Here is a 288358-nt window from a genome sequence, read left to right on the forward strand (position 1 = left end):
GGAATCTCAAAAGAGGGTCCTCCAGTTCCAGCATCTTCTTCATCGTCTTTCTCGTCATCACCACCCAAATCAGAAGAAAATTCTTCTCCTCTCTCCTTAATCAACTTAGTTTTACCAGAGGTAATCGATTCGATCTTATTGTTCAACTCCTTCAATTTCTCCTTATTCTCCCTCTTAATCGCCAAAACCTTCTTCTTCAACTTCTCCGTCCTTCCCTTCTGATGGTCAAGTCTATCAGATAACCTTTTGTTTTCTTCTACCAACGACTCAATCTTAGCTTCATTGATCTTCTTCTCCTCAATGGCTTAATTCTCTAGATTGGTTATTTTTATAATCAAAGACAACAGTAGATTTTGCTGTGTCTCGAATTCGGCTGATGTGACCTGAGGTGTTGTGGTGGCAAGTTTTGGTGAGGTAGCAGCTGCTCTTGCATCCTTCATGAAACCGGATGGTCGTCTCTGAGCTTGTTGTTTCAAACCTCCCTGTGATGACTTTTGAGATGAATCAAAATGATGTTTCGTTCTCTTCTCCTTCTTCTTGGGCTGTTCTGAAGTTATCGCTTCCTTCCCTTTCCTTTTTCTCTGAATCAAACTAACATTTTCCTTTGTCGCTTCATCATCACCTTCAATAATTTCATCATCAACATTACCTCCTCCTTGAACTTCACTAGTAGCTCTCTGATTATCACCCTCAGCTTCCTCATCAGTAACTTCATAGTTAGAGTTTGAATCCTCATTCCTCCAAGCATTACCAGCTGGATATCGATAGTTTTCCTTGATTAGATGACAAATAAGCTTTCTCTTAAAGTCAGGCTTTAAATCCTCGTTTTAGGTCTCCTCCATTCTTCAGAAAGTTATCGGATTCATTAGCTTAAGGTGAATAATATCCTCTTCAAGCTTAGGTAGATTAGGTGCAACGTCATGAATGATCAATTGAAGAAAACGGGCATAAATGAGATATCTCTGAGTAGAACTGAAAAGATTCGCTTTGAAGTAGTGTAAGACAAATCCTGAGAAATTGTGTAACGACCCGGAAATTTCCGACCAAAATTAAACTCTAATCTTTATATGTTTCCGACATGATAAGCAAAATATGTATTGTTGAGTCTAGAAAAGTTTGAATCTATATTTGGACAACCAGTTACCTCTTGACCAAGCCTGACGATTCACGAACAGATAATTATATATGTATATAAATATAAATAGAAATAGAAATGTATCTATAATATTTTAAATTAATGAAGTATACTTTAATCAGTTAAAAAAATATATATATATATATATATATATATATATATATATATATATATATATATATATATATATATATATATATATATATATATATATATATATATATATATATATATGTATGTAAAATAACAAACAAACAAGTAAGTTATTAGTAAAACGAAGAAATATAAGTAGATATATATGTAATTTATTATAACTTAATTATCAATTATTAGTAAATATTATTACTATATTATCATTAACAATTAGTATTAATACTACTACTAACATAATTATTATTTTCATAATTATTAGTATTTCAATCTTTTAATTATTAATAATTTTATTATTTGTATTATAGTCAATATCATTATTTTACTTACTAATATCATTATCATTTTATTTAAAAATTTTATTATTAGTATTATTATGATGTTTATATTATTTTTATTTTTATTATTAGTTTTGTTATTAAAATAAATGTTTGTATTATTAACAATATTAATTTGAAAAGTACATATAAAAAAAATTAGGTACACAAATAATTAGATAATCAAATACAGATATAAAATAGGGATATATATACAGATTTTATATAAACAGATAAATATAATTATATAAATACATTATATAAGTATAAAAATATAGAAAATGAGTGTTCCATTGTAAATCACCCACTATATTATAGGTAATTCGATTCTTTTCCATATCTCTGTGCAAACAACGACTTGTATCACACTAGCATCCAAAATCTGTAAAGATCATAATCCACTTTATTTATTTTATTCGTTTTTGCTTGTATTTTTCTGTTTATTTGCTTCTGTTATTTCGAACATCTGGTTCTTTATATCAACGAGATACAATTGTTCTAACACACACTCATTCAACTGCATACCCTCATAATCGATCTGTGTTTTCGTCCGTTCAAATTAAATTGATTATAATTAAGAGTGAAATAAATAAAAAAAAAAACTGGTATATTTTGATGCCGTCCCCTGTTTGAGTCCATATCCATCAAACTTTCGAATTCTTAAGAGGTTCAAAAATCTACTAATGCAAGTATGTTATAAATCTTCTAAATAAACTATCTGTAAAACCTCAATTTTTAATTCTTCCTTTTGATTACAAATTTTGGGAAATCAAAGTTAAATTCGAACAAGATAACCGAGTGCATTTTATTAAAATTCAGATTTGTTTGAGTGTTTCAAGATAAATAAATACATCAGAAAGTTTTCTGGGAAGATTTATGACTAAATTTATTTTATAACCTAAAGCTAAAACCTCTTGTAATTCAAAATCATGATTTGAGTCAAGGTTTGGTTTTTCGAATACAGCAGGCTTCTGCTTTTTGTTTTAAATTTTCTTTTGTTTTGTTTTCAGTCTGAAACCGCAAATTATAAGATGTTTTTGTTGTAATTACAATGCTAAATCAAAGTATTTCTGTTACGTATTGATCCTGGTCGATTAGATTGGGTGAAGAAGATGATCAGTTAAACGGTTTAAAAGAAAAAGGTTCTGTTTTAAAACAGAAACCGGGCGATAGCCCAATTGGTCAGAGCGTTAGATGGTGTTCTTGAGGTCGGGGGTTCGAGCCTCGTATGAGGCACATTTATTTTTTTTGAAGCCCTTTTTGTAAGGTAGTTCTATTACTTTGTTTTTTTTATTGATTATTGTTATTAAGATTATTAATATTAATGTAGTATTATCTATAGTTATTATTATACAATTAAAATGGTTAATATTATTAACAATTAGTTATTATTAGGTAATAACATTAGAATAAAATAAGTATTATTGTTATTATTATTATATTTATTATTATTATTATCATTATTATTGTTATTATTATTATTATTATTTTATCAAATAAATATTAGTTATAACTATTTTAAATAATATGTGTTATATTTATATCAATTATCAATAATTAGTTAATTAAAGTAGTTCAATAAGTATTTGAAATATCGGTATTAATAAATTACTTTTAAAAATTAGCCATGAATATTAATTATTTATTTACAATATAGAAAATGAAAATATAAAGTATAACAAATATACAAACTTATTTGATTACAATTATGTATATTAATAAATATACAAATGATATAGGTTCGTGAAATCTGAGGCCAACCCTACACTTGTTCAATGATGTATTTTACTACAAAATACAGTAAGGTGAGTATATAGTCTTTTTTTTAAACTTTAAATATTTTGGGCTGAGAATACATGCGCTGTTTTTATAAATGATTTACGTTATGGACACAAGTGACTAAAATTACGTTCTACATGGGTTTGAATCAAAAATCCCCTAGCTTGGTAACTTTAACTATTGGTTTATGAACTGGTAGGCGCGAATCCTAAAGATAGATCTATCGGGTTTTACACCCCCACCCAGATGTTGTTCTAGTAAACTAGAAGAACGGGTGTTTAGTACTTCGAGGTTAACGGAACGCACTTGATTCGGTGCACATATTATTATAACTCAGGGGTACACACTCTTGTTAAGGCTAGTTACCGGGTGCCCACTACTTAGAATGCTTTTCATACACTTGCGAGTGTATTATGTTTATAAATATGAAATCTTGTGGTCCATAGTTATAACGCTGCTAGCATCAAACCTATATATCTCACCAACTTTATGTTGACTTTTTAAAGCATGTTATTCTCAGGTACGAATTAAGTCTTCCGCTGTGCATTTGCTCATATTAAGGACATTACTTGGAATCGATCATCGCAATGGAACCAGATATTGATGATTTCATCCAGAGGGATAAGGACGGGTTGTCACAGATGGTATCAGAGCGTTGGTCTTAGTGAACCAGGCCTTGCATTAGTGTGTCTGACTAGTAGTTGTTAGGATACAGTAGTGAGTCTGGACTTCGACCGTGTCTGCCTGACAAAAAGTTTTGCTTATCATCCTAGTCGGAAATCATCTGCTTATCATCCCTAGGGAATTTCCTGCTTATCATTCATAAGTCTAGACACGTCTTACTGCATTTAGTGCATCAATAGTGTATAGACAAGATTCATATCTTAGCATATCTGTAGACTTGCCTGATATATGCCGTAAATTCCTCTGTAGTCTACGAAATACATATAGATATTCTATATAGTTATAATATCATCCGATATCTGAAAATCATTTCACGTCGAAGATCTCTTCCATCCACCAAATTGCCCTTTTCAACCTGAAGCGCTTAATGGCGAATCTGTTCGAGAAACCATTTTCTCTCCCCTTTTTCCGAGTATCCCATCACGATTACATACTATCCCATAGTTCGAATCTTATTCATTCACTCGCTTCCACCGTCAATCATTCCGTAATACTAGAAGAAGTTAACGAACTACGCGCTCGTGTGACGACTTTGGAGAACCTGGTGCGAAGGTTACGAACACCAGCAGCAGTACCAGCAACATAATCAGTACCACCATCATCGACGTCGACAGTACCCTTATCATCTCTAAACCATAACCGCGCCGTAACTCTCAATATCACAATCTGTACCTTGAATATCAACATTACACGCCTCAATATCACCATCTGTACTTCGAGTATGAACTTCGTTCTATACATCGATCTACATCGGCTATCTTCGCTTTACGTATCATTCTACCTCATTTTTCCTCGTTCGACATGGTGAATATGTAATTTCTAAAGTTTTAGAGATTATGTAATCTAGTATTAACGGTAAATCAGATGAGTTTTTGACTCATTAAATCCATGATTTCATCCGATGAAAATATATATGCAAGTATATTTTCATAAAGATTGTAATTAAAAATTCTTTTGTACAAACTGTTAATGATGAAAATATTTTAACGGGTGGGTAGTACCCGAGGAATATTTAGAATTCACATTAATAAGTTACACTGTACATTCTTCGAATCTGATTCAACGATCATTTACTATCCTACTTACAACTACCGATATACGTATCCGTTCACCACAGAATAACCATTTCTATTCAAATTTCATATTCGGATTTTGACCTATCAGGATCCAACAAGTGGCATAACGAAGAAAAACATTGGACAAAAATAAAAAGTATTAGAAACAAACGAATTAATTAATTGGAATTGTGATAGGAATTCACGCTAACTGTTCCGGCTAACTGTTCCCAGCTAACTGTTTAACATTTAATTTATCGCAATTTACATTCTCGCAATTTTATTTATCGTCATTTAATTTCTGTTATTTACTTTTACGTACTATAAATAACGGGACACGTATGCAAGGTTTCGACTTATCATATTGACCCATCTATATATATATATTTCGGAACAACCGTAGACACTCTATATGTGAAGGTGGGAGTTGGTTATACAGGGTCGGAGTTGATTCCAAAATATATATACACTTTGAGTTGTGATCGACACCGAGACCGGTACACGGGTCACGATACGTATTATTTAATTCGAATATTATATATTAAATTATATATGAATCATTGAACCATCGGACTATTGGACTGCTAACTTTGGACAATTAAAATGAATTAAATTAAAATATCGATTATAACATATGAAACTAAATAATTCTTCAAGCTTGCCACTTGATTTCATCTTAAACCTCATTTGTATCTCGACAATTACAATACGTGTTCAAATCTTTCATGATTCTTGAAAACCCCTCAATCGAGAGGATAAACCAACCGCGTTTTATCTACGGAAGAAAAGACTTATCCTCCTGTAAGACTCTCGGAGACTGAGTCAACGTTTAACACGCAGCAGTGTTAATTTCTTTAGTGTTATTATTACCCAAAATAAATTTGCAATCCCTTTTCAAATTAGCAAATTTTGTCACAGCTCCAGCAAGTTAACCTCGACTTCTCAGAAAGGTTAGTTTCGATATATATACACGTATTTCTTTCGCTGTCGCTACCGGAGAATCTTTTATATTCCATCATCAGCGTTTAACCATCTAAAAACACAATTCTCCTGAAACCACCTCAGTTTGATAACCGATGACCCAGATCCGTTAACATTGAGAATGCTGACGAAGTAGCATGTTGTAGATGGTCTTAATAGCCAAAAATTGATGATAAAGAACGGAGTATTGGAAACACTCAATAGAAAATTTAGTATTAAAAAAAAAGAGGATTATGCGAAACTATGAAGTAAGCCATGGACAAATAACAAAGAATAAGTTTGACTTCAAAGAATTTAAAAGATTCAGTGCCTGCTGAAATCCTTAGTACATACCCTACTCCTTACTCTAAAACCTTTGCTGACACTATTCTTCATCATCATCCTTCGGCATTAGAAGTTCCAAGATATTATCATATCTTTCATTATAAATATCCTCAATGTTTCTGAAGATATTTTTATAACTATTCTTATCGGAAATCATCTATCTTCTCGCGCTATCTGTATTACATCAAAAAAAAAAAAGAAACTGTGTTAGTTTCTAAATTCTGAAACTTTCGAATTTAAAATATGAATGTTTTGAAGTAGTGTTAGGAACTGATGCATGAATTAGTATAATATAATGAAACTTGATCAACTTCATTATATTACAGTAAGTTATGTTAAGTTTCTAATGGAATGTGATGATTCACAGTACCGTCATCATGTGCCATGTTACACGGCTCTTACATTCTATCCAATCTCCAAACATATCATCATGATAGTTCTATCTTTCTAGATATTCTGGTAATTTGACAAATCAAAATCGTGCCATTATCATTTCTTTCTAAGAACATTAGCTATGTTCATACCTACGAATTTCGGATCATTACTCGCTTGGCTTGAGGACGGGAAGAGGAAATGAAAGAATGAAGCTCCAAAATAGAAACTAGAGTATAAATCGCAGCAAATAGGAGAAAGAGTAGAAGATGTGGGATATGGAAATAAGGGAACGAGAGGGGTAGTTTTATAAGTGAAATATCCGACAAAGAAATCACAACAGATTTGCCGCATTAAATCAAAGGAGATCCTGTTTCTTAAATCGCCGAAGAACCAAATTTTATTACAAAAGATTTTCTTTAAATTTCGTGAATCCCGGAAATCAATCATAACCACGTCATCAGTTAAAACGATACCATATTACTCATTTCATTCTCTTTTGTGATAGCATCGCTCGTACGCTTTACATGATCGAAATGTTTTATCTATATCTATCAATAATGACAAAACTTCATTATCACCTCATAATTGTCATAAAAACATTCCAATTGTTATTTATGACAACCTCAACCAAATTTCGAGGACGAAATTTCTTTAACGGGTGGGTACTGTAACGACCCGGAAATTTCCGACCAAAATTAAACTCTAATCTTTATATGTTTCCGACATGATAAGAAAAATATGTATTGTTGAGTCTAGAAAAGTTTGAATCTATATTTGGACAACCAGTTACCTCTTGACCAAGCCTGACGATTCACGAACAGATAATTATATATGTATATAAATAGAAATAGAAATAGAAATGTATCTATAATATTTTAAATTAATGAAGTATACTTTAATCAGTTAAAATATATATATATATATATATATATATATATATATATATATATATATATATATATATATATATATATATATATATATATATATATATATGTATGTATGTAAAATAACAAACAAACAAGTAAGTTATTAGTAAAACGAAGAAATATAAGTAGATATATATGTAATTTATTATAACTTAATTATCAATTATTAGTAAATATTATTACTATATTATCATTAACAATTAGTATTAATACTACTACTAACATAATTATTATTTTCATAATTATTAGTATTTCAATCTTTTAATTATTAATAATTTTATTATTTGTATTATAGTCAATATCATTATTTTACTTACTAATATCATTATCATTTTATTTAAAAATTTTATTATTAGTATTATTATGATGTTTATATTATTTTTATTTTTATTATTAGTTTTGTTATTAAAATAAATGTTTGTATTATTAACAATATTAATTTGAAAAGTACATATAAAAAAAATTAGGTACACAAATAATTAGATAATCAAATACAGATATAAAATAGGGATATATATACAGATTTTATATAAACAGATAAATATAATTATATAAATACATTATATAAGTATAAAAATATAGAAAATGAGTGTTCCATTGTAAATCACCCACTATATTATAGGTAATTCGATTCTTTTCCATATCTCTGTGCAAACAACAACTTGTATCACACTAGCATCCAAAATCTGTAAAGATCATAATCCACTTTATTTATTTTATTCGTTTTTGCTTGTATTTTTCTGTTTATTTGCTTCTGTTATTTCGAACATCTGGTTCTTTATATCAACGAGATACAATTGTTCTAACACACACTCATTCAACTGCATACCCTCATAATCGATCTGTGTTTTCGTCCGTTCAAATTAAATTGATTATAATTAAGAGTGAAATAAAAAAAAAAAAAACTGGTATATTTTGATGCCGTCCCCTGTTTGAGTCCATATCCATCAAACTTTCGAATTCTTAAGAGGTTCAAAAATCTACTAATGCAAGTATGTTATAAATCTTCTAAATAAACTATCTGTAAAACCTCAATTTTTAATTCTTCCTTTTGATTACAAATTTTGGGAAATCAAAGTTAAATTCGAACAAGATAACCGAGTGCATTTTATTAAAATTCAGATTTGTTTGAGTGTTTCAAGATAAATAAATACATCAGAAAGTTTTCTGGGAAGATTTATGACTAAATTTATTTTATAACCTAAAGCTAAAACCTCTTGTAATTCAAAATCATGATTTGAGTCAAGGTTTGGTTTTTCGAATACAGCAGGCTTCTGCTTTTTGTTTTAAATTTTCTTTTGTTTTGTTTTCAGTCTGAAACCGCAAATTATAAGATGTTTTTGTTGTAATTACAATGCTAAATCAAAGTATTTCTGTTACGTATTGATCCTGGTCGATTAGATTGGGTGAAGAAGATGATCAGTTAAACGGTTTAAAAGAAAAAGGTTCTGTTTTAAAACAGAAACCGGGCGATAGCCCAATTGGTCAGAGCGTTAGATGGTGTTCTTGAGGTCGGGGGTTCGAGCCTCGTATGAGGCACATTTATTTTTTTTGAAGCCCTTTTTGTAAGGTAGTTCTATTACTTTGTTTTTTTTTATTGATTATTGTTATTAAGATTATTAATATTAATGTAGTATTATCTATAGTTATTATTATACAATTAAAATGGTTAATATTATTAACAATTAGTTATTATTAGGTAATAACATTAGAATAAAATAAGTATTATTGTTATTATTATTATATTTATTATTATTATTATCATTATTATTGTTATTATTATTATTATTATTTTATCAAATAAATATTAGTTATAACTATTTTAAATAATATGTGTTATATTTATATCAATTATCAATAATTAGTTAATTAAAGTAGTTCAATAAGTATTTGAAATATCGGTATTAATAAATTACTTTTAAAAATTAGCCATGAATATTAATTATTTATTTACAATATAGAAAATGAAAATATAAAGTATAACAAATATACAAACTTATTCGATTACAATTATGTATATTAATAAATATACAAATGATATAGGTTCGTGAAATCTGAGGCCAACCCTACACTTGTTCAATGATGTATTTTACTACAAAATACAGTAAGGTGAGTATATAGTCTTTTTTTTAAACTTTAAATATTTTGGGCTGAGAATACATGCGCTGTTTTTATAAATGATTTACGTTATGGACACAAGTGACTAAAATTACGTTCTACATGGGTTTGAATCAAAAATCCCCTAGCTTGGTAACTTTAACTATTGGTTTATGAACTGGTAGGCGCGAATCCTAAAGATAGATCTATCGGGTTTTACACCCCCACCCAGATGTTGTTCTAGTAAACTAGAAGAACGGGTGTTTAGTACTTCGAGGTTAACGGAACGCACTTGATTCGGTGCACATATTATTATAACTCAGGGGTACACACTCTTGTTAAGGCTAGTTACCGGGTGCCCACTACTTAGAATGCTTTTCATACACTTGCGAGTGTATTATGTTTATAAATATGAAATCTTGTGGTCCATAGTTATAACGCTGCTAGCATCAAACCTATATATCTCACCAACTTTATGTTGACTTTTTAAAGCATGTTATTCTCAGGTACGAATTAAGTCTTCCGCTGTGCATTTGCTCATATTAAGGACATTACTTGGAATCGATCATCGCAATGGAACCAGATATTGATGATTTCGTCCAGAGGGATAAGGACGGGTTGTCACAAATTGTATGGAGCCTTTAGGACAAGTGCTACAAACATACTTTGCACTATTTCATTCAACTTATCAAATCCAGATTTGAGTCCACTCAAACAGTGCACGATCACGTGAGCAAGATATCTAAACTGTGGAGGCAGAAGCGTCTTCATCAGTTCAGATTTGCCAGCAATATACCCAGAATAAGCACATCTTTTAAAGCAACCATGAATTCTTTCTCGACTAATTGTCATGTGGGAGCAGTTCTCGTCATTAAAGCCCAAAATCCTCCTTATCACTGTCTTAGAAACAATGATCTCATGCCCTTGAACCTTACTAACAAGCTTAGCATCATCTTCTAATACGTCAAGTACAGCATTTCTCCAGAATTCTCTTTGATGGCTGTAGTAGGCCATGCATGGAGTAGAAATAGCAGTATGTATCCTTGATCTCTTAAGAAATTCCACAATCTCCTTAAAATGATCACCTCTCTCTAGAGTAGTGTCATAGAGAGCGACTTGATTGTTCAGTTCACCCTTCTCTAGAGGAATCTCTTGCTGAGGAGGTGGGTTAACTGGATTCACTTGAGGATTAGCTTGTTGTTCCCCCTGTCCTTCTACGTTAACTACTGGAACATTGACTTGTTGTTCAGCCATTGATGATATCTTAACAAACTGAAATATCAACAGAAATGTTAGAGATACAAACCACATATCATAAAATATTAAAGCATTCACATCAAAGTGTCATAAACTTGTTACCATGGTAAACCGTACGAGTGATAATGCCACACGTAAGGCTGAGTGATCAACCGTGCGAGTGATATTGTCACTCATGCCACTGTTGACACGTTTGAGCAGTAATATGGTTTCAGACAAGGTACACGGTTGAGTTACTATTTATAAGCGAGTGAGTCAACCGTATGATGACTCGTGCGGCTAATCACACATGTCAGCTCTGTCAAGCAAGATTACAACTAAATCAAATTTAACGAGTGAGCTCAAAGGTTCACACGGTTGATCATCAACCGTGTACTGACTCGTGTGAGTCATGTCTCACGTGTGCGAGTGATATCACTCGTGCATGTCTGATGAAACACATATTAAATGCACTTTTAAATCATCGATATTACATGTTTGATGGCTTTAGGGGCCGATTTACATCACAATAGCAACATTAGGTTCCGATTAACACAAAACAATAACAGATATCGATCAAAACACACTTCGATTTCACAAAATTCAAGTTAAAAACCCTTAGGGTTTCGATACATTAAAACAACAAATTAACCTATGAAAACTTGATGAAATCATACCAAGTTGGTGGCGCTGTAGTCGGATTAACAAGCTTAACGAACGCTGCGGTGGAAAATTTGATCGGTGAAGGTTGAATTTTTAGAGAGAAAATGAAATAGGTCCACAAGTGTGAGCTCCTGTGCTCGTCACCCCCTATTTATACTCTTGTGATCAACTGTACGGTTGATCACACGGTTCACCATTCAACCGCGCATCTCAAAGTCACTCGTGCGTGTGACCCAGATGTCTTAGGATAATTCTAGAACAGGGTCATCCATACGGTTAACCTCACACGTGTGGTTACTCGTACGGTTCACACATCAGTCGTGCGAGTGATCCACTTAGGCAATTTCAAAAATTCAAATTTTCACAAACTTAGGATTTCGACTCGTTTGGCAATCTTAGAGCTAACTAGCACTTTTAATTTGAGTCAAAAATCACTAATCCATCAAGAAATGATCATTAACACTTAGGTTGATCAAAACTCCTAACCAGAACGAGGTTATTACTCTAAACATTTTGTTTCTCAAGAGTAAGTCCTACAGTGTAATGTCATCAGTTCACTAACAACCTTAAATCATTAAAGTCCTTCAAACAATCACAAGCCCTACAAACTTCTATCTTATGGATTTGGTGGCTAACAATATCTTGATCTCGACAAGGTTCTTTCAGATGTCATTGTACATTTAGAGGATAATCAGAAAACAAAAGACCGAAAGAAATCTTTATGAATTTTCTGAGATATAATGTCATGCAACTAAAAATATGCAACTAAAAGAGATTCTACCATGAAATGCAATAACATGCAAAACCAAAATCTTTTTGTTGTTTTACAGTTTTCAATGCAAACTATTTAATAAACAGATAAGCAAAAATATAAATCTACATTCTTTTTGTGAGCCAGATGATTAACAATTTAATAAAAATGGGTCAGAACTGACATATTGAATCAATTTATGTTGTTCATTCCTAATTATCCAGTCTATGTCTATTATCATGCAATTACTGATATCAATCCTCATTAAACATGAACATATTCATTCTTGACACTTTGACAATCATGTTGGCATTAATTACTTGAACACTATAATGCAGTGATTTTTGAGATCACGCTAAGTTCATTGATCCTTGATTCTTTCATCAGTTATGACTGTGCATTTTTATTAGGTTGTCAATTCATTACGCGTAACTTTCTGTTATCTTTTTCCATGTACTTCATTTAAATTGAACAGGATGGTTCTCATGGCATTTTGAATAACCCTGTCAGCCTTTGGCTTCTATCAGTGTGTTGACAATCTTCAATCTAGTTGGAACGGTAGATCTTAGAGTATATTGGATTATCCGAATAGTTGTATTATTTACCGCTGTGATTGGTCTACAGGTTAAAGCAGACTTGCCTGATGACCAATCGTCACACGAAATAAATCTCAAGGCCCTTAACTTCTTTATGTTCAAATTGACATGGAAAAAGGAATCGAAAGTTAAACTTTCATATATATATATATATATATATATATATATATATATATATATATATATATATATATATATATATATATATATATATATATATATATATATATATATATATATATATATATATATATATATTATTTAGAGTATATCTAGGTAAGTATCTATCCAACTTACAGTCTTAATAGGTATAACTCTATATTGTAGACGACAAGAATCTTGATAGTTCAGTGTGAACGTCGTGATTAAACAATTCATGCTGCGCGGGGGCATCACACTAAGAATGATCTGAGTTCTTTATGAGCACATCATGAATCAGCATTCTTCATACTTTCAGGACTTTGTCATCTTGATACACCAATTATTTTTGACTTTGATTTTCTTTTGATATTTCCTTTTTCAGCATATCACAGTCTTTTGATATATTGATTTTGAACACCATCATGAATGGATTTTCCATTGTTATGCATGAACTCGTGTTTCTTTGTTGTGTGCTCAGATCACTCAAAGGTGTTCTCCCTTAAATGCTTGAACGGTCCGCAATAAAGAATTATACTTTTCAACCTTAAGCGAGAAAGGACACTTACTTTCGACATAAACTAATATTCTCTGATATTTTCGGGGTTTAGTTTCGAATATAAAGTCTTAGGCCTGAGACAACTTGGTATGCACCAGCTAAATAGATAATCCTCAACTTAAAACCCACCCCCAACCTTTTATAGTGATTATCAATTATAATAGGGGATACCCTCAATCGACTGTTGAGTTCCTCAACAATTATCATTAGATACAGTTTCGGAGATAATTAGGTGACTACCTTCAAACGCTACAGATCGTTCATGACTTTTGAATCTTAGATGATCGTTATTCTTATTATGATTGTCTAATGCCAAGAATTCATAAGTCACATCTATCAGTAAATCACACAACCAATAAACATAAACGTTCAAATCAGTCCTTACTAATCAAATATATTAATTCTCAGTACAGTAATTTCTTCATCTCCATCATATTAATCAAAACAAGCTCATTTTCGGAATTTTTCAACTTTTTAGGGTTTTCTGGTGAGGCATTTTACACTTTTTAGGTATTTTCTGTTGAAGCATATACTCCCCCTAAAATACTAAAACATAAAATCTTTTTAACTTTTAGCATTTTAACAAAAGAAACAGAAAAATAACTACCGACTAGCATGCAAACATGAGATAAATCATGCAGAGAAATGCAGATAGGAAGTAAAAATATGCAATACAGATAATAAGAAACTAAACTCTATATGTCATGCATCCTACATGCAAAGTCTAAAAGTTAAATTAACCCTCAAAAACAACATCCGAAATCACTTTGTCTCGATCAACAATGCCATTCATCTCTAAAAGTAGCAAGAACCTAGGTTTATCAAAAGCCTTAGTGAAACGATCAGCCCTCTGGTTGTAACATCCCGCATTTTTTCGTTAAATTTATTTTTAACACCGTCTTTTTTTTGATAATATCTTTCGTTATCTAAATTCGTATCTTTTGTTAACTGACATTCTTAATATTTCCATTATTTGAGTTCCACATCTCTCGTTTACTCTACCGTTTTTAAAAATATTTCGTTTAGGTAATTCACGCACCCGCTATTAAACTCGATGGACTAAAGTCGCCAAAGGGTCAAACTAGTGACTAGGTCAACTAGTCAACCCTTCTCCTCTATACACTCATTTACCTCCTCTTTTCTACATTTGATACTTCCAAATCCTCTCAACTCTCAACAAAGAATCATCATCCAAATCCATTCAAGCAAACAAACATCAAAACAAATTACATATTCGTGATCCTCTCTTCATCCTCTACATTTTGGTACCAATTTTACCTCGTTTGGGTAACATTTCTAAAACTCTAGATTTCTCAAATTCGATTTTTAGACTTGAAATGGTGTTGGTTAGTGTCTATGGCTCGAGTCTAGCATAAATATATGATTTGTATGTTCGATCTTGTTTTTTTAGTGTAACTAGCTTGAACATGAAAAGTGCTTGCTTAATCTCGTGTTTTGGATGATTTAATGTTGTTTAAATGTTAAAGTTCATGTATTAAAAGTGTTACTAGCATCATTAGCTTCAATTTGATGTGTAGGTTGATTTAGAAAATATCACTAACATGATTATTGATTTTGTGATTCTTGGTTAGGGTTTGATAGCTTTTAAGATGAACTTTTGATGCTTTGAATGCCATGAAATGTTGTTAGTAAGTGTTTAGTTGTATTGTATGTTTAATTACCTTCGAAATGGCGTATCGTATGTGCAAATTGGATTCCCGAGTCATGAAATGCATTTTGAGAACTTGAAACTTTAAAGATGAACTTTTAACGATCTTTTGGCGAGGTTTTTGTTGTTGTAAATGATGAACTTGATTGATGATATGTGGTTAGTTGTTTTCCTCGTCAAAATACCTTTCCAATGATATAAGATACATGTTTTGATTGTTTGCGGGTCATAAATTGGGATTTTTTGAGTTTTGGTTCGTGCACTTATGAGTTTCAGCAAACAGGACCAGGATACCAATCTGGATGCCGTCGAAACTATTGGACGCCATCCAGTCCTTCACAACTGGACGCCATCCAACCCTTTTGGACGCCATCCAAATGATCTACCAGGGGCTGTCCAACTTAGTCATATTACGAAAAATTCTAACTATGCTACGCACCTCCGATTACCATGTAACTTGTTCTAACATGCTTATATATGATTAAAAACCTCAGAAAAATATTTCGGGACCCGACCCGAACGTGTTGACTTTTTCGTTGACTTTGACTTGACCAAGTTTGACTTTTAGTCAAACTTAACCAAATGTTTATACAATCGTTCTAACATGCTTTTATACTTGTATCTTGCATGAAACTTAACAATTTGGTTCACATGCTATATAATCGAGTCGTAACGAGCCATAGGACTAATTGAATACATTTCGTCCGACCTTGTGTCGTAACCGGTTAATTGATACAACTTATTTGTTTAGGTCAAGGCAAAGTAACTTTCATTTGCACAACATTTAATTTCAAACACTTTGGCGTGCAACTACGGTGAGATCATAGTCCCACCTTTTCAACAACTTTTATCTCTTTTAAATCGTGGGCTGAGAAACATATACCTTGTCACATCTTGTACTACCTACTTTTATGTTTTGAACATAAGTTTGATGAAACAAACATTCCACAGCGAGTTTGAAGAAAAGTCCTCAATTTGATTATCATTAGTTACACTTGTCGGGTGTAAGCGAGAACTTATGTTGTATGGCCATAAGGGTTTGAAAAACCCTCATTTGGACGGTTCGCTACCGTTAATTTGGATGGAATGTATTTTCGAGAAACGGTGTATTTTCCTAACACTATTGTGATGGGGTTCTATGGATGGAAAGTTAAGCTTTGATAATTGGGTGCTCGCGAACTTATTTTGGAATGCAAACTATTTGGATGATCAATTTTATGGAAATACTAAATCTTGTGGTTCAAAAATAACATTTATTACTACATCTATGATTTCACTAACGTTTTTGGTTGACAGTTTTCTATATGTTTCTCAGGTTCATGAATGGCTATTTGATACATGCTTCCGCGTACACTCATACTTGCTTGGGGTCAAGCATACATGCATATACTTTGATTACTTGCTTGGGGTCAAGCATACATACATACATACGCTATTGATAGCATTCGAGATTTACAACTTATATTATGTCGTAAATTATTTCATTTATACTTTACAACTTTTGTAAACTTAAACATGTTGTCAAACGGTTTGGTAACTAAAATTTGCAAGTCATATACGTTTCAAATGAATGCAACATAATTTTGGTCAAACGCGTCTCATTTAGGGACTATGACCACGCAACAGGACCTAAGTTAACGGCGCCGTAAATGATGATTTTGGCGGGTTGTTACAGATGGTATCAGAGCGTTGGTTGTAAGGAACTACGATATGCATTAGTGTGTCTGACAGAGTCGTTAGGACGCATTAGTGAATCTAGACTACAACCGGATAGTTAGACATTGCATTCTGACATACATTTGCTATAGATAGCACTTACTTGACTAGTTGTGCATTTATACTTGAATCATTCTTAGGCGAACTTCTTAATGGTACCAAATTTTCATCATACGAACTTGTACTCTGCCATCTGATAACACACGTAAACTTAAGATTCATACGCGTAAGGAGGACGATGACTATGTTAGTTACGGTAGTTCGGGAACTCTGTCTCCCAAGTTGTTATTCGCCACCATCCCAGCTTACTATCCATGAGTACTATAAAGTTTCCACCACTATGGAAATCACTAGCCACTACCGATGTTACACCGGTGTTCTTCACTATCTACCACTTCGTGTTACTACCCTCAATACTCTAGATGGGTATCGTCATCACTACTCATCACTACAGTTGCGTACTACTCGTTATCATAATTTGTTACTCTTTTTGTGCCTAAAGACATTATTGTTAGACTTGAACCGTATTGACGTGAACAATCGTTTATACACTCCCCCTGGGAAACGCTTCTTCAGAGTTGCACAAATTCTTTCGATTCGATACGAGTCACGTTAGAGATGCCGTTACTTTCTGTTCATTTTAAATCTTCACGATTACACGAACTTGATTCTATAGAGAGATGTGGGAATGGAGGTATGAGTTAGCATAATATAACGACACTCGATCAACGTAGTTATATTATGATAAGTCATACCAAAGTTCTAATGACACGCGATGGTGATTGAACTCATCAACCTAATCACCACCATGTGCCATGTACATGACTTCATTTTTCGTGTTGGACATCCGAAAACTTCGGGAATATTGACAACAATCATACCAAGGACACACCTTTGATTATTGCCGAACTATCTTTATGCTTCCGAATGAATGACCAATTCTTTCAACTTTAAACATATGTTACACGTGTATACTATCTCGTCTTCACACACTTTTATCGACGAACTACGAAACACTTGATATGCTCACATCGAGGCGGAAACTTATCTCGCATTACACTCATACTTCCGTGTAAGGAAAACCTTTATCTAAATTCTCAATGGAGAGAGACTCTTCACGTTATACTAGTATTTGCCTCGAGGGTGAATAGTCCTAACGAATGTTTTCAGAAACTGATAAGAAACTTGTCCCAACAAACGTTCTTCAGAAACCAACAAGATGGGAGAAACTTGTACAACTATACATTATAAGATTTCTATCTCGACACGGTGTGCCTTTGTCAATTGATTCGGATCGAGATGCTCGTTTCACTTCTAAATTTCGGAGTGCCTTACAAGAAGCCTTGCGAACACATTTAAACATGAGTACCACGTATCATCCACACACCGACAGACCAAGCAAACATACAATTAAAATCTTGGAAAAACATATCACGAACTTGTTTTGTTACATTTAATTGATTCCTCTTACAACGATAGTTATCATTCGAGTATTAACGCCGTACCTTTTCGAAACTTTATATAGCCACAATTATTGTTCTATTATTTATTGGGCCGACGTAGGCAACAATCAAACCGCCAAACCCGAACTCATTCATGAAGTAACCGTTAATATCATTCCAATCCGAGAAAGGCTCAAGACGGCCGTAGTCACCAAAAGAGCTATGCCGATGTTAGATGTAAACCTCTCGAATTCCAAGTGGGTAACCGTGTAACGTTAAAAGTGCACCTTGGGAAGGTGTAATCCGTTTCGGGAAACACAGGAACTAAATCCACGATATTTTGATCCTTTTGAAAACTTGGGGCGTATTCGAACTCCCGACTCAATCGAATTCCATTCATCCTACATCCAATGTATTAAACTTAAAGAAGTGTCTCGCCGAACAAGAACTTGTTATTCCTTTCGATGAGCTTACTATCGATGACAAACTCCACTTCCTAGGAGGACCGGTTGAAATTATGAATCGTGAAAACAAACTCTAAAACAAAGTAGAATCCCGATGGTCAAGTTCGTTGAAATGCCCAAAGACGTATCTTCACTTAACCGTAGAATGGACAATGCAAGATTTCGAGGAAGAAACGACGACTACTACTTCCAACTAAATTTCGAGACGAAATTTCTTTTAAGGTGTGGGTAATGTAACATCCCGCATTTTGTTGTTAAATTTATTTTTAACACCGTCTTTTTTTTTTTGATAATATCTTTCGTTATCTAAATTCGTATATTTCGTTAACTGACATTCTTAATATTTCCGTTATTTGAGTTCCACATCTCTCGTTTACTCTAGTGTTTTTAAAAATATTTCGTTTAGGCAATTCACGCACCCGCTATTAAACTCGAGGGACTAAAGTCGCCAAAGGGTCAAACTAGTGACTAGGTCAACTAGTCAACCCTTCTCCTCCATCCACTCATTCACCTCCTATTTTCTACTTTTGATACTTCCAAATCCTCTCAACTCTCAATAAAGAATCATCATCCAAATCCATTCAAGCAAGCAAACATCAAAACAAATTACATATTCATGATCCTCTCTTCATCCTCTACATTTTGGTACCAATTTTACCTCGTTTGGGTAACATTTCTAAAACTCTAGATTTCTCAAATTCGATTTTTAGACTTGAAATGGTGTTGGTTAGTGTCTATGGCTCGAGTCTAGCATGAATATATGATTTGTATGCTCGATCTTGTTGTTTTAGTGTAACTAGCTTGAACATGAAAAGTGCTTGCTTAATCTCGTGTTTTGGATGATTTAATGTTGTTTAAATGTTAAAGTTCATGTATTAAAAGTGTTACTAGCATCATTAGCTTCAATTTGATGTGTAGGTTGATTTGGAAAACATCACTAACATGATTATTGATTTTGTATTCTTGGTTAGGGTTTGATAGCTTTTAAGATGAACTTTTGATGCTTTGAATGCCATGAAATGTTGTTAGTAAGTATTTAGTTGTATTGTATGTTTAATTACCTTCGAAACGGCGTATCGTATGTGCAAATTGGATTCCCGAGTCATGAAATGCATTTTGAGAACTTGAAACTTTAAAGATGAACTTTTAACGATCTTTTGACGAGGTTTTTGTTGCTGTAAATGACGAACTTGATTGATGATATGTGGTTAGTTGTTTTCCTCGTCAAAATACCTTTTCGATGATATAAGATACATGTTTTGATTGTTTGCGGGTCATAAATTGGGATTGTTTGAGTTTTGGTTTGTGCACTTATGAGTTTCAGCAAACAGGACCTGGATACCAATTTGGACACCGTCCAAACTATTAGATGCCATCTAGTCCTTCACAACTGGATGCCGTCTGTAACATCCCGCGTTTTTCCGTTAAATTTATTTTTAACACTGTCTTTTTTTGAATAAATATCTTTCGTTATTTAAATTCGTAGTTTCTGTTGACTAACGTTTATAATATTTCCGTTATTTAATTATCACATTACTCGTTTACTCGAGCGTTTTTAAAATATTCGTTTGGTTAATTCCCACACCCGCTTTGAAACTTGAGGGACCGAAGTTGCCAAGTGGGCAAACTAGTTGACTAGGTCAACTAGTCAACCCACCTCATCCACCCATTCATTTCCACCCACCTTCTCATCTCTTTCTCCTCTTTCTCTCTTCATACTTCCATTTTTGGAACTTAAACAACCAATTCACAAAATCATCATCTAAAACCGAATCAAGAAGCGAACATCAAAACAAATTACATTTTTGTGATCCTCTCTTCATCCTCTACATTTTGGTACCAATTTCATCTCGTTTGGGTAACTTTCTAAAAACTCTAGATTTCTCTAAATTTGTGTTTTTGACTTGAAATGGTGTTAGTTAGTGTCTATGGCTCGTGTATAACATGAATATATGATTTGTTTGCTCAATTTGTTGTTTTGAGTCACTAGTTTGAACATTTGAAAATGGGTTTGCTAAATCTTTGATTTTGGATGAGTTAATGTTGTTAAATTGTTAAAGTTCATGTTTTAATTGTGTTACTAGTATCACTAGCTTCGTTTTGATACGTAGGTTGATTAAGAAAACTTCAAAAACATGAATATTGATTTTTGTGGATTTTGGTTAGGGTTTGATAGACTTAAAACGAGCTTTTGATATTTCGAATGCCATGAAATGTTATTAGTAAGTGTTTAGTTGTAATGTATGTTTCATTACCTTCAAAACGTCATATCATATGTGTGAAATGGATTCCCGAAACTTAAAATGCATTTGATGAACTTGAAACTTTGAAAATAAACCTTTTGTGATCACTTGACGAGATTTCAGTTATTGTAATTGTTGTTTTTGCTTGATGAAAAGTAGTTAGTTGTGTTCTTTGTCAAATTACCTTTCTAGCGATATAAGATACGAGTTCTAAGTGTTTACGGTTTGTGTTTTGTGTTTGTTTGAATTTTGGGTTTGGGACTTAGACAATTGAGACTGACCAGGTACCAGCACCCGTTATTCGCCGCGGCGCAACCAGCCTTTGTCGCGGTGCGACAATAGGCATGGTTTGATTCTGTCTTGCTTGTCCAATATACGAAAAATGTTTGCTATGCTATGGACCTCCGATTCACATGTAACTTGTTCTAACATGCTTATATATGATTATATAACTTAGAAAAATTATCGGATACCCGACCCGACCTCGTTGACTTTGACCGAGTTTGACTTTTAGTCAAACTTAACCAAACATTTATGCAATCGTTCTAACGTGCTTTTATACTTGATTCTTGCATGAAACTCGACAACGTGATTCACATGCTATACTATTCGAGTCATAACGAGCCATAGGATTAATCGAACACATTTCGCCCGACCTTGTGTCGTAACCAGTTAATTGATACAACTTACTTGTTTAGGTCAAGGCTAAGCAACTTTCATGCACACGTTTACTTTGTGAAGTACATTTATACTCGTGCACTCGAGGTGAGATCATAGTCCCATCTTTCAACAACTTTTATGCTTTAAACTATGGGATGAGAAACATATACGTATCATAATTTTACACTTGAACACAAGTACGAAAACGAACATTCCACGTACGGGTTTGAACAAAAAGCCTCAATTCAATTATCATCAGTTACACTTGCAGGGTGTAAACGTGAACTTATATTATGTGATCACATGGGCTTGACGAGCCTCATTCGGACGGTTCGCTACCGTTAGCGGATGAAATATATTTTCGGGTCTAGTGTATGTTCTAACACTACGCAAATGGTGCAAAACAGTTAAGTTTGATAATTGGGTGCCCGGGATACAAACAACAACTTTGGAATGCAAATGATTTTGATAATCATCTTATACTAAATCTTGTGGTTCAAATACAACGTTACTAAAACACCTATGATTTCACCAACGTTTTTCGTTGACAGTTTTCTATATGTTTCTCAGTTCATACTTGGCTATTTGATACATGCTTCCGTGTACACTCATACTTGCTTGGAGTTAAGCATACATGCATACACTCTGATTTCTTGCTTGGGGTCAAGCATACATACATACATACGCTAGTGATAGCACCTTTGGATTCAAACATATCGTTTACATACTTACGCTATTTATAGAAACCGTGATTTTAAACTAATTATGTCGCAAGTTATCTCATTTATAATTTATACTTTTGCAAACTTGAAATTGTTGTCGAACTTTTTTGTAAACTAAACTTTGCAAGCATGATACGTTTCAAAAGGACGCGACATAATTTTGGTCAAACGAGTCTCATATAGGGACTACGACCACGTAACGGGACCTAAGTTAGCGGCGCCGTCAATGATGATTTTGTCGGGTCGCTACAGATGGTATCAGAGCGTTGGTTGTAGGGATCTAGGATGTGCATTAGTGTGTCTGATAGAGTCGTTAGGACGCATTAGCGAATCTAGACTACAACCGGATAGTTAGCCATTGCATTCTGACATACATTTGCTATAGATAGCACTTACTTGACTACTTGTGCATTATACTTGAATCATTCTTAGGCAAACTTCTTAATGGTACCAAGTTTTCATCATACGAACTCGTATTCTGCAACTTTCTGGTAACACGCGTAAATTCAAGATTCATACACGTATGGATGACGACGACTTCATTAGTCACACTTGTTCGGGAACTCTGTCTCCCAGATTGTTATTCGCCACCGTTTCAACTTACTATCAGTGTCACACCGGTGTACCTTACTATCTACCACTTCTTGTTACTGCCATCACTACTCTAGGTGAGTATCGTGGTCACTACTTATCACTACGGTTGTGTACTACTCGTTATCATGATTCGTTGCTCTTTTCGTGCCTAAAGACATTATTGTTTGACTAGAACCGCATTGACGTGAACAATCATTTATACACTTCCCTCGGGGAACGCTTCTTTAGAGTTGCACAAATTCTTTCGATTCAATACGAGTCACGTTAGAGATGCCGTTACACTTTGTTCATTTTAGATCTTCACGGTTACACGAACTCGAATCTATGGAGTGATGTGGGAATGGAGGTATGAGTTAGCGTAATATAACGACACTCGATCAACGTGACTATATTACGGTAATTCACACCAAAGTTCTAGTGACACGTGATGGTGATTGGACTCGATCAACCTAATCACCACCATGTGCCATGTACATGACTTCATTTTTCTTGTTTGAACATCCGACAACTCCGAGAATACTGATAACAACCATACCCGGGACACATCATCGATTATTATCAAACCATACTTATGCTTCCGAATGAATGACAAATTCCTTCGACTTCAACCATATGCTATACGTGTATACTATCTCGTTTTCGCACAATTTTATCGACGAACTACAAAATGCTTGGTATGCTCACATCGAGCCGGAAACCTCTCTCGCCTTACACTCGTACTTTCGTATAAGGAAATCTTTATTCTAAATTCTCAATGGAGGGAGAGACTCCTCACGTTATACTAGTATTCACCTCGAGGGTGAATAGTCCTAACAAACATTTTTAGAAACCGATAAATCTTCTGCGGCGCAAAATTCTTGAGAAACAGAAACTTGTTCCAACAAACGTTTTCAAGTCCTAACAAACTTTTTCAAATATACCTTAAAGAAATGTACCTCGTTTCGGATCTTTCACTTCTAGATTTCGGAGTGCCTTACAAAAAGCTTCGGGACCACGTTTAAACATGAGTACCGCGTATCATCCACAAACCGACAGACCAAGCAAACACATGATTCAAACCTTGGAAACCATAATACGAGTTTGCGTTATCAACTTCAAATTTACTTGAGAAAAGTTTTTGCCTTTAACCAAATTCTCTTACAACGATGGTTATCATTCAAGTCTTAACGTCACACCTTTTGAAATCTTATATGACCGGAAACGTCATTCTCCTTTTGTAGAACTAAGTAAATGATAATCAAGTCACCGAACCTGGACTCATTCATGGAGTAACCGTTAAAATCGTTCCAATCCGAGAAAGGCTCGAGACGGCCCGTAGTCGCCAAAGGAGCTATGCCAATGTTAGACGTAAACCTTTCGAATTCCATGTGGGAAACTGCGTAACGTTAAAAGTCGCCTTGAAAAGGTGTAATCCATGTCGAAAACGTAGAAAGCTAAATCCACGATATTTTGATCCTTTTAAAATCTTAGGCGTTTTGTACCCGTTGCTTACCGTTTCGAACTTCCGACTCAAACAAATTCTGTTCACCCTACATTCTGTGTATCAAACTTAAAGGCGTGTCTTGCGAAACAAGAACTTGTTATCCTCTTCGACGAACTTACTATCAACGATAAACATCACTTCCTAGGAGGACCGGTTGAAACTCTAAATCGTGAAACCAAACTTTAAACCAATGTAAAAATCCCGACTGTCAAAGTTCGTTGAAATGCCCAAGGAAGTACCCTCACTTATTCGTAGAATTTGAAACGCAAGGTTTCGAAGAAGAAACAACAACTACTACTTCCAACTAAATTTCGGGACGAAATTTCTTTTTAGGTGTAGGTAATGTAACATCCCGCGTTTTTCCGTTAAATTTATTTTTAACACTGTCTTTTTTTTAATAAATATCTTTCGTTATTTAAATTCGTAGTTCCGTTGACTAACGTTCATAATATTCCCGTTATTTAATTATACCATCACTCGTTTACTCGAGCGTTTTTAAAATATTCCTTTGGTTAATTCCCGCACCCGCTTTGAAACTTGAGGGACCGAAGTTGCCAAGTGAGCAAACTAGTTGACTAGGTCAACTAGTCAACCCACCTTATTTACCCATTCATTTCTACCCACCTTCTCATCTCTTTCTCCTCTTTCTCTCTTCATACTTCCATTTTTGGAACTTAAACAACCAATTCATAAAATCATCATCTAAAACTGAATCAAGAAGCAAACATCAAAACAAATTACATTTTCGTGATCCTCTCTTCATCCTGTACATTTTGGTACCAATTTCATCTCGTTTAGGTAACTTTCTAAAAACTCTAGATTTCTCTAAATTCATGTTTTTGACTTGAAATGGTGTTAGTTAGTGTCTATGGCTCGTGTATAACATGAATATATGATTTGTTTACTCGATTTATTTTTTTGAGTCACTAGTTTGAACATTTGAAAATGGGTTTGCTAAATCTTTGATTTTGGATGAGTTAATGTTGTTAAATTGTTAAAGTTCATGTTTTAATTGTGTTACTAGTATCACTAGCTTCGTTTTGATCCGTAGGTTGATTAAGAAAACTTCAAAAACATGAATATTGTTTTTTGTGGATTTTGGTTAGGGTTTGATAGACTTAAAATGAGCTTTTGATGTTTCGAATGCCATGAAATGTTATTAGTAAGTGTTTAGTTGTAATGTATGTTTCATTACCTTCAAAACGTCATATCATATGTGTGAAATGGATTCCCGAAACTTAAAATGCATTTGATGAACTTGAAACTTTGAAAATAAACCTTTTGTGATCACTTGACGAGATTTCGATTATTATAATTGATGTTTTTGCTTGATGAAAAGTAGTTAGTTGTGTTCTTTGTCAAATTACCTTTCTAGCGATATAAGATACGAGTTCTAAGTGTTTACGGTTTGTGTTTTGTGTTTGTTTGAATTTTGGGTTTAGGACTTAGACAATTGAGACTGACCAGGTACCAGCACCCGTTATTCGCCGGGGCGCGGCCAGCCTTTGTCGCGGCACGACAATAGGCATGGTTTGATTCTGTCTTGTTTGTCTAATATACGAAAAAGTTTGCTATGCTATGGACCTCCAATTCACATGTAACTTGTTCTAACATGCTTATATATGATTATATAACTTACAAAAATTGTCGGATACCCGACCCGACCCCGTTGACTTAGACTTTTACCGAGTTTGACTTTTAGTCAAACTTAACCAAACGTTTATGCAATCGTTCTAACTTGCTTTTATACTTGATTCTTTCATGAAACTTGACAACGTGATTCACATGCTATACTATTCGAGTCATAACGAGCCATAGGACTAATCGAACACATTTCGCCCGACCTTGTGTCGTAACTAGTTAATTGATACAACTTACTTGTTTAGGTCAAGGCTAAGCAACTTTCATGCACACGTTTACTTTGTGAAGTACATTTATACTCGTGCACTCGAGGTGAGATCATAGTCCCATCTTTCAACAACTTTTATGCTTTAAACTATGGGATGAGAAACATATATGTATCATACTTTTACACTTGAACATAAGTACGAAAACGAACATTCCACGTACGGGTTTGAACAAAAAGCCTCAATTCAATTATCATTAGTTACACTTGCAGGGTGTAAATGTGAACTTATATTATGTGATCACATGGGCTTGACGAGCCTCATTTGGACGGTTCGCTACCGTTAGCGGATGAAATATATTTTCTAGTCTAGTGTATGTTCTAACACTACGCAAAGGGTGCAAAACAGTTAAGTTTGATAATTGGGTGCCCGGGATACAAACAACAACTTTGGAATGCAAATGATTTTGATAATCATCTTATACTAAATCTTGTGGTTCAAATACAACGTTACTAAAACACCTATGATTTCACCAACGTTTTTCGTTGACTGTTTTCTATATGTTTCTCAGGTTCATACTTGGCTATTTGATACATGCTTCCGCGTACACTCATACTTGCTTGGAGTTAAGCATACATGCATACGCTCTGATTTCTTGCTTGGGGTCAAGCATACATACATACATACGCTAGTGATAGCACCTTTGGATTCAAACATATCGTTTACATACTTACGCTATTTATAGAAACCGTGATTTTAAACTAATTATGTCGCAAGTTATCTCATTTATAATTTATACTTTTGCAAACTTGAAATTGTTATCGAACGGTTTTATAAACTAAACTTTGCAAGCATGATACGTTTCAAAAGTGTGACGACCCGGAAATTTCTGACTAAATTTAAACTTTATCTTTATATTATTCTGACAAGATAAGCAATGTTTGTTAAGTTAAATCTCAAGGATTTTAAACTATGTTTATACATTCATTTAAACCTCGACTAAATTCCAATGATTCACGAACCATTAAATGAACATATATGAATATGTATGTATATGTGTATATGTTATAAATTGAAAATGTCAACAAAGTATTTAAACGTATAATACTTTATATGAACGTATTTGTTTCAATATGATTATCTACAAAATTAAAAAAATATATATTAAATCATCGAATTATCAGAAACATTGAATTATGATTACAAGTCTCTGTTGAGAGGTCCACTATGATTTGAGAAAATCTATTCCTCTTAACGATATTCGAAATAATTTGTAAAGCTATTTATAAATAAAAATAAAAAGTATCATTTACGAAAGTTAGACAAAAGCTAGTGGAGAATTGGTTTCCATAATATTATATTAATCTATTTTCAAACGTACAAAAACGTTTTCAGTTTAAAAAGAACTTTATTATTAAAACGTATATAACTTTTATAAATATCTAGAATCACTTTTGACAACTCATTAATTAACCAGTATAATAAATATCACGATATTTATATTTTATTTCATTAAATATATATAACGATTTAAATTAATATTATATATATTTATACGCGTATTATACATACATAGTTTTTATACTTTTACTATACTTTAACTTTACCTTTACTTTACTTTTATTTTACTTTTACTTTACTTTAACTTTAATAATTCACTTTAATAATTTATACTTTAATAATTCATTTTAATAATTTATACTTTAATAATTCACTTTAATAATTCATACTTTAATAATTCACTTTAATAATTCATAGTTTAATAATTCACTTTAATAATTTAAAAATCTATTATAAATAGAATTCAATAGGTTTCATTATTTTATAGAAACTTGAAAATATATTTCTCTAAACTCTCTCAATCGATTTACATACATATATATATATATATATATATATATATATATATATATATATATATATATATATATATATATATATATATATATATATATATATATATATATATATATATATATATATATATATATATATATATATATATATATATATATATATATATATATATTTGCTCTATATTATTTCAAGATATTATTAGTATACATAAAATATTACGACGGAGTGATGTCCGAGTGATTTCAAAATAGTTTTTTGAATGAGTCGAAGCTAAGGAAATTATGAGTTATAGTTATGGAGGTGATGGGTATGGTTCATGGGTATGCTCGTGAGGTCAATCTAGTGTTTATCATCTCCGTTGCGTCTACGTACTTTCCTGCAATATTGAATCTCAATATTGATACGTGAGCACTTATAACTTAACTTTTATATATCAATGGTGTATCCCTGACTAGTGCTCGAGTATATAGGATTATGCATGCTTGTACATTCGATATTGTCCTTAGATAGGTTTGTTGAATCCTGAATTAGATACATATGCTACTGAGATAGGGTATATGATATGCATGTCATTGGAAAGCTAGCGAAAAATTAAGAACTTTTCATTTAGATATCGAATGGTTTTGATGAACGTGTTAGAAGTTATAGTCAACTGAATTTTAGTATTATTGTTAAAATGATTACTATTACTATCGTCGTTATTATTTTAATAGAAATATCATTATTATTATAAAATATCATTATTACTATTATGTTAGTATTATCATTTTATCATAATACCATTTTTAGTAATAATAAATAAAAGTTGTATTTTTTTATAGAATAATAATAATTATTATCACAAAATAATACAACTTTTATTTATAATTATTATGATCAATATTATTTTATCAAATAAATAGGGGATATAAAGATATTTTTCACCACGCGTAATATAATTACATTAATAATACTTACCACTATAGTTTTACGATATTAAGTGAACTTTATAAATTTTACTACTTAAGATATATAAAAGTATATTTTATCATATATAAACGTTAATACAAATTTTTATTAATAAATGACTTTTATTATTATAAAATCTAATAAATATATTTAAATATATAAAACGACTATAGTTAAGTTATATAATAAACACGTATAAATTTTAGAAGTCATTTTGGGTCAAGTTGACTTTTGTTGACTTTTGCATATTAGTCTCGAGCATTAGGATTGTGGTACACTATGACTTGACCAAAAATTTGTTAGACAAATATTGACCAACATATAAATATATATAATTAATATAGGTTCGTGAATCCGAGGCCAATCTTGCACTTGTTAAATGACGTTATATGTATTTTTACTACGAAATACAGTATGGTGAGTTTCATTTGCTCCCTTTTATATATATTTTTGGGACTGAGAATACATGCACTGTTTTTATAAATGTTTTAGGGAATAGGCACAAGTACTAAAACTAATTCTACGTGGTTTTAAACCAGAAATATACCCTTAGCTTGGTAACATTAAACTACTTGTCTATGTACGGTAGGCGCGAATTCTAAAGATAGATCTATTGGGCCTGACAAACCCCATCCTGACTATGGGATGCTTTAGTACTTCGAGGTTATTTTAAACACACCTGATCTGGTGTACTTCAGAGGGCAAAACATGAATGTTACGGCTTGTTACCGGGTGCCTACAACTTATAGAATACTTTTATACACTTGCGAGGGTACATATATTTATAAACAGAATCAAAGTGTCCTAAATATTTATAATGATACGACATATATTTCACATGTCCATAGCTTTTGATATAGTACGACTATGATAAATAAATGTCCTATGATAGTTTATTTCATATGACTCTTTTATAAAGTGTCCTATTAAATTCACACATAATGCGACACAAAATCGTTAAATGTCTTATAAAGTTCCGTTTGATGATTCACAATTAAAGTGTCCTATGAAATCATATGATATTTAGGACCCCAAAAACTCCTCCATAATTTTAAATAATTAACGTGTCCTAAAAATTTACAATGATACAACAAAAATATCATATGTCCTGTTAGCTTATGTTATAATACGACTATGACAAATAAATGTCCTATTAGAGTTTATTTCATATGACTTTTATATAAGGTGTTCAATTAAATTAACATGTAATACTACACTATGCCGATAAATGTCTTATAAAGTACTATCTTATGGTTCACACTTAAAGTGTCCTATGAAATAATATAACCATTAAGCCAGAAAAATATCAATCAGTCATATTAAGTCCTATTATGTTCTACTATGACAATACTCACAAAAATAAACGTCCTATAAAGGTACATTTCATATGACCGTCATATAATGTGTCTTAATAACATAAATTTATAGGACATAAGTACCAAAAGTCCTAACATGATTTAATTTAATAAGACTCTCGGAAATAATTGGCCTCTAAAGATATATTTAATATGACGTTCATATTAAGTGTCCTATTACATAAACATATAACGAGACTCTATCAAATAAATGTCTTATAAGTTCCTCTATTAGGATCTACTTTTTAAGTGTCCTATGATAATATATAATTATAGGACCCTACTCTAAAAGCGTATCTCATCATAGGACCCTACTCTAAAAGAGTACCTCATAATAGGACCATACTCTAAAAGCGTAGCTCATAAAAGGACCTAAATATTGTTTGGTCCTATGTAAGTAGCATTTAGGACCATATTTTACTAGGTCCTAGAAAAAAAGGTCCTATTGGAGCATTTTTCTTGTAGTGGTGCTTCTACGAATAGAAAGCAATTAACATAAGTACGAGACCCAAGGGTCATTACAAATTCATTGTTCAAAAGTAACATAGTTTATGAATGCAAGGTAAAAGTTTCATGCAGAGACATCTCTAATCATACAGCGGAAGCATCAAACGTCTAAGCACCTGAGAAATAACATGCTTAAAAAGTCAACACGAATGTTGGTGAGCTATAGTTTAATTGTAACAGTAATGTAATGTAGGCCACGAGATTTTGTATTCAAAACAGTATGAAAAGTATATGCTTAACCGTGGGCACTTGGTAACTAACTTAACGTAAATATCACCCCCTAATAGTACACTTGGCGAGTGCGTATGTTCTCGAAGTATTAAACACCCGTTAAATGCTAGCGCGACTAGCCCGAGTGGGGATGTCAAACCCTATGGATCCATATCTAAGATTCGCGTTCACAGGTTTAAAAACCAATGACTAAACGTTACCGAGCTAAGGGAAAAGTTTATGCCGTTATATCACCCACACATATATAATAAGTTTAAGTACTCGTGCCTAGTAAGTAAAACATAAAAAGCGCATGTATTCTCAGTACCAAAAATAGTTAAAGTAAAAAGGGATGCTATAACTCACAGTGAAAATGCGGTAAAAGTCGATACAAGGTAAGTAAGCAAGTAAGTCGGTCCGAAAGGTCCTCAACCTAAGTTAAAGGTTACTAAGTCAGTAAGTTGTCCCAAAAGGGTTTAAAAGTACGTAAGTTAAATCATAAGTTTCATCATCATCAACATCATACGTAAAAAGTAAAGTAAGATTTAAATCAAGAATAGAGATCGAAACAAAGGCTGAATTCGTTCAGCTTATACGACCTCTATACACACTAAAATGACATTAGACCAGTGGCCAACGCTCCGTATATGAGTCCTCTAACCGCTGACTAATTTCCAGAACCTAACACGTCTTCATTTGACTGTGGTGAAGGTTTAAGTGCGAGTAGGTCAGAAATTTCAGCACAACATTACAAGGGCGTAGAGACTTTCGGAAGGCTATAAATCCTAAAACGTATATCGGATTAAGACGAGGCCTAAACAGAAAGTCATCTAATCGAACCGAACTAACTGAAAATCAAATTTTCATGTAGCCCAGGTGAATGATCAGATGCAGAAAACAGTAAACAATGCTCCGGTAGGGTTCTTGGTGCTTGATGCTCATCACGGTTCTCATCCTTGATGCTTATAGCTTCAAGTGTACAACTCGTTGATGTGTTTGCATCACTATGACCAAGGTTCTTTCATGACCCGTCCTAATCCATCTGGACAAATACATTACATTTGGTTACATCGCGAGGTACTTGACCTCTATATGATACATTTTACAAACATTGCATTCGTTTTTTAAAAGACTAACTTTCATTACATCGACAGTTGACGACATGCATACCATTTCATAATATATCCAACTATAATTGACTTAGTAATAATCTTGATGAACTCGACAACTCGAATGCAACGTCTTTTGAAATATGTCATGAATGACTCCAAGTAATATCTCTAATATGAGCAAATACACAGCGGAAGATTTCTTTAATATCTGAGAATAAACATGCTTTAAAGTGTCAACCAAAAGGTTGGTAAGTTCATTAGTTTATCATAATCAATCATTTCCATAATTTAATAGACCACAAGTTTTCCTTTATTCAATAATCATACACACGCAAGTGTTTAAAAATCATTCATATGATGGACACCTGGTAACCGACATTAACATAATGCATATAGAATATCCCCCGCACACTCGCAAGTATGCTATATAAAGGCAATCACAATCAACATAATAAATCAAAGTACTAAAGCATTCCAAATTCCAGAATGGGGTTTGTTAGGCCCATAGATCTATCTTTAGGATTCATGTCAATTAGGGGCCATTTCCCTAATTCTTAGGTTACCAGACTTGAAGGGGCGATAATCGGTATAGTAATCTAACCATACAATGTAGTTTTAAGTACTTGTGTCCATTTTGTAAAACAGTTATAAAAGCAGCGCATGTATTCTCAGTCTCAAAAATATATATTGCAAAAGCATTTAAAAAGGGAGCAAATGAAACTCACACTACTGTATTTTGTATTAAAAATACATATGACATCATTGAACAATTGTAAGGGTGGCCTCGGATTCACGAACGTATATTCAATTATATATATTAACACATATAATCGTAATCAAACAAATTTATATATTATTTTTAGTGATATAATTGTTATATTTAATAATTATAGATTTTAGTAATTATTTAAGTTCATTTATTTTATATATACATTAGATAACTATTTATTATTTATTATAAAAATATTAATATAGCTATGTTATATGTATTAAGTATATTTTTATGTAACTAATATTTATTTGGTAAAATACTATTAATAATAAATAAAAGGTTGTATCTTAATAATAATAATAATAGTAATAATACTTTAATAATGATAGTAATTATAGTTAGGATAATAATAATGTTACAAATAATGATAAAAATAATAATGATAATGATAATTCAATTAATAATAATAATTATAGTGTTAATGAAAGTAAAATGATACTTATAATAATAATAATAATAATAATAATAATAGGTTTACTACCTTCAAAGGAATTTAAAAGCTTTCCCCAAAAAGAATTGCCACAACCCGGGCTCAAACCCAGGGCCTCTCGTTCAAACCAAACTTGCCATACCAATGCTCTGTTTACTAATTTCATTTTTAAATATCGGATTAAACTATATAACCCACTCGGCCCAACACACAAGCTGGATTTTCTCGGCCCAAATGCTTAATTATGTTTGAAGCCCAAAACGCAAATTAAAAAGCGCAATCACACTTAATGGGATGGCGATTGAGTTTACAGGAAATTAATTAGCAATCCAAAATCATGAAGCGTTGAATTAAATCTTTTTTTTAACGTGAAAAGGGGTGGGCAGTCATCATCCATTATTTGATCTTCAACATCACGTGTCCAATTATATAAAGATATAGTGGAAGTCGATTTTCTTATTCTATTTTCTAAAACCACTTTTTGTCACTCATGTTCTAGATGTCGGCTACATAGTAAAAGGAGAACAAATAAAAGTGCCAATTAAAATCCTAATTCTTCAGCCAAAATAAATACGTGGCTCCACAAAAAGAAAACTAACTCGGTTCCTTTTTTTTTATTTTATAAAACGTGATTGCAACATATAGATTAATATGTCGGCCATCAAGAAAGTGACTACCATTTAGCTTTTTTTTTTAAATAATGATAATATATAACATAGATAGCAGCCAGCTCAAGCATAAAACATTTGTGTTGGTATTCGGTTTAGAACAAAAATAGTGGTTGCAGTGAGGAAACAAGATGAAGAGACAAAAAAAAATATTTATAGCGATAGAGTGGTGGTTTTAAATGGGTTTTGTGATGTTTATGGTGATTGCAGCAAGAATTCGATATAGTAAAAAAAAAAAAAAAAAAAGAAAGATGGTATTTTACTATGATGGAGATGGAGGTGAAGGGTGGTTTGATTCCCGGTTGAAGTGGTGATCACTTAAGGTAGTAAAGGTGGTACTGGTTCGATGGTTTTGTGTTGGTGATCACGGTGTCGGTTCATCAAGAAGAAAAAAAATAAAAAGGTATGTATATATCTATTATGTATATGTGTATATATATCTTTATAGAGAAAGAGCTTGAGAGTGAGAGTGAATTAGTAGCGAGGGTGTTGATGAATCGTGTTCTCTTCGTTCATATTTGTATGTATTGAAATTTGATAGGACGCGTAACAAAATGGAGACAGGGTTCTTCAAATAAGAAGAAGAAAACAAGAAAAATAAGTCAGATAGTGATGGCTAACAGTATCGTACGATTTCTACTAACAGCTTGATTTGATTTAGGTTGTTTGTATTGAGAAGTTCATCTGGACGGGTAACAAGTTGGAGACAGGAAGGACAGATAGAATGAAATAAAAAGAATAAAAGCTGAAAATGATTTCTAACAGTTTTCGTTTGCATCTGTGATCAAATTCGATCTCGTAACAAGATTAGAGACAGAAGACAAAAGTAAATAAAATTTGATTGTGATATGCAACCGATTGGAGTAATTTAGTTCCTATAGTTTGTATTTATCTGGATTTTTCCTTTGATGGAATTTGTGATTTGTACGAATTTTGAAAATCAAATACAGTGTGATAGTTACATGAAACAGATTCTCACTCTAAATCAGTATTATGATTTTATATAAATAATATTAATAATTAATAATTATGATTATATTGATAATAATATAAATACTAATAATAATAATAATGCTAATAATAATAAGAGTATTAATAATAATAATAATATGATGATATTAATAATAACAATAATAATGATCTTAAGAAGTTTAATAATAATTAATAATGATAATCATAGTAAAAATGATAAAAAAATAATATTATTAATGATACTGATAATAATTTTAGTAATAATAATATAACATCTTATACGATATCAAATTTCATAATAATATTAATAATAAAAATATTAATATTAATATTAACATCAATAATGAAAGTAATGATAAAAATATTAATATAACAATTATATTCAAACTTGTAATTATATTTTAATATCTTACAATTTATTGATTATATCATATTTGTTAATTATATAATATTTTGAATCTTTAGTATTTATTAATTATGTATATATTTATTTACAAACAATTGTTCGTGAATCGTCGGAAATAGTCAAAGGATAACTGAATTCATGCAAACGGTTCAAAAATTTTAAGGCTCGGTTTAACAGACTTTCTTATCGTGTCGAAATCATATAAAGATCAAGTTTAAATTTGGTCGGAAATTTCCGGGTCATCACAGTACCTACCCGTTAAAGAAATTTCGTTCCAAAATTTGAGTGTGGTTGTCATGCTTAACAATAAGAATGTTTTCATGACAAATATGAGTTGTAAATAGAGTTTTATTACCATACAGTAATATGGATAAAATAATTTGATTACTCGAAGCGTACGAGTGAAGCTATCACAAAAGAGTGAAATGAGTAATTGCAGGGTTGTCTTAACCAATGACGTAATCACGGTTGATTTCCGGAATTCAAAGGATTTTAAAGAAATCTTTGAAATCTAAATAAGATATGATTCTTCGGGATTTAAGAAAATTAGGATCCTCTTTGGTTAAATGCGATAATCTGTCTCGGTTTCCTTGTCTGATATTTTACTATAAATCTACCCCCTTCGTTTTCTTATTTTCACATCTCCCATTTCTATTTCAAAGCTTCATGCTCTATTTTCTCTTCTTGCCATTAAGCACATCAAGTAATGGTCCAGAATTCGTAGGTATGGAAATTTTGAATGAACATGACTAATGTTCTAAAAGAGAGGTTGTAATAGCACGATCTTGATTGGTTAAATTACCAGAACTCAAGGGAAAATATAGAATTATCAGGAAGATATGTTCTCGATATGTTTGGAGATTAGGAAAAATGTAAGAGTCGTGTAACATGGCACATGATGGCGTTATAGTCGGTGAATCATCACGTTCAATTAGAAACTCAGCATGACTTACTGTAATATAATCACGTTGATCAAGTGTCATTATATTATACTAACTCATGCATCAATTTCCAACACTACTTCAAAATCATTCATACTTTAAACTCGAAGTTTTCAGAATTTAGAAACTAAAATAGTTTCTTTTATGATGTAACACCGATAGCGCGAAAAGATAACTAATTTCGGATAAGAATAGTTATGAAATGTCTTCATCAATATGGAGGATATTTATAATGAAAGGTACGATGATATCTTAGAATATCTAAGATTAGAGGATGATGAAGAATATTTTCCACAAGGGTTTAGAGTCAGGAGCAATGTATTCGTTAATGACTTTCGTAGATACTGAATCATTTGGATTCTTTGAAGGCAGGTTTTATAACGACCCTCATTTTTCCATTCTATACTTTTCCTTATTAAATGCCCAACAATATAATTAAACTTAATAATTAAACTGTAATCGATAATTTTTAAGCGTTAATAATTATAAATTATACTAACTAACTTTGTACATTAATCGACAAGTTAATAAAAATAAGAAGTTAATAAACTTTTGTGAATAAATAAATAACTTTAAAACTTGTGTAATTAAAATAATTATACTAGGATAATTAAGGAGTCATTTAAGCAAATTAAAGTATAAGGACTAAAGTGAAAAATCACAAACCCTAACCCTAATAACCCTAGCCAATTTTGGGAGGGTAAAATTACCCTCCTACCCCTCAAAATTTCGGCCAAATCCATCCCCCATAACCCCTTTTCCAAGCCAACTTGTTCCCTAAGTAATTCCTTATTAAACCCTAATTCTAGAATCCTCCTATCCTCACTATAAATAGAGACCTAGGCTAACCCATTCTATGTACCAAATCATAATTACATCTTTCTCAAAATCTCTCCCATCTCCCTCTAATTTTCGGCCAAAGCTGAAAATATCACCATCATCATCATCGAAATCCACCACCACCTTCAAGGGATTTCCAAGTGATCTTTGAGTTGTTCTTCGCGTTCTTCGTGTTCTTCAAGGATCTTCAAGAAGTTCTTCAAGTTTCTCAAGGCTTTAATCTTCAATCTTCATCGTGTTCATATTTTCTTCGTTAGTTATCTTCGAATCCTCAAAGGTATAACATAAACCCTAAACTATTTACATAACCTTTGATCTTTGTTAATTCATATTCATATTATTAACTTGTTATACATAAGAAAATACATAAACACCTAGATCTATACATGTAAAAAAAATATAGATATATATATGTATGTATGCATGTCGACTAGAAGAAAAAAAGGAAAGGAAACTTTGATCTTAAAACCCTAGGTTATTACATGGAAGATTTGTTATGGTTAATTAAGGAAACAAAATAAACCTACATATATACATATACATATCGACTCATATGCATATATACATGTAAAAAAATATATTTTTTATATACATATATATATACACAAAAATATATATATATATATCTACTCAACCCTAATTACTTAAACCCTAAACCTAATTAATTATTAAACCCTAATTCATTAAACCTAACCCTAATTATTTAATACAACTTTAATTATTAAAACCCTAATCATTACCTAATTATTACTACATTAAATAAAATCCTAATTTACTAAACCCTAATTTATTAAACCCTAGGACATTAATTAGTAAACCCTAGTTATTAAATATTACTTTAATTAACTAACCCTAATTAATGAAACACTAATACTACTTATACTATTAATAAACATGTAAACACTATTACTATTACTAGCACCTATAACCTACTACTTATATTGTAACACATAAAAACGTTTTGGGATATGTATTAGAGATGTATAGGTCTTCGAACTTTCTTGATGAATGGTTTCTACGAAACTCTAAGCGGAAGGGTTTGGATTTCTGATTTAAAGGGTCCTATAGCTCAAGCCCATAGACCTGAAATGGCCATTCGAAGAGAAAGGGGTGATTGGAAGCTTATCTAATACGGCAAGTATCCTAAAATGGAAAACACTCTTAAAGTAGAAACTTTCTAGTTATAGAAACTTACTAAGATAAGAAACCTACTAAAAGTGGAAACTTTTTAAAAATAGAAACTTACTAGGAAAGGAAACTTAGTAAAACGAGCTATACTTAAAACACTATCATACTTAAACATTTATTTAAACATGGGCAAAAACACTTACTACTCTTAAATATCATAGGTTGACTTTTCTGCTCACTAGTCCAACTTTTTGATTTCGAGGAATAACTAGCTCTCTCTCTACTAAGGTGAATTCATAGTCCCACTTACTATTGCGCAATTTATTATCTTTTATTCTTGGGGTGAGACAAATGCTGTTTTTACATTTTACAATTTAGACACAAGTACCAACTGTTAAAACTATGCTATACCCGGCTATGTCCGACTTAGTCCCTACAGTGATATTTTTAATTGCTGCTTGCATGCTTAATTATTGGGGGTAGGCCTATCGGGAGTAACGTCCCCGATACATTTGACTAAGTTTTTGTATTACTTAATAATGAAATTAAACCGACAAGTATAAATGATAACTTGTCTTGGGGCAAACTTGAACGTTTAGTCTAAATATCACGCATTGGCATAACTTTTTGATCATGTGGGAGATCAACTTTATAAACTAAATCTTGTGGTCTAAAACAACGGTCAAACTTTTGTTAAACCTATGAACTTCACTCAACCTTTTTAGTTGACACTTTAGCATGTTTTGTCTCAGGTGCTGTTTGATTCAAGCTCTTATACTTACTGCTTATGTGATGCTACTTGGACATAGGATCAAGAGATATCACATTTATTACTATTGCATTTAAACATTTACTTTATTCCTTTTTAACGACATATCATTTTTTGCTGCGTACTCTCATTAAAGTTTGATTTTATAATTTAGTATTGTTCTCGTTATTATAATATGTTGGTATATTTTGATATTAAGTCACATTCCGCCCAGGCCCATAACTGGGGGTGTGATATATTGGTATCAGAGCATAACCAGGCTGTTATAGAGAACCAGGATTGCATTTTTATGTGTGCCTTATTTACTAGCTAGGGTGCCTTAGCAATCTAGGAAACTATAACCTTTCCCGCCTTAGACTTTAAAGCACTTAGAATTGCCCTATAATCTTAACATTTATGCTTTCCTAAACTTGACTAAAAGATTCTAATCAAAGTCTCTTTCATAATGATAGGATGTCAAGCTCAAGCATTAATAAACCAACTCTCATCAAGCCAACCGAAGAAGATACTAAAGGGTCTTCCACTGAAAAACTAGTCCAAAGTCCACCTTATGGCTTTAGTGGTCCTTGCTCACCAAACTATAGTCCGGATACTCTACCTGCTTCTCCTGAATTTCACCCAACTCAAGGATCTGAGAGCGAAGGAGAAAGCCCTGCTGATTCTGCTGACTCTGGCTCTTTTCACTCATTAGTACATAAACTAATGAGTACTCCTGAATGGGATGCTCTTCAAAACCTCCCTAACTACAACAGTGACTTCTCAAATTATGAACCTGGAGAAGAGCCTATTGAAGAATCGTCAAAAACTCAACTCTAAAGAGAAAGCAACCTGAACTCGCTACCAGTCCATTATTCTGTAATAACGAGGAGCACGTAAGGGTGAAGTCTGATATCATCAATCTTCAGAGTAGTTGTGAGAAGAATAGGGAGTTTAGTAGACGGCATGTTGCTCGAATAGAAGTGCGTCTAAATAACCTAGAAAAAGAAAACAAAATCTTGAAGGAAATTATCAAAGAATCTCTCGAATCTCAAACCGAAAGCCTAGAGAAACTTGTGAAGGATAACATGGAAAAAGTGATGAAGCAGTTTGAGGACGAGAAGAAGAAATATGAAGACTATTTCAATCTTAATATTCTTTAGTTATCTTTCCTATTTTTCCATCTATGTAAAGGCTATGCCTTAAAACTATTTCTATTTCCGAATGGTGTATTAAAAAGGCTTATTTAATGCCTCGTTCCTTAATAATATAAAGTGTTTTATATATATCATGTGATATCAATACTTTATCTTATTCATGCTTGTAATTGCTCAACCTTATAATTTGTTAACTTATTCGACTTATGTTCACTTATGTAGCGACATCATGGTTTTCCAGCTGCACCTATTGTTAACAATATCGTTTTGACTACTGAGCGATTCCAACAGTTACTCACTGCCACACAAGGCAATGCCTAAGCTAATAATGTTAATCCCCAACCGAAACCTTGTTCCTACAAGGATTTTTCAAACTGTCATCCTCCCACGTTCAAAGGAAATGAAGAATCCGTCGAACTAGTTCGCTGGTTCGAGAAGATGGAATCTATTTTTCGTATTTGTAACTGTGGTGATGACGATCGAGTAAAGTATGCCACTAGCTCATTAGGTGGTAATGCTTTAACTTGGTGGTCTGCTCATGCCAAGTCCGTGGGAATTGATAATGCTAATGCAATTCCATGGGACGAACTCAAAAGCATGATGGTCAATAAATTTTTCCCGAGGAGTCAAGTTCAGAAACTTGAAGCTGAGTTCTGGGAACACAAGGTCGAGGGTAATGATATTGAGAACTACACCAATCGTTATCTGGAACTTTCTACTCTATGTCCTGAAATGTTTCCTACCGAAGCTAGAAGAATTGAGCGGTATATTGAAGGTCTTCCCGAGGATGTTCAAGGGAATGTTATAGCTGCCGAGAAGGTTACTCTGAATGCTGTGATTCTTATGGCACCAAATCTGATGTTGGCCAAGAGAAGAAGAGCGTCGGCTAATAAGCAGGTTGAAACTAAGGGTAATGATGGTAAGAGGAAGTTTGAGCCATCTCAAGGTTCGACTCAGAATGTTAGTAAGAAGCCTGCGGATGGTACAAAGTCAAATTATAAGGGTTCCTATCCTTTCTGTATTCGTTGTGAGAGGCATCACCTGGGGCAGTGTACTGCTGTTTGTTCGTTGTGTAAGAAAGCGGGACACGTTGCTAAGATGTGTAAGACTCCTCCAAGGGATAAGGCTATTGTTCCAGCCAAAGCTCCTCCAACCTGCTATACTTGTGGAGAGAAGGGACACATTAGTCCAAATTGTCCTAAGAAGAAGGATAATCCCGCTACTGGAGCTAATACTACTGCTGCGAAGGGTCGTGCATTTGTTGTTACTGCTGCTGAAGCTCGAGATGAGGATGAGGTCATCACAGGTACGTATCTTGTCAATAATTGTTATGCAACTATTTTATTCGATACTGGTGTCGACCAAAGTTATGTGTCTAGTGATTTTTGTACCCTATTTACTGAAAAGCCTCAACCCTTAGAAACTAAAAGATTAGTAGAAGTAGCTAATGGAAAAGTCATGCAAGTCGATAAAATCTATAAAAACTGCAACTTAATCTTAGCTGATAAGGAATTTAAGATAGACCTATTGCCGGTCGAGCTCGGAAGTTTTGACGTCGTAGTTGGAATGGATTGATTACGTCCATTACATACTGCTATCATGTGTTATGATAAAACTGTTAATGTTCCATTGGGAAATGGAGAGACTCTCATCATCCAAGGTGAAAAGAGTGGTTCCAATCTCAATATTATTTCATGTATCAAAACCCACAAATACCTTATGAAAGGTTATCCAGCTATTCTAGCTCACGTTAAGATGATTGAATTGAAAGAGAAGCGTATTGAAGATGTACCAGTGGTTAAAGACTTTTCCGATATGTTTCCCGAAGATCTTCCTGGTCTTCCACCTCCTAGACAAGTTGAATTTCAAATTGATTTAACTCCCGGTGCTGCTCCTATTGCTAAAGATATGTATCGTTTAGCACCCTCCGAGATGAAGGAATTATCCAACCAGCTCCAAGTACTATTGGATAAAGGTTTCATTCGACCTAGCTCGTCCCCATGGGATGCTCCTATTCTGTTTGTTAAGAAGAAGGATGGTACGTTAAGGATGTGCATTGATTATCATGAACTTAACAAGCTTACTATCAAGAACCGTTATCCGTTGTCGTGAATTGATGATTTATTCGACCAACTCCAAGGGTCAAGCGTCTATTCAAAGATTGATTTATGATCTGGTTATCACCAACTCCAAGTCAAGGAATCCGATATTCCTAAGACTGCTTTTCGCACTCGTTATGGACATTATGAATTATGTGTCATGCCTTTTGGTTTGACCAATGCTCATGCTGTATTCATGGATCTTATGAATCATGTCTGCAAGCCTTACCTCGATAAATTCGTTATTGTGTTCATTGACGATATCTTGATCAATTCCAAGAGTGAGAAAGAACATGAGCAACATTTGCTTATGATTCTTGAACTCTTAAGAAAGGAACAACTCTATGCTAAATTTTCTAAGTGCGAGTTTTGGCTCAAAACCATACAATTCCTTGGACATGTTGTTAATAAAGACGGGATACATGTCGATCCAGCTAAGATTACTGCTATTCAGAACTGGGAGATATCAAAGACTGCGAAGCATATTCGCCAATTTTTGGGACTTGTCGGTTACTATCGAAGGTTCATAAAAGATTTTTCTTTCATTGCTAAACCTCTTATGAAGCTAATTCAAAAAGGAAAGAAATTTGAGTGGTTTGAAGAACAGGAATCAGCTTTCAAGATTTTGAAGGAGAAATTGCCCACAGCCCCGATTCTATCTTTACCCGAAGGTACTGACGACTTTGTTGTTTACTACGATGCTTCGAAGCAAGGCTTTGATTGTGTTTTGATGCAACGAGGAAAGGTTACTGCCTACGCATCTAGGCTGTTGAAGAAACATGAAGAGAACTATACCACACATGACCTTGAGTTAGGTGCCGTGGTATTTGCATTAAAGATATGGAGACATTATTTGTATGGTACCCATTTTACGGTGTACACTGATCATAAAAGTCTTCGACACATCTTTGATCAAAAACAGCTGAACATGAGGCAAAGCCGATGGCTCGAGTTATTGAACGATTATCACTGTGAGCTGAAATATCATCATGGCAAGGCGAATATAGTTGCCGATGCCCTTAGTCGAAAGGACGATGTTAAACGTGTTCGTTCTCTAAACCTAAAAATCAAATCAAATCTTATCTCACGAATCTGTGAAGCTCAATTGGAAGCTATTAAACCGACACTTATCGAAGGTGAAGGGCCCATTGGTTTTGAGAACCAACTTCAAGTGAAAGCTAATGGTACACGGTACTTTGGCAATAGAATTTGGGTTCCTCGTTCCGGTAATCTCTGTGAACTAGTCTTGGATGAAGCACATAAGACTAGATATTCTATTTATCCCGGATCCAGTAAAATGTATCACGATGTGAAACAATTCTACTAGTGGCCTAACATGAAAGCTGACATTGCTACTTATGTTAGTAAGTGTCTCACTTGTTTGAAGGTCAAGGCCGAACATCAAAAGCCTTCTGGTCTATTGACACAACCCGATATTCCGAAGTGGAAGTGGGAATGTATCACTATGGACTTTGTTACTAAGTTACCCAAGACTTCGAACAGTAACGATACTATTTGGGTCGTAGTTGATCGTCTTACTAAATCTTCACATTTCATACCGATCAAGGAAACCGACAAGACGGAGAGATTAGCACAGCTTTATATTAAAGAAATCATCTCACGTCATGGTGTTCCTATCTCGATTATTTCTGATCGTGACAGTCAATTTGTTTCTAGATTCTGGAAAACTTTACAATCTGCTCTTGGAACTCAACTCGACATGAGTACAGCTTATCATCCTCAAACTGATGTTCAAAGTGAACGAACTATTCAAACCACGGAAGATATGCTACGTGCTTGTGCAATCGATTTCGGCAAAGGATGGGATAGACATCTACCTTTGGTTGAATTTTCTTACAATAACAGTTATCACTCCAGCATTAAAGCTGCACCTTTTGAAGCTTTATATGGACGGAAGTGTAGATCCCCTTTATGTTGGGACGAACTTGAGGACAGACATTTAACTGGTACTAATAATAATATTAACATCTTATACGATATCAAATTTCATAATAATATTAATAATACAAATATTAATATTAATATTAACATCAATAATGAAAGTAATGATAAAAATATTAATATAACAATTATATTCAAACTTGTAATTATATTTTAATATCTTACAATTTATTGATTATATCATATTTGTTAATTATATAATATTTTGAATCTTTAGTATTTATTAATTATGTATATATTTATTTACAAACAATTGTTCGTGAATCGTCGGGAATAGTCAAAGGTTAACTGAATTCATGTAAACGGTTCAGAAATTTTAAGACTCGGTTTAACAGACCTTGCTTATCGTGTCGAAATCATATAAAGATCAAGTTTAAATTTGGTCGGAAATTTTCGGGTCGTCACAGGTTCTACCATCAACACACAATGATCAAGACTAAGAATCAAAACACAACTCATGTGAGAGTTTGAGCAAGGTGATGAACCAAAGTTGCATCACTTTTCTTAGTTTCAACACAATTACAAGTCTTATTAAGCTATAAACTTTGAATTAAACTAAATAAGCAAGACCCTAAGCTAGAGATCGTAGATCTTAACTAGTCATTAAAGATCTTAGACTAAAAAGTCTAGATCCCATGTTCTTGGTGAAATCCTGAGTCAAAACACTTAGACTTTCCACTTTACACAACCATAAGTTATGAAACTTAGATTTTGTAAAGTAAAGTGAGCATAAATAAATAAATTCTTATTTTAACAAGTTAGATGACCATAAGTTATATATCTTTGATCAATCTTACATGTGTGAAAGTTATAAACTAGTAAGCCTAAACTTTCTTGTTCTTGAACTTTCAAAGTTAGACTTTGGTTACAAGATTTATGAGATCAAAGTTAACAAGTAATCTTTGACCAAGTAACTCAAACAAATCAAATTCCATAACAATAATAATAGATTTAAAGTTAAAAGTAAACAAGTTCAAGTAAGGATCCTTTATGTAAAAAGATATCAAGTCATAAACTTGAATCTTCATGAAATGAACTTCAAAGTTCCAATACTTGAATATAAAGAAGATCATAAAGTAACTTGATCTTAAAAGTTGTAATAAGTTCATGTAGAATCAAAAGCTACAAAGCTTTGATCCTTGTTCTTGCTTCTTTATCATAAAAGAGATCAAAGAATGCAAGATCACATGAGGATTGAAGTTATAAAAACCAAAATCCAAAAATAGATAATGATGATGGTGATTTACAGTTTTGGGAAGAAAAAAGGAAGAGAAAAAGATTCAAACCTTCAAGTTTTCTTCAAGAAATGATGAGAGAAAGTAGAGAGAAAATTGAGAGGATAAGTGTGTGTGTTTGAAATGAAGTGAATGAGAATGTAATAAGCCTTAAAAAAAAATAAAGTGAGGGTGTGTGTATGTTGGGTGGCCGGCGGCCAAGGGAGCAAGGGGGGACCATGGTTTGCTATTGGATGGTGGTACATGGTGGTGGTTGTACATGTTGGGTGGTTTGAGACATAATACTAGTATTAGTACACAAGCATGCATGATAATTGTCTCATTACTTCATGGACTTAATTATTAATTTCATGGGCTAATTAACCCATTAAGTGGTCCACTAAGTTGAGTAGGTTGGCCATGGAAGTCCATTAAGGTGCAAAGTCCATTAAGGTACTAGTAAGCCCAAGTAAACACCTAAGCATAATTAAGGAACCATAAAACTAAGTAATTGTCATTAATAAGCAATAATTATGTTTACGTAGCCATAATATCCCAATCATGGCAAAAGTTTATCGTGTACCAATTTCGTTGCTCGTTTTAATCAATAAATGACACTAATGGTCGTAAATGAATTCAAGGATCACGTTAAGTAACCTAGTACTTAAAAACACATTGTAAGGCATCAACGAAAGTAATTAACAAAATTAATGATCCCAGTAGTTAATCTAACTTAGTACGCACAAATACGCAGTTTCGTAAAAGTAACAAGTAATAATATAAGTCGAAGAAGTTGGGTCGTTACATTTAAGCTAATGGGTAGATTGCTCTGATTCTACATGTTGTAACATCCCGCATTTTTCCGTTAAATTATTTTAACGCCCGTCTTTTTCTTTTTAAATAATACCCTTCGTATCTAGATTCGTATCCTTTGTTATGTAACATTTTAAATATTCTCGTTGTTGGAAGATAACGTCTCCCGTACTCTCGTGTAATTTAAAATATTCGATCGGTTAAATCCCGCACCCGCTTCTAAACTCGAGGGACTAAAATTGACACGGGGCAAACTAGTTGACTAGGTCAACTAGTCCACCCCAATCACCACCATTCAACCATCTCCCTCTCTCTCTCTTTCTCTCTAGCAAGAACACACACACAAACCCCAACTTCATAAAATCATCATCTAAATTCGGGATTGGAAGCAAACTTCAAAACAAATTACATTTTCGTGATCCTCTCTTCATCCTCTTCATTTTGGTACCAACTTCATCTCGTTTGGGTAACATTTCTAAAACTCTAGATTTCTCTAAATTCGTGTTTTTGACTTGAAATGGTGTTAGTTAGTGTCTATGGCTCATTGTGATGTTGTGTGTGTAATTTATATGCTCGATCTCGTTGTTTTAGTGTAACTAGCATGAACTTGAATTTTGGTGTGTTGTTCTTGAATTTTGGATGATCATATGTTGTTAGATGTTAAAAGTTCATGTTTTAATTGTGTTCCTAGTATCACTAGCTTCAAATTGATGTGTAGGTTGCTTGAGAAAACTCCATAAACTTGATTAGTGATTTTTGGTGGAATTGAGCTAGGGTTTAATGAACTTGAAATGATTATTTGATGCATTGATTGCCATGATTTGTTGTTAGTAAGTTGTTAGTTGTATTGTATGCTCAATTACCTACAAAATGGCATGTCATATGTATGCATTGAATGCCTAAATCATTAAATGTGCATTGGTGAGTTTGAAGCATTAATGTGTGCATTGAATGATCACTTGGTTTGAAAACTCGGTTGTTACAAATGAGGTTTTTGATTGATGAATTGTGTTTAGTTGCATTCTACGTCAAAAGAGCTTTCCAACGATATAAGGTGCGAGTCCTAAGTGTTAGCGGTTTGTGTTTTATGCACAAAAAGGTTTTGGATTGAGACTTGAACATTTGGGACTGGCCAGGCACCAGCACCCGGCCTTTGCCGCGGCGCGGCCCTTTCATGTCGCGGCGCGACATATAAGGGGGTCAGGTTCTGACCTCCATGTCCAAAATACGAAAAATGTTTGGCATACTACGGACCTCCGATTCACATGAGACTTGTTCTAACATGCTTATATATGAATAAAAATCTCAGAAAAATAGTTCGGAACCCGACCCGAACGTGTTGACTTTCGTTGACTTTGACCGACCAAAGTTTGACTTTTTGTCAAACTTAACCAATTAATTATGCAATCTTCCTAACATGCTTTTATACTTGTATCTTGCATGAAACTTGACAATTTGCTTCACATGCTATATTAATCGAGTCGTATTGAGCCATAGGACTAATTGAACATCTTTGACCTATCGTGTTTACCGTTATTGATACAACCTATTGTTTAGGTCAAGACTAGCATTGTTCTTTGCACACGTTTACTTGTTGAAGTACTTTACTACTCGTGCACTCAAGGTGAGATCATAGTCCCACTTTTACTCTTTTTGAACTTATATTGGGATGAGAAAACATAAACGATTCTTTTGAACTAAGTGAACACAAGAACGGGAAAACAAACATTCTACATACGAGTTTAGAACAAAATCCTCAATTCGATTATCATTAATTACACTTGCCGGGTGTAAGCGAGAACTTATGTTATATGGCCATATGGGTTGACAACCCTCATCCTTGACGGTTCGCTACCGTCTACGGATGAAATATAATTTCGAGAATCAGTGTTTGTTCTAGCACTAAGTGATGGGGTATACAATGGAAGGAATGTTAAGCTTTGATAATTGGGTGCTCGTGAAACAAACTTTTGGAATGTATTACTATTATTTCATTGATGCAAATCTTGTGGTTCACTTGTACTTACTTACTTAAACCTATGATTTCACCAACGTTTTCGTTGACAGATTTCTATGTTTTTCTCAGGTCTTGCACGATATGTGAAACATGCTTCCGCTTACTATTTGATACTTGCATCCGATGTCGAGTATACATGCATTTCATGGAGCGTCTTTTGACTTTACTTTAAACCGTGTCGCCTAGATTTCAATCGTATCTATAACGTTGTAACTTAACTTTTGGTTGAACAATTCTTGTAAACTTTGAAACAATCTTTATTTTGAAATGAAGGCGACATATTTTGGTCAAACGTTATCTTAAAGACTTATAATCAGGTAATGGGACCCACGTAGCCGACGCCGTCACTTGACGATTTGTCGGGGTCGCTACAGGTGGTATCAGAGCCTTGGTTGTAGGGATTTAGAGTTCATTTGTGTTCACCCCGAGTCATAGGGTACATAGGTGAATCTAGACTACAACCGGCATATAGACTGAAGTAGGAATTATTTGACTAATTGTGCATTTATACTCGAACTCTTCTATCATATCTAACTCGTATTCGATCTTGATCTTACGTTGATAAATTTTGTTGGTGCGCCACCTTGACTTTATGAAGTAATGTTAAATACACATGAGAATCAGGGTAATATAATTTCCGGGATTATATTACGGTGATTCACATGGACGTTCCGACATTATGACATAGAGAATTTAAGGCGAGTCAAGGAAAATTTTCTCTCTATCCTTATTCCATGCCACGGTTAGTATTGTTGAAAATACTAACCAACGATATTCTTGTCTCATGAAGGAACAATGGCTCACCAAAGTCAACACAATACTCCTCTCGAAACTCTAGAACAAGCTCTTCAACGAATGATAACCACCGCCGTGGGTACGGCCGTGGCCGATCACTTTTCTAACAACAACAATCATGGAGCCGGTAATTCAATCGAAGGTTGCTCCTACAAGAACTTCATGAAGTACAATCCTCCCACTTTCGATGGAACCGGGGGACCAGTTACTCTCACCCGATGGTTTGAACAAATGGAGACCGTTTTTAACACAAGCGGTTGTCGAGACCAAGATAAGGTCAAGTTTTCCACCCTCACTTTCACCGGTATTGCTCTCTCATGGTGGAACACGTATGTACAATTAGTGGGAAGCGATGAAGCCCACACACTCTCTTGGACCGAATTAAGAGAAAGAATGATCACCGAATACTTCCCGCGCGACGAGACTCGAAGGCTCGAACAGGGTCTAAGGAATTTAAAAACGGCCGGAAAGGACCTCGAGGCTTATAATCAACGGTTTACCGAACTAGTCTCGATGTGTCCAATTCTCATGACTCCCGAATCCCTAAGAGTCGAACTTTACATGGATGGCCTCCCTAAGAGCATTCAACACAAGGTAATGACATCTCAACCCACTAACCTACAAGAGGCTTTAACAATGGCCCGCCAAGCCTTAGAAACGGTGAATGAAATGGAAGCACCGGCACCAATGGTCGAGAACCACCCGAGTAACAACAAAAGAACATGGGAAGCCTCTCAATCAAGCAACCACAACAATAACAACAACCCCGCCAAGAAGCCTTTTACCTCCAACGACAAGAAAGGCTATGCCGGAAAACTGCCTTTTTGTGACGAATGCCACAAGCATCACTTTGAAAGATGTGGCAGGTTTCGCCACCGGCGCCAAGGACCCGTCGCTCGAAAGATGCCCAACGCACACAGAACGGGTGCTTGCTTCGAATGTGGCCAACTGGGTCATTTTAGGAATGTGTGCCCAAATAAGAAAATCAACCCCAACGCACGCCGTTGAACCTTCGACATCGACACCAAGGATGCCCGGAACGACGATGGACTAGTAACGGGTACGTTTCTTCACAACAAACCGTATATTTCATACTTGTTCGATTCGATTACCGCTAGACGTTTTATAACCAAGGATTTGACTCATGCTCTTTATATTCCACCTCTTTCCCCCAGATACTACTTAGACGATTTAAGTGACCGACGGAAAAATATTGTGTGCCTATAAATTTTATTGGAGGAAATACGTTAAGACTTTTGACTTGACACATATAGAACTAGGGAGCTCGGAACATATTCGTAAAAAAAAAAAAAAAAAAAAAAAAAAAAAAAAATGTTTCCCCATCATCTTGTATAGATTATTGTGAACTGAGTAATTTTCGGTTGGAAACCGATACCCTCTCCCTCGCATCCATGACCTCATGATTATTTGCACGAATCCCGTATGTTCCAAATCGACCTCCGTTCCGGTTATCATCAATTGGGGGTTAAGTGAGACGATGTCTCCTAAGCCACTTTCCGAACTCGCAACGTTAGTTGTAAATCTCTCTTAGTACCGCTTGATTTATTTAGGGCTCGCCCGTATCCATAAACCTCTTGAACCGCGTATGCAAATTCATATAGACTAATCTGTTATCGTATTTATAGATGACATCTTAACTTATTTAAGTAAAGAAGGAAAACGAACAACATCACCATCTTACGCTCGAACTTTTGAGAAAAGAGCAACTTTATACCAAATTCTCCGAGTGAGAATTTCTGTTGAACGAAGTCCAATTTTCTAGACCATGAAGTTAATGGTCAAGGCATTACAATCAATCTCGAAATCAAGCCACATGTAATCAGGAAACTCTCCCAACTCAGACTTGTATTCGTAAAAATCTTAGATCTCACCGGTTGTTACCGAAGATTCATTTCTGACTTTTCTCGTATTACACGACTTTAATCTCTCCGCGATCGAACCTTGAGCGTGATTCTTCACACCAACATTTCTAGCTAAATTCGTACAACACCAGATGGGACTCAAATATGGAAATATTTCTACTTGGACGCCGAAAGGCATACTCCCTCGACTCGAAATCAACGGGACGGAAATTCGTTATTTTGCACGAAGAATTCGAATACTAAATTGTGGATCCGATCAATATTCTTGTCATCACGTACCACACTACATACCTCTGTTATTTCACCGTTACCGTCTGATATTACTGGAAATTAAGATAACACACAATCCAACGATACTTCACTCTTCTTTGACTTAACGCCCTTGTGTTTCTGATAATCGGTCAACTATTATTCAACCCCGAACTATACAACTACGTGTACTACCTCGTTTCTCTTTCAGACTTCAACTTTTGACAACTAGAGGCACGTTATAGCAACCTCGAGATGTAAACTCATCCTATTCTAAGTCCTCATTTCACTACTATCTTTACCGTTCGCATTTCCGTTTAAAGAAACTCCTTGTAACATTTCTCCATGGATAGAGAAACTCCTCATATTACATAAGTATTCGCCACGAGGGTGAATAGTCCTAACGAACATTTTTCGAACCCTAACTAACTTGTTCAAAGGTATCTTAAGAGATTCTATTCCAACACGGTGTATCTTTGTCAATTATTCTGTATCGAAATACTCGTTTCACTTCTAGTTTTACAAGAAACCTTGGGAACCCGCTTAGACATGAGTACCGCGTACCACCCACAAACTGACGAACCGAGCAAACGAACGATTTACGTCTTGGAAAGACATCTCACAAACTCGTATTGTCACCTTTAGTAGATCACTCTTACAACAATAGTTACCACTCGTGTGTTCACGCGCACTTTTCGAAACCTTATATGACCGCTAATGTCATACCCCTGTTCATTTATACCAAAGCATCAACCACCGAAATCTGAACTCCATCAAGAAACAACAATTGAGATCGTTCAAGTCCGAGAAGGGCTCGAGACAACCCATTGTCGCCAGAAGAGTTATACCAAAATTAGAGGAGAACCTCACAAATCCCAGTGTGTAACCGCGTAATATTGAGAACCCGCACCTTGGAAGGGTGTAATCCGTTTCGGGAATCAGGGAAAGTTAAACCCGCGACATGTTAACCCTTTTGAAACCTTGGGGCGTATTGGAACCGCTCCCTACCGTTTAGAACTTCCGACTCAATTAAGTTTCCGTTTACCCTACATTTCGTGTAACAAACTTAGAAACGTGTCCTGCAGAACAGGAACGTGCAATCCTGCTGGATACATCAACTATCGATGACAAACTTCTCTTCATAGGAAAACCAGTTGAAACCGGGGATCGTAAAAACCGAACCTTAATGCAACGTAAAACCCTGACTATCCAAATTCATGAGAACCCTCAAGAACGTACTTTCACTTATTCATAGCATTGACAACGTAAAGTCTCGAGTAAGAGATATCGACTACTACTTCCAACTAAATTTCGGGACGAAATTTCTTTTGAGGTGTGGATAATGTAACATCCCGCATTTTTCCGTTAAATTATTTTAACGCCCGTCTTTTTCTTTTTAAATAATACCCTTCGTATCTAGATTCGTATCCTTTGTTATGTAACATTTTAAATATTCTCGTTGTTGGAAGATAACGTCTCCCGTACTCTCGTGTAATTTAAAATATTCGATCGGTTAAATCCCGCACCCGCTTCTAAACTCGAGGGACTAAAATTGACACGGGGCAAACTAGTTGACTAGGTCAACTAGTCCACCCCAATCACCACCATTCAACCATCTCCCTCTCTCTCTCTTTCTCTCTAGCAAGAACACACACACAAACCCCAACTTCATAAAATCATCATCTAAATTCGGGATTGGAAGCAAACTTCAAAACAAATTACATTTTCGTGATCCTCTCTTCATCCTCTTCATTTTGGTACCAACTTCATCTCGTTTGGGTAACATTTCTAAAACTCTAGATTTCTCTAAATTCGTGTTTTTGACTTGAAATGGTGTTAGTTAGTGTCTATGGCTCATTGTGATGTTGTGTGTGTAATTTATATGCTCGATCTCGTTGTTTTAGTGTAACTAGCATGAACTTGAATTTTGGTGTGTTGTTCTTGAATTTTGGATGATCATATGTTGTTAGATGTTAAAAGTTCATGTTTTAATTGTGTTCCTAGTATCACTAGCTTCAAATTGATGTGTAGGTTGCTTGAGAAAACTCCATAAACTTGATTAGTGATTTTTGGTGGAATTGAGCTAGGGTTTAATGAACTTGAAATGATTATTTGATGCATTGATTGCCATGATTTGTTGTTAGTAAGTTGTTAGTTGTATTGTATGCTCAATTACCTACAAAATGGCATGTCATATGTATGCATTGAATGCCTAAATCATTAAATGTGCATTGGTGAGTTTGAAGCATTAATGTGTGCATTGAATGATCACTTGGTTTGAAAACTCGGTTGTTACAAATGAGGTTTTTGATTGATGAATTGTGTTTAGTTGCATTCTACGTCAAAAGAGCTTTCCAACGATATAAGGTGCGAGTCCTAAGTGTTAGCGGTTTGTGTTTTATGCACAAAAAGGTTTTGGATTGAGACTTGAACATTTGGGACTGGCCAGGCACCAGCACCCGGCCTTTGCCGCGGCGCGGCCCTTTCATGTCGCGGCGCGACATATAAGGGGGTCAGGTTCTGACCTCCATGTCCAAAATACGAAAAATGTTTGGCATACTACGGACCTCCGATTCACATGAGACTTGTTCTAACATGCTTATATATGAATAAAAATCTCAGAAAAATAGTTCGGAACCCGACCCGAACGTGTTGACTTTCGTTGACTTTGACCGACCAAAGTTTGACTTTTTGTCAAACTTAACCAATTAATTATGCAATCTTCCTAACATGCTTTTATACTTGTATCTTGCATGAAACTTGACAATTTGCTTCACATGCTATATTAATCGAGTCGTATTGAGCCATAGGACTAATTGAACATCTTTGACCTATCGTGTTTACCGTTATTGATACAACCTATTGTTTAGGTCAAGACTAGCATTGTTCTTTGCACACGTTTACTTGTTGAAGTACTTTACTACTCGTGCACTCAAGGTGAGATCATAGTCCCACTTTTACTCTTTTTGAACTTATATTGGGATGAGAAAACATAAACGATTCTTTTGAACTAAGTGAACACAAGAACGGGAAAACAAACATTCTACATACGAGTTTAGAACAAAATCCTCAATTCGATTATCATTAATTACACTTGCCGGGTGTAAGCGAGAACTTATGTTATATGGCCATATGGGTTGACAACCCTCATCCTTGACGGTTCGCTACCGTCTACGGATGAAATATAATTTCGAGAATCAGTGTTTGTTCTAGCACTAAGTGATGGGGTATACAATGGAAGGAATGTTAAGCTTTGATAATTGGGTGCTCGTGAAACAAACTTTTGGAATGTATTACTATTATTTCATTGATGCAAATCTTGTGGTTCACTTGTACTTACTTACTTAAACCTATGATTTCACCAACGTTTTCGTTGACAGATTTCTATGTTTTTCTCAGGTCTTGCACGATATGTGAAACATGCTTCCGCTTACTATTTGATACTTGCATCCGATGTCGAGTATACATGCATTTCATGGAGCGTCTTTTGACTTTACTTTAAACCGTGTCGCCTAGATTTCAATCGTATCTATAACGTTGTAACTTAACTTTTGGTTGAACAATTCTTGTAAACTTTGAAACAATCTTTATTTTGAAATGAAGGCGACATATTTTGGTCAAACGTTATCTTAAAGACTTATAATCAGGTAATGGGACCCACGTAGCCGACGCCGTCACTTGACGATTTGTCGGGGTCGCTACACATGTTCTAGTGGTTGTATGATTAAATGTCTGCCTAATTTGATGCTACGTGTTCTAGTAATTGTACCCCTGTGCTTTAGCTGTTAGATTAGTCCATTAACTTAGATTCGTGCTAACCCCTCAACCTTCCCCCTTACAGGTTGTATGTCTTTTGCTTTTGTGGACATGGGAGAAGATGGGCGTGTTGGGTTGTGTTCGACAAGTCTAGAACTCTGATGTTGTCTATATGAAATCGGATATTAACATAACACCGGTTGTTTAATAACAATGTATTTATGAATGCATAGTAATTATGTTTATGTTTGTATGTAAGGACAACTTTTGTAAATAAGACTTTGGCTGTTTTTTTTTTTTAAAAAAGTACGGTGTTACAAAAATGGTGGAAGACAAGAAATCAAGTTATGATCCAGTGAATTTCAGCTGACCAGGCTTGCCAAATGGCTTGCCTGGCTTGCAAACGGCCTGCCACACACCCAAGTCAAACGGTCACATTAAACGGGCAAAACAAGCAAAAGGCCCTTGCAAACGGCTTGTCAGACGGCATGCCAAATGGCCTGCCAGCTGTTTGCAGGCAAATTTGAAGTCTATTTAAAGAGTCTTTGTCATTCATTCCAACACACACTTCAATTCACTTCTTTCTCTCTCTTGTACAATATTAGTCATACTTTCAAGGTCTTCTACTCCGTTCGGGAAATCTAGTACCCGGAGAAGAACATCGAAGATTGTATTAAGAGCGGTCTGGAGTTTGAAGTTGTCACTTTTGTATTCGGAACTCGTTTAATCTACTGGTACTTCTATCCTTTATCTTATTATAATGTCTTTTATCATTATGTTATGTAATGTTGTTGCCATGATTAGCGAGTAGTTATCTTTAGTGTATGCTATGATATAACCAGTTATAATGCCGAAATAGTATTATGGTTTGCGTATGTTGTTGAAATGCTTTCCGATTATGCTTTAAACTCAATCGCTTTTCCAACTAATGAACGTAGTTATTGTCTCTGTTATTGGGAAGTCGCGAACCCCGATCCAGAGTACACTATCTGAGTCACCCCTTGGTAAGAGAAGTCTATCGGATACAACGTAAGATCGACTGAGGCACACCGGTTGTAGTAAGTATATCAAGCTTTGGATTTAGACTGAGGACTCTTTCGTAGTGAACATCTAACTAGACCCCTAGTACATTGTTTGTCCCAGACAATGCTAGTGTAGTCACCAAGTATATAAACTTTGTACGTGCATGCTGAAGCACAACGGTTGTTGTAAGCTGTAACTCTACTAAGTAAGGCTAGGGAACCTGGTCAGTGCTGATTAGTACACTGCACCATAACGCGGTCTGAAATATTGCACCCCGCTTGAGAGATTCTTGGTTAATTAAGGAACTGTTTATTTAAACACATATAGGTTTGGACCTTTAGGATAACTGAACGTGTTCATGGAAGTCAACTGGACATGGCCATGGTGTTCTTTGTGGTTGAACTCTTTTTAAAGGGCATAACAATCTTTTAAACCAATCATTAACGAAAGCATTGAAACACATCACGTCTCTCGGATATGGTAAACCCTGTATTCTATTATGCTTAAGAAATTTTAGACCTTTGTGGAATGTTAATACGTCACCCAAACGAGTCGCTCAATTGGATGAGCCGTCTGAACGTGTATGCCTGTAGTCAGACTGCACGGGCGTCGGGGGTAAGGGACGTTGCTGTCTATTCAGAATCTTCAAGCCTATCGCATTACCCAGTGACATGTCTTACGACATGGGCGTTTAGGATCATTGTAATGAATACAAGGCCACTACCTATTCATGAACCAGCATTCCATAGTCTCGGCAGAATAACTGATGAAATCATAGTATGCACTTGTTTTAACCTTACCTGAATTACGAATTTTATTGCATTTACTTTATCTATCTTATAAACTAGAAAAACCCAAAATTAGGTAACCACTACTCCTTTATAACTATCTTAAACTTTAAATATAGGTTCGATTCTACTAATATCTTAAAATACGACCCAAGGTCATACTTCCGTTATTCATAATAAGGAGTGGTACGATTTAGGCCCCGCTAAATATAAATTTAAAACAGTACCCACCTCTTGGTGGTTGATTCTGACGTGTTGCGACCTAACGACACCACACAAATAAAACCGTCCGTTTTGGCCATATCAATAGGGAAGCTAGTTTTTGGCGCCGCTGCCGGGGACTTGGTATCAGATAATACTGCTATCTATCAAACTCATTCATAAGCATTTAGTGGTGTCTAAGAAAGACAATTATACACGGACTTGGTTGTTGGATTTTTCGAACAGTCTCCAATTATATTTGAACCAAAAGGATCCTACTTCTCCCTAGTCGACCTGGCCACTTGGTTTGTTGAATAGTTCGTGCGAAGCTCTGTTATCAAAATACCAGGGAATCAGTAGCAAGAACCAAAAACATATTCAACCTTAGGATAGCTAGATTATCTTAGATTAAATTAGAATACTTTAAATTAGACTACCTTAGTTTAAGTTTACCTTAGATTACCCTAGAAATTTAGTTTATATGCTTAATATTAAAAACAAAAAGGCATACCCAGTGTATGAACCAAACCCGATCTACACTAGGGCCGTTGTTTTTCGTACCTGATCCAGACGCAATAATCTCTAAAGCACGAAAGGAAGAACGAATCAGAAATCAAATGGCATTACGAGTTACTTTAGCAGAAAATACCAAACCCTCGATTGAAGGTCGAGGAGGACCGATCTGATTTCCAGAGATTCAACGACACTCGTTCGAGTTAAAGCATCACATCATATAGCTCATCCAAAACAGCTGTCAATTTCATGGATTAGTGAATGACGATCCTAATTCTCACCTTGATAAATTCCTATCTCTTTCGAACTCCTATAAATAGCCAGGGATAGGACAAGATATAGTCCGGCTATACTTGTTTCCCTATTCTCTCACTCATCATGCTCGAACATGGTTCGAAGGACTGGAAAAAGATTCCATTACGTCATGGACGAAGATGGCTACTAAATTCCTAACCAAATATTTCCCTCATTCTAAACAAACCAAACTTAAGAATGACATCATTAACTTCAAACAAAGTTATGATGAATCTCTTTACACTACATGGGAGCGATTCAAAACCCTGCTGGAGAAATGCCCTAATCACCAGTTAGAACGGTTAGCTCAAATCTGTACCTTCGATGCAGCGGGTCAAGGAAATCTGATGAACCAAACCACAGACGAAGCATGGGAGTTGCTCGAGAACATGACAATGCATCATCATGACTGGAACAGTGGTGAAATAGCTTCATCATCTGCCCCACTCTCTGTACTTAACAATCAAACAGAGGCCATCAAATCCCTCACGGATAAGATGGAATCTCTCACTAAACAACTCGGAGAATTGAAGACGCAACCATAGGAGGTTAACCAGGCTCAGGCCTGTGTTAATTGTACCAACCCGCAACCCACTAAAGAATATAAAGTTGAGTACGAAAACCCTGATGGTTCAGTCTGTTACGTTTAATACCCAGCTCGTCAATCAAATCCCGGATTCAATCAACAACCTAGGGTTAACCAATTTTAATGAAGCAACCAGCCCTTTCGCTATCGCTACCCACCTTATCCAGCTCAACAATCTCAATTGTCCTACGATCAACCACTTCCACTCACTGGTCCGCTAGTCGGGGAAAATTCCCCAACCACCCAAATTACAAAAGTAACCAACTCCACTCTCGGAGCTGATGACCAGTTGACTCAGTTCATTTAAGGACAACAATAACTAAATCAGAGAATACATCTAGACAAGACCAGACGGAGATACTAATGAGAAATCAATTGGCTCTGCTTAAAAGTCTAGAGACGTAGCTCAGACAGTTATCACAACGCCTTGAAACCCGACCACAAGGGAGGTTATCGAGTAATACCATTCAAAATCCCCACATAGAGGAAGCTAAGCAAATGGATTCTATAATCCCAGAGGAAGGACTACAGAGAAGGTCAGCTAGGCTAAAAAATAAGTCAACATATACTCAGAAGCTGCCCACTGCAACTCTAGTTCGTGTACCCTACCCTGGAAGGCTACATGAAGAACCATCCAAGCTTGATTCCTTTAAACTCGATGGAAAATTCCTGGACACCATGTCCAAAGTCCCCAACCATAAGAGATACATCCGAAGGCTTCTCTCTACTAAGGAGAGGATACTAGATTCTAACAAAATTTCACTGAATGAAGAATGCTCGGCATTACTCAGAAACTCTCTACCACCAAAGCTAGGAGATATGCGCCGATTCATTTTCCCGTGTTCAATCTACCAATCTGGAACCACTCATGCGCTAGCAGATTTAGGAACAAGTATCAACCTAATCCCCTACTCTCTCTACAAGAGATTAGAGTTAGGAGACTTGTCACCAACTAAAATGACAATCCAACTTGCCAATCACAAAATTCGATATCCTAAGGGCATAGTTGAGAACGTCTTGGTGAAAGTCGACAAATTCTTGTATCCTACAGATTTCGTAGTGATGGACATTAAGGAAGACCTACACACACTAGTAGTGTTTGGAAGACCTTTCAGGAATACGGCTAGGACTGTCATTGATGTGTATAATCAAACCTTGATCTTGCAATCACATGGGAAGAGCGTTACCTTCTAAATTGACTGACCTAAAGATCTTTCTGGATAGGCAGAGATGTTTGCTATTTCCACCATCAGATCACTTCCGATGACGATTCTTTAGCACCAGCCAATGATATCGAAATGGGTGTCAAATCACAATCTGCAGATGATCCAAAAATGGAAGAAGAGGATCCCAGTGAAGAAATAGAGGAAGAGGAAGAATCTGAAAAGGAAGAGGAAATGGAAGACGTAAAAGAAAATGCGATAATACCCTCTCTAAGCATTAAGCATCATGAAGAATTAATGAGGCTTGAGACGGAAGATCGCAGTTTAATCATTCGTTTCAAGAAGAAGACTGATACGGTTGAGGTTAAGGATATAGAAATTGACCCTGCAAGTGTCGAAGTAAAGAACCAGAATACTGAAGAATCCCGTTCATCAAATGAATCTTCAGATGACTATTATACCGATGATGACGAGGAAGAGCAAAATGAAGATATTTTGGATAACTCACACTCTCCAACCGAACTAGATCAAGGGGAGCCGGACTCTTCTTCAGATCGAATTCCGGTCATATCTACACACGCCGACATGATAACTTTTATCAATGACATCGATGAATTTGAAGATATTCTCGAAGCCATCCGTAAATCAACAATTGATTTCATGCTACGCTTAACGGAACGAATCATGGCTATCCAAAAAGAATACAACCTCTATCTCCAAAGAGAATACAATAATGTTGAAATCTTAGAAGAGCGCATTCAAGACTTTATCAATACCCTTCACGGTCATATCTACCATGAAGAAAGGCAACAAGAGCACAATTCAGTAGTCCGCACTATCTTTGAGACAAGATTCTGTCTAGATTAGAAGATCATTTACTCTAAGGTTTACAACGCCTTAGCAGGATTTGCACTTCCTTTTTCGGTAAACCAACGAGCACTACTGACTCTCATCCGAAAGCATATAGATCTTTCCACCGAATGCCCGACTTATCACTCTGATTTGTAAATGATCGAGGATATTCACTGTGACGACCCGAAAATTTTTGACCAAATTTAAACTTTATCTTTATAAGATTCTGACATGATAAGCAAAGTTTATTAAACCGAGTCTCAAAATGTTTGAACTATTTTTCATGAATGCATTTGACCTTAACTATTCTCGACGACTCACGAACAATTATTTGTAAATAAATATGTATATATATAAATGTAGATATATATATAATCATTTGAAATTATAATATATAAAAGTTAAACATTAGAATTAAATATATAAAACAAAATACAAAATAATTAAATGTAATTTAAAATGAATCTTTATATAAATATATATGATTTCTATGCATAACTATTATTATCTGTAATGTATATTGTAATATATAAAATTTATAAATAATAAATATTCAATAAAGGTTATCATATAATATATGATTATTAAATATTGCACAATTTATAATATATAATATAAGTTAAAATATAGTTGTTATATTAATGTTATTATTTTTATTATCAGTATTATTAATAATATTATATTTGATACATTTGATATATTACATTATTATTAATATTATTATTATCATTATTAATATCATTATTATTATAATTAATAGAAAAATTATAATTTAGTTATTACGATTAAAAACTTTTATATATATAAAAATTTAATACACATTATTATATAATATATAGTTATATTACATAATCTAGAATATGTAGTGCTTATATATTAAATATAGTTGTTGTAATAATATTGTATTTACTTTTAATGTTAATATCGATACTAGTGTAATTAATGAATATGAAATTTGATATATATAAATATTATTACTACTAATATTAATCTAATTAGTATTATTATTATAATTATCATTAATAATATTATTATTATCATGACTTTTATTCTTATTAATTTTTGATAAAATTATTATTAAAACAAATATTATTATTATTAATTCTATTATTATTATTAGTATTCTTATCAATGGATTTTACTAAAAAATTTATATCATAAATTTATGTTATAGAATTTAATATAACATATATATATATATATATATATATATATATATATATATATATATATATATATATATATATATATATATATATATATATATATATATATATATATATATATATATATATATATATATATATATATATATATATAAATACAGATATACCCCGTATATATATGAAAATACATATGTACTCCTTATATATATGTAAATATAGATATACTCCGTATATAAATACATATATTTTTGTATTCAGTTTGATGTCACAATTTTTCTATTCAATTTGTTGAACTAATTGGCATATCAGTCGACCTCAATTCACATGTATCTTCCAAAATCTGTTAGCCATCGATCTCACATTTTTATTTTACTTATTTATTTATTTATTTTTTCTCTACCTGCTATCTCATTAACCATACTTGTCTATATAATAAACGATGGTTACATGATATTAGAGGGAATATATACGCTTATCCATTACCATTATCAATTTTAAACCCTTAGCCTTTCTCTGTTTGATTTTAATAAAAAACAATTGAAAACAGGTCGTTACACCCTGTTCTTGAACCAGAATTACAACAGCTCGATTTCAAACTTAAATTCAAAATCTATTAGTGCAATTTTGTTAGGATTCTTTTACTCAATCTTTCTGCAAAGTTTGAGCTTCCAATTCATCATAACAATCCAAATTTTCGAGTCAAACTTTAATTTTCAAAAAGTCGACTTTCTTGTTCATCGTGAAATTCTAGAGCAATTTGATGTTATAAGATCAATTGAAGGTCCAGATAGTTTCTAGGAATCATTTACAACTTCTTTCATGTTATAACTTTTATCTAAAATGAACCAGAATTCAAGATTTGGATTTGAGTTCATGGTCGATATTTTTTTTGCTGTTACAGTTTTATTTTAATTTTTTTTGTTTGGTTACGACAATCCAAATATCCTCCAGTCCTATTTCTGTTTCGTTTACAACTTCTAAAAACCCAATCAAATTTAATACTGCTAGTATGAATTTAAAGTTGCCTCTGGTCGATTGATAATATGAAGAAGATAAGTGAAACCGAAAATAGAATAAATATATTTAGATGATGAATTAAATCAGAAAAGCGGGGATGGAGGGATGGTTAAGGTTGTTTGTGGGTAACCGAGAGGTCTCGGGTTCGAGCCCGGTCCAGGGTATTTTTTTAGAGAAAGCTTCTAAAGGGGTTCGTGAATCCAAGGCCAACCCTGCATTGTTCAGTTTCGTCGTATGAATATTTTTACTACAAAATATTGTATTGTGAGTTTCATTTGCTCCCTTTTTAAATGCTTATGCAATATATATTTTTGGGACTGAGAATACATGCGCTGTTTTAACAACTATTTTACGAAATAGACACAAGAACTTAAAACTACATTCTATGGCTGGATCATTATACTGGATATCACCCTTTTAGCTTGGTAGCCTAAGAATTAGGGAACGGACCCCCTAATTGACGCGAATCCTGAAGATAGATCTATGGACTTTGACACGTCCCATCCAGGTTATGGATGCTTTAGTACTTTGATTTTATATACAGATGAGTGTACCTGTATATTTGGGGATATTCTAGATGCATTTGTTAATGTCGGTTACCAGGTGTTCACCATATGAATTTTTTTTGCAGATGAGTGTTCCTGCAGTGTTACACTTTTAAGCATGTGTATTCTCATGTATTAAAGAAATCTTCCGCTGTGCATCTGCTCATTTTAGAGATATTACTTGAAGTCATTCATGGCATATTTCAAAAGACGTTACATTTAAGTTGCTAAGTTCAATAAAGATTATTAATAAGTAAATGACAGATTAGTTCATTTATAATTGGATATTATGAAATGTTAGGCATGCCTGTCAACTTTCGATGTATTGAAAGTTTGTCTTTTAAAAACGAATGCAATGATTGTAAAATTTATCATATAGAGGTCAAATGCCTCGCAATGAAATCAATTGATATGAAACATTTATAATCGATATGAATACGTCGTTAAAGTTGGTATCAGAGCGGCGGTCTTAGCGAACCAGGTCTTGCATTAGTGTGTCTAACTGATAGTTGATAAGATGAATTAGTGAGTCTGGACTTCGACCTTAGCTGCATGTCATAAAGTTTTGCTTATCATTTCTTGCCGGAAAATTACATGCTTATCATTCTTAGTCTAGACACATTTTACTGCATTGATTGCATGAATAGTGTATAGACAAAATTCATATCTTAGCGTATTTGCTAATTCATATCTTAGCGTATATGTTACTTTAACTTTGCCTGACATATTCCGTAAATTCCCCTGTAATCTACGAGATTTTCTGTATATATTTAGTTATTCTATGTAATTAGAATATCATCCGATATCTGAAAATCATTTCATATCGAAAAACCTTTACTCAATCGTACAAAATGGAACTCGCCACTAGTTCAAGTTCTTCGGAATCCGACAGCTATTCCGACATGGATGTTCACCTAAGCTCCGAAAGCAGTGTCATCGGAATGAATCAACCAATAAGCCATCATCAAATTCTGGATGAATTGGGGATGGGTTCTTAGTCGACATAATCAATGGAGACGAGAAGAAGGCGATCCTTTCCATCAACCGAATTCACCTCTTGGCGAAGAACCTGAAGCTCTTACCGGCGAACCAGTCCGAAACAACATTTTCACACTCATTTCCAGAGTATCTCGCCACGATTATATTCTATCTAAAATTCTAAACCTTACATCCGCTTGTTCCAACCGCCAATCATCCCGAAGTAATCGAAGAAGTCAACGAGTTTCGCGCATGAGTAATGAATTTGGAAAATATGATGCAAAACTTACCAGATTCAACAACACCACCGGCACCGACAGTACCACCAACATCAGCACCAGTACCACCAACAACCCAAGTTTCAACATCACACGTCTCATCATCACAATCCATACCTCGAACTTAATCATCGTTCTACGAATCGTTCTACATCATTTATCTTCATTCTACATGATGATTATGTAATTTTTAATGTTTTAGAGATTATATATTATAGTTCTAACGGTAAATCAAATAAGATTAATATCATATTGACTCATTAAATCAATGATTACATCTTAAGAAAATATATATGTATATATGTTTTCATAAAGATTGTAATTAAAAATTCTTTTGTACAAACTGTTAATAGTGAAAATATTTTAATGGGTAGGTAATACCCGAGGAATATTTAGATTTCACATTAATAAGTTACACTGTACATTCTTCGAATCTGATTCAACAGTCATTTACTATCCAACTTACATCCACAGATATACGAATTCGTTCACCACAGAATAACCATTTTCATTCAATTTTGGATTTTGACTTATCAGAACCCAACAAGTGGCATAATGAAGAAAACATTGGACAAAAATAAAATTTGTTAGAAACAAATAAATTAACTCTGAGAAATTTTGTTGAGAATCCACGCTAACAAAATCCTAGCTAATTGTTCCTAGCTAATTGTTAATTCCTTATTACATTTATTTATCGCAATTTTAATTCTCGCAATTTTATTTATCGTCATTTAATTTCTATTAATTACTTTACGCAAATTAAATATCGTCGGATAAATCGGGACACATATACAATGTTTTGACATATCATGTTGACGTCATCTATATATATTATTTGGAATAACCGTAAGTCACTCTATATCGCGGTAATGCTCGAGTTAGCATATAAAGGGTCGAAGTTGATTCTACAATAATATATATACTTTGAGTTGTGATCGAGTCTGAGACATGTATACAATGGGTCACGATATGTATTAATTAATTCGAATATTATATATTAATCTATATATGAATTATTGAATTACTAACTGTGGACTACTAACTATGGACTACCAACATTAGATAATTAAAATGAATTAAAATATTGATTATAACATATGAAACTAAACATTTCTTCAAGTTTGCCACTTGATTTCATCTTAAACCTCATTTGTATCTTGACGATTACAATCTGCGTTCAAACTTTTCATGATTCTTGAAAACACCTCAATCGAGCGGATGAACCAACCGCACTTCATCTACGGAAGAAAAGATTGATACATATAGTTATACACCTGAAAACACTCGGAACCTGAGTAAACGTTTAACACGTATCTGTGCTAGCTCCTTTGACGTTGTTATTACCGAAAAATCACTTTGTAATCCCTTTCCAAGGTAGCCAATTTTGTCACAGCTTCAGCAAATCAATTTTGACTTTTCATTCGAATAAACTCTACTATAACTTTGATATATAAGTTTACCTTTCGTCATCGTTACCAGGGAACCTTTTTATATCTCGCTACATTAGCAGTAAACTTACCAACAACTCCATTAATCTTTGATTTTCTGAAAAATCATTTCATTCATTGGAACCCCAGCATATACTCAGCCGCATCTTGTAACGAGAATTGCCATACCAATTACCGAGAATCAGCAATCAGTATTTTGAATCTCGCAACATGTCTACAGAAACAGTTATATGTATACATATAACATTCACTTCCTAGAATGCTGATCTTCAACTGAAAAGCACCTAGTCTACAAATCAATACTTGAAATGTTGAAAAAGTTGAATGAAGCAACAAAAACTGTAAACGACCTTAACAGTCGAAATTGATGATAAAGAATAGTATGTTGGCAAAGCTCAGAAAAGTTGAAACTGGAAAACGGATTGAGCAAACCATGAAAGAGGATGCGGACAAATCACAAAGACTAAACCTGCTTTCAAAGAATCCAAATGATTCAGTATCTGCTGAAGTCATTAACGAATATCTTGCTCCTGACTCTTCACCTTTACGGACAAAACTTCCTCAGCATTCAGTATTTACTAAAGTCATTAATGAATATCTTGCTCCACACTCTTCACCTTTACGGACAAAACTTCCTCAGCATTCTTGAAATTAGAAATTCTAAGATATCATCGTATCTTTCATTATAAATATCCTCTATATTTTTGAAGATATTTTCATAACTATTCTTATCCGAAATCATTCATCTTCTCACGATATCAGTGTTACCTCAGAAAGGAAACTATTTTAACATCTGAATTCTGAAAAATTCAAATTTAAATTATGAAATTTTTTGAAGTAGTGTTGGGAACTGAAGCATGAGTTAGTATAATATAATGACACTTGATCAACGTGATTATATCACAGTAAGTCATGCTGAGTTTCTAATGGAACGTGATGATTCACAGACTATAACGTCATCATGTGCCATGTTACACGACTCTTACACTCTATCTAGTATATAAACATATTAAGAACATAATTTCTTGATAGTCTATCTTTTCTCTTGAATTTTGGTAATTTAACCAATCAAGGTCATGCTATTACAATTTCTCTCTTAGAACATTAGTCATGTTCATTCAAAACTTCATATCTACGAATTCCGGATCATTATTCGTTTGACTTAGAGTCGGTAAGAGAAAACAAAAGCATAGAGCTCCAATATATAAAGAAAAATATAAAGCCTAACAACAACACTGGAACTACAAACCGTGTACATCAATACGGATAACAACATAAAGACATGGGAGAATGAAAAAAACTATAACCCAAGGTAATAGTAGAAGTTAACAGATTCTTCCGGTGGGAGCTGGAAAAGAAGAATGATCATTGCGATAGTCAGAATCAGAACAAGGATCAGAACTGGATTAAGCATTTTCACAAATCATGGAAATATGAATTAAGAAAGAAAGTGTAGAAGTGGTGAAAATAATGGAACGGTAGAGATAAATTTATAATAGAAGTATCCGACAGAGCAATCGAAACAGATTATTGCATTTAACCAAAGAGGATCTTAATTTCCTTAATTACCGAAGAATCAAATCTTATTACGAAGATTTTCTCCAAATCACTTGGACTCTGGAAATCAATCCTATTTACGTCAAAAGATACGACAAATCTTCATTTACTCATTTTCAGTTTTTTTGTGATAGCTTCACTCATACACTTCGAGTAATTGAATTATCTTATCCATGTTACTCTATAGTAATAAAACTCTATTTATCAATTTATATTCGTCATGAAAACATTCTTATCGTTAGCCATGACGACCTCGATCAAATTTCGGGACGAAATTTCTTTAACGGGTAGGTACTGTGACGACCCGAAAATTTTCGATCAAATTTAAATTTAAATTTATAAGATTCTGACAGGATAAGCAAAGTTTATTAAACCGAGTCTCAAAATGTTTGAACTATTTTTCATGAATGCATTTGACCTTAACTATTCCCGACGACTCACGAACAATTGTTTGTAAATAAATATGTATATATATGTATATATATAAATGTAGATATATATGTAATAATTTGAAATTATAATATATAAAAGTTAAACATTAGAATTAAATATATAAAACCAAATACAAAATAATTAAATGTAATTTAAAATGAATCTTTATATAAATATATATATGATTTCTATGTATAACTAATATTATATGTAATGTATATTGTAATATATAAAATTTATAAATAATAAATATTCAATAAAGGTTATCATATAATATAAGATTATTAAATATTGCACAATTAATAATATATAATATAAGTTAAAATATAGTTGTTATATTAAGGTTATTATTTTTATTATCAGTATTATTAATAATTTTATATTTGATACATTTGATATATTACATTATTAATATCATTAATATCATTATTAATATCATTATTATTATAATTAATAGAAAAATTATAATTTAGTTATTACAATTAAAAACATTTATATATATAAAAATTTAATACACATTATTATATAATATATAGTTATATTACATAATCTAGAATACGTAGTGCTTATATATTAAATATAGTTGTTGTAATAATATTGTATTTACTTTTAATGTTAATATCGATACTAGTGTAATTAATAAATATGAAATTTGATATATATAAATATTATTACTACTAATATTAATCTAATTAGTATTATTATTATAATTATTATTAATAATATTATTATTATCATGACTTTTATTCTTATTAATTTTTGATAAAATTATTATTAAAATAAATATTATTATTATTAATTCTATTATTATTATTAATAGTATTCTTATTAATGGATTTTATTTATAATTTTATATCATAAATTTATGTTATAGAATTTAATATATATATATATATATATATATATATATATATATATATATATATATATATATATATATATATATATATATATAAATACAGATATACCCCGTATATATATGAAAATACAGATGTACTCCGTATATATATGTAAATATAGATATACTTCGTATATAAATACATATATTTATGTATTCAGTTTGATGTCACAATCTTTCTATTCAATTTGTCGAACTAATTGGCATATCAGTCTACCTCAATTCATAGGTATCTTCCAAAATCCGTTAGCCATCGATCTCACATTTTTATTTTATTTATTTATTTATTTATTTTTATTTCTCTGCCTGCTATCTAATCAAACACACTTGTCTATATAATAAACGATGGTTACATGAGATTAGAGGGAATATATACGCTTATCTATTACCGTTATCAATTTTAAACCCTTAGCCTTTCTCTGTTTGATTTTAATAAAAAAAAAATTGAAAACAGGTCGTTACACCCTGTTCTTGAACCAAAATTACAACAGCTCGATTTCAAACTTAAATTCAAAATCTATTAGTGCAATTTTGTTAGGATTCTTTTACTCAATCTTTCTGCAAAGTTTGAGCTTCCAGTTCATCCTAGCGAATCCAAATTTTCGAGTCATACTTTAATTTTCAAAAAGTCAACTTTCTTGTTCATCGTGAAATTCTTGAGCAATTTGATGTTTTAAGATCAATTGAAGCTCCAGATAGTTTCTAGGAATCGTTTACAACTTCTTTCATGTTATAACTTTTATCTAAAATGAACCAGAATTCAAGATTTGGATTTGAGTTCATGGTCGATATTTTTTTTTGCTGTTACAGTTTTATTTTAATTTTTTTCTTTGGTTACGACAATCCAAATATCCTCCAGCCCCATTTCTGTTTCATTTACAACTTCTAAAAACCCAATCAAATTTAATACTACTGGTATGAATTTAAAGTTGCCTCTGGTCGATTGATAATATGAAGAAGATAAGTGAAACCGAAAACTGAATAAATATATTTAGATAATGAATTAAATCAGAAAAGCGGGGATGGAGGGATGGTTAAGGTTGTTTGTGGGTAACCGAGAGGTCTCAGGTCCGAGCCCGGTCCAGGGTAGTTTTTTAGAGAAAGCTTCTAAAGGGGTTCGTGAATCCAAGGCCAACCCTGCATTGTTTAGTTTCGTCGTATGAATATTTTTACTACAAAATATTGTATTGTGAGTTTCATTTGCTCCTTTTTTAAATGCTTTTGCAATATATATTTTTGAGACTGAGAATACATGCGCTGTTTTTACAAATGTTTTACGAAATAGATACAAGTACTTAAAACTTCATTCTATGGCTAAATCATTATACCGGATATCACCCTTTTAGCTTGGTAGCCTAAGAATTAGGGAACAGACCCCCTAATTGACGTGAATCCTGAAGATAGATCTATGGACTTTGACATGTCCCATCCAGGTTATGGATGCTTTAGTACTTCGATTTTATATACAGATGAGTGTACCTGTATATTTGGGGATATTCTAGATGCATTTGTTAATGTCAGTTACCAGGTGTTCACCATATGAATGATTTTTGCAGATGAGTGTTCCTGCAGTTAACTATAAAAATGAAATCTTGTGGTCTATTAAAACTATGGAATGATTGATTATGATAAACTAATGAACTCACCAACATTTTGGTTGACACTTTTAAGCATGTGTATTCTCAAGTATTAAAGAAATCTTCCGCTGTGCATCTTCTCATTTTAGAGATATTACTTAGAGTCATTCATGACATATTTTAAAAGACGTTGCATTTAAGTTGCTAAGTTCAATAAAGATTATTAATAAGTAAATGACAGATTAGTTCATTTATAATTGGATATTATGAAATGGTAGGCATGCCTGTCAACTTTCGATGTAATGAAAGTTTGTCTTTTAAAAACGAATGCAATGATTGTAAAATTTATCATATAGAGGTCAAATGCCTCGCAATGAAATCAATTGATATGAAACGTTTATAATCGATATGAACGGGTCGTTAAATTCACAGCTTTTTCGCTCTCTTGGAAAAAGATAATTTCGAAAGCACACCAGACAGACTAGTGATTTATGTAACAATTGATCACCACACTGATCTGATTATCAAAGAGTTGCGAGACACAGTTACAGAAGAAGTACGATGCAACAATCCATTCTCTCATCTTGAACCAGACCGAGTCAACATTACTACATACATTACGAAACAGATAGCACGTATCTTCCATGAATCCACAGATTCAAGTTTCACATTTAAAGCCGGATGTCGGGAGATATACTCAAAGACGGTGACATTAATGCTCGGATCAGAATTTATTTTCATTTCTTTTCAGCTTCACCTTTTGACCAATCTGTGCAAAGCTACAGACTCTTACTGTAGAGATCACCATTCTGAAGATTTCAAAATACTGAAGATACAGTTTCTAACACTATTTGAAGACCTCTGAAATGAGCATCCTATCAGAGAGATAATCACCACAAGCAACACCTCTATGATTAACATTCATGGATCAACCAGCAGAGCTGTGGACCATATTCTCATCGGACTTCAGGACTTATCACGAGCCGAGACTGCACACTACCTATCTTTCAGGAGATCTTCAAGAGACGTATCGGATCTTCTACCACTTTTGGTCCGACACTTTCTTCTTAGGATTTACCCGCCAAGACTCACATTCTATCTCGGGAGGCAAATCGTGTAATAAAGTAGAGTAGAAGAATAAAAAATGACAAATGAGCTGATCAATAAAGGACACAAGGATTGAAAGCCAGCCAGTATCTTCACAAGCAACATCTGTTAGGGGTACTTCTTTCTTCCTGTTACTAGCTCAAACTTTAAAACTATGCCACATCCTAGCTTATCACTAACTGTGTGATCCCAACCCAAATAAACACTAGACAAATACTCCCAAATCTTCAACTAAAACTCCTAAGTGTGGGATACACTAGGAACATTGAGGACAATGTTCGTCTAAGTGTGGGATGTTGGTATAATCTTTTTATGCTGTATTAAAATAACCCATTACGAAGATTCCAAGTTCTTAAGCAGATTTTCAAAAAAATTTAACAAAAGAAAGCCTTTCCGAAAATGTATTTTTGAAAACCTAAAAAGTTTGTAAATAAAAGTAAGGCTTAAGTAGGAATGAAACCTTGTTAGGATAACCCAAATCTCTAATAGAGCATTGCATGACTAGGCATTATCGACCTAAATTGATTATAGTAAGGTAACCAAATAAGACTAGCATTCATCTTTAATGCTCCACTATTTTATGTTGAGAGTGCCGATTGATCATATACATAGCATTGTATATGTATGTTTTATTTACTGAAGGCTAAAAGTAGAAGTTACGTGAAGTATATTCGAAAGGCTTGGAATGTTCGCTTAAAATAAAGATATCGGATCGGTTTTCGCACTAATAAAAGACTGCGGGTCATTCGCTAAGTTTTCACGGATAGTTAAACAGTCCGCAGACCGCGGATATTTAGAATACTATAAATAGGGAGCTCGGCCTCTCATTTATAGGTTGTTGATTCTCTGCCATTTGCTCGGACCTTTGTAATTTTCTCTTGTGATATTGCCCAAGGAACTTTTACATCGTGTTGAGGTGAATCATGCTAATTCACAATCAAGACCGGGTCGGGGTGGTTGATCACTTGATTGTTAAAGTGAAAGACGATCATCAGGGCCCAAAATAATCATCAGACATCCCATCCTCCATCTTAATCTCATTGCACTCAATCCTTAATTAAGTAACGCATTAATTATGGATTGATCAATTGGCGCCATCCGTGGGGCACGTTCAAAATTAAGCTCGGAACTTTTTATTTTTTGCTAAATAACAATCAAATTTGCTTGTTTAATTTTAAATCGTGTATTGTTATGATGATTTACAGGAAGTCACTGAGGCGTATTAGTCGATTTGCTCGTTGGATATGGCAGCTAATGCGAAGCAAGCAGGCAGTTCTGTGAATGCTGATGTGTTGATTAACGATTCGCAAAATGCCTTGCCAAATGGTATGCAGGCTAATGTTAATGCTACCGCGAGTAGTTTAGTTCAAGAACCGCTAACTAAAGCACCTAATGAAAATACCGCTAACACTGATCTGCAACTAAAGGTTGCTGCTGAAAAAATGGTTGCGCGTAGAAATTTGCAGCAACATCGGGAATAAACTGTCGTTGATGGCAAGCGATTAAAAATTTTGGCTGGAAAAACAAGCTTGAAAGCAGACAAAGTCCTTGGCACTGCTATTGAACAAGCTAGAATAGATGATCGCGAATCTCTCATACCGCGAACTTACCTATGGTCGTTGAATGATTCTGGATCACAGGTTGATCGCTTAGTTGTTGAACATCGCGATAGCGATAGCGATGATGCGGAAGAACGTGTTGTTTTAAATTATGTTTACAATTAAAAGACTGCGAAAGCGCCAAAAGAAGAAAGTGAATTTTCTGATGATTCAGACAGTGTGGAGGAATTTGTAAAAATTCCACATGTTAAGCGCAGACGGCCACCAACACCCTATCCTCGCCATGGGGATGAGGGTGAAGTTTCTGATGCTATGCGCATAGAAAATGCTCAAAATTTATTAGTGGATGCTTTTAAAAGCATTGCGCCTAAATCAATGAAATACAAGTTTGAGCAACCAAGTTTTTTACAAGATATGATAGCTAAATTATGCACGGAAAATACTGATATCCGCACAAAAAAGGCGACTGAGATTACCACGGCTGCAGATAAGTTTGTCCAGCATATCTCTGATTATCCGATCTTTACACCACCCATTGTGTCGGCAACATTGGGAGTTTACTCAGGTTTAACTGATCCTTTGAATTTTTTGCAGCGGTTTGTAGGGGTGGTAAGCACCTGTAATTGAGTTGAGCCCATTGCGTGTAGAGTATTTCTGATATCGGCTAAAAAGTCACGTTTTCACCCCGTATTAAGGCCCAAAAACAAGAAAGATTCGAAATTTATCGGAAAAATACCCACTTCATCGGTTAGAATTGAAGAACAAGTAATTACGAAGATGGTGCAAAAAGAATCACGAGAATCGGAGCTAAAACGAAGATTCTAGAGCGAAAATGGTGAAAGATAAGAAATCAAATTACGATCCAGGGAATCAGCAAGCCAAACGGCCTGCCAGTGTGTCAAACGGCTAGATCAAACGGCCTCATTAAATGGCTTGCCTCAGCAAACGAGCCCTGCAAACGGCCTGCCAAACGGCCTGCCAGCCGTTTGCAGGCAAATTTTTTGTTTTTTTAAAGGGTCTTTGTCTTCATTCCAACACACACTTCAATTCCCTTCTTTCTCCCTCTTGTACAATATTAGTCCTACTCTCAAGGCCTTCGACTTCATGCAAGAAACCTAGTACCTGGAGAAGAACGCTGAAGATTGTATTAGGAGCCGTCTAGAGTCTTGAAGTTGTCACTTTTGTATCCGGAACTCGTTTAATCTACTGGTACTTCTATCCCTTATCTTTTTATAATGTCTTCTATCATTATGTTCTGTAATATTGTTGCCATGATTAGCGAGTAGTTATCTTTAGTGTATGCTATGATGTAAGCAGTTATAATGCCGAAATAATGTTATGGTTTGTGTATGCTGTTGAAATGCTTTCTGATTATGCTTTAAACTCAATCGCTTTTCCAAATAATAGAACGTAGTTATTGGCTCTATTATTGGGAAGTCGTGAACCCCGATTCAGAGTACACTATCTGTGTCACCCCTTGGTAAGAGAAGTCTATCGGATTCAACGTAAGATCGATTGAGGCACACCGGTTGTAGTAAGTATATCGAGCTTTGGATTCCAACTGAGGACTCTTTCTTAGTGAAACATCTGACTAGACCCTTAGTACATTGTCAGTCCCAGACCATGCTAGTGTAGTCACCAATCATATAAACTTCGTACGTGCACGCTGAAGCACAACGGTTGTTGTAAGCTGTACCTCTGCTAAGTAAGGCCATGGAACCCGGTCAGTGTTGATTAGTACACTGCACCTTAATGCGGTCTCAAGCATTGCACCCTGCTTGAGGGATTCTTAGTTAATTAAGGAACTGTTTATTTAGAAACATAAAGGATTGGACCGTTAGGATAACCGTACGTGTTCATGGAAGTCAGCTTGACTTGGCCATGGTGTTCTTTATGGTTGAACTCTTTTTAAAGGGCCTAACTATATTTTAAAACCAATCATTAACGAAAGCATTAAAACACATCACGTCTCTCGGATATGGTAAACCATGTATTCTATTATGCTTAAGAAAGTTTAGACCATTGTGGAATGTTAATACGTCACCCAACTGAGTCACTCAATTGGATGAGCCGTCTGAACGTGTATGCCTGTAGTCAGACTGCACGGGCGTCGGGGGTAAAGGACATTGCTGTCTATTCAGAATCTTCAAGCCTAACGCAGTACCCAGTGACATGTCTTATGACAGGGGCGTTTAGGACCGGTGTAATGAATACAAGGCCTCTGCCTATTCATGAGCTAGCATTCCCTAATCTCAGCAGAATAACTGATGAAGTCATAGTATGCACTCGCTTTAACCTTATCTGAATTACGAATTTTATCGCATTTACTTTATCTGTCTTATAAATTAGAAAATCCCAAAATTAAGTAACCACTAATCCTTCCTAACTATCTTAGGCTTAAATATAGGTTCGATTCTACTGATATCTCAAAAATACGCCTCTAGGTCATACTTCCCTTACTCATACTAAGGAGTAGTATGATTCAGGCCCTGCTAAATATAAATTTAAAACAGTACCCACCCCCTTGGTGGTTGATTCTGGCGTGCTGCGGCCTGACGACACAGCACAAACAAAACCGTCCGTTTCGGCCATATCAAGGGAGGGTCTAGTTTTTGGCGCCACTGCCGGGGAACTGGTATCTAGAAATACTGCTCTTTATCAAACTTATTCACAAGCATTTAGTGGTGTCTAAGAAAGATAATTATACACGGACTTGGTTGTTGAATTTTCCGAACAGTCGCTAATTATATTGGGACCAAAAGGAACCTGCCTCTCCGTAGTCGCCAATTATACCAGGCAATCAGTAGCCAGAACCAAAAACATATTCAACCATAGGATAGTTAGTTAATTAAATTAGATTACCTTAGAATTAGACTACCTTAGATTAGATTACCTTAGACTAATTTAGCTTACCTTAGTTTACTTTAGAAATTAGTTTATTTGCTAAAAATTAAATCAAAAAGGCATACCCAGTGTATGACCCAAACCCGATCTAGACCAGGGCTGTTGTTATTCGTACCTGATCCAGACACAATAATCTCTAAAGCACGCAAGGAAGCACGAATCAGAAATCGAATGGCATTACGTGTCAATTTAGCAGAAAATACCAAACCCTCAATTGAAGGTCGAGGAGGACCGATCAGATTTCCAAAGATTTAAGGACACTCGTTCGAGTTAAAACATCACATCATCCAGCTCATCCAGAATAGCTATCAGTTTCTTGGATTATCTAATGACGATCATAATTCTCACCTTGATAAATTCATATCTCTTTCAAACTCCTACAAACAGCCTGGGATAGGACAAGATATAGTCCGGCTATACTTGTTTCCCTATTCTCTCACTCATCATGCTCAAACCTGGTTCGAAGGACTGGAAAAAGATTTCATCACATCATGGACGGAGATGGCTACTAAATTCCTAACTAAATATTTTCATCCTTCTAAAAAAACCAAACTTAAGAATGACATCATTAACTTCAAACAAAGTTATGATGAATCTCTTTACACTGCATGGGAGCGATTCAAAACCCTGCTGAAGAAATGCCCTAAACACCAGCTAGAACGGTCAGTCCAAATCTGTACCTTCTATAATGGTCTTATGGTAAAACATAGGACAACGATCGTTGCAGCAGCTCAAGGGAATCTGATGAACCAAACCGCGGACGAAGCTTGGGAATTGCTCGAGAACATGACAATGCATCATCATGACTAGAACAGTGGTGAAACAACTTCACATCTGCCCCACTCTCTGCACTTAACAATCAAATAGAGGCCATCAAATCCCTCACAGATAAGATGGAATCTCTTGCTAAATAACTCAGAGAATTGAAGACGCAGCCGCAGCAGGTCAACCAAGCTCAGGCTTGTGTTAATTGTACCAACCCGCAACCTACTGAAGAATATCAAGTTGAGTACGAAAACCCTGACGGTTCAGTCTCTTACGTTCAATTCCCAGCTCGTCCACCAAATCCCGGATTCAATCAACAACCTAGGGTTAATCAGTTTCAACGAAACAACCAGCCTTTTTGCTATCGCTATCCACCTTATCCAGCCCAGCAATCTCAATTGACCTACGATCAACCACTTCCACTCACTGGTCCACCAGCTGAGGAAAATTCCCCTACCACCCAGATTACAAAAGCAACTAACCCCACTCTCGGAGCTGATGTGTGACGAACCGGAAATTTTCGACAAAATTTAAACTTAATCTTTATATGATTTCGACACGATAAGCAAAGTCTGTAATGATGAGTCTTAAAATTTTTGAACTTTTCATATATTCATTTGACTTCGACCGTTTCCGACGATTCACGAACTATTAATTGTAAATGGATAAGTAAATATATATGTGTGTGTGTATATATATATATATATATATATATATATATATATATATATATATATATTATAACTTGAGATACATTAATGAATATTATACGATTTAATAGTTGGAACTAAATATATGAAATAATCTGCGATATAATCAATTTATTATTAAAACATATATATAAAAGTATATCGAATATAGTTTTGAAGTGAGATATTGTAATACTCGTTTGTTGTCTCGATTGTTATTAAACAAGTTTAATATATATATATATATATATATATATATATATATATATATATATATATATATATATATATATATATATATATATATATATATATATATATATATATATACTTTTGATAGTTGAACTTGCACGTATCTCAAAATTTAGTTAAACATATAAAAAGATTCACATGTGCCAATTTATGTGTCCTACTTAAAACTAAATAATATATATATAACACCAACAATTATTTTCACGGGATTTAGTATATTGGAGAGTGGATACCTTTTAATCCAAGTGGGAAAGTTTGCTTTTGCAACTCTTTTATATATATGTATATAATATTCATATACATATGCATATGGACAATTACACAAATACACAAATCATTATAACCTATCCTCTATTCTGTTATCACTCGTGCCTAATATTCGAACTACATGTTAACCGATCATAAATTCTGTTGGTGCTAATCTAATGACCCACTAGCTATTTAACAAATCTCTATCTCTATTATATATATACATTACACATCAAATATATAGAATATACAATTACACTTACACTTACATGAACAACCTTAATCATCTCCTTCAACCACCACAACCCCACTTGCAATAACAATAATATCCATAATTTCCTTATTCGATCCCCACATCCACTACATAACAAATCACTAAAATTCTACCCTGTATCTAATTGATTTAATTGATTTTATTATTATTTCAAAAGCTAACTTTCTGTTACATATCACTATCATCAATATCTAATCTATCTCTAATATATATATGAAACATATACGAAGTAAAACATATTAGCTCGATCACTGCATCTATTTCACCTCTTGAATACTTGGTCCACTTAAATGACCAAGTTAACAATTACTCCAACACCTGATGCTGTTTTACCTCAAATCACCCTCTCAAACTGCTATACATTCTTGGCTATTAACCCGATCACCTGCTACAGGTTCCTAATATGATATGTTGGTTTGAAAAACCAATTCGTTTACCACAAAAACCTGACCAACATGCTATTGTAACTCGCTACTGTTTCAGCTGCAACAAACCACCATTCGAACACCTTTAATTACTGCTACTGCTACGATTTTTCACCTCCTGTCTCCACCTCAATCGCCACCATATTGAAATCACCACCACTGCCACGAACCTCTTTAACCACCCAATACCCTTCCACCATATTACCTACGGACTACCATCAATAGAAGCTTGTGAGCTGCTGTGTTTGTTGTCCTCCTGATCGAATTACACTGATTCTGTGTATGCTCTGTTAATGTTGTAACCATCAAAACCACCACTAGAATCGCCACTAAATACCAATATAAATCCAAAGCTATTCGAGTTATAAACCATGGTGAGCTGCTGTTATTTATCTGTTATTATTCAAACCCTACTACTGTAATATATATATATATATATATATATATATATATATATATATATATATATATATATATATATATATATATATATATATTGAATAAAGAAATTTAGAGTTTATTTATTTATATTTTTTCATCTTTCCTGAATCATTAAACAATTTTAAGAAGGTATATATCGTAATAAGCATCTTCAAACAGTAAAAGAGAGAATTAATTTACGAAAGCAGATTAACCTATACAAATTGTAGCAACTAATTTAACAATCAAAGTAACATACCTAATTCTCAATTAAACAATAATAATCCTTGTTCATTCGGTGGAGAAAGAACAAGAAACGAGAGTGAAACAGAGGACCACGATAAAATAAAGAACATCCTCTACCAAATATGTATACAGAAAGTATAAAAGGATTAATGAAATTAAGAAAATATCATTAAATCAAATACCTAATTGATTAAATTAATGGATTGAATACTTGTTTAATTGATGACGATTACCGATGATAACGAAGACTGACGATGATGAATCAATAAATCATTAAACCTTGATGATTGCTGCTCAACCGATTTTTTGATTTAGGAATCGAAGGAACCTTGAACCGATGTATCTTTCTCCCTTTGTGTGGATTTATGTTTTTTCTTCATGATCTGTTTTTTTTCTTCTTCTCAATCTGCTTGACCCACCAACAAAAGCAGATCCACTACTTATTATCAAATATTATTATTATTATTATTATTATTATTATTATTATTATTATTATTATTATTATTATTATTATTATTATTATTATTATTATTATTATTATTATTATTATTATTATTATTATTATTATTAATATTTATATTATTATAATTTTTATTATAATTTTATCATTATTATTATTATTATTATTAAGTATCATTATTATTATAATTTTTATCAATATTAATATTTTTTATTTATTATTATGAGTATGAATATTAAGATTTTAATAAAGTTATGATTAAAAAATAAAAAAATAATAAAAAATTTAAATACATATATTAAAAAGAAAACGAATAAAATTATAATTAAGTTATTGATTTAAATGAATTATTAAGTATTATTATTATCATCGTTGATATTAGTACTAATATTATCATTTAGATTATTATTAAAATTATCATTTTTATGGTTATTATTATTAAAATCACTAGATCATATAATATTTATATAAAGAAATGAATATACTACATATATTATAATTTCCTTAAAAATACATATTATTATGTTTTAATAAATATTACGACAAACATTAATATAAAATAATAACTAAAAATTTTAATGATAAATTATAAAATATAATAGTTAAAATACATTGATAAGTATTAAAATTAAAATCTGCTTTTAAAAATTTAATAAAAGATATTATTAAATATATATCACGTATAAAATATCTATAACTATTTTATAACTATAACTATAACTATATATATATATATATATATATATATATATATATATATATATATATATATATATATATATATATATATATATATATATATATATATATATATATATATATATATATATATATATATGGGCAGGATCAATGGGGAAGTAACCAATCGGGGGGAAGCAAATTTTTTATTTTTTAAATTTTTTTTTCCGACATCAAGATCACACGAAAATATGAACATTTAGAAGAGACACTTCGTGATGAATGTTATTATTTAGGCGGGAAAACGATCGACAAAAATAACAATAAAGATAATATTGTTCGTGAAGAATATGAACGTTTTTTTTTCATGTTTTGTGAAGTAAAATTTAGCCCGATTACCTAAAACACCAAACCCGAAACCCTAAACCCTAAACCCTAAACCCTAAACTCTAAACCGTTCGTGTTAAAAACTCAATCTAAATCCTAAATCTAAACCCTAAATCTAAACCCTAAACCCAAAATTTCTAAACCCTAATATCTAAACCCTATAAACCCTAATATCTAAACCCTAATATCTAAACCCCAATAGCTAAAACCTCAAAATACGCTCGAAAAACACGATAATTGTTATATATTACTTCTTCGGCGTTTTCCCGCCAAAATAAAAACATTTATCACAAAGTGTCTCTACTAAATGTTCATATTTTCATCTCATCTATAATGTTCGTGAACAAAGTTTTTTCAAAAAACGAAAAAAAAAATGTTTTTGCTTCCCCCCGCTTCCCCCCGAATGGTTACTTCCCTCTTGATCCTACCACTATATATATATATATATATATATATATATATATATATATATATATATATATATATATATATATATATATATATATATATATATATATATATATATATATATATATATATATATATATATATATATATATATATATATATATATATAATACTCGTTTTATTTCCAATTATATGTTTATAATAGTATTTGGTATATAAACTGATATAGGGTCGTGAATCCGAGGCCAACCCTGCATTGTTCAGTTGTTCAATGTCATCATATGTATTTTTACTACAAAATTTAGTATAGTGAGTTCATTTGATTCCCTTTTACTCTTTTACAATACATTTTTGGGACTGAGAATACATTCGCAACTTTTATAAATGTTTGACGAAATAGACACAAGTACTTAAAAACATTCTACGATTAAGTTACGAGTACACCGGATATCACCCCTTTATAATCTGGTAATCTAAGAATTAGGAAACCGAGCTCCTAATTGACGCGAATCCTAAAGATAGATCTTTGGGCACTCACAAGCCCCAGTCAGAGAATTTGAACTGCTTTAGTACTTCGAAATAGGTATACACCCGCCAGCTTTAAAAGATATGATCTGTTTGTGAGGTGTACACAACTATCATATTTAAAAGAGTGACCTGTTTGTATGCTTTTGCATGACCGTGCGGAATGCCGGTATGCGGGGGATATTCTATATGCATCTTGTTAAGGTCGATTACCAGGTGTTTATACATCGTATGTGTGAAGACCCGTCCTAATCCATCCGGACGAAGTCCATATCGATTATAAACGATTCACAACAGTTGATTACATCGCGAGGTACTTGACCTCTATATGATACATTTTACAAACATTGCATTAGTTTTTGAAAAGACAAACTTTCATTACATCGAAAGTTGACAGGCATGCATACCATTTCATAATATATCCAACTATAATTGACTTGATAATAATCTTAATGAACTCGACGACTCGAATGCAACGTCTTTTGAAATATGCCATGAATGACTCCAAGTAATATCTATAAAATGAGCAAATACACAGCGGAAGATTTCTTTCATACCTGAGAATAAACATGCTTTAAAGTGTCAACCAAAAGGTTGGTGAGTTCATTAGTTTAACTTAAACAATCTTTTCCATCATTTTAATAGACCACAAGATTTCAGATTTCCATTTCTCATAAACATACGTCCCATGCATAGAGACAAAAATATCATTCATATGGATTGAACACCTGGTAACCGACATTAACAATATGCATATATAAGACTATCCCCATCATTCCGGGATCCTCCTTCGGACATGATATAAATTTCGAAGTACTAAAACATCCGGTACTTTGGATGGGGCTTGTTGGGCCCGATAGATCTATCTTTAGGATTCGCGTCAATTAGGGTGTCTGTTCCCTAATTCTTAGATTACCAGACTTAATAAAAAGGGGCATATTCGACTTCGATAATCCAACCATAGAATGTAGTTTCACGTACTTGTGTCAATTTCGTAAAACAGTTATAAAAGTCAGCCCAAAAATATAAAGGGTAAAAAGGTAAATGAAACTCACGATACTGTATTTTGTAGTAAAAATATATATGACGTCATTGAACAATGCAGGGTTAGCCTCGGATTCACGAACCTATATCAATTGTGTATATATTAATACGTATAATGTAATTTACAAAATTTCATTTATTAATATGTATTATTTATATATTATAGTTTTGTAGAATTTATTCTAACGTTTATTTTAAAACGTATACTTATATTATATTTTAAGTTATATTTTATATATATATATATATATATATATATATCGATTTTATGTATATATATCTATAATGATTTACGTTTATATAAATAGTGACATTAATATATTTATATACATATATTTGTGGTTAGTATTGTATTTATGAAATTTTATTAGTTTGTTATGTGAATTATTAATACAATCCTAGTATATACCATAAGTATATATATAGTGTACAAAAGATTTATTTGTTAAAATAATAATTTAGATAATAATGATTTACTAATAATAATAATAATTTTATTAATAATGATAATACTAATAGCAAAAAAAATGAAAATGATAACTGTTAATGATACTAATAATAATAACTCTAAAATAATATTAATACTAATACCATACTTATGTTAATAATAAGGGTTCTAATATTTATAAAATGATAAATGATAATCATAATAATACTAGTAAATATTAATGATGATACTGATAAATATGATATTATTAATTGTAAATGTACTGATGATACTATTATTTATAAACCGGTACAAATTCTAATATTGATGATAATAATATATTTTTATTTCCTTCATAATAATAATAATGATAATCATAATCATAATCCTAATGATGATAAAATACTAAAATGATAAGTTTATTACTAATAATAATATTATTAATACCTATCATAATAATAATAGTAATGTCTATAATACTTTCAAATATGATAACAAGTATGACACTAATAATAACAATAACAATAACAATCAAAACAATTACACTAATCATAATAATACTAATAATAATTAATATATAATAACAATAATAAAATTAGAAAAGAAAACTACCTCACATGAAAAGAGTTTCAAAAAAAAAAAAAAAACTGCCATCCTCTAGACTCGATCTCGTGACCACATGCTCACACGCAAACACTCTCGACCATCCCACCAACTCTGATTCTCTGTACTAATATCGAATTTAAATTTTATATATAAACTATTTTTCTTCTATTCCTCTTCTTCTCCACAAGTCTCATGGATTCAACAAAACATCAATAACCAAAAAAAAAACAAAATCGGGGTTCCCTTTAAAGCTTCAAAACATTACAGAAAAAAAAATAATTTGGGTTCTAAAATAAAAAAAAATATACTAAAGGCCTACTGCAGCGTCGGTTCTTGGAACAAAAAAAAAATTGATTTCGTAATAGATAACATTATAGATAATGTTTATAACACAAAATAGTTTTCTAAACATGTATAAAAACTACTGGAATCGTCAATTTGATCAGAAACATATACACGAACGTGAATTTGTCTCAAGAACAATTGTTGACTTTTTTTAAACTAAATTTGACTTCAAAATTCAAGATCGATAAAAAGATTTGAGAGTTGAGATTTTGCAGATAGATTCAAAGAAAGATTTCTAACCTTTCTGCATTTTTAGATTTTGAAACTTTATTCGAAATTGAATTAAGAGAAAAAAAATTGGAGCGTGCAGAGAAGAAGAAAAAAAAAATATCGATGTGCTTTTTAATCCCATTGGATTTCCTTTTTATTTGATTTGCAATTATACATAATCATGTTGTAATAATAGAGATCGGTTGATAAAAATGGAGAAAATGTCAACACAGGTTCACGAGTTGGGAGCAGGAAAGAAACAAAAAAAAAAAATAGAGATAAAGGATACAGAGGTCACGCGTATAATATAGATCTCTACTGTTTTTTTTAATTAATAATAATAATATATAATAACAATAATATTAATATCTAATAATATTAATAAAATTAATAATAATGATAAATATAATATTAATGATAATAATAATTGTAAAAATGATAATAATAATAATAATAATAATACCATACTAATTATGATAATATTAATATTTTATCGATAATAATAATATTAGTAATAATAATCTAATATATACATCCAATTTCATCTTTATATGATATAAAGTGATATTATGAATACAAATATCGATATTTGACGATACAAATAACATTACTACAACAACTATATTTGTATTTAAATTTAATTTATTAATATCATCTATTATTATGTAATATTTAATAATTATGTAATATGTATTGTAACATATACTGAATATTATATATTTATGCATTTTAATATAAATATATTATAATATTTATTTACATACTAATTATATTATACTTATGTATGTAATTATGAAAAATATAAATGTTTTATATATGTAAGTATTATATATATTTATTAAAATAGTACATTATTTCATCATAGATATATTATAAATTTCTACATATACATAATATAATAATTATGTATAAAATCATATATATATATAGTTATATTTATGTATATATGTATACTACCATATATATAAAATCATGTTTTAAATGTTGAGTAGATGATTAATTATGTATATTACACAATTAACTACAAAGTATAACATTGTACATTTAATATTTTGATAACGTTGGTAAAATATGTTTGAATCATTTATATACAATATACTATATATATTTAAAATGAAAATCTTTAGTTATTAAATGTTATATTTTATAATAACAAAATTACTTAATAGTTCATTAATACTAATTTAATTAGTTTTATATATAGTTATTTATATTTACATTCTTAGTTACAATTAAAGGTTCGTGAATCGTCGAAAATAGTTAAAGGTCAAATGTTATCATGAAATATTTCAAACATAATGAGACTCGATTTAATAGACTTTGCTTATCTAGTCGAATCATATAAGATTATGTTTAAATTTGGTCAGAAATTCCCGGGTCATCACAGTACCTACCCGTTAAAGAAATTTCGTCCCGAAATTTGAGTGAGGTCGTCATAGCTAACAATAAATATGTTTTCCTGACGAATATGAGTTGATAACTTGAGTTTTATCATCATTGAGTAATATGGATAAAAATAATTCGATTATTCGAAGAGTGCGAATGAAGCTATTCACAAAAGGATGAAATGAGAAACAAAGATTTGTTTTTAACTTTTGACGTAGTCAGGTTTGAATTTAGAAAATAAGGCGCGTCTTAACTTTTGACATTGCCTTGGTTGAATTCTGGAATTTAAGGGATTTAAAGAAAATCTTGAAGATCTATAAAATCTGATTCTTCGGGATTTATGGAAATTAAGATCTCTTTAATTAAATATGGTGATCTGCCCCGATTACTACGTCTGATATTTCCAGTATAAATTAAGCTCTTCCTTTCCATTATTCTCACCATTCTTATACTTTCTTTCTTAGTTCATACATCCAAAAGATTCTGAAAATGATTAATCCAGTTCTGATCCTTGTCCTCATCCTTACTATCGCAACAATCATTCTCCTTTTCCAACATCCACCAGAGGAATCTGCTTTCTTCTACTTCGCCCTTGGGATTAAAATGTTTTTAATTCTCCCGTGTCTTTATGTTGCGATAAACATTGATATACACGGTTTGTAATTTATGTGTTGTTATCGGACTTTATATTCTCCCTTATATTTCAAAGCTCTATGCTTTTGTTTTCTCTTTCCGACTTCAAGTCAAGCGAATAATGGTCCAGAATTTATAGATATAGAGTTTCGAATGATTATAATGTTCTAAGCATGAAGGAACGTGATAGCACGATTTGATTTTCAAATTTATCAACATCACGGAAGATAGAACCATCAAGAATACATTTTCTTGATTTGTTACGGAGTTAAGTAGGATGAAAGAGTTATGTAACATGGCACATGATGACGTTATGATCTGTGAATCATCACGTTTCATTTAGAAACTCAGCATGACTTACTGTAATATAATCACGTTGATCAAGTGTCATTATATTATACTAACTCATGCATCAGTTCCCATCATTACTTCAATAACATTCATATTTTAAGCTTGAAAATTTACAGAATATAGAAACTAACAGTTTCTATATGATGTAATACTGATAGCACGAAAAGATTAATGATTTCAGATAAGAATAGTTATAAAAATATCTCCAGAAATATGGAGGATATTTATAATGAAAGGTACGATAATATCTCAGAATATCTAAGATCAGAGGATGATAGAAACTATTGTCTGCAAGGGTTTAGAGTAAGGAGCAAGTTATTCATTATAGACTTTAGCAGACATTGAATTATTTGAATTCTTTGAAGTCAAACTTATTCTTTGTGATTTATCCACGGCTTTCTTCATAGTTTCGCATAATATGCTTTTCGGTACTATATTTTCTATTGAATGTTTCCAATATATTGATACACAGGAAGCACGAAGAGGTATATAATTTCGGACGAGAATATTTATGAAAATATCCTCAGAAATATCAAAGATATTGATGATGATATTTTGGAATTTCTAAGTTCGACGGTTGATGGAGAAAGATTTTCTGCAAGATTTTAACATGACTTCGGAGCAAGATATTCTCTAAAGATTTCAACGAATCCAGAATTACCTGAATCCTTTGAATATAGGATTTGGTCCTTGTATTTGTCCTTGGTCTCCTTCATGGGTAACTCAATCTGTTTTTCAATACCCAATTTTCTATCGAGCGTTCCTAACACTCCTTTCTTTATCATCAAACTTTTGTCCGTTTAGACCATCTACCATTTTTCTGTTTCCTCTGCATTTAATGCTATGATATCTGAATCATCGGTTATTAATCCGAGGTGGTTTCAGGAGAATTGTGTTTTTAGATGATTAAACGCTGATGGTAATATGATGGAATATGAAAGGTTACCTGGTAACAATAAAAGAGCACGCGTATATATAAACGTTATAATAAGGTTGTTTTGTACGAAAAGTCGAAGTTGACTTGTTGGAGCTGTGACAAAATTGGCTAATTTTGAAAAGGGATCGCAAAATTGTTTTTGTTAATAAATGCCAAAGGATCTGACGTGGCTACGTGTTGAACTTTTACTCAATTGCCGAGAGTTTCTCAGGTGCATAACTATATGCATAAATCTTTCCTTCCGTAGATGAAGTGCGGTTGATTCATCCTATCGATTGAGGTGTTTTCAAGAATCATAAAAGGTTTGAACGCAGAATGTAATCGTGAAGATACAAATGAGGTTTAAGACGAAATCAAGTGGCAAACTTGAAGAATTGTTTAGTTTCATATGTTATATTCAATATTTTAATTCATTTTAATTGTCCAATGTTATTAGTCCACAGTCGATAGTCCACAGTTGACAGTGCAATCATTCATATATAGTTTAATATATAATATTTGAATTAATTAATACGTATCGTGACCCGTGTACATGTCTCAGACTCGATCACAACTCAAAGTATATATATTATTATAGAATCAACCTCAACCCTGTATAGAGAACTCGATCATTACTGCATATAGAGTGTCTATGGTGATTCCAAATAATATATATAGATGTGTCGATATGATATGTCAAAACCTTGTATACGTGTCCCGATATTTAAAGTGCGTAAAATAAATAACATAAATTAAATGATGATAAATAAAGTGCGTAAAGTAAATAACAGAAATTAAATGACAATAAATAAAATTGCAAGAATATAAATTGCGATAAAATAAATTGCGATAAATAAATTGCGATAAATAAAATGTAATACGGAATTAACAGTTAGCTAGGAACAGTTAGCTAGGATTTTGTTAGCGTGGTTTCTTGATAAAATTTAATATTGTTAATTAGTCTGTTTCTAATCAATTTTTATTGTGTCCATTATTTCTTCATTATGTCACTTGTTGGATTCTGATAGGTCAAAATCCAAATATGAAATTGAATTTGAATGAAAATGGTTATTCTGTGGTGAACGGATTCGTATATCGATAGATGTAGGTAGGATGGTAATCGACCGTTGAATCAGATTCGAAGACTGTACAATGTAACTTATTAATGTGAAATCTTAAATATTTCTCGGGTATTACCTACCCGTTAAAATATTTTTACCATTAACAGTTTGTACGAAAGAATTTTTAATCACAATCTTTATGAAAATATATTTACATATATATTTTCTTCAGATGTAATTATGGATTTAATGAGTCAATGTGATATTAAACTCATCAGATTTACGGTTAGAACTATGATACATAATCTCTAAAACATTAGAGTTTACATAATCGTCATGTCGAACGAATATAAATGATGTAGAATGATTTGTGGAACGATAATTATACTCGAGGTACAGAATGAGATGTTGAGGCATGGATTGTTGAAACTTGGGTGGTTGGTGGTACTGGTGCCATTGGTGCTAAGGCTGGTGATGTTACTGGTGTTGGTGATACTGTTGATGATTGCAAATTGTATACCGTGCTCTCTAAAGTTAATACTCGAGCTTGGAGTTCTCTAACTTCTTCTACTAACCCGAGTTGTTTATCAATGTGAGGTAGAGGTCGGATATCTTCTCTAGTTCCATTAATGGTAGTTTCAAGACGAAAAATTCTTGCAAATAGGGTATAAACGGTATTGCGAACGGGTTCGCCGGTGAGCGGGTCAAGTACTCCAAGGTTAGGTGGTAGATTTGATTCATGATATGGATTACCTTCTTCCTTTCTCCATAGGGTGAGTATGTCGCGAACTCATCCCCATTTTCTCCAGTAATCACGGTAGTTGATTGGTTGGTGTACTCCTGTCACGCTGTCTTCGGAGTCAGAGGAACTTGGTCGATTCGTAGAGGCCATCTTAAACGATCTCAGGAAAGATTTTTGGTATGAAGAGTTTAGTGGCATCAATTGATAGTTAGATGGTATTCTCAATGCATAATTTGCATAGATATATATAGTACCAGGATCCCTTAAATTAAGGAGAAATTTACGAGATATCAGGCAAGGTCTACAGTAACAGATACACTAAGATATGAATTGTCAGATACGCTAAGATATGAATTTTGTCTATACACTATTCATGCAGTCAATGCAGTAAAATGTGTCTAGACTAAGAATAATGAGTAGGTAATTTCCTAAGGATGATAACCAGATGTTTTCCGATAAAAATGATAAGCAAAACTTTTGACATGCAGACACGGTCGAAATCCAGACTCACTAATGCATCCTAACGACTATCAGTTAGGCACGCTAATTCAAGACCTGGTTCGCTAAGACCACCGCTCTGATACCAACTATGAAGACCCGTCCTAATCCATCCGGACGAAGTCCATATCGATTATAAACGATTCACAACAGTTGATTACATCGCGAGGTACTTGACCTCTATATGATACATTTTACAAACATTGCATTCGTTTTTGAAAAGACAAACTTTCATTACATCGAAAGTTGACAGGCATGCATACCATTTCATAATATATCCAACTATAATTGACTTGATAATAATCTTGATGAACTCGACGACTCGAATGCAACGTCTTTTGAAATATGCCATGAATGACTCCAAGTAATATCTATAAAATGAGCAAATACACAGCGGAAGATTTCTTTCGTACCTGAGAATAAACATGCTTTAAAGTGTCAACCAAAAGGTTGGTGAGTTCATTAGTTTAACTTAAACAATCGTTTCCATCATTTTAATAGACCACAAGATTTCAGATTTCCATTTATCATAAACATACGTCCCATGCATAGAGACAAAAATATCATTCATATGGATTGAACACCTGGTAACCGACATTAACAATATGCATTTATAAGAATATCCCCATCATTTCGGGATCCTCCTTCGAACATGATATAAATTTCGAAGTACTAAAACATCCGGTACTTTGGATGGGGCTTGTTGGGCCCGATAGATCTATCTTTAGGATTCGCGTCAATTAGGGTGTCTGTTCCCTAATTCTTAGATTACCAGACTTAATAAAAAGGGGCATATTCGACTTCGATAATCCAACCATAGAATGTAGTTTCACGTACTTGTGTCAATTTCGTAAAACAGTTATAAAAGTCAGCCCAAAAATATAAAGGGTAAAAAGGCAAATGAAACTCACGATACTGTATTTTGTAGTAAAAATATATATGACGTCATTGAACAATGCAGGGTTAGCCTCAGATTCACGAACCAATATCAATTGTGTATATATTAATACGTATAATGTAAGTTACAAAATTTCATTTATTAATATGTATTATTTATATATTATAGTTTTGTAGAATTTATTCTAACGTTTATTTTAAAACGTATACTTATATTATATTTTAAGTTATATTTTATATATATATATATATCGATTTTATGTATATATATCTATAATGATTTACGTTTATATAAATAGTGACATTAATATATTTATATACATATATTTGTGGTTAGTATTGTATTTATGAAATTTTATTAGTTTGTTATGTGAATTATTAATACAATCCTAGTATATACCATAAGTATATATATAGTGTACAAAAGATTTATTTGTTAAAATAATAATTTAGATAATAATGATTTACTAATAATAATAATAATTTTATTAATAATGATAATACTAATAGCAAAAAAAATGAAAATGATAACTGTTAATGATACTAATAATAATAACTCTAAAATAATATTAATACTAATACCATACTTATGTTAATAATAAGGGTTCTAATATTTATAAAATGATAAATGATAATCATAATAATACTAGTAAATATTAATGATGATACTGATAAATATGATATTATTAATTGTAAATGTACTGATGATACTATTATTTATAAACCGGTACAAATTCTAATATTGATGATAATAATATATTTTTATTTCCTTCATAATAATAATAATGATAATCATAATCATAATCATAATCCTAATGATGATAAAATACTAAAATGATAAGTTTATTACTAATAATAATATTATTAATACCTATCATAATAATAATAGTAATGTCTATAATACTTTCAAATATGATAACAAGTATGATACTAATAATAACAATAACAATAACAATCAAAACAATCACACTAATAATAATAATACTAATAATAATTAATATATAATAACAATAATAAAATTAGAAAAGAAAACTACCTCACATGAAAAGAGTTTCAAAAAAAAAAAAGAAACTGCCGTCCTCTGGACTCGATCTCGTGACCACATGCTCACACGCAAACACTCTCGACCATCCCACCAACTCTGATTCTCTGTACTAATATCGAATTTAAATTTTATATATAAACTGTTTTTCTTCTATTCCTCTTCTTCTCCACAAGTCTCATGGATTCAACAAAATATCAATAACCAAAAAAAAAAACAAAATCGGGGTTCCCTTTAAAGCTTCAAAACATTACAGAAAAAAAAATAATTTGGGTTCTAAAATAAAAAAAATATACTAAAGGCCTACTGCAGCGTCGGTTCTTGGAACAAAAAAAAAAATTGATTTCGTAATAGATAACATTATAGATAATGTTTATAACATGAAATAGTTTTCTAAACATGTATAAAAACTACTGGAATCGTCAATTTGATCAGAAACATATACACGAACGCGAATTTGTCTCAAGAACAATTGTTGACTTTTTTTAAACTAAATTTGACTTCAAAATTCAAGATCGATAAAAAGATTTGAGAGTTGAGATTTTGCAGATAGATTCAAAGAAAGATTTCTAACATTTCTGCATTTTTAGATTTTGAAACTTTATTCGAAATTGAATTAAGAGAAAAAAAAATTGGAGCGTGCAGAGAAGAAGAAAAAAAAAATATCGATGTGCTTTTTAATCCCATTGGATTTCCTTTTTATTTGATTTGCAATTATACATAATCATGTTGTAATAATAGAGATCGGTTGATAAAAATGGAGAAAATGTCAACACAGGTTCACGAGTTGGGAGCAGGAAAGAAACAAAAAAAAAATAATAGAGATAAAGGATACAGAGGTCACGCGTATAATATAGATCCCTACTGTTTTTTTTAATTAATAATAATAATATATAATAACAATAATATTAATATCTAATAATATTAATAAAATTAATAATAATGATAAATATAATATTAATGATAATAATAATTGTAAAAATGATAATAATAATAATAATAATACCATACTAATTATGATAATATTAATATTTTATCGATAATAATAATATTAGTAATAATAATCTAATATATACATCCAATTTTATCTTTATATGATATAAAGTGATATTATGAATACAAATATTGATATTTGACGATACAAATAACATTACTACAACAACTATATTTGTATTTAAATTTAATTTATTAATATCATCTATTATTATGTAATATTTAATAATTATGTAATATGTATTGTAACATATACTGAATATTATATATTTATGCATTTTAATATAAATATATTATAATATTTATTTACATACTAATTATATTATACTTATGTATGTAATTATGAAAAATATAAATGTTTTATATATGTAAGTATTATATATATTTATTAAAATAGTACATTATTTCATCATAGATATATTATAAATTTCTACATATACATAATATAATAATTATGTATAAAATCATATATATATAGTTATATTTATGTATATATGTATACTACCATATATATATAATCATGTTTTAAATGTTGAGTAGATGATTAATTATGTATATTAAACAATTAACTACAAACTATAACATTGTACATTTAATATTTTGATAACGTTGGTAAAATATGTTTGAATCATTTATATACAATATACTATATATATTCAAAATGAAAATCTTTAGTTATTAAATGTTATCTTTTATAATAATAAAATTACTTAATAGTTCATTAATACTAATATAATTAGTTTTATATATAATTATTTATATTTACATTCTTAGTTACAATTAAAGGTTCGTGAATCGTCGGAAATAGTTAAAGGTCAAATGTTATCATGAAATAATTCAAACATAATGAGACTCGGTTTAATAGACTTTGCTTATCGAGTCGAATCATATAAGATTATGTTTAAATTTGGTCAGAAATTCCCGGGTCATCACAGTATGAATGTTTTTACAACAGTGAGCAAACCTGCGTAGATTGTTTTCTAAATATGAGTATCTTGTGGTCTATTATATTATTGGAAATGATTGTTTATGATAAACTAATGAACTCACCAACCTTTTTGTTGACACTTTAAAGCATGTTTATTCTCAGGTATGAAAGAAATCTTTCGCTGTGCATTTGCTCATATTAGAGATATTACTTGGAGTCACTCATGACATATTTCAAAAGACGTTGCATTTGAGTCGTCGAGTTCATCAAGATTATTACTAAGTCAATTATGGTTGGATATATTATGAAATGGTATGCATGCCGTCAACTTTCGATGTAATGAAAGTTTGTCTTTTAAAAACGAATGCAATATTTGTAAAATGTATCATATAGTGGTCAAGTACCTCGCGATGTAACCAAATGTAATGTATTCGTCCAGATGGATTAGGACGGGTCACGACATGCGGTATCAGAGCAGTTGTCTTAGTGAACCAGGTCGTATATTAGTGTGTCTAACTGATAGTTGTTTAGATGCATTAGTGGGTCTGGACTTTGACCGTGTCTGCATGTCAAAAGTTTTGCTTATCATTTCGTGTCAAAAATTACCTGCTTATCATTCTTAGTCTAGACACATCTTACTGCATTGATTGCATGAATAGTGTATTGACAAAATTCATATCTTAGCATATCTGCTAATTCATATCTTAGCGTATCTGCTAATTCATATCGTAGCGTATCTGCTAATTCATATCTTAGCGTATCTGTTACTGTAAACTTTACCTAGGATATTCCGTAAATTCCTCTGTAATCTACAAAATCTTATATTTTATATAAATATTCTATGTAATTAGAATATCATCTTGGATAGTCGGAAATCATTTCATATCAAAAAATCCTTTATTCAATAGTACGAAATGGAAATCGCCACTAGTTCAAGTCTCTCAGATTCCGATGTGGAGTTTCACTCGAGCTCCGAAAGCAGCATCACCAGAATGAATCAACCAAATCAGCCATCCCAATTCATCTGATGGGTTCGTAGTCAACTTAACCGACGGAGATGAGAAGAAGGCGATCCTTTCCACCCACCAACCTGCACTCTTGGCGAAGAACCTGAAACACTTACCGGCGAACCAGTCCGAAACACCATTTTTACTCTTATTTTCCGAATATCTCGCCATGATTATATACTATCTCAAATCCAAAACCTTATTCATCCGCTCGTCCCTACCGATAATCATTCTGGAGTAATGGAAGAAGTCAACGAGCTTAGCACCCGAGTTGTAGCCTTGAAAAATATGGTGCTAAACGTACTAGCTTTAGCAACATCACTGGCACCAACAGTACCACCACCAACAGCGACATCCGCATTCCACACCTCAACATCACAGTCTGTCCCACAAACATCAACATCATACGCACCATAGATACCAAGGAGTACCAACAACAATGAACGATGAAGTATTGATCCATAACTTCATTGAAGAAATATTCTGCGAAGAATATGTGGTTCCTAATAGTTAACGATAAAGTGTTGATCCATAACTTCATTGAAGAAATATTCTTCGAAGAATATGTGGTTTCTAAAAGTTTTAAAGATTACTTATTCTAGCTCAAACCTAAAAGCAAATGAGATTAATATCATATTAACTCATTAAATCCATGATTGCATCTGAAGAAAATATATATGTATATTTTCATAAAGATAATAGTTCTTTCGTACAAACTGTTAATGGTGAAAAATATTTTAACGGGAAGGTAATACCCGAGGAATATTTAGATTTCACATTAATAAGTTACACTGTACATTCTTCGAATCTGATTCAACGTTCATTTGCTATCCTACTTACATCCACAGATATACGTATCCGTTCACCACAGAATAACCATTTTCATTCAATTTCATATTTGGATTTTAACCTATCAGAATCCAACAAGTGGCATAATGAAGAAAACATTTGACGAAATAAAATTGGTTAGAAACAAACAAATTACCTATGAGGAATTTTGTTAAGAATCCACGCTAACAAAATCCTAGCTAACTGTTCCTAGCTAACTGTTAATTCCGTATTACCTTTTATTTATCGCAATTTATTTATCACAATTTTAATTCTCGCAATTTTATTTATCGTCATTTAATTTCTGTTATTTATTTTACGCACTTTAAATATCGGGACACGTATACAAGGTTTTGACATATCATATCGACATCCTCTATATATATTATTTGGAATAACCATAGACACTCGATATGTTGTAATGCTCGAGTTCGCTATACAGGGTTAAGGTTGATTCTATAATAATATATATACTTTGAGTTGTGATCGAGTCTGAGACATGTACACGGGTCACGATACGTATTAATTAATTCGAATATTATAAACTATATATGAATTATTGAGTTAGTAACTGTGGACTGCTAACTGTGGACTACCCAGATTGGACAATTAAAATGAATTAAAATATTGATTATAACATATGAAACTAAACAATTCTTCAAGTTTGCCACTTGATTTCATCTTAAACCTCATTTGTATCTTGAAGATTCTAATCGGCGATTAAGTCTTTCACGAATCTTGAAAACACCTCAATCGAGAGGATGAACCAACCGCACTCTATCTACGGAAGAAAAGATTGATGCATATAGTTATACACCTAAAAAACACTCGGAACTTGATTAAACATTTAACACCTATTTGTGCTAGCTCCTTTGGCGTTGTTATTACCGAAAATAACTTTGCAATCCCTTTCCAAAGTAGCCAAATTTGTCACAGCTTCAGTAAATCAATTTTGACTCTTCGTTCGAAATAACCTTATTATAACCTTGATATCTGTGCTTGCTCTTTTATTGATACTGGGAAATCCTTTTATATTCCACCATATTACCAGCAGATTACCAGCAACCTCGTTGCTCATTGGATTAAATCTCTCAGACAAATCACTATATTTATCTATTGAAGTCTTACCATGAACTCTTCGGCATCTTCTAACGATAATTGCTATACCAAATACCGGGAGACATCAATCGATAATCTCGAATTTCTCAGCGATTTTACGACAACGATTATATATATATATATATATATATATATATATATATATATATATATATATATATATATATATATATATATATATATATATATATATATATACATACATATATATAACTTCTATCTCCTGGATTTACGAACTTCAATTCTGAATTTCTAAAAAGCGTTTTAGCCTATGAATCAGTTTTCCGAGTTTTGAAAAAAAAAAAAGCTGATGAAGCAGTGAAAATTGAAGACTGCCTTAACAGCCAAAAGTTTGATGATAAAGAAGGGAGTGTTAGAAACGCTCGATACAAAATTTGGTACTGAAAAACAGATTGAGCAAACCATGAAGGAGACCCAGGCCAAATACAAGGACCATACAATATATTCAAAGAAACCAGGTAATTCTGGATCTGATGAAACCTTCAATGAATATCTTGCTCTGCACTCATATTAAAATCTTGTGGAAAATCTTTCTTCATCAACCATCGAACTTAGAAATTCCAAAATATCATCTTAAATATCTTCGATATTTCTGAAGATATTTTCATAAATATTCTCGTCTGAAATTATTTATCTCTTCGTGCTATCTATATTACATCATAAAGGAAACTACTTTAGTTTCTAAATTTCTTTAAAATTTGAGTTTGAATTATGAATGGTTTTGAAGTAGTGTTGGAAATTGATGCATGAGTTAGTATAATAATATGACACTTGATCGACGTGATTATATTACAGTAAGTCATGCTGAGTTTCTAATGGAACGTGATGATTCACAGATCATACCGTCATCACGTGCCATGTTACATAACACTTTCATTCTGGTTATCTTCTGAACATATCAAGAAAATATATTCTTGATAGTTCTACTAATACGTTCTTTCTTGTTTAGAACATAATGTTCATTCGAAATTCCATACTTACGAATTCTGGACCATTACTCGCTTTACTAGAGTTCGAGAAGAGAATAAAAAGGCAAAGAGCTCCAAAATATAAGAGAAAATATAAAGCCCAATAACAACACGGAGGTTACAAACCGTGGATATTAATACGAATAGCAATATAAAGACAGGGTATAATTAAGAATAGTATCACCCCAAGGTAATAGTAGAAGTAAACAGATTTTTCAGGTGAAAGATTGAAAAGAAGGATGACAGAATTGATAATTAGGAAAATATCAAGGATTATAACGGGATTAAGCATTTTCACAATCTTTTCGATATAAGAACTAAAAAAAAATAAAAATTTAGGAATGATGAGAATAATGGAACGGAAGAGTTTAATTTATAAAGGAAAAATCAGACGTAACGAGCGAGACAGATGACTGCATTTAATTAAAGAGATCTTAAATCCCTTAAATCTCGAAGAATCATATCATATAGATTTCTAAGATTTTCTTTAAATCCCTTGAATTCCGGAATTCAACCAAGACTACGTCAAAAGTTAAATCTCTATCTCAATCTTTTGTGACATCTTCACTCGTACGTTTAACATAATCGAATCATTTTATCTATAATGATAAAACTCTATTTATCAATTCATATTCGTCTTGAAAACATTTTTATTGTTAGTCAGGACGACCTCACTCAAATTTTGGGACGAAATTTCTTTAACGGGTAGGTACTGTGACGACCCAGAAATTTCCGACCAAATTAAACTTAATCTTTATATGATTTCTGAAATGTCCCGTTCTTATTGATTAAAAAACGTTCCATATTAATTGATTTCGTTGCGAGGTTTTGACCTCTATATGAGATGTTTTTTTTTCAAAGACTGCATTCATTTTTAAAACAAACCATAACCTTTATTTCATAAATAAAGGTTTAAAAAGCTTTACGTAGATTATCAAATAATGATAATCTAAAATATCCTGTTTACACACGACCATTACATAATGGTTTACAATACAAATATGTTACATCAAAATCAGTTTCTTGAATGCAGTTTTTACACAATATCATACAAACATGGACTCCAAATCTTGTCCTTATTTTAGTATGCAATAGAGGAAGTTCTTAGTATTCACATGAGAATAAACATGCTTTAAACGTCAACAAAAATGTTGGTGAGTTATAGGTTTAACCTATATATATCAAATCGTAATAATAGACCACAAGATTTTATATTTTAATACACATCCCATACATAGAGATAAAAATCATTCATATGGTGAACACCTGGTAACCGACATTAACAAGATGCATATATAAGAATATCCCCATCATTCTGGGACACCCTTCGGATATGATATAAATTTTGAAGTACTAAAGCATCCGGTACTTTGGATGGGGTTTGTTAGGCCCAATAGATCTATCTTTAGGATTCGCGTCAATTAGGGTGTCTGTTCCCTAATTCTTAGATTACCAGACTTAATAAAAAGGGGCATATTCGATTTTGATAATTCAACCATAGAATGTAATTTCACGTACTTGTGTCTATTTTGTAAATCATTTATAAAACCTGCATGTATTCTCATCCCAAAAATATTAGATTTTAAAAGTGGGACTATAACTCACTTTCACAGATTTTTTACTTCGTCGGGAAGTAAGACTTTGCCACTGGTCGATTCACGAACCTATAACAAATATGTACATATATATCAAAGTATGTTCAAAATATATTTACAACACTTTTAATACATTTTGATGTTTTAAGCTTATTAAGTCAGCTGTCCTCGTTAGTAACCTACAACTAGTTGTCCGCAGTTAGATGTACAGAAATAAATCGATATATATTATCTTGAATCAATCCACGACCAAGTGTATACATATCTCAGTATTGATCACAACTCAAACTATATATATTTTGGAATCAACCTCAACCCTGTATAGCTAACTCCAACATTCACATATAGAGTGTCTATGGTTGTTTCGAAATATATATAGATGTGTCGACATGATAGGTCGAAACATTGTATACGTGTCTATGGTATCTCAAGATTACATAATATACAATACAATTTGATTAAGTTATGGTTGGAATAGATTTGTTACCAATTTTCACGTAGCTAAAATGAGTAGTTTTTACCAATTTTGTTTTGCTCGCCATTTCTTCGTTTCTAATCCGTTTTGAGTGATTTAAGGGGCCACGATTTTGTATTGAACTTGACTTTATGAAACTAAACAGAAAAGGTATAGGTTTATAGTCGGAAATACAAGTTACAAGTCATTTTTGAAAGAGGTAGTCATTTCCGTCGAAAGAACGACATCTTGATGACTGTTTTGAAAAACATACTTTCACTTTGAGTTTAACCATGATTTTTGGATATGGTTTCATGTTCATAAGAAAAATCATTTTCCCAGAAGTATAGCTTTTAAATCAAAGTTTTCATAGTTTTTAATTATCCAAACCAAAACAGCCCCCGGTTGTAACTACGACGGCGTAAATCCGGTTTTATGGTGTTTATCGTGTTTTCGGGTTTTAAATCATTAAGTTAGCATATCATATAGATATATATCATGTGTATAGTTGATTTTAAAAGTGTACTTAGAAGGATTAACTTTATTTGCGAACAAGTTTAGAATTAACTAAACTATGTTCTAGTGATTACTAGTTTACCACTTCGAATATGATAGCTTTTTATGTATGAATCCAATGATGTTATGAACATCATTACTATGTTAAGTTCCTTGGATAAACCTACTGGAAAAGAGAAAAATAGATCTAGCTTCAACGGATCCTTGGATGGCTCGAAGTTCTTGAAGCAGAATCATGACACGAAAACAAGTTCAAGTAAGATCATCACTTGAAATAAGATTGTTATAGTTATAGAAATTGAACCAAAGTTTGAATATGATTATTACCTTGTATTAGAATGATAACATATTGTAAGAAACAAATATTTCTTGAGGTTGGATGATCACCTTACAAGATTGGAAGTGAGCTAGCAAACTTGAAAGTATTCTTGATTTTATGAAACTAGAACTTGTAGAATTTATGAAGAACACTTAGAACTTGAAGATAGAACTTGAGAGAGATCAATTAGATGAAGAAAATTGAAGAATTAAAGTGTTTGTAGGTGTTTTTGGTCATTGGTGTATGGATTAGATATAAAGGATATGTAATTTTGTTTTCATGTAAATAAGTCATGAATGATTACTCATATTTTTGTAATTTTATGAGATATTTCATGCTAGTTGCCAAATGATGGTTCCCACATGTGTTAGGTGACTCAAATGGGCTGCTAAGAGCTGATCATTGGAGTGTATATACCAATAGTACATACATCTAAAAGCTGTGCATTGTACGAGTACGAATACGGGTGCATACGAGTAGAATTGTTGATGAAACTGAACGAGGATGTAATTGTAAGAATTTTTGTTAAGTAGAAGTATTTTAATAAGTGTCTTGAAGTGTTTCAAAAGTGTATGAATACAGATTAAAACACTACATGTATATACATTTTAACTGAGTCGTTAAGTCATCGTTAGTCGTTACATGTAAGTGTTGTTTTGAAACCTTTAGGTTAACGATCTTGTTAAATGTTGTTAACCCAATGTTTATAATATCAAATGAGATTTTAAATTATTATATTATCATGATATTTTGATATATTAATATATCTTAATATGATATATACATTTAAATGTCGTTACAACGATAATCGTTACATATATGTCTCGTTTCGAAATCCTTAAGTTAGTAGTCTTGTTTTTTTACTTATGTAGTTCATTGTTAATACACTTAATAATATATTTAATTATCATATTATCATGTTATATATAATATAACAATGTATTAATATACTTCATATATATTTAGTAAGACGTGGTTATAACGATAATCGTTATATGTATCGTTTCGAGTTTCATACGTCAATAGTCTCCTTTTTAAGTATATAATTTATTGTTACTATTTTTAATGAGATACTTGATGATCATTATATCATGTTAAACATATATATTTATTCATTTATGTATCATCATGTCATATACAACTTATAGCGTTCGTGAATCATTGGTCAAACTGGGTAATCAGACGTTTACAAAATTTCTGTTTCAATTAACCAAGTCTTAAGAAGTTTGATTGCTTAACATGTTGGAAACATTTAATCATGTAAATATAGTTTTCATTAAACATATAATCATAGAAAGGTTCGGAAAATTCGGGTCACTACAGTACCTACCCGTTAAATAAATTTCGTCCCGAAATTTTAAGCGATTGGAGGTGCTGGCTCATCTTCTGGAAATAAGTGCGGGTACTTCTTTTTAATCTAATCTTCTCATTCCCAGGTGAACTCGGGTCCTCTACGAGCATTCCATCGAATCTTAACAATCGGTATCTTGTTTTGTTTAAGTCTCTTAACCTCACGATCCATTATTTCAATGGGTTCTTCAATGAATTGAAGTTTTTCATTGATTTGAATTTCGTCCAACGGAATAGTGAGATCTTCTTTAGCAAAACATTTCTTCAAATTCGAGACGTGGAAAGTGTTATGTACAGCCGCGAGTTGTTGAGGTAACTCAAGTCGGTAAGCTACTGGTCCGACACGATCAATAATCTTGAATGGTCCAATATACCTTGGATTTAATTTCCATCGTTTACCAATTCGAACAACACCTTTCCAAGGTGCAACCTTAAGCATGACCATCTCTCCAATTTCAAATTCTATATCTTTTCTTTTAATGTCGGCATAGCTCTTTTGTCGACTTTGGGCGGTTTTCAACCGTTGTTGAATTTGGATGATCTTCTCAGTAGTTTCTTGTATTATCTCCAGACCCGTAATCTGTCTATCCCCCACTTCAATCCAACAAATTGGAGACCTGCACTTTCTACCATAAAGTACTTCAAATGGCGCCATCTCAATGCTTGAATGGTAGCTGTTGTTGTAGGAAAATTCTGCTAACGGTAGATGTCGATCCCAACTGTTTCCGAAATCAATAACACATGCTCGTAGCATGTCTTCAAGCGTTTGTATCGTCCTTTCGCTCTGCCCATCAGTTTGTGGATGATAGGCAATACTCATGTCTAGGCGAGTTTCTAATGCTTGCTGTAATTTCTGCCAGAATCTTGAAATAAATCTGTCATCCCTATCAGAGATAATAGAGATTGGTATTCCATGTCTGGAGATGACTTCCTTCAAATACAGTCGTGCTAACTTATCCATCTTGTCATCTTCTCTTATTGGCAGGAAGTGTGCTGATTTGGTGAGACGATCAACTATTACCCAAATAGTATCAAAACCACTTGCAGTCCTTGGCAATTTAGTGATGAAATCTATGGTAATGTTTTCCCATTTCCATTCCGGGATTTCGGGTTGTTGAAGTAGAGCTGATGGTTTCTGATGCTCAGCTTTAACCTTAGAACACGTCAAACATTCTCCTACGTATTTAGCAACATCGGCTTTCATACCCAGTAACCAAAAATGTTTCTTGAGATCCTTGTACATCTTCCCCGTTCTAGGATTTATTGAGTATCTGGTTTTATGAGCTTCTCTAAGTACCATTTCTGTCATATTTCCAAATTTTGGTACCCAAATCCTTTCAGCCCTATACCGGGTTCCGTCTTCTCGAATATTAAGATGCTTCTCCGATCCTTTGAGTATTTCATCCTTTAAATTTCCCTCTTTTAAAACACCTTGTCGTGCCTCCTTTATTTGAGTAGTAAGGTTATTGAGAATCAGAATATTCATAGATTTTACTCGAATGGGTTCTCTGTCCTTCCTGCTCAAGGCGTCGGTAACCACATTTGCCTTCCCCGGGTGGTAACAAATCTCAAAGTCGTAATCATTCAACAATTCAATCCACCTACGCTGCCTCATATTCAGTTGTTTCTGATTAAATATGTGTTGAAGACTTTTGTGGTCGGTATATATAATACTTTTGACCCCATATAAGTAGTGCCTCCAAGTCTTTAATGCAAAAACAACCGCGCCTAATTCCAAATCATGCGTCGTATAATTTTGTTCGTGAATCTTCAATTGTCTAGACGCATAAGCAATCACCTTCGTTCGTTGCATTAATACACAACTGAGACCTTGCTTTGATGCGTCACAATAAATCACAAAATCATCATTCCCTTCAGGCAATGACAATATAGGTGTCGTAGTTAGCTTTTTCTTCAATAACTGATGCGCTTTCTCATGTTCATCCTTTCATTCAAATTTCTTCCCTTTATGCGTTAATGCAGTCAAGGGTTTTGCTATTCTGGAAAAGTCTTGGATGAACCTTCTGTAGTAACCAGCTAGTCCTAAAAACTGGCGTATGTGTTTCGGAGTTTTCGGGGTTTCCCACTTTTCAACGATTTCGATCTTTGCTGGATCCACCTGAATACTTTCTTTGTTCACTATGTGACCGAGGAATTGAATTTCTTCCAACCAAAATGTACACTTTGAAAACTTAGCGTACAGTTTTTCTTTTCTCAGCAACTCTAGCACTTTTCTCAAATGTTCTTCGTGCTCTTGATCTTTCTTCGAGTAAATAAGTATGTCATCAATGAAAACAATGACAAACTTGTCAAGATATGGCCCACACACTCGGTTCATGAGGTCCATGAACACAGCTGGTGCGTTAGTCAATCCAAACGGCATAACCATAAACTCGTAATGACCGTAACGCGTCCTAAAAGAAGTCTTTGGAATATCATCCTCCTTCACCCGCATTTGATGATATCCAGAATGTAAATCGATCTTCGAATAAACAGACCAGCCTTGTAGTTGATCAAATAAGTCGTCGATTCTCGGTAGTGGGTAGCGGTTCTTGATGGTAAGTTTGTTCAACTCTCGGTAGTCGATACACAACCTGAATGTACCATCTTTCTTCTTGACAAACAAAACAGGAGCTCCCCACGGTGATGTGCTTGGTCGAATGAAACCACGCTCTAAAAGTTCTTGTAATTGGCTCTGAAGTTCCTTCATTTCACTAGGTGCGAGTCTGTATGGAGCACGAGCTATTGGTACAGCTCCCGGTACAAGGTCTATTTGAAATTCAACGAATCGGTGTGGAGGTAGTCCCGGTAATTCTTTTGGAAATACATCGAGAAATTCTTTTGCGACGGGAATATCATTGATGTTCTTTTCTTCGGAATTCACTTTCTCGACATGTGCTAGTACAGCATATCAACCTTTTCTTATTAGTTTTTGTGCCTTCAGGTTACTAATAAGATTTAACTTCGCGTTGCTCTTTTCTCCGTACACCATTAAGGGTTTTCCTTTTTCTCGTATAATGCAAATTACATTTTTGTAACAAACAATCTCTGCTTTCACTTCTCTCAACCAGTACATACCGATTATCACATCAAAACTCCCTAACTCTACTGGTATCAAGTCAATCTTAAATGTTTCGCTAACCAGTATAATTTCTGGATTCCGACATATATTATCTGCTGAAATTAATTTACCATTTGCTAATTCGAGTAAAAATTTACTATCCAAAGGCGCCAATGGGCCACTTAATTTAGCACAAAGTTCTCTACTCATATAGCTTCTATCCACACCCGAATCAAATAAAACATAAGCAGATTTATCGTCAATAAGAAACGTACCCGTAACAAGCTCCGGGTCTTCCTGTGCCTCTGCCGCATTAATATTGAAAACTCTTCTGCGGCCTTGTCCATTCGTGTTCTTCTGGTTCGGACAATTTCTAATCATGTGGCCCAGTTTTCCACATTTATAACAAACTACATTGGCATAACTTGCTCCGACACTACTTGCTCCGCCATTACTCGTTCCGACACCATTTGTTCCTTTCGTTCTGTTAACCCCTGGTCCGTAAACCTCACACTTCGCCGCGCTATGACCATTTCTTTTACACTTGTTTCAAAATTTGGTGCAGAACCCCGAGTGATACTTTTCACACCTTTGGCATAGCTGCTTCTGATTGTTGTTGTTGTTACGGTTATTATTGTTGTTAAGATGATTGTTGTAGTTGTTATTGTTGTTGTTGTTATTGTTGGGCCATTTTATGTAGTTGCGATTGATGTTGCGATTGTTAGGATAGTTGTTGCGATTATTGTTGTAATTGCTGTTGTTGTTGTATTGGTGATTCTTATCACTGTTTTCCTCCCACTTTCTTTTGACTTGCTTCACATTGGCCTCTTCAGTAGTCTGTTCTTTAATTCTTTCTTCAATCTGGTTCACTAGTTTGTGAGCCATTCTACATGTCTGTTGTATGGAGGCAGGCTCGTGTGAACTTATATCTTCTTGGATTCTTTCCGGTAATCATTTCACAAACGCGTCGATCTTCTCTTCCTCATTTTCGAACGCTCCCGGACACAATAGGCATAATTCTGTGAATCGTCTTTCGTACGTGGTAATATCAAATCCTTGGGTTCGTAACCCTCTAAGTTCTGTCTTGGGCTTATTGACCTCGGTTCTGGGACGGTACTTCTCGTTCATCAAGTGCTTGAATGCTGACCACGGTAGTGCGTAAGCATCATCTTGTCCCACTTGCTCTAGATAGGTATTCCACCATGTTAACGCAGAACCTATGAAGGTATGCGTAGCGTACTTCACTTTGTCCTCTTCAGTACACTTACTTATGGCAAACACCGATTCGACCTTCTCGGTCCACCGTTTTAATCCGATCGGTCCTTCGGTTCCATCAAATTCCAAAGGTTTGCAGGCAGTGAATTCTTTGTAGGTGCATCCTACACGATTTCCTGTACTACTAGATACAAGGTTATTGTTGGTATGTAGAGCGGCTTGTACTGCGGCTATGTTTGGAGCAAGAAAGGCACGAAATTCCTCTTCACTCATATTCAAGGTGTGTCGAGTAGTCGGTGCCATTTCCTTCAAAATAGTCAAATGAAACGAGTTAATCATATAGAATATCAAGAGTAGTCAATAGTATTTCGTAGCGTAATATGAACTTATTTATAAAAGCTCTTTCTTCATATTAGCGTTTTATACTCTTTAATTCGGGTAGTACATACCCGTTAAGTTCATACTTAGTAGCTAACATACCATTTCAACTACTACAATTCTATATGAAAAACTAATCACAAAAAAATATATATCATATTCAAACCTTTATACAATAACTTGCAAACTTACAATACCGCTATTTTACATATAGTAGGAAATATAGCACATAAAACTTTGATACAAAGTAGTTGCGAAGATAATTCTAGTTAATAAATAAGGCATTCAGCAAAGGCAACAAAGACACGTAATTCATACGTCCAGAAACAAGTTATGCATTCTGGTTTTACTAGGACTACTTCCCATCCTTGGTCTTGTGGAACATAACCGTTATGACCGTTGATAAGACAGCGTGTTGTAACGTCGTTAAAGGGACGAGGGTTACGTAATGTCTAACAGTCCCGTAACAATCTAAAAACCTTGTTTCTCACCCCAACTACTGAGTCCGTCACTTGTGGGAACATTTTGTTTAATAGTTGTAGCCCGATGTTCTTGTTCACACTTTGGTGAGAAGCGAACATTACTAACCCGTAAGCATAACATGCTTCTTTATGTTACATGTTAGCCGCTTTTTCTAAATCACGAAGTCCTATATTCGGATATATTGAGTCAAAATAATTTCTTAACCCGTTGCGTAAAATAGCATTTGGGTTCCCCGCAATATATGCGTCAAAGTAAACACATCGTAACTTATGGATTTTCCAATGTGATATCCCCCATCTTTCGAAAGAAAGCCTTTTATAAACCAAGGCATTCTTGGAACGTTCTTCGAATGTCTTACAAACTGATCTCACCTTAAATAGTTGTGCCGAGGAATTCTGACCGACTCTAGACAAGATTTCATCAATCATGTCTCCGGGTAGGTCTCTTAAAATATTGGGTTGTCTATCCATTTTGTGTTTTTATACTGTAAAATAGACAAGAGTTAGATTCATAAAAAAAATACTTATTAATACAAGCAATTTTTACATATATCATAAAGCATAAGCACACTATATTACATATATTACACCACAAGAATACAACTATCTTATTCCGACTCGCTCATTTCTTCTTCTTCGGTTTTGGTTCGTTTTTCCAAGTTTCTAGGGATATATGATGTTCCCCTAATACGAGCCGTCGTTTTCCACATTGGTTTAGAAAAACCTGGTGGTTTAGAGGTTCCCGGGTTATTGTCACAACTTAAGAAATACGGGTGTTGACGATACATATAAAGTTCATCGGGGTTGGAATCAGATTTCTCTATTTTTATGTCCTTTCCCTTATTGTTCTCTTTTTCCTTTTTAAATTCAGTTGGGGTAATTTCTATAACATCATCGGAATCCTCGTCGGGATCCGATTCATCGGAGAATTGGTAATCCTCGCAATATTTTGCTTCCTTGGCGGAAACACCGTTGACCATAATTAACCTTGGTCGGTTGGTTGAGGATTTTCTTTTACTTAACCGTTTTATTATTTCCCCACCGGTTCTATTTCTTCTTCCGGTTCCTCCTCCTCCGGTTCCGATTCTTCTTCCGGTTCCGATTCTTCTTCCGGTTCCTCTTCGGGAACTTGTGAATCAGTCCACGAATCATTCCAATTTATATTTGACTCTTCATTATTATTAGGTGAGTCAATGGGACTTGTTCTAGAGGTAGACATCTATCACATAATATCAAACACGTTAAGAGATTAATATATCACATAATATTCACATGTTAAAAATATATAGTTTCCAACAAAATTTGTTAAGCAATCATTTTTCAAGTAAACACGGTCGACGTCCAGACTCACTAATGCATCCTAACAAACTCGATAAGACACACTAATGCAAAATTCTGGTTCTCTAAGACCAACGCTCGGATACCAACTGAAATGTCCCATTCTTATTGATTAAAAAACGTTCCATATTAATTGATTTCGTTGCGAGGTTTTGACCTCTATATGAGACGTTTTTTTTTTCAAAGACTGCATTCATTTTTAAAACAAACCATAACCTTTATTTCGTAAATAAAGGTTTAAAAAGCTTTACGTAGATTATCAAATAATGATAATCTAAAATATCCTGTTTACACACGACCATTACATAATGGTTTACAATACAAATATGTTACATCGAAATCAGTTTCTTGAATGCAGTTTTTACACAATATCATACAAACATGGACTCCAAATCTTGTCCTTATTTTAGTATGCAATAGCGGAAGCTCTTAGTATTCACATGAGAATAAACATGCTTTAAACGTCAACAAAAATATTGGTGAGTTATAGGTTTAACCTATATATATCAAATCGTAATAATAGACCACAAGATTTCATATTTCCATACACATCCCATACATAGAGATAAAAATCATTCATATGGTGAACACCTGGTAACCGACATTAACAAGATGCATATATAAGAATATCCCCATCATTCTGGGACACCCTTCGGATATGATATAAATTTCGAAGTACTAAAGCATCCGGTACTTTGGATGGGGTTTGTTAGGCCCAATAGATATATCTTTAGGATTCGCGTCAATTAGGTTGTCTGTTCCCTAATTCTTAGATTACCAGACTTAATAAAAAGGGGCATATTCGATTTCGATAATTCAACCATAGAATGTAATTTCACGTACTTGTGTCTATTTTGTAAATCATTTATAAAACCTGCATGTATTCTCATCCCAAAAATATTAGATTTTAAAAGTGGGACTATAACTCACTTTCACAGATTTTTTACTTCGTCGGGAAGTAAGACTTTGCCACTGGTCGATTTACGAACCTATAACAAATATGTACATATATATCAAAGTATGTTCAAAATATATTTACAACACTTTTAATACATTTTGATGTTTTAAGCTTATTAAGTCAGCTGTCCTCGTTAGTAACCTACAACTAGTTGTCCACAGTTAGATGTACAGAAATAAATCGATATATATTATCTTGAATCAATCCACGACCCAGTGTATACATATCTCAGTATTGATCACAACTCAAACTATATATATTTTGAAATCAACCTCAACCCTGTATAGCTAACTCCAACATTCACATATAGAGTGTCTATGGTTGTTCCGAAATATATATAGATGTGTCGACATGATAGGTCGAAACATTGTATACGTGTCTATGGTATCTCAAGATTACATAATATACAATACAAGTTGATTAAGTTATGGTTGGAATAGATTTGTTACCAATTTTCACGTAGCTAAAATGAGTAGTTTTTACCAATTTTGTTTTGCTCGCCATTTCTTCGTTTCTAATCCGTTTTGAGTGATTTAAGGGGCCACGATTTAGTATTGAACTAGACTTTATGAAACTAAACAGAAAAGGTATAGGTTTATAGTCGGAAATACAAGTTACAAGTCATTTTTGAAAGAGGTAGTCATTTCCGTCGAAAGAACGACATCTTGATGACTGTTTTGAAAAACATACTTTCACTTTGAGTTTAACCATGATTTTTGGATATGGTTTCATGTTCATAAGAAAAATCATTTTCCCAGAATTATAGCTTTTAAATCAAAGTTTTCATAGTTTTTAATTATCCAAACCAAAACAGCCCCCGGTTGTAACTACGACGGCGTAAATCCGGTTTTATGGTGTTTATCGTGTTTTCGGGTTTTAAATCATTAAGTTAGCATATCATATAGATATATATCATGTGTATAGTTGATTTTAAAAGTGTAGTTAGAAGGATTAACTTTATTTGCGAACAAGTTTAGAATTAACTAAACTATGTTCTAGTGATTACTAGTTTACCACTTCGAATATGATAGCTTTTTATGTATGAATCGAATGATGTTATGAACATCATTACTACCTTAAGTTCCTTGGATAAACCTACTGGAAAAGAGAAAAACGGATCTAGCTTCAACGGATCCTTGGATGGCTCGAAGTTCTTGAAGCAGAATCATGACACGAAAACAAGTTCAAGTAAGATCATCACTTGAAATAAGATTGTTATAGTTATAGAAATTGAACCAAAGTTTGAATATGATTATTACCTTGTATTAGAATGATAACCTACTATAAGAAACAAATATTTCTTGAGGTTAGATGATCACCTTACAAGATTGGAAGTGAGCTAGCAAACTTGAAAGTATTCTTGATTTTATGAAACTAGAACTTGTAGAATTTATGAAGAACACTTAGAACTTGAAGATAGAACTTGAGAGAGATCAATTAGATGAAGAAAATTGAAGAATGAAAGTGTTTGTAGGTGTTTTTGTTCATTGGTGTATGGATTAGATATAAAGGATATGTAATTTTGTTTTCATGTAAATAAGTCATGAATGATTACTCATATTTTTGTAATTTTATGAGATATTTCATGCTAGTTGCCAAATTATGGTTCCCACATGTGTTAGGTGACTCAAATGGGCTACTAAGAGCTGATCATTGGAGTGTATATACCAATAGTACATACATCTAAAAGCTGTGTATTGTACGAGTACGAATACGGGTGCATACGAGTAGAATTGTTGATGAAACTGAACGAGGATGTAATTGTAAGCATTTTTGTTAAGTAGAAGTATTTTGATAAGTGTCTTGAAGTCTTTCAAAAGTGTATGAATACATATTAAAACACTACATGTATATACATTTTAACTGAGTCGTTAAGTCATCGGTAGTCGTTACATGTAAGTGTTGTTTTGAAACCTTTAGGTTAACGATCTTGTTAAATGTTGTTAACCCAATGTTTATAATATCAAATGAGATTTTAAATTATTATATTATCATGATATTATGATATATTAATATATATTAATATGATATATACATTTAAATGTCGTTACAACGATAATCGTTACATATATGTCTCGTTTCGAAATCCTTAAGTTAGTAGTCTTGTTTTTACTTATGTAGTTCATTGTTAATACACTTAATGATATATTTAATTATCATATTATCATGTTATATATAATATAACAATGTATTAATATGCTTCATATATATTTAGTAAGACATGGTTATAACGATAATCGTTATATGTATCGTTTCGAGTTTCATACGTCAATAGTCTCCTTTTTAAGTATATAACTTATTGTTACTATTTTTAATGAGATAATTGATGATCATTATATCATGTTAAACATATATATTTATTTATTTATGTATCATCATGTCATATACAACTTATAGCGTTCGTGAATCATTGGTCAAACTGGGTAATCAGACGTTTACAAAATTTCCGTTTCAATTAACCAAGTCTTAACAAGTTTGATTGCTTAACATGTTGGAAACATTTAATCATGTAAATATAGTTTTCATTAAACATATAATTATAGAAAGGTTCGGAAAAGTTCGGGTCACTACAATTTCGACACGATAAGCAAAGTCTGTAATGATGAGTCTTAAAATTTTTGAACTGTTTCATATATTCATTTGACTTCGACCGTTTCCGATGATTCACAAACTATTAATTGTAAATGGATATGTAAATATATATGTATGTATGTATGTATGTATGTATGTATGTATGTATGTATGTATGTATGTATGTATGTATGTATATATATATATATATATATATATATATATATATATATATATATATATATATATATTATAACTTGAGATACATTAATGAAATATTATACGATTTAATAGTTGGAACTAAATATATGAAATAATCTACGATATAATAAATTTATTATTAAAACATATATATAAAAGTATATCGAATATAGTTATTAAGTGAGATATTGTAATACTCGTTTGTTGTCTCGATTGTTATTAAACAAGTTTTATATATATATATATATATATATATATATATATATATATATATATATATATATATATATATATATATATATATATATATATATATATATACTTTTGATAGTTAAACTTGCATGTATCTCAAAATTTGGTTGAACATATAAAAAGATTCACATGTGCCAATTTATGTGTCCTACTTAAAACTAAATAATATATATATATATATATAACACCAATAATTATTTTCACGGAATTTAGTATATTTGAGAGTGGATACCTTTTAATCCAAGTGGGAAAGTTTTCTTTTGCAACTCTTTTATATATGTATATAATATTCATATACATATGTATATGGACAATTACACAAATACACAAATCATTATAACCTATCCTCTATTCTGTTATCATTCGTGCCTAATATTCGAACTACATGTTAACCGATCATAAATTCTGATGGTGCTAATCTAATGACCCACTAGCTATTTAACAAATCTCTATCTCTATTATATATATACATTACACATCAAATATATAGAATATACAATTACACTTACACTTACATGAACAACCTTAATCATCTCCTTCAACCACCACAACCCCACTTGCAATAACAATAATATTCGTAATTTCCTTATTCGATCCCCACATCCACTACATAACAAATCACCAAAATTCTACCCTGTATCTAATTGATTTAATTGATTTTATTACTATTTCAAAAGCTAACTTTCTGTTACATATCACTATCGTCAATATCTAATCTATCTCTAATATATACATGAAACATATACGAAGTAAAACATATTAGCTCGATCACCGCATCTATTTCACCTCTTGAATACTCGTTCCACTTAAATGACTAAGTTAACTATTACTTCAACACCTACTGCTGTTTTACCTCAGATCACCCTCTCAAATTGCTATACATTCCTGGTTATTAACCCGTTCACCTGCTACAGGTTCCTAATATGATAAGTTGGTTTGAAAAACCAATTCGTTTACCACAAAAACCTGACCAACATGCTATTGCAACTCGCTACTGTTTCAGCAGCAACATACCACCATTCGAACACCTTTAATTACTGCTATTGCTACTGTTTTTCACCTCCTGTCTCCACCTCAATTGCCACCATATTGAAATCACCACCACTGCCACGAACCTCTTTAACCACCCAATACCCTTCCACCATATTACCTACGGACTACCATCAATAGAAGCCTGTGAGCTGCTATGTTTGTTGTCCTCCTGATCGAATTACACTGATTCTGCGTATGCTCTGTTAATATTGTAACCATCAAAACCACCACTAGAATCGCCACTAAATACCTATATAAAACCAAAGCTGTTCGAGTTATAAACCATGGTGAGTTGCTGTTATTTATCTGTTATTATTCATACCCTACTACTGTAATATATATATATATATATATATATATATATATATATATATATATATATATATATATATATATATATATATATATATATATATATATATATATATATATATATATATATATATATATATATATATATATATATATATATATATATATATATGTATATATATATATATAAATTGAACAAAGAAATTTGGAGTTTATTTATTTATATTTCCTGAATCATTAAACAATTTTAAGAAGGTATATACCGTAATAAGCATCTTCAAATAGCAAAAGAGAGAATTAATTTACGAAACCAGATTAACCTATACAAATTGTAGCAACTAATTTAACAATCAAAGTAACATACCTAATTCTCAATTAAAGAATGATAATCCTTGTGCATTCGCTAGAGAATGAATAAGAAACGAGAGTGAAACAGAGGACCACGATAAATTAAAGAACATCCTCTACCAAATATGTATACAGAAAGTATAAAAGGATTAATGAAATTAAGAAAATATCATTAAATCAAATACCTAATTGATTAAATTAATGGATTGAATACTTGTTTGATTGATGACGATTACTGAGGATAACGAAGGCTGACAATGATGAATCAATAAATCATTAAACCTTGATGATTATTGCTCAACCAATTGTTTGATTTAGGAATCGAAGGAACCTTGAACCGATGTATCTTTCTCCCTTCGTGTGGATTTATGTTTTTTCTTCACGATCTATTTTTTTTTTCTTCTCAATCTGCTTGACCCACCAATAAAAGCAGATCCACTACTTATTATCAAATATTATTATTATTATTATTATTATTATTATTATTATTATTATTATTATTATTATTATTATTATTATTATTATTATTAGTATTATTATTATTATTATTATTATCATCATCATCATTTTTATTATTATTTTATCATCATTATTATTATTATTAAGTATCATTATTATTATAATTTTTATCAATATTAATATTTTTTTATTTATTATTATGAGTATGAATATTAAGATTTTAATAAAGTTATTATTAAAAAAAATTTAATTACATGTATTAAAAAGAAAACGAATAAAATTATAATTAAGTTAATGATTTAAATGAATTATTAAGTATTATTATTATTATCATCGTTGATATTATTACTAATATTATCATTTAGATTATTATTAAAATTATCATTTTATGGTTATTATTATTAAAATCACTAGATCATATAATATTTATATAAAGAAATGAATATACTACATATATTATAATTTCCTTAAAAATACATATTATTATGTTTTAATAAATATTACGACAAACATTAATATAAAATAATAACTACAAATTTTAATGATAAATTATAAAATATAATAGTTAAAATACATTGATAAGTATTAATATTAAAATCTACTTTTAAAAATTTAATAAAACATATTATTAAATATATATCACGTATAAAATATCTATAACTATTTTATAACTATAACTATTAATATATATATATATATATATATATATATATATATATATATATATATATATATATATAACTCGTTTTATTTCCAATTATATGTTTATAATAGTATTTGGTATATAAACTGATATAGGTTCGTGAATCCGAGGCCAACCCTGCATTGTTCAGTTGTTCAATGTCGTCATATGTATTTTTACTACAAAATACAGTATAGTGAGTTCATTTGATTCCCTTTTACTCTTTTACAATATATTTTTGGGACTGAGAATACATGCGCAACTTTTATAAATGTTTGACGAAATAGACACAAGTACTTAAAAAACATTCTACGATTGAGTTACAAGTACACCGGATATCACCCCTTTATAGTCTGGTAATCTAAGAATTAGGAAACCGAGCTCCTAATTGACGCGAATCCTAAAGATAGATCTATGGGCACTCACAAGCCCCAGTCAGAGAATTTGAACTGCTTTAGTACTTCGAAATAGGTATATAACCGCCAGCTTTAAAAGATATGATCTTTTTGTGAGGTGTACACAACCATCATATTTAAAAGAGTGGCCTGTTTGTATGCTTTTGCATGACCGTGCGGAATGCCGGTATGCGGGGGATATTCTAAATGCATCTTGTTAAGGTCGATTACCAGGTGTTTATATATCGTATGAATGATTTTACAGCAGTGAGCAGACCTGCACAGATTATTTTCTAAATATGAGTATCTTGTGGTCTATTATATTATTGGAAATGATTGTTTATGATAAACTAATGAACTCACCAACCTTTTGGTTGACACTTTAAAGCATGTTTATTTTCAGGTATGAAAGAAATCTTTTGCTGTGCATTTGTTCATATTAGAGATATTACTTGGGGTCATTCATGACATATTTCAAAAGACGTTGCATTTGAGTCGCCGAGTTCATCAAGATTATTACTAAGTCAATTATGGTTGGATATATTATGAAATGGTATGCATGCCATCAACTTTCGATGTAATGAAAGTTTATCTTTTAAAAACGAATGCAATGTTTGTAAAATGTATCATATAGTGGTCAAGTACCTCGCGATGTAACCAAATGTAATGTATTCGTCCAGATGGATTTGGACGGGTCACGACATGATGATCAGTTGACTCAGTTCATTCAAGGACAACAATAACTAAATTAGAGAACTGCAGCCAGGCAAGATCAGACGGAGATACTAATGAGAAATCAATTGGCTCTGCTCAAAAGTCTGGAGACGCAGCTTGGACAGTTATCACAACGCCTTGAGACCTGACCGCAGGGAAGGTTACCAAGTAATACTATCCAAAATCCCCACATAGAAGAATCAAAGCAAATGGATTCTGTAATCTCAGAGGAAGAACCATGGAGAAGGTCAGCTAGGCTCAAGTACAAATCGACATATACTCAGAAGCTGACCCCTGAAAATCCAGTTCGCGTACCCTATCCTGGAAGGCTACAGGAGGAACCATCCAAGCTTGATACCTTCAAACTTGATGGAAGATTCCTGTACACTATGTCCAAAGTTCCCAAACAGAAGAGATACATCCGAAGGCTTCTATCTACAAAGGAAAGGATACCAGATTCTAACAAAATTCCACTGAGTGAAGAATGCTCTGCATTACTCAGGAACTCTCTACCACAGAAGCTAGGAGATACGGGCCAATTCATTTTCCCGTGTTCAATCTACCAATCTGGAACCATTCATGCGCTAGAAGATTTACGAGCAAATATCAACCTAATCCCCTACTCGACTTGTCGCCAACTAAAATGACAATCCAACTTGTTGATCACACAATTCGATATCCTAAGGGCATAGTTGAGAACGTCTTGGTGAAAGTCGACAAATTCTTATATCCTACGGATTTCGTAGTAATGGATATTAAGGAAGACATACATACACCGGTAGTGTTAGGAAGACCTTTCATGAATACGGCTAGGACTGTCATTGATGTGTACAATCAAACCTTGATCTTACGATCACATGGGGAGATCGTTACCTTCAAAATTGACCGACCAACCGATCTTTCTGGATAGGCAGACATGTTTGCTATTTTCACCAGACGGATCACTTCTGATGACGAGTCTTCACCACCAGCCGATGATATCGAGATGGGTATCGAATCACAGTCTATAGGCGACCCAGAGATGGAAGAAGAGGATCCCAGCGAAGAAATAGAGGAAGAAGAGGAATGTGAAGAGGAAGAGAAAATGGAAGATGTAAAAGAAACTACGACAACACCCGCTCTAAGCACTAAGCGTCATGAAGAAATAATGAGGCTTGAGACGAAAGATCACAGTTTAATCTTTCGCTTCAAGAAGAAGACCGACAAGGCTGAGGTTAAGGATATAGAAATTGATCATGTAAGTGTCAAAGTGGAGAATTAGAATACTGTAGAAACCCGTTCATCAGACGCATCCTCAGAAGAACAATATACCGATGATGACGAGGAAGAGTAACATGAAGACATTCTGACTAACTCACACTCTCTAACTGAACCAGATCAAGGGGAGCCGAACTCTTCTTCCGAACGGATTCCGGTCATATCTACACACGCAGACATGATAACCTTCATCAATGGTCCCGATGAATTTGAAGATATTCTCGAAGCCATCCGTAAATCAACAATTGATTTTTGGCTACGCTTAACAGAACGAATTATGGCTATTCGAGAAGAACACAACCTCTATCTCCGAAGAGAAGATAATGAAGTTGAAATCCTAGAAGAACGCATTCAAGACTTTATCAAATCTCTTCACGATCATATCTACCAAGAAGAAAGGCAACGAGAACACAATTCAGTGGTTCACACTATTCTTGAGACAAGATTATATCGAGATCAGAAGATCATTTACTCTAAGGTTTATAACGCCTTAGCTGGATCTGCACTTTAGTTCTCAGTGAAACAACGAGAACTACTGACTCTCATCCGAAATCACATGGATCTTTCCACCGAACGCCCGACTTATCACTCTGATTTGCAAATGATCGAGGATATTCACATCTTGTTTGACCTCCTAGAAAGAGATAATTTCAAAAGCACACCAGACGGACTAGTGATTTATGTAACAATTGATCAACATGCTGATCTGATTATCAAAGAGTTACGAGACGCTGTTACGGAGGAAGTAAGGCGAAACAATCCGTTCTCTCGTCTTGAACCAGATCAAGTCAACATTGCCACCTATGTTACGAAGCAAATATCACGTATCTTCCACGAATCCACAGATCCTAGTTTCACATTTGAAGCTGGATGTCGGGAGATATACTCATATGCTCGGATCAGGATTGCTGTTCACTTCTTTTCAGCTTCGTCTTTTAACAAATCTATGCAAAGCTACAGACTCTTACTGTGGAGATCACCATTCCGAAGATTTCGAGATTCTAAAGATACAGTTTCTAACATTGTTTGAAGACCTCCGAAATGAGCATCCCATCAGAGAAACAATCACCACCAACACTGCTTCTATGATTGAAATTCATGGGTCAACCAGTAGAGCAGTGGATCAAATTCTGATCGGACTTCAAGACTTATCAAGAGCCAAAACTACGCACTACTTATCTTTCAGAAGATCTTCAAGAGAAGTACCGGATCTTTTACCACTATTGGTTCGACACTTTCTCTGAATTTACCCGCCAAGACTCACATTCCCTCAAGAAGACCAAGATTTTAACCATCAGCGAGGAATGTTTGGTTTTTAAAGCGTCACTACAGTCAAGCCAACGACCTTAAACAAAAGTTTTTCTCGGGAGGCAAACTGTTCAATAAAGTAGAAGTAGAAGAATAAAGGATGACAAATGAGCCGATCAATAAAAGACGCAAAGATTAGAAGCCAGCTGCATCTGCTAAGGGTACTTCTTTCTTTTCGCTACTAGCTCAAGATTTGAACTATGCCACATCCTAGCTTATCACTAAGTGTGGGATAACAACCCAATTAAAACACTAGACAAATAATCCCAAATCTTCAACTAAAACTCCTAAGTGTGGGATACACTAGGAACATTGAGAACAACGTTCGTCTAAGTGTGGGATGTTGGTATAATCTTTTTATGCTGTATTAAAATAACCATTACGAAGATTCTAAGTCCTTAAGCCAAATTTCAAAAATTTTTGCAAAAAGGAAGCCTTTTCGAAAAAGTACTTTTGAAAACCTAAAACGTTTGTCAATAAAAATAAGGCTTAAGTAGGGTGGAAATCTTGTTAGGTTGAACCAAATCTCTAATAGAGCATTGCATGACTAAGGCATTATCGACCTAAATTGATTATGGTGAGGCACCCCAAATAAGACCAGCATTCATCTTTAATGCTTCACTATTTTTCGTTGAGAGTGCCGATGTCTCTACTCAGAATCAGAACTTGCTTTAGATCTACATTTTCAAGCAGCAAAACGTGAATCAGTTGTAATCAGAAGAGCTAGCCATTTGTCTAAAATAAACCTTTCGAACCTCCACTACTTCTACTCCACCTCCACACCCACATCATCTTTACTATTACTAAAAAAATCCAAAAAACGAGATTCCTTTTGAAAACCCAAAGTTATAAACCTCTCAAGTATCATGACAAAGGTCTTGAAAAAGTTTACCGACAAAAAGTTTCTCGAGATGAAATCTAAAAAAAATAAAAATTAAAAAAAAATATCAAGTTCTGAAAAGGAGCAGAACGTAATAAGAGAAATGCCGAAGAAAACTTGACCGAAAATGATTATCAAATGAAGAAAATTTCAAAAGTGCTTCTCAAATACTTCAGCACTCCTATCTACCCGAATTACCCTTCTATCTCACCCCTCAAAAACAACTTCACTACCACTCCAAAATTCCTTTTTCATCATTGACAAATGACCTAGAAACTAAGATTACTACCGTTCTCGCATTAGCAGCAAGGATTTGAGTCTTTATCAAGCCTATGACGATGGGTATAGCATGACTGGCTATGAGTGAATTCATTTGTTAGATTTATAGGGAACCTTAAACACTTGTGTGATTTGAATGACCCGTGAAAGCTAGCCTATGTCATGTAACCTCCTCGCATGCTTGCAGAGATAGTTTCAATCAAAACATAGATGACTCACCTTATTTTTTTCTCTTATAATAAAAGAAAAATGCTTAGGATATTAGAAAAGAAACTCCGAAAAGATTCTTAAGGAAATGAGAGTTTGCTTGAGGACAAGCAAAGTCTAAGTGTGGGATATTTGATATCGAATAAAAAGTCACTTTTTCACCCTGGTATTAAAGCCCAAAAACAAGAAAGATTCAAACTTTATTGGAAAAATACCCACTTAGTCGGTTAGAATTGAAGAACAAGTAATTACGAAGACGGTACAAAAAGAATCACGAGAATCGGAGCTAAAACGAAGATTCTAGAGCGAAAACGGTGAAAGACAAGAAATCAAGTTACGATCCATGGAATCAGCAAGCCAAACGGCCTGCCAAACTGCCTGCCAAACGGCCTGCTAGTGTGTCAAACAGCCTGCCAAACGGCCAGATCAAACGGCCTCGTTAAATGGCTTGCCTCAGTAAACGGGCCCTGCAAACGGCCTGCCAGCCATTTGCAGGCAAATTTTGTGCTTATTTAAAGGGTCTTTGTCATTCATTCCAAAACACACTTCAATTCACTTCTTTCTCTCTCTTGTACAATATTAGTCATACTCTCAAGGCCTTCGACTTCGTGCGGGAAACCTAGTACCCGGAGAAGAACGCTGAAGATTGTATTAGGAGCGGTCTGGAGTCTTGAAGTTGTCAGTTTTGTATTCAGAACTTGTTTAATCTACTGGTACTTCTATCCATTATCTTTATATAATTTCTTCTATCATTATGTTCTGTGATATTGTTGCCATGATTAGCGAGTAGTTATCTTTAGTGTATGCTATGATGTAAGCAGTTAAAATGCCGAAATAATGTTATAGTTTATGTATGCTGTTGAAATACTTTCTGATTATGCTTTAAACTGAATCGCTTTTCCAACTAATAGAACGTAGTTATTGGCTCTGTTATTGGGAAATCGCGACCCCCGATTTAGAGTACACTATCTGTGTCACCCCTTGGTAAGAGAAGTCTATCAGATACAACGTAAGATCGATTAAGGCACACCGGTTGTAGTAAATCTATCGAGCTTTAGATTCTAACTGAGGACTCTTTTGTAGTGAAACATCTGACTAGACCCTTAGTACATTGTCGGTCCCAGACCATGCTAGTGTAGTCACCAATCAATCATATAAACTTCGTACGTGCACGCTGAAGCACAGCGGTTGTTGTAAGCTGTACCTCTGCTAAGTAAGGCCATGGAACTCGGTCAGTGTTGATTAGTACACTGCACCATAACGCGGTTTTAAGCATTGCACCCCGCTTGAGGGATTCTTAGTTAATTAAGGAACTGTTTATTTAGACACATAAAGGATTGGACCGTTAGGATAACCGAACATGTTCAGGGAAGTCAGCTTGACTTTGCCATGGTGTTCTTTATGGTTGAACTCTTTTTAAAGGGCCTAACTATCTTTTAAAACCAATCATTAACGAAAGCATTAAAACACATCACGTCTCTCGGATATGGTAAACCATGTATTCTATTATGCTTAAGAAAGTTTATACCATTGTGGAATGTTAATACGTCACCCAACCGAGTCGCTCAATTGGATGAGCTGTGTGAATGTGTATGCCTGTAGTCAGACTGCACGGACGTTGGGGGTAAGGAACGTTGCTGTCTATTCAGAATCTTCAATCCTAACGTAGTACCCAGTGACATGTCTTATGACAGGGGCGTTTAGGACCAGTGTAATGAATACAAGGCCTCTGCCTATTCATGAGCCAGTTTTCCATAATCTCGAAAAAATAACTGATGAAGTCATACTATGCACTCGCTTTAACCTTATCTGAATTACGAATTTTATCGCATTTACTTTATCTGTCTTATAAATTAGAAAATCCCAAAATTAAGTAACCACTACTCCTTCCTAACTATCTTAGGCTTAAATATAGGTTCGATTCTACTGATATCTCAAAAATACGACTCTAGGTCATACTTCCCTTACTCATACTAAGGAGTAGTACGATTTAGGCCCCGCTAAATGTAAATTTAAAACAGTACCCACCCCTTGGTGGTTGATTCTGGCGTGCTGCAGCCTGACAACACCGCACAAATAAAACTATCCATTTCGGCCATATCAATATGCTATGGTTTTACAAGGGTCAGCAAGAGAATGGTTCTATAGCTTGCAAGCTCGCAGTATTATCGGTTTCATTGATCTTCGCGATAAATTTTTACTGCAGTTTCAGAATCTTTTGCCGCAGAAGAAGACACATATAGAATGTCATGATATCATACAAGGCAACAAGGAAACTTTGGGCGCGTTACGTACGCGGTACATTTATGAGTGCCAAAAGATACCTAGTTTGAATGAAGATCAAAAAATCTCTAGATTTTTGCATGCTATTAATCAGCAGCCACATCCAACGCTTGTGCAACGATTGCGAAGAGATGTTTCGTCAACTTTCGCTAAGGTGCAACAAGAAACGTATGATTATCTTAGAGGTGGAGAAGATAGTACTATAACACCCGCTTGCGGGTGGGGTAAGGATAAAAGTTGGCGAGATGATAATGATTCTTTTCGTGATGGAAATGGCAATAATTACCGCGGTTCGGGATATCCACGGAGAAATTGCGGTGATGGTTACCCGCGCAATGATAGATATCAAGATCAAAATGATAATCATGGATATGGCCGTCGGGATCGCTATTCTACGCGAAAACGGAACAACGAGTCTTTTAACATCATCCAGATGCTAACAAAAATACCCAAAGAAATTCTTTTACAAGAAAGGGTTGTGAGATCTTTTCCTGATCCTCAACCCTAGTGGAAAACAGTAGACGAGACAAATCTAAGTTTTGTATTTTTTATGATGATTATGGTCATGATACCAATCGCTGTAGAGATTTAGCAGAGCTGATCGCGGAGGCATATGAGAAAGGTAAGCTAGATCATTTAATTGCACAAGGCACTGCAAGTACTGCGAATGCGATTATCTTACCTGCAGAATCTAATGCTCTGCAAGTGCCAAATGCCGCTGATCGAAAAGCTCACGCGGTGAAGAATCTTGGAGTAAAAATGGTTAGTAAGAAAGAGAATTTGCGTGGAATTCAGGTCATTAATGTGGTAGAGGTATAAGACGAAATGCCAGTATTCTAAATATCTGAACAAATCGCGAGCTGGCAATGTCCCTCTATTACATTTCCTTCTGCAAGCTTGACCACAGATATTGATAAGCCAGTGGTGGTTTCATGCCGCATTGCGAATACTGATATTGTGATCATGAAGGTGCATGTTGACACTGGTAGCAGTGTAGAAGTAATGTATGAGCAGTGTTTTAGCAAGTTTCCTGCAAACATTAAAGCTTTGATGAAACCTACTGCGGTTTCGCTCGCTGGATTTTCAAGAGAATCAACGTGGCCTATTGGTCAGTTGGAATTGCAAGTTGAGCTAGTAGATGACCGCGATGAATTGCTAAGGCGCCAAGCTTTGTTGAATCTTTATATAATGCGAAATCAATCGAGATTTAACATGATTCTTGGGCGCAATGCTTTGCGTATGTTTGGCGCAATACCATCGACGCTGCATGGAATGGTGAAGTTATCTGCTTGTAAGGGTATTGGCACGCTGACTTCAGCGGTGGTTGAGCCACTTTACGCGATGGTTATGGCGCATGAAAGTGTGGGAGTTGAAGGGCATGCAGTTCTTACTGAGTAATGTACGCATTTGTGATAAAAAAAACTTGGATAGAATGCCTAATCATATTGGATTATGATCAATATGTGGTTTTCATTTTCTGAATTGTTATTGCAGAAAATTAATGAATAAGACAAAATTAGTTTGTGTGTTAGTGATTGTTTCTATACAAAGAAAAAACACTGTGTGTGGCCACGCGTAGTGATTATTTTGCAGAATATAATTGCTTGGTTTCCAAAACACTGAATTAATGTTTGTGCAAATGCGCCTAAGGGTTCGCAGAAATTTCAAAACGTATGGCATTATTATGATAAGTACTGATGTAGTTTGCTTATGCTATATTAATGCGGATGTATATTGCAAAATAACGATTTTAAAACCAAGTGATGAAATTGCCCACCTGTGTTAAATAATGAATGTTGCGAAAGGATAAAATTTCCTAAGTATTTGATCTTGCCATACTTAGATGCTTCGCAATGCTAATAAATTACCTAAGGATCGTTTTCTCGGACTTAGAAGATTCATAATATAAACAAGATTGTTTAGCATAAGTACGTGTGTGTTATGTGCACAATAACGAATAATGAAATTGCAAAGGACAAGTCGGAATTATGAATATATATTAAAATAAAGCGCTATATAAATAAGACAAGTTGCAACTGCGGAATATAAATTTTTCATTAGTAAACGCGTTATGCGAAACGCGTAAAATTACAAAAATGCAATATATAATTGCGGATTATGAATTTACAATTCGAACAGATATTTTAAAGCTTAAGAGCTTTAATATCTTCAAAAGTAACACCTTCGCGCTGGCTAAGCTCCTCCAGTGCTAAAATAGCGATCTTTTCAACCTCTTTCTTCGCAAAGTTCAGCGCTTCATGTGCGTCATCAGTCGGACATATTTCACTAGCAATATCTGTGGGAAGCGGTTTAGTAAGATCGCCAAGTTGGCAAAGTAAGTCATGCCACTCACAGCGAGTAGCAAGCTTGGTAGCTTGGGCGTAAGCTTGAAATTTTTCGGTCACTGGTACCGAATCCATCACCTTGTCGCCAAGCTCAGGCAAATATTTGACAAGTTGGGAGAATTGTTTCTCTGCGTATTCCGCTCTCTTTTTAGCGTCGCATTTTCATCCTCAACTTTTTTCAGTTTTTCTTCAAGTGTCTGCGCTTTCCTGAGATGTGCGTTAGCAATTTTGACTTGCTTTTCATACTCGTCAGACATCTTGATGACAGGCTCAACATTGTTGACGGTCAAGAAAATGGCGTTGAAGCAGTTATGAATTCGCTGTCTTTCAGCTTGAGCGAATGAAAGTTGGCGGTATTGTTGCTGTACATTTCTGGGAACAAACTTGCAAAGTTTGCGGTAGAGTCAGTTGGCTTGTTCCTCCTCCGCAGTTTCATCTGCATCTTCTTCTTGGTTAGATGCTTCGACGTCAGAGGGAAGGTTCAAATCTTCATTGCTAGGCTCTTCCAAAATATCATTTAGGATATCCCCAATAATGTTGTATAGCTGTTCCGGCACCCCTGTAGAGTCTGAAAGTACAACTAAAATGAAATAAGCGAATAAAGAAAATTAATGTATCAGCGCAATATAAACAATAATGCGGATTGTAATGTACGTACTTGTTTCTTGTCTGGATAAAGAGCGAATGCGTCGTTTGCGAGGCGTAGTAGCTCCCTCGTCAGCTGTTTTACGCTTCCCGCAGTCTTCACCACCGGGGATGGAAATCGTGTCGAGAATCGGCTCATCAATAGGTATGATTTCACCGTCGCCGTCTTTTAAGCGACGTGCCGGTCTAATCCTGCTGATGTCCACTGACTTCATCACTAACTCAAGGTCAATCTCTGCAAAATGGTATCGCAAAAAAGTTAAACAAATATAAAGAATGATGTATCATGCTTTTTTGTATAAAAGAAAAGTATTAGCAATATACCATTGTTGGCTGTGTCGATCAAAAGTGCATCGCAATCGCGCCATAGCCAATATAGGGATACTCCACCAATATACAGTGGCACGTTAGAGTACGCTCGCATAATCAAGCCCGCATTCTTGATTATTTTCAAAATATCTTGCTCAAGGTCATCCGGGGTGACCTAGTCATTCACAGTGGCATCCATCTCGGTACACCAAACTTTGGGAATGTTGCTATCAACATGGGCGGTATTGTTAATAAAGAAGAATGAGCTGCGCCAGTTCCCAATATAATCCTTGGGAGAAGTCATCAAGCCATGGCGACCGCAAAATGAATACCACCCCTTATCATAAGGTGTAAGGCTGTTAAAAGCATGAAAGGCGTTAAGTAATGGTTGCTTATTGAGTGCTTTGCAGTACATCTCAAAAAGCACAATTTTATTAACTGTGTTGGGGTGCAGTTGCGCAACTGCAACCTTTTAGTATTCGTATACATTGCGAAAAAAGGGAGTAAGAGGCATGCGTAAATTGGCATGTGATATAGCGGCCTTGTAGACGATAATCATGCCCTTGGGAGGGGCATTAGCTCTATCCTCCGCTAATGGTGCGATGGGCAAGAATTGTGCAAGAAGCGGATAATATTGTTGTAGGGTTTGGATTTTCGCCTCCGTCATATATGAAACGAAGGCGCTAGGTGTATTGGCAGATGATGAGGATGCCATTTGTAATAATATAAGTAGATCTGATGATAAATTGAAGAATATTAAAAGTTTAATCGTTAAATTGCAAGGGATGCGTGTGAGTTTCGGTAAGGAAGTTTGGTTGATTAAGAAATTGAAGAAGAAAGCGTAAAGTCATTTATGCAAATCGACTGGCTATTTATAATTAAAATCTTGGTGAGGAAGTCGTAAAAGCAATGATTAATTTTTAACGGTTAAAATTACCGCAACGTTGTAATGGTAATTAAATAGCCGTTACAGCATTTTTGATTTGACGGCTTTGCAGAGCTGCTGTTATTATTATGCTTCGCCATTGCGAAATTCAACGGTAATAATTTGGCGATGGGTTATTATTTAAAAATTGTTGCAAATATTCTTTTAAAGTTGCATATCTTATTTTTTAGAGTTTATCATGATACATTTGCTTCGTGAAATGTATCATAATAAACTGGGGGGACGTGATCATATACATAGTATTGTATATGTATGTTTTATTTACTAAAGGCTAAAAGTAGAAGTTACGCGAAGTATATTCGAAAGGCTTGGAATGTTCGTTGAAAATAAAGATAGCGGATCGGTTTCCGCACTAATAAAAGACTGCGTGTCATTTCGCTAAGTTTTCACGGATAGTTAAACAGTCTGCAGACCGCGGATATTTCAAATACTACAAATAGGGAGCTCAGCCTCTCATTTATGTTGTTGATTCTCTGCCATTTGCCCGGACCTTTGTAATTTTCTCTTGTGATATTGCCCAAGGAACTTTTACATCGTGTTGAGTTTAATCATGCTAATTACCCATCTTCTATTAGGGGAACTAAACTCTTCAACCCTATTGGTCCACGTGGCATTCCGCCTCACATATTATTACTGTTCACGGTTGGGCAACTCTCCACCACACAAAAAGGTGTAGCGTGCTAGGGTAAACAAGAAACCATATCCTCTCCACCATCTCCTCGGCTCCATCACCATCCGATATTTATCCTCTGATCTTCACCATCTCCTCTGATCCATCACCATCCGACATCTATCAAAAAGTCGATCTATCATCTTCTTCGATTGCATATTCTCCACAGGTAACATTCGCTCCTTTTAGTTTAGGGTTTGTGTTTTTTATTTTTAATTGTTAAGTTTATTGATAATTTTCCACTGCGAATCCTTCTCACACTTCCAGCAACAAAGCGATGACAGCCAATTATCACCACAACAACAATAGTAGATCTATGGAATTTACTTTGCTGTTTGATTTGGGATTGGTAAGTTTAGGGTTTCTTTGAATGATTTTGATTTAATTTTGGGGTTTATGTATTTTGAAAAGGGTTTATTAGCATGTATTTCTGAAAATTGTTTCAGGTGATGATGATTGTTTTTTTAGGTGTTATTTATGCCGTTATTAGAAGTATTTAAGTTGTTTTCGGCTGTCAATGTTTCCAACGAATTTACGAACTCAAAGAGGTAATGTATCGTGTTGGTTTTTAATGTTGTTATTCATCCCATTTTTCAATTTCATTATTAAATATAAGCTCAGTTAGGTATAGATTGTACGCTTGGTAATGTTAGTTTATGTGTTTTGAATTTAATGTTTTCTTTGTAGAGAACATGATTAAAATAGCTACTAGAACAAAATTATTTATATCTATCTATGTAAGAAAATTTATTGTTTTATAAGCATACCAAGTTAAGATTGATGAAATGCCTAAATGCATGACTAGAACTTACTACCACATAGTAAATACACATTGAATATTTGTTTTTGTTTTAGCTACACTGAAATAACCAGTGTTTGATGAACCAACAGTGTTTGATCGTGTAATAGAATGGAAAGTATCTACTCATGCTGGTTTTGGTTAGTTCATCAACTATGTAGAGTGTTGGTACAAATATTTATGTCATTTTTTGTTTAGTCTCTTATATATGTAACAAGGACATTTATGAACCTGTAATCTATTCGCATGAACTGCTCCTATTTTTACATCTACGAGTGGACAGTTACAAATTTGAGTATTGAGTATAAAGGTAATTAGAGAATGGGTGAATGAACATGATGGTTGTTTGTATTTTAATTTTTCAGTTAGATTTCCTTAACTGTTATGGTTGTTTGTTATTTCAGATATATTTTATGGAAACATACAAAAGGCAATGATGATCAATTTTGTCTGCTATGGACGCGCTCATAAAAATTGTAACCATATACTGGCGGGGCAATCTGCAGATTGCAGCCATACGATTCAGGATTAATTAGTTGAGTTTATGCATCAACTTGAGCCTCACTTTATTAGCCGGTTTTTAAGTGGTTCTTGGTTTTCGATGATCTTTATTGTTCGATCTATTGTTAGAAAACTTAGAAAATGGATGCTCAATTCGAGCACTATTGATTGAGTGTTAATAAAAAAAATAAAATCGTATACTGGCGTGGCACAATGCAGATTGCAGCCATACGGTTTGATACTTTCTTAGTTGACTTTATACATCAATCTGAGCCTCGGTTCATTGTCATATTGACTAACTTTACTTTATCCATCGATGATAGTTGTTGATAGCTGTATGTCGTTATTCAGTTATTTCTGTTAACAATATTATTTGTTTAACTGCTATGGTTGTTCGTTATTTCAGATGTGTTATATGGAAAGATACAAAAAGCAATGATGATCATTTTTTTATGATACAGAAGCGTTCATAAAAGCTGTAACCGTATGCTGGCGGGGCAATCTGCAGATTGCAGCCGTACGATTCAGGATTAATTAGTTGAGTTTATGCATCAACTTGAGCCTCACTTTATTAGCCGGTTTTTAGGTGGTTCTTGGTTTTTGATGATCTTTATTGTTCGATCTATTGTTGGAAAAATTAGAAAATGGATGCTCAATTCGAACACTATTGATTGCGTGTTAATAAAAAATCAAATCGTATACTGGCGGGGCAAAATGCAGATTGCAGCCATACGGTTTGATACTTTCTTAGTTGACTTTATACATCGATCTGAGCTTCGGTTCATTGTTATATTTACTTACTTTACTTTATCCATCGATCATAGTTGTTGATAGCAGCATGTCATTATTCAGTTATTTGTGTTAACAGTCTGATTTGCTTAACTGTCATGGTTGTTCGTTATTTCAGATGTATTATATGGAAAGATACAAAAGGCAATGATGATCATTTTTGTATGATAGGGAAGTGTTCATAAAAGTTGTAACCCTATGCTGGCGGGGCAATCTGCAGATTGCAGCCATACGATTCATGACTAATTAGGTGACTTTATGCATCAATTTGAGACTCGGTTTCTTAGCCGCGTTTTTTTCGGTTCTTCGTCTTCGATGATCTATATTGTTCGATCTATTGTTTGAAAAGATAGAAAATGGATGCTCAATTCGAATGCTATTGGTTGACTGTTAATAAAAAACAAAGTCGTATACTGTCGGGGCAAAATGCAGATTGCAGCCATACGGTTTGATGCTTTCTTAGTTGACTTTATACATCGATCTGAGCCTCAGTTCATTTTTATATTTACTTATACTTTACTTTATCCATCGATCATAGTTGTTGATAGCTGCATGTCATTATTCAATTATTTGTGTTAACAGTATGATTTGCTTAATTGTTATGGTTGTTTGTTATTTCAGATGTATTATATGGAAAGATACAAAAGGCAATGATGATAATTATTGTATGATATGGAAGTGTTCATAAAAGTTGTAACCATATGCTGGCGGGGCAATCTGCAGATTGCAGCCATACGATTCAGGATTAATTAGTTGACTTTATGCATCAATTTGAGGCTCAGTTTCTTAGCCGGTTTTTTTCGGTTCTTCGTCTTCGATGATCTTTATTATTCGCTCTATTGTTTGAAAAGATAGAAAATGGATGCTCAATTCGAATGCTATTGGTTGACTGTTAATAAAAAATAAAATCGTATACTGGCGGGGCAAAATGCAGATTGCAGCCATACGGTTTGATGCTTTCTTAGTTGACTTTATACATCGATCTGAGCCTCGGTTCATTGTTATATTTAGTTACTTTACTTTATCCATCGATCATAGTTGTTGATAGCTACATATCATTATTCAGTTATTTGTGTTAACAGTTTGCACATTTTCATAAGACAGACAAGATATTGAACAGAGAAAATTGCTTTAAATGGGCTATCCTTTTGAATAACAACGAAGAAGATGAATTTCTAGGGTTTAGGGTTTGGGGTTTAGGGTTTAGTGACGTTGAAGATTCAGAGTTAAGAGCTCTATTTGAGGTAAATAATAATATTTATTGAAACTTTTTAAATTAGTTGACTTTAGATTATGGTTTAAAGTTATGCTTTGTCAGTCGTATTCTTGATAATTATATTTATTGACTTAAAAAAAAACTATATTTAGTGTCCTAACATATTTATTTATTATGTGTTTTGTACCAATGTGGTGATATTAGGACGCCTTGCACACGCTGGTAAACATAGGGTTTTTTTGTGATGATATCATACTCCGATATTTGTGCGGCTCGAACTGCCATGCGTGCGTTGCGAAATAAGCGTTTGCAAAGAAGGAAACTATACATCCATTACTCAATTCCAACGGTTAATTCCCCTCCATAGCTAATTCCCCTCCAAGTTTTACTTTTTAAAAATGTTTGATATTTGACATAAGTTATCATGTGTCTCCCGTTAGGTAGATTGATTATTTAAACACTTTGTGCAGTTTCAGCTCGATCTTGATAGAATTGCCAGTGGGGAAGATATTCAAATAACTTTAATGATTAAAAGGAGCCCTAATAAGTGTAACAACCCAATCCAATAACCAACCGAATACGCGAAACAAATTTTTATTTTTATTTTCTTATCAGTAGAGTGCACCATGCGCACTCCTTGGGGTGCACGGCGCGCACAGGCCCACATTCAGTTCTGTCCGGTTTTATCAATTTTCAAATAAAGATCTCCCACTTCCCGACATATTTAGACGAAACGCTTTTCACAACATGTTATAATGGTTAAAACTCACACAATTCAATAATAAAATGAGTTTTACAAAACGGGGCCCACATCGGCCGTTTTACGAGTTTCATACAAAAGTTCGAGTTTCGACCACACTAGTTTAAATTCCAAATGACACCAAGAGCATGGTGTTTGGGGTTAAACTACCCACATCTCGGTCAAACTCCAAAAGATATCACATCCAAAAGCGTCCCCTATCAAACAACAAGCGGAAAATCTCTAATCCAACCGTACGCCCTTACCCTTATCAACGCCGAGCCTATAAAAAGATAAACAACGAGAGGGTAAGCAAAGCTTAGTGAATGAAATAATTATACATATACATATATAACTTACTTACTTGCAAACACTTACAACATATCCGCATACATACTAGCAACATAATTAGCATACCTTTATAATGTATAACACTAAATCCTCGATAACATAAGCTAGTATAACAATATCATATAGTGCAACAACACAATACGTTACAACACAATACATAAGCATTGATGTTCACAACATCCATTAGTATTCGAATCCCAAGGCTAGCTCAACGAATGGTATCGTCAACATCGAACTTAATTCCCATTCGTCCCAATAAATGTGGTATCGTCAACATCGAACTTAAACCCACATATGAGGTATCGTCAACATCGAACTTAAAACCCTCATCGAATTTCACTACAATAGCGGTATGGCTTCGTCAACATCGAACTTTAAATCCATACATGAGGTATCATCAACATCAAACTTAAACCCTCATCAAAATGTACCAACAATATACTCTAGGATATGGTATCGTCAACATCGAACTTTAACCCATACCCCACAAGCAAATAAATCATATACATACATACATAATTATTCCACTCACCTCAACGATTTGGTGATGATTTTATACTTCCGAATGCTTCAAAGCCGAGTACCTAATACAATAAGTACTCAATCAACAAACAAACTTGTTGGGCTAAACACCAACAATTCACTCAAGCGCATTTAATGACTTAAATGCATTCAATGCCCCATTTTCACCAAAACCGCCCCTTAAGGGTCAAGACCATCGTCAATCACCTAAAAGCTAGTGATTAAGGTCTATCAACACTAACTATAACACAATTAGGGTAATTCATACCCATAATCTCAAACTATGTAAATCATTAACCCCTTTGACTCATTTAAAGTCAACACACCCATTTCGGGTCATCCACTAACCCAACTAACACCCATTTACCAATTTGCTAGGTGTGCTAGTAATTAACTAACCAATTAGGACTCATAACATCGATTAACACTTTGAAGCCCTAAGTTAGTTACCATTGAGTCTTCATGACTCCATCTTACAAAAGAACACCCAAAATCAACAAATATGGGTTTTATGTTCTTCATTTACCCAAACCCTAACCCTACACAAAATCAAAGTAAGGAAATCAAGATTAGAACTTACCACTACAACCCCAACGTAGCTAGTGAGTAGATAAACGACTTTAATACCCGCACTTTGGCCCGAGAACAACTTCTTCCTCTTGGATTTAAGCTTTCTCACTCAAGAAATCACACTGTCTCTCCAAAATTAAAGTGAAGAAGATAAGGTTGTTGAAAATGGAGTGAATTATACCCCAAGATCTGACCTACTGGCCTCCAACATGTCCACAAGTGAAATTACCAAAATGCCCATCAAAATATCTGAAAAAAACAACAGAACCCGGCTACAGTGAGGGGTGCGCCTGGTGCACTGAGCGCACCCTGCTCAGTTCGTCCTCTGACCTCTGTTTTAATATACAAGGTCACCCACACTTCATGTACCCTATTTACTCTCCTGTACAATGAAGATTAGGGTCTTACAACTCTCCCCCACTTGAATCGGAGCGCGTCCTCGCTATCCAAGCCGCATGACAAGAGGGAAGATAGACCAACACAAACTCTTCGGGCTCCCAAGTAAATTCGGAACCTTTACTACAACGCCATTGAACTTTAAAAGTTCTCACTTCATTATTTCTCAACCTTTTGACCTTCTCATCGAGTATGGCAATCGGCTCCTCAATATATTCTAACTTATTGTTTAGCTCAATCTCGTCTAATGGTACCCAAGATGAATCATCTGCAAGACACTTGTGGAGATGGGAAACATGAAATGTATTATGGATCCCCGCAAGTTCTTCGGGTAATTCCAATCGATACGCGACTTCACCAACACGAGCTAAAACCTTAAATGGCCCAATAAACCGAGGAGCTAACTTTCCCCATTTTTGAAACCGAATAACACCTTTCCATGGCGAAACCTTAAGCATCACCATGTCACCTTCTTGAAATTCGATCATTCGTCTTTGCTTGTCGGCATACGACTTTTGTCTATCTTGAGCCTTTTTCAAATGATCCCGAATCATATCAATCTTGCTATTCGTTTCTAAGACCAAATCGGTACTCCCAATTAATTTTTGACCAATCTCACCCCAACAAATCGGAGTTCGACACCTTCGCCCATAAAGCATCTCATAAGGTGGCATCCCGATACTAGTATGATAACTATTATTGTACGAGAATTCCACCAAAGGTAAGTGCTCATCCTAACTACCACCGAAATCAATAATACATGCCCGTAACATATCCTCCAAAGTTTGATTCGTACGTTCGGTTTGACCGTCCGTCTGAGGATGATACGCCGTGCTCAATTTCAATTGTGTACCCATATCTTCGTGAAACTTTTCCCAAAACCGAGATGTGAAACGGGTATCTCGATCCGAAATAATAAATATAGGAACCCCATGTCGAGCGACTACCTCTTTGATAAACAATTTAGCCAAAGCCTCCGATGATATCGCTTCCCGAATGGGAAGAAACAAGGCACTTTTCGTCAATCGGTCAACTATCACCCAAATCGAATCAGATTGGGTTCTCGCCGTCTTTGGTAATTTTGTAATGAAATCCATGGTAATGTGCTCCCATTTCCATTTCGGAATTTCCAACGGTTGTAACTTACCATACGGCTTTTGGTGTTCGGCTTTAACCTGCAAACACGTGACACATTGCTCAACATACTTTACAACATCACGTTTCATACCCGGCCACCAATAATCTTTCCTTAAGTCAAGATACATTTTCGTCGCGCCCGGATGAATGGAATACTTTGACTTATGTGCTTCATCAAGTAGCACTCGTCGATAATCCCCCATCTTAGGCACCCACACTCTTCCTTGAAAAGACAACAGACCAAGCGAACCCATAGTAATGAATTCCGATTGCCCCACAATTCTTTCCGCATGCTTGTTGTGAACGTAAGCTTCAATTTGAATCACGCCAAGTTTTTCAAGAAAATCGTTAGTAATAATCATACGTAACAATCCCAATCGTAACGCCGGGTGGTGACTCTTTCGACTTAACGCATCCACGACCACATTCGCCTTACCCGGATGATAAAGTATTTCACAATCATAATCTTTCACCACATCCATCCATCTACGTTGACGATAATTCAAATCTCTTTGATCAAAAAGATGTTTCAAACTCTTGTGATCCGAATAAATCGTACACTTGACCCCATACAAGTAATGGTGCCAAATTTTCAACGCATGAACAACCGCCGCCAACTCAAGATCATGAGTCGGATATCTCGTTTCGTGTTCCTTTAATTGTCGAGAGGCATAAGCGATGACTTTACCCCTTTGCATTAGAACACACCCGAGCCCATTTAAAGAAGCATCACAATAAACCGTCATGTCTTCCACACCTTCCGGCAATACTAACACCGGAGCTTGACATAACTTCTCTTTTAACAATTGAAAAGCAATTTCTTGCTCGTTCTCCCAATTAAATCTTGCGTTCTTTCTTTTCAATTTTGTCAATGGAGAAGCGATCTTAGAAAAGTCTTGGATAAACTGACGATAATAACCGGCCAATCCGAGAAATCTTCGGATTTCCGTAGGCATAGTCGGTCGTCCCCAACTCTTTACCGTCTCAATCTTTCCCGGGTCCACTTGAATACCATTTTCGTTCACAATATGGCCAAGGAATTGAACTTCCCTTAGCCAAAATTCACATTTGGAGAATTTAGCATACAACTTTTCCTTCCGCAACGTCCTTAACACACTTCGCAAATGATGTTCATGTTCCTTCATACTCTTCGAATAGACAAGTATGTCGTCAATGAACACAATTACCGACTTGTCCAACATAGGTTGGCACACTCGGTTCATAAGATCCATGAAGGCCGCTAGTGCATTCGTAAGACCAAAAGGCATTACCACAAACTCAAAATGCCCATAACGCGTTTAAAAAGCCGTTTTCTCTATATCTTCCTCACGGACCCGCATTTGGTGATAGCCGGACCGTAGGTCGATTTTGGAGAAATACGTAGAACCTTGGAGTTGGTCAAACAAATCGTCGATCCTAGGCAAAGGATAACGATTCTTGATCGTCACTTTGTTCAACTCCCGATAATCGATGCACATCCGCATGCTACCATCTTTCTTCTTTACGAATAAAACCGGAGCGCCCCATGGCGAAGCACTCGGTCGAATAAAACCCTTCTCAAGAAACTCTTGGGTTTGATTTAACAACTCTTGCATTTCCGTCGACGCTAAACGATAAGGAGTTTTAGCAATGGGGGTAGCCCCCGGAACCAACTCGATGCGAAATTCAACTTGTCTTTTCGCCGGAACACTCGGTAACTCATCCGGAAAAACGTCTTCAAATTCACTTACCACCGGAATTTCACGAATGGATGGTGGCTCATCTCGAGTATCAACAACATGGGCTAGAAAAGCCATGCCACCACTAACAAGGAAACGACGCGCCCGTGCAAAAGTGCATATCGGCACAAGTCTTCTTCGTTTATCACCGTGAATAATTAACTCTCCTCCACTTAGGGTTTTTACCCGAATAAACTTATCATGGCATGCAATATCGGCTATATTATGATCGAGCCAATCCATACCAATGACGATATCAAAATCACCCAAAGTCATCGGAATGAGATCGATTTTAAAATTTTCGGCACCAAACACAACATTACAATTTTTACACACATCAACCACTAGCGCCGTCTTGCCATCCGCTATTTTAACTTCTACCGGACGACTTAACTTAACTAGCGGTTTATTTAACTTAGGCACGAATCTTGGAGAAACAAACGATAAATTGGCACCACTATCAAATAGGATTCGTGCCGGATTAGAGTTAACCATGAAAGTACCTGAAACGACTTCGTTGGATTGCTTGGCCTCCTCATTCGTCATCAAATAGTTGCGACCCCTAGCCGTGCCCGCCGCTTTCTCCAACCGTTTAACATGATCAGTGTTCAAGTCGGGGCACTCCGACCTTCGGTGTCCTTCTTTGTTGCAATTAAAACAAGTGAGCTTGTTTGTTGAAGGAGGCTTTGTACAATCCCGAGCCAAATGACTTCTCACTCCACAATTGTAACAAGTTGGGATAAAGTTCCCGAAACCTCCCTTCTTCACACTATTTACACTTTCGGAACCCTTCTTGTTCTTGTTCTTCTTGTTGGAAAAGTTAGAATGACTAGAACCTTCAAAATTTCTTTTAGAAAAAGTGAAATCGCTTTTTCTTGGAACCTCGGGCTCAAAACCCCGAGCCAATTCAAATAACTCTTCAAAAGACTTAGCCGCTCCTCGACTAATCTTACCTTTATACTCATCATTCATGGTACGGTAGAAATCTTTCATCAGCTTGTGATCGTCACCAACATATTCCGGATAAAAACGAGTCTTTGACAAGAAGGTAGACTTGAGAGTGACCAAGTCCATTGAACCTTGTTGCAAATTGTGCAACTCGTCCCGGATTCTATCAAGATCGGAAGAAGTTCGGTATTCTTGGAAACATTCCTTCTTAAACTCATCCCATGTCAAGCTCATGCATTGCTCTTCACCATATAATTTGATTTTATCGTCCCACCACAACTTGCCTTCTTCGCGTAACATGCTAGACCCATACCTCGTCTTCTTCTCGGGAGGACATTCCGCGGTACGGAAAGCTCCCTCGATATCGGAAATCCAACAAGTGCTTTTCAATGGATCCCTCACCCCATTAAACATCGGAGGTTGAGTATCCTTGAAATTTTTGTAGTGGAAGTCCAGCCTTCCACCCCTACCATTACCTTCACCCCCCTCGCCTAGAGGATAAATATTTCTAACTTCCAAAGCCTCCTCTATTGCGGCTTTCATTCGTTCATTTATCATTTCGGTCACTTGTCCATCAACCGACTCTTGGAAAACCTTTCAAAGATCGTCAAGAAAATCCTTCTTTAGCCTTTTAAAGATGGCCTCGACCTTGGTCGTGAGTTCAACGTCCTCACTCGTACTTCCGTCATTGGTGTCGTGTCCATTTCTCATTTTCATTCTATAAAACAAAGTACATTAAGCAACGAAACGAAAAGGACTTAACACATACGTATATACATATACACCGCACTATCCCATCTTTCTCAACAATCGTCGTACATTGCTTGTTTGACATGATTTGAACCCGTAACAATGGTAGCTAATCATTGTTACGCGAGCACGTCGCATTAACTTGCTAGTACAACGTCTATCTCGCTTGATGTTTGCTAACACAACACAAAACAAATAGCGCAAGGTTAGTTCACATAAACCTAAACACTAATCAACTCCCAGTCTGACCCGTCTCCTACAAGTCCCGCATAAAGCGCATACACAATAAGTCTAAGTCTAGGCACCTATCTCAAGTCGCCTAAATCCCTTAGACCATGCTCTGATACCACTTGTAACAACCCAATCCAATAACCAACCGAATACGCGAAACAAATTTTTTTTTTTATCAGTAGAGTGAGCCGCGCGCATTCCTTGCGGTGCGCGGCGCGCACAGGCCCACATTCAGTTCTGTCCGATTTTATCAATTTTCAAATAAAGATCTCCCACTTCCCGACATATTTAGACGAAACGCTTTTCACAACATGTTATAATGGTTAAAACTCACACGATTCAATAATAATATGAGTTTTACAAAATGGGGCCCACATCGGCCGTTTTACGAGTTTCATACAAAAGTTCGAGTTTCGACCACACTAGTTTAAATTCCAAACGACACTAAGAGCATGGTGTTTGGGGTTAAACTACCCACATCTCGGTCAAACTCCAAAAGCTATCACATCCAAAAGCGTCCCCTATCAAACAACAAGCGGAAAATCTCTAATCCAACCGTACGCCCTTACCCTTATCAACGCCCGAGCATATAAAAAGATAAACAACGAGGGGGTAAGCAAAGCTTAGTGAATGAAATAATTATACATATACATATATAACTTACTTACTTGCAAACACTTACAACATATCCGCATACATACTAGCAACATAATTAGCATACCTTTATAATGTATAACGCTAAATCCTCGATAACATAAGCTAGTATAACAATATCATATAGTGCAACAACACAATACGTTACAACACAATACATAAGCATTGGTGTTCACAACATCCATTAGTATTCGAATCCCAAGGCTAGCTCAACGAATGGTATCGTCAACATCGAACTTAATTCCCATTCGTCCCAATAAATGTGGTATCGTCAACATCGAACTTAAACCCACATATGAGGTATCGTCAACATCGAACTTAAAACCCTCATCGAATTTCACTACAATAGCGGTATGGCTTCGTCAACATCGAACTTTAAATCCATACATGAGGTATCGTCAACATCGAACTTAAACCCTCATCAAAACGTACCAACAATATACTCTAGGATATGGTATCGTCAACATCGAACTTTAACCCATACCCCACAAGCAAATAAATCATATACATACATATATAATTATTCCACTCACCTCAACGATTTGGTGATAATTTTATACTTCCGAATGCTTCAAAGCCGAGTACCTAATACAATAAGTACTCAATCAACAAACAAACTTGTTGGGCTAAACACCAACAATTCACTCAAGCGCATTTAATGACTTAAATGCATTAAATGCCCCATTTTCACCAAAATCGCCCCTTAAGGGTCAAGACCATCGTCAATCACCTAAAAGCTAGTGATTAAGGTCTATCAACACTAACTATAACACAATTAGGGAAATTCATACCCATAATCTCAAACTATGTAAATCATTAACCCCTTTGACTCATTTAAAGTCAACACACCCATTTCGGGTCATCCACTAACCCAACTAACACCCATTTACCAATTAGCTAGGTGTGCTAGTAATTAACTAACCAATTAGGACTCATAACATCAATTAACACTTTGAAGTCCTAAGTTAGTTACCATTGAGTCTTCATGACTCCATCTTACCCAAGAACACTCAAAATCAACAAATATGGGTTTTATGTTCTTCATTTACCTAAACCCTAACCCTACACAAAATCAAAGTAAGGAAATCAAGATTAGAGCTTACCACTACAACCCCAACGTAGCTAGTGAGTAGATAAACGACTTTAATACCCGCACTTTGGCCCGAGAACAACTTCTTCCTCTTGGATTTAAGCTTTCTCACTCAAGAAATCACACTCTCTCTCCAAAATTAAAGTGAAGAAGATAAGGTTGTTGAAAATGGAGTGAATGATACCCCAAGATCTGACCTACTGGCCTCCAACACGTCCACAAGTGAAATTACCAAAATGCCCATCAAAATATCTGAAAAAAACAACAGAACCCGGCTACAGTGAGGAGTGCGCCAGGCGCACCCCTAAGTGTGCGCTGTGCGCACCCTGCTCAGTTCGCCCTCTGACCTCTGTTTTAATATACAAGGTTACCCACACTTCATGTACCCTATTTACTCTGCTGTACAATGAAGATTAGGGTCTTACAATAAGTAAATAACAACTCCTTTATTTTTATTATCAAACAAATTAGTAATTAAAGTGTTATTAATTTGAAATGTTTTATCAATCTCTTAGGTATACTTCAAAGATATCGCTAAACGCCATTGGAAGCCATCAGAGAGTTACGCCTAACTTCTGAAGATATCAGACCAGTCCATACAAATATTCGGAATCTGTATAATGGAAATTTGGTACTAATTGAGGAAGATAATTATCGGACTCTTGCAGATGCTATATTTGAATCACTGATGCGTGGTGATTGCATCTAATAATATTTTTGATTGGAAATATTAAGAACATGTGGGATTTAACTCCTGATGCAGAGCTGCTAATGAAACTGCCCGAAGAGTGCACATTTGAGACCGCATTGCCTGATTTGACTATGAGTGATAACTATTAAACGCGCGTTATTACTCATAATCAAATCAGCCAATGCAGTCTCAAATGTGCACTCTTCAGGCAGTTCCATTAGCAGTTCTGTATCAAGAGTTAAATCCCACATGTTCTTAATATTTACAATCAAAAATATTACATGTAATCACTACACATCAGTGATTCAAATATAGCATCAGCAAGAGCTCGATAATTATCTTCCTCAGTTAGTTCCCTATTGCCATTATAGTATCTGCAAGAGTTCGATAATTATCTTCCTCAGTTGTCTTCCTCAATTAGTTCTCAATTTCTGTTATTCTAAGTCTGTAGTAGTTAGGTAATTGATGATGTAAATTATAGTCGGTGATTTCAGATATATAACCTCTAACCTGTAAATGCCATTTTGGCACCATTAATACTTTGCCAACCGTTATATTTATAGATTTTTCTTCGATAATGTATAGCCGTGTAGCGCGTACCTTCATCTTGTTAACAATCAAGACTGGGTCGGGGTGGTTGATCACTTGATTGTTAAAGTGAAAGACGATCATCAGGGCCCAAAATAATCATCAAACATCCCATCCTCTATCTTAATCTCATTGCACTCAATCCTTAATTAAGTAACTCATTAATTATGGATTGATCACCGATGTCTGTGCTTAGAATTAGAACTTGCTTTAGATCTACATTTCGAAAGCAGCGAAACGTGATTCGGTTATAATCAGTAGAGCTAGCCATTTGTCTAAAACAAAACTTTCGCACCTCCATTACTTTTACTTCACCACCTCATTCACATCATCTTTACTATCACTCAAAAAATCCAGAAAATGAGATTCCTTCCGAAAACCCGATGTTATAAACCTCTCAAGTATCATGGCCAAGGTCTTGAAAGTGTTTACTGGCAAAAAGTTTCTCGAGATGTAATCTAAAAAATAAAAATAAAAAAAATATTTGTATTTTAAAGTTCTGAAAAAAGGAGCAGAACTTATAAAGAGAAACGCCGAAGAAGAACTTGACCGAAAATGATTATCAAATGAAGAAAAGTTCTAAAGTGCTTCTTAAAAATATCAGCACTCCTATCTATCTTAAATTCCGAATAAAAGTTTGCATAAAGACTGTATTACCTTTTTCTCACCCCTTAAAACAACTTCACCACCACTCCAAAATTCATTTCTATCATTGATAAATGACCTAGAAGCTATGGTTACTACCGTTTTCACATCAGTAGTAAGGATTTGGGTCTTCATCAAGCCTATGACGATTGGTACAGCATGACTGACTATGAGTGAATTCATTTCTTAGATCTATAGGGAAACCTAAACACTTGTGTGATTTGAGTGACCCGTGAAAACTAGCCTAAGTCATGTAACCTCCTTGCATGCTTGCAGAGATAGTTTCAATCCTAACATAGATAACTAATCTTACTTTTCGCTCTTATAATAAAAAGCATACCGCTTAGGCTATTAGAAAAGAAACTTCGAAAAGATTTCTCAAGGTATAAATGAGAGTTTGCTTAAGGACAAGCAAAGTCTAAGTTTGGGATATTTGATATCGGCTAAAAAGTCACGTTTTCACCCCGGTATTAAGGCTCAAAAATAATAAATATTCGAACTTTAATGGAAACATACCCACTTCATCAGTTAGAATTGAAGAGCAAGTAATTACGAAGACGGTGCAAAAAGAATCAAGAGAATCAGAGCTAAAACGAAGATTCTAGAGCGAAAACTGTGGAAAACAATAAATCAAGTTACGATCAAGTGAATTTCAGCTGGCCAGGTTTGCCTGCTTGCAAATGGCCTGCCACACGCCCAAGTTAAATGACCACGTTAAACGGGTAAAACAAGCAAACGGCCCCTGCAAACGGCTTGCCAAACGACCTGCCAGCCGTTTGCAAGGAATTTTTGTGCTTATTTAAAGGGTCTTTGTCATTCATTCTAAACACACACTTTAATTCACTTCTTTCTCTCTCTTGTACAATATTAGTTATACTTTGAAGGTCTTCGACTCCATGTGGGAAATCTAGTACTCGAAGAAGAACGTTGAAGATTGTATTAGGAGCGATCTGGAGTTTGAAGTTGTCACTTTTGTATTCGGAACTCGTTTAATCTACTGGTACTTCTATCCTTTATCTTATTATAATGTCTTTTATCATTATGTTCTGTGATGTTGTTGCCATGATTAGCGAGTAGTTATCTTTAGTGTATGCTATGATATAACCAGTTATAATGCCGAAATAGTATTATGGTTTGCGTACGTTGTTGAAATGATTTTCGATTATGCTTTAAACTCAATCGCTTTTCCAACTAATAGAACTTAGTTATCGGCTCTGTTATTGGGAAGTTGTGAACCCCAATCCAGAGTACACTATATGTGTCACCCTTGGTAAGAGAAGTCTATCGGATACAACGTAAGATCGACTGAGGCACACCGGTTGTAGTAAGACTATCAAGCTTTGGATTCCAAATGAGGACTCTTTCGTAGTGAAATATCTAACTAGACCCCTAGTACATTGTCGGTCCCAGACCATGCTAGTGTAGTCACCAAGCATATAAACTTCGTACGTTCATGCTGAAGCACAACAGTTGTTGTAAGCTGTACCTCTGCTAAGTAAGGCCATGGAACCCGGTCAGTGCTGATTAGTACATTACACCATAATGCGGTCTCAAGCATTGCACCTCACTTGAGGGATTCTTGGTTAATTAATGAACTGTTTGTTTACACACATAAAGGATTGGACCGTTAGGATAACCGAACATGTTCATGGAAGTCAACTGGACTTGGCCATGGTGTTCTTTATGGTTGAACTCTTTTTAAAGGGTCGAACTATCTTTTAAAACCAATCATTAAGGAAAGCATTGAAACACATCACATCTCTCAGATATGGGAAACCTTGTATTCTATTATGCTTAAGAAAGTTTAGACCTTTGTGGAATGTTAATACGTCACCCAACTGAGTCGCTCAATTGGATGAGCCGTCTGAACGTGTATGCATGTAGTCAAAGTGCACGGGCGTCGGGGGTAAGGGACGTTGCTGTCTATTCAGAATCTTCAAGTCTATCGCATTACCCAGTGACATCTCTTACAACAGGGGCGTTTATGATTAGTGTAATGAATACAAGGCCTATACCTATTCATGAGCCAACATTCTATAGTCTCGGCAGAATAACTGATGAAATCATAGTATACACTTATTTTAACCTTATCTGAATAAGAATTTTATTGCATTTACTTTATCTATCTTATAAACTAGAAAAACCCAAAATTAGATAACCACTACTCCTTTATAACTATCTTAAGCTTTAAATATAGGTTCGATTCTACTGATATCTTAAAATACGACCCTAGGTCATACTTTCCTTACTAATAATAAGGAGAAGTACGATTTAGGCCCCGCTAAATATAAATTTAAAAAACATTACCCCCTCTTGGTGGTTGATTCTGACGTGGTGCGACCTAACGACACCGCACAAATAAAACCGTTCGTTTTGGCCATATCAATCTTCGACATAACCTTGATGCCTAATCCATACCCTACCATCATCACTTTCAAGACCCCCGTCTCAATTTCCCAAGACGTGGTGTGAACTTTAACATAGTGGCCCAGGTTATAGTCAACGTAGCAGCGGAAACATAAATATTATTACATCACGGTCTCTGTTTTTAGTTTTGGTACATCATGGTTACAAAATACAAGTACAGTCATAGTACAAATACAAATACATCATAATCAAGCCTATCAAAACTAGATTTAACAAAAGACATTTTTAAACTTCCACGATGCCCTACCTGAAAATGCTCCAAAAGCTAAGTACCTGAGATAAATACTTAAAAACGTCAATATAAATACTGGAGAGTTCATAGGTTTAATTACAATGCATAAGTTAATGGACATCAAGATTTCATGTATAAAACAGTTAAAAGATATTCTAGTTCATGAGCTTTCGATATCGAACGTTAACGTAAAAGTACCCGAAAACAAGCGTCACTTAAGGTCTAAGTACATATGGTCGAAGGTTATACATCCAATAGCCTAGAAGACCTATCCAGATGTGAGGAGTCATCATCAAATAGATCTTTTCATAATATTCGCGTTTACCAAACCGGTAATTAACGATATCAAATCGGGCTTTCTAAATTGACCTTTGTTACTCAACATAGAATATAGTTGTAAGTACTTGATTCCAATATGTAAAATAGTAAACAAGTATTATCTCATCCCAAAAGTATAAAATATTGATTAAAAATGTGACTACGTACTCACAAGTGATGCAGTGCAAAGCGTTCATGGAAATCGGTCAGTTTGTGTTCGATGTTCCGGGATTGACACCTAATCAAATGTTAACAGGTCAGAGGTCATACTATCTAAGATCAATCCTTTAAGTAATCTTACATGTCAAATTCGGTTCTCGGCTTCAAAATTTACTAATTCATAGTTTTAAATGTAGACTGTTTTTGACTAGTTTTACCATAACATTAGTGTAGGTATTTCTTTTAATCTAGACATCCATTTTAAGTGAGATTATTATCTCTGGAAAGATCTTTGAGTCTAGATTCTAACCATGTAAAGTTAGCCTCTAAACTCAGAACATAAGTTAGTCAAAAGTTCATTTCTTTACAAGTGTGCAAAACAGTTTAGTTTTACACTATAAGATCTTATGCAAGTTTAGAAATAGCAACACTTATTTATTTGACTCAAGAATTTTACAGAAGTCTTAGCACATGTAAAAGTGCTTATTCCCAAAAGTAATAGTCTCCAGGTCTTCATTAACCTTGTCTTTAGAGATAAGGTTTTAGACCAATTTCTGCCTTCAACAAAATCTTGTGTCAACTAGATAGGACTATATCTCAATGATTTCTTAATGGATTTTGGTGATTTTGCTATCCATGGTTTCTTATTAAGTATACGTTTTACATCAGAAGACTTTGGTTCAAGATCTATCTTATATTTTGATTTATACATGAATCTTTGACACTTGGTCATATTTCTTTGAATTTAGACTTGTCTCAACAAATAAAATTTAAAAATGACTTTCTCTTTGAGATAAATCATGAAATCTTTACTAGAAGTCTCAAACACATATATGAACATCATATAAATTCATGAATTCCATAGAGCAACCATAGGTTTGTGTTTAGGTCATAGACTTCAAGTAGGAATTTGGACAGCTCAAGGACAAAACAGTTTTACATAGTTTAACCACTTTGGTTCTTATTTTAACTTCATTTTAAGACATAACACATGTAGAGATCTTAAGTTTACTGATCTAGCATTAAGATCATGGTTAGCTATAGGGTCATCATTGAGTGATTTAACACTCTAGATCAAGCTGTTACACCATGAAAGCTCTTGATTATGACTAGAAATGATAAATAGATTTAGTTTAGCTAGTTATACCTTAATGATATGTACTCCTAATGTTTAAAGAAGATGATCAAAAGATGGTTTATGATCTAGATTTAGAGAGTATTGAAGTGTGAGATAGAAGGTAGAATGAAAAAATGAGAGAAAGTGAGGTAGTAGTGGGTTTATATTTCGAAGGGGAGGTGACTCACCACTTGATCATTAATATAGTTCATGATGGTGTTTTGCATGGTGTTTACTTAGGGATGAAGTACTTAGTGGAGGTGGTAAGGTGATATGGTTGATGATGATGATGAAAAACGATGATGATGATGATGGTGTTGATGTTCTAGTTAATTGTTGGTTTTGCAAGTGTACATGTACTTGTGTAGTCTTTTTAATGTATAATTCTAAGATGTTTACGAGTATGTTTAGGGTTTAGGAAGTAAGCTAACGTTAGGTTCTAATCAAGATAGATTAAGGTTGGTTAAGTGAAAGAAATGACTAAGTACAAAGTAATCAAAACTAGTTGTGAAAATGATGAAGTGTAGAAATGTTTTTATCTTATGATCAAATGTTCAAATGAACTTGTTTCAAGTCTTTAATCTAAATACTTGGTTAATAAGTTTATTTATTAAGTTAATATAAATATAATGTACAAGTCTAAGGTTTATGAAAATCAGTTAGGGTTTAGGATGATAAGCTAGGGTTTTAAGACTTTATGCAAAATGTGTGAGGTAATACTTAGTCAGGTAAAACCTAAATGCAACCTTAGAGTTATACAAACTCTTAAATAAACCACGACATAGATTAATAAATTTACTCGTCATGTCGAAAAAGGTAACTTAAAGAAGTCAAACTAGACAACTTAAGTCGAAAAGCTAGAGTTGTGACAATCACACACTCGAGCGCAGAGGTACTGGTACCAGCTCAGGACATCATCCAGATATACCTATTCCACCTCAACACCATTACAAAAAGCACACAGTAGTACCTCTACCACATCACACTTCAGAGCCATATTCATCAAATGTTGAGACTAGGGGTGTTTATCGGTTTGATTTTCAGTTTTTCGGTTTATTCAGTTTGGTTTTTTCAGTTTTGAAATTCTAAAAATTAAAACCAAAAACCAAACCGAAACCAAATTCAAATATCAAAACCAAAGCCAAAACCGAATCGAAAACCAAATTTGAATTCGGTTCGGTTTCGGCTAAAACCAAATTCCACATTTTTTTTTTACTTTTTTCTCACGATATAAATAAACATTACAACTTTGTAAGTATCATACTAAAATAATATATATAATCGAACATATATACAAATTTTAGAAAATAAAATAAGCTTATATAATATCATGATACAATACATTTTATATCAAAAAATAAACAAAACCAATACCAATAAGAAAACTAAAACTTTCTCTGTTTTAGTCATAGTGTATACTTTCTAATAATAAACTGTTGTTAAGCAGTGTATATAAATTTGATTGATTCAACGTGCATACACACATAAATTGAACTAAATAACAAATCGACTTGAAATGATTACAGTTTTAAAAATGTGGGGTTAAAATATCCAAGTAAGCCGAATTTGACTTGAAGAGTTAAAATATCTATTCAAAATCATTTCTCGTACATGTATACAATAATATAAATAACTTAAAATATTTATTTAATATTTTATAAATTGAATTCGGTTTTATATTCGATTTTCGGTTAACCAAATTAAAAATTTTCAAAATCGAAAACCAAAACGAAAAACCGAACTAAAATTTGGTTTCGGTTTTTCTTGATCCAAAAACTATTTTTCAAATTCTGTTTGGTTTTTTTCGATTTGGTTTCAATTCGATATTCGGTTTAAATGGTTTCAAACCAAATGGTGCACATGTCTAGTTGAGACATCAGGGTTAGGTGGACTGTTTACCAGCATTTTTAGTACCACCATAAGAACTCACAGAGATTTATCTATCGAGTATCAGACTGGAGGATGGTGAAAGGACCGGTCCTAATCCATCTGGACGAAGTCACCAACATCTGGTTCCATTGCGATGATCGACTCTATATAATGTCTTTAAAATGAGCAAATGCACAGCGGAATGTTTCTTTCATACCTGAGAATAAACATGCTTTCAAGTGTCAACCAAAAGGTTGGTGAGTTCATTAGTTTAACATAAATAATCATTTCATAATTTTTAATAGACCACAAGATTTCATATTTCCATTTCTCATAAACATACGTCCCATACATAGAGACAAAAATATCATTCATATGGATTGAACACCTGGTAACCGACATTCACAATATACATACAAGAATATCCCCATTATTCCGGGATCCTCCTTCGGACATGATATAAATTTCGAAGTACTAAAGCATCCGGTACTTTGGATGGGGCTTGTTGGGCCCGATAGATCTATTTTTAGAGTTCGCGTCAATTAGGGTGTCTGTTCCCTAATTCTTAGATTACCAGACTAAATAGGGGCATATTCGGTTTAATAATCCAACCATAGAATGTAGTTTCGATTACTTGTGTCTATTTCATAAAACAGTTATAAAAGCAGTGCATGTATTCTCAGTCCCAAAAATATATATTGCGAAAGCATTTAAAAAGGGATTAATGAAACTCACGCATATAAATATTGTAAAACAGTTAATAAAGCATTTGCATGTATTCTCAGCCCAAAAATATAAAGAGTAAAAAGGAGCAAATGAAACTCACGCATATAAATATTGTAAAACAGTTAATAAAGCATTTACATGTATTCTCAGCCCAAAAATGTAAAGAGTAAAAAGGGAGCAAATGAAACTCACCGAATGTATTTTGTAGTAAAAATACATATGACTATATTGAACATTGCAGGGTTGGCCTCGGATTCATGAACCTATATCAGTATTATATAGATTAACACATATACTGGTAATCAACAAATTTATATATTATGTCTTAAATTATATATCTATGTACATTTAAAATAGTTAATATTTATATAGTTTTGTATATATATACATATGATTAATATTATATTAAAAATAAATAATTTGTTACTTGTAAGTATTTATATATAATAATTCTAATATATATAATTATATGAAATATTATGATAGGTGTAATAAATATACTCTTAGAAAATACTTATTTGTTATAATAATTTTGTTAATATGAAAGTAATAATGAATATAATAATATTAGTACTAATAATAATCTAATTGATAATTTTATAAATTTTGATAAAATTGATAATCATAATAATAATAGTAATAATGATAATTATAATAGCTATAAAAATAATGAGTTTTCTAATAATAATAATAATAATAATAATAATAATAATAATAATAATAATAATAATAATAATAATAATAATAATAATAATAATAATAATAATAATAATAATGATTGAAATAAAAATAAAGTGTATACCCTTTGAAAGCTTTTTCTAAAAAGAATGTCCTAGACGAGGCTCGAACCCACAACCTCTCGGTTAAACCAAACATCACTAAACCATCCGGTTAGTACGATTTTTCTATTATAGTATGAAACTCATGCGTATTTAATCTGTTATCTGTTCATCCATCGTTCTAGTAGCCCAACAGAAATACATCGGCCCAATCAGCAAGTAAATCGGCCCAACAGAAATCCATTTAGCCCAGGAAAGAACTAATCAGGCCTGGTTTGATATTGTTGTTTAATAATAATAATAAAAAAAAGAAACTGCAGTAGGCGAGAATTGAACACACGACCTCTCGCTTATCAGGCTCACACTCAACCAATGAACTGCTCCTTATCATCTTGTAATATCTCGCAGGATTTATTATTTACCATTTAGCAACTGTTTATCATCTCTCATCATTTCATCATCTTCATAAACTATTATCGAATCACCATCATCCTAATAATATCATCATTAATCTTTATCATTATACATAATCGTGACACCATATCATCTTCATCATCATGATATCACGTTATCACTATCTTAATCCTTCATTATGCTCATTTTCATAATTACGTATATCATCATCGTAGTCATTGTTTGTCTTCTTCACTATATTAACATAATATCATGATCTTCATCATACCATTTTCGCTAATCACCATCATTTTAATTCACGTCATCATTTTTCTTTCACCAAATATAGAAAATGATTAATCTACGTGAACCATTTGAGTTGCAAACAATACGGATGTAGTTGATGATTAAAGAAGTATATTTTAGCAGCAGCAGATCGTATGGCAGGAGTAGCAGCAAATAACACGATGGAAATTTTGGGTTCGGCCCAATAATTAAATAAATTCATGGCTCAGCCATTAAAACTATTTTCGGCCCAAATATGAATAATTGATTCAAATGGCCGACTTGTAGCTTTCCAGGATTTATAGGATTCGGTATAACAAAAGAGACAAACACAATTAAGTGACCACATCGTGTCATGTTTATTTGCAAGTGGATATTAGAATCCAAGGAAAAGAAGAAAACGTCCCCATTGTCCCAATTTGGTCAGCTACCTAACCAACCCATTTGTTTCAAAAAGTATACAACTCGATCACTAGTAATACTAGTAGGCCAGCCCAATTAACTGTTTTAAATAAAAAGTTGTCGGTGGTTTGAGTATTCAAGAAAGGTGGTTCACGTGAAGTACAAAGCTCATTGGATTCTTATATCATTATTCCAAAAAAAAAAATATCACACATAAAAAGAATTTTGTAATACATACCGTGTACTGTATGTATTTGTGTGATGATGGTTTCGAAAATATAAAGAAGAGAAAGATTAGCGAGCAGCAGCAAAGAATAGCAGTAACACCCAATGGATGAAGATACAATCGAGCATGTGGCTGCGGTTTGTTGTGTGACATAAAGAGGTAGTAGCAGGCTAACGTGCAGGTAATGGTTTGAGGTTTTGAAGTGGTGGCTTTCGATATGGGTGGTGGTTTTAACCTTCGTCGACAATAGAAATAGATGAGCAATTGATGATGGTTCGGTTTGGTATGAATATGTCTCGTTCTAGCAGAAGCAGTAACCAATAAAAAAATGGATTCGCAGGTTGGTGATGAGTTGTTTGTTGATCTTCGGATAGCAGAGAAAAGAACAAAAATTATATATGTGCGTGTATTTGGTTTATGTTTATGTGGGGGTTGTGCGATGGTTGTGATATAAAGATTAAGATTTTTAATATGTACGAGTATGTGCATATATGTGTTATAGGGAATTCAGATATGTGAGAGAAATAAAAAAAATAACAGTAATAAGATTAGATGGTGATTTTTAAGGGATTGAGTGGAAAATAATGAGTGTGGAGAAAACAAAAGGCCAAAATAGAGAAATCTCGTGAATTCAATTTGCATCAATTTTTACAGCTCATTAGTTAACTTTTAGCTTGTCATTATTAGATGATTAGTAGACAGAAAAACGAGTTCGGATATTGACATATAACAATTTTGGTACGATATAACATATATAAAAGTGTTACCTATATATAACTATAATTAGATAAAATTAATAATTAATAATAATTAATAGTATTAATAATAATATAGTACTTTTAATCCAGGTGAATGAATTGATAGGAAATAGAATGGGTACCGTGTTAGCTTATTGTATCTCAATATATATGTATATTTCAAATTATGTTTCGAATTATTATTTATTTATACATACACACATATCTATTTACGATTATTTATTCTTGAATCGTCGAGAGCAGTCGAAGGTCAAATGAATATATTAAACACAGTTCAAAGTTTCTAAAATTTCAACATTACAGACTCTGCTTATCTTGTCGAAATAATATGAAGATTAAGTTTAAATTTGGTCGGAAATTTCCTAGTCGTCACAGTACCTACCCGTTAAAGAAATTTCGTCCCGAAATTTGAGTGAGGTGGTCATGGCTAACAATAAAATGTTTTCATGACCAATATGAGTTGATAATTAGAGGTTTATCATCATTGAATAAAAATGATAAAATAATTCGATTATTCTAAGAATACTAATGAAGCTATCGCAAAAAAGTGAATTGAAGAAAATAAGATTTTCTTTACCTTTTGATGTAAACAGGGTTGAATTTAGAAAATAAGGCGCGTCTTAACTTTCGACATTGCCTTGGTTGAATTCCGGAATTCAAGGGATTTAAAGAAAATCTTGAAGATCTATAAGATCTGATTCTTCGGGATTTATGGAAATTAAGATCTCTTTAAATAAATACGGTGATCTGCCCAGATTACTACGTCTGATATTTCCTTTATAAATTTAACTTTTCCGTTCCATTTATTTTCACCACTTCTATACTCAATTCCTAAATTCAAAAGATTTATGAAAATGCTTAACCCTGTTCTGATCCTTGTTCTTATTCTAACTATCACAATGATCGTTCTTCTTTTCCAACTCCCACCTGAAGAATCTGTTTATTTCTATTATGCTCTAGGGATTATTGTATTTATAATCCTCCCGTGTCTTAATATTGCTATTCGTACTGATATCCACGGTTTGTAATTTCGGTGTTGTCATTGGGCTTTATATTTTCTCTTATATTTTGGATCTCTTTGCCTTTTTATTATTCTCCCGACCTCTAGTAAAGCGAGTAATGGTCCAGAATTCGTAAGTATGGAATTTCGGAAAAACATCATGTTCTAAATAAGAAAGAAGGTATTAGCACGATTTGATTTGTCAAATTATCAGAATCACTGAGTATAGAACTATCAAGAATATATATTTTTGATATGTTCAGAAGTTACGCAGAATGAAAGAGTTATGTAATATGGCACGTGATGACGTTATGATCTGTGAATCATCACGTCTCATTAGAAACTCAGCATGACTTACTGTAATATAATCACGTTGATCAAGTGTCATTATATTATACTAACTCATGCATCAGTTTCCAACATTACTTCAATAACATTCATATTTTAAACTCGAAGGTTTTAGAATTTAGAAACTAAAATAGTTTCTTTTATGACGTAACACAGATAGCACGAAGAGATAACTAATTTCGGATAAGAAGAGTTATGAAAATATCCTCAGAAATATCGAAGATATTTATGATGATATTTTCAGAATTTCTAAGATCGAAGGTTGATGAAGAAAGATTTTCCACAAGATTTAATATGAGTATAGAGCAAGGTTTTCTCTAAAGATTTCATTGGATACAGAATTATCTGGATTCTTTGAATATAGGGTTTGGTCCTTGTATTTGTCCTTGACCTCCTTCATGGTTAGCTCAATCCGTTTTTCAGTTCCAACTTTTCTTAGCTTTTCCAACAAACTATTCTTTATTATCAAACTTTTGGCCATTGAGGTCATTTATAGTTTTTGTTGCTTCATTCAACCTTTCAAAATTCATAGCATTAATTCGCAGACTGGGTGCTTTTCAGAATTTCAGAATGAAAGATCATAGTTCTAAGAGATAAATGTTATATGGATACATATAACTGTTGATGTGGAAACGTTGCGAGACTCACAATACAGATTTGCTGATTCTCAGTAATTGGTATGGCAATTCTTGTTACAAGATGCGGATGAGTACATGATGAGATTTTAATAGATAAATATAGTGATTTGTCGGAGAGATTTAAGTCAAGGAGCAACGAGGTTGCTGGTACGTCTGCTGGAAATATGATGAAATATAAAAGGTTCCCCGGTAACAATGAGAGAGCACGCATATATATCAAGGTTATAATAAGGTTGTTTAGAACGAAAAGTCAAAGTTGACTTGTTGAAGCTGTGACAAAATTGGCTACTTTGAAAAGAATTGAAATGTTATTTTCGGTAATAACAACGCCAAAGGAGCTAGCACTGATATGTGTTAAACGTTTACTCAGTTTCCGAGAGTTTTTCAGGTGCATAACTATATGCATCAATCTTTTCTTCCGTAGATGAAGTGCGGTTGGTTCATCCTCTTGATTGAGGTGTTTTCAAGAATCATGAAAGGTTTGAACGCAGAATGTAATCGTGAAGATACAAATGATGTTTAAGACGAAATCAAGTGGCAAACTTGAAGAATTGTTTAGTTTCATATGTTATAATCAATATTTTAATTCATTTTAATTGTCCAATGTTGATAGTCCACAGTTACTAGTCCACAGTTAGCATTTCAATAATTCATAAATAATATCCGAATTAATTAATATGTGTCGTGACCCGTATACGTCTCAGACTCGATCACAACTCAAATTATATATATTATTGTAGAATCAACCTCAACCCTGTATAGAGAACTCAATCATTACTGCATATAGAGTGTCTATGGTTATTCCAAATAATATATATAAATGCGTCGATATGATATGTCAAAACCTTGTATACGTGTCCCGATATTTAAGGTGCGAAAAATAAATACAGAAATTAAATGACGACAAATAAAGTGCGTAAAGTAAATAACAGAAATTTAATGACGATAAATAAAATTGCGATAATTAAATTGCGATAAATAAACTACGATAAATAAAATGTAATCAGTTAGCTAGGAACAGTTAGCTAGGAACTGTTAGCGTGGATTCTTAACAAAATTTTAATTAGTTAATTCGTTTGTTTCTAACATATTTTATTTTGTCCAATGTTTTCTTCATTATGCCACTTGATGAATTCTGGTAAGTCAAAATCCAAATATGAATTTGAATGAAAGTGGTTATTCTGTGGTGAACGGATTTGTATATCGGTGGATGTAAGTAGGATAGTATATGACTTGTTGAAACAGATTCGAAGAACGTACAATGTAACTTATTAATTTGAAATTTAAATAGTCTTCGGGTATTACCTACCCGTTAAAATATTTTCACCATTAACAGTTTGTACAAGAGAATTTTTAATTACAATCTTTATGAAAACATATATACATATATATTTTCTTCAGATTTATTCATGGATTTAATGAGTTAATATGATATTAAACTCATTTGCTTTTCGGTTGGAACTAGAATAAATAATCTCTAAAACTTTAGAGATTACATATTCGCCATGTCGAACGAAGATAAATGAGGTAGAACGATACGTAGAACGAAGATCATACTCAAAGTACTTATGATGATATTGAAGCATGGATTGTTGATGGTACTGGTGCTGTTATTGATTGTACTGTTGGTGCCGGTGATGTTGCTGAAGTTGGTACATTTTGCACCACATTCTCCGAATTGATTATTCGAGCGCGAAGTTCGTTGACTTATTACTCCAGGATGATTGTCGATTGGAACGAGCGGATGAATAAGGTCCAAAATTGTGGATAGAATATAATCTTGTCGAGTTACCCTGGGAATGAGACTGAAAATGGTATTTCGAACAGGTTCACCGGTAAACGCTTCAGGTTCATTGTCAAGAGGTGAATTCGGTTGGTGGAAGGGATTACCTTCTGTGCGTTTCCATTAATTAAGTCGACTACGAACTCATTAGTTGAATTGGGGATGGATGATTGATTGATTTATTCTGGTGACGCTGCTTTCGGAGCTGAAGTGGGACTCCATGTCGGAATAGCTGTCGGAATATCTATCGGAATAGCTATCGAATTTTGAGGGACTCGAACTGGTTGAGGGATTCGCCTCGTACAATCAGATGAAGGATTTTTGATAAGAAATAGATTATAGGATGTAGATTAGTACCCTGCAATACATAATTTACATATGCATATATAATACTAAAATCTCATAAGTTACGGAGGAATCTACGGAAGTTGTCAGGCAAAGTTACAGTAACAGATACGCTAAGATATGGAGTAGCAGATACGCTAAGATATGAATTTTGTCTATACACTATTCATGCAGTCAATTCAGTAAAGCGTGTCTAGACTAAGAATGATAAGCAAGTGAATCTCTAAGAATGATAATCAGGCAATTTTTTTTTTTTTTTTGACACAAAAAGATAAGAAAAACTTTTGACATGCAGACACGGTCGAAGTCCAGACTCACTAATGCATCCTAACGACTTATCAGTTAGATACACTAATGCAGACATGGTTCGCTAAGACCACCGCTCTGATACCAACTGAAAGGACCCGTCCTAATCCATCTGGACGAAGTCACCAACATCTGGTTCCATTGTGATGATCGACTCTATATAATGTCTTTAAAATGAGAAAATGCACAGCGGAATGTTTCTTTCATACCTGAGAATAAACATGCTTTCAAGTGTCAACCAAAAGGTTGGTGAGTTCATTAGTTTAACATAAATAATCATTTCATAATTTTTAATAGACCACAAGATTTCATATTTCCATTTCTCATAAACATACGTCCCATACATAGAGACAAAAATATCATTCATATGGATTGAACACCTGGTAACCGACATTCACAATATACATATAAGAATATCCCCATCATTCCGGGATCCTCCTTCGGACATGATATAAATTTCGAAGTACTAAAGCATCCGGTACTTTGGATGGGGCTTGTTGGGCCCGATAGATCTATCTTTAGAGTTCGCGTCAATTAGGGTGTCTGTTCCCTAATTCTTAGATTACCAGACTAAATAGGGGAATATTCAGTTTAATAATCCAACCATAGAATGTAGTTTCGATTACTTGTGTCTATTTCGTAAAACAGTTATAAAAGCAGTGCATGTATTCTCAGTCCCAAAAATATATATTGCGAAAGCATTTAAAAAGGGATTAATGAAACTCATGCATATAAATATTGTAAAACAGTTAATAAAGTATTTGCATGTATTTTCAGCCCAAAAATGTAAAGAGTAAAAAGGGAGCAAATGAAACTCACGCATATAAATATTGTAAAACAGTTAATAAAGCATTTGCATGTATTCTCAGCCCAAAAATGTAAAGAGTAAAAAGGGAGCAAATGAAACTCACCAAATGTATTTTGTAGTAAAAATACATATGACTATATTGAACATTGCAGGGTTGGCCTCGGATTCATGAACCTATATCAGTATTATATAGATTAACACATATACTGGTAATCAACAAATTTATATATTATGTCTTAAATTATATATCTATGTATATTTAAAATAGTTAATATTTATATAGTTTTGTATATATATACATATGATTAATATTATATTAAAAATAAATAATTTGTTACTTGTAAGTATTTATATATAATAATTCTAATATATATAATTATATGAAATATTATGATAGGTGTAATAAATATACTCTTAGAAAATACTTATTTGTTATAATAATTTTGTTAATATGAAAGTAATAATGAATATAATAATATTAGTACTAATAATAATCTAATTGATAATTTTATAAATTTTGATAAAATTGATAATCATAATAATAATAGTAATAATGATAATTATAATAGCTATAAAAATAATGAGTTTTCTAATAATAATAATAATAATAATAATAATAATAATAATAATAATAATAATAATAATAATAATAATAATAATAATAATAATAATAATAATAATAATAATAATGATTGAAATAAAAATAAAGTGTATACCCTTTGTAAGCTTTTTCTAAAAAGAATGTCCTAGACGAGGCTCGAACCCACAACCTCTCGGTTAAACCAAACATCACTAAACCATCCGGTTAGTACGATTTTTCTATTATAGTATGAAACTCATGCGTATTTAATCCGTTATCTGTTCATCCATCATTCTAGTAGCCCAACAGAAATACATCGGCCCAATCAGCAAGTAAATTGGCCCAACAGAAATCCATTTAGCCTAGGAAAGAACTAATCAGGCCTGGTTTGATATTGCTGTTTAACAATAATAATAAAAAAAAGAAACTGCAGTAGGCGAGAATTGAACACACGACCTCTCGCTTATCAGGCTCACACTCAACCAATGAACTGCTCCTTATCATCTTGTAATATCTCACAGGATTTATTATTTACCATCTAGCAACTGTAAATCATCTCTCATCATTTCATCATCTTCATAAACTATTATCGAATCACCATCATCCTAATAATATCATCATTAATCTTTATCATTATACATAATCGTGACACCATATCATCTTCTTCATCATGATATCACGTTATCACTATCTTAATCCTTCATTATGCCCATTTTCATAATTACGTATATCATCATCGTAGTCATTGTTTGTCTTCTTCACTATATTAACATAATATCATGATCTTCATCATACCATTTTCGCTAATCACCATCATTTTAATTCACGTCATCATTTTTCTTTCACCAAATATAGAAAACGATTAATCTACGTGAACCATTTGAGTTGCAAACAATACGGATGTAGTTGATGATTAAAGAAGTAGAATTTAGCAGCAGCAGATCGTATGGCAGGAGTAGCAGCAAATAACACGATGGAAATTTTGGGATCGGCCCAATAATTAAATAAATTCACGGCTCAGCCATTAAAACTATTTTCGGCCCAAATATGAATAATTGATTCAAATGGCTGACTTGTAGCTTTCCAGGATTTATAGGATTCGGTATAACAAAAGAGACAAACACAATTAAGTGACCACATCGTGTCATGTTTATTTGCAAGTGGATATTAGAATCCAAGGAAAAGAAGAAAACGTCCCCATTTTCCCAATTTGGTCAGCTACCTAACCGACCCATTTGTTTCAAAAAGTATACAACTCGATCACTAGTAATACTAGTAGGCCAGCCCAATTAACTATTTTAAATAAAAAGGTGTCGGTGGTTTGAGTATTCAAGAAAGGTGGTTCACGTGAAGTACAAAGCTCATTGGATTCTTATATCATTATTCCAAAAAAAAAAAAATATCACACATAAAAAGAATTTTGTAATACATACCGTGTACTGTATGTATTTGTGTGATGATGGTTTCGAAAATATAAAGAAGAGAAAGATTAGCGAGCAGCAGCAAAGAATAGCAGTAACACCCAATGGTTGAAGATACAATTGAGCATGTGGCTGCGGTTTGTTGTGTGACATAAAGAGGTAGTAGCAGGCTAACGTGCAGGTAATGGTTTGAGGTTTTGAAGTGGTGGCTTTCGATATGGGTGGTGGTTTTAACCTTCGTCGACAATAGAAATAGATGAGCAATTGATGATGGTTCGGTTTGGTATGAATATGTCTCGTTCTAGCAGAAGCAGTAACCAATAAAAAAATGGATTCGCAGGTTGGTGATGAGTTGTTTGTTGATCTTCGAATAGCAGAGAAAAGAACAAAAATTATATATGTGCGTGTATTTGGTTTATGTTTATGTGGGGGTTGTGCGATGGTTGTGATATAAAGATTAAGATTTTTAATATGTACGAGTATGTGCATATATGTGTTATAGGGAATTCAGATATGTGAGAGAAATAAAAAAAATAACAGTAATAAGATTAGATGGTGATTTTTAAGGGATTGAGTGGAAAATAATGAGTGTGGAGAAAACAAAAGGCCAAAATAGAGAAATCTCGTGAATTCAATTTGCATCAATTTTTACAGCTCATTAGTTAACTTTTAGCTTGTCATTATTAGATGATTAGTAGAAAAAAAAACGAGTTCGGATATTGACATATAACAATTTTGGTACGATATAACATATATAAAAGTGTTACCTATATATAACTATAATTAGATAAAATTAATAATTAATAATAATTAATAGTATTAATAATAATATAGTACTTTTAATCCAGGTGAATGAATTGATAGGAAATAGAATGGGTACCGTGTTAGCTTATTGTATCTCAATATATATGTATATTTCAAATTATGTTTCGAATTATTATTTATTTATACATACATACATATCTATTTACGATTATTTATTCTTGAATCGTCGAGAGCAGTCGAAGGTCAAATGAATATATTAAACACAGTTCAAAGTTTCTAAAATTTCAACATTACAGACTCTGCTTATCATGTCGAAATAATATGAAGATTAAGTTTAAATTTGGTCTGAAATTTCCGGGTCGTCACAGATGGGATCATGTGGTGAGCCTGGGTATTGAGGGGATGACGAGAGGTGTAGAGTAGATAGGGATATCCACTGGTTGGGGGGAAATTTATCACTTGGTGTTAGTTGGGAGACTAGACCTAGGGCACCGATGAGCAATCATTTATCTATCATGTCTTATTGATGGGCCAGGAGAGCTATGCCAGCCTACTTTATCAAGACGTCCCAACACCGCTGAGTTCCCCAACATGTTCACTACTAATGAGGAGCTGATGGGTATAGATGAGTGGCAGTCAGCTCCAGGTATTCCTCGTGGAGCCAAGGCCTCGACTCAGATGGGACCGTTACAGTACTACGCATATCAGCCAGATGAGTGATTCTATCCCTATTTCACTTTTTATTATAAGATATATTTATCTATTTCCTGTACTATTTACATTTGTGGTTTGTATGCCCATGCTTGGGGCCATTACCTTGATTTCAGGTATTTTACAATTTATTCCATCTCAAAATTTAAAAATTTCACCATATAGGGAGTAAAAAACTAGTTACTTTTAAGGGAATGAATTATTAATCAAAAAGCAACAAATTTTTTATAATATTGGACAAATAAAATCAAGTGTGATTTAAAAACCTCATTTTATTTAGTATTTCCTTAACAATTTTCAAAAAATATCTTAGGTTTTTAATTAAGTGAAGAATTCACGTCTTCCCCCCCCCCCCCCCTCCCCCTCCCCTCCCACACACACACTCTAAAAATCATGCAATGTCCTAACTTGCATGAATTTATACTACAATGATAAAATAAAGGATGATACAAATGTAATTAGGGAGAAAAATAATGTTACTTGAAGTTAGATTGTAGTTACACGATAGTTGCAGCAGTTGAATTTGAAGAACACGCGCCCAATCACCCCATTTATTCAAATAATTACCAATAAAAAAGGAAATAAATACGTTCTTCTTTATTTACGAGTCATAAGCTTGACTCGACCCCATTTAAATTTTTCCTTAGTGGGGTTTAACTTCACTCACACTTATCAGGCGACATATAAAATCGGTGGAAAATGTTCCACGAATTAGTAAGTGAGCCAATCATTAACATTACGGGTTGAATATATGAAGTTCGGGAGTTCTCCTTTCTCTTTTGCGTAGAACCCTGGTATAACCCGACTTTTGGAATTTGTATCATACTTAAAATCTGACTGGGACACCCGATGTACCCCTCGGTTAAGGTAATATCAAATGGATCACTATAAACCGTCTTCTCTAAACTATATACCTTGTGATACCCACTCGCATACAAACAATCATTTATCTCAACATCGGGAACCTCTAAATGTGCAGTTGATTAGCTATAATTTTCTTTAATGTTGTTGGAGTCAACCTCTATCCTTAATTCAGCTAGTTCCTCAGTTGTCGGCTCATAACCATTAGCAATCAAAAAAGCTAACGAATCCTCTTCTTTGTCATCTTTACCATTAAGTGAGCAAGTTTGTTACTCGGGAAATTCTTGTAATAGTTCAGAAAATGGATCTAAATGAGTAGTTTCTTTAACAACCGGCGAATCTATCCTTAACATGGCAGCATTTTCCATTAACCTAGTGTTTTCTAGCAATCCGTACACCTCAAAATTAAGATAAGAATCATCTTCTTCATCATCAGAAGAATCCCATTTGATCGGATGGAACTCATCATCGTCTTCGGTATCTGAAGGATCCCATTCTATACCCGGTGATTCTTCATCTAAAATTTCATCGCTAAATATACTATCCGGGTCTACTAACATAGGTGGTGGAATGGTAGGTTGTGGTATTGGAATAGATTTTGTCTTACTTAATTGTTCTAGGTATGAATCGGTAGGTAATTGTGTATTAGATGGGGTACATGAATGTTTTACGTCTGGATTTATGCAACACTGAAAAGGTCCATAAAAATACGGGCAAAATCCCTCAGCTATCATCATCTCTTCTATCGATATGTTTCTAACACTAACCCCAATCTCCTATACCTCTTCTTTGACTGGTTCGAACTCCTGATTAACCAACTCTTCCTCATTATTAGTCCAATAATACGCATTGGAAAGATATTGTGAGATAGTTATTGTATGTTGAGTTTGAGCATTTTCTTCCTTTTTCTTTACTTGTCTCATGTATTCATTCCATTCTAATATTGATTGTATTTGTTTTGGTGAAAATGGATCAGCTTTATATTCATCCTTACTTTCTTTACTGAACATTTTCTTTTTTATTTATTGGTTGTTCCGTATTTTTAAATAAGATTTGAGATTTAGATTTTAGAATGGAGATTTTAATTATAGGAGGAATTAAGATTTCAATGAGAAAATAATTTATGTAATTGAATGATAGCTAAATATATTAAAGTTTAAGTAATAAATAAAAAATAACTTATAAATAAATTAATTAACAACTTTTATCGCATAACAACGAAATATCAAACATACATGACCTATTGAATCTTTCAATACTTAAGTAACCCGTCAGCATCTAGGTTCCGGCAGAGCCCTTTAAATCGGAAGCCCAGCAACCTTTTCCTCTAGGAATATAGTCATCACTCATTTTCAAGAAATATCAATAACCAAAGTATATCCAATATTCGTCTTTACCGCGCTCCCAGGCAGCGGCGCCAAAAAGTTGATGTGTCAAAAGTGTGTGCAGTAGTGCTTAACTTAACTTTCAACTTTTAAATTTATAAAACCTTTATTATTATACTTTAAAACCCTAACGAGAATCACAAAAACCGATCAGATGTAGTATTTTAGGTTATCGTCCCAAGAGAGCGCATAAGCGGATAAGAGTTGTTTTATTTAAATAATTTAATTCTTATTAAAGAATTAAAGATAGATCTTTAAGTCTTTTATAGGATAGATTCTTATCTCTTAGGAAAGAGATGCTTTAAAGGTAAACAAGCAATAAAATAAAACAAGGAATTGAAGATTCAAAATAAACAGATAAAAATAAAAGCAATTACATGAACAACTAACTTATACGGGAATCATATTAAGCAAGTTTCATAACTTATATTAACAAAAAACAGAATAATAATCATAAACCAACTATTATCCCTTAATAGGCTAGGCTAAGTGTTGACAATCATTCAACAAGTAGGACTTTAAAGCATATGCTAGACACGTGATGTGCATGACTAACATCTCAATTCTTCATGATCAATTCAATTACATGATACATATAAATCTTGTGATGAGGATCAACATGCAAATAGACTGAAAAATTATATAAGCTATTAAACACCAAGTAAATCAACTCAAGTTACTAGCTGAAAGTCAATTACTACTAAGGTCTCATGAAATCATTAATTAAACAAATCCAAACGAAGGTTCTTCGATTAAGTCTAACAATATCAAACTCTATTATATAAGCGTAATTCCAATTAAACAAGTTTATCACTATTAAGTTTTTTAACCTAGTTGCATGCAATTCAATTTGACAAGTTTGATGGACTAGATCTAAACAAGTAGCATGAATCGAATAATAGATCTTCGGATCAAGTACTAATCAATCCTAGAATCATGTTATTTAATTAATAAGCATGGCAAACAAGTATATTTAAACAAAACAGATTCAAAACAGTTCAAATATCATTACAGAAACTCGACCATACAGATCTGGAAAAGAACCAAAAACTGTATGGATAAAGCACACGAAGCCAGCGGCTTTGTTCCAGTCAAGCCGGCGGCTTGGACTGGTGAAGCCGGCTGCTTCATCTAATTCTCAGATGAAGTTCAGTTTTCATCCATGTAACCACTACGAACATTTAGTTCATAGCTGAAGACGAACAGAAACAATTAAAGTAAATAAAATAGACTAAACGATAAAGTAAAGATAGAATCATACCTTAAATAGGTAGATGAAAAGAACTTGAATAATTAACTTGAATGATTCTTGATTACAATGAAAAAGTAAATCTAATCTAAGGGTTTTAGAGAAAACCCTAAAAGAAAAACAAAACCAAACTGAATTGTATTGAGTGGTACTGAATTGCACACCTAAAACTGAGACTGGAGCCCTCTATTTATAATATTCAGAAATGGTGGCCAAGCCGGCGGCTTCATTGGGAAGCCGGCAGCTTACCTTGGGTCGGTGACTCCTTCTGCAACTTTAACTTGATCCGCAAGCTCAAAACGTGTAACCGTCATAATTAAGTCGGCGGCTTTGATAGCAGGCCAGCGGCTTCAGAGATCCTGTAATCTTTTTGATTTTGTTTCCATTTTTACTTGAACTTGGTTTACAAGTTAAGAAACCGTGTCCATTAGGCCGAAAGCTTTAGGATGAAGCCGGCAACTTCATCTGCTTTTTTCTTGGTCAACAAGTTCATCCAAATCCATAACAATTCTAGAACATTCTGGCGCATTCAACCCAAAGTCGGCGGTTTCCTTGACTCCATGCCGGTAGCTTCATAGCCTTTTCTGCAGTTTTCTTTGTTTTTGATCCTGTTTATTACATATCTCAAAAACTAACATTAAAAATACCTTCTTCTTGATTTTAATCATTTTTGTATGTTAAAGTATTTAAAATGTCTTTAAAATGCCTAAATAACTCCTCAAAAAGTATTAAAAATATGTATAATTTAGGAGATATCAATCTGCATTTCGAAATCACATTTATGAAGAATGATTAGTTTAGAAACCCGAATTTTCATGAACAAACACTACCTCGCCTCCATTTCCAATACCACTACAAACATATCCATCAAAAATATCAACCACTACCTACCCTTATCCATCATAAATTATAACCTTCTGAGAAGCATCTATCATATCAAAACAAATGCAGGCATCCAAGTCAAGTATCGAAGAAGACTGGCGATAAAAAGGACACCTCGAAGAGAAAAGCAAGGTTGTTTGCCAAAAAAAAATTTGTGTTGTATTATAAAATTATGAAGAATATGTATTAATCGAGGAAAATTACTCTAGGCAGTAGAAGAAAGGATGTTTCACGAAAATTCCCAACAAAAGCTAAATGGATTGCTCAAACTACTCCTCAAAGAACTCCTACAAATTCCGGATAAAAAACCCCTCACAACACCCTTCCTCCGAAACATTCACGAATAATCAGGGTGTATATACCAAAAAATTCTTTCATTTACGTAATGATAATTTAAGTATTGATCAAGCTTATGACGAAGAGTGCAAACATGTCACACCCCCAAAATGGACCAGGGGTAAATGTGACTCATCATATCATAACACAAGTGTAAATATGAGAACGACTCTAAATGAGACGTTTTAAAATAACATTAAATAAATTTTGCAGCGGAAAATAATTCATTGTTTACATCAATATGAAATAATGTAAATGTAATGTTTAATAAATTATAAAATGATAGATGTGGACTCCATGTAGGAAGCAATTAATCATCATGTAGCACATAGCTAGTTACCTGAGAAAAAACATACTTAAAACAACATGGTTACAACCATGTTGTTTTAGACCACAAGATTTACTTAAAAAGGTTGATATAAACATATCAAATAAAAATGCCATGAGCGTATAATATCGAAGCTAAAGAAGAATCATTATCATGTAACCGATTGACCAGAGATCAATGAATAAAGTCGTTGCTCTCAATAGACCTATTCACAATAATTAAGCTTGCAAAATAAAAACCAGTAATTGGTGATATTATGGTGGGAATTTAGCATGTGTTAAAACATGTAATAAGAATACTCATGTGGATTGCATATAGTTTGAGTACTTATGTCTAAAGCGAAAAACATTTTAAAAACAAAGCATATGTCTCACCCCAAGTTATAAAGATAGTAATAAAATGAGTAAAAGTGGGGCTATAAAGTTCACCTTAAGTAGCACGACGAAGAGTTATTCCTTAAACGAAATAAGAGAAAATAAGCAAACCGGGATCTCAACCTAGAGATATAATCTTGGTCATTAGTTGTCTAACAGACAATAAAAGTTCATAGGTTAACTTATGTTGTGTGTATAGGAATACAACACGAACGGCAAGGGATGGCCAGATGTAACCGGGGCCCCACTGAAATGACCCGTCCATATTACTATAAATACAGTATGTTATTCATTGGTCCCGTAGCTAGGTATTTGACCTCTATATGATAAGTTTTAGAAAATATTGCATTCGTTTCATAAAAAGCACACCATTATTATACATAATGCATGTTTTAAACAATTGGGCGATTATTTAATGAATAATCCCCATAATACATCGGTTTTCAAATACTACACACTTGACAAAAGTCAAATTTAATACATGACAAAGTTTTTATTGAATGCAACACTTTATTTAATTAAAAGTATGAGACTCCATGCACAGCTCGCTCAGATTATGCAACAGCGGAAGACTTTCTTAAGGACCTGAGAAAAAACATGCTTAAACAGTCAACACGAAGGTTGGTGAGATATATAGGTTTAACATCGATATAAATATATACCACAAGATTTCATAGTTATAAATATATGTACACTCGCAAGTGTATAAAAGTATTCTATAAGTTGTTGAGCGCTTCGGTAACCATACTTAACCATTAATGTAGCATATTCCCTTTATTATGAAATCTCCCTACACTGTACCAAGTGTAGTAAAAATGAAGTACTCTGCAACCGTTTACGATACTAGAGCGACTAGCCCGGTTGGGGCTGTCAAACTTGATAGATCTATCAATAGGATTCGCGCTTACATGTTCTTACAACATGTAAATATTAGTTACCAAGCTATTAGGGAAGATATGCAAGGTGGTACAACTCAATGTAGAATATATTTTAAGTACTTGTGTCTATGGCGTAAAACATAAAATGCATGTATTCTCATCCCAAAATATTTGTAGAGTTTAAAAATAGGACTATATACTCACGGTAGTAAAAGTATATTAATAATAAGTTTTTAGCTTATTAAAAATATGGCCGTCGTCCTTGGATTCACGAACCTATAACAATAATAATGATTCAGATAATAATACGACATGTGAATAAAATAAAACAAGTTCATAGAATACTTATATATTAATTTTTAACATTTTTATGTTAGTAGTCCTTTGTTAGTAGTTTAAAATAGTCTGAAATGTCCAACAGTCCAATAATCGGTATATATATAATCTAGAATTATCCCACGACGTATTGTATACATATTGTCTTTGCATCAACCCAGAGACATATTTTATGCGTATTGTCTTAGAATTTATCAAAACGTATTGTATACTTATTGTCTTAGGATTTATCAAAACGTATTGTATACGTATTGTCATGGAATGTACCAAGATTATTATATATATACAATCTCGGAAATAACTAAGATTATAATATTTTGTTACACTAATGATAACATGTCCAAATATATATAGGATATAAGAAAAGTTAGCAAGGATATGGTTAATATAGTTTTTACAATATAAATTTCGTCCATACAACGTTAATTTTAGCAGATTTTGTTTTGCTCGCCAAATATTCATTACAACTCCGTTTAAAGTGAATCAAATTGCTATGGATTCCTTAAGAAGTTAATTTTTCAAAAACAATTCGAAAACTTCATCCCATGTTAATATTCAGAGTTTTACCCTCTTTTTGTGCCGGTGGACAGATTTGGAAGAATCCCGGCACCCACCCAATATATGATTTTTGATAAAATACTTCCACTTTGACTAAAATCATGAAAACAATAATGGAAGTCTTATTTACATATATTAATATACTTCCAAAGTCTTAGCCTCGAACTTAAAGTCTAAGATAGGTTTTTAATTCCCAACCCAAAACAGCCCGCTTTTTACCGAATGGAGATTAAACGATATATGTTAAGTTTCAAGGTGTTCTTCATATGTACAAGTTATAAGTTCTTATATTAACTTAATATAACATCATAATACATATAAATAAGCGTTATTAGAGTTATGTTAGAAAGATTAGATTAGTTTTTTAAACAAGTTTAGAATCAACTAAACTATGTTCTAGTTTATAAACTCTTATATAGATAGCTATAAACATATGAATTGAACAAGAGTTGAAGTAGAGTTTTTAACTCAAGTTTAGAATGTAAAGTTGCTAGAAAGAAGTAGTAGAACAAAATTGAGAGAGTTTTTGCAAGTGTGTTTGAGAATTGGAAGTAAAATTTGGAAAATGAATGTGTAAAAATGAGTTAGAAATGGTGCTTATTTATAGGCTTGAAAATTTGGTTTTTAGTGAAAATATCTAAGATAAGTTAAAATATAATATGTCATGGATGACATATTAAATTGATTAGGTCATGGATGACATATTACACAAATAATTGCAGATTTCTATTGGTATATACCAATAGTAAATACTTCTAGAAGCTGTGTATAATACTGGTAAAAATGCCGTATGAATGCGAGTAGAATTCTTGAGGAAATTGAATGAAAATACGAGTATAGCTATCCTTTATATGTATTGTTATACTATAAAGTGTATTCAATACTTGTAAGGATGTATTTACACTCGTAATACATTATATGTAAATACATTTTAACATAAGTTAATTACGTCGTTTAAATAGTAACATATATATTTCACAAACTCTTTAAATTAGTAGTATGAAAATATATATATATAATACTTTGTTAATATACTTAATGAGATATTTAATTATCATATTTTCAAGTTAAATATATATATATATATTTATATATATATATATATATATATATATATATATATATATATATATATATATATATACATATATATATATATATATATATATATATATATATATATATATATATATACACACACACACACATATATATTAATACAAGTTATGACGTTCGTGAATCATCGGTCAAACTGGGTGATCAAACGTTTACATGAATTCCGTTTCAATTAATCAAGTCTTAACAAGTTTGATTGCTTAACATGTTGGAAACATTTAATTGTGTAAATATTAATCTCATATATATTAACGGAAAAATCCGGGTTGTTTTACACATAATTGTTCGTGAATCGTCAAGAGCAGTCGATGGGTAAATGAATACATGAACACAGTTCAAAGTTTTTGAGATTTCAACATTACAGACTTTGCTTATCGTGTAGAAAACATATAAAGATCAAGTTTAAATTTGGTCAGAAATTTTTGATTTGTCACAGTACCTACCCATTAAAGAAATTTCGTCCCGAAATTTGATTGGATGGTCATGGCTGACCATAAGTATGTTTTCATGATGAATACGAGTTGAAAATTTTGAGTTTTATCATCAGTGAGTAATATGGATAAAACAATTCGATTATGTGAAGTGTATGAGTGAAGCTATCGCAAAATAGTGAAATGAGGAAAGTAAAGATTCGTCTTAACTTTTGACGTCTTCACGGTTGATTTTCAGATTAAAGAAAATCTTTGTAATCTTAATAAGATTTGATTCTTCGGTAATTAAGGAAATTAGAATTTTCTTCGATTAGGTGCGTAATCTGCCTCAATTGCTATGTCTGATATATCGCTATAAATTAACACCCCCTTCGTTTCCTTATTTCCACATCTCTCATCTTCTATACTTTCTTCCTTAATTCATACTTCCAAAACATTCATCAATATGCTCCATCCGGTTCTAATCCTTGATATACTCCTAACTTTTATATCCGTCATTCTTCTTTTTCATCCGCCGCCAGAAGAATCTATTCACTTCTACTATACTCTTGATTTTATAGTGTTTTTAGTTCTCCCGTGTCTTTTCATTGCAATACATATTGATATACACGGTTTGTAATTTATGTATTGTTGTCGGGCCTTATATCTTTCCTTATTTTTCGGTTGTATTTTTAGTTGCAAATTTCATAGAAAACAAGTTATCATTTAAATAAATAAAATAAAAAATTAATTTCTTTTATAAAAAAATTATTTCGACTCCTTTAAAATCTTAATTTTAAATAAAAAATTAGAATATTCTAGAATTTTTACATTTTTATTATTTCTTTTCTTTTAATTATAATTAGCCGAAAATAATAATAAAAAATTATAAAAAATTTCGGTTTTATTAAATTAATTTAATAATTATAATAAATTATCATTTAATTAATTAACTTACCTTATAGTTTTACATTTTATAAAATTGCCACATTATTATTTAATAATTTTTAATATTAACTAAGTTAATTATATAAATAATATAAACTTTAATTAATATATAGTGTTGTCCAAAAATTAATATTTAGTCAACGTTGAATAATTTATATAGTAATAACATATTAATTACTATATTAATTACATGCAGAAAAACCTAAGGGCAAAACTCAATAACCCGATCGATCAAATTGTTAACCATCTTCTCTCGCATTCTCTACTACCAAAATCCCAACACGATAGTAACATGCAAGCGAGCGACATCAGGGTTCTTCATCATATGAGATGGCACACTAACTTTCAGGTGGCTTACTTGCTAGCCAAGGCTTTTACCACGAGTGAGATTCGTCAGATACGTTCTGTCTAGTTCTAGGACAGTAGTTACTAGGTTGTTGAGGAGGATGTATTTGATTTTAGAGCAGGGTGACTAATATCGGCCACAAAATCACATTTTTACCCCGATATTAAGCCCTAAATCAATAAATTTCCAAACTTTATCGCCAAAATAATCGATTTGTTAGTTAATTTTGTAGATTAAGTAATTACAAAGCTAATGCAAAAAGAATCGAGTAAATCAGAGCTAAAACGAAGATTCTTGAGCAAAAACAGTGAAAGACAAGTTACGACCCCGGAAACCAAGTTACGATCCCGGGAAGAAGCAAAATGATCCTAGCAAAACAACAAACTAGCTCAGGCACCGGCCTCCTGAGTCGGCCTACCACATCGGCTTGCCACAAGGGCACCGGCTTGCCAGATTAGACACACAACGGGCATGGGAAACGGCTAGCACAAACGGGCTGCCAGGCACCGGCCTCAGGCACTGGCCTGTGACGCTGGCCTGCCAGCCGGCCCCATCCAAAATTCTCCTATAAAATGGGGCATTTTGACTCATTTTTACACACACTCAACTTTCTACTTCAATATAGATTAAATTTTATTAGTTAGTTTTCAGTAGTAGCTAGCTTAGCTTTTATTTTCCGAAGGATATTCCGGCGACTCACTGCAATCTCGGACAGATTTCTCCGGTCTTTTCAAGTTTTTATCTGAAACTCTTTTCTTATTAGTTAAATATGTATTGTTATCATTTATGTTTAAGGATGCATTCCGATATTTCCATGTTAGCCTAATTAATCTGTATGTTGCCATGATAGATGCTTGGGTTAGCATAATTATGTTAAATTAGTACTATTACTACTGAATCTGTGACCCTAATAGATTTGTATGCTAGCATCTTAAGATTTGACCAACCTAGGTTGTGATAAGGACTTATCCACTATATGAACTTAGCTAGTTCATAGGACTTAGACCCCTGGTTATACTATAGCTGAAGATTCTATGAACTCGGTATGGCCGGAGTTCCCGAGAGGCATTTAATGCATTTTAGGACACGAAACTTAAGAATTTAACATGAATAACCTAGTATACCTATTAATTGATCCAAGAAGACATCTTAGGAGCCATTATGATCTAGTTAGAGCCTTGATTGTGTGACCCAATCATGTTGCATATTCTTGTTTGATTGTTGCCCTAGGGTTAAGTCATATCAACTGTTTCAAGTATCTACTAGGTTTCTATTTGCTTTATTCTCAGTATATCAATTGTAATGCTGTATAATTTTTAGATTAGTATGATCTCATTAGTATGATGAAATGGTTGTTAGTTCACATTAATGTTTTGTCAACTTGACCCGACGCCTTCCGTTTGTGATAAGTGTTCACTCAACACGACACGTTGTTATTCAGTTACCTAAATTAATAACGAGGGTCAGGATTAGAACTCAAGTCACTAATAAACCTAATGGTTTACTAAGGATAACCTCCGAGGTATAGATACCAGTCAATTATACAACCACATGACATACTTTTCACTGCTCAACGAGAACTCTGAGAGTCTAGAGATAAGTAGGTCCGTGTAATTGGCTCATCCAACCATATCTACACTATTCTAATCATAGCTTTAACATAAATATAATTACCATTCCCTAGTCTAAACTGATATCTTGGTCAACATTTCCCTGATCTGCATACTCCGAATATCCCTCCATTACCTTTACCATTTCGTAATTAGGATTATTAGCTTTAAACCAACTACTATCTTTCATCTAGGTAATTTAACCAAAGACAATTATTCACTTGATCTTCAATTCGTTAAAACATTCAAAAACACGACCCTAGGTTAACTTACACCATTTACTCTAGAAGTTAAAAGTGAATTTAGGCCCCGCAAAATATAAATAGAAGAAAGAGGAAACCCTGTTGATAAGTTCATGCTGTCACTTTGCGACCTAACGACACCGCATAAATAAAACCATCTAGTTTAGACATATAATAGAGAGACTAATTTATTGGCACCGCTGCTCAAGACCGGATATTTTGATTGAGAAAGGTTTTAAACAGAAAAAAGTTCTATTTGGTAGTGTCTAAGAAAGACACTTATACACGGACTTGGTTGTTGGATTTTCCGAACAGTCTCCAATTATATTGTAACCAAAAGGACCGAACCCCTCTGTAGTAGATCCTTTTAGTTAATTAATATTTTCTGAAAGTTACTTTCCCAAGTTTTTAAAATAAACAAACTAAAAATGGAATAATAAATCACCCTAACTTCTACGCAAAAACCATACTTAGAAGAAAGAGGAGGACCATTCACCTAAGGAATCAAAGGGATCCTTGAAATCAGTTCACATATGATCAAATTGGTCAGTATGATCTGTCAATTTCACGGATTTCCAACTGACAATCCAAACTTTCACCTAAATAAATTTATCAGTCTGGTTGAATCTTTTAAGAGGGAAGAAATCAAGAAAAACAAGGTAAAACTTCACCTTTTCCAATATTCTTTGTCTACACGCGCTTTAACATGGTTTGATGAGCTTAAACCTAATTCACTACATTCATGAGAAGAATTAGCCACGAAGTTTTTCAACAAATTTTATCCACCTTCTCTGCAAATCGGTTTAAGAAATGACATCACAAATTTTTCACAAAAAGAAAACGTGTCATTGTGTCAAGCCTGGAATAGATTAAAGATGATGCTTAAAAGATGTCCAAATCATTCGTTAAGTCGGGCAGACATAATCTGCACACTTTACAATGGTTTGACCAAGGATGATAAGTTTCTCCTAGACATGGCCTTGCAAGGAAATTTATTATCACGAACAACAGATGAAGCTTGGAATCTCTTAGAAACGATAGATGCACAACAGGAAGATTGGAACAATGAAGCTGATGAGAAGAATGACATCTTTACTCAAACAGTAAAAATACTAGAAACCAGGTTACAAGATCTCACCCTCACTCTTCAAGGTTTATCAATTCTTAAAAGTCCCGATGCTACTAGAACCATTCTAAGATATCCTTACCCTGGGAGGGTATATAAACAGCAAAATAGTTCGGACTCTTATATAATCTTCCCCTTACACTAACCTACTCTCCACTCCAAGAAAACTTTAGTTGACTTTATGACAAAGTAACATTTGATAAATCTTCAAGTCATAGAATGCCAGAATAAATTGATGTTTTGATAAAGAATTTTGAAGAACTAATAATCAATTTTCAGCTTACTCTTAAGTGATTAACCACTAAAGTTGAAACAGAGTGTAGTGAGTTTGATGCCCTAGTAGTAACTAGAGGTGGGAAGGAAAGAACTATTAATATACCCAAACAAAACATTTCTGACTAGTAGATGCTTGAGTAGAAATGCCAAACTGAACTAAATTTTTCAAAGAATTACTTTCAAACAAAGAGAGATTAAGAGAGATAGTTAGCTTACCCTTAAGTGAGAAATGTTCATTAGTGTTACAACATGGTATTCCGTCTAAGTTAGGAGATACAGGAAGATTCACTGTACCTTGCTACCTGCAAGATGTCCAAATGAGCAATGCATTAGCAGATCTGGGAGCTAGTGTAAAGCTAATGCACTATTCATTATTCAAAAAGCTAGGACTTAATGATCTCAGACCAACCATAATGATTATTCAACTGGCGAATAGATCAGCTAAGATACCTCTTGGAATAGCTGAAGATGTCCTAGTCAGAGTGGATAAGTGTGCATTCCCCGTTGATTTTGTTATTATGGATATTAAGGAAGACACGAAGGTCCCACTCATACTTAGAAGACCATTCTTGAATACTGCCAAAGCTATAATTGTCGTACATGAGAAATCACTGAAATTAAGAGTTAGAAATGAAGAAGTCACTTTCAATGTCGACCGACTTATGATCCACCCTCACGAAGAAGATCTCAATCTCACTGATTCTTTTCAAGAACTCGTTAACGAATATCTAGAAGATACCATGGCTAATTTCTAAGGATCTGTTCTTTACACCTCCTGAAGAAAATCTCGACAACCATTCAGCCATCGATTTTGGTCAATACAAATCTCCCCTCTCCGAAAGTAACTTACTCAGCAAAACTCTGTATAACACCGCTTGGTCAAGGCATTCCGTTACCTCTATTAAGGAGAAGACCGAATGAAGAAACTGACTTCATTCCGGTATTTCAGGAACCATAATAAAAAGAGAACTGTGATGAAATTCTGGAGCCAGCCTTCGAAACTAAAGAAGAAGTTTCTGAAGACGAAGCATTAAGAAGGACAATTTCCAGAACCAAAGAACAGATAGCATCAGTAACCGCTATTAAGGATGAAGAATCAGAATTCCAGGAGAGGTATGACTCGTTAGATAGAAATGAAATAGCAAGAATGAAGCCATCTATCGAAGAACCTCTGGAATTGGAGCTAAATAAATTACCCGAACATCTAGAGTATGCATTCTTAAAAGGAAAATTACAACTTCCTATAATCATTTCTAATGATCTCACGCCATATGAAAAGGAGGAATTGATTAAGGTTTTGAAGTCACATAAGAAAGCAATTTCTTAGAAGATTTCGGACATTAAAGGGATCAGTCCAAACTATGCCCCCACAAGATTTTTATGAAAGAAGACTTCAAACCATCAGTTTAGAGGCAAAGAAGGGTCAATCCAATGATTCAAGAAGTTGTCAAGAAAGAAGTAATCAAACTTTTGGATGCCGGTCTGATCTATCCTATTTATGATTCACCGTAGGTAAGTCCTGTTCAAGTGGTACCCAAGAAACGAGGAATGACTGTAATCAAAAATGAGAATAATGAGCTTATTCCTACACGGGAGGTCACCGGTTGGAGGCGTTGCATAGACTATCGTAAATTAAACGATGCAATCGCAAAAGATCATATTCCACTTGCGTTCGTTGATCAAATGTTGGAACGACTATCATGAAATGAGTTCTATTACTTACTTGACGGTTTTTCCGGCTACTTTCAAATTCCCCTCAATGCAAAGAAACAAAAAAAGACAACCTTCACCTGTCCTTATTGAACATTCACCTACCGACACATGCCCTTTGGGTTATGCAATGCACCTGCTACATTCCAGAGGTGCGTGGTAGCTATATTCCATGACATGATTGAACGTTGTATGAAATTTTTCATGGATGACTTCTCTGTCTTCGGTAGTACCTTTGAGAATTGCCTTTCTAACCTTGACAAGATGCTCACCTGGTATGAAGATTCGAACTTTGTTATAAACTGGGAAAAATTTCACTTCCTGGTAAAAGAAGGAATTGTTTTAGGACATAAGATATCAAAGTCAGGAATAAAAGTCGACAAGTCTAAAATTGAAACCATAACCAAGCTTCCAGAACCTACCACAGTAAAAGCTGTGAGGAGTTTCCTTGGACACGCCAGATTCTACCGACCTTTTATCAAAGATTTTTCAAAGGTCACACAACCTATTACTCATTTCGTCAGAAAGGAACCATTTATTTTCAATGAAGAATGTATTCAAGTGTTCAACTATCTGAAGGAACAGCTCACACATACACCCATAATGATAGCTCCTGATTGGAGCTTACCCTTCAAAATCATGTATGGCGCTAGTGATTCATAGTTAGAGCTGTACTAGTACAACGAAAAGATAAATATTTTCATCCAATCTATTACGCCAGTAAAACCTTAACCAGAGCTCGAGAGAATTACACCACTACGGAAAAGGAGCACCTGGCAGTAGTTTTCGCTTTTGACAAATTCTGTTCCTATCTCATCTTGTCCAAAACTGCGGTTTACACAGATCATTCAGCCATAAAATATCTGTTTACTAAGCAAGATGCTAAACCAAGACTCATACGACGGATCTTACTCCTTCATGAATTCGATATTGAGATTAAAGATAAGAAAGGATCGGAGAATGTCGCAGCAGATCATCTTAGTCTCTTGGAAAATCCGGTGATGGAACAACTTGTTGAACAAGATATTAGAGACAAATTTCTGGAAGAACATCTTATGAGCTTAGGACAAGCCAACATAGGATCACAATTCACGGATACTCCTTGGTAAACTAACATAGCCAAATACCTAGTTGCCGGAGTAGTGCCAAAACGAATGAGCATATCTCGAATAAGAAAGTTCTTCAGGGATGCTAAGTTTTACTACTGGGAAGATCCGTACCTGTTCAGAATTTTCCCTGATCAGTTAATTAGGAGATGCGTAGATGAGAAACAAGCAACTGTGATTCTTCACCAATGTCATCACGATCCAACTGGAGGTCATCATAGAGCAAAATTAACCACAAGAAAATTCAGCGATTTAGGATTTTATTGGCGTACTATATTCCAAGATGCGCAAGACCTTGTAAAGCGTTGCAACGCTTGCCAAAGACAAGGGATCATTCTGTAATGAATGAGATGCCTAGAACTAATATCCAAGCTTGCGAAATCTTCGATATATTTGGATTAGATTTTATGAGGTTGTTCCCCAAATCTAATGGGAAAGAATACGTCCTCGTAGAAGTAGATTACGTCTCCAGATGGCCCGAAGCACAAGCATTTCCAACCAATGATGCCAAGGTCTTCACTAATTTCCTGAAAAGACTCTTCTTCCGATTCGGAGCTCCCCGTGCTATAATAAGTGATAGAGGTACACACTTCTATAATACACAATTCATGAAGGTGATGTAACAATACGGAGTTACCCACAGGATGTCCACTGCCTATCATCCGCAGACCAACGGGCAGGTAAAAATCACTAACAGAGAACTCAAAAAAAATTCTAGAACGAACCGTCGACCATCATGGAAATAAATGGGCCAAAGAAACTAGATGATGCTTTGTGGGCATTCCGGACTGCTTACAAGAATCCTCTAGGAACAACACCCTACAACATGATCTATGGAAAAGCATCTTACCTTCCGCTGGAACTCGAATACAAAGCTCTCTGGGCATTGAAAACCTGTAACCTCAATCCTTCAGTAACCGCTAGGCATTGGAAGATGCAGATGAATGAACTCACGGAATTAAGAGATCAAGCATACGAGACATCATATATCTACAAGGAACGAACAAAGCTGACACAGGATGCAAAACTTATACCAACAAAGTTCGCTCTTGGAGATACAGTTCTACTCTTCAATTCTCGATTTAAGAAATTCACTGGTAAATTCAGATCACGATGGAGTGGACCAGTCAAAGTAATACATGCTTTTTCGCATGGAGCCATAGAATTAGAAGGACCTACCGGAAATTTCAAAGTCAATGGCTACCCATTGAAAGCTTATTTAGAAGACCAAAGCAGGGAGGAACATCTCTTCTCCCTTGATCCATTTTGAAGACAAGCCAGAAGAAGTCGAGCTGCAACGACTTGATAAACAAAGCGCTCTTGGGAGGCACCCCTTGCTTATATTTTTTTAAAATCATTTTTCAATTTCAATTTATTTTTAGTCTACGATTTATTTTACTGTGCACTAACACTAAGCGCCATACTTACGCTTAGTGCTTGATTGTTTATTGAAATGTATCCAGGAAAAATGCCAAGTTCAGGTGCTTCCTATAGCATACCCATCCGCGGGAGGAGGACTCCCAGGGTTTACCTTTTAGAGAGTAGTACAGACCAGCACAGGCCTATGACGGGACAGCTAGGCCTAAGATGTTATATTTTAGAGAGTGTTGATGAGGATATCAGTATGGCACCACCAGCTCCTCCAGTACAATGCTCAAGGTGTTTAGCCTCTAAACCCGTTGAGAATCTAGAGCCATTAGAGCCGCGTGAGTCACAGGTTGTGATTCACAATGGAACCACCATGAGTGACATGAGTGTCACATGGGCATTATTTAGAGATCCCCAAAGACTCTACAGAGCTTTCATGGCATATCTTTAGCATGAAGGAATGCCCCGAAGTACCCTAGGGCCTTCCTCTTTCAGATTAGCGCGTCATGATCCACCTGCAAGTCAAGATACTCCTAGACGCTCTACTCCAGTTTCGATTCAGTCTGTAGCATCAGCAGTCGCTCCCGTTCATGCTATTACACTGCCTGAGATAGTTCCTATCCATGAGTTACCCGAGGGCTGCCATCTAGTCATAGTCCATATTTCAGTGCAAATACCTATGGCCCAGGTCTTTGAGATCACCAGGAACATCCCTGATGAGGAGCCATTCCTGAGTCTCACGCACCTTGATATACCATCAGACCTACTTTTGGGCCCGGATTTGGATGCGGGACATCCACTTGGGGATTTGCCAAGACATGAGGACGAGGAGGACATCTTAGGATCTTTTGGATAAGTCGCAAACGCTACTCTACACACAGCCCAGGACAGTATTTTGTAGACTCCTTTATTTTAAATTTTGTCTTTATCTTTATCATAAAAGCATTTGTATAAAAATATATATCTAGTGGAAATGCTACTCTCTTTTGTTCTTTATGTGAAATCATATCAAAGAGACTGGTCCTTTCCAGCACTAGGAGAATAACTTGACTATAGGGAAGTAATCTGTCCTCAAACCTCTTTCAATTATTACGCACTAAAATCTCCAAGTGTGGGGTTGTACCCGCAACAAACTTAGAGGTTGTAGAAAATATTGTCCTTGATTTATCAAAGTATTAAAATATTCTATTTTAGGGGACATTATGGACAATGTTCTTCTAAGTGTGAGGTATTGGGTAAAGATTTAAGAACAAACTAACCGTAAGACGCCAAATTTTTCTTTTGTCTAAAAAATAATTAGCAAAGAATACTTGGAAAATTCGAAAAATTTTACCTAGTTTTTACCCAAAAGAGTCTATCAAATTACCAAACATCAGTTTTCTGAACATTCATTAGAACAAAACGATTAAGCTAAAACTCATGATTTTTGTCAAAAGATTTCTTTCGAATAAATGTGTAAAAGGTTACGCATGACCAAGCACGAAACCTACTCCCAACAAGTAAGGAATTCTTGGACTCAAAGTACCTGTATGAATCATCCAATCTATAGTATTTTCTCAATTCATTTGATGAGCGTGCTGGTGTACAGTTCGAGTTGGAACTTGGTTTTGACATACGTTTCAAGGCCAATGTTAGTAAGAGCCATGCGTAGTGTAGGTGCAATACTCTCTCCAAAATCATTCTGAATAGAGATGACAAAAGAAACTATCCGTTTCCATTTCCACTCTATGCATTTAAACCGACCAACTCGCAACAAAGAGTTGATGAATCCAAAAATACTCACTCCAAATTTACCACCAAAATACACTACCCATTCACCTTCATTCCTTACCCGCTTTTCAAAAAAGATCCAGAGATCCATAAAGAGATAGATCGATCAAAGTTCACTTCAATAGCACTTGTCAAAAGTTTTCGAACATTGGATTGTTTTATATAGGTCAAAGACCTATTTTCGGTGAATTATCACTTCCTCTCTGGTCACCAGGAGTGAAAGACAAAAGTGATGAAGAAAAGGGTATGCCAAATAAATGATTATGAAATATCAAAGTCTCTAATAAAGGTAAGAAAAACCCGAGGAGATAGCCCAAAGAAGGATTATCGGAAGAGGCAAGAAAAATTCTAGGAAAAAAGTCTTCGCTAAATCCGCGTCTTTCGAGAAACTCATTGCAAAATTCAAGCTATTTTATATCCAAAAAGGGATACTCTGAAGAATCAAAATCTATCAATTCTTTTAAAAATCAAAAGATCCAAAAACCTTTCACCTTTTCATAAAATGTCCCCTTCTCCGCCAACCAACCCTACAACCCTTCTTCCTCTTAAAAGAATATGTAGGAAGAATATCAGTGCCGTCCTTACTTAACCAGTGGAGATATCGATGCTTTACCAAACTTATGATGAAAATCGTTACACGATTGGCTTCTGAGCGACAATTCAATTAGATTGGGGCACCCTAAACACTTGAGTGATACGAGTGATCTGCTAGTGAGAAGCCTGGTCATATATACTCTACATCTGAGAGTTGGAAATTACGCCTTTTTCACCGTGGATGCAACTAAAATCCAACGACTAAACCATCGTAGTATGATAATTTTTCTACTACTTTCGAAAAATGTGATGACTTCTGATCGAGGCATAACAAAAGAATCAAAGGGTGGGTGAAGGGAAAATCTATTAGGAAATAACCTTGTATTCCCCGCTTTTTGCTTGAGGATAAGCAAAGCTAAGTGTGGGGTATTTGATATTGGCCAAAAGTGACGTTTTTACCCCCGATATTAAGCCCTAAATCAATAAAGTTCCAAACTTTATCACCAAAATAAATGCTTTGTAATTACAAAGGCAATGCAAAAAGAATCAAGTAAATCGGAGCTAAAACGAAGATTCTAGAGCAAAATCGGTTAAAGACAAGTTACGCTCCCAGAAACTAAGTTACGATCCCGGGAAGGAGTAAAACGATCCAAGCAAAATAGCAAACCAGCCCAGGCACCGGCCTCCTGAATCAGCCTTCCACACCGGCTTTCCAGATCAGACACACACCGGGAATGGGAAACGGCTAGCACAAATGGGCTGTCAGGCACCGGCATGTGACACCGGCCTGCCAGCCGACCCCAGCCAAAATTCTCCTATAATATGGTGCATTTGGACTTATTTTTACACACACTCAACTTTGTACTTCAAATTAGATTTAATTTTTATTAGTTAGTTAGTAGTAGTACCTACCTTAGCTTTTATTTTCCGGAGGATATTCTGGCGAGTCACTGTGATCTCGGGCAGATTTCTTCGGCCTTTTCAGGTTTTTATCTAAAACACGTGTCTTATTAATTAAAAATGTATTGTTATCATTTATGTTTAAAGATGCGTTCCGATATTTTCATCTTAGCTTAATTAATCTGTATGTTACTATGATAGAAGTTTGGGTTAGCGTAATTATGTTAAATTAGTACGATTACTACTGTTATACTGAATCTGTGACCCCGATAGGTTTGTATGCTAGCATCTTAAGGATTGACCAACCTAGGTTGTGATCAAGAATTATCCATCTATATGAACTTAGCTACTTCATAAGACTAAGACCCCTGGTTATACAATACCTAAAGATTGTATGAACTCGGTATGGCCAGAGTTCCCGAGAGGCATTTAATGTACTAGTAGGACACGGAACTTAGGAATTGATACATGAATGACCTAGTATTCCTATTAGTTGTTCCAAGGAAACCTCATAGGAGCCATTAAGATCTAGTTAGAGCATTGATTGTGTGACCTAATCCTATTGCATGTTCTTGTTTGATCGTTGCCCTAGGGTTAAGTCATATCAAATGTTTCAAGTATCTACTAGGTTTCTATCTGCTTTACTCTCTATATATCAACTGTAATGCTGTATAATGTTTAAAATAGTATTAGTATGATGAAATGGTTGTTAGTTCACATTAATGTTATGTCAACTTGACCCGACGGACTCCTTTCATTTGTAATCAGTGTTTACTCAACACATCACATTGTTATTTAGTTACCTAAACTGATAACGAGGGTCGGGATTAGAATTCAACTCACTAATAAACCTAGTGCTTTACTAAGGATAACCTCTGAGGTATAGATACCCTTCAATTATACAACCAAGTGACATATTTTTCACTACTCAACGAGAACTCTGAGAGTCTTGAGATAAGTAGGTCTGTGTAATTGGCTCATCTAACCAGATCTACACTATTCTAATCATAACTTTAACATAAACATAATTACCTTTCCCTAGCCCAAACTGATATCTTGGTCAATATTTCCCTGATCAGCATACTTCGAATATCCCTCCATTACCCTTTACCTTATCTTAATTAGGATTATTAGCTTAAAACCAACTACTAACTTTCATATAGGTAAATTAACCAAAGACAATTATCCACTTGATCTTCAATTTGTTAAATCATTCAAAAACATGACCCTGGGTTAACTTACACCTTCTACTATAAAAGTTAAAAGTGAATTTAGGCCTCGCAAAATATAAATAGAAGAAAGAGGAAACCCTGCTGATAAGTTCATACTGTCACTTTGTGACCTAACGACACCCCTTAAATAATACCATCCAGTTTAGACATATCATTGACAGTGAAGGCAATACCTCACGTGGTAGGATCGGTTGATAGGTTAGTTGAATATGTTATCATACCTCCATATGTTTTTTGTCCTGATGCTAGGACAGCTCATGGGACGCATAGCAGAGAGGACACTCCGCCAGTATAGCATGAGCCAGAGGAGCCTGTACATGAGCCTGTACATGAGCCTGTACATGAGAACATGTCTCCACTACACCCTCAGTACCCTCCTTATCACTATTATCAGGGAGATATTTCGGGAGAGCACTGGTGGATGGTGCAGGCTCGTAGTTTTACGAACTAGTAGCATTTGAGTCTAACTTGCTGAGGGTATATAGGCTCTCTAGTCTACCTTTTTCGAATCCTCTCATCATACCACATACCGAGCGTCGATAGTACAAAGGGGGTACTAGCCTTGCCACTTATACACATCATACGATCATCCCTACAGCTCCTATTCCTGAGCACCATTCACCAGGTCCTTCAGGTCATGGTATTGATACCACTATGGTAGACGCCAAAATTGTTGGTACTTATGGGACATCCGTCAGCACTCACAGAGACATATTCAGTCAGGGATTGACCGGTGGTTGGGATCAGGTTGCGCAGATAGGTATGATAATATCAGGCATAGAGCCGTTGGTGGTTAATTCAGGATGGGGTGCATCTTTAGGAGGTTACAGATGGGAGAATAGGCCATACCGCATTTCAAATCTCATGAGTGGGTCTGTGGATTGATCATATCACCCCAACTCATCGGTTCGTACAACACATCGGAGTTTGCCAACCAATTTACCACAGAGGACCCTACAAAAAAGCAACTTTATGCTATGGATGGGGTTGAGTCTGTTAGAGGCATACCCCTAGGCGTCAGGACAAGGACACAGCTTGGACGTATCCGATCATATCACCAGTTAACCATGGAGAACCCAGACTCACCAGAGGAGTGATTCTATTTCCACCTTTATTATTATCGTTTCATATTCCACTAAGTACACTTATTATTATGGTTTGTATGCACGGCTAGGGTTTTCTACATTTTAATTTTATTTATGATTATGCATGTTTAATGTTTAATGTTATGTTTATATTTGCAATACAGAAACTGTACGAACAATGATCGTGACAAACGAGCAATTTGGGGGCAGGACATGGAAGAAAGGATGATCTACACAAGAAAGATGACGCCAGAACCTGATTCGAAGATATTTAAAGTGGCACATCTACATACACACCTTGCAACCATAGGGGAGTACTACATTCTTCGTCAATTACAATATTTTATAAAATAAACTGCACCACTATTAAACTCTAAGTGTGGGATTAACATCCCACCAACATAAACTTAAAATTAAACAATATGGTATAAACCAAAATGTGGGATACTTCGTATCCTTAACATTGAGGAAAATGTTACTTTTAAGTATGATAGCAGTATTATACAAATAGATTCTTAATAATCTTCAAGTGCCGTAAAACACTATAATTTTCAAAATTTAAAACCTTTTAACCGGAAAAACGCTTAGGGTAATCACTTTCAAAGAACCAATGTTTTTGCTAATAATAGATGAAAGATTTAAACTAGGTTAAATGTTTTTACAAAAATGAACCAAATCTCTAAAAGAGCATTGCATGACTTAGCACATTTAACGTATAATAATTGTTGTGAGACATTTAAATAAGACCATAAGCACTCATTTTTAGTGCTTCACTATACTTCCGTTGAGTGTGCCGATGTTCGCTATTCTAAATCAGAATTTGTTCTTGATCTACATATCTGAATAAACATGAGTATGAATGTCTAATTTAGAAAACCTAGATTTTTCGTGAAATAAATGCTTCCCAAAACCACCATTTCCGTTTCCATTCTTTCACAACAAATACTCACTCGAAAATCACAAAAATATTCACCATCTACTGCATTCATCTTGTTCCCTCTCAAAATAAAGAAAAGTCAAAAGATTGATCGGGGAAGAGAAAAATCATAAAAAATCACGAACATTTCTGCAAAGTATCTAAAGAAGACTACCGTAAAAAGAGACCTCGAAGATAAAAAGCAAAATGCTTGTTGATATATATATATATATATATATATATATATATATATATATATATATATATATATATATATATATATATATATATATATATATATATATATATATATATATATATATATATATATATACATATATATATAGGGTTGCACTCCCCTAAGAACGTTCTTAGATGTTAACTTCCGTGAGAACAGGGGTAAAAAAGGAATAAAGCTTGTTTGACAGATATATCGTACAGTTATAATTTAAAACCTCATCCAACATTATCAAAGAAACTTAACTTTTTAAAATTGCATCGCAATACACAAATGATGGCTGACTGCTATACAACCACCATTACATTTTATTTGACTGCGCACGGGGATTATAGACTCACATGTCACAATATAAAAGAGAGTGCATATACATCAAAAACTATGATCCATCTGCATGACAAAGGATGAATTAATTTTAAGACATCTTGAATTTATTTCTTTTAGTAACAAACAGAGTTAGGCCTAAAAAAAATTAAAAACAGAGCCTAGAATTGCAAAATAAAAAACAAATTCTTCATGAGTGAGATTGGATGCTCCAACAATTTTGGCAATGAGCATGGATGCACTGATAAGTTTGGCATACGATGAGTTAGCGGTGAGTTTAGATGCACCGGTGAGTTTGGCGTTGAGTTAGCGGTGAGTTAAAGGGAGTTTGGATGCGCCAATGAGAACAACGATGAATTTGGATGCCCCGGTAAGTTTAACGGTGAGCCTGGATGCCTTGGTATGTTTAGCGGTGTCTCTAGATGTACGTGTAAGATTGGCGGTGACACTTGATGCGTTGGAGATGACCGATGACAAGATAATTTTTATAAATACACAATGCTAATTCAATTAACTTTATTGTAAGGATATTAATCTGGAGGAGAAGTGTTAAGATTGTACTTCGTATCAATTTAGAAGAGAAAGAGTAAGTGATTGCATTTAGGATTAGAGAGATAAACGTGGAAGAGAAATTATAGGATGGTAATTTCCATGTTTGCCCTTATTTGTTTAATTTAGTCCAATTAGAATACACAAAATTCCATCCGTTGATCAATATGATAGTTGGTTTAGATTAGTTCTCACCAATAATTATAATGAGAATGTTCTCACATGATCACTTTTCTATATATATATATATATATATATATATATATATATATATATATATATATATATATATATATATATATATATATATATATATATATATATATATATATATATATATATATATATATAAAGGAAAAGTTCCTATTTTAATATTTCGAGGAAAGGAGCATAATCTATAAAAGAAGCTCCAAAAAAGTATTCAAAGCAGTTCAAGAAGAAATGCTCAAAAGAAGTTTTCGAAAAACTGAAAAGATTGATCGTGCTTCAAAAATACCAAAAGCACCCCTATCGATCCAGATAAACCTACGAGCTCAATTCTTTTAGACAATTCCCCTACCATAATGAAGTTCTTCACGAATCATCTTAGGAAATATAAATGAAAACGTTTTTGCAAAATGTCAAAAAGACTTGAGTCTCGACCAAGCCTATGACGATGAATGCAACATGTCAGGCTATTGAGCGAGTTCATTTCAATATAGAATTTAGGAAACTCGATACACTTAGTGAATTGAGTGACCTAGGTAAGGCAGCTATAGTCAGGTAACCTCATCTCATGCTTGCAGAGATAGATTCGTTATTAGTAAAAGCAATCAAACTATGTTTTGATTCTTGCATCTCAAAAGGCAAAACCAATTGATTGTAAAGAACGGAACACCCAAGGGTTTGAAAGTTCAAAAGATTTGCTTGAGGACAAGCAAAGTCTGTGTGTGGTATATTTCATATCGTCTAAAAAGACACATTTTTACGCTCAATATTAGGCTTAAAAATAATAGAGATCCAAGCTTTATTGAAGAAATAGGAATTTATTTAATTTATTTTGCATGTTTAGTAATTACAAAGGCAATGCAAGAAGAATCAACGAAAACGAACTTAAAACGAATAATCTAGAGCGAAAACGGTGAAATTAAGTTACGACCCCGGAAACAAGCCACATGGGCTGCCATGACTAGGCCATTCGGGCTGCCAAACAACCAACATGGGCTACCCAATACCTGACACGTGCTGCCAAGAAGACCAGAAACACGGGCACTCCCTGTGATGACCCGGAAATTTCCGACCAAATTTATACTTTTATCTTTATATGATTCGACACGATAAGCAAGGTCTATAGTGATGGGTTTCAAAAAAAAAAAAATTTGAACTATTATATGAATTCATTTAACCTTTGACTATTCCCAACGATTCACGAACAACTAATTGTAAATTGATACATATATATTTAAATATGTATGTATGTATATACATATATATAAATATGAAAATAAGTATATATAATAATGTGAGATAATAAAACACAAACTTAATCATTAGGATTAAGAATATAAAATAATATACAAAATAATTAGGTTACTATTAAAATGAACAAATATATTATAATATATTAAAATATTTAAATATTAAATATTTAACATATGCTATTATATATATTATATAATTATTAAATATTACATAATTAATAAATTGTAATATTAATATATGTTACTACAAGTTAAAATATAATCATATTATTATTATTACTTTCATTACCATTATTAAGATAGATATTAATATTATTATCAATATTATGACTATTAGTATTTTTATATAATATATAGATATGAAATTTGATACATATAAATTGTTATATAAATATTATTATTATCATTAGTTATTATTATCATTATTATTAAACTTAGCATTTTTATCATTATTGTTATTATTAATATTATCATTATTATTATTATCTTTATCAATAATATTATTGTTATTATTAACATTATTATTGATAAATATCATTATACATGTTATTTGTATTATCATTGTTATTTGTATTATGATTATTACTCATATTATTATTAATAATATTAAAAGAATTATTATTAATGATGAATTTATATTAATATTATTTATATAATTTATAACTCAATGAATCATTTGAGTTTGTTACATATCACAATCAGATTCGTTCCACTTTTTGAAATGCACCATACAAATTGAAGAACTAGTTAATCCGTGATTTGCTTTTTGAATGTGATTATTACTGTGGCTACTTTCATTTATGTCATGTCCTGCCTCCCACTTGAATCCACTTGATCTTGTATATTGTACATACTTATTCAATGCATGAGCTTACACACACAAACACTTTATATCAAGTCACTCACTTCCTCTACTTGATGAAGACGACCGAAGCGTCACCCATGTAGTGACCCGAAATTTTCCATGTTTATATATATTAATTGAGATTGATATTTACATGATTAAATGTTTCTAACATGTTAAGCAATCAAACTTGTTAAGACTTGATTAATTGAAATATGTTTCATATAGACAATTGACCACCCAAGTTGACCGGCGATTCACGAACGTTAAAACTTGTAAAAACGACATGACGATATATATATGGATATACATATGTTTAACATGATATTATGATAAGTAATTATCTCCATAAGTATATTAACAATGAGTTATATACATATAAACAAGACTACTAACTTAAGGATTTCGAAACGAGACATATATGTAACGATTATCGTTGTAACGACATTTAAATGTATATATATCATATTAAGATATATTAATATATCATAATATCATGATAATATAATAATTTAACATCTCATTAGATATAATAAACAATGGGTTAACAACATTAATTGAGATCGTTAACTTAAAGGTTTCAAAACAACACTTACATGTAACGACTAACGATGACTTAACGACTCAGTTAAAATGTATATACATGTAGTGTATTTAGATGTATTAAAATACTTTTGGAAGACTTCAAGACATATATCAAAACACTCATACTTAACGAAAATGGTTACAGTTACTTTTCCATTCTTTTCTTTCATCAAGAATTCTAGTCGTATTCTTACTCGTATTATACACAGCTTCAAAACGTACTTACTATGAGTATATACCAATAGGAACTAGCATGAGATTCCACTCTTGATTATATCATGTATGACTAATCAATTTAAACTTCTACCATGAGCTAGTCAACTAACTAGAACTCCTTTTAACCCCACTCACCACTCACCAATTACCACTCATCATTCACTCCATTTCACTTCCATTTCTCTTTCTAATTCTCTCTCAACACACACACTATTATGAACGTATTTTTCCAGTAGTTAATCATCATCTTCATCAAAAATCACTTCAAGAATCAAGCTATAATCATCATAGGAAGAACACTTCAAGAACACTTCAAAAATCCCTTCAAGTTTACTAATTTACATCCAAGCTTTCTAATCCATTCCAAGTAATCATCTAAGATCAAGAAACCTTTGTTATATACAGTAGGTTATCTTTCTTATTCAAGGTAATATTCATATTCAAACTTTGATTCAATTTCTATAACTATAAACTATCTTAATTCGAGTAAAAATCTTACTTGAACTTGTTTTTGTGTCATGATCCTACTTCAAGAACTTTCAAGCCATCCAAGATCCTTTAAAGCTAGATCATTTCTTGTCACTTCCAGTAGGTTTACCTACTAAACTTGAGGTAGTAATGATGTTCATAACATCATTCGATTCATATATATAAAACTATCTTATTCGAAGGTTTAAACTCGTAATCACTAGAACATAGTTTAGTTAATTCTAAACTTGTTCGCAAACAAAAGTTAATCCTTCTAACTTGACTTTTAAAATTAACTACACAAATGTTCTATATCTATATGATATGCTAACTTAATGATTTAAAACCTGGAAACACGAAAAACACCGTAAAACCGGTTTTACGCCGTCGTAGTAACACCGCGGGCTGTTTTGGGTTAGTTAATTAAAAACTATGATAAACTTTGATTTAAAAGTTGTTATTCTGAGAAAATGATTTTTATTATGAACATGAAACTATATCCAAAAATTATGGTTAAACTCAAAGTGGAAGTATGTTTTCTAAAATGGTCATCTAGACGTCGTTCTTTCGACTGAAATGACTACCTTTACAAAAATGACTTGTAACTTATTTTTAAGACTATAAACCTATACTTTTTCTGTTTAGATTCATAAAATAGAGTTCAATATGAAACCATAGCAATTTGATTCACTCAAAACGGATTTAAAATGAAGAAGTTATGGGTAAAACAAGATTGGATAATTTTTCTCATTTTAGCTACGTGAAAATTGGTAACAAATCTATTCCAACCATAACTTAATCAACTTGTATTGTATATTATGTAATCTTGAGATACCATAGACACGTATACAATGTTTCGACCTATCATGTCGACACATCTATATATATTTCGGAACAACCATAGACACTCTATATGTGAATGTTGGAGTTAGCTATACAGGGTTGAGGTTGATTCCAAAATATATATAGTTTGAGTTGTGATCAATACTGAGATACGTATACACTGGGTCGTGGATTGATTCAAGATAATATTTATCGATTTATTTCTGTACATCTAACTGTGGACAACTAGTTGTAGGTTACTAACGAAGACAGCTGACTTAATAAACTTAAAACATCAAAATATATTAAAAGTGTTGTAAATATATTTTAAACGTACTTTGATATATATGTATATATTGTTATAGGTTCGTGAATCAACCGGTGGCCAAGTCTTACTTCCCGACGAAGTAAAAATCTGTGAAAGTGAGTTATAGTCCCACTTTTAAAATCTAATATTTTTGGGATGAGAATACATGCAGGTTTTATAAATGATTTACAAAATAGACACAAGTACGTGAAACTACATTCTATGGTTGAATTATCGAAATCGAATATGCCCCTTTTTATTAACTCTGGTAATCTAAGAATTAGGGAACAGACACCCTAATTGACGCGAATCCTAAAGATAGATCTATTGGGCCTAACAAACCCCATCCAAAGTACCGGATGCTTTAGTACTTCGAAATTTATATCATATCCGAAGGGTGTCCCAGAATGATGGGGATATTCTTATATATATGCATCTTGTTAATGTCGTTACCAGGTGTTCACCATATGAATGATTTTTATCTCTATGTATGGGATGTGTATTGAAATATGAAATCTTGTGGTCTATTGTTACGATTTGATATATATAGGTTAAACCTATAACTCACCAACATTTTTGTTGACGTTTAAAGCATGTTTATTCTCAGGTGAATACTAAGAGCTTCCGCTGTTGCATACTAAAATAAGGACAAGATTTGGAGTCCATGTTTGTATGATATTGTGTAAAAACTGCATTCAAGAAACTGATTTCGATGTAACATATTTGTATTGTAAACCATTATGTAATGGTCGTGTGTAAACAGGATATTTTAGATTATCATTATTTGATAATCTACGTAAAGCTTTTTAAACCTTTATTTATGAAATAAAGGTTATGGTTTGTTTTAAAAATGAATGCAGTCTTTGAAAAACATCTCATATAGAGGTCAAAACCTCGCAACGAAATCAATTAATATGGAACGTTTTTAATCAATAAGAACGGGACATTTCAACCCATACCATCGTGAGCCACCATGTACAACCACCATTAACCCCATCTTCATATACAAGAGACACCACAATCCAATCTAATTGATTAATTCTTCCTTTCTCCTTCCTTCTATGACGATCAAAACAAACTCGATGGGTTTCGGATGTAAACCCACTTCCTACTATTATTACATTCAATCAAGAACCATATAACACCTTATAAACCACCACCATGTCCACCACCATCCGACTCATTTTTAACCACCATAAACACCTACACGACACCACTATTCGAAACCACCACCATCAACCTCCATTACTTCCAAACCGTGATACAAGGATTGGAATGGCCAATCTAAAAGGTACACAATGAGTCTGTGGTTCGTGACGGAAACCAGAAACAAGAGGTGACAACATTTCCTTAGTATATTCAATATCACTAGTATCTTGTGTCCCATTTCTATTTTCTGTTTTTCTATACATCAAAAACCATATAAAATTTACCCAAACATTCGAACCATGATCTTAATACTTCGTTATTAAGTTGTTATACGATAATGAATAATGATGATGATAATATATTGCTGCTATTTTCTTCGGTCTACAACAAATCCAAACAACCAACATATGTGAAACCCATAAACCCACTTAATTTTGCTACAGCCATAATGACCTTTCATTAAACCTAGTTACAACCGATCACACCCATTGTGATTAACAATCAATTTTTTTGCCCGTTCTCCAGCCCCAACCCACCAACACTTATCGAGTTTACTGTTGCTATATTTCTGTTGCTGCAACACATTTTTCTGTATGATCAAACCTATAGCCGTTATTATTGCTATTATGTTCCTGCTGCATACGCTACCTAAACAACCCAAGAACCCATAACACAAACGAGCTGCTATACCTACTACCATTAACTATATTCTTTCTTCTCACTAGAGCAACCAAACGTCACCATCACCGTGAACAACCACCTTCCTACAGCCTGTTATGCCTCTAGTTCATAAATAGCAGCTTTTACTACTACGACCACTGTTCGAACAGAAAAGATGAAAGGATAACATTATGATGAAGATGTTAAAGACGTTTTGGTTCTTGTTCTTTTTCCCTTCTCTGTGGCCGAGAACTATGATATCAAAATAACTTTGATTTGCATTATAAATTATTGATTGTAGGACCAATGTTGTTCCTTCATAATTAGTGGCCAAAACTTTTCCATATTATGCAAACAAAACTACTGGACGTAATTTAGGGAATTGGATGGAGATACATTTTATAATTATGTGGGCCATAAGTTTATTTAATCATTGGGTTGATCTTTAAAGTTTAATAAAGGCAATAAGATAATCCCACTTGATAATTCATTGATTGATACAGCTATTATTGAATCATATTGAGTTACAGGTATGGCTGACACTCAATATCATATCTACTGGCTTACATTAAAATAATAATACTCGTATACTTAATACACGTCATAAAATTATATTGATATATTATTTATTAAAATATATAAAATGAATATACTTAATAAGATATATAGTTCATTAATATAAAAATTATATCACTAATAATAATGTATATATTTGTCTAATTACAAGGATACGTTTTAATATATATATATATATATATATATATATATATATATATATATATATATATATATAAATGGTATAGGTTCGTGAATCCGAGGCCAACCCTGCATTGTTCAATATAGTCATATGTATTTTTACTACAAAATACAGTATGGTGAGTTTTATTTGCCCTTTTTACTCTTTACGTTTTTGGGCTGAGAATACATGCAAATGTTTTATTAACTGTTTTACAATATTTATATGCGTGAGTTTCATTTGCCCTTTTTACTCTTCACGTTTTTGGGCTGAGAATACATGCAAATACTTTATTAACTGTTTTACAATATTTATATGCGTGAGTTTCATTTGCTCCCTTTTTAAATGCTTTTGCAATATATATATTTTTGGGACTGAGAATACATGCGCTGCTTTTATAACTGTTTTACGAAATAGACACAAATAATCGAAACTACATTCTATGGTTGAATTATCGAATCGAATATGCCCCTTTTTATTTAGTCTGGTAATCTAAGAATTAGGGAACAGACACCCTAATTGACGCGAATCCTAAAGATAGATCTATCGGGCCAAACAAGCCCCATCCAAAGTACCGGATGCTTTAGTACTTCGAAATTTATATCATGTCCGAAGGAGGATCCCGGAATGATGGGGATATTCTTATATACAAATTGTGAATGTCGGTTACCAGGTGTTCAATCCATATGAATGATATTTTTGTCTCTATGCATGGGACGTATGATTATGGGAAATGGAAGTATGAAATCTTGTGGTCTATTAAAATTATGAAAATTCTTTATGATAAACTAATGAACTCACCAACCTTTTGGTTGACACTTTAAAGCATGTTTATTCTCAGGTACGAAAGAAATCTTCCGCTGTGCATTTGCTCATATTAGAGATATTACTTGGAGTCATTCATGACATATTTCAAAAGATGTTGCATTCGAGTCGTTGAGTTCATCAAGATTATTATTAAGTCAATTATATTTGGATATATTATGAAATGCTTTACATGCCTGTCAACTGTCGATGTAACGAAAGTTTGTCTTTTAAAAACGAATGCAATGTTTGTAAAATTTATCATATAGAGGTCAATTATCTCGCGATGTAATCAACTGTTGTGAATCGTTTGTAATCGATATGGACTTCGTCCGGATGGATTAGGACGGGTCTCTACAGTTGGTATCAGAGCGGTGGTCTTAGCGAACCAGGTCTTGCATTAGCGTGCCTAACTGATAGTCGTTAGGATGCATTAGTGAGTCTGGACTTCGACCGTGTCTGCATGTCAAAAGTTTTGCTTATCATTTTTATAGAAAAACATCTACTTATCATCCTTAGGAAATTACCTACTCATTATTCTTAGTCTAGACACATTTTACTGCATTGACTGCATGAATAGTGTATAGACAAAATTCATATCTTAGCGTATCTGACAATTCATATCTTAGTGTATCTGTTACTGTAGACCTTGCCTGATATCTCTCGTAAATTTCTCCTTAATTTAAGGGATCCTGGTACTATATATATTTATGCAAATTATGCATTGAGAATACCATCTAACTATCAATTGATGGCACTAAACTCTTCATACCAAAAATCTTTTCTGAGATCGTTTAAGATGGCCTCTACGAATCGACCAAGTTCCTCTGACTCCGAAGACAGCGTGACAGGAGCACACCAACCAATCAACTACCGTGATTACTGGAGAAAATGGGGATGGGTTCGCGACATACTCACCCTATGGAGAAAGGAAGAAGGTACTCCATATCATGAATCAAATCTACCACCTAACCTTGGAGTACTTGACCCGCTCACCGGCGAACCCGTTCGCAATACCGTTTATACCCTATTTGCAAGAATTTTTCGTCTTGAAACTACCATTAATGGAACTAGAGAAGATATCCGACCTCTACCTCACATTGATAAACAACTCGGGTTAGTAGAAGAAGTTAGAGAACTCCGAGCTCGAGTATTAACTTTAGAGAGCACGGTATACAATTTGCAATCATCAACAGTATCACCAACACCAGTAACATCACCAGCCTTAGCACCAATGGCACCAGTACCACCAACAACCCAAGTTTCAACAATCCATGCCTCAACATCTCATTCTGTACCTCGAGTATAATTATCGTTCCACAAATCATTCTACATCATTTATCTTCGTTCGACATGACGATTATGTAAACTCTAATGTTTTAGAGATTATGTATCATACTTCTAATCGTAAATCTGATGAGTTTAATATCACATTGACTCATTAAATCCATAATTACATCTGAAGAAAATATATATGTAAATATATTTTCATAAAGATTGTGATTAAAAATTCTTTCGTACAAACTGTTAATGGTAAAAATATTTTAACGGGTAGGTAATACCCGAGAAATATTTAAGATTTCACATTAATAAGTTACATTGTACAGTCTTCGAATCTGATTCAACGGTCGATTACCATCCTACCTACATCTATCGATATACAAATCCGTTCACCACAGAATAACCATTTTCATTCAAATTCAATTTCATATTTGGATTTTTACTTACCAGAATCCAACAAGTGGTATAATGAAGAAATAATGGACACAATAAAAATTGATTAGAAACAGACTAATTAACAATATGGAATTTTGTTAAGAAACCATGCTAACTGTTCCAGCTAACTGTTCCTAGCTAACTGATTACATTCTATTTATCGCATTTTATTTATTGCAATTTAATTATCGCAATTTACATTCCCGCAATTTTATTTATTGTCATCTAATTTCTGTTATTTACTTTACGCACTTTAGTTATCGTTATTTAATTCCTGTTATTTATTTTACGCACTTTAAATATCGGGACACGTATACAAGGTTTTGACATATCATATCGATGCATCTATATATATTATTTGGAATCACCATAGACACTCTATATGCAGTAATGATCGAGTTCTCTATACAGGGTTGAGGTTAATTCTATAATAATATATATACTTTGAGTTGTGATCGAGTCTGAGACATGTACACGGGTCCCGATACGTATTAATTAATTCAGATATTATATATTAAGCTATATATGTATTATCGGACTGTTAATTGTGGACTATCAAATATGGACTGTCGACATTGGATAATTAAAATGAATTAAAATATTGATTATAACATATGAAACTAAACATATCTTCAAGTTTGCCACTTGATCTCATCTTAAACCTCATCTGTATCTTGACGATTACAATTTGCGTTCAAACCTTTCATGATTCTTGAAAACACCTCAATCGATAGGATGAATCAACCGCACTTCATCTACGGAAGGAAAGTTTTATGCATATAGTTATGCACCTGAGAAACTCTCGGCAACTAAGTAAAAGTTTAACACGTAGCCGCATCAGATCCTTTGGCATTTATTAGCAAAAATAACTTTGCGATCCCTTTTCAAAGTAGCCAATTTTGTCACAGCTCCAGCAAGTCAACTTCGACTTTTCATTCGAAGTAGCCTTAATATAATCCTGATATATACAATTACCCTTTTTATAACGGAGAATTCTTTTATATTCCACCATATTACCAGAAGACGTACCAGCAGCCTCGTTGTTTTTTTTTGGCTTAAATCTCTCTGACAAATCTTTATATTTATTCATTGAAACCCTATCATATACTCATCCGCATCTTGTAACGAGAACTGCCATACCAATTACCAGGAATCAGCAAATTTGTATTTTGAGTCTCGCAACGTTTCCACATCAACAGTTATATGTATCCATATAACATCTATATCTTATAACTATGATCTTCCATTCTGAAATTCAGAAAAGCACCCAGTCTGTGAATTAATGCTCTAAATTTTGAAAAGTTGAATGAAGCAAAAAAAACTATGGATGATTTTAACAGTCAAAAGTTTGAAAAAAAAAAAAGATACGTTGGAAAAGCTCAAAAGGAAGTTTGGTACTGAAAAACGAATTGAGCAAACCATGAAGGAGACTCTGAGCAAATCACAAGGACTAAACTTGTACATAAAGAACCCTGATGATTCTGTTTCTGATGAAGTCTTTAGTGAATATCTTGCTCCTTATTTATTCTAAATCCTTGCGAAAGGATTTTCTTCATCAACATTCGATCTCAGAAATTCTGAAAATATCATCATAAATATCTTTGATATTTTCGAGAATATTTTCATAACAATTCTTATCTGAAATCATTAATCTCTTCGTGCTATCAGTGTTACATCATATAGAAACTGTTAGTTTCTATATTCTGTAAACTTTTGAGCTTGAAATATGAATGTTATTGAAGTAATGTTGGGAACTGATGCATGAGTTAGTATAATATAATGACACTTGATCAACGTGATTATATTACAGTAAGTCATGCTGAGTTTCTAATGAAACGTGATGGCTCACAGAATCTAATGTCATCATGTGACATGTTACACGACTCTTACGTTCTGTCTAATTTATAAACATATCAAGAACATATTTTTGATAGTCCTATCTTTTCCTTGAATTCTGGTAATTTGACAAGTCAAATTATGCTATTACCGTTTCTTTCTTAGAACATTAACAATGCTCAATCTAAAACTTATATCTACAAATTCTGGACCATTACAAGAGATGCCCAATCTCAAGAAGAAGAAACGAAGGGACAAAGCTCCGAAATAGAAATTGGAGTATAAATCGCAGCAAATAGAAGGGAGTATTAACTATGGACGACAATGATTATAGGAAACAGAAATAGAGACATTAAAAAAAAATAAGGAGAGATATAAAGCCCGATAACAATGTATAAATTACAAACCGTGTATATCAATGTTTATCGTAACATAAAGACACTGGAGAATTAAAAACACTATAACCCCAAGGGCGAAATAGAAGAAAACAGATTCCTCCGGTGGAAGTTGGAAAAGGAGAATGATTGTTACGATAGTCAGGATAAGGACTAGGATCAGAATGGGATTAAGTACTTTCACAATCTTTTGAATTTGGGAATTGAGTATAGGAATGGTAAAAGTAATGGAACGGGAGAAGTTAATTTATAGTAAAATGTCTGATAGAGGAAGCAAGAAAGATCTCCGTATTTAATTAGAGAGATCATAATTTCCTTATTCGCCGAAGAATCAAATCTTTTAGATTTCGAAGATTTTATTTAAATCCCTTAAATTCTGGAAATCAACCATGACTACGTCACCGGTTAAGACAAATCTGCATTTACTCATCTCAATCTTTTGTGACAGCTTCACTCGTACGCTTCACATAATTAAATCGTTGTGTCTATATTAATCAATAATGATAAAACTCTATCTATCGACTCATATTCATCATAAAAACATTTTTATTGTCAGCCATGATGACCTTACTCAAATTTCGGGACGAAATTTCTTTAACGGGTAGGTACTGTGACGACCCGGGAATTTTCTACCAAATTTAAACTTGATCTTTATATGATTTCGATACGATGAGCAAAGTCTGTAATATTGAGTAACAAAGTTTGTAAACTACATTCATAATATCATTTGACCTTTGACTACTCCCGAACGATTCACGAACAACTATTTGTAAATAGATACGTATATATATGTATATATACATGAATGTTACTTGAAAAATAAATTTATTTGATTATATATATATATATTTAGTTATATAATAAAACCTGATATTAAAATGTATTTATATATACATATAGTATATAGAAAATAAATGATTTCAAGCTTAATTAGTAAACGTCTGTCACACTCGGTTGACATCTCGTTAATGTTCATATAGATCTAATACTAGTTTAAGAAGATTTAAAATAAAAGTTAGTCCGTCAATAGATTCCGGAGATATTAATTATCATTAGTATATTACTTATAATATTGTGTTTGTTTTAATCACTACCTATCTCTAAATATATATATATATACATATATCTTAAAGTCAGATGAATTCGATGGAATCTGTTTTACATCACCATCATAAGTTGTTCCTATCTTCCTCAATCAAGATTCAAGATTTCGTATCGATACAATCTCCACTACCAAACAATTATGATCAATTATACCTACCACTCAATCACACCACTTGTAATTACTAACTTTAAGCTTTATCACATGATTCAACTTTTCTATTATTTTCTGTCAACTAATACATACAATCACAATCACTTCTTTATTGTACATTTCATCATTCGTGTAAACCCACTTCACACAGAGAACCACTCGATCACCACTCTTCAAATACACCCTCCACTTTCTCCTATCACCATCATTAAATCAATCTTCGTTCATCATATCTAATTCATTCTTCTGATACTTCTTGTTGCCTGATCGAAGCAATCCCAACACTCTTCACAACCACCATCTCTAACCCACTTCTTGTTCTTCATTAATCAAACACCATCACACGCCACTTATATATATATATATATATATATATATATATATATATATATATATATATATATATATATATATATTTTTTTTGTTTTCTGATCGAAACCAAAGAACCCAATTATCAATTATGTTACGGTTACTTTGATTCTGTTTTCTGTTTTGCAACCTCATCACCCACGATCTATCTCTCAATCACTTTTTATCTCTCTCTTCTCTTCTTGATTATAAACCACCATTATCATTCTGAACACTGCTGTATACGATTGCTACTAGCCTTCTGTTATTTGGTTCGAACTCCACAGATTGCTATCCGATTTGCAGCAGCTATTATATATATATTTTTTTACGATTATGATAATTTGGTGATGAGAAGTTAATGAATGATATTATCAATTCAAGGCTCATGAATGTCCTTTTCTATTGTGGTGATACAAATTACTCTCCTGCTTGTCGTGAATACTACAAGAATATATTATATAGGTAACGAATTTATATATACATATTATGAGGGGTTGCAAGATAAAGTGGTTATATTGTATATAATGAGATTCTTTATGAAAAACTTTATAACTTTCTGACTTAATGGTTCTTGTGGGACAATTTGAGATTCATTTAATCGACAATGGCTAAAGCATAGGAATTGTTTATTTCTTCTTTTGCAAGTGGACTAATAATTAAGATACTAGTGGACTAAGGAAAATGGTAGTCGTTAATTGATAATGATGGTGATCATGTTAAGATAAGATGATGTATGATGAGGTTAAAAGATGATCATGATAAAGATGGTTAAGATAATGATATAGATTAGGATACCATGATATTAGGATGATGATGATGTTTAGCGAAAATGGTGAGGAAGGAGGAACATGATGAGGACGAATTGCTGCCTTATATTTCTCTGTTATAATCGCTAGTCCACGAGACCCAAACCACCTTTATACTATTGTTGCTTCACCTCTATTTACTGTTTCTTCTACTCCTTCATAGACCCATCATGTTTCAACGGTTGCAACTACTATACTTTCTGTTTTCCATCTAAAACCAAATCGTTTGAACCTGTAATCTAAGAAAAACCTACTATACTTTTCACTATATGCAGCAACTGCTGCTGCTACATCTATTCTTCTGTTTCTACTTTTGTTTAACGAAGAAGGTTATTACTGTTTTGCTGCTGGTACTCATTTTCTGCTATAATCACTGCAGCTGCTATTGTCTTGATGATGTACATAAAAGATGATACATGATGGCGTGGATTAGGGAGAGGATAGATGCGTAATAGTTTGTTTCTAGGTTTGCAGTTGAGCCGACAACCAATTAATCCTAAAACCCCACTTGATAAACTTTTGAGCTGTTGCATTTTTTATTCAGAATTCCCATTTGAACCGTGCTCTATTTTCTACTTTTGGATCATGAAACAAATTGAGTTGTACGTACGAATTTTTGCTTTGGACCATGGTCATCCTATTGGGCCGTATATAATATATATGGATATACAAAATGGGATATAAGTTGATGAACCATGAATAATTTGGGGATGAGGTATATGACGGATTAAATAAATAACGGGAGCTAAATAAAGCAGAAAAGCAGGAACAGAGGGACGGATAAGGGTGTTGTGTGTTGAGCGAGAGGTCGCGGGTTCGAGTCCTGGCTTAGGCAGTTTGTTTTTTTTAAGCGTTTAAAGGTAGTTTTCATAATAATTATTATTATTATTATTATTATTATTATTATAAGTATTAGTATTATTATTAGTAAAATTATTATTTTTTTAGTTATTATTACTAGTATTCATTATTATTAAAATTAACATTTTATATACAATTTTCCTAATTATTATTATTATCAAATATAATAATATTATTACCTTTACCTAATATTTTCATGAAGTTAAGTAACAAATGATATTATAACAATATACTTAATACACATCATAAAATTATATTGATATATTATTTATTAAAATATATAAAATGAATATAATTAATAAGATATATAGTTCATTAATATAAAAATTATATCACTAATAATAATGTATATATTTGTCTAATTACAAGGATACGTTTTAATATATATATATAAATGGTATAGGTTCGTGAATCCGAGGCCAACCCTGCATTGTTCAATATAGTCATATGTATTTTTACTACAAAATACAGTATGGTGAGTTTTATTTGCCCTTTTTACTCTTTACATTTTTGGGCTGAGAATACATGCAAATGTTTTATTAACTGTTTTACAATATTTATATGCGTGAGTTTCATTTGCCCTTTTTACTCTTCACGTTTTTGGGCTGAGAATACATGCAAATGCTTTATTAACTGTTTTACAATATTTATATGCGTGAGTTTCATTTGCTCCCTTTTTAAATGCTTTTGCAATATATATATTTTTGGGACTGAGAATACATGCGCTGCTTTTATAACTGTTTTACGAAATAGACACAAATAATCGAAACTACATTCTATGGTTGAATTATCGAATCGAATATGCCCCTTTTTATTTAGTCTGGTAATCTAAGAATTAGGGAACAGACACCCTAATTGACGCGAATCCTAAAGATAGATCTATCGGGCCCAACAAGCCCCATCCAAAGTACCGGATGCTTTAGTACTTCGAAATTTATATCATGTCCGAAGGAGGATCCCGGAATGATGGGGATATTCTTATATACAAATTGTGAATGTCGGTTACCAGGTGTCCAATCCATATGAATGATATTTTTATCTCTATGCATGGGACGTATGATTATGAGAAATGGAAGTATGAAATCTTGTGGTCTATTAAAATTATGAAAATTCTTTATGATAAACTAATGAACTCACCAACCTTTTGGTTGACACTTTAAAGCATGTTTATTCTCAGGTACGAAAGAAATCTTTCGCTGTGCATTTGCTCATATTAGAGATATTACTTGGAGTCATTCATGACATATTTCAAAAGATGTTGCATTCGAGTCGTTGAGTTCATCAAGATTATTATTAAGTCAATTATATTTGGATATATTATGAAATGCTTTACATGCCTGTCAACTGTCGATGTAACGAAAGTTTGTCTTTTAAAAACGAATGCAATGTTTGTAAAATTTATCATATAGAGGTCAATTATCTCGCGATGTAATCAACTGTTGTGAATCGTTTGTAATCGATATGGACTTCGTCCGGATGGATTAGGACGGGTCTCTACATAATCTGTCTATCCCCCATTTCACTCCAACAAATCGGAGACCTGCACTTTCTACCATAAAGTGCTTAAAACGGCGCCATCTCAATGCTTGAATGGTAGCTGTTGTTGTAGGAAAATTCCGCTAACGGTAGATGTCGATCCCAACTGTTTTCGAAATCAATAACACATGCTCGTAGCATGTCTTCAAGCATTTGTATCGTTCTTTCGCTCTGCCCATCAGTTTGTGGATGATAGGCAGTACTCATGTCTAGACGAGTTCCTAATGCTTGCTGTAATGTCTGCCAGAATCTTGAAATAAATCTGCCATCCCTATCAGAGATAATAGAGATTGGTATTCCATGTCGGGAGACGACTTCCTTCAAATACAGTCGTGCTAACTTCTCCATCTTGTCATCTTCTCTTATTGGCAGGAAGTGTGCTGATTTAGTGAGACGGTCAACTATTACTCAAATAGTATCAAAACCACTTGTAGTCCTTGGCAATTTAGTGATGAAATCCATGGTAATGTTTTCCCATTTCCATTCGGGGATTTCGGGTTGTTGAAGTTGACCTGATGGTTTCTGATGCTCAGCTTTGACCTTAGAATACGTCAAACATTCTCCTACGTATTTAGCAACATCGGCTTTCATACCCAGCCACCAAAAATATTTCTTGAGATCCTTGTACATCTTCCCCGTTCCAGGATGTATTGAGTATCTGGTTTTATGAGCTTCTCTAAGTACCATTTCTCTAATATCTCCAAATTTTGGTACCCAAATCCTTTCAGCCCTATACCGGGTTCCGTCTTCCCGAATATTAAGATGCTTCTCCGATCCTTGGGGTATTTCATCCTTTAAATTTCCCTCTTTTAAAACTCCTTGTTTCGCCTCCTTTATTTGAGTAGTAAGGTTATTGTGAATCATTATCTTCATAGATTTTACTCGAATGGGTTCTCTGTCCTTCCTGCTCAAGGTGTCGGCTACCACATTTGCCTTCCCTGGGTGGTAACGAATTTCAAAGTCGTAATCATTCAATAATTCAATCCACCTACGCTGCCTCATATTCAGTTGTTTTTGATTAAATATGTGTTGAAGACTTTTGTGGTCGGTATATATAATACTTTTGACCCCATATAAGTAGTGCCTCCAAGTCTTTAATGCAAAAAACAACAGCACCCAATTCCAAATCGTGAGTCGTATAATTTTGCTCGTGAATCTTCAATTTTCTAGACGCATAAGCAATCACCTTCGTTCGTTGCATTAATACACAACCGATACCTTGCTTTGATGCATCACAATAAATCACAAAATCATCATTCCCTTCAGGCAATGACAATATAGGTGCCGTAGTTAGCTTTTTCTTCAATAACTAAAACGCCTTCTCTTGTGTATCCTTCCATTCAAATTTCTTCCCTTTATGCGTTAATGCAGTCAAGGGTTTTGCTATTTTGGAGAAATCTTGGATGAATCTTCAGTATTAACCAGCCAATCCTAAAAATTGACGTATATGCTTCGGAGTTTTTGGGGTTTCCCACTTTTCAACAGTTTCTATCTTTGCCGGATCCACCTTAATACCTTCTTTGTTCACTATGTGACCGAGGAATTGAACTTCTTCCAACCAAAATGCACACTTTGAAAACTTAGCGTACAAATCTTCCTTCCTCAATACTTCTAACACCTTTCTCAAATGTTCACCGTGTTCTTGGTCATTCTTTGAGTAAATAAGTATGTCATCAATGAAAACAATGACAAACTTGTCAAGGTATGGTCCACACACTCGGTTCATAAGGTCCATGAACACAGCTGGTGCGTTAGTCAATCTAAACGGCATAACCATAAACTCGTAATGACCATAACGCGTCCTAAAAGCAGTTTTTGGAATATCATCCTCCTTTACTCGCATTTGATGATATCCAGAACGTAAATTGATCTTCGAATAAACCGACGAGCCTTGTAGTTGATCAAATAAGTCGTCAATTCTCGGCAGTGGATAATGGTTTTTAATGGTAAGTTTGTTCAACTCTCTGTAGTCAATACACAACCTAAATGTACCATCTTTCTTCTTGACAAACAAAACAGGAGCTCCCCATGGTGACGTGCTTGATCGAATGAAACCACGTTCTAATAGTTCTTGCAGTTGGCTTTGCAGTTCTTTCATCTCACTGGGTGCGAGTTTGTAAGGAGCACGAGCTATTGGTGCAGCTCCTGGTATAAGATCTATTTAAAATTCAACAGATCGATGTGGAGGTAGTCCCGGCAATTCTTTCGGAAATACATCGGGAAATTCTTTTGCGACAAAAACATCATTGATGCTCTTTTCTTCAGTTTGTACTTTCTCGACATGTGCTAGAACAGCATAGCAACCGTTTCTTATTAGTTTTTGGGCCTTCAAATTACTAATAAGATGTAACTTCGTGTTGCCCTTTTCTCCGTACACCATTAAGGGTTCTCCTTCTTCTCGTACAATGCGAATTGCATTTTCGTAACATACAATCTCTGCTTTCATCTTCTTCAGCCAGTCCATGCCCACTATTACATCAAAACTCCCTAACTCTACTGGTATCAAATCAATCTTAAATATTTCGCTACCCAGTTTAATTTCTCGATTCCGGCATATATTATCTGCTGAAATTAATTTACCGTTTGATAATTCGAGTAAAAATTTACTATCCAACGGCGTCAATGGACAACTTAATTTAGCACAAAAATCTCTACTCATATAGCTTCTATCCGCACCCGAATCAAATAAAACGTAAGCAGATTTATTGTCAATAAGAAATGTACCCGTAACAAGCTCCAGGTCTTCCTGTGCCTCTGCCGCATTAATATTGAAAACTCTTCCGCTGCCTTGTCCATTCGTGTTCTCCTGGTTCGGGCAATTTCTAATAATGTGGCCCAGTTTTCCACATTTATAACAAACTACATTGGCATAACTTGCTCCGACACTACTTGCTCCGCCATTACTCGTTCCGACACCATTTGTTCCTTTCGTTCTGTTAACCCCTGGTCCGTAGACCTCACACTTCACCGCGCTATGACCATTTCTTTTACACTTGTTGCAAAATTTGGTGCAGAACCCCGAGTGATACTTTTCACACCTTTGGCATAGTTGCTTCTGATTGTTATTGTTGTTGTGGTTGTTATTGTTATTGGGATGATTGTTGTTGTTGTTGTTGTTGTTATTGTTGTTGTTGTTGTTGGGCCGTTTGTTGTAGTTGCGATTGATGTTGCGATTGTTGGGATAGTTGTTGCGATTATTGTTGTAATTGCTGTTGTTGTTGTATTGGTGATTCTTATCACCGTTTTTCTCCCACTTTCTTTTGACTTGCTTTACATTGGCCTCTTCAGCAGTCTGTTCTTTAATTCTTTCTTCAATATGGTTCACTAGTTTGTGAGCCATTCTACATGCCTGTTGTATGGAGGGGGGCTCGTGTGAACTTATATCTTCTTGGATTCTTTCCGGTAATCCTTTCACAAACGCGTCGATCTTCTCTTCCTCATCTTCGAACGCTCCCGGACACAATAGGCACAATTCTGTGAATCGTCTTTCATATGTGGTAATATCAAACCCTTGGGTTCGTAACCCTCTAAGTTCTGTCTTGAGCTTATTGACCTCGGTTCTTGGACGGTACTTCTCGTTCATCAAGTGCTTGAATGCGGACCACGGTAGTGCGTACTCATCATCTTATCCCACTTGCTCTAGATAGGTACTCCACCATGTTAACGCAGAACCTGTGAAGGTATGCGTAGCGTACTTCACTTTGTCCTCTTCAGTACACTTACTTATGGCAAACACATATTCGACCTTCTCGGTCCACCGTTTCAATACGATCGGTCCTTCGGTTCCATCAAATTCCAAAGGTTTGCAGGCAGTGAATTCTTTGTAGGTGCATCCTACACGATTTCCTGTACTGCTAGATCCAAGGTTATTGTTGGTATGTAGCACAGCCTGTACTGCGGCTATGTTTAAAGCTAGAAAAGTACGAAATTCCTCTTCATTCATATTCACAGTGTGTCGAGTAGTCGGTGCCATTTCCTTCAAAATAGTCAAATGGAACAAGTTAATCATACAGAATATTAAGAGTAGTTAATAGTATTTCGTAGCATAATATGAACTCATTTATAAAAGCTTTTTCTTCATATTAGCGTTTTATAAGTTTAAATTCGGGTAGTACCTACCCGTTAAGTTCATACTTAGTAGCTAATATACAATTCAACTACTACAATTCTATATGAAACCTGATTATAATAATATCATGCGTTCAAACTTTTATACAATATTTTACAAACTTACAATACCACTTATTTTACATAAAGCATGAAATATAGCACACAATAACTTTGATACAAGATAGTTGTGAAGATAATTCTAGCTAGTACACAAGTCGTTCAGCAAAGGCAATAAAGACACGTAATTCATACGTCCAGAAACAAGTCATGCATTCTGGTTTTACTAGGACTACTTCCCATCCTTGGTCTTGTGGAACATAACCGTTATGGCCGTTGATAAGACAGCGTGTTGTAACGTCGTCAAAGGGACGAAGGTTACGTAATGACCAACAGTCTCGTAATAACCTAAAAACCACATTTCTTACCCCAATTACTGACTCCGTCACTTGTGGGAACATTTTGTTTAATAGTTGTAGCCCGATGTTCTTGTTCTCACTTTGGTGAGAAGCAAACATTAATAACCCGTAAACATAACATGCTTCTTTATGTTGCATGTTAGCCGCTTTTTCTAAATCACGAAGTCCTATATTCGGATATATTGAGTCAAAATAATTTCTTAACCTGTTGCGTAAAATAGCATTTGGGTTCCCCGCAATATATGCGTCAAAGTAAACACATCGTAACTTATGGATTTCCCAATGTGATATCCCCCATCTTTCGAATGAAAGCCTTTTATAAACCAAGACATTCTCGGAACGTTCTTCGAATGTCTTACAAACTGATCTCGCCTTAAATAGTTGTGCCGAAGAATTCTGACCGACTCTAGACAAGATTTCATCAATCATGTACCCGGGTAGGTCTCTTTAAATATTGGGTTATCCATATTGTGTTTTTATACTGTAAATTAGACAAGAGTTAGATTCATAAAAAAAAATACTTATTAATACAAGCAATTTTTACATATAACATAAAGCATAAGCACACTATATTACATATATTACACCACACGAATACAACTATCTTATTCTGACTCGTTCGTATCTACTTCTTCGATTTTGGTTCGTTTTGCCAAGTTTCTAGGGATATATGATGTTCCCCTAATACTAGCTGTCATTTTCCACAACGGTTTAGAAAAACCTGGTGGTTTAGAGGTTCCCGGGTCATTGTTACAACTTAAGGACTTCGGGGGTTGACGATACATATAAAGTTCATCGGGGTTGGAATTAGATTTCTCTATTTTTATGCCCTTTCCCTTATTATTTTCTGTTGCCTTTTTAAATTCAGTTAAGGTAATTTCTATAACATCATCGGAATTCTCGTCGGAATCCGATTCATCGGAGAATTCGTAATCCTAACAATATTTTGCTTCCTTGGCGGAAACACCATTGACCATAATTAACCTTGGTCGGTTGGTTGAGGAATTTCTTTTACTTAACCGTTTTATTATTTCCCCCACCGGTTCTATTTCCTCCTCCGGTTCCTCCTCTTCCGGTTCTGATTCTTCTTCCGGTTCTGATTCTTCTTCCGATTCTGATTCTTCTTCCGGTTCCTCTTCGGGAACTTGTGAATCAGTCCAATATATATTCGACTCTTCGTTATTATTAGGTGAGTCAATGGGATTTGTGCTAGAGGTAGACATCTATCACACAATATCAAACATGTTATGAGATTAATATATCACATAATATATACATGTTAATAATATATAGTTTCCAACAAAATTTGTTAAGCAATCATTTTTCAAGTAAACACAGTCGAAGTCCAGACTCACTAATGCATCCTAACAAACTCGATAAGACACACTAATACAAAATTCTGGTTCTCTAAGACCAACGCTCGGATACCAACTGAAATGTCCCGTTCTTATTGATTAAAAACGTTCCATCTTAATTGATTTCGTTGCGAGGTTTTGACCTCTATATGAGACGTTTTTCAAAGACTGCATTCATTTTAAAACAAACCATAACCTTTATTTCATCAATAAAGGTTTAAAAAGCTTTACGTAGATTATCAAATAATGATAATCTAAAATATCCTGTTTACACACGACCATTACATAATGGTTTACAATACAAATATGTTACAACGAAATAAGTTTCTTGAATGCAGTTTTTACACAATATCATACAAGCATGGACTCCAAATCTCGTCCTTATTTAAGTATGCGACAGCGGAAGCTCTTAATAATCACCTGAGAATAAACATGCTTAAAACGTCAACAAAAATGTTGGTGAGTTATAGGTTTAACCTATATATTATCAAATCATAATAATAGACCACAAGATTTCATATTTCAATACACATCCCATACATAGAGATAAAAATCATTCATATGGTGAACACCTGGTAACCGACATTAACAAGATGCATATTTAAGAATATCCCCATCATTCCGGGACACCCTTCGGATATGATATAAATTTCGAAGTACTAAAGCATCCGGTACTTTGTATGGGGTTTGTTTGGCCCAATAGATCTATCTTTAGGATTCGCGTCAATTAGGGTGTCTGTTCCATAATTCTTAGATTACCAGACTTAATAAAAAGGGGCATATTCGACTTCGATAATTCAACCATAGAATGTAGTTTCACATACTTGTGTCTATTTTGTAAATCATTTATAAAACCTGCATGTATTCTCATCCCAAAAATATTAGATTTTAAAAGTGGGACTATAACTCACTTTCACAGATTTTTTACTTCGTCGGGAAGTAAGACTTGGCCACTAGTCGATTCACGAACCTATAACAAATATGTACATATATATCAAAGTATGTTCAAAATATATTTATAACACTTTTAATACATTTTGATGTTTTAAGTTTATTAAGTCAGCTGTCCTCGTTAGTAACCTACAACTAGTTGTCCACAGTTAGATGTACAGAAATAAATCGATATATTTTATCTTGAATCAATCCACGACCCAGTGTATACATATCTCAGTATTGATCACAACTCAAACTATATATATTTTGAAATCAACCTCAACCCTGTATAGCTAACTCCAACATTCACATATAGAGTGTCTATGGTTGTTTCGAAATATATATAGATGTGTCGACATGATAGGTCGAAACATTGTATACGTGTCTATGGTATCTCAAGATTACATAATATACAATACAAGTTGATTAAGTTATGGTTGGAATAGATTTGTTACCAATTTTCACGTAGCTAAAATGAGAAAAATTATCCAATCTTGTTTTACCCATAACTTCTTCATTTTAAATCCGTTTTGAGTGAATCAAATTGCTATGGTTTCATATTGAACTCTAATTTAAGAATCTAAACAGAAAAGTATAGGTTTATAGTCGGAAAATTAAGTTACATGTCAATTACTAAAGAGGTAGTCATTTCCGTCGAAAAAACGACATCTTGATGACCATTTTGGAAAACATACTTTCACTTTGAGTTTAACCATGATTTTTGGATATAGTTTCATGTTCATAATAAAAATCATTTTTCCAAAAGTATAGCTTTTAAATAAAAGTTCTTCTTAGCTTTTAATTATCCCAACCAAAACAGCCCCCGGTTTTACTACGACGGCGTATATCCAGTTTTATGGTGTTTTTCGTGTTTCCAGGTTTTAAATCATTAAGTTAGCATATCATATAGATATAGAACATGTTTTTAGTTGATTTTAAAAGTCAAGTTAGAAGGATTAACTTTTGTTTGCGAACAAGTTTAGAATTAACTAAACTATGTTCTAGTGATTACAAGTTTAAACCTTCGAATAAGATAGCTTTATATGTATGAATCGAATGATGTTATGAACATCATTACTACCTCAAGTTTTCTGGATAAAGCTACTAGAAATGAGAAAAATGGATCTAGCTTCAAAGGATCCTTGGATGGCTTGAAAGTTCTTGAAGCAGAATCATGACACGAAAACAGTTCAAGTAAGATTTTCACTCGAAATAAGATTGTTATAGTTATAGAAATTGAATTAAAGTTTGAATATGATTAATACCTTGTATTAGAAAGATAACCTACTGTAAGTAACAAAGGTTTCTTGATCTTGGATGATTACTTGGAATGGATTTATAAAACTTGGAAGTAAACTTGCAATCTTGGAAATATTCTTGATTTTATGAAACTAGAACTTTTGGAATTTATGAAGAACACTTAGAACTTGAAGATAGAACTTGAGAGAGATCAATTAGATGAAGAAAATTGAAGAATGAAAGTGTTTGTAGGTGTTTTTGGTCGTTGGTGTATGGATTAGATATAAAGGATATGTAATTTTGTTTTCATGTAAATAAGTCATGAATGATTACTCATATTTTTGTAATTTTATGAGATATTTCATGCTAGTTGCCAAATGATGGTTCCCACATATATTAGGTGACTCACATGGGCTGCTAATAGCTGGTCATTGGAGTGTATATACCAATAGTACATACATCTAAAAGTTGTGTATTGTACGAGTACGAATACAGGTGCATACGAGTAGAATTGTTGATGAAACTGAACGAGGATGTAATTGTAAGCATTTTTGTTAAGTAGAAGTATTTTGATAAGTGTCTTGAAGTCTTTCAAAAGTGTATGAATACATATTAAAACACTACATGTATATACATTTTAACTGAGTCGTTAAGTCATCGTTAGTCGTTACATGTAAGTGTTGTTTTGAAACCTTTAGGTTAACGATCTTGTTAAATGTTGTTAACCTAATGTTTATAATATCAAAAGAGATTTTAAATTATTATATTATCATGATATTATGATGTACGAATATCTCTTAATATGATATATATACATTAAATGTCGTTACAACGATAATCGTTACATATATGTCTCGTTTCAAAATCATTAAGTTAGTAGTCTTGTTTTTACATATGTAGTTCATTGTTAATATACTTAATGATATGTTTACTTTTAATAATATCATGTTAACTATATATATATATATCCATATATATGTCATCCTATAGTTTTTACAAGTTTTAACGTTCGTGAATCACCGGTCAACTTGGATGGTCAATTGTCTATATGAAACCTATTTCAATTAATCAAGTCTTAACAAGTTTGATTGCTTAGCATGTTGGAAACACTTAATCATGTAAATAACAATTTCATTTAATATATATATATAAACATGGAAAAGTTCGGGTCACTACAATAATCCTATTAATACCAATGGTAATAATAATAATCATAATTTCAATATTTGGTGTTAGTTTAATAATAATAATAATAATAATAATAATAATAATAATAATAATAATAATAATAATAATAATAATAATAATAATAATAATAATAATAATAATAATAATAATAATAATAATAATAATAATATCAATAATAATAATAATAATCATAAAAGTAATAATAATAATAAATATAAAAAGTTACAACCTTTGAAGAAAGTAGCTTTAAAAATAATACGCCACTGCCATAGCTTGAACCCGAGACCTCTCAGTTAACACAACGCCCCTTCCATCCTTCTATCTTTTACTTTCTAAATTTTTTAGGATTTTAAATCTTATAACTCATTTTCTATTTCTGTTTCTAGCCTGCTACAGCCCAACCAAAATTTCGGCCCATCAATAGCAGCAGTCCAATTCGCTACTGGCCCAGTTAACTTATGGAAGTCCAGTAGCAGTTTGTTGTTTAATAAAAAAAAATTCTTGCAGCAGGCTAGGATTGAACCCGCGACTTTTCAAATAATTACATAATTTCGAAATAAACTTCTCTAATTAATAATCGAAATATCCAACAAGTATTACAATCATTTAATATTTACTTTTAATATACTTTATTTATATATCTAGATATATTTTAAGTAATAATTATTATAATATCCTATTTTTATTTTATTAATTTTTAATAACAACAACATATAATACTTCAAATTTTATTTTGAATTATTATTTATATATACATACACACATATCTATTTACAATTAATTATTCGTGAATCGTCGGGAGTAGTCAAAGGTCAAATGAATACATAAACACAGTTCACAGTTTTTGAGACTTCAACGTTACAGACTTTGCTTATCGTGTCGAAATCATAATAAGATTAAGTTTAAATTTGGTCAGAAATTCCCGGGTCGTCACACCATCAGTGGCAATGCCAGGTATGAGTGGGTCAACAGACTCAAGATGGAGCAAGAACCTAGCTTTTCAGGTTTCATACTCATCTTCATCGAATTTAGGTGGTCTATTGGATGACCCATTTTCAAGGTAAGCTGAGATTGTATATGCAGCCATAAGAGAATTCAGATCCAAGATATGAGATTATCAAGACTGAAGCTCTGATACCAGTTGTTGGTCCCTTGATTAACAACATGAGTATTGTAGAGGGGGTGAATACAATTCTTTTAATTAACTTAAGTGTTATCACAGTTTAGTATTCAAACATGCAATTTAAATAAGAGTCAAAGGTAATTTGCAACGGTTATTCTTTATTGATATGAATCACAAAGAATCGCAATGGTTCTTGGCAGAATAACAGTTGGTTGAATACAGATTACACCTAGATTATAGCTATAGAGGATATCTTAAGCTATTACACGTTTTGGACTCTATTTAAATAAACTCACACCACTACTTATTACAATAGTGAATACTTCTATTTATAGTAGTCCTATTATCCATGTTATTATTCCAATGTCCATTGGTACATAGGATGTCTGTACTTGTGGGGATAACTGCATCAGAGAGCGTGCTCTCCTCTTACCTCTTTGGTAGCTATTTGATAATTTGACACTTTACCCCCCCCCCCCTGTTTGGGGGGTCGACTTGAATTTATGGAAAAGGTGTGGGGAGCTTTGTTTGTGTAATGAAATTTAGTTAAATGTAAAAAAAAAAGAATGTGAAAGGATGAAAACGCCCCTAGTTACTATTCATAATTTTTGTTTGCAGGAACATCCCAATTCAGTTTGGCACCACCATTTGAATAAACAAATAGAATGTTGGGTTCCCTAGGCGTTGACAAAGTATTACACATGTCTGCACATGCGTTAAACTTCTGCATTCCCACGTGGTCTTGTAAGGTTACTTGTCAGCCGCTGACGCGTGTCCTTTTCTGCTCAACTTTGTCTTCGACTTCTGTTGAATAGTACAATTGATGTAGACCACTCAGGAAACCACTATGCTTGTAATGGAGCATAGCTGTCTTCGTGTAGTATGCTGATTACCAGCTATGCTGGTTCTTCTATGCTGAGTCACTTAATCTTCATAATTTTCTTGGCACTCATCCTGTGCTAATTGAAGAATACTGTCTACCTTATGCTGGTAGATTAGGCAGTATACTAGAACACTCGACACAATGATAATTGTTGTCTATGCATAACTAAACATTTGCTGGCTGCACATAATATTTTAGTGTACATAATTGCTGTTTTGTCATAATTAAATACTTAATTATTTTGGGGACTCAACAATAACCTAGTGTTAGAACCTGATCAATCCTAGGATACAAGGTAAGTGGTTATATTTTCTTAACGTCATAATAAGGTTTTGTACCTACGTATAGATAGTTCCCTATCTGTCAGAGAAGAGTTACCAGTTTAAGTTGTGATTAGAGTAAGTAACCTAGCATTCATTGAATATTAGTTTACTCAAAAGCATGGTTCGCGCCAGAAACAAGATCCTTGAGGTGTTGTAAGATGATTCGAGGTTGAGTAATTGATCGCAAAGGATAGACTTTTAGCCCGGTTAGCAGTACCTTAGGGTATTTAAGATTGCACATCTGTTAACGTTATGAGCATAACTAAGTGTTAGGTGGAGATTTTGATAGCAGTTAAAACAACAAGTATTAAGAAAAGCTAGGACCTTCCTTTAGGTGTACCACTTTATTCATGTACCTAGGATTCCATCCATAAGATAATTTAAACCCATTAAGGTTAACGTTGTGAGTAGGTATATCTGTCTTAGTCAGAATCTTCAAAGCCTGCACTCTTAGTGACAAATTAATTAGGTTAATTACCCGATTTATTGAGGTTTTGTGTTCGTTCTAGGAAGTAAAACCAAAAATTCTCCGTCAATATTAAATAAAGCATACCTATCCTTTTATTATTTAAATGTTCTATGTTTTACTTAAATTAAACCAATCTATCATCGCTTGTATTTAGGTTTGACTTTAGGAAAACTGTGATCCCACATTATCAATAATCGTACAAAAATACGAACCTGAGTTATACTTGTTGCTTACTCGTTATAGAAGGAAAAGTAGGTGACATATAGCTAGGAAACCCAGCTAAATATAAATTATAAAACCACTGCCTCCCTCTGGTAACTTAGATTGACGATTTACGACCTGACAACACCGCATAAATAAAATCATTCAATTTAGTCATATCAGTAGGATACGAACATTTATTTAAGTAATTAAGGATATAACACTATAAGAGATGACATGTGTGTAGTAAAAGGAAAGAAACAAGAAAAAAGGACTATGGGTTAGTGTTCATGCCCTAGTAGTATATACTAACAAGTTTTGGGGTCAACTGCACTTTGCCAGAGTCGAAATGTGGTTGACCATGTAAGAGCTTTTAACGGATATTGCTACTAAATGTCTGTGTAAACTTTTTTTCGTACATAACTATATGTTTTTAGTTGAAATAATTTAAGTTAATGATCCTAACGTAACCTCAAAAACAATAGTTATAAGTTTAAGTAAAATCAACAACAACAAAAACATTAGACATATACAAAGAGCAAATTCCAAGTTGAAAAAAAAAGTTTGACATATCCATAATTAAAAATAACAATTTATACTTGAAGATATATGGAGTATTGAATATATGAGATTTTTGTAAATGTAAATTTAAATGTTACTATGCTTCTTTTAGGTCCTAATTATGATCCAACCTAGAATAAAAAAAGAAAAACAGCAACCAGGTTTAAAAACCCTGTTCATTAAGTTGATAAGCACCGTCCATGACCATTCCTCTAAGCTTCCTTTTGCGATTTAACTAAGACATTATTATTTTATTGTTTAACTAAATGGAATTTTAAGTCTCGAGATCCATCCCAAAATAAAATAATAAAAAAAAACAGCAACCGGGTTTCAAAACCCCATTCATTAAGTTGATAAGCACTGCCCATGACCATTCCTCCAAGCTTTCTTTTGCGATTTAACTAAGACATTATTCAATTATTGTTTAAATAAATGAAATTATAAGTCTCAAGGTCAAACTTTAAAAAATAAAATGCAGCTGGGACTTGAACCCTAACCGTAGGTTGATAAGCATTCCCCTGACCACTTGTATAATTATGCTTGTTGGTACGATTTTCCGTGTAGCGGCTGTAAGGTACCAGTACAAAACAATAGCTGCTCAGCGTGTGGCATATGATGTTTATTGATGTTTGCCCTCGAGAAATAATCTTTGCAGACCCGGAACACCAAATGAGAGATCCGTAGGGTGGCCTAAATCAATCTGGGGATCAATCTGGAATTGATCCATCTAGCGTATTTCTGCTATGTAACGACCCGGAAATTTCCGACCAAATTTAAACTCTAATCTATATATGGTTCCGACACGATAAGCAAAAACCCTAAAGTTGACCCGCATTTTTTTTCGATCGTTCTATACTTATAAGATTAATATTTACATAAATTAAAACTTACCAACATGATAAGTAATCCAAATTGTCGAGATTTATATTTCCGAAAAGAGTTTTACACAACGTTTGACCGTCTAGTTTGACCGACGATATCACGAACTATACAATATATGATAATTATACGTTTGCGTATATATATGTATATATACATATTTAACATGATTAATGAATGTTTTAATATCTTATTTTGTATCAAAAACTATAAGTTATAAGTATATTTTGAAACTACTAACTTAAGTTTTCAAAACGATAACTATACGTAACGTTATTTGACATAAATACTTAAGACTTATAATGTTTATACATATATCGTATAAGTAATGTATTTACTCACTTTTAAGACTTAAATACATAAAATCATATAAGTGTATTCACAAAAGATAGCTATATTTGAATCCTCATTCCATTTTTCACAAAATTTCTATACGTATATCTAGAGTATTTGTACTCGTATCATACCTAGCTTCTATACGTATTTACTATTGGTATATACACATCAAATCACCACCTAACCAGCCCTTGTTACTACCCTAGGTATAAGGTAATTGCTTTTGTATTATTGTTTGACAAATACATAAGATTACAAACTAAAATTTTGTCATGTTATCCTTAAAGATCACATTTTTAGGAGTATATATGTATCATCATTTTGATTCATTTACTACTTCAATCTCCTAGCTAAAACACACACACTTATAACCCTTAAACACCTTCAACAATTCAGTAAAGTTCTAAGAAGATCTAGCTTCAAAAACCTTACATAAACACCATAAGAAAACCATACAAAAACACTTCAAGAAAACCTTCCAAGAACACCAACTTACTTCCAATCTTTCATCCACTTCTATCACCCTTTTGATTCTAGCTTCTTACTCCTCTTTTACAGCAAACTTATCCAAGGAACTTGAGGTAGAATCTATGTTCATAACCTTGTTCGATTCATATATATATAGCTATCTTATTTTGTGGTACAAAAGTTTAACAACAAGAACATAGTTTGAATGTTTTCAAACTTGTTTGCAAACTAAATAGATCCTTCTAACTTAACTTTTAAAATACTTCAAGACCTGTAATATAACTTAAATATATGCTAATTTAATAAGGTAAAACTTGGTTTTTCAAAGTATAAGTATTTTTAGAAAAATGGTCATTAAATGATTTTTTTTTTGTAACAAAATGTTTAACTTCATATGTTTCACTAATGTTTCACTTATGCCGTATGATTTTGAATACAAACCAAGGTATTTACAGTTCATAGTCTTAAAGAAGAACTCGATCCAAGAAGATGGCAATTTGAATCAACGAAAACGGACTTGTAACGAAGAAACTATGACCGAAACAAAATTGGTTATCCTAGATCATTTCAACTACGGGATCAATTGGAAAAAAAAGATATAAATCACATATTTCTAAGATAACATGATATTTTATATATATGTACTCATAATTCAATTTCATATGGTTCAGGATCACCCGTAAACAACACGAGAAGATTAATCATAAGATCCCATGATTGTACGCAACACGTCATTTGACAACACCGGTACTTTATGTACGCAACACGTCATTTGACAACACCGGTACCATGGGTCAAGATTAATCTCGACCAACACATATACGATGGGGTTTTATGGGAGTTTTATTTATTTCGTTGGGGGTTTATTTATTGCGGGTATATAAACATCTAAAAATGAACCATTAAAATTGAATTACTAACATCGAAACGCTAACTACGGACTAAGGAATTATTCAAAGTATTAAAAGTATTATAAATATATATACGAGATGTTTGTTTAAAATGAAAATATATTGATATATTATATATGGATAGGTTCGTGATATCAACCGGAAGACCAAGTCAAAAATATATATATCTTCGAGACAACAGTGAGTATATAGTCCCACTTTTAAACTCTAAATATTTCGGGATGAGAATACATGTATTTTATGTTTTACGTTATGGACACAAGTAACTGAAAAATATATTCTACGTTGAGTTGTACCACTGGCATACTTCCCTGTAGCTTGGTAACTGTTATTTACAGCGGTATTGTAAACGCGAATCCTGTTGATAGATCTATCGGGCCTGACAACCCCAACCGGACTGGACGACCAGTATTCAACGGTTGCACAGTACTTCGTTTTGCGACTACACCTTGGTACGGTGTAGTAAGATTTCATATTAAAGGGAATATGCGACGTGATTAAATGTTAAGTATGGTTACCAAGTGCTCAACCACTTAGAATATTTTTATTGAAATGATTATATACGAAATCTTGTGGTCCATTGTTATAACGCTGCTAGCATCAAACCTATATATCTCACCAACTTTATGTTGACGTTTTAAAGCATGTTATTCTCAGGTACGAATTAAGTCTTCCGCTGTGCATTAGCTCATGTTAAGGATACTACTTGGGACCATTTAAGCTATGATACAAGGACGTTGCATTCGAGTCATTGAAGTTCATTAAAGACTATTGTTATGAAAATGGCAGATTAGATCATTTGGTTGTTATAAAATGTTAGGCTAATATGTCAACTCTCGATGTAATAATAGATTGCCTTTAAGAAATAAATGCAACGTTTGTAAAATGTATCATATAGAGGTCAAGTACCTCGCGATGTTATCAACTATTGTAATTCGTTTTTAATCTATATGGACGATGTCCGAATGATTAGTTTCGGATCCTTTCATGCTAAGCGGCTAATGTGCGTTTAGAGTGAGAAAGAACTGTGTGAGAGAGAAAGTGTTCTTCTCTTTGACTGGAGTTTCGATGTCAAATGTGGTGACCTAGGGGGTCTATTTATAGGCGTGGAATGTCCGAAATTCTCGGGATACACGTGTGAATCGCTGATTAGTTTTGTTATGCGAAGTATCCAGAAGGTCGGTGGCGTGTGCTGACTTGGCTGTGTGCCGTTCACGCGCTGAGTAAAAGGGCTTAAGCATTGAAGTTGCCTGCAGGGCTTACGCATGACGTTGGGCGGCCTGCTAAATGCTGGGCGGCAAATAATGAAAACTGCCAAATTTTGTTATCTTTTGTGTTGTTTGATCCATTTTTCTATATAAAAATGGTGTTTTTATGCGTGTATCCCTTAGGATACACCATTAAGTCCCCCAGTTTAATGTCTTTATTTTTGCAAAAAATAAAATCATTAAACTAAAAATAAAAGATGCATTTTTCCTCGAAGACACAAAAACTACTGTAGCTGTCTGTATTTCTATGCTGACGTCACATTACCAATTATGCACTTCCCAAAATCTTTTTGATTTATTTTCGAAATTTAAATTGTTGCCGAATTAATCAGGCCCATACATGTATCTCAATCTCATTCTTTCATCATCCATTTGCTTGACTATAAACAACCCGTTCCCCTTTCCTTTTTCCTTTTTCGAAAACTGATTATTTGCTTTGAAGATAACTGCAATTACTCATTTTAGCGACTTGATAGGTGCAAGGTCAGTTATCACTCATCTTTTTCTTCTTCTGGTATTTCTTTTATTTTGCATACTACCATGGCCGAATCCATCAGCACTTCTTCCCAAAAAGACAATCGCGACGTGGTCGTGGGTTCGAGTCCCACGGATGGCGCCATTTGTTGGTACGATTTTCCGTGTAGCGACTGTAAGGTACCAGTACAAAACAATAGTTGCTCAGCGTGTGGCGTATGATGTTGATTGATGTTTGCCCTCGAGAAATAATCTCTGCAGACCCGGAACACGGATGAGTGATTCGTGGGGTGGCCTCAATTAATCTGGGGATCAATCTAGAATTGATCCGTCTAGCGTATTGCTGCTAAGTGGCTAATTGCGTTTAGAGTGAGAAAGAACTGTGTGAGATAGAAAGTGTACTTCTCTCTAACTAGAGTTCCGATGTCAAATGTGGTGACCCAGGGGGTCTATTTATAGGCGTGGAATGTCTAAAATTCTCGGGATACACGTGTCAATCGCTGATTAATTCTGTTATGCGAAGCATCCGGAAGGTCAGTGGCGTGTGCTGACGTGGCTGCGTGCCGTTCACGCGCTGAGTAAAAGGGCTTAAGCATTGAAGCTGCCTGCAGGGCTTACGTATGACGTTGGGCGGCCTGCTAAACGCTGGGCGGCAAATAATGAAAACTGTCAAATTTTCTTATCTTTTGTGTTGTTTGATACATTTTTCTGTATAAAAATGGTGTTTTTATGCGTGTATCCCTTAGGATATACCATTAATGCTTGTGTGTTATAATTACCACATTATTCATTTGTTGTTTAAAGAAATCGATTTCCAAATTTGTTTAAAAACAGCACAACCGGACTCGAACCACTGACCACTAGTTTGATAAGCGCTCCTTGGTCACTCTTCCAAGGCTGATTTTGTGTTATAATTACCACATTATTTAATTATTGTTTAAAAATCAATTTTCAAAATTACTAATATTATCGATGGAGAACAAGCCAAGTTACTGTTCATCATAATTTTCTATTCCATTTTTATACTTAATTTTTTAGATAATAAATAATGCGCTAATTATAACATAAAAGCACTCTTGGAGGAGTGGTTAAGCGCGTGCTTGTTAACTGGGTGGTTGGGAGTTCAAAACCGTTGCGCTTTTTTCATTTTTTGGTATGCTGGAGGCTAATTGATTTTCTTAGATAATAAATTAACAATGTGCTAATTGTATCACAAAAAACACTCTTAAATGAGTAGTAAAGCACTTGCTTATTAACCCAAACATTGTGGGTTCGAAACTCGCCGCCTTTTTTTCTTTTATGCAGGAGACTAAAATTCTATTTATATATATAATAAATGAATATTATTTTAATTATAACACAAAAGTAGCTTTAGAAATGGTAAGGTGGTGCCTATTAACTTAGTGTTTGGTGGTTCAAAACCCGATTTTGTTTTTTTTTTCCTTCTTATTTTGGGTTGAGGCGTAATTATCCTTATATACTAAAAGGAGCCCGATTTTTGGTCGTTTGCTTCACAAACACCCCTCCAAAACGACATTTCCTTACTTTGCAGAAAGAAAATCAAAATCCCTATGGTTACATGATAATCGCGGAGACAAAAAGTCACAGAATCCAAACCCTAGGGTTAAATCTAGCCCAGCGCCATTATGTAACGACCCAACCCATTATCCAACCGAAAAATGCAGCAAGAATTTTTTTTTTATAACAGTAGGGTGCGCGGCGCGCAACCCTCCTAGTGCGCGGCGCGCACAAGGCCATTCCAGCTTCTGTCCGGATTTTACGTTTTTGCGTTAAAGATCTATCACTTCCCGACGCTTTTAGACGAAACGGTTTTCGCAACACATTATAATAAGTAAAACTCACACGTTTTTATAATAAAACAAGTTTTACAACGCCGGGCCCACATCGGCCCATTTTGCGAATTAAGAATGAAATACAATTTTCGACTACATGTTTTTAACACAAAATAAAGACCGAGCATGGCGATTGGGGATGCGCTACCTAATCCTAATTAATCCGTAAGCAAGTCTTCTAAAACGAACTACGCAAGTCCACTAGTCCCCACGCTTACCCGAGCCACCGCCTCCGTGCAAATCTATAAAAATATAAACAACAAGAGGGTAAGCTAATGCTTAGTGAGTGAGAATATACTACGTACATATATATGCATAAAATGAATACGCATCGCTAACACATAAATAGTAAACACATACCGCAATCCGAGCATAACTAAGCAATGTTATACCTAACGTACCACCAAGCCAAATTCACAAAGATTAGCTACAACAATATAATAAGTAAATACGCATATACAAAAGATAATCAAAACTACAAGGTTAACCCTTAACCTCAATCATACAAAAGTTGGCCGAACAACCCGAGCCTTAGTGAATTTGCACAACCTGATATTCACTTCTTCACCAATTCCACAACCGAGGTTGGCCGAACTACCGGAGCCTTAGTGAATTCGCACAACCCGAGATTCACTACCTCATCAATAAGATGACCGAACAGCCCGAGTCATCATGAATCCGCACTACCCGAGATTCACTACCCAAATCAAAACCCACATCATCGGGGTTACTTAACTCCATATCACAAGTCCATGTGATAACGTACACACTAAGTGTGCACCTCACCAAAGGTGGTCAACCAATACGCACAACCGTGCCAATTGGACCTATAACACAAGCCAATCAAATCCACATATATGTGAAGTGAGCTCTATAACCGAGAACCACTTCACCCGACCCGCACCCATCCTACACATACATATGCACATAGGATATTAACACTCACCTTGTCGTCTTGATGAATGCAACCGAACAAATCCGCAACACATCGATGGAAAGCACCTATTCCATTATCATAATACAAACAACACACTTAGAGTGGATTTACAAACCAACTCTAAACGACACTTAGTGCAATTTCGACTGATTCCACCACCAAGCACGAAACGCGCCCAATAATAACCAATAATCGCTAACACTAGTGACAATGGTCCTAATATGCCAATTTAACCCAATCATAAGTGTTACACATTTATCATTCTCAAAATCACCCATAAACCCTAATTTTGTCTCATTTCAAAATTAGTCTTTCAAATACACTAAAATGGGTTTCAACACATCCATAATCACTAAACCTAGTGATTAAACCCAATTTCAAGTCCTAATCATGGCCAAATCATCAACCAACCCAAAACCCGCCAAGTGAGCACAATAACTAGTCACCATAAACCCACTTCATCATCTAAAAGGGTTTCTCAACTAATCAAACTCAAACCCTAACTTGAATATCAAATCAAACATTGAAATTCGGAGTTAGAACTTACCAATACTACCACAACGTAGCCGGAAACGAGATGAACAACTTTAAAACCCGAGCTTTGGTGAGTATTCAACTCCTTCTTCTCCAAATGGAGCTTCCTCTCTCTAAAACTCTTCTCTCTCTAGGTTTTGAAGATGAGAGTGTTTGTGGTGTAGAAATGAGGATAAGATGATCAATGGATCAGCTTTGAAGGCTCCAAACCGGCCCCAAGTGAAATGACCAAAATGCCCTTCATTTAACTCAAAATAGAAAAAGACATAAATTCTATCGCAGGCCACGTGCGCGGCGCGCTCCTTTAAGTGTGAGCGGCGCGCACACACATCTGAACAGATTCTGAGCTTTTAACTTTTACCCACGCTTCTCACACTATACGTACGTCATTCTTACGCTATGTACCATAAATATTAGGGTCTTACACATCAGGAAAGTAAACCATCAGAAGAAGTGATGTTTCTCACACACAATTGAGAAAAACCCAAGGTCAATTCTCAGTGTCTGCAACAACAGAATCAAAACCCCAGGTTTGATGGAAAATCGTACAGAGAAAAGGGAGAGGGAGGGAGGAACTGTGAGTTTTTTTTCCTTTTAATTCCGCTAAAGAATGTCGTATTGGGAGAGTTTGTGAAGGCAACAACGGAAAATCTGGTGGGTGTTAGTATATAACTAAATTAAGCACATTAACAATTAAATTGGTTCAAATCCCGATTTTGTTTTTTTTTTTTTTTAGGCTGAGGCATAATTAGCTACTAAATTAAGCATATTAACAATTAAATTTACACTTACAATAATTTCACATATTCAATAATTCATATAACTTCAATATATATTATTGTTTTTAATTATAGATTTGACAAACATTTTTTTCCCAAATGAAAAATTGCTCTTTTTTGTATGTCTAAGATTTGTTTGTTATTGATTTTTCTCTTAAATATATAACTATTGTTCTCTAAGTTATGTTAGGCTCATTAAAGTTAAATTATTTTAACTGAAAACATATAATTATGTACGAAAAAAAACTTCTCCACCCAGCGAAGTGCGCTAACCAAATACTTGTTGGAATTCAATTGACATTGAATATTAATATATATATATATATATATATATATATATATATATATATATATATATATATATATATATATATATATATATATATATATATATATATATATATATATATATATATATATATATATATATATTACAGGCATTGTGTACTAAGATATTAAGCATCATGAACATGTATAAACAATATAATATAAGTATCTATCTATCTATATCTATACATTATATAAAGCGCGTGAGGATTATCTTACATGTCAACTTCTAGTTAATTTTCGCCATGTGTCAACACCTACTTTACCCATGTCACGTGTCAGTCTATCAGTTATTTCCATTTATTAATTGAATTATTAGACTTCTTAATTTAATCTAATATACAGATTTCGTTATCAAAAATATTATATTATTATATAATAATATATTAATATTAATTGATAGATGTTATAATTTTATTAATAATATTATATATGATATTATTATAATTATATATTATATTATTATTATGAAATTGTTTTTTATCATAAATAATACGGAGTATTATTTAAACCATCTATTGTTTAATATAAATATTGATAATATTTTTATATATAAATATATAAATACTCATGAATCGGAAGCTCAATGATCAATATCGTAGTGTAGTAAGTTTGTACTAAAAAAAATATAAACAATTAAAGATGTACATAAAATATTATTCTTAACAACGGGTTTTAAACAACTTTTTAGGAGATCATTTTGGTGTTTTATCGATTATTTGTCAATTAAGTTATCATGATTTCAACGAACGGTCTCATAATCTATGCGTTTTTATTCAATACTAATGTTCTCGATATAAATCTTATTAGTAATAAAGGATTTTTTATTGTAATTGTACTATACATTTGATAAGTATCAATACTAACGTTATTGACTAATAATTTATACAAATACCGTGCAACGCACGGGCTCATAAAACTAGTATTCTAATATAGAGAGTTCTTAAATCTGCCTTACAAAAACGGAAAATATATGTTGCAAATCAAAACCAATTTTTTTTTTTTTTTGGTAAAGGGTTACCCCGATAAATATTATTAAAAAATAATAAAAGAATGAGTACAATGAGAGTTCAATGTTGTAAGCGCGCCTTACAACCAAACAGCAAACCAACTAGACTAAACATAAATTATGCAAAATCTAGACCCTACTACCAAAACAAGATTATGTTATGGCACTTTCCAACACTCCTTCATTACTCGAACAAAGGCAGAATTCCGAAACTTAATAGACAATAACTTCATTCGAACTGTTGAGATGATAACTTCATAGAGCTGGTCCACCGAATGAGCCTTTTGGCCATATAAACGGTTGTTTCTTTCCTGCCACACGTAGTAAACCAAGGCACCAAAAACGAGTTTAGCAACAACACCACGAGCAACATTGCGGTTCGCATAAGGGATTAGAATTTCCCGCAGATTTTTCCAATCGCTACTCCAGTTTGCAACCGCAACCACATGCGTGAACTTCTCGCATAATTGTTTCGAAACGGGGCAATCAAAAAATAAATGATCATGCGAGTCAGGTTGAGACTTACACAAGGCACACGTCAAATTCACATTCAATTGTAAATTTCGTTCCCATGCCTTTAATTTGTGATGACCCGAAAATTTCCGAACAAATTTAAACTTTAATCTTTATATATATCCGACACGATAAGCAAAATCTGTAATGTTGAGTCCCAAAAGTTTTGAAACTATATTCATTTAATCAAATACCCTTTAACAATGCCTAACGATTCACGAACAATTATGTGTAAATAAATATATATGCATATACATGTGTGCTTATTAAATTGAGATATATTAATAAAACATTGAACGGATTAGTTAATATAAGCTATAAGATCTATTTTTTTTTAACTTGGAAATGCTATCAAGGTATTGAATGAATAATATGTTACATAAACATATTTGTTCGGTGTAAGTTTATCGACGAGATTAAAAGATAATATCAAATGATTGAATTATCAGATACATTGAATTATGATTAAGAGTATCTGTTATGAGGTCCACTTTGAATTAGGTAACCCTTATTATTAACCGTATTCGGAAAATGGTAAAATGAGTTATAAAAGAAGACAAAGGTGTCAATTAACGGGAACTAGCCAAATGTTAGTGGAGTTTTCTGTTCGACTTTCTATATAAACGTTAACTAGTTAACCTTCCTATTATTTAGAGTGAAAGAGAAACTTTGGGAATATAGTTATATTATTTAGAAAGTTTAAGGAAAACAAACTAAACGTTGACGCATAAGGAAATTATATTTTTTTTAAAGTATAAACGTTATAGGATATAATATCATAAACGATCTTCAAATATACTTTGAAATATAATTAAAATCTAAATATTTTATTAAAGTATTTCAAACCTATATATTATAAATATATTTTAATTTAGTCAAAAGACGTTTTGGTTTAAGTTAATGTTATTAAATATACTTCGATAACTAACGAGGGTATGAATTATAAAAGTAAATGACCAAAACACTCAAAAGATTAAGTTACACTCTGAGTGGGTTAGTTTTTAATTAATTTAAGTCTATATTTTGATAAAGGTACGAGTCATAAAACGTCCTGATTTAAAATAATACATTTTGATAAACAACGAGTCACTGATTTATAGAAGTAAATGACCACAACGGTCAATTTTATAAGTTATATTTTTATAAAGGTAATTTATTGTTGAGTAAGTCGAATTTTTGTAAAAGGTACACGTCACGTAACGTAAAAGGCTAGTTTTCTAAATGTACGAAAGTGCGCCCGAAAAACCGAAAGTGGTACATGCGTCGTGAGACCACGACCGTGTCATTTTTGTAAAAATTATATTTTTACCATTAACGTAAATATAATATAATATTTAATTAATTCTAAAGATTAAATATATTATATATATTAAATAATATTATACATATTACTCAAATGATTTATGAGTGTCGGCAGAGCACAAAGTGCTTTATGAGCTGGAAGATTGTTTGCATGCGTACGTAAAAAAAAAAAAAAAAAAAAACTTCTATAAAGTCATTCGATTTCTAGTACCATTGTATCAATTCTCAATCTCTCTTTCTCTATTGTTACTTCGTATTATATATTATTATTATTATTATTATTAATCATATTATTATTAGGAGTTATTATTATTAGTAGTATACATAAAATATTACGACGGAGTGCTGTCTAAGTGTTTTCAAAACGGGTTTTATGAGTGGGATAGAGCTAAGGAAATTATGGGTTATAGCTATGGAGGTGATGGGTAATGTTCGAGGGTATGCTCGTGAGGTCAATCTAGTGTTTATCATCTCCGTTGCGTTTACGTACCGTTCCTGCAATATTGAATCTCAATATTGATACGTGAGTACTCATAATTTTATTTTTATATACCAATAGTGTATCCCTGACTAGTGCTCGAGAAAATAAGATTATGCATGCTTGTACATTTGATATTGCCCTTAGATAGGTTATGTTGAATCTTAAAGGTTGTTATACTAGGGATGAATTAAGGTATAAGATATGCATGTCATTGGAAAGCTAGCGAAAAATTAAGAACTTTTCATTTAGATATCGAATGGATTCGATGAACGGTTAGAAAGTTATGAATTAAACAATTAATTTCGTAATTAAGATTGCTAATGATAATTAGTGAACTAATTTTCTGGGTAATAAAAAGTGGTTATTTGGATTCTACTCGTCGAGTAGATGAATTTTCATATAAAGCACGTCTCGTTTCGTTGAACGGTTGTCAAGTTATGGATAAAAGAAGTTTTGTAAATTTTGATGAAACGTCGATACGGAAACTGAAATTCTCGTTGATCTGCGTTGTTTCAGATTAAAACAAAAATACCACTAAATTCTTTACTGTAAGGTCTAGCAAACGACTCTGGCCGTTTGTCAATTTGAGTCTCGACGATTTTTCTAAAAATCGTCAAAGTTGACTGTTTGGTCACATTTTAAAATTCTGAAAAGAACTGAAACTTTTTATTAAAAATGTCAGTTTTGTATCAGTTGTCATGGTCGGCCTGATGTGTGTTCACTTTTGCTAAAAATCATGTTATATCTTTGTGGTAACTAGAATTTGCAGGCTTTGACCGTTTGTCAATCCGAGTTTCGAGGAATTTTCTAAAAATCTCCAAAGTAGGCTACTCGGTCACTTTTGTAAATTTATTAAAGCTGAAAAATTAACTTTGAAACGCCGAAACCGCGTTGGCAACTACGAGTTGTCTAGGTTTAGTTTACTTCTGTAAAATTTATGCTTAATCTTTTTGGTAATGTGTAACTTTTATCTTTGGCCGTTTATCAATCAGAGCTCCGATAATTTTTCTAAAGGCCGTTTAGTCATGTTTGACCGAAAAATCATTTTTGTATAAGTTATTGTACTTGTGCATGCGACCTCGTTTTTACTTTAACCTTTGACTTTTGACCTAACTGAGCATGGGTAATATAACATGTTACTATACTGTTGAGTCAGACTCGAGCATTAGGATTGTGGTACACTATGACTTGGCCTAAATTGTTAGACAAATATTGACCGTCATATAAATATATATAATTAATATAGGTTCGTGAATCCGAGGCCAACCCTACACTTGTTCAATGATGTTATATGTATTTTTACTACAAAATACAGTATGGTGAGTTTCATTTGCTCCCTTTTACTCTTTACATTTTTGGGACTGAGAATACATGCGCTATTTTTACTACTGCTTTATTAAATGCTTTTGAAATATATTTTGAACTGCGAATGCATGAAATGCTTTTATAAATGTTTTACGAAATAGACACAAGTAAGTGAAACTACATTCTATGGTTGAATTATTGAAATCGAATATGCCCTTTTTATTAAGTCTGGTAATCTAAGAATTAGGGAACAGACACCCTAATTGACGCGAATCCTAAAGATAGATCTATTGGGCCCAACAAGCCCCATCCAAAGTACCGGATGCTTTAGTACTTCGAAATTTATATCATGTCCGAAGGAGGATCCCGGAATGATGGGGATATTCTTATATGTATATTGTGAATGTCGGTTACCAGGTGTTCAATCCATATGAATGATATTTTTGTCTCTATGCATGGGACGTATGATTATGAGAAATGGATGTATGAAATCTTGTGGTCTATTAAAATTATGAAATGATTCTTTATGATAAACTAATGAACTCACCAACCTTTTGGTTGACACTTTAAAGCATGTTCATTCTCAGGTACGAAAGAAATCTTCCGCTGTGCATTTGCTCATATTAGAGATATTACTTGGAGTCATTCATGACATATTTCAAAAGATGTTGCATTCGAGTCGTTGAGTTCATCAAGATTATTATTAAGTCAATTATATTTGGATATATTATGAAATGCTTTACATGCCTGTCAACTGTCGATGTAACGAAAGTTTGCCTTTTAAAAACGAATGCAATGTTTGTAAAATGTATCATTTAGAGGTCAAGTACCTCGCGATGTATTCATATGTTATTGTATTCGTCCCTATGGATTGGGTCGGGTCGTCTCATGTGGTATCAGAGCGGTGGTCTTAGCGAACCAGGTCTACATTAGTGTGTCTAACTGATAAGTCGTTAGGATGCATTAGTGAGTCTGGACTTCGACCGTGTCTGCATGTCAAAAGTTTTGCTTATCATTTTATGTCGAAAATCATCTACTTATCATCTGTAAGAAACTACCTGCTTATCATTCTTAAGTCTAGACGCGTTTTCTTGCATTTATTGCATAATAGTGTATAGACGAAATCTTATCCTAGCATATCTGTTACCGTGAACTTTGACTGACATTTTTCAAAGATTCTTCCGTAATTCATGGGATTTTGGTATCATATATACATATGCAAATTATGTAATTGAAGAATACCAAATCTAAATCCTACAATCTATTTCATAACAAAATTCTTTCCCTAATCATACGAGATGGATCCCTCAACCAGTTCGAACTCCTCAGATTTCGACAGCTATGTCGATATGGATTTCCATTCGAGCTCCGAAAACAGTGTGACCGGAATGGATCAACCAATCAGTCACCATCTATTCTGGATGAAATGGGGATGGGTTCGTAGCCTCCTCAATTATTGGAGACAAGAAGAAGGTGATCCTTTCCATCCACCCCATTGCCCTCTTGGCGATGAACCTGAAGCACTTACCGGCGAACCTGTTCGAGAAACTATTTTCTCTCTCATTTCCAGAGTATCTCGTCACGATTATATACTACACCAAATTCTAGATTATATCTATCCGCTCGTCCGAACTGCTGACCATCCCGGTGTGATAGAAGAAGTCAACGAGCTTCGTGCTCGGGTGGTGGCTTTGGAGAATACGGTGCGAGGATTACAAACACCATCAGCAGCACCAGCCGCATAACCAGTACCGCCAGTAACATCCACATCGCAAGCCTCAGTACTAAAAGCACCAGCAGCATCACCGGCATCAACAGCAACCACCATTACTAACATCAACAGAATCATTACCACCGCCAACAATCACATCTGCACCACACACCTCATTATTCCAACCTGTATATCGGATATCAACGTTACACGCACCAAAGATACCAAGGAGTACCAACAACAACAAACGATGAAGTATTGATTCATAACTTCATCGGAGAAACATCCTGCGGTGATTATGTAATCTCTAAAATCTTAAGAGATTATTTATCTCAACCTTAACCATAAACCAGTTGAGTGAACAGAGATGATAGAGGAAAGAATCGAAACCCTGACAAGAATGGTGCGCGGTTTACAAGCTAGACTTGTTTTACCAATAGCATCAGCAGTACCCTTAGCTTCACCAACCCAGTCAGTGATGTCAATATCGTTAGAATCGTCAGCATCTCTAACATCACAAGCTCCGCCAGTTCAAGAAATCACTGTGGAAATCATTACGAATCAACAACGAGTATATTGTATCAACGAGCTATGAAGTATTAACTCATTCTTTCCGGAGGATTTATATATATTCAATGTATATGAAATCTGAAACCATAATACATCTTTCTGTACTAAGCTATTATGTATGGAACTTAACTATCCGGTTAATTCATATTACTAATATGCTATGATGCACATCCTTTGTTAACAACTTAACCATCGTTAATTACAATCTCCGTTTCAAATCAATGAATTCAACTTCATAATAAACCAAGTGTATCATTCAATAACATGTTTGATTCTACAATTTCATCATCGATGTACTCGAAACTTACTGGAAGACAACATTCGTATCTTGCGAAGTTAGCAAGACTTCTATGAGCATCAGCATGATTCACTAAGGAAATACATATAAATATTAAAGTATTGATTTCATTAGTGAAATACTCCGCAATGATTATGTAATCTCTAATGTTGTAGAGAAAATTCATTTTTAATTCAAGCTGAAAATTAAATGAGCTTAGTATGATATTAACTCATTGAATCTGTATTACATTTGAAGAAAATATACCCACATATATTTTCATAAAGATTGTAATAAAAAAAAAAATTCTTGTTCAAAATATTATTTGTGAAATTTTTTTTAACGGGTAGGTAATACCCGAGAGATATATAAAATCACAATTAATATGTTACGTTCTTCAATTCTGATTCGACAATCATCAACTATACCAATATACATTCTTCTATAGAAATCAAAACAATCATATTCATTCGAATCTAATTACATATTCTGATTTTGGGAATTTCAGAATTCAACTCGAGATACAACCGAAATCATCACTCTTAGATCCTTATATTTTTTTCTTTCCAAAACTATACTTTGACTTCAAAACTGTGATAGAACATCACTTTTAATCATAACACTCAGAGGAATATGAAAATCATTCGAGATTCAGGAAGATTTCACCATCTGGATACTGACTATGACAATCTGCATTTAAAACCCTTCTAAATTCCGGAAGACATTTCAAATAATGAACAATCGAGATGATGATCCAACCACACGTTACCCGAAGTTTTTTACCTGAAAAACTCTCGAAACCAAAGTTATAATCTAACATGTACCTGCGTCGAATTCTTTATCATTTATTAGCAAAAACAACATTTCGATTTCTTTTCAAAGTAGCCAATTTTGTCACAGCTCCAGCAAGTCAACTTCGATTTTTCAGTCGGACCAGTCTTATTATAACCCCGATAGATACGTTGCCCTTTCGTCATCATTACTGGGGAACCTTTCATATTTCACCATATTACCACCAGCGTTTAATCATCTAAAACACGATTCTTCTGAACCCACCTCGGATTGATAACTAGAGATTCGGATATTATAGCATTAAATGCAGAGGAAACATAAAAATGGTAGATGGTTTAAACGGTCAAAAGTTTGATGATAAAAGATAGTGAGTTGGTGAAGCTCAGAAAAAGAAAGGATTTGGTACTGAAAAACGGATTGAGCAAAGTATGAAGGAAGCCGTGGACAAATCACAGAGACTGAATCTGCCTTCAAAGGATCCAAATGATTCAGTGCCTGCTGAACTCGTTAGCAAACACCTTACTTCTTATTCTAAACCTTCACAGACAGATATTCTTCATCATCATCTTATCTTAAATATTAAAAGATACCTTTGTATCTTCCACTATATATACTCTCCATATTTCTGGAGATATTATCACAACTATTTTTATCTGAGATCATTTATCTCTCCGTAATATCTGCAACATAAAAGAAACTGTGTTAGTTTCTAAATTCTGAAAAATTCAAATATGAATGTTTTGAAGTAGTGTTGGGAACTGATACATGGGTTAGTATAATATAATGACACTTGATCAACGTCATTATATTACAGTAATTCATGTTGAGTTTCTAATGGGATGTGATGATTCACAAAACATACCGTCATCATGTGTCATTTACACGACTCTGACATTCTATCTAATCTCTAAACATATCAAGAAAATATTTCTTGATGATTCGGTCTTTTTCAGGGTATTCTGGTAATTTGACAAATCAAGATAGTGCCCTTTCAAATTCCTTCTTAGAACAATTACTATGTTTATTCTAAAATCCATACCAACGAATTCTGGACCATTACAAGAGTTATATAAACGTAAGAAGAAGAAACGAAAGGACAAAGCTCCGACATAGAAATTGGGGTATAAACCGCAGCAAATAGAAGGGAACATTAATTATGGATGACAATGATTATAGAAGACAGAAACAAGGACATCGAAGTATAAGGGAAGATATAAAACCCAATAACCACCCGCAAATTATAAACCGTAGATGTCAATGCATATAGCAATATAAAGACACGGGAGAACTAGAAACACTATAAACCCAAGAGTATAGTAGAAGTAAATAGATTCTTCTGGTGGCAGATTAAAAAGAAGAATGACAGATATGCAAGTTAAGAGGATATCAAGGATCAGGATGGGATGGAGCATATTAACGAATACTTTAAAGTAGGAATTGAGGAAGAAAGAACAGAAGGTGTGAGTTGTAAGGAAATGGAGAGGGTGGATTTATAGGAAAAATTTTCGACAGAGCAATCGAAGCAGATTATCGCTTTTAATCAAAGAAGATCTGAATCTCCTTAATTACCGAAGAATCAAATCTTAATATGAAGATTTCTTCTAAATTCCTTAAATTTCGGAAATCAATCTTGACTACGACACCGGTTAAGTCAAACTTACTTTTATTCATATTCACTCTTAAGTGATAGCTTCATTCGTGCTCTTCACAAAAACAAATCTTTTTATCTATATTAATCAATGATGATAAAACCCTAATTATCAGTTCATATACGTCATGAAAACACTCTTACTGTTAGCCATGACAATCTCTATCAAATTTCGGGACGAAATTTCTTTTAACGGGTAGGTAATGTGATGACCCGAAAATTTCCGAACAAATTTAAACTTTAATCTTTATATATATCCGACACGATAAGCAAAATCTGTAATGTTGAGTCCCAAAAGTTTTGAAACTATATTCATTTAATCAAATACCCTTTAACAATGCCTAACGATTCACGAACAATTATGTGTAAATAAATATATATGCATATACATGTGTGCTTATTAAATTGAGATATATTAATAAAACATTGAACGGATTAGTTAATATAAGCTATAAGATCTATTTTTTTTTTACTTGGAAATGCTATCAAGGTATTGAATGAATAATATGTTACATAAACATATTTGTTCGGTGTAAGTTTATCGACGAGATTAAAAGATAATATCAAATGATTGAATTATCAGATACATTGAATTATGATTAAGAGTATCTGTTATGAGGTCCACTTTGAATTAGGTAACCCTTATTATTAACCGTATTCGGAAAATGGTAAAATGAGTTATAAAAGAAGACAAAGGTGTCAATTAACGGGAACTAGCCAAATGTTAGTGGAGTTTTCTGTTCGACTTTCTATATAAACGTTAACTAGTTAACCTTCCTATTATTTAGAGTGAAAGAGAAACTTTGGGAATATAGTTATATTATTTAGAAAGTTTAAGGAAAACAAACTAAACGTTGACGCATAAGGAAATTATATTTTTTTTAAGTATAAACGTTATAGGATATAATATCATAAACGATCTTCAAATATACTTTGAAATATAATTAAAATCTAAATATTTTATTAAAGTATTTCAAACCTATATATTATAAATATATTTTAATTTAGTCAAAAGACGTTTTGGTTTAAGTTAATGTTATTAAATATACTTCGATAACTAACGAGGGTATGAATTATAAAAGTAAATGACCAAAACACTCAAAAGATTAAGTTACACTCTGAGTGGGTTAGTTTTTAATTAATTTAAGTCTATATTTTGATAAAGGTACGAGTCATAAAACGTCCTGATTTAAAATAATACATTTTGATAAACAACGAGTCACTGATTTATAGAAGTAAATGACCACAACGGTCAATTTTATAAGTTATATTTTTATAAAGGTAATTTATTGTTGAGTAAGTCTAATTTTTGTAAAAGGTACACGTCACGTAACGTAAAAGGCTAGTTTTCTAAATGTACGAAAGTGCGCCCGAAAAACCGAAAGTGGTACATGCGTCGTGAGACCACGACCGTGTCATTTTTGTAAAAATTATATTTTTACCATTAACGTAAATATAATATAATATTTAATTAATTCTAAAGATTAAATATATTATATATATTAAATAATATTATACATATTACTCAAATGATTTATGAGTGTCGGCAGAGCACAAAGTGCTTTATGAGCTGGAAGATTGTTTGCATGCGTACGTAAAAAAAAAAAAAAAAAAAAAAAAAAACTTCAATAAAGTCATTCGATTTCTAGTACCATTGTATCAATTCTCAATCTCTCTTTCTCTATTGTTACTTCGTATTATATATTATTATTATTATTATTATTAATCATATTATTATTAGGAGTTATTATTATTATTAGTATACATAAAATATTACGACGGAGTGCTGTCTAAGTGTTTTCAAAACGGGTTTTATGAGTGGGATAGAGCTAAGGAAATTATGGGTTATAGCTATGGAGGTGATGGGTAATGTTCGAGGGTATGCTCGTGAGGTCAATCTAGTGTTTATCATCTCCGTTGCGTTTACGTACCGTTCCTGCAATATTGAATCTCAATATTGATACGTGAGTACTCATAATTTTATTTTTATATACCAATAGTGTATCCCTGACTAGTGCTCGAGAAAATAAGATTATGCATGCTTGTACATTTGATATTGCCCTTAGATAGGTTATGTTGAATCTTAAAGGTTGTTATACTAGGGATGAATTAAGGTATAAGATATGCATGTCATTGGAAAGCTAGCGAAAAATTAAGAACTTTTCATTTAGATATCGAATGGATTCGATGAACGGTTAGAAAGTTATGAATTAAACAATTAATTTCGTAATTAAGATTGCTAATGATAATTAGTGAACTAATTTTCTGGGTAATAAAAAGTGGTTATTTGGATTCTACTCGTCGAGTAGATGAATTTTCATATAAAGCACGTCTCGTTTCGTTGAACGGTTGTCAAGTTATGGATAAAAGAAGTTTTGTAAATTTTGATGAAACGTCGATACGGAAACTGAAATTCTCGTTGATCTGCGTTGTTTCAGATTAAAACAAAAATACCACTAAATTCTTTACTGTAAGGTCTAGCAAACGACTCTGGCCGTTTGTCAATTTGAGTCTCGACGATTTTTCTAAAAATCGTCAAAGTTGACTGTTTGGTCACATTTTAAAATTCTGAAAAGAACTGAAACTTTTTATTAAAAATGTCAGTTTTGTATCAGTTGTCATGGTCGGCCTGATGTGTGTTCACTTTTGCTAAAAATCATGTTATATCTTTGTGGTAACTAGAATTTGCAGGCTTTGACCGTTTGTCAATCCGAGTTTCGAGGAATTTTCTAAAAATCTCCAAAGTAGGCTACTCGGTCACTTTTGTAAATTTATTAAAGCTGAAAAATTAACTTTGAAACGCCGAAACCGCGTTGGCAACTACGAGTTGTCTAGGTTTAGTTTACTTCTGTAAAATTTATGCTTAATCTTTTTGGTAATGTGTAACTTTTATCTTTGGCCGTTTATCAATCAGAGCTCCGATAATTTTTCTAAAGGCCGTTTAGTCATGTTTGACCGAAAAATCATTTTTGTATAAGTTATTGTACTTGTGCATGCGACCTCGTTTTTACTTTAACCTTTGACTTTTGACCTAACTGAGCATGGGTAATATAACATGTTACTATACTGTTGAGTCAGACTCGAGCATTAGGATTGTGGTACACTATGACTTGGCCTAAATTGTTAGACAAATATTGACCGTCATATAAATATATATAATTAATATAGGTTCGTGAATCCGAGGCCAACCCTACACTTGTTCAATGATGTTATATGTATTTTTACTACAAAATACAGTATGGTGAGTTTCATTTGCTCCCTTTTACTCTTTACATTTTTGGGACTGAGAATACATGCGCTATTTTTACTACTGCTTTATTAAATGCTTTTGAAATATATTTTGAACTACGAATGCATGAAATGCTTTTATAAATGTTTTACGAAATAGACACAAGTAAGTGAAACTACATTCTATGGTTGAATTATTGAAATCGAATATGCCCTTTTTATTAAGTCTGGTAATCTAAGAATTAGGGAACAGACACCCTAATTGACGCGAATCCTAAAGATAGATCTATTGGGCCCAACAAGCCCCATCCAAAGTACCGGATGCTTTAGTACTTCGAAATTTATATCATGTCCGAAGGAGGATCCCGGAATGATGGGGATATTCTTATATGTATATTGTGAATGTCGGTTACCAGGTGTTCAATCCATATGAATGATATTTTTGTCTCTATGCATGGGACGTATGATTATGAGAAATGGATGTATGAAATCTTGTGGTCTATTAAAATTATGAAATGATTCTTTATGATAAACTAATGAACTCACCAACCTTTTGGTTGACACTTTAAAGCATGTTCATTCTCAGGTACGAAAGAAATCTTCCGCTGTGCATTTGCTCATATTAGAGATATTACTTGGAGTCATTCATGACATATTTCAAAAGATGTTGCATTCGAGTCGTTGAGTTCATCAAGATTATTATTAAGTCAATTATATTTGGATATATTATGAAATGCTTTACATGCCTGTCAACTGTCGATGTAACGAAAGTTTGCCTTTTAAAAACGAATGCAATGTTTGTAAAATGTATCATTTAGAGGTCAAGTACCTCGCGATGTATTCATATGTTATTGTATTCGTCCCTATGGATTGGGTCGGGTCGTCTCATAATTTATCCTGGGTTTTCAACCGTTCTCCCATAAGAAGCCAAACAATAAACGCGTGTCGGGGAATGCATTGGCTATACCAAATCACGCTACACCACGGGATCGTAGGAGCATGGGGACGAATTGTATCCCATACCACACTAACTGAAAAATCTATCCAATTACCACTACAATCTCGCCATTGAACTATATCAGATTGATCCGTAAGAATGGGAGGCGCAACATCTTGGATATCATTAAATTCCGTATACCACGTACTCGGCCATGTCAAATCAGAACCATGCATTACATCACACACCTTCTCATTTAAATTGTACTCTTCACGAACAATGTTCCGACGAGAAACAATTTCTACAATAGTCCCGTGAGGGTGCCAACGATTAAACCAAGCATTAGTGGTAGTCCCATTACCAATCTTATGAACAACATGTATATGAATAATGTCTCTAATATTAAGCAAAACCAATTATACATGCAAGTAAATTTCAAATTAAAACACTAAATCAAGAACTAACTACAAGTCCATATAAAGTAACAAAACAGAGGACCCAAAATCATCGTTATATATGAGACAACTAATTCACATAATCGAACACGCATTTGGATTTTCGTCACTGAAAAGAGTTGTATACTCCTCGTTAGGATTATTAGAAGTCTCGTACGCTTGAGGGACGTTCTTAACATAACCTTTAGGGGCTTTTTTATCGTACGCTTGAGGGGCATAAGGGTAATGGACAAGATTATAAGGTACATATGGCCACATTTCAGCTTTCTTTCCGGTCTCTTGGATCTTCTTTAACACCTTTTTAGGATCCACATAACCCTTTACTGTTACTCGGCTTTTCGATTGATCTACCTCCACCGATTTCACACCTATATATACGACATAAAATCCATGGTTAAAGTCATGATCATCATATAAGTAATGTTTGGTGACAAGTTGGATTACAATTTTGTAAAACAAACATTATGTTGCAAGTTAAAGAGATGATTAAAACCAAAAGATAAATAAATAATGATTCTTTTTCTTTAGGAAAAAACTTACGAACTATTGATCATCAAAAGCAAATAAATAAAAAATTAAGTAGCTAGAGATATTATAAGAGTTAAAGTCACAAATTGTCTATATACTTTTTCAAATGTCTCCATGTCGTCCATATACCCTTTTGCGTCCCACTGTTGTCTAAACTTTCAAAAAATGTATCGATGTCGCTCACTATACTTAATTTACCTGTAAATAAAATAATTGATGATGTGACTTCTAGGTAGTCATGACACGTCGGTGATACACCAGAACAGAAAGTGAAAGTATATGGGCTACATCGGAACACAACGAAAAGTATATGGGGTGACATCGGGACATATAAAATGAAAAAAAAGTTAAATAATTAATTTTATCGGTGCAGGTAACCCGTAACAAAATGTTAACATTGATACATTTTTTGAAAGTTTTTAGGCGACAGTGAAACGCAAATGGGTATATGGGCGACATCGGAACAATTGAGAAAGCATATAGTCAATTTATGGCTTTAACACATATTATAATTATAAACTTAACGGATTATTCTTATGATTGTCTTTAATTAATGTGCAAAAAAAGTTGTACTTATTAATAATTATAATTAATAACTATTATTTAAAATCAACATTAACCGTCTTGTACAGCAAAATGAATGCTCCGTAATCGTTAAACATTAATTATTACTTAATTACCTTTAGAAGACGAAGCTGCACTCTTGACTTTCCTTACACAGCCATCACAGTCCATCTTAACCTTAATCTCAACTATCTGAAACACACACAAACACACATTAATTATGTGTCTATATAATAAATAAATCTTGAAACAACTAAAACTTAAATTTATTACATCAAATTAATAACCATATTAAATTAATTAAAACATAAAAAACGATATATCTATACCTGCATAGTTTTGCGCTTGTGTTTTTTTGGACTGCTTACAGAAAATAGATCAGAGATATGATCCAAATAGCCCATATTAGATTTTTTATGTTTTTGTGTTTTTTTAGTTTAATTGGGAATAAGAATTAAGATGGGTTTTAGTTGGGATGAAGAAGCGAAAGTAATGATTTTGTATTTATAGCAAGAAAATAATAGAACAGGAATGGTTTTGAGGGCAAATAGTTGTCCAAAAATTATTTGCTGTCATTATTTGAAAACGAAATATAATATATTTTATTACCATTTCATTTCTTGCTTGATGATCACATGAAGTGCTTCCCATAAACATAATAAAAATAAAAACATTTAATTTCTCGATAGATATTGATGGGTATATATTAAAAAAAAAAAAAAAAAAAAAAAACACTAAAGCTTAATTGGGTTTTACGCTAATGACAATTTTAATTAATTAATTTAATCAACTATACTGTGTTCCTAATACATGCAATGTTTTTTAATTATCTTATTTGACAATGACTCCAATGATATGGTATAAGATAATGACTACTGAAGTTTTTTATATTATGTCAAGAAAGAAATATAACGTATTCATAATTAGAGGTGATCTTTACACATCACTTTTTGATCCATGTACACTTTTACGGAGTAATTCATAAGTTTACAGTTATACTCCTAGATTAATCTAGGGAGTTGAACTTATATTATTATTATAAGTATAATTAAGGGTAAAATAGGTAATTAAGTATACATGGATAATAAAAAAAAATTGTGTGATGATCACCTCCCATTGATAAACTAAATGCGTGAAATTTTTATTGAATAAATGCACATTTCTGGCATAACTGTTTAGACAAGTATTTTTAACACATAAAAAATACTATTGTAATAAGCTTGAGTATTCAATTTATTTAAAATAGATCCATCAATAATTATTAGAGTAAATTATATGACAAAATTTTCACGAATAGTTCACGTGATTTGTATTACATTACATTCATGGTCCATGTGTCTTTTCGTCTTGGATAATTCGTGTGGTTTGCACTTAAATTACCGGTAGTCCCTGTCTCTAATGATGGATTGATGGTTATCTTTTTTCGTTAAAAATTAACATATACAAGCCATGCATGGTACAATTGGAATTGTGATTTTCTTACATTCTTTATCTTATTCCTTTATTCATGAAACGACCCGTCCTTATTCATCTGGACGAAGTCATCAACATTTGGTCCCATTGCGATGATCGACTCCAAGTAATGTCCTTAAAATGAGCTAATGCACAGCGGAAGACTTAATTCGTACCTGAGAATAAACATGCTTAAAAGTGTCAACCAAAAGGTTGGTGAGTTCATAGGTTTATCATAACAATAATTTCAATATATTAATAGACCACAAGATTTCATATTCATAAACGTAATACACTCGCAAGTATATGTAAAGCGTTCTAAGTGGTTGAGCACTTGGTAACCATACTTAACATTTAATCAATGTCGCATATTCCCTTTATTATGAAATCTCCCTACACCGTACCAAGTGTAGTAACGAAACGAAGTACTGTGCAACCGTTGAATGCTGGTCGTCCAGCCCGGTTGGGGTTGTCAGGCCCGATAGATCTATCAACAGGATTCGCGTTTACAATACCCATGTAAATAGTAGTTACCAAGCTACAGGGAAGTATGCAAGTGGTACAACTCAACGTAGAATGTATTTTAAGTACTTGTGTCTATTTCGTAAACATTTATAAAAGCCGCGCATGTATTCTCAACCCAAAAATATATATTGCAAAAGCAATTAAAAAGGGAGCAAATGAAACTCACGCATATGAATATTGTAAAACAGTTAATAAAGCATTTGCATGTATTCTCAGCCCAAAAACGTAAAGAGTAAAAAGGGTAAATGATACTCACCATACTGTATTTTGTAGTAAAAATACATATAACATCATTGAACAAGTGTAAGGTTGGCCTCGGATTCACGAACCTATATCATTTATATATATATTAACACGTTGTAAACGAACAAATTTAAATATATTATTATTAGTGTTATAATTGATATTTTAAATAATTCATGTGTTTCATTATTAACTTAAATATATTTATTAAAAAAAATTATAAAATATTAATATAGTTTTATTAATTATATTTTTATATAATTAATTTTTATTGTAATTATAATAATAGTGATACGGATATTAATAATATAGTTTTTTTTATAAAAATAATAATGATACTAGTAATAATAAAAATGATAATAATAATAATAATAATAATAATAATAATAATAATAATAATAATAATAATAATAATAATAATAATAATAATAATAATAATAATAATAATCTAATAAAAATAACATTAAAACTACCTTTAGGGAAACAAGCTAAAAATAAATGTCACTGCCTGGGATCAAACTCACGACTCCTCGCTCACCCCTTTTTCCCCCAAACCATTGAACCATTTGTTAATTTCTTGTAACATCCCTCGGTTTTAATTATTTAATATATTCGAATTGTTTATCATCTTCCTCAAAATCATCTTCTTCAAATCATTATTTTCAATATCATCATCTTATTTTCGTATCATGTATACCTTAACATCATTATCATCAACACTTCACCATTTAGGTCGAGTATAATTATCATCTTAACCATACTCATCATCGCTATACTATGTCTATCATCGTCACCTTCATAGTCAAAACAAGCCATCGAATTTTCTTGTCACAATGCTACGGCTCTGGTTGTTGTCTCACCTAGAGATAGTTCATATTCAAAAGGCACACCCAATACTTCTTTTTCTATTTATTGTTCGGCCCATCAACTAAACCCAACATTATAGTCTACATAGCCCAAGTGTTATTCATTTAAGGGTTATTGGACTTAAATTATCATCTATGGCCCAATAATTTAACATAAATATGTTGCTGTACATGGAACCTAAGATTCCATGAAAACGTCATTAATCCTGCCTCCCTTATCAATTTATCAAATGTCTCGATAAAAATAAAATAATTAACAGCAGTGTTTTGTGGGGTTATCTCCCTGGTGATTGTTGACTAAAAAAAATAATAATAATAAGTTGTAACATCAATCGCCTTTATCACTAAATATCTCCACTATCATTCTCACTTATTTATGTGTTGTAGCAGTAAGGAATAGGAGGCAGAAAAAAAAATGCTATTAGGATACAGAAAGGTGCATCAGCAGGTTACCGTTTGATTAGAAACATGGAACAACGAAATATGCAGCAGTGAGTGATCGTTGGTGATGCTCAAAAAGGTGATAATATGGGTTTCGATGGCAGTGATGACAATATGGGTTCATGGTGGAGTGAGTTTGTAAGGTAATAATGCAAGTGGGTATGGGTTTGTTCGATGGGGTAGTATCGGGTGGTGGTTCCTATATGTGTGTCACGAAGGTGAATGAATTAGTGAAGGTTGAAGGTTCATGATGGTGATTTTCGAATTCAAATATAAACATAACATAGTAGTAGCAGCGGTTATGTAGATAAAAATGGTTTGGGTTAGATTTGATCGAATAAGAACAAGTAACAGATAAGATAGTCTTCCTCGATGTTGCAGTTGTCGATGGTTAAACGGTGGTGGTTTCGGCGGACTGATAACAGAAACCAGAACAGCAAAATCGAGCTGTGAAGTAGCAGTAAATGGATATAAAATGATTGTGTTTGTGTGTGTTGAGAAACCGGATAGTAGTGACAACAACAGTGAGCACCAGTAGCAATAATAGAGCGTTATTAAGTGTTGTAATGGTGACCTTTTAAGCTGGGTTTTGGGTCTCGGTTAATAATAAAACAGGGAACAGATAGCAACAACATATAATTTTGGTGGTAATGGGTTGTAGCAAGGGTGATAATCTGGTGATGAAAGGTGGTTGTGGGTGGTGTTTTAAAGTGGCGATGATTTCAAGTTGATGATGGCAGTTACGATGGAGAGTGTTAGTAGTTAGATGGTTCTCGAGGATGTACGAGGGTGGTGTGTGATTTGTAAATGAGAAAGGTGATGAAAAAATGGTTGTAAAAGTTGTTTGAAATAGAAAAACAGAATAGAAGTGGGTTTTTGTTTGGGGGTTTACGAATACACAGAGAAAGAAGAAGGTAGAGAGGGAGAGTTAGTCTTCATCTATATGTATATTTACTAACTATATATATATATATATATATATATATATATATATATATATATATATATATATATATATATATATATATATATATATATATATATATATATATATATACATATATATATATATATATATATATATATATATATATATTATAGATAATGGGATAGTGGGACAAACAAGACAAACACAGTGCACAAATATAAATCCCGTGAATCTAATTTAGTTTTATGTTACCGACAGTTTTGTGGGGATTATTTCGTACTCCGTTGTTCATCAATGACGGATAAAAGTACACAGAAAAATCCTAAATTTTTATATTAAGTAACATCATTTAATTTGATCATAAAAACAGTCATTGATTGTTTAAAATACTAAATAAAAATTTAATCAACTGTCTGCACTCGACCCCAGGTAAAATATAAAAAACATTTCTAAAATTTAACAAATAGTTCGTAAATACATTTTTAATAAGCCTAAAATTTATATTACTCATTTTCGGATCATCGTTTATTTTAAAATCATATAAGTTCGAATTAAACTTCTCTAAATAATAATCGAAATGTCAAACGAGTAATACAATCAATAAATTATTATTTTAAGTTATTATATATACATATATTTAAATATTTATATTTATATGTATATATATACACATTTATTAACAAATAATGGTTCGTGAATCGTCGAAACTGGTCGAGGTATGAAACAGTTCAAAATTTTTGAGACTCAACCTAACAGATTTCTCTTATCGTGTCAAGAATATTAAATCGTATCGAGAGTTTCATTTAAAATTAGTCGGAAATTTCCGGGTCGTGACAGTACCCACCCGTTAAAGAAATTTCGTCCCGAAATTTGAATGCGGTCGTCATGGCTAACAATAAAAATGTTTTCATGACGAATATGAGTTGATAATTAGAGTTTTATTATTATTGATTAATATAGATAAAACAATTCGATCATGTGAAGCGTACGCGTGAAGCTATCACAAAAGAGTGAAAAGTTTCTTCTTAACTTTTGACGTAGTCATGGTGGATTTTCGGAATTCAAGGAATTTAAGAAAATCTTCTAACCAGAGAGAAAATGTAATAACACGATTTATTAGCAACTGTTGGAATTATGGAAGAACATAAATATCAAGGAAATATTTCCGTGATATGCTTAGAGATTAAGTAGAATAAAAGAGTTATGTAACATGGCACATGATGAGGGTATGATCTGTGAACCATCATCACGTTACATTAGAAATTTAACATGACTTACTGTAATATAATTACGTTGGCCAAGCGCATTATATTATACTAACTCATGTTTCAGTTCCCAACACTTCTCCACAATTCATTCATAATTTATACTTAGACTTTACAGAAGTTTCCAATATAATGGAATTCAGAAATATAAAGAGGTAGATAATTTTGGACAAGAATATTTATGAAAATATCCTCAGAAATATCGAAGATATTTATAACGCAAGATACGATGATATCTTAGGATTTCTTAAAGTACCTGAAATTAAAGGGTGATGCAGAAACTTTTTCTGCAAAGAATTGAAATAAGTAGGAAACAAGATATTCGCTGGAGATTTCGTCATGTACTGAATCGTCTGGAGTCGTTAAGTACATGTTTACTCTTTGTGATTTGTCCACGGTCTCCTTCATGGTTTGCTCAATTCGTTTTTCAGTACCAATTTCCTATTGAGTGTTTCCAACACTCCATTCTTTATCATCAAACTTTTGGCCATTAAGACCATCTTCAACTTTTGCTGCTTCATCAGCATTTTCAGAACTCAGAGATCTGATTCGTAAGCTAGAGGGTTTTTCAGGAAATTCAGAGATTCTGAATTGAAATTCATCGGTCCAGAAAATATACGTTATATATAGATATATAACTGTTGACGTAGGAACACTGCAAAATTCGGGAATTAATGATTAGTGCTTCCCGGTATTTGGTATGGCAACTATCGATACAAGATGTCGACGAATACATGATAAAACTTCAATAGATAAATATTGTGACTTGTCGGAGAGATTTAAGCCGAGGAACAACGAGGTTGCTGGTACATCTGTTGGTAATATTGTAGAATATAAAAGGTTTCTTGGTAACAATAAAAGAGCACGCATATATATCAAAGTTATAATAAGGTTGTTTCAAACGAAAAGTCAAAATTGTCTTGCTGAAGCTGTGACAAAATTTGCTACTTTGAAAAGGGATTGTAAAGTTATTTTGGGTAATAACAACGCTAAAGGAATTAGCACGTATATGTGTTAAACGTTTACTCAGATTTCGAGTGTTTTCAGGTGCATCACTATATGTATCAATCTTTTCTTCCGTAGATGAAGTGCGGTTGGTTCATCCTCTCGATTGAAATGTTTTCAAGAATTATGAAAGGTTTGAACGCAGATTGTAATCGTCAAGATACAAATGAGGTTTAAAATGAGATCAAGTGGCAAACTTGAAGAAATGTTTAGTTTCATATGTTATAATCAATATTTTAATTCATTTTAATTGTGCAACATTATTAGTCCACAGTTAACAGTCCAATAATTCATATATAGTTTAATATATAATATTCGAATTAATTAATACGTTTCGTGACCCGTATACGTCTCAGACTCGATCACAACTCAAACTATATATATTATTGTAGAATCAACCTCAACCCTGTATAGCTAACTCCCGCATTACTGCATATAGAGTGTCTATGGTTATTCTAAATAATATATATAGATGCGTCGATATGATATGTCAAAACCTTGTATACGTGTCCCGATATTTAAAGTGAGTAAAAATAAATAACAGAAATTAAATGACGATAAATAAAGTGCGTAAAGTAAATAACAGAAATTAAATGACGATAAGTAAAATTGCGAGAATGTAAATTGCGATAAATAAATTGCGATAAATAAAATGTAATCAGTTAGCTATGAACAATTAGCTAGGAACAGTTAGCGTGGATTCTTAACAACATTTTTCTCATAGTTAATTTGTTTGTTTCTAACAAGTTTTATTTTGTCCAGTGTTTTCTTCATTATGCCACTTGTTGAATTCTGATAGATCAAAATCCAAATATGAAATTGAATGAAAATGGTTTTCCTGCGGTGAACGGATACGTATATTTGTGGATGTACATAGGATAGTAAATGACCGTTGATTCAGATTCGAAGAATGTACAGTGCAACTTATTAATGTGAAATCTAAATATTTCTCGGGTATTACCTACCCGTTAAAATATTTTCATCATTAATAGTTTGTACGAAAGAATTTTTAATTACAATCTTTATGAAAATTATATATACATATATATTTTCTTCAGATGTAATCATGGATTTAATGAGTCAATATGATATTAAACTCATTTTATTTATTGTTAGAACTAGAATATATAATCTCTGAAATATTAGTGATTACATAATCGCCATGTTCCGTGAAGATAAATGATATAGAACGATTCGTAGAACGAAAATTAATTGATGTAGAACAAGGTGTAAAATGAAGATTATGCTCGAGATACAGAATGAGATATTGAGGCATGGATTGTTGATGGTACTGGTGCTATTACTGATGGTACTGTTGGTGCCAGTGATGTTGTTGAAGCTGGTAAATTTTGCACCATATTCTCCCAATTGATTACTCGAGCGCGAAGTTCATTGACTTCTTCTATTATTCCGGGATGATTGTCGGTCGGAACGAGCGGATGAATAAGGTTTAGAATTGTAGAGATTATGTATTCGTTGCGAGCTATCCTGGAAATGAGGGTGAGAAATGGTGTTTCGGTTAGGTTTACTGGTAAGTGTTTCAGGTTCTTTGCCGAGGGTGCAGGTTGGTGGTTGGAAAGGATCGCCTTCTTCTTGTCTCCACTGGTTAAGTCGACTACGAACCCATCCGATGAATTGGGGATGGCTGATTGATTGATTCATTCTGGTGACGCTGCTTCTGGGGCTGGAGTGGGACTCCATATCGGAATCCGAGGGACTTAAACTAGTGTGAGTTCCATTGCGTACGATTAAATAAAAGAATTTTTTTTCGATATGAAATGATTTTCGGATATCGGATGATATTCTAATTATATAGAATACCTATACATAGTACAGAAGATCCCGTAGATTACGAAGAAAAATAAGGAAACGTGTCAGATAAAGTCTACAGTAACAGATACGCTAAGATATGACTTAGCAGATACGCTAAGATATGAATTTATCTGTACACTATCTATCAATTAAGTGCAGGAAGTCGTGTCTAGACTTAGGAATGATTAGCAGGAAATTTTCCACTGGGAATGATATACAATACTTATAATATGCAGCTAAGGTCGAAGTCCAGACTTGCTAATGCATCCTAACAACTATTAGTTAGACTCACTAATGCAAGACCTGGTTCACTAGGACCAACGCTCTGATACCACCTGAAACGACCCGTCCTTATCCATCTGGACGAAGTCATCAACATTTGGTCCCATTGCGATGATCGACTCCAAGTAATGTCCTTAAAATGAGCTAATGCACAGCGGAAGACTTAATTCGTACCTGAGAATAAACATGCTTAAAAGTGTCAACCAAAAGGTTGGTGAGTTCATAGGTTTATCATAACAATAATTTCAATATATTAATAGACCACAAGATTTCATATTCATAAACGTAATACACTCGCAAGTATATGTAAAGCGTTCTAAGTGGTTGAGCACTTGGTAACCATACTTAACGTTTAATCAATGTCGCATATTCCCTTTATTATGAAATCTCCCTACACCGTACCAAGTGTAGTAACGAAACGAAGTACTGTGCAACCGTTGAATGCTGGTCGTCCAGCCCGGTTGGGGTTGTCAGGCCCGATAGATCTATCAACAGGATTCCCGTTTACAATACCCATGTAAATAGTAGTTACCAAGCTACAGGGAAGTATGCAAGTGGTACAACTCAACGTAGAATGTATTTTAAGTACTTGTGTCTATTTCGTAAACATTTATAAAAGCCGCGCATGTATTCTCAGCCCAAAAATATATATTGCAAAAGCAATTAAAAAGGGAGCAAATGAAACTCACGCATATGAATATTGTAAAACAGTTAATAAAGCATTTGCATGTATTCTCAGCCCAAAAACGTAAAGAGTAAAAAGGGTAAATGATACTCACCATACTGTATTTTGTAGTAAAAATACATATAACATCATTGAACAAGTGTAAGGTTGGCCTCGGATTCACGAACCTATATCATTTATATATATATTAACACGTTGTAAACGAACAAATTTAAATATATTATTATTAGTGTTATAATTGATATTTTAAATAATTCATGTGTTTCATTATTAACTTAAATATATTTATTAAAAAAAAATTATAAAATATTAATATAGTTTTATTAATTATATTTTTATATAATTAATTTTTATTGTAATTATAATAATAGTGATACGGATATTAATAATAATATAGTTTTTTTTATAAAAATAATAATGATACTAGTAATAATAAAAATGATAATAATAATAATAATAATAATAATAATAATAATAATAATAATAATAATAATAATAATAATAATAATAATAATGATAATAATAATAATCTAATAAAAATAACATTAAAACTACCTTTAGGGAAACAAGCTAAAAATAAATGTCACTACCTGGGATCAAACTCATGACCCCTCGCTCACCCCTTTTTCCCCCAAACCATTGAACCATTTGTTAATTTCTTGTAACATCCCTCGGTTTTAATTATTTAATATATTCGAATTGTTTATCATCTTCTTCAAAATCATCTTCTTCAAATCATTATTTTCAATATCATCATCTTATTTTCGTATCATGTATACCTTAACATCATTATCATCAACACTTCACCATTTAGGTCGAGTATAATTATCATCTTAACCATACTCATCATCGCTATACTATGTCTATCATCGTCACCTTCATAGTCAAAACAAGCCATCGAATTTTCTTGTCACAATGCTACGGCTCTGGTTGTTGTCTCACCCAGAGATAGTTCATATTCAAAAGGCACACCCAATACTTCTTTTTCTATTTATTGTTCGGCCCATCAACTAAACCCAACATTATAGTCTACATAGCCCAAGTGTTATTCATTTAAGGGTTATTGGACTTAAATTATCATCTATGGCCCAATAATTTAACATAAATATGTTGCTGTACATGGAACCTAAGATTCCATGAAAACGTCATTAATCCTGCCTCCCTTATCAATTTATCAAATGTCTCGATAAAAATAAAATAATTAACAGCAGTGTTTTATGGGGTTATCTCCCTGGTGATTGTTGACTAAAAAAAATAATAATAATAAGTTGTAACATCAATCGCCTTTATCACAAAATATCTCCACTATCATTCTCACTTATTTATGTGTTGTAGCAGTAAGGAATAGGAGGCAAAAAAAAAATGCTATTAGGATACAGAAAGGTGCATCAGCAGGTTACCGTTTGATTAGAAACATGGAACAATGAAATATGCAGCAGTGAGTGATCGTTGGTGATGCTCAAAAAGGTGATAATATGGGTTTCGATGGTAGTGATGACAATATGGGTTCATGGTGGAGTGAGTTTGTAAGGTAATAATGCAAGTGGGTATGGGTTTGTTCGATGGGGTAGTATCGGGTGGTGGTTCCTATATGTGTGTGTCACGAAGGAGAATGAATTAGTGAAGGTTGAAGGTTCATGATGGTGATTTTCGAATTCAAATATAAACATAACATAGTAGTAGCAGCGGTTATGTAGATAAAAATGGTTTGGGTTAGATTTGATCGAATAAGAACAAGTAACAGATAAGATAGTCTTCCTCGATGTTGCAGTTGTCGATGGTTAAACGGTGGTGGTTTCGGCGGACTGATAACAGAAACCAGAACAGCAAAATCGAGCTGTGAAGTAGCAGTAAATGGATATAAAATGATTGTGTTTGTGTGTGTTGAGAAACCGGATAGTAGTGACAACAACAGTGAGCACCAGTAGCAATAATAGAGCGTTGTTAAGTGTTGTAATGGTGACCTTTTAAGCTGGGTTTTGGGTCTCGGTTAATAATAAAACAGGGAACAGATAGCAACAACATATAATTTTGGTGGTAATGGGTTGTAGCAAGGGTGATAATCTGGTGATGAAAGGTGGTTGTGGGTGGTGTTTTAAAGTGGCGATGATTTCAAGTTGATGATGGCGGTTACGATGGAGAGTGGTAGTAGTTAGATGGTTCTCGAGGATGTACGAGGGTGGTGTGTGATTTGTAAATGAGAAAGGTGATGAAAAAATGGTTGTAAAAGTTGTTTGAAACAGAAAAACAGAATAGAAGTGGGTTTTTGTTTGGGGGTTTACGAATACACAGAGAAAGAAGAAGGTAGAGAGGGAGAGTTAGTCTTCATCTATATGTATATTTACTAACTATATATATATATATATATATATATATATATATATATATATATATATATATATATATATATATATATATATATATATATATATATATATATATATATATATATATATATATATATATATATATATATATATATATAATGGGAAAGTGGGACAAACAATACAAACACAGTGCACAAATATAAATCCCGTGAATCTAATTTAGTTTTATGTTACCGACAGTTTTGTGGGGATTATTTCGTACTCCGTTGTTCATCAATGACGGATAAAAGTACACAGAAAAATCTTAAATTTTTATATTAAGTAACATCATTTAATTTGATCATAAAAACAGTCATTGATTGTTTAAAATACTAAATAAAAATTCAATCAACTGTCTGCACTCGACCCCAGGTAAAATATAAAAAAATTTTCTAAAATTTAACAAATAGTTCGTAAATACATTTTTAATAAGCCTAAAATTTATATTACTCATTTTCGGATCATCGTTTATTTTAAAATCATATAAGTTCGAATTAAACTTCTCTAAATAATAATCGAAACATCAAACGAGTAATACAATCAATAAATTATTATTTTAAGTTATTATATATACATATATTTAAATATTTATATTTATATGTATATATATACACATTTATTAACAAATAATGGTTCGTGAATCGTCGAAACTGGTCGAGGTATGAAACAGTTCAAAATTTTTGAGACTCAACCTAACAGATTTCTCTTATCGTGTCAAGAATATTAAATCGTATCAAGAGTTTCATTTAAAATTAGTCGGAAATTTCCGGGTCGTGACAATTCACCATCTGTAGCGACCTGACAAAATCGTCATTGACGGCGCCGTCTACTTAAGTCCCGTTACGTGATCATAAGTCTTTAAAATGACGTTTGACCAAAAATATGTCGCATTCATTTCAAACGTAAAAGTGTTTCAAGTTTACAAATGTAGTTCCACGACTAGTTATATTACAATGTTTAACGTACAAATGAAACCTATGCGACACAATTTTAAAAGTAAGCCAAACGATGCTCCATGTATGCATATATACTCGACATCCAAGTAAGTATCAAAAAGAGCGTGGAAGCATGTATCACATGGCATTTAAGGACCTGAGAAAACATATAGAAAACTGTCAACGAAAAACGTTGGTGAAATCATAGGTGTATTAGTAACGTTGTTTTTGAACCACAAGATTTAATATAGTTGATTATCTAAATCGTTTGTATTCCAAAAGTATGTTCGCGAGCACCCAATTATCAAGACTTAACTGTTTTGTACCCTGTTACGTAGTGTTAGAACATACACTATACTCGAAAATATATTTCATCCGCTAACGGTAGCGAACCGTCCGAATGAGGGCTCGTCAAGCCCAATGTGATCACATAACATAAGTTCACGTTTACACCCTGCAAGTGTAACTAATGATAATTGAATTGAGGCTTTTTGTTCAAACTCGCTGTGGAATGTTTGTTTTCGTACTTGTGTTCAAAGCATAAAAGTATGATACGAATATGTTTCTCATCCCATAGTTTAAAAGTAAAAGTTGTTGAAAAGGTGGGACTATGATCTCACCTTGATTGCACGAATAGTAAATGTACTTCACAAAGTAACGTGTGCAAGAACGAATGCTAGTCTTGATCTAAACAAATAGGTTCGTATCAATATCGGTGAATACGGTCGGTCAAAGTGTTCAATTAGTCCTATGGCTCGTTACGACTCGATTAATATAGCATGTGAGTCACATTGTCAAGTTTCATGCAAGAATCAAGTATAAAATAAGATTATAACGATTGCATAAGTGTTTGGTTAAGTTTGACTAAAAGTCAAACTTTGGTCAAAGTCAACGAAAAACTCAACGGGGTCGGGTCGGGTATCCGACAATTTTTCTGAGGTTTTTAATCATATATAAGCATGTTGACCAAGTTTCATGTTGATCGGGGGTGCGTAGCATAGTTGGAATTAAACGAAAAAGTGCAAAGTTGAACAGTCCCCAAACACGGCCATTGACGCGCCGCGACAGAGGAGGGCCGCACCGCGACATTAGGCGTGGCCTGGTACCTGGGCTATTTCAATTGTTCAAGTCTCAATCAAACTTCATTTAAACACAATTAACTAACCGTAAATATTTAAAACACGTATCTTATATCGTTGGAAAGGTAATTTGACGAGGAACACGACTAAACACATTTCATTAGCCAAAGACACCATTTAAAATAATCAAATCCTTGTCGTATGATCGTTAAAAGTTCATTATCAAAGTTTCAAGTTCATAAAATGCATTTCATGATTCGGGAATCCAATTTACACATACGATACGCCGTTTCGAAGGTAATTACGCATACAATACAACTAAACACTTACAAATAATGTAGTGACCTGAACTTTTCCATGTTTATATATATTAATTGAGATTGATATTTACATGATTAAATGTTTCCAACATGTTAAGCAATAAAACTTGTTAAGACTTGATTAATTGAAATATGTTTCATATAGACAATTGACCACCCAAGTTGACCGGCGATTCACGAACGTTAAAACTTGTAAAAACGACATGACGATATATATATGGATATACATATGGTTAACATGAGATTTTGATAAGTAAGTATCTCCATAAGTATATTAACCATGAGTTATATACATATAAACAAGACTACTAACTTAAGGATTTCGAAACGAAACATATATGTAACGATTATCGTTGTAACGACATTTAAATGTATATATATCATATTAAGATATATTAATATATCATAATATCATGATAATATAATAATTTAACATCTCATTAGATATAATAAACAATGGGTTAACAACATTAATTGAGATCGTTAACTTAAAGGTTTCAAAACAACACTTACATGTAACGACTAACGATGACTTAACTACTCAGTTAAAATGTATATACATGTAGTGTATTTAGATGTATTAAAATACTTTTGGAAGACTTCAAGACATATATCAAAACACTCATACTTAACGAAAATGGTTACAGTTACTTTCCCATTCTTTTCTTGCATCAAGAATTCTAGTCGTATTCTTACCCGTATTATACACAGCTTCAAAACGTACTTACTATGGGTATATACCAATAGGAACTAGCATGGGATTCCACTCTTGATTATGTCATGTATGACTAATCTATTTTAACTTCTACCATGAGCTAGTCAACTAACTAGAACTCCTTTTAACCCCACTCACCACTCACCAATTACCACTTATCATTCACTCCATTTCACTTCCAATTCTCTTTCTAATTCTCTCTCAACACACACACACTATTATAAACGTATTTTTCCAGTAGTTAATCATCATCTTCATCAAAAATCACTTCAAGCATCAAGCTATAATCATCATAGGAAGAACACTTCAAGAACACTTCAAAAATCCCTTCAAGTTTACTAATTTACTTCCAAGCTTTCTAATCCATTCCAAGTAATCATCTAAGATCAAGAAACCTTTGTTATATACAGTAGGTTATCTTTCTTATTCAAGGTAATATTCATATTCAAACTTTGATTCAATTTCTATAACTATAAACTATCTTAATTCGAGTAAAAATCTTACTTGAACTTGTTTTTGTGTCATGATCCTACTTCAAGAACTTTCAAGCCATCCAAGATCCTTTGAAGCTAGATCATTTCTTGTCACTTCCAGTAGGTTTACCTACTAAAATTGAGGTAGTAATGATGTTCATAACATCATTCGATTCATATATATAAAACTATCTTATTCGAAGGTTTAAACTCGTAATCACTAGAACATAGTTTAGTTAATTCTAAACTTGTTCGCAAACAAAAGTTAATCCTTCTAACTTGAATTTTAAAATTAACTAAACACATGTTCTATATCTATATGATATGCTAACTTAATGATTTAAAACTTGGAAACACGAAAAACACCGTAAAACCGGATTTACGCCGTCGTAGTAACACCGAGGGCTGTTTTGGGTTAGTTAATTAAAAACTATGATAAACTTTGATTTAAAAGTTGTTATTTTGAAAAAATGATTTTTATTATGAACATGAAACTATATCCAAAAATTATGGTTAAACTCAAAGTGGAAGTATGTTTTCTAAAATGGTCATCTAGACATCGTTCTTTCGACTGAAATGACTACCTTTACAAAAACGACTTGTAACTTATTTTTCCGACTATAAACCTATACTTTTTCTGTTTAGATTCATAAAATAGAGTTCAATATGAAACCATAGCAATTTGATTCACTCAAAACGGATTTAAAATGAAGAAGTTATGGGTAAAACAAGATTGGATAATTTTTCTCATTTTAGCTACGTGAAAATTGGTAACAAATCTATTCCAACCATAACTTAATCAACTTGTATTGTATATTATGTAATCTTGAGATACCATATACACGTATACAATGTTTCGACCTATCATGTCGACACATCTATATATATTTCGGAACAACCATAGACACTCTATATGTGAATGTTGGAGTTAGCTATACAGGGTTGAGGTTGATTCCAAAATACATATAGTTTGAGTTGTGATCAATACTGAGATACGTATACACTGGGTCGTGGATTGATTCAAGATAATAATTATCGATTTATTTATGTACATCTAACTGTGGACAACTAGTTGTAGGTTACTAACGAGGACAGCTGACTTAATAAACTTAAAACATCAAAATATATTAAAAGTGTTGTAAATATATTTTGAACATACTTTAATATATATGTATATATTGTTATAGATTCGTGAATCAACAGTGGCCAAGTCTTACTTCTCGACGAAGTAAAAATCTGTGAAAGTGAGTTATAGTCCCACTTTTAAAATCTAATATTTTTGGGATGAGAATACATGCAGGTTTTATAAATGATTTACAAAATAGACACAAGTACGTGAAACTACATTCTATGATTGAATTATCGAAATCGAATATGCCCCTTTTTATTAAGTCTGGTAATCTAAGAATTAGGGAACAGACACCCTAATTGACGCGAATCCTAAAGATAGATCTATTGGGCCTAACAAACTCCATCCAAAGTACCGGATGCTTTAGTATTTCGAAATTTATATCATATCCGAAGGGTGTCCCGGAATGATGGGATATTCTTATATACGCATCTTGTTAATGTCAGTTACCATGTGTTCACCATATGAATGATTTTTATCTCTATGTATGGGATGTGTATTGAAATATGAAATCTTGTGGTCTATTATTATTATTTGATATATATAGGTTAAACCTATAACTCACCAACATTTTTTGTTTACGTTTTAAGCATGTTTATTCTCAGGTGATTATTAAGAGCTTCCGCTGTCGCATACTTAAATAAGGACGAGATTTGGAGTCTATGCTTGTATGATATTGTGTAAAAACTGCATTCAAGAAACTTATTTTGTTGTAACATATTTGTATTGTAAACCATTATGTAATGGTCGTGTGTAAACAGGATATTTTAGATTATCATTATTTGATAATCTACGTAAAGCTTTTTAAACCTTTATTTATGAAATAAAGGTTATGGTTTGTTTTAAAAATGAATGCAGTCTTTGAAAAACATCTCATATAGAGGTCAAAACCTCGCAACGAAATCAATTAATATGGAACGTTTTTAATCAATAAGAACGGGACATTTCAAATAACATTGCAAAGCATTTAATGCATCAAAAGTTCATTTTAAGATCTATCAAACCCTAACTCAAAATCACAACTTTTGCAATTAAGTTTATGGAGTCTTTCCAAGTCAACCTACACATCAAATTGGAGCTAGTGATGCTAATAACACATTTAATACATGCACTTTTAACATTTAACAAAATTTAAACAACTAAATCTCAAGATCAAACACACCAATTTCAAGTTCATGCTAGTTACACTAAAATAACGAGATCGAGCATATAAATCACATAATCATGTTAGACTTGAGCCATAGACAAAAATTAACACTTCTATAAGTTAAAAACATCAAGAACACAAAATCTAGTATTTTTAAAAAGTTACCCAAATGCAATAAAGTTGGTATGGATTCAAAGAGGAAGATTCAAGGATTCCGAATACGTAATTTGTTTTGATGTTTGCTTCCTTGAAATGATTTAGATGATGATTCTTTGAATTGGGTGTTTGAGAGTAAAAAGTGAAAGTAAGAGAGAAAGAGGAGGATGAATGAGTGGAAGGGATGAGGTTTGACCACCTTGACCTAGTCACCACTTTGGTCCATTTGAAAGTTTAGTCCCTCAAGTTTCAAAGCGGGTGCGTGAATTACCTAAACGAGATAATTTAAAGCGCGTTTTAACGGAAGATGTTATAATCATATAACGGACTCTAAATAATTAAACGGAAAGTAAACGAAAAAAGGCGGGATGTTACATTACCTACTCCTTAAAAGAAATTTCGTCCCGAAATTTAAGTAGGCGTAGTAGTCTTTGTTTCTTCCTCGGGTTCTTGCGTTTCCGAATCCACAAATAAATGAGGGTATTTCTTTTGCATTTGATCTTGCCTTTCCCAAGTAAACTCGGGTCCCCTTTTGGCATTCCAACGGACCTTAACGATTGGAATTGTACTTTGTTTTAGCGTCTTGACGGAGGTGTCCATAATTTCAACCGGTTCCTCCACAAAATGAAGTTTGTCATCAATAGTAAGTTTCTCGAGAGGGATGACGAGTTCGGGTTCGGCAAAACACTTCTTCAAGTTCGATACATGGAAAGTAGGATGAACGGAGCTCAATTGAGGCGGAAGGTCTAAACGATAAACAAAGGTTCCAACACGCTCCAAGATTTCGAAAGGACCAATATACCGCGGATTTAGCTTCCTGCGTTTCCCGAAACGGATTACACCTTTCCAAGGTGCGACTTTTAACATTACGCGGTCACCGACTTGAAATTCAAGGTCGTTGCGTCTTTTGTCGGTATAGCTCTTTTGTTGACTTCGGGCCGTCCTAAGCGTATCTCGTATTTGAACGATCTTCTAGGTTGTTTCATGAATGAGTTCGGGTCCGGTGATTTGTATGTCGCCTACTTCGGCCCAATAATTTGTAGAACGATAATTGCGGTCATATAAAGTTTCGAAAAGGTGCGACGTTAATACACGAAAGAAAATTTTGTAGTAAGAGAATTTGACTAAAGGAAAGTACTTTTCCTCAAGTAAATTTGAAGTTGATAACACGAACTCGTATTATAGTTTCCAAGGTTGGAATCGTATGTTTGTTTGGTCCTTCGGGATGTAGTTGATGTGTTGTACTCATGTTTAAATGTGGTCCCGAGGCTTTTGGTAAAGCACCCCGAAATTTAGAAGTGAACGAGGATCTCGATCCGAAATGAGGTACAGTTCTTTTAAGATACATTTGAACAAGCTTGTTAGGACCTGAAAACGTTTGTTGGAACAAGTTTCTGTTTCTCAAAAATTTTGCCTCGCGAAAGATTTATCGGTTTTCGAAAACGTTCGTTAAGACTATTCTCCCTCGTGGTGAATACTAGTATAATGTGAAGATTCTCTCTCTCCATTGAGAATTTAGATAAAAGATGTCCTGAACTGGAACTATGGGTGTGATGCGAGAGAAGTTTCCGCCTCGATGTGAGCATAACAAGCATATTGTAGTTCACCGATAAAACTGTGCGAAAACGAGATAGTATACACGTGTACCATATGTTTAAAGTTGAAAGAATTTGTCATTCATTCGGAAGCATAAATATGGTTCGACAATAATCGAAGGTGTGTCCTTGGTATGGTTGTTATCAATATTCTCGGAGATTTCGGATATCCAACAGGAAAAATGAAGTCATTTCCATGGCACATGGTGGTGATTAGGTTGATCGAGTCCGATCACCATCACGTGTCATTAGAACTTTGGTATGACTTACCATAATATAACTACGTTGATCGAGTGTCGCTATATTATGCTAACTCATACCTCCATTCCCACATCACTCCATAGAATCAAGTTCGTGTAATCGTGAAGATTTAAAATGAATAAAGCGTAACGACATCTCTAACGTGACTCGTATTAAATCGAAAGAATTAGAGCAACTCTAAAGAAGCGTTCCCCGAGGGAAGTGTATAAATGATTGTTCACGTCAATGCGGTTCAAGTCAAACAATAATGTATTCCGGTACGAGAAGTGTAACGAATCATGATAACGAATAGTACGCAACCGTAGTGATAAATAGTGATGACGATACTCACCTAGAGTAGTGATGGTAGTAACAAGAAGTGGTAGATAGTAAGAAACACCGGTGTGACACCAATAGTAAGTTGAAACGGTGGCGAATAACAATCTGGGAGACAGAGTTCCCGAACAAGTATGACTAATGAAGTCGTCGTCGTCCTTACGCGTATGAATCTTAAGTTTATGTGTGTTACCCGAAAATGGTAGATTACAGATTCGTATGATGAAAACTTGGTACCATTAAGAAGTTTGCCTAAGAATGATTCAAGTATAATGCACAAGTAGGCAAGTAAGTGCTATCTATAGCAAATGCATGTCAGAATGCAATGGCTAACTATCCGGTTGTAGTCTAGATTCACTAATGCGTCCTAACGACTCTGTCAGACACACTGATGCACATCCTAGATCCCTACAACCAACGCTCTGATACCATCTGTAGCGACCCGACAAAATCGTCATTGACGGCGCCGTCCACTTAGGTCCCGTTACATGGTCATAAGTCTTTAAAATGACGTTTGACCAAAAATATGTCGCATTTATTTCAAACGTAAAAGTGTTTCAAGTTTACAAAGGTAGTTCCACGACTAGTTACATTACAATGTTTAACGTACAAATGAAACCTATGCGACACAATTTTGAAAGTAAGCCAAAAGATGCTCCATGTATGCATATATACTCGACATCCAAGCAAGTATCAAAAAGAGTGTGGAAGCATGTATCACATAGCATTTAAGGATCTGAGAAAACATAAAGAAAACTATCAACGAAAAACGTTGGTGAAATCATAGGTGTATTAGCAACATTGTTTTTGAACCACAAGATTTAATTTAGTTGATTATCCAAATCGTTTGTATTCCAAAAGTATGTTCGCGAGCACCCAATTATCAAGACTTAACTTTTTTGTACCCTGTTACGTAGTGTTAAAACATACACTATACTCGAAAATATATTTCATCCGCTAAAGGTAGCGAACCGTCCGAATGAGGGCTCGTCAAGCCCAATGTGATCACATAACATAAGTTCACGTTTACACCCTGCAAGTGTAACTAATGATAATTGAATTGAGGCTTTTTGTTCAAACTCGCCGTGGAATGTTTGTTTTTGTACTTGTGTTCAAAGCATAAAAGTATGATACGAATATGTTTCTCATCCCATAGTTTAAAAGTAAAAGTTGTTGAAAAGGTGGGACTATGATCTCACCTTGGTTGCACGAATAGTAAATGTACTTCACAAAGTAACGTGTGCAAGAACAAATGCTAGTCTTGACCTAAACAAATAGGTTCGTATCAATATTGATGAATACGGTCGGTCAAAGTATTCAATTAGTCCTATGGCTCGTTACGACTCGATTAATATAGCATGTGAGTCACACTGTCAAGTTTCATGCAAGAATCAAGTATAAAATAAGATTAGAACGATTGCATAAGTGTTTGGTTAAGTTTGACTAAAAGTCAAACTTTGGTCAAAGTCAGCGAAAAACTCAACGGGGTCGGGTCGGGTATCCGACAATTTTTCTGAGGTTTTTAATCATATATAAGCATGTTGACCAAGTTTCATGTTGATCGAGGGTGCGTAGCATAGTTGGAATTAAACGAAAAAGTGCAAAATTGAACAGTCCCCAAACACGGCCATTGACGCGCCGCGACAGAGGAGGGCCGCGCCGCGACATTAGGCGTGGCCTGGTACCTGGGCTATTTCAATTGTTCAAGTCTCAATCAAACTTCATTTAAACACAATTAACTAACCGTAAACATTTAAAACACGTATCTTATATCGTTGGAAAGGTAATTTGACGAGGAACACGACTAAACACATTTCATTAGCCAAAGACACCATTTAAAATAATCAAATCCTCATCGTATGATCGTTAAAAGTTCATTATCAAAGTTTCAAGTTCATAAAATGCATTTCATGATTCGGGAATCCAATTTACACATACGATACGCCGTTTCGAAGGTAATTACGCATACAATACAACTAAACACTTACAAATAACATTGCAAAGCATTTAATGCATCAAAAGTTCATTTTAAGATCTATCAAACCCTAACTCAAAATCACAACTTTTGCAATTAAGTTTATGGAGTTTTTCCAAGTCAACCTACACATCAAATTGGAGCTAGTGATGCTAATAACACATTTAATATATGCACTTTTAACATTTAACAAAATTTAAACAACTAAATCTCAAGATCAAACACACCCATTTCAAGTTCATGCTAGTTACACTAAAATAACGAGATCGAGCATATAAATCACATAATCATGTTAGACTTGAGCCATAGACACTAATTAACACTTCTATAAGTTAAAAACATCAAGAACACAAAATCTAGTATTTTTAGAAAGTTACCCAAATGCAATAAAGTTGGTATGGATTCAAAGAGGAATATGCAAGGATTCCAAATACGTAATTTGTTTTGATGTTTGCTTCCTTGAAATGATTTAGATGATGATTCTTTGAATTGGGTGTTTGAGAGTAAAAAGTGAAAGTAAGAGAGAAAGAGGAGGATGAATGAGTGGAAGGGATGAGGTTTGATCACCTTGACCTAGTCACCACTTTGGTCCATTGAAAAGTTTAGTCCCTCAAGTTTCAAAGCGGGTGCGTGAATTACCTAAACGAGATAATTTTAAGCGCGTTTTAACAGAAGATGTTATAATCATATAACGGACTCTAAATAATTAAACGGAAAGTAAACGAAAAAAGGCGGGATGTTACACCATCTTCCCTTTTTTCAAAAAAATAAAAAAATAAATTAAAATCCTAAAATCATGAATTAAAAATTTAAAATGATTCGAATCATCACCACCTTTACACAAAACACATCCATATATAGCAATACCCATATATGATGCATTATTTTCTCTGTCACCCATCCTCTATAACTATTTACTTGTGTCTATCATTTCAATCAGACACTGATGCCTAGTCAGGTACTTTATACACTAATATAGTTGTTTCACAGATACTACATTTCGACTATGGTCCATGTAAATCGTATTTATTACTCTGTATATATTTTTCTAATCAGATTCTAACTAATAGAAGCAAATTCTGACTAGTTAAAGGCAACAGATTAAGCTATGTTGACGACGAACATAAACATCTCTAGCTAGAAGCCATGTCAGGTCATTAGGTTCCGGTCAACAAAAGCATCTCCAGCTAGTAACAACAGAAATCAATGGCAATAACCATATATGAAGCATTATTTTCTCTCTCACCCATCCTCTATAACTCTTCACTAGCGTCTATCATTTCAAATAGACAATGCACATCAGATCTGGTCAGATACTCCGTATACTAATATAGTTGTTTCACATATATTACATATCCTAAATGGTCCCTGTAATCTGTATTTATTACTCCGTATATTTTTGTAATCGGCTACTCACCAATATAAGCATATTCGAATCAGGTTAAAGGCAGCAGATTAAGCTAAGTTGACGATGAACATAAGAATCTCTAGCTAGAAGCCATGTCAGGCCATTAGGTTCCGGCCAACAAAAGCATCTCTAGCCAGTAGCGATAGAGATCAATGGTGGATGTGGTGCCATATCTCATCACTGAATTCACCATTACCGAAAAATATGATTCATCTATTTCATCTCATGATTACCAGAGTAACAGATCTCGCTAGATCTGATTACCAGCTCTTGTCATTACCATGAGATGTTCTTGTGGCTTGTGTTTGAATTTCGTGTGTTGGAGAAGACTTGATTTTTTTACGAAGTTGGTTTTAGATTTGGATATTGCTAGTGGCATACAAAAGTTAATATTCAAATATTATAGTAATCTATATTTTGATAATGATCACAAGTTTATGTATGTATATGAATAAGTAAACATGCAACATCATAACCCTACAATTCTCTAGCAAATGACCAACAAACTTAACACATTTAAATGACGTTATTTAGCAAAATTATCATTTGCGACTGCGTTGAGCCATCTCAACGAAGAGCCAACACTAAGTTGAGAGCTAAATTGAACCAACTCAATGAAGAGTCGGCACCAACTTATGCGAGCTCAATGAAGAGTCAGCACCAATTTGAGCCAGCTCAACGAATATCCATCACCAAGTTGATTTGATTCAACAAGGGCCAACACAAACAGTACAGCTCAAGCCACATAATCGTTATGCATGAGTTGATAGAGCATTTATAGAGAATAAATGTTCCAGTCGAAACTACGATTGAATTAACTGTCGAACGCAAGGGTATAGATCAAATATGCTTGACTTGTTTTTCAAACCACTCTTAAAGAATACATTTTACCAACTTAACAATTAATGTGGAGGATTCTAAATTGCTTATAACTCGCTCACTCCTATTAAGTTGACTTATGAAAAATGAACTTAAATAATTTCATTACTATTTTCGTAAGTCTATGCAATAAACTCATGATAGTAAACTGTATAGAGAGAATCGTTAGCTTGTCTTCACAAAGAAAGTGAAGGTTGCTAGTTAGGGATTCTTAACAGATGGAACTACTAATAATTGTTGATGATTACTTTGTCACTCACTTTTATAACGAGCCTTGAAAGTGAAAAGTATTCTTGGTGATTGTGCCTGAGTGTTTTTGATGATAACACTAGGTTGTTCTTTGTGATCTCTACCATAATAATCTGCTCCGCCAATGACTCCTGCAACGGGAGTAAGTCACGAAAATGGTGGGGCCACATGAAATTTGATTGTATGGAATGAGCCGTTGGGTTTATATATATTTACTAGATTTAAGAGCCCGTGCGTTACACGGCAGCTCAAAAAGATAGTATTCAAAGGCGTTGGTATTGAGACTGAGTAACTGTATTATACAATTAGTATTAATAACATTTGTAATGAAAGTAAATGTACTGAAACGATTAGTATTGTAAACGTTAATAATGAATACAATTACAATGTAGTTCTCAATTGTTCATAGTCAATTATATCATTTTCGAGTGACTACCGCACTAAGTTTACCAGATAATGCAAAGCAAATACAAACCAAATTCATCTCCATCTGCATTTACAAATAACATGTGTCGAAAAGACGCATCAAATAGCATAACTGATAATAATTTTTTGATAGACTTTTGTCGGTATTTATTTACTACCCAAATTTCGTTTTTTAACACCTGTACCATTAAACAAAGCAACCATAGCATATTATAAATGCTAACAAATTCTTTTCTTATATGATTAGCGCTAAGTGAAGATGCCCTCAATCCACCGTACTTAGAAATAAGATGCCCTTTTTAGTCTATAATCATTTCTTTTCTTACATGATTGCCGTGAAAGTTGCCCCGTGAAATTCTGCTAAAGCCACTTAAAAGTGATGCACAAAAAACATCCATCTTTAGTTATATTATCTTTATTCGTTTGAATCACCCGTCAGGGTATCCAGCTCCAAAGTCAAAGTCAAACATATCAATAACTGAATATAACTCATAGTTAGGGAATTGATCATACCAGGTTGGAGAATTATCTGGTTGTTACTTAAAATATCAAACAACACAAACGATAGGCTAACGGGGTTGAATTTGTAATCGATGTCAAAAGTCTTTTAAGTAAATAAAACTCAAAGAATCTAATTTAAAATGTATAACCAACCATGACCCACATAAATGGTGTCAAATTGCCCCACCTCAATCTAATTGCAGGTCACTAATTAAACAACATTTTATAGAATATGCTTTCCCATTTTATGAATTTTTAACAGCATGCATACATTCAAAGAAAGTTTGTAATTGACAGTTGACCTATTGATGTTCATCTAGTCGCGAGAAAATTGCCACAAAACTACAATATGTTTGGTAAAACACTACAGCCATACATCTAGATTTACAAACTTTATTGGTCTTGAAGGCCGTGAAATCACCAAATAAACAATACATAAGCTATGAACAATTAATCAAAAACACACATAACCGAGGAGTTGTGTATATCTATGAACAAATGTGAATGTTAACTTAGACAGTCAACTAAGTGATCATTCACGTTCAATTTCTATAAGCAACTTTTCTTTTGAGTGGGAAATTTTGAAAGTTAAGTCAATTGTATAATAAGGTGACCATTAACAAATTATAAATAGGGGTAAATGAGTCAATTAATAAAGAAAAGGTTCATGGATTCAGTCAAATAGGTAGAAATTAGTCCATATATATGCTTTTTGGAAGCATTCTCTGCTGACATTTATATCATTATTATTACTACAATGATATGGTTTTGGGAAGAATAACTGAACAATCCGTTATCCAAAAAAATAATGGACAAAACATATTGGTAGATCAATCCAATCCAACTTGACTAATTTGACCCATAATATAAAAGTACCCATTTCAGCCTCTTTGTTTTTGACCCGTAACCAACCTCACCAACCCGCTCAATTTGAACCTATTGGAAGAAAAATATATATGAAAGTTTACCTCTTTAGTAAACTGAAATATCAACAAATATCATTTTGAACATAGCATGATCCTTCTAGCTGTAAAGCTTGCAAAATTGATAGCGTGTATCCTTTGGGAAGTATTCTCAGTAAATACACAATTAAGAAATGGCCAGCTTCATGCTACAAGAAGATAATATTCAAACTATCTTGATAACACATGGTCTTAAACAATGTGTTTATGGTAAGATGCATATAATATATGTTGAATTTAACGTTAAAGTGACTATGAACCAGGTGATACAAACAATACCTTGAGTCGACATATTTATTAAAATTGTATTGAACGATTAATTCATGTATGAGGTCATAGGACTCAATAACATGTTCTAACCATGAACATGATTCATTAAATGTTCAAACCATAAACACGACTAATAAATGTGTTTAGAAAATGGATGTTGGAGCTGTTTCTGAAAACAAAAAAATCAATTTGTAACAAATCAATACATACATAAGTGAGATGAAAACTGTGTTAGCTATAGGCATACCTATCGGAAATCATTTTTCAGAATCAACTGTCTATTATTGTTTTTTGAACCCATCCTTTTCTAAGATTGTGCTCTAAATGATTAAATGTGTTAATGAAAATGAACAATCAACAGGACTAACAAATGAAAATCATGAAATGTGTTTTTCGAACCCATCTTTTAACTGTTCAAACAATCAACAGGACTAATAAATGTGTTAATGAAAGTGAATGCTGGAGCTGTTTCCGAAAACAAAAAAGTCAATTGTAACAAATCAATAAGTGCGTAAGTGAGATGAAAATAAACAGCGACTCTGTTTGCTATTGGCATACCTTTTTTGGAAAACATTTTTCAGAATCAACCGTGCATTCATGTTTTTCGAACCCATCCTTTTCATGAAATGTGTAGCCATAATACATCATCTACAACATCTGGGATAACACATCACAATCCATCCGATTTAACGAATAACACACAATGTAAATTGAATGTCGCTGAACTGACATAATTACAAATACAATAATGAATTCACCATAAGATGAATAATGTATTTTTCATCAGTCCATATATTGCCGGTTCATATATTGTCAATTGCACAGATTAGAAAGATCAAGAAAAGTTAACATGGTGACAATAAAACCAAGCAGATTACATATTATAAAGAAAAAAGGAATAGCCAAAACCTACATATCATCCATCCGGACGCAAGATAACGTTTCATGATTAGCTACAAAAAAAAAAAAAAAAAAACAAACTCATGAAGTAGGCCATCCACTTTTGAGATCACGATATTCTCAACCAATTAGCTTCGTCATGACCCTTAAAGGTTTCGTAAAACACAAACAAATTGGGATAGAAAGAACCTCTATAAGCTTTAAATCCCCTCCCATTCTGCAAGAACTGATTATAGACATGAGCACTCCCAGAGTTTTATCTATTGTAATCCACTTACCTTTGGTCCTTTTCTCATCATGGCAACTGGAGCCTTCATTGATGGATCACCAAGCGGAAGCCCAACAACAGCTCGCAAATGTTGTTCATATTGGGAAATATAGCAAGATTTGAAATGTCCCGTTCATATTGATTATAAACGTTCCATATTAATTGATTTCATTGCGAGGTTTTGACCTCTATATGAGACATTTTTCAAAGACTGCATTCGATTTTAGAACAAACCATAACCTTTAAAATATTACGACGATTATCAAATAATGATAATCTAAAATATAGCGTTTTTCACACGACCATTACATAATGGTTTACAATAATATTTCACATCAACATAAGTCTTCGAATGCAGTTTTTAAACAATATTATACAAGCATGGACTCCAAATCTTGTCCTTAATTTAGTATGCAACAGCGGAAGCTCTTAATAATCACCTAAGAATAAACATGCTTAAAACGTCAACAAAATTGTTGGTGAGTTATAGGTTTAACTTACATATTATCAAATCATAATAATAGACCACAAGATTTCATTTTTATAACACATCTCATATTAGGCATTTCGCGAACTGCATAGAGATAAAAATCATTCATATGTTGAACACCTGGTAACCGACCTTAACAAGATGCATATAGAATATCCCCATCATTCCGGGACTCTCATCGGATATGATAAATTGAAGTACTAAAGCATCCGTAACTCGGATGAGTCTTGTTGGGCCAAATAGATCTATCTTTAGGATTCGCGTCAATTAGGGGCCATTTCCCTAATTCTTAGGCTACCAAGCTAAAAAGGGGCATATTCGGTTTGATAATCCAACATAGAAAGTATTTTCGATTACTTGTATCTATTTTGTAAAATATTTATAAAATCGCATGTATTCTCATCCCAAAAAAATAATAGATTTTAAAAGTGGGACTATAACTCACTTTCACAGATTTTTTACTTCGTCGGAAGTAAGACTTGGCCACTGGTCGATTCACGAACCTATAATAAATATGTACATATATATCAAAATATGTTCAAAATATATTTACAACATTTTTAATACGTTTTAATGTTTTAAGTTTATTAAGTCAGCTGTCCTCGTTAGTAACCTACAACTAGTTGTCCACAGTTAGATGTACAGAAATAAATCGATATATATTATCTTGAATCAATCCACGACCCAGTGTATACACGTCTCAGGCTAGATCACAACTCAAAGTATATATATTTTTGGAATCAACCTCAACCCTGTATAGCTAACTCCAACATTACTGCATATAGAGTGTCTATGGTTGTTCCAAATAATATATATACATGGGTCGATATGATATGTCAAAACATTTGCATACGTGTCTATGGTATCCCAAGATTACATAATATATTAGAACACATGTAATACAATATAAGTTAGCTAGGATATGATTAATATAGATTTGTTACCAATTTTCACGTAGCTACAACAAGAAAAACTATCCAATCTTGTTTTACCCATAACTTCTTCGTTTTAAATCCGTTTTGAGTGTTTCAAGTTGCTATGGTTTCATATTGAACTTAAGTTTATGAATCTAAACAGAAAAAGTATAAGTTTATAGTCGGAAATACAGGTTACAAATCATTTTTGTAAAAGTAGTCATTTCAGTCGAAAGAACGACGTCTAGATGACCATTTTGGAAAACATACTTCTTCTTTGAGTTTAACCATGTTTTTTGGATATAGTTTCATGTTCATAAGAAAAATAATTTTCTCAAATAAACAACTTTTAAATCAAAGTTTATCATAGTTTTTAATTAACTAACCCAAAACAGCCCGCGGTGTTACTACGACGGCGTATATCCGGTTTTACGGTGTTTTTCGTGTTTCCCGGTTTTAAATCATTAAGTTAGAATATCATATAGATATAGAACATGTATTTAGTTGATTTTAAAAGTCAAGTTAGAAGGATTATCTTTTGTTTGCGAACAAGTTTAGAATTAACTAAACTATGTTCTAGTGATTTCAAGTTTAAACCTTCGAATAAGGTAGTTTTATATATATGAATCAAATGATGTTATAAACATCATTACTACCTCAAGTTTAGTAGGTAAACCTACTGGAAGTGACAAGAAATGATCTAGCTTTAATGAATCTTGGATGGCTTGAAAGTTCTTGAAGCAGAATCATGACACGAAAACAAGTTCAAGTAAGATTATCACTCGAATTAAGATAGTTATAGTTATAGGAATTGAATCAAAGTTTGTATATGAGTATTACCTTGATTTAGAATGATATCTTACTGTAAACAACAAGGATTTCTTGAGGTTGAATGATCACTTTACAAGATTGGAAGTGAGCTAGTAAACTTGGAAGTATTCTTGATTTTATGAAACTAGAACTTGTAGAATTTATGAAGAACACTTAGAACTTGAAGATAGAACTTGAGAGAGATCACTTAGATGAATAAAATTGAAGAATGAAAGTGTTTGTAGGTGTTTTTGGTCGTTGGTATATGGATTAGATATAAAGGATGTGTAATTTTGTTTACATGTAAATAAGTCATGAATGATTACTAATATTTTTGTAATTTTATGAGATATTTCATGCTAGTTGCCAAATGATGGTTCCCACATGTGTTAGGTGACTTACATGGGCTGCTAAGAGCTGATCATTGGAGTGTATATACCAATAGTACATACATCTAAAAGCTGTGTATTGTACGAGTACGAATACGGGTGAATACGAGTAGAATTGTTGATGAAACTGAACGAGGATGTAATTGTAAGCATTTTTGTTAAGTAGAAGTATTTTGATAAGTGTCTTGAAGTCTTTCAAAAGTGTATGAATACATATTAAAACACTACATGTATATACATTTTAACTGAGTCGTTAAGTCATCGTTAGTCGTTACATGTAAATGTTGTTTTGAAACCTTTAGGTTAACGATCTTGTTAAATGTTGTTTACCCATTGTTTATTATATCTAAAGAGATGTTAAATTATTACATTATCATGATATTATGATATATTAATATATCTTAGTATGATATATATACAGTTAAATGTTGTTACAATGATAATCGTTATATATATGCCTCGTTTCGAATTTCTTAAGTTAGTAGTCTTGTTTTACATATGTAGTTCATTGTTAACACACTTAATGATATACTTAATTATCATTTTATCATGTTAAACATAGTGTATCAATATCTTAATATGATTCATATGTATTTAGTAAGACGTTGTTATAACGATAATCGTTATATATATCGTTTCGAGTTTCTTAATTCAATAAACTCATTTTTATGTATATCACTCATTGTTAATATACTTAGTGAGATACTTACTTATCATAATCTCATGTTAACCATATATATATATATATCCATATATATATATATATATATATATATATATATATATATATATATATATATATATATATATATATATATATATATATATATATATATATATATATATATCATCATGTAGTTTTTACAAATTTTTAACGTTCGTGAATCGCCGGTCAACTTGGGTGGTCAATTGTCTATATGAAGCATATTTCAAATAATCAAGTCTTAACAAGTTTGATTGCTTAACATGTTGAAAACATTTAATCATGTAAATATACCAATTTCATTTAATATATATAAACATGGAAAAGTTCGGGTCACTACAGTACCTACCCGTTAAATAAATTTCGTCCCGAAATTTTAAGTTGTTGAAGGTGTTGATGAATCTTCTGGAAATAGGTACGGGTATTTCAGCTTCATTTGATCTTCACACTCCCAGGTGAACTCGGGTCCCATACGAGCATTCCATCAAACCTTGACGATCGGTATCTTATTTTTCTTGAGCCTTTTAACCTCACGATCCATTATCTCGACGGGTTCTTCAATGAATTGTAGTTTCTCATTGATTTTAATTTCGTCTAAAGGAATAGTGAGATCTTCTTTGGCTAAGCACTTCTTCATATTCGAGACGTGAAAGGTATTATATACATTGGCGAGTTGTTGAGGTAATTCAAGTCGGTAGGCTACTGGTCCGACACGATCTAAAATCTTGAATGGTCCAATGTATCTTGGATTTAGTTTCCCCCATTTACCAAATTGAACAATGCCTTTCCAAGGCGAAACCTTAAGCATGACCATCTCCCCAATTTCAAATTCTATATCTTTCCTTTTAAGGTCCGCGTAGCTCTTTTGTCGACTCTGAGCAGTTTTCAACCGTTGTTGAATTTGGATGATTTTCTCTGTAGTTTCTTGGATTATCTCCGGACCCATAATCTGTCTATCCCCCAATTCATTCCAACAAATTGGAGATCTGCACTTTCTACCATAAAGTGCTTCGAACGGTGCCATTTCGATACTCGAGTGGTAACTGTTGTTGTAGGAAAATTCTGCTAATGGTAGATGTCGATCCCAACCATTTCCAAAATCAATAACACATGATCATAGCATGTCTTCAAGAGTCTGTATCGTCCTTTCACTCTGCCCATCGGTTTGTGGATGATAGGCAGTACTCATGTCTAGACGAGTTCCCAATGCTTGTTGTAATGTCTGCCAAAACCTTGAAACAAATTTGCCATCTCTATCAGAGATAATAGAGATTGGTATTCCATGTCTAGGGACAACTTCCTTCAAGTATAATCTCTCCAACTTCTCCATTTTATCATCTTCTCTCATTGGCAGAAAGTGTGCTGACTTGGTGAGACGATCGACTATTACCCAAATAGTATCATAACCACTTGCAGTCCTTGGCAATTTCGTAATGAAATCCATGGTAATGTTTTCCCATTTCCATTCTGGGATTTCGGGTTGTTGAAGTAGACCTGATGGTTTTTGATGTTCAGCTTTGACCTTAGAACACGTTAAACATTCTCCTATGTATCTAGCAATATCATCTTTCATACCCAGCCACCAAAAGTGTTTCTTGAGATCTTTGTACATCTTTCCCGCTCCGGGATGTATTGAATATCTGGTTTTATGTGCTTCCTTAATTACTTTTTCTCTCACATCTCCAAACTTTGGTACCCAAATTCTTTCAGCCCTATACCGGGTTCCGTCTTCCCGAATATTAAGATGTTTCTCCGATCCTTTGGGTATTTCATTCTTCAACTTTCCTTCTTTTACAACTCCCTGTTGTGCCTCCTTTATTTGAGTAGTAAGGTTAGTACGAAAAATTATATTCATAGCTTTTACCCGCATTGGTTCTCTATCCTTTCTACTCAAAGCGTCGGCTACCACATTTGCCTTCCCTGGGTGGTAACGAATCTCGAAATCGTAATCATTTAATAACTCAATCCACCTACGCTGCCTCATGTTCAGTTGTTTCTGATTAAATATATGTTGGAGACTTTTGTGGTCGGTATATATGATACTTTTGACCCCATATAAGTAGTGCCTCCAAGTCTTTAATGCAAAAACAACATCGCCCAATTCCAAATCATGAGTCGTATAATTTTGCTCGTGAATCTTCAATTGTTTGGATGCATAAGCAATTACCTTCGTTCGTTGCATTAATACACAACCGAGGCCTTGCTTTGAGGCATCACAATATATCACAAAATCATCATTCCCTTCAGGCAATGACAATATAGTTGCCGTAGTTAACTTTTTCTTCAACAATTGAAATGCTTTCTCCTGCTCATCCTTCCATTCAAAATTCTTCCCTTTATGCGTTAATGCAGTCAAGGGTTTTGCTATTTTGGAAAAATCTTGGATGAATCTTCTGTAGTAACCAGCCAGTCCTAAAAATTGGCGTATATGCTTCACAGTTTTCGGGGTTTCCCACTTTTCAACGGTTTCAATCTTTGCCGGATCCACTTGAATGCCTTCTTTGTTCACTATGTGACCGAGGAATTGAACTTCTTCCAACCAAAATGCACACTTTGAAAACTTAGCGTATAGTTTTTCTTTCTTCAATAACTCTAGCACTTTTCTCAAATGTTCTTCGTGCTCTTGATCATTCTTTGAGTAAATAAGTATGTCATCAATAAAAACAAGGACAAACTTGTCAAGGTATGGTCCACACACTCGGTTCATGAGGTCCATGAACACAGCTGGTGCATTTGTCAACCCAAATGGCATAACCATAAACTTGTAATGACCGTAACGCTTTCTGAAAGCAGTCTTTGGAATATCATCCTCCTTCACCCGCATTTGATGATACCCAGAAGGTAAATCAATCTTTGAATAAACTGACGAGCCTTGTAGTTGATCAAATAAGTCATCGATTCTTGGTTGTGGATAACGATTCTTGATGGTAAGTTTGTTCAACTCTCAGTAGTCGATACACAACCTGAATGTACCATCCTTCTTTTTGACAAACAAAACAGGAGCTCCCCATGGTGATGTACTTGGTCGTATAAAACCACATTCTAAAAGTTCTTTTAGTTGGCTTTGGAGTTCTTTCATTTCACTGGGTGTGAGTCTGTATGGAGCACGAGCTATTGGTGCAGTTCCTGGTACGAGATCTATTTGAAATTCAACAGATCGATGTGGAGGTAGTCCCGATAATTCTTTCGGAAATACATCGGGAAATTCTTTTGCGATGGGAACATCATTGATGTTCTTTTCTTCGGGTTTGACTTCTTCGATGTATGCTAGAATGGAATAGAAACATTTTCTTATTAGTTTTTACGCCTTCAAATTACTAATAAGATTTAGCTTCGCGTTGCTCTTTTCTCCGTACACCATTATAGGTTTTTCTTTATCTCGTACAATGCGAATTGCATTTTTGTAACATACGATTTCCGCTCTCTCCTTTTTCAACCAGTCCATGCCGATTATCACATCAAAACTCCCTAACTCTACTAGTATCAAATCGATCTTAAACGTTTTGCTAACCAGTTTAATTTCTCGATTCCGACATATTTTATCTGCCGAAATTAATTTACCATTTGCTAATTCGAGTAAAAATTTATTATTCATAGGCATCAATGGACCACTTAATTTAGCACAAAAATCTCTACTCATATAACTTCTATCCGCACCCGAATCAAATAAAACATAAGCAGGTTTTTCATCGATAAGAAACGTACCCGTGACAAGCTCCGGGTCTTCCTGCGCTTCTTCCGCATTAATGTTAAAAACTCTCCCAAGGCTTTGCCCATTATTATTTCCCTGGTTTGGACATGCAGTTTTGTAGTGGCCCTTCTTCCCGCATCCAAAACAAATAATGTGGGCATTACTTGTTCCTTTACCCGATGGTCCATAAATTTTACACTTCGTTGTATCATGACCCTTTCTATTACATTTAGTACATGTTGTTGGATAAAAAGTAGTTGGATGGTACCCTTCACACCTCAGACACGGAATTTTCTGATTTTGATTACCAGTGTTGTTATTGAGATTGTTGTTGGAATTTTTGTTGTTGCGGTTGGTATTATTGTTGGGATGATCGTTGTAGTTGTTGTTGTTAGAATGGTTTTTGTTGCATTTGTTGTTGCGAAAAATGGTGCGATTGTGGTTGTGATTGTGGTGTTGATTGTTGAAATTGTGACTCTTGTCACTGGATTCTTCCCACTTTCTCTTGACTTGTTTCATTTTGGCCTCCTCGACTGCCTGCTCTTTAATCCTTCCCTCGATCTGGTTTATAAGTTTGTGAGCTATTCGGCTTGCCTTTTGCATTGAAGTGGGAGCGCTTGAACTCACATCCTCCTGAATTCTCCCTGATAACCCCTTTACAAATGCATCGATCTACTCTTCTTCATCTTCGAACACTCTTGGGCACAATAAACACAACTCGGTGAATCCTCGTTCGTATGTGGTGATATCGAATCCCTTCGTTCGTAATTCTCTAAGCTCTTTCCTGAGCTTATTGACTTCGTTTCTGGGATGGTACTGCTCGTTCATCAAATGTTTGAATGCTGACCACAGTAGTGCGTAAGCAGCATCTTGTCCCACTTGTTCGAGATAGGTATTCCACCATGTTAACGCAGTACCTGTGAAGGTATGCGTGGCATACTTTACCTTATCTTCCTCAGCACATTTTCCTATAGCAAACACAGATTCGACCTTTTCGGTCCATCGTTTCAGTCGACTGGTCCTTCAGTTCCATCGAATTCCAGAGGTTTACAGGCAGTGAAAGCCTTGTAGGAGCATCCTACACGGTTTCCTGTGGAGTTAACTCCACTGCTAGACCCTGAGTTATTGTTGTTTTGCATTGCAGCCTATACTGCGGCTATATTTACTGCATGGAAAGCACGGAAGACTTCTTCTCTCATGTTCAAGTTCTGACGAGTAGTCGGTGCCATTTTCTTCAAAAATAGCCAAAAGAATTAAGTTAATCATATAGAATATTAAGAGTAGTCAATAGTATTCTGTAGCATAATATGAACTCATTTATAAAAGCTTTTTCTTCATATTAGCGTTTTATAAGTTTTAATTCGGGTAATACCTACCCGTTAAGTTCATACTTAGTAGCTAACATACAATTCAACTACTACAATTCTATATGAAAAATTGATTATAATAATATTTCACATTCAAACTTTTTATACAATATTTCGCAAACTTACAATACCGCTATTTTACATATAGCATGAAATATAGCACATAAAAACTCTGATACAAAACAGTTGCGAAGACAATTCTAGTTAATACGCAAGTCATTCAACAAAGCCAATAAAGACACGTAATTCATACGTCCAGAAACAAGTCATGCATTCTGGTTTTACTAAGACTACTTCCCATCCTTGGTCTTGTGGAACATAACTGTTGTGACCGTTGACAAGACAGCATGTAGTAATGTAATCAAAAGGACGAGGGTTTTGTAATGTCCAACAGCCCCGTAATAATCTAAAAACCTTGTTTCTCACCCCAACTACTGAATCCGTCACTTGTGGAAAGGTTTTATTTAAAAGTTGCAATCCGATGTTCTTTTTCTCACTTTGGTAAGAAGCGAACTTCACTAACCCGTAAGCATAACATGCTTCTTTATGTTGCATGTTAGAAGCTCTTTCTAATTCACGAAATCCTATGTTGGGATATGTTGAGTCAAAATAGGTTCTTAACCCGTAGCGTAAAATTGCATTTGGGTTCCCCGCATTTAACGCTTTAAAGAAAACACGGCGTAACTTACGGTCTCCACAATGTGATATACCCCACCTATCAAAGGAAAGCCTTTTATAAACTAAGGCATTTCTGGAAAGTCTTTCAAATATTTGACAAGTTAATTTCGCCATAACTAATTGTGCTGATGAATTCTGACCGACTCTAGACAAGATTTCATCAATCATATCCTCTGGTAGGTCTTCTAAAATATTCGGTTGTCTACCCTTAACGTCTTTTTTGTGTTTTTATACTGTAAAAATAGACGAGGGTTAGATTCATAAAAGATAATTAACAAACAATACAAGCAATTTTTACATAGAACATAAAAGCGCAAGCACACTACAATACATATAATACACAACATGATTACAACCCTCTAATCTGAATCACTAGTTTCTTCTTCTTCGAACTTGATTCGTTTTCCTAATTTTCTAGGAATATATGGTGTTCCTCTAATATGAGCCGTCGTTTTCCACAATGGTTTAGAAAAAACTGGTGGTTTAGAGGTTCCCGGGTCATTGTTATATTTTAGGAAATACGGATGTTGCCGATACATATAAAGGTCATCGGGGTTGGAATCGGATTTCTCTATTTTTATACCTTTTCCCTTATTATTTTATTTCGCTTTATTAAATTGGGTCGAGGTAATTTCTATAACATCATCGGAATCCTCATTGGGGTCCGATTCATCGAAAAATTGGTAATCTTCCCAATATTTTGCTTCCTCGGCGGAAACACCATTGAACATTATTAACTTTGGTCCGTTGGTTGAAGATTTTCTTTTATTTAATTGATTTACTATAGGTATCAATATTTCTTCCTCCGGAACCTCTTCTTCTTTCGGTTCTTCCTCTTTCAGTTCCTCCTCTTCCGGTTCCTCTTCTTCCGGTTCCTCTTCGGGAATTTGTGAATCTTCCCAAAATATATTCGACTCTTCATTATTATCAGGTGAATCGATGGGATTTGTACTAGTGGTAGACATCTATCACACAATATCAAACACATTAAGAGGTTAATATATCACATAATATTTACATGTTAATAATATATAGTTTCTAACAAAAGTGTTAAGCAATCATTTTTAAAGAAAACACGGTCGAAGTCCAGACTCACTAATGTATCCTAACAAACTCGATAAGACACACCAATGCAAATTTCTGGTTCTCTAAGACCAACGCTAGGATACCAACTGAAATGTCCCGTTCATATTGATTATAAATGTTCCATATTAATTGATTTCGTTGCGAGGTTTTGACCTCTATATGAGACGTTTTTCAAAGACTGCATTCGATTTTAGAACAAACCATAACCTTTAAAATATTACGATGATTATCAAATAATGATAATCTAAAATATAGCGTTTTTCACACGACCATTACATAATGGTTTACAATAATATTTCACATCAACATAAGTCTTCGAATGTAGTTTTTAAACAATATTATACAAGCATGGACTCCAAATATTGTCCTTAATTTAGTATGCAACAGCAGAAGCTCTTAATAATCACCTGAGAATAAACATGCTTAAAACGTCAACAAAATTGTTGGTGAGTTATAGGTTTAACCTACATATTATCAAATCATAATAATAGACCACAAGATTTAATTTTTATAACACATCTCATATCAGGCATTTCACAAACTGCATAGAGATAAAAATCATTCATATGTTGAACACCTGGTAACCAACCTTAACAAGATGCATATAGAATATCCCCATCATTCCGGGACTCTCATCGGATATGATAAATCGAAGTACTAAAGCATCCGTAACTCAGATGAGGCTTGTTGGGCCAAATAGATCTATCTTTAGGATTCGCGTCAATTAGGGGCCATTTCCCTAATTCTTAGGCTACCAAGCTAAAAAGGGGCATATTCGGTTCGATAATCCAACATAGAAAGTATTTTCGATTACTTGTGTCTATTTTGTAAAACATTTATAAAATCACATGTATTCTCATCCCAAAAAAATAATAGATTTTAAAAGTGGGACTATAACTCACTTTCACAGATTTTTACTTCATCTGGAAGTAAGACTTGGCCACTGGTCGATTCACGAACCTATAACAAATATGTACATATATATCAAAATATGTTCAAAATATATTTACAACATTTTTAATACGTTTTAATGTTTTAAGTTTATTAAGTCAGCTGTCCTCGATAGTAACCTACAACTAGTTGTCCACAGTTAGATGTACAGAAATAAATCGATATATATTATCTTGAATCAATCCATGACCCAGTGTATACACGTCTCAGGCTAGATCACAACTCAAAGTATATATATTTTTGGAATCAACCTCAACCCTGTATAGCTAACTCCAACATTACTGCATATAGAGTGTCTATGGTTGTTCCAAATAATATATATACATGGGTCGATATGATATGTCAAAACATTTGCATACGTGTCTATGGTATCCCAAGATTACATAATATATTAGAACACATGTAATACAATATAAGTTAGCTAGGATATGATTAATATAGATTTGTTACCAATTTTCACGTAGCTACAACAAGAAAAACTATCCAATCTTGTTTTACCCATAACTTCTTCGTTTTAAATCCGTTTTGAGTGTTTCAAGTTGCTATGGTTTCATATTGAACTTAAGTTTATGAATCTAAACAGAAAAAGTATAAGTTTATAATCGGAAATACAGGTTACAAGTCATTTTTGTAAAAGTAGTCATTTCAGTCGAAAGAACGACGTCTAGATGACCATTTTGGAAAACATACTTCTACTTTGAGTTTAACCATGATTTTTGGATATAGTTTCATGTTCATAAGAAAAATCATTTTCTCAGAAGAACAACTTTTAAATCAAAGTTTATCATAGTTTTTAATTAACTAACCCAAAACAGCCCGCGGTGTTATTACGACGACGTATATCCGATTTTACGGTGTTTTTCGTGTTTCCCGATTTTAAATCATTAAGTTAGCATATCATATAGATATTGAACATGTATTTAGTTGATTTTAAAAGTCAAGTTAGAAGGATTATCTTTTGTTTGCGAACAAGTTTAGAATTAACTAAACTATGTTCTAGTGATTTCAAGTTTAAACCTTCGAATAAGGTAGTTTTATATATATGAATTGAATGATGTTATGAACATCATTACTACCTCAAGTTTAGTAGGTAAACCTATTGGAAGTGACAAGAAATGATCTAGCTTCAAAGGATCTTGGATGGATTGAAAGTTCTTGAAGCAGAATCATGACACGAAAACAAGTTCAAGTAAGATTATCACTCGAATTAAGATAGTTATAGTTATAGGAATTGAATCAAAGTTTGTATATGAGTATTACCTTGATTTAGAATGATATCTTACTGTAAACAACAAGGATTTCTTGAGGTTGGATGATCACTTTACAAGATTGGAAGTGAGCTAGAAAACTTTGAAGTATTCTTGAGTTTAAGAAACTAGAACTTGTAGAATTTATGAAGAACACTTAGAACTTGAAGATACAACTTGAGAGAGATCACTTAGATGAAGAAAATTGAAGAATTAAAGCGTTCGTAGGTGTTTTTGGTCGTTGGTATATGGATTAGATATAAAGGATATGTAATTTTGTTTACATGTAAATAAGTCATGAATGATTACTAATATTTTTGTAATTTTATGAGATATTTCATGCTAGTTGCCAAATGATGGTTCTCACATGTGTTAGGTGACTCACATTGGCTACTAAGAGCTGATAATTGGAGTGTATATACCAATATTACATACATCTAAAAGCTGTGTAATGTACGAGTACGAATACGGGTGCATACGAGTAGAATTGTTGATGAAACTGAACGAGGATGTAATTGTAAGCATTTTTGTTAAGTAGAAGTATTTTGATAAGTGTCTTGAAGTCTTTAAAAAGTGTATGAATACATATTAAAACACTACATGTATATACATTTTAACTGAGTCGTTAGGTCATCGTTAGTCGTTACATGTAAATGTTGTTTTGAAACCTTTAGGTTAACGATCTTGTTAAATGTTGTTAACCCATTGTTTATTATATCTAAAGAGATGTTAAATTATTACATTATCATGATATTATGATATATTAATATATCTTAGTATGATATATATACAGTTAAATGTTGTTACAACGATAATCGTTATATATATGCCTCGTTTCGATTTTCTTAAGTTAGTAGTCTTGTTTTACATATGTAGTTCATTGTTAACACACTTAATGATATACTTAATTATCATTTTATCATGTTAAACATAGTGTATCAATATCTTAATATGATTCATATGTATTTAGTAAGACGTTGTTATAACGATAATCGTTATATATATCGTTTCGAGTTTCTTAATTCGATAAACTCATTTTTATGTATATCACTCATTGTTAATATACTTAGTGAGATACTTACTTATCATAATCTCATGTTAACCATATATATAATCCATATATATATATCATCATGTAGTTTTTACAAATTTTTAACGTTCGTGAATCGCCGATCAACTTGGGTGGTCAATTGTCTATATGAAGCACATTTCAAATAATCAAGTCTTAAAAAGTTTGATTGCTTAATATGTTGAAAACATTTAATCATGTAAATATACTAATTTCATTTAATATATATAAACATGGAAAAGTTCGGGTCACTACAAGATTCAATAGTATGGTGCCCACTGTTATGCAGTCGAGGAGCAACTTCATTTAGGAAAATATGTATTTTCAAACAAAAAGTCAAATACAAACTAATATATATTCACATAAGAAAAACATATAAAAAAGCGTAACAAAAAAGCATTATAAAGAAACGGTAGTAACCTCGTAATCTTCTGTCATAAACTCCACGACAAACACACCAGCACCTTCCAACGATTCAACGGCTCGAGACGCAACATTAGTTGCAAGCTTCAAAATCTTCCATCTACAAACACTTGTTGTGACCAAGACTACAAATCAATATTTTATTATTCAATCAAACTCTATTTTTTTTGGAACAACAATCAATCAAACTTTATTAAATCATGAAACTATGTAATCAATTGAATTACGAAGCTGTAAGCATCAAACAACCATTGTAAATAAACCATTTAATATGATCAGTAACAATGATCGAAACTCTATACAGGGCTTACTATCGATTTGATTAAACCGTTTAATCTGATGAGTAACAATGATCAACTAACAATGTAGATGATAACCAATATGTTAAATATTATAGAATTGATTATGTTTAAACATCTGATTTTGCAAATCCGATTCTAAATGCAGGTCTTAATATTTCACCTAAAACGAAAATCATATGGCAAACAAAAAATGATTAACATTTACCTGTATTAAAATCGGTATTTTCCTTAATTCATACCGTTGCGACGATTCATTACTTGATTCAGCCAGAAATCCACAAAACTAAATTCAGATCAAAGCGATAAAAACATCGCCCAAAACAATTATGTTACCATCTAGAACATTGATTTAGGACATCTGCTAAGGAGCAAGATCGAATTTGGTAACCCTAGTTTAGGGGGTTAGGAAAAAAAGAAATCTGATGAAAATGGCTGGAGCTTCTAATCCGTGGGTTTTCAATTGGCTGAATAGTATTAGGGTTTGAATCAGATGGCATAGGAGATGAAATTTTTAGGGTTTTTTCCTATGTGAATTCCTTTCGATTTTTATATGCCATCATTGATTAGTGGTTGATTAATTAGTGTTAATTAAAATGTGATTAGGGAGTGCCATGTCAGCAATCAAGATTAAGAAGTCATTAGGTAGTAATACCTTGGATTTATCTTAATGATTTATAAGATGTTATATATATATATATATATATATATATATATATATATATATATATATATATATATATATATATATATATATATATATATATATATATATATATATATATATGTATATTTTTCATTCCATTTCATATATATATACCACCATTACTTAACCAAAACCATACCATTTCACTTTCAATTTTTTCTCACACATACATTTTTTACTCTCAATTTCTACACAATCATGGTGCACACAAACACAGTTATGTTCGAGGTTCACGACGGAGGATTTTTTTTCCGATGACATTGACCGATACGACGGTGGGAGGTTCGATACCTTAGATGTGGCAGTTACCGGCCTTTACGTTCGATCATCTAAGGCTAACCGTTGATTGCGAGGTTTTGCATTTTGCGTATTGGAAAGAAAAGAAGGTGTTCGAGTGGCTGGAAGATAATGATAAATGAGTTTGCCTACTCGGAACCACCATAATCAACTCGACTAATGTCGTGTTGTATACGAAACATTGGGACGATATCCCTCACTTAACTGATCGTAGTGAGGATGGATAATATACCGATTAATCGGTATTTAGTTAATTTAATCGTATTTTTATTTTTATGTAATCGCAGTTTAATTTTATGTTATTGTTTATGTTATCGTAGTTTAATTTAATGTAATCGTATTTTTATCTATATTAATGTAATCATTTTTATTTTATTTAATTTATTTATATTTATTTTAGTTTAAAAATATTATTTTTTTAGTAAAATATTATTTGTATTTATTTATTGTATTTAAATAATAATTTAAAATTGATTAAAGTTTGAAATGAAGTGTAAGATAGTAAGGATTTAGTGAAAAGAATGTTAAAGTGTTTGTGTTGATGTGGCGCTGATGTGGAGGAGAGAAGTTCAGTGAAAATTAAGTAGGATAGTAAGTGTCCTAAGAATAAGTATAATTTTAAAAATAAGGATTATCAAAATAATTTCATTTTAAGTAGGTCATACATACGTCAATGAAAACCTTATATAATATATTATAATTATAAATTATAATTACGATTATTATTATAACAATAATAATTATGTATTATTTACATTATCTATATTTATATTTATATTATCTATATTCTATATATCTATAGTAATTGAATCATATAATCATAAGTATGGTGTATTAAATAAGGTTTAATTAAGTCCTAGAATCATAAGTATGGTGTATTAAATACGGTTAACTCAATAAAATTTACCCATTAAATTTAATAGACGGTTAAAAAGGTTAAAACTTATTATGGTAAAAAAAATTTTAAAAAAATAAATACCATATTAAATAAAAACGTCATAAATATATTTTAAGCAATTAATGAGCAATAAATATATAAACCTTTCATCTTTTAAGTAACGTAAGTTATTTTTTTAGCTTATAAATATGTCATCTTCATTCCATTTTTTCATATCAATCATACAAAGAGCACATCATATTACTAATATTGTATTCTCGATTTTTTTTAGATGGAAAGAAAAAGAAATGATATATAGATTATTATAGTAGATATAGTATATGATATATATATATATATGTATATGTATATATATATATATATATATATATATATATATATATATATATATATATATATATATATATATATATATATAAATATAAATTAAACATAATATATATTTTTTATTTTTGTTGGTATCGAAGAAACACCAATTTCAAAATATTTTAAACCGTGGACAAGGTACGAAGAAACGTGGTTGTCTTTATGTTGGATCAATTCGTCCGTAGATTTCTTTTTAATATTACTATTATGATATTATGATTATTATATTGTATATTTGTATAACTTATATGATTAATAATTAAGATTTTGATTACTATTATGATTATAATTCATAATTATAATTATCACCATGAATATTACGATTATTATTTTTATTATTGTTAACACCTATTTTCTTATGAGGTAAGGCTTAGTGTGCCAACACGGTACTAGAAGTAATCTAGCTTTAGGTGGGCGAGTGTTGCCTATTGATGTTTGCCCTTGGGAAATAATCCCTGCAGACCCGGTTCACAAGTATAGAAACTTGTAGGGTGGCTTAATCAATCTGTCGTCCGTAGAGCGTAGAATTGCTAGCCGGATGACTTCTAGTGAGAGAAAGTGCTAGAGAGAGAGAAGTGAAGTCTCTGCTCTCAAATTTGTCAGAATGTCTGAACTGTGCAAAATGACGACCCAAGGGGTCTATTTATAGTGTCAGATACACCGGATTATTCGGGGCCACGTGTCAAATGATGATACGTTCTGTTACTTGTGATCTGAAATTTATGCTGAAAGTGGCGTTCTCCGGCCAGGGCTTACGCGCTAGGCGGCCTTCAGGGCTTACGCATGACGGAGCAACCTGCACAGCGGAGAACGCTGGACGGATAATTCCACAAAACTGTTGTTTCCAGCCATCCTGATGCTACTTTTATGCAACCATTATGCCTTTATGCGTGTATACAATAGGATACACCATTAAGTCCACCCAGTTTAATGACTTAAGCGTTTGAAAAATGATTAAGTTGTTAAACTTTTGATAACTCTTCCAAAACAAGCCTTTTCATTGCCCATTTGCATCGGGGAAAACATTACAGGCATGAAATGCAGACGAATTTTACTGACGCTGTGATGATTAACTTTAAATGGTTGAGAATCTCCACGCGCCTCCAGCTGTAAAAAGTGTTATTTCGTACCCCATGTTTAAACTTGCCCGTACACGTGTCACAATCGTGTCCATAAAAATTGCATCGATGAACTCCTATATAAACCGTCATAAACCTTTTACCTTCACTTTTTTACCTTTGTCAAGATCTAAAAAGCACATTTCTTCCCAAATTTTCATCGCTTTCTTCCACCTTCAACTCTTTAAGGTTTATCGTCTTCCAAGGTCAGTTACACTTCATCTTACTGCTATTTCTTTCATGTTGATATCTTTTTACTTTATTACCATGGCTTCTGCACCGAGTACTGGACAAGAACACGCAGAGCCTTCTTCTTCAAATGCTGCTGACATTCCAGAAGTTAGCACGATGGCTTCATCACTAACATGAGAATACTAAGACGGTTTGAAGATTGCCTTTCGCCATCTTAACCAATACAACCCTGTTCTTCCTACCAACAGGAAAACTGCCAACGATCCTCCAGCTGGAAAAATTTCTTTATATGCTTTACAAATTACTCACGGCAATCTCCGTATTCCGCTTACTACATTTCTCCTTCGCATCCTTAGATATTATAAGGCCTGCCTTAGCCAAATGCATCCCCATGGCCTTCAAAAAATTATCCTTTTTGAAATGTACTGTAATGCCAGCAATATTAAGCCTCGCATTAAAGTTTTTATCTCTTTGTTTACAATTCGTACAATTAGCGACTGCTGGCTTACTATTGATAGTAAACGAAATACTCATTTTGTTGGTACTAATAGAGTATCAAACTTGAAGGACTGGAAGAGTCTGTTTTTCTTTGTTGATGAGACTGTTATTCCGTAGGAGTATTCCGTTGTCTGGAAATGGGGTGCTATTGATGCTGGTGTAGGAAAAGGTGTTAAGATTTCTGTCGCAGAGCAGCGGATAGTAAATAGTGTAGTCACCCGAACTTTTCCATGTTTATATATATTAATTGAGATTGATATTTACATGACTAAATGTTTCCAACGTGTTAAGCAATCAAACTTGTAAAGACTTGATTAAATGAAATAAGTTTCATATAGACAATTGATCACCCAAGTTGACCGGCGATTCACGAACGTTACAAAATTGTAAAAACTACATGTTGTGGGATATATAGACATATATATATATATATATTTGACATAAGATTATGATGAGTAAGTATCTCACTAAGTATATTAACAATGTGTGATATACATAAGAAATGAGATTACTAAGTTAAGAAACTCGAAATGATATATATAACGATTATCGTTATGATAACGTCTACTAAATACATATGTATCATATTAAGATATTGATACACTATATTTAACATGATAAAATGATATTTAAATATATCATTAAGTGTGTTAACAATGAACTACATATGTAAAAACAAGACTACTAACTCAAGAATTACGAAACGAGACTTATATGTAACGATTATCATTGTAACAATATTTTAATGTATATATCATATTAAGAGATATTCATACATCATAATATCATAATAATATAATAATTTATCATCTCATTTGATATAATAAATATTGGGTTAACAACATTAATTGAGATCGTTAACTTAAAGGTTTCAAAACAACACTTACATGTAACGACTAGCGAAGACTTAACTACTCCATTAGAATGTATATACATGTTGTGTTTTGATATGTATTCTTACAATTTTGAAAGAATTCAAGACACATATCAAAATACTTCTACTTAACAAAAATGCTTACAATTACATCCTCGTTCAGTTTCATCAACAATTCTACTCGTATGCACCCGTATTCGTACTCGTACAATACACAGCTTTTAGATGTATGTACTATTGGTATATACACTCCAATGATCAGATCTTAGCAGCCCATGTGAGTCACCTAACACATGTGGGAACCATCATTTGGAAACTAGCATGAAATATCTCATAAAATTACAAAGATATGAGTAATCATTCATGACTTATTTACATGAAAACAAAATTACATATCCTTTATATCTAATCCATATACCAATGACCAAAAACACCTACAAATACTTTCGTTCTTCAATTTTCTTCATCTAATTGATCTCTCTCAAGTTCCATCTTCATGTTCTAAGTGTTCTTCATAAATTCCATAAGTATAGTTTCATAAAAATCAAGAATACTTCCAAGTTTGCAAGTCTACTTCCATGCTTTCTAATCCATTCCAAGTAATCATATAAGATCAAGGAACCTTTGTTATTTATAGTAAGTTATCTTTCTAATTCAAAGTAATATTCATATTCAAACTTTGATTCAATTTCTACAACTATAACAATCTTATTTCGAGTGAAAATCTTACTTGAACTGTTTTCGTGTCATGATTCTGCTTCAAGAACTTTCAAGCCATCCAAGGATCCTTTGAAGCTAGATCCATTTTTTTCATTTCCAGTAGTGTTATCCAGAAAATTGAGGTAGTAATGATGTTCATAACATCATTCGATTCATACATATAAAGCTATCTTATTCGAAGGTTTAAACTTGTAATCACTAGAACATAGTTTAGTTAATTCTAAACTTGTTCGCAAACAAAAGTTAATCCTTCTAACTTGACTTTTAAAATTAACTAAACACATGTTCTATATCTATATGATATGCTAAGTTAATGATTTAAAACCTGAAAACACGATGAACACCATAAAATCGGAGATACGCCGTCGTAGTGAAACCGGGGGCTGTTTTGGTTTGGATAATTAAAAACTATGATAAACTTTGATTTAAAAGTTGTTCTTCTGGGAAAATGATTTTTCATATGAACTTGAAACTATATCCAAAAATCTTGTTTAACTCAAAGTGAAAGTATGTTTTTCAAAATGGTCATCAAGATGTCGTTCTTTCGACGGAAATGACTACCTCTTTAGTAATTGACATGTAACTTAAATTTCCGACTATAAACCTATACTTTTTCTGTTTGGATTCTTAAATTAGAGTTCAATATGAAACCATAGCAATTTGATTCACTCAAAACGGATTTAAAATGAAGAAGTTATAGGTAAAACAAGATTGGATATTTTTTATCTTTTTAGCTACGGGAAATGTTTAACAAATCTATACAAATCATATCCTAGCTAACATATATTGTATTATACATGTATTCTAATATATTATGTAATCTTAGGATACCATAGACACGTATACAAATGTTTTGACATATCATATCGACCCATGTATATATATTATTTGAAACAACCATAGACACTCTATATGCATTAATGTTGGAGTTAGCTATACAAGGTTGAGGTTGTAACATCCCGCGTTTTTCCGTTAAATTTAATTTTAACACCGTCTTTTTTTTTTTAAACATAATCTTTCGTATTTAAAGTAATAGTTTCCGTGAGTAACGTTCATTATATTTCCGCTATTTAATTATAACATCACTCGGTTACTCGAGCGTTTTTAAAATATTTCGTTGGTTAATTCCCGCACCCGCTTGAAACTTGAGGGACCGAAGTTGTCAAGTGGGCAAACTAGTTGACTAGGTCAACTAGTCAACCCACCATTCTCATCCATTCAATCCCTCCATCTCTCTCCCTTTTCTCTCTAGCTCAAGAACCCCATTTCTCCCAACTTCACTAAATCATCATCTAAATTCGATCTAGGAGGCTTACAACAAAACAAATTACATTTTCGTGATCCTCTCTTCATCCTCTACGATTTGATACTAACTACACCGATTTTGGGTAACATTTCTAAAACTCTAGATTTCTCTAAATTCGTGTTT

At 33.4% G+C, this 288358-nt stretch overlaps 2 protein-coding genes across 2 annotated transcripts; one reads left to right on the forward strand and one right to left on the reverse strand.

Moving 5' to 3' along the window:
• Positions 1-177634: 177634 nt before the first annotated feature.
• On the forward strand, positions 177635-177970 carry LOC139870710 (uncharacterized). The gene has a single exon (XM_071858492.1). It carries the CDS (start codon positions 177635-177637, stop codon positions 177968-177970), a length of 336 nt encoding a protein of 111 aa, XP_071714593.1.
• Positions 177971-238161: 60191 nt separating this feature from the next.
• On the reverse strand, positions 238162-239778 carry LOC139872329 (heavy metal-associated isoprenylated plant protein 20-like). The gene is made up of 3 exons (XM_071860179.1): positions 239640-239778; positions 239427-239502; positions 238162-238586 (listed from the first exon to the last, which is right to left on the reverse strand). Exons 1-3 carry the CDS (start codon positions 239712-239714, stop codon positions 238294-238296), a joined length of 444 nt encoding a protein of 147 aa, XP_071716280.1. The 5' UTR covers positions 239715-239778; the 3' UTR covers positions 238162-238293.
• Positions 239779-288358: the final 48580 nt, after the last annotated feature.

This window comes from Rutidosis leptorrhynchoides, chromosome 10, assembly GCF_046630445.1.
Source record: "Rutidosis leptorrhynchoides isolate AG116_Rl617_1_P2 chromosome 10, CSIRO_AGI_Rlap_v1, whole genome shotgun sequence".
NCBI classification, from domain to species: domain Eukaryota; kingdom Viridiplantae; phylum Streptophyta; class Magnoliopsida; order Asterales; family Asteraceae; genus Rutidosis; species Rutidosis leptorrhynchoides.

What these genes read in the sequence shown, in the direction of transcription:
- LOC139870710 (XM_071858492.1), top strand. Translation starts at nt 177,635, where the DNA reads ATGCAGATGAATGAACTCACGGAATTAAGAGATCAAGCATACGAGACA.
- LOC139872329 (XM_071860179.1), bottom strand. Translation starts at nt 239,714, where the DNA reads ATGGGCTATTTGGATCATATCTCTGATCTATTTTCTGTAAGCAGTCCA. An exon ending in ACAAGCGCAAAACTATGCAG is followed by an intron (nt 239,503 to 239,639) that starts GTATAGATATAT and finishes TGTGTGTTTCAG; the next exon opens with ATAGTTGAGATTAAGGTTAA. An exon ending in TGCAGCTTCGTCTTCTAAAG is followed by an intron (nt 238,587 to 239,426) that starts GTAATTAAGTAA and finishes TCGTATATATAG; the next exon opens with GTGTGAAATCGGTGGAGGTA.